This window comes from Thamnophis elegans, chromosome Z (genome assembly GCF_009769535.1).
Source record: "Thamnophis elegans isolate rThaEle1 chromosome Z, rThaEle1.pri, whole genome shotgun sequence".
NCBI lineage: Eukaryota > Metazoa > Chordata > Lepidosauria > Squamata > Colubridae > Thamnophis > Thamnophis elegans.
Window position 1 is genome coordinate 110646650 of NC_045558.1, and position 287593 is coordinate 110934242.

Consider the following 287593-nt stretch of genomic DNA (forward strand, 5'->3'; position numbering starts at 1 on the left):
GTATTGAGTATAGAATATTTCAAAATGGTTTACTTCAATTTATTATGTGTGGATTCTTCTTTTAAATTGTCTTAGTCTTTTTAAAAAAAGATTCTATCCAAAATAAATTAAAATAAACCATTTTTAAAAATTCTATACTCAATACTTTAAAATGTATTGTGCATAGATTTTTTTTTTTTAGTTTTGTTGTAATTTATTGTGTATGGAATATTTTTCATGGTTTCATTTTAAATTATTGTTTGTGGAATACTTTGAAATGGTTACAGTATAAATTATTGCTGGTGGAATAATTGTTACAGTATATTATGGCTGGAACAATACCTTAAAATAATTACAGTATAAATTATTGCTGGTGGAAAAATGGTTACAGTATACTATTGCTGGTACAACACCTTAAAATAGTTACAGTATAAATTATTAATGGTTTTTAAGGAATTTTTTGTTTATAGAATATCTTTTTTAAAAATTATTTTTAGGGAACTTTTATTTTTTAATTGTTTATAAAATATATTTACTACAAGAAATGTTATTCCTTTTTGCAAGTTTTCTTTGTGATGCAATATGTTTCTTTTAAATGTGCAGGTTGGGGCATGGTTTATGTGTCTCAAAGTGGCTGCTTTTCAGCAGCCACTTTGAGACACATAAACCATGCCCCAACCTGGCATGGTCAAGTTGGTGCAACCTGGCATGGTCAAGTTGGTGCTTGGGCAGGTCAAGTTGGTGCAAGGCAGCTTTGCCAGATTTCGTGTGTTTCACCCTTGTTGTTTAGGTAATTGTGAGGTAGTTGCTGGTTCTGTGAGCTTCCTGGCACTGTCCTTCAAAATTTCCCACAATGCCTTGATGGTTTTTATTCCAGTGGCTTTGTCTTTCCTGTCCTTAGGGTTAGGGAAAAACTCGTTTCATTTGCAGTCTTTTTTGGTGGTGGGGATTCTTATTTTTTGGTGTTTTCCTTGCACGGTCATAGTTTGTGTGGGTTTGGGTGTTTAATGTCCCGCAGTTATCTACACATTAATAATGATATAGTAATATTTCCTTATACATTTTAGGGACCTTTCCTTACATTATTGGTGTTTTCTTTCATACTTTTGGATTTCTAATTTCTGTTTCCATTAGTTAGCAATTGCTAAAACAAATCCCATGTGAAAAAGTATTCAAAGTCTTCTTGATTTTAATTGTCAATTTATTTATTCCTGCACATTGTAATATTTATTCATTTTCATATCTCTGTTTTTCCACTGTTGTGCAAACACAATTCCAGCAGCTGCTAACATGTGTAAAATTAAATATATATTGTACTCCCTTTCAAATAGCCAACAAAATATTTCTGGTTTTAATTCCATATCTTGCTTTACCATTGCTTCTAACCACTAACTTCTGAATAGCTACTTGGACTGACCTAAGTGGTGTGCAGAAGACCGGCAAACCAGTGATCCTTCCTCTGTAAGTAGCTGTCTTTATTGCTGTGTGTGCTCTGTGCTGGGTTCATCCTTGAGATAGTAAAGTCTTGTTTTCTGTGTCTCTCCTTTGTGCAGGTTATTGGAGCAAGGTGGTGAGGTGGTAATGCAGAAGATCAGCAAAGCAGTAATCTTCTCTCTGTAAGTAGCTGTCTTTATTGTTTTGTGTGCTGGTTTCATCCCAATAATGGCAATGAAAGAGTTCATTTCTGTGTCTCTTTTTTGTGCAGTCCATTCATTGGAGTCAGTGGTACTGAAGACTGGCAAGAATAGTCATCTTCCTGCTGTAAGTAGCTCTTTTATTGTTTTTGTACTTATTTTAATATTATTGTAGTTCATCCATTGGGGCAAAGAATTCAGTGACATCATCTTGGCCACTCCCACAGAGTAGGTTCCAAAAAATTTTGAAACCCACCACTGGTACACATGCCATAAGTTTGCCATCATGGGCCTATAACTTCCAAGAAAACATTATACATACATAATAAAAAAGGAATTAGCAAGGCATGGCCTATCACTGGTGCTTGACCAGATCATCCCCACAACAGTGTACATATTTTGACTTCTGTCAGGATGTCAAAAATCTTTGAACTATAAGCAAATTATTAGATTTTATCTGCCCCATTCTACATATTTGGAAGCATGAAAATAAAAGAAAATGAATTCAGATGTGATTCTTAAAACACATTTTGTATCTCCTCAATAGATTTGCATGATTAGGTTTGACATCATTTGCCCCAAAGGAAGCAATTAGATATCACACATACCGAACACATTGTACAAAATAAGTGTACAAATAAGTGTCTTCAAGTTCTTAGGAACAAAAATTAATACAGCAGTTTACAAGTAAGAATCTATACCAAACAGATAGATTTCAGTCTAGATACTTTTTATAAATTTGTAGCAGCAAAGATTAAGGGGTAAGTTAATGAAGAAAATGAGTCAGATTTTTATTCATTTTCCTCTCTCCTCTTTCCATGCTCCCAGACACACACATGCAAAATTGGAAATGTAAGCATTATTCTTAGTGAATACAGGAGTGAAATATTCTAATCACATCTAAGCTTGGGGGCTCAAAACATATTCGGGAATTGTTTTTCCATCTTTGATGTTTGGTGATTTTTTTTAAACAGTTGATTGGGGCAAATCAGGAATTTTATACTGATAAATTCATAACTGTTCCTGGAATAGAAGAACATTGCCTAGGTACATTATTCTCAGCATCACACTGTTCCAGAAATTTTCTGATCTCCTGAGATCAAGCCTGCTTTGATTTCAAAACACATCACATTTTCCACTTGGGTGTGAAACCATTGAAAATAAGAGGAAAGGAAACCTCTAAGCAAATGTTTCACTAAGGTAAGTGCAGAAGTTGTTTCCCACATCTTCAACTGATTGGAAGTTCCAATTGAAGTTCTATACAACTTCCTTGAAAGTTAAATATTCCTGCATCATTGAGGGAGGGAGGAATTTATTTTATACATAAGTATATTAAAAGCTTTTTGTTCAATCTCTTCTGTCTTTAATTAAATTTTCAAATATTACAGCATTGGCTATCAGGATGGAAATTCTATATAAACACTATCAATAATGTAGTCCTACTTTCCTCAATTTAATGTTTACTAGATATGTTGCATTCTCAGGCAGCATACTAGTTGGAATTGGTGGGAGTTGTGTCTGGAGAATACTGACGGGGAAAACATTACAGAAAATGCACAGACAGATATACTAATTTTCTCACTCAATCTATATCTTCTTGGTTAAATGTACATACTTTCCACCACCCAGATTTATATTTTCCCTATAGGAAATCGTAGATTTTATCTGGAAAAGAAAGAAAGGAAGGAAGGAGGTTTGAATTGCATTTCTTACAATTCATGAACAAAAGGTGAGTCATCAAGGTCCTCACCTCCAAATCATCTGGTTTGCAGTCCTCAGTCTTCCCAGAAACTTATAAAAGAAATTTGGCCAAATTATTGAATTCTACAATGGAATTTTCACTGATTTGCACTAGAGAATGAAAAGAAAATTTTCTAACTGCATTAAGAACTTAAGGTGCACAGTGACACTGCACAATGATTCAACATACATTTTTATATCAACTCTAAAATCCTGGAGAGATTTATGGGCACATTTTAAAGTTTCTATAAATTCAACAAAATTGCATACTTCAAAAGACTACAAATAATTTGCATGTTGGGTTACATGTTTAAAAATGAATATATTTGTTTTAATATAAATCATGTAATAGTTTTGCCATTTCATTCATATATCTAGCTGTACAGTGTCTATCATACACTGTGTAATTAATGTTTCTGTTTTCTTCTTTATTTGAGGTTTTTAAATCATCTGAAAATAAAAATGGAAAATCAGAATGCCACCGTGACATTTTTTGTCCTTCTGGGATTCTCATACAGTATTACAATCACTACTTTCTTCTTCTTGGTATTTTTGCTTATGTATACCCTAACCTTACTGGGAAATATCATAATTTTGGTAGTCACCAGTCATCTCCAAAGCCCCATGTACTTTTTTATAATGCATCTTGCTTTCATTGATATCTGTTTTTCTTCCATCACTGTGCCAAAGCTGCTGGTGATTTTCTGGGCAAGACAGACTATTTCTTACTCTGGATGCTTCATTCAGATGTTTTTTGTCTTTGTCACAGGAAGCACTGAAGATTATATCCTTGCTGCAATGGCCTATGACCGATATGCTGCCATTTGCAAGCCCCTCCATTATGTTCAAATTGTGAACACAACACATTGTAGATGGCTGGTGGCTGGAGCATGGGCAATTGGTTTCTTATGTGCCATGATAAATATATTACCTGCTTTGAAACTAGATTTCTGTGGATCAAATTTTATTAGGGATTTCAGCTGTGAATTTCCATCTGTGCTTTCATTATCCTGCACAGAAACATCCTCCAATTGGTTGGCATTTCTGCTATCTGGTGGGGCTGTTTCTGGTTGTTCATTGATAATCATCCTAATCTCCTATATCCATATCATCTCAACTATCCTGAAGTTGAACTCAGCAGAAGCAAAACAGAAAACATTCTCTACCTGTAGTTCTCACATTATTGTTGTGGTTTTGTATTATGGCACTGCCTGTTTTAGAAACATGAGGCCCAGCTCAGCTTCCTCAATTATTGTTGATGAACTCTTCTCTATTCAATATAAGATTTCAACACCCATGCTGAATCCCCTTATCTACAGCCTGAAAAACAGGGAAGTGAAGGAAGCCATCAAAAAATTAATGGGATACAAACCCTTGTAATCCATACCAATGCACATGTATATAGGCCTGTGCACATAGATGTGTTTATCTCCATCTGCCTCTATGTATATAAACACACACACAAACAATGTACCTTGCTTTCTCTTTCTATCTCTCTGGGTTTGTCTACCTGTATAACCTTAAATCGAACTATTTTCAATGTATTGTTTTGGAAAAATATTTGAATACAGTGTAAAGTTGTGTGACTCTTTCCATATCATAGCATCATAGTATTGACAGTGGTGATGGTGGTGATGCTGCTTAAAATAATAATAGCTAGTATAATTAAATTAAGCCTTCTCCCTCACCCCTTGGACTTTTTTGCATTAAGCAATGTTGGAACTGAAGATGTTTTTTGGATAAGAAGTGAAATATTTTCAAATAAAAAAAATTAAGAAATCCAATTGCCTTTAAAAAAAAAACATGTCCTGGATGATTGAGAATCTTCATAGAAAAATTGTTTGCATGGCGTATTCATATATTATTTATAACCAAACTCACTTTTTCCCTTATCTCTGATTTCATAAATCTGAATCTGAAATAATGGGGCTTGTTTTAATGCACTTGCTGACATTTATTACAGTGTATTATATTCTAGAAGCTCAAGACTCCAACCCCCTTTGCTGATTAATTCCTTGGATATATACATATGAAAGCAAGCATTCTTTACATATGAAAGCAAGCATTTAGCTTTATTACTGCTTTAGGAAACTTCATATTCGTTAGGTCTAATAGCATTTAGTAGCACAATATTTGCAAGGTTGCCTTGAAGAAGTTGATTGATTAAGTGATCATATTCTACTGAGTTCAAGTGCCATAGTTCACAGTACATTAACATTGGTTTTTAAAACCTGATAAAGACTCAAGGTCACGATCAGTGTACTGGTGGTGCTTGTGGAAAATATTCTGGCAAGAGTAGGAAAAGGAAAGAAAAAGATAAGAACCCTTCTACTTTGAAAACCACAAAAGAACTTGTGTTTAAGATTTAAAATAAAAATAGACATATTCTTCAAAAACTTTTGATGGGTTAGAGTGGCAGTAATTATCAAATTCCTCCTTTTCTTTTTGTTTATATTTCTTTTTACTCTGAAAAATGGATCAATACTCAGGTGAAGAAAACTTGATAATCCAAAATATTTTAGCTGGAGTTCAAAACATCTTAGAAGGACTTGAGAGATTTGATAAGAAAATGGATTGTGGAGTATCACAGAAAAAGATAATGGGGTTGGAGCCCCAGAAATTAAAGAAGCGAATGAAAATACAGGAAACAAAGATAAGATGTTAGATGAACTTATTAATGGAGTAAATGTGAGTGAAGGTGGAAAGAAGGGAAGCTGGAAAAGTGACTTTGATAATGTGGTGCTTCATTCCAAACTCCAAGATGCAGGAGAAAAAGAAAGAGTGAAAAAGATGGAATTAATAAGACAAATCTATCCAGAAATAAGCTTGATAACCAAAGTTAAGCTTACATTAATAACAATTCAAGGGCAATGAAACTACATGAGAGATCTTTTAAGCTACAAAGTGCAGAGAGAAGCCTTAAACCCTGGAAAGGTCCTGAAAAGAAAATTGACTCAACAGCTGGCAAGAGAGAAAAGACCATTTTGTTACTGGAAAGACACTGGTTACTAATGCTAATTGATGAAAAAAAGCTAGCTAATTATTGATAATTAATAAGTAGAGATTTTAGTACTTTGTAGACTGTTCTAGATTATCATTGAATGCTTATTCATTAACATATAATTTACTATGATAGCAATAGTGAAATGATAACCTTAATTAGGATACATAACTGGGCCATAAATTGTTATTTGGGGTCTGGCGAGAAAATGTACAAATCTTACAAATTTTTTGTTTAGATCTTGTTATGAAGATATAAATAATTTGAGTTAGAAGAGAGGAGGTGTGATATAAATAAGGAAATGCTAATGCATACTTTTGGTGATTATTAAGTAGAAATGTTAACATCTCTTAGATTGATTTAAATTTTTAATGTTTATTTTGTTAACACATAATTAATCAATTTAGGACTGAGGAAAAGGACCTATAAATCTTATTAATAAATCTTTGTTTAAAGATGGTTATAAAGGTGTAATCTTGTGTGGGCCTATGGAGAGGAGACGTGATATAAACAGTAAATAATCTTTAGTCAACTACAATAATAACAAAGAAATGTTAATGGATAATATTTGATGATACATACAGGTGTGTTATGGGGAGGGGAAATTCTTAGATATCTTACTTAACTGAATCTGTTTCAGAATATGTCAAAAAGGTGTAATGTTATTGGAGGTTTATTGAAACTGCAAATGAATGCCAGTGGTGGTTGTGTCTTTAAATACAAATGATTCTAGATAAAAACATGTTTAAATAATTGTATTTAAATGAGAATTGTGGTACAGGGATAGTAAAATACATAATTTTTTTTTTTTGATTTAAAATGTACAACTCAATTTGAATGAAGTATGTGTAAGGATTGTGGAAGAAACGCACGGAATGTATTTGTAACCAATCGATACGCTTTCTACAAGATGTATGAAGGATGATTCTTTGTGTGTGTGTGTGTGGGTTTTTGTTGAATTAAAACAATAAAAAAATTTCAAAAAAAGGCAGATGTGTGCCATAGATGCAACAAGAAGGGTCACCTGGTCCAGGTCTGCTGGGCTACGTTGCCACTTCCCCCACAACCGGATGCCCCAACCGCAGTTCTACAGCCAGCCAGGAGGCGCAGCCGCCAGCAGTGGAGGAAAGACGACTGCTTTGCTGTCGACCGGGCCCTTCCAAACACATGACCCGATAAATGCATGCCCAACAAATGCGCGCTGACAAAATCGCTGTGACAAAATGGTGACGTTGAAAGCGTGCTGACAAAACCGCGCCCACAAAAGCGTGATTAGGGTTTTTAGGTTAGGGTTAGGGTTAGGGTTAGGGTTAGGGTTAGGGTTAGGGTTAGGGTTAGGGTTAGGGTTAGGGTTAGGGTTAGGGTTAGGGTTAGGGTTAGGGTTAGGGTTAGGGTTAGGATTGTTACCGTTGTTTTCTCATTGTTTTCAATGGCACGCTTTTGTCAGCATGCATTTGTCAATGCACTTTAGTGGGTGTGCTTTCAACATTGCCGTTTTGTCGTGGTGGTTTTGTCAGCATGCATTTGTCGGGCGCGCATTTGTCGATGAACCTCCAAACACCCCTGCGGAGTTGGTCAGCAAGGCGAAGACAGTGTCCCTGCTGCTGGAGGGATCACCTTGCACCATAGAGGTTGACTCCGGCTCCTCTTTCTCCCTCCTGTCTTGGGCCACTTTCTCACAGTTATGCCCCAACATCACACATGACCAGTTGTCACCACCAGACACTACCCTGAAAGACTTCCAGGGGACTCAAATTCCCATCCTGGGCTGTCATGTTGTGAGGGTGGATTAGGACTAGAACGGCTGCCTCCCTGTTCTAGTTGTGGAGAAGCTGCTACCAGTCCTATTGGGGCTTGATTGGTTCCCTTTGCTGGGTCTGTCACTGGTGGGGGTGCATCAGACCATGGCGTTGTTCCATGGCATTGAAGATGTCATTGTGGAGTTCGCTGATGTCTTCAATGGTAAGCTGGGGGAATATAAGGAACCTCTATCTCCCTGAATTTAGATCCACAGGTTGCCCACATTAGGCTGAAGGCTTTCAGGATGCCTTTTGCCTTAAGGTTGAAGGTTGATGTGGCACTGAACAAATTGTTGGCGCAGGGCTTCCTGGAGCCTATCGTCCACTCCAAATGGGAGATCCCCATAGTGGTCCCTGTCAAGGCCAATGGGTCTATCAGGATCTGCACCAACTATAAGTCGACCAGCAACCTCAGTCTCCAGGCAAACCCCTATCCAGTCCCTGTGTTGCAGCACCTGCTCCATTCCTTGGGGTGGGGCTGTATCTTTGCCAAACTAGACATGGTGCAGGCCTACCAGCAGCTTCCGGTGGATGACAAGGCCGAATGCTCCAGACCATCATCACCCAGCATGGGGCTTTCTGTTGCCGCCACCTTCAATTTGGCATTTCCGTTGCTCTGGGAATCTTCCAGAGCCTCATGGAGCGATTGCTCCATGGGATCCCTGGTGTTGTACCCTACTTTGATGATGTCCTGATCGCTGCACACAGCTGCTCAGGACTTATCAAAGTGTTGCAGAAGGTCCTTGAGCGTTTCAGGGGTGCAGGTTTAAAATTAAAGTGCAGCAAATGCTTGTTTGCTTCGCTCAGGGTAGAATTCTTGGGCTTCTTGACAGATGCTCAGAGCATCCACCCTACCTGCTCTAAAGTCACTGCCATCAGGAATGCTCCAACACCTGCCTCTAAGGCAGAACTACAGGCGTTCCTAGGCCTTTTAAACTTTTATGTGCCATTTTTGCTGTATAAGGCATCACTAGCAGAGCTGCTATATCGGTTGCTCGACCGATCTGTGGCCTGATGCTGTGGCAACTGCAAAGTGCATGCATTCGCGGCTGTCAAAGCCATGCTCACATCAGTGGCTGTCTTAGTGCAATATAGCGACAATCTGCTGCTGACGCTGGCATGTGATGCCTCCCCTGTTGGTCTGGGGGCTGTCCTGATCCATGTCCTTCCCAATGGCTCTGAAGCCCCCATAGCTTTTTATTCCCGGACACTCTCTCCAGCTGAGAGAAACTACAGTCAGATCGACAAGGAGGCTCTGGCTGCCATGTCCGGGATTAAAAAGTTCCATGACTATCTATACGGATGGCATTTCACTCTCTTCACTGACCACAAGCTTTTCCTTGGACTTCTGGCTGGTGACCATCCTACCCCTCCCATTCTATCTCCTCAGATGACCCACTGGATGGAGTTCCTGGCAGCGTATTTGTATGCGCGGAGATAACGGCCAGGCAAGCAGCTGGGGCATGCTGATGCCCTCAGCTGCTGCCCCCTCCCCATTACTGACCCACAGCTTGTTCCTTGCTTGTCAATTCTGTCTATAGCTTCCCTCGACCTACCACTGACAGCCACTGATGTGGTGGCCACACCAAAGCCGACCCTATCCTATCCCAGGTCATGGCATGGGTCTTGAGGGGCTGGCCTATGGGCAGGGTCTCAGAGGAGTTCTGCCCTTTCAAGACCCACCAGATGGAACTGTCCATACACAGCAGATGCCTTCTGTGGGGGATAGGGTTATCATTCCCACACCCCTCCACCATCAGGTGCTTACCCACCTTTATGGGGATTACCCAGGCATAGCCCACATGAAGGCGCTGGCTCGGAGTTATGTCTGGTGGCCCCACATGGATGACGAGATAGCAGCCTGGGTGGACTGGTGCTCCCTGTACCAACTGTTCTGCCCTATGCCACCAGCAGCACCACCTTGAGACTGGGAGGTGCCTAGGGGACCCTGGTCGAGGCTTCACCTGGACTTCGTGGGTCCCTTCCATGGCCAGATGTTCCTGGTGGTCGTGGACGCTTACTCCTGCTGAGTGGAACTCATTTTCAAATTGTCTACCACCGCAGGGAGCACCTTGAGGGCTTTGCGGTGCCTTTTCATAACCCATGGCTTGCCGGACATTGTTGTGTCTGACAATGGGCCGCAGTTTGTGTCCACGACTTTCCAGGAGTTCCTGGCGTGCAGGGCATCTGCCATATGCCCACCACTCCTTACCATCTGGCCAGAAATGGCCAGGCGGAACGAGCGGTCTGCTCGGCCAAAGAGGCATTGGGCAGGATGGATTGGGGTGACTGGCTGGCAAGGCTGGCCACTTACCTCCTGGGTCAGCAGTCCACCCCTTGCCCTATCTCACACAAGAGCCCTGCTGAGCTGCTGATGGGCCGGCACCTGGATAGATTGCATTTGCTCTACTCTGGGGAAGAGCCTGGCATCCTGGGGCCCCCTCCCCACATTTTCAGGGATGTGGACCTTGTCTGGGCTAGGAGTTTTTCTGAGGATCCAAAGTGGGTGCCTGCCATCATCACCGCAGTAACTGGTCCTTGTTCTTACAGGGTCACCCTCCCAGATGGAACCGAGTGGAGGCACCATGTGGATCAATTGAGGCACCGGTTTTCACCTGAGGCCTACTCTCAATCTGGCCCGTCGAGCCTGGCCACCATTGCCCAGCAGCTGGCCTCCATACCACTGCGATCTGCAATTATTCCTTCAATTGCGGCTCCATTTGAGTCCTTCCCAGAGTTAGGCCTCTCCTGCCCTGCTACCAGCTTCTGGTAGCCCTTCCAAGTGTCAACTCCTTCCATACATTCTCCTCCTGGGTTTCCCTAACCTGAGCCTTTCTCCAGTCAGGCCTCGCCTACCTGACCACCACCTACCAGCAGACTCACTCTAATCTGCCTCCATTGGACACGCCCCTTGTCCTGTCCTACCTGTGCCATTGAATCCACTTTCGGGGGTGGGCCCAGATGACATCACCTGGAGCTACACTTCCTTCAGGGAGGAGCTTCTACAGGGACCTCTTACCCCGTTGATGACACCACTGGAACTGAGGCGTTCTGAGCGGGTCCACCACTGGCCCGCCTACTTAAGTAATTATGCATAAGCAACCTTCACGGATGCGCCCTCGCTAGGGGGGAACGAGTGCTAAGTCCTCAACTTATCATCAGTCCTAAAGTCCTCAACTTATGACTGGCCACAAGTCCTCAACTTACGACTGACAGCTGGCAACAGCCTTGCTGCACTTGATTGGCTAAGCGCAGCTGGCTGTGCATGGGCTGCCAGAAGCATTCCCATTGGCCGCCCTGCTTGACAGCTCCCGTATAAATAGCTGTCAAGCAGGGCGAGGTGCTGAATTCTGCCTGTACATAGTTTACTAGTTCTGTTTACAATAAATTGCTGTTCAACTCACCTCAGCCGCCTCATGTCTCGTCCATCCTTCAATCTTTTCTTAGGAAAATTTCATCAACTATTTGGGCCATGGACTGTTCATAATGCATAATTTCATTATTTCTTGGGCTGACTTTACTCCCACATATTCATGTCAGATGCTATAGGTCTAGGAAATGGCAGAGACGGATGAATAAGATTACAGTGTTTTATAGAATTAATTGCATTGAGATTATCAGCTATAGAACCTGAATAAATAAAATAGTAGATAAATAAGAGACATGAAAATATATTTCTGCTATATGCTGCCCTTTAGTATGCCCCTGACCTCACCATTTACACAACATAACAGCATACAGCTAAACTAGCTCAGACTTATAGAACTCAAATTGCTCCCAACGAATTCTGGGGTCCTATGTTATGATCCTATCTCTTGCAATACAAATAGCAGTTTGGTCATTAGTGCTATTTTCATCTCAGGTAGTATCCTGAAAAAAAAAATATCAAAAGAAAAACAAACAACTTTCAGTATTGTAACCATGGAACTAGTGGGTTCAGTCCTTGCAGCTTCAAAAAAAAATTCACAGATTAGGCAAAAATAAAAATCAATCTTTGAAATTTAAATACTCGAATATTATGTATTATATCTTGTTTTTCCAAAAAAAAATCAAATATCAAGTACAATAAACAAGAACAGATTGCAAAACTCGTCTTCCTAATGAAAGCTTGATCAGTAATTGCATCTTTACTTTCATGATGTAAATATGTTTTGTTGCTAAGGGAAACTCCAGAGATTCAGCAAGTTATTAGGATATTTGGGGAAATAAAAACTTCACAACATCTGCATTTGGAGGCATAATGCAGAAAATAAGTAAAACACTAAGGTGATATATGCAGCTATATCAATTATTATCAAGGTCTGCTTTTGCCAGGAGAAACAATTTCCCAAAGGAAAGAATTATCCACTGCACATGCTGAACTCATGTGAATGTATAAAATAAACATTTATAAGTTTTTAGCCACATAACAGATGCAGCATTTTTTAAGCTGAAGAAATAAACAAAGAGAATCAGGTAAATATCATTCTAACTTCTGATTTCTTGTAAGTTCCATTCTAGTTTTCCAGTTACATTATAATGTGATGACCATTTCCTTGGGGCTGTTGGCTAGGTATGTCGTTGAATGTATGTTCATTCTGAAAAGAATGAAAATAATAGTTAATTTATACTGTGATTTGAGATGGTGATTTGTTTTATTTCATTTGTAATTTTATTTATTGCAGTAAAAGTCACTTTGCCAGCAATTTATATCTTTTCACTATTAAGATTGTATAAAACAGTTTCTGGTGATGAGAATAACCAATTCTAATCTGAAAAGGCTAAATATGATTAAGAAAGTATGAATGTTGAAGTTGAAGTAGTTGAGTGAAAGTCTTTGAAGAGAATTCTGTCCATGTGCAGTTCGTATTAGAGGCTATGTTATGTCAGGGGAAATTTTACAATGCGTTAGAAAGGAAAGTTTCTTTTTCTTTCTCTAAAGTATTTGATTGAAATGTGAAACATTCTACAGAGTTTACAGGCGAGTTAGATAATTCTAGGTTTCGGATTCTAGAACAAAAATGTACTAGAACACAACAAAATCATAGAGTCCTGCCTAGTACTAGTCCTGTATTTACATGTTTCCTGGGGAACATAATTATTTTCTGATTTTATTTATTTGTATTGAATCCTTACAGCTAACCTATCCATATGAAGAGAAATCAAATTAAGATTCACTAAAGATCAACATGACTTGATGGTATATAATCCACCCATCTATCCATCAATGCTGCACTCAAATATGAATTCCTACATGTTTTGAAAACAATGCCAAACAAAGAAAACAATATTTCCAAAGATAAAATTCACTCATCAATTTGTTGTTTTGAGGTTTGTTGCCATTTAATTCTCCATTCCATTTTTGTCTGTTCTATCCCTAGTTGTATATTGCATTGATGCAATTGACAATTTATTCTCTCTCCTTTCCTTGAAGTTTTCACATCATCTGAAAATGAAAACAGAAAATCGAAGTACCACAATCACTTCCTTTGTTCTTTGGGGATTTTCACATAATTTGCCAATTAATCTCTTCCTCTTCTTTGTATTTCTATTTATTTATGTGCTAACTTTACTGGGAAATATAGTGATAATGGTTGTTGCAAGTCATCTCTCAAGCCCTGTGTACTTTTTCCTGACTCATTTGGCTGTTATTGATATTTGTTTGTCTTCTGTCACTGTGCCTAAGTTCTTAGGAATTTTGACTGCAAGGCAGGCAATTTCATATTCTGCATGTTTTGGCCAAGTGTTCTTTATTCTTCTAACAGGATGCAATGAGGCTTGCATTCTTGCAGTAATGGCTTATGACCGTTTTGCTGCCATTTGCAAACCCCTTCATTATGTACAAATTATGAAGAAAGCATGTTGTAGATGGCTGGTGGGTGGTGCCTGGACAATAGCTTTTTCATATGCTTTTGTAAATACATTTTCTGCTTTAAAGCTCAATTTCTGCAGAGAAAATTTTATCAAGCATTTCAGTTGTGAATTGCCATCTCTACTTGCATTATCTTGCACAGACACACTTTCCAATTGGATACTCTTCTTCATAACTGGTGGTGTCATTGTCATATGTTCATTTGGTTTCATTTTATTTTCCTACATTCATATCATCTCCACTATACTGAAGTTGAACTTTGCAGAAGCAAAAAGGAAAACTTTATCTACCTGTACCGCTCACCTTATTGTTTTGGTTTTGTATTATAGCACTGGATGTTTTAGGTATATGAGGCCCAACTCAGCCTCCTCAATTATTGTGGATGAACTCATCAGTATACAATATAGCATTTCCACACCCATGCTGAATCCCCTAATCTACAGCCTGAAAAACAGGGAAGTGAAGGAAGCCATAAAAAAGCTATTGGGCTACAAACCCTTGATTTCTCATACTGAGTAAAGTAGCTTTATTTAAAACAATCTGATTAATATGCAGATGGGGAACTGAGAAATGAACATAATGTTTTGGAAAGTTATTCCTTAATTTGTTCCATATAGAAGAATAAAACAAACAGATTTCTCTGGTATAGAAATAGTTTAGTAGCCTACTTTATATGATGAATTGTCATTTAGATAATCTGTTGAAGCCAGATATTTTTAGAAAAATTGTCCAAATATCTTCTCTTGATGGATCTCAAATGATTGTTTTGTATAGTAAGGCCTCTCAAGTTTCTGGTTGTATGATATTCTAAATAATAAATAAATTATGATATTGATGGTGATATTTATGATGACAGTCATGGGACTTGCTAGTAGAATGAAACTTTCCCCCATTTTTAGAGCTTTGCATGTTGTTTTTTTAGAGAATTTTGTATGTATGTTCATAAAAATCAATATTTATTTATTTATATAATTTTATTATTATTATTTTAAATAAACCATAAAGATAAAAATTAAGAAAAACAAATGATCAAAGATAGGAACAGATTGAAAACAGAAATAGAGGAAAAAGATGAGAGATGGAAGTGCCAAAATATTTTAGAAAAAAGCAAAAACATAAAAGAAAACCCTAATGGCATACTTTATAGCATAAGAGCATTTTTCTCTCCTCCATTCAGATGTTTGTAATATTCTATGCCGTCCCATGAGAAAGAGCTCTGCAGATTTCAGGTCTCCAAGAAATGCTGTTTGACACAAAACAAATATTTATAACTATGTAAAGAGGTGCAATATGCTTTTTTAAAAAGTTGTGGTTATTGTTTAACTGCAATCAAGATTGCATTTTATCCATCATCTTATGTCTTCTTGAATTCCGAGTTTAATGAAATATATAGAGAGCCTTTTTAATAGTGATTTATTTTTAGTAGTCTATATGATGAGTTCTTGGTGCTCTCTGCGCTTGGTTGTTTTCTTGCAAATGTTTCTTTGCCCAAACTAGATAACATCATTCTGCACTGATAATGTCACCTAGTTTCAGTAATGAAAGATCTGCAAGGAAACAATCAAACTCAGAGAGCACTAAGGGATTCTCATTTCAACTCTGAGCTGTAAATATTCTCCTTTAGTGGTAGTCTGTTTTCTCAGACAAATTCTCTTGGTGAGATACATTAGAGTCTTTTCAATTCCAAGTAAAACTCCTTAAATTTTCATGTGCATAATCATTTTTCTTTTTTTTAAATGTGTATGTTTTGTTCCTATTTATTTTATTTGCTTTTATCATCATGCCAAATTTGTTACCTTGTTATGTTTTCATCTGGTTTTATATTTTTATGTTTTCTTGTGGTTTTTTATATATATGATATTTATTCATTAGTTACGCTGATAGACTTTTAGAGTGATATTTTTTATTTTCTTGTACTGCTTTAAAAACCAACTTTTGTTTATACATCTTTATACTAGCTTCAAAATTGAAATTCATTAAAACATTGCTTCTTGTATTGGTGTAAATGCATAATCAATCAATAAATTAACAATGGAGAGTCCACATAAATCATTGTAGCTTAGATTAGATTTCAGCATGTCACTAGAGGCCTTGGGCTTAATATGGATCACTGTTGCATGAAGAGCATAGAATGGATATTATGACTCACTAAAATTTGAGGACATTATGGGATGTACAAATTATTTAATAGGAAATGAAAATTAGTAATTGGAATTCATACATGAATGACATTTAAAGGTGCAAGAAAGTTACTACTGAAGTACCATTTTCCCCAAAATAAGACCTCCCCAGGTAATAAGCCCAAACAGACTTTTGAGTGTGTGCACTAAAATAAGCCCTCCCCTGAAGATAGGCCCTCCCCAAAAATATTGCAATATAGCAGCAGCCCGAGGTTACCATTCTCACTACCTCCTGCACCTCAAAAATAATAACACCAAGTACTTATTTTGGGGGTCAAAAGAAAGTAAGACCCTGTCTTATTTTAGGGAAAACACGGTATTTACTGCCATATTTCTCAATAAACTCTCAACCTATTTTATTTGGACATCATTTTGTGGTGAACTTTCTTGAGTTGACCTGCAGATTCAGTTTTGACACATTTGGAAAATATCATAAAACTTATTAGTGCTTAACAAGATTCAGGTAATCTTAATGACTGTGGATCTCAGCATTAACTCTCACTAACTAGTTTTCTTTCCATCTCAAGTTTACAACTTTGGGTAATTATAGGCATATGTGTTCAGAAGTGTGAATTCTGGATTCATTAAGCATTTAAACCAAAACTCCCCAATAGTTTGCAACTATTAGGGAAAACTGGTCAGTTAGTTAGGTAATTTCATGATTTCTTGGGCTTTCTTAATTTTCACATAATCATTTCTTTCAGGTGTTTATGTGTTTATAAAGTGGTAAAGGAGGAGATCACATTATTTTACAGAGTCAGTTGAATTGACATGGTCAACTATAGAAATTGAAAAATAAAATAATAAATAAATAAAAAATAAGAAAATTAATTTCTGCTATTTCCTGCCCTTTTTTATGCACTTGACCATTTAACTGGCACCATATAACAGCATGTAGCAAAGCTGACTCAGACCATAGTGTAACTTGCTGGAGGTCCCAAAATTTTCCCCAGGAATACTGGGTTCTCATAACAGATCCTGTCTCTTGCATTCCAAATTAAGTCATTATTTTATTTAAAAAACAGCTTTATTCTCGCTAAATAACCTCAAAAAATGCCAAAAGAAAAGGGTGAAAAACTTCTAGTAGTGCACCTAAATGATTCAGTCCTTCTGTCTCAAAGGGAAATGAACACATTTCAAACAAAATCAATCTTTGAAATTTCAATACAAAAATATTTAGATCTACAAAACTGCTTCATTGTGTATTATGATTTGATCTTTCAAAGAAAAGTCAAATAGAAAGTACAATAAATAAACAATAACTTTCAAAACTAGATTCCTGAAAAAGCCTGGACTAATAATGGCATCTTTACTTCTACAGTGTAAATATAGTAATTTCCTAGGGGGAATTCCAAAGATCCAGTAGAACTATTAGAAAATTTGGGAAACTAAAAACTTCACACCAGCTTTATTTGGAGAGATAACACAGAAAGGAAGAAAAATACCAAGGTGATTCCTGCATGTATAACAGCTGAAATTATGAAGGTCAGCATACTTTTCCCAAAGGAAAGAATTCTCTACAGCACATACTGAACTCATATGAATGCATGAAATGAACATTTATAGGTTTTTTACTACCCAATAACAGCTGCAGCATTTTTCAGGCTAAAGAGAATCAGGTAACTTCCTTCATTTATTCATTTTTTCCTTGATTTTCTAGAAAGAAAGGCAATGTTAGTTTCTTTAGAAAAGAAACAAGCTTTCTAAATCTTTTTTTAAATTCCATTTCCTAATTCTTCAATATTACTTCTAATAAAACTTGGTTGGTTAACGTTGAATAATTCAGTAATAAAACATGTTTTAGTTTAATTAAGTTAATAACTATAAAACTATATTGTAAAACTAAAAGCATTCAAGAATGTATGTCCTTACATTTCAAGCTGAGCTAAAACTGTTATCTTCCTTCCTTCCTTCCTTCCTTCCTTCCTTCCTTCCTTCCTTCCTTCCTTCCTTCCTTCCTTCCTACTTTCTTTCCTGTTGGAGGAGAAATGTAGCAAGGAGCTGAGACATGAACAATCCATTTTTTATTCTGTTTTTTTCTTCTTCATAGTATAGAATTGTTTCCTGGAGACCATGTTCGAGGGGCAATTCCTATAATCTGAAATGATGTCCACTTTTCTTTTATGGAGAAGTTAAAATTAAGAGAGAAAGAAGAAAAAACTGTGGAATTTTTTATAAAGATCATAAAGAGTTATAAATTATAAAGAGTCTCCCATGAACCCTGTGTGACAAACCATCTCTGAGATCATTTTGGATTAGAGCCCACACTGGAGGTGGGAGCAAAGAAGGGCAGCGTCTCATCAGACCCAGAGGGAAGCAACAGATCCCACACAGGTCAGAGATTTGCCTATCAATCGGAGTCGGGTGGCAGCCTTCAATATGACTGACAAGATGCTGGCTTTTTGTCAAAGGAAATGGAACAGGAGGGGAGTGGAAGAGATGAAAGACCAGGTAAGAAAATTTATCTAACCCAAAGCCATAAATTAAACCTGGAAAAGGCAAAGAAATCTTGAGACCATAAATAATATTGACAGTTCCTGGGCGGGACTTACTAATGGTAGCAGCTAAACACAGCTGCTCCTGTATTACCAGTGGCGTTATCTGTTAAGATGATCATCCATCAGACATCTGACAGACACCTTCCTCTTCGGGAAAAGAAGGGAAAGGAGAGAAGTTTTGTCAAGCAAATGCCTTTCTGATCTTTGCAGCTTTTGTGTCTGTGAAGAGAAGGGGGGCCAGCAGAAGGCAGAACTGCTCCGCGCTGGAAATCTCTGGCTGCCTTGCAGCCCCAAGTAAGCTTCCCTCCCACTCAGATCAAAGATTGAATTACCTGATTCCAAAACAAGCAGAATTCATATGCGAGATCATTAATTGTCTATTTAAATCTAGCTTCTTTGCTACAAAATCCTCTTCCGTTACTTTACCTATTTAAAGAAGTGTCTAAAATGGCGACGAGCGAGTTGAATTGCTGACTAACATTGTTTATCTAATTATACGGAGTCTCAAAACTTCAAAGAAAGGGAGGGAATTTCGCCTCACAGTCGGCCAACAGATCTTTACTAATTAGTTTCACTTTCAAAGTTTTAAAAGACTCTTTGCTAATATAGAGACATTCCAAACAGAGGTGAATATGCTGAACTGTTTCATTACAATGCTAATTTTTTGAAACCTGCAAACTTTCTGCAAAAAGGGAGGAACAGTCGGCTAGCAGTATCTTATTAATTAGTTTCACTTCTCTGAAGAGTTTACAAGACCTTCCTCTTATCAACTTTGCTAATATATATTTCTGATATAGAGAAGTCCAAAATGGCGCTGAATATGCCGAGCTGCTTTGTTACAACGCCCTTTTCTGAAACCTTTTGAAAAATCCTAAAGAACTAACAAAGGGGTGACTTAATATATTTTTTTTCTTGTAAACTGCACAGCGGGCCAGTAGAGTTTGATTAATTGCTTGAAGATAAGACATAATTGCATCAAAATTAAATCTTGGGCCAAAACTTCCTCCTAGAAGCACATCCCCCATACCTGGCACAAAGTTGCAGCTTCCACCCTCTATGCCCCCTACTGGAGATTTGCTAACGAAAGAACTTTTTTTGGAAACTTTTAGAGAATGATGATATGCTGGGACTTGTAACTGTATTGACAGAACATGTTTCTGGAATTGAAGATAATCTAGAGGTTCTTAATGAAGCTAACACCAATTTGACATCCAAAACTGAGGTGGTGCAACAAAAAGTTGAAAACGCTGAAAAACAAATTATTATGATACAGTACAGGCAGATGGAGCTCACATTAAGAGTCAGGGGGCTGCGTGAGGACAAACAGGAGAACTTGAAACAGATTTTTTCAGAGGCTTTTGACCGTTTGGTGGGAAGACCGGGGTCCAACTATGACTGGCAGATCGATAAAATTTATCATGTTAATTCTTGGGCAGCAAAACAGAAGCAACTCCCCCGAGATGTAGTTATATACTTCGCCACAAGAGAGTTCAGAAACATGATACTACAAGAGTCCTATAACACCAGGCTTCAAATTGGCAGACAGGATTTGATTGTCTTGAAAGAAATACCACCTCAAATGCTAAGAGCCAGGAGAGATTATGCTTTTCTAGTGGAAGAACTCAGAAACCGTCAGATACAGTATAGATGGGATGTGCCATTTGGTATTATAATTACATTTGACAAGCAAAGATATCGTCTCAACTCTGTATGGAAAGCTCGAGATTTCTATCACAATATTCTGAAGGTGGGACACCCTGCACCATCTGGATCTGGAGAAAGACCACAAGAAGGACAAGATAGACAGCAAACTACACAACTACCAGACAAGACACACCACCTCTCCTTCCTGGAAGGGCAAGGTGTCATGGAACAAAGACCTAGCCGTATGATTACCAGACGAATGGAAAAACAAGCCACAATGCAACAACCTCAACAATCACCGGCCATTGATCAAGGAGTCACAGCAACAAGCTCAGAAGCCATGGGAGGAGCTAGGCCAAAGGTTAAACAGGCCATGCAGGAGGCTCTAAAAAAGCTTCACGCAATCAGAGATGACAACTAAGATTTTGACATGGAATGTCAATGGACTGAATTCTCCACAGAAGAAAAAGAAAATATTTCACTATCTTAAACAGTTCAAGAATGATATAATTTGTCTGCAAGAAACTCATATCAAATCAACTAATCAAAAATATTTGTTTAACCCCAAACTTGGTCAACATTTTGTGACCTCTGCTACGGAAAAGAAAAATGGTATAGTTGTATACTTAAGAAAAGACATTAAGGCTGAACTAATTGAAGCAGATCCCTTTGGAAGATATATCATGCTAGACCTAATCTTAGAAGGGAAAAAGACATTACTTTTGGGAATTTATGCTCCTAATCAACAGCAAGACGGATTCTATAGAAATCTTCATGCTAAATTAGTACAGTGGGACTATAAGTCTTGTGTGCTATTGGATAACTGGAATGGCGTGATTGACACTAAAAGCGATAAGAAGACCTCTCGCCCAAATACTAAAATGCGAGCTAAGTTACCCAAACCTTTTTTTGACATGATGGACGACTTTGAATTCAGAGATATTTGGCGAGAAAGAAATGCAGAGGAATATGATTTCACCTTCTTTTCCGATAGACATCAATCCTTTTCGAGGATTGATTTTATATTAATCACTAATGATTTATTTTCTAGGGTGAAGAAGACAAAGATTGCGGTGAGGGTCCTTTCAGATCATAACCCAGTTTGGATGGAATTGGAAAGGACAGTGCAGGCAAGACGGTCTTGGAGGCTGAATGAAAACTTATTCAGATATGAAAAGTACATTACTGATTGTAAAAAATTGTTATCTGAATACTTTGTTTTGAATATGAATAAGGGTACACCTATGGAATTTGTATGGGATGCAAGCAAAGCATATATGAGAGGAGTACTGATGAATATAAACAAAATACATAGACATAAACAAGGGCTAAAACAAAAAGAATTGGAAGAGGAAATTAAAGGGAAAGAGTTGGAGTTAACATTGAATCCAGGCGATACAAAGATTAAGGAAGCAATTACCATATTAAAATCCCAATTTGATATGTTGATCTCTGACCAGGTAGCCACTAGTTTATTATATGCAAAGCACAACACTTTTTGTAACGCAAATAAACCGGGAAGATGGTTAGCTTAACAGATTAGGAAAAAAAGGAAAATTCAAAATGTAACCAAATTGATTTATAGAGGGAAGGAGGTGTTTCAACAGGAGGAGATTCAAAAGGCATTTCGGGAATTTTTTACAGAATTGTATAAAGGGGATAAAATTAAGGGTTTAGATATAGACAAATACTTAGATAAAGAGAAAATACCCCTAGTTAGAGAAGAGTACAGGCAAAAGTTGGACCAACCAATAACCTCAGGGGAAATCTTGCAGGTAATTAAGCAACTAAAGTTAGGGAAAGCACCAGGCACAGATGGCTTGACAGCGGTTTACTATAAAAATTTACAGTTAGAAATGGTAGAACCTCTTAGAGAACTATTTAATAAAATTCAAACGGAAGGTAAAGTGCCCCCATCTTGGAAGACAGCGTTTATATCTTTGATACCCAAAGAAGATCAAGATACTACCCAACCAAAAAATTATAGACCTATCTCATTACTTAATGTAGCTTATAAAAATTTTACTAAAATACTAGCAAATAGGTTAATGGTGGTTATTCAACAATTGATACATACCGACCAAACAGGTTTTATACAGGGGAGACAGATGAAGAGTAATGTCAGACATTATTAATGCATTAGAATATTTGGGAAAGAATAACCAAATTCCTGCTGCGTTCATATTTCTGGATGCTGAGAAGGCCTTTGATCGAGTTAACTGGCAATTTCTGTTGAAGATATTGCAAAATATGCAGATAGGAGATAGCTTTTTACGGTCAATTAAAGCAATATACCAACAGCAAACAGCTCAAATCATCGCCAACGGAAGTTTAACAGACCCTTTTCAAATCGGAAAAGGTACAAGACAGGGCTGTCCTTTGTCCCCACTATTGTTCATTATAACTTTGGAAGTATTGTTGAATAAAATACGGGGCTTGGATGGTCTAAAAGGGATCAGGATTAGGCAGCAAGAATACAGAGTCCGTGCTTTTGTGGATGATTGGTCATAATATTGGAACAACCGCAGGAATCTAGTATGGTTTTAATGAATATGATTAATCAATATGGTCAAGTGTCTGGTTTTAAAATAAATTTAGGAAAAACCAAAATATTAGCTATAAATATGAATACTAAACAAAAGCAAGAAATAGGAGGGATGCAAGGATGTGAGGTAGTCAAAAAAGTCAAATATCTTGGGGTTAATATTTTAGCCTCAAACGGGAAATTATATAAGCACAATTATGAACCACTTTGGCGGAGTATACAGAGAGAGATGAAAAAATGGGAGAAATTGCACTTATCCTTGCTGGGTAGGATAGCGGCAGTGAAAATGAACATCTTACCAAAAATTTTATTTCTTTTTCAAATGTTACCTATACTTAAAAAAGATGCGAATCTTTTAGAATGGCAGAAGGGTATCAACAAATTTGTATGGGCCGGAAAGAAGCCGGGGGTAAAGATGAAAATAATGCAAGATATACGCGAGAGGGGAGGCTTGAAATTACCTAACCTAAAATTATATTATAATGCAGTGATGCTATCCGCAATTAGTGATTGGACCCATTTAACCAACAATAGAATACTGAATATCGAGGGACACGATCTGGTATATGGTTGGCATGCTTACTTGTTATTCAACAAAAAATTGGATAAGAATTTTAAAAGTCGTATCTTAAGAAATGCTTTACTGCGGGTTTGGAAAAAAATATCAATATAAACTAAATGACAAGTTACCCATGTGGGCAATTCCTAGACATGCAATTGAAAATATGAATATAGCACAAAAACAGGATAGAACCACCTACAGACAGCTTCTCACTTTGGAAAGGGGAGTTCTACAACTAAAATCTTTAGAGGTATTGAAAGAGGAGAAGGTAGTGCAAACATGGTTCCAGTATGGCCAATTACAGGCCAGGTGGAAAATAGACCTAAAAAGTGGTTTTACCCAAGTTGAGGATAATTTGTTTAAACAAATAAGAGATCAAAGTTTAATGCATATAAAGAGGACATATAATGTACTAATACAGATGGATTCGGAAACAGAACTAGTTAAAGATTGTTAAAATATTGAAGAACCAATAATGTTGGACACATGGGAAAGAATATGGGTAAGAAATGTGAAATTCACACAAGCACAAAACCTGAGAGAAAATTTTTACAAGATGTTTTATAGATGGCATTTAGATCCTAAAAAGCTGGCTTCTATGTACCCGAATGTACAGCCTAAATGTTGGAGATGTGGTTCTCTCAATGCTACATATTTTCATATATGGTGGACTTGTCAAAAGGTTAAGGCATTTCACCGAAATGGCAAAAATTTCAGCATATCTCAAAGAACATTCAAACGAGAGATATAAACGAGACTGGAAAAAATGGATTGATTATACACAAAGTAAATATGGGACTAAGAAACTCCAGATAGCTTATGCTTAACATCAGTAATAACTTAAACTGTTTAAAATTTGGGTACCAGTAAGAAGCTGAGCTCAATGTAGAGATATTTTAGACTGTGATTGTTAAAAAGTTATACCGTGTATGGGCTCTGGGAAGTCGGGGGGAGGGAAGGGAGGTGGGGTACTAGGGGGAGGGGGGAGGGGGGGCGGGGGAAAATATAATATGTGTTAAACTCTAAAGTACATGATTGCACTTGTATACTGTGGCTTTTTAATGTTAGTGTTAAAATAGAACAAGCTGAATATATTGGAGGCAATAGAAGTACACCGAAGGGAGGAGTTGAGTGAAAGAAGAAGGAGGGTGGAGAGGGTGAGAGAGAGGAGGAGGAGAAGGAAGGGAGGGAATGGATTAAGAGAGGGAGTGATAGAGGGGGAGGGGAAGTAGGTAGTAGAGGGGTATGTAAGAAGGAAGAATGAAAGTTGGAGGGGGTTGAAAGAGGGTGTATGGTGGGCCAAGGTGGTATATTGGGTTTGTATTGTAAGGGGCATTTTATATATAAGTGAGGGCTGTGTTTATTACTCAATGTTACATCCCCCGGTTATGCACAGTAAACATGTGATTGTATAGAATGAAATGGAAATAAAATATTATGCGAGGAATAAAAAAAAGGTTAAGGCATTTCGGATAAAAATGTGGTGGATTATGCAAAATATTTGTAAAAGAAGGATAAAGTTTACTCCTCAGTTATTTTTACTAGGTATATGTACTGAATTTACAGCGGTAGAGACTAATTTGGTTCTGCACTTAATAACGGCAGCAAGACTGTTGGTGGCGCAATACTGGAAGAAGGAAGACTTGCCTACAACTCAAGAATGGACATTGAAAGTTACAAACCTAGCCGAGATGGCTAAAATATTGGCATATATTAAACACCATTGAAATGAGAGATATAAACGCGACTGGAAAAAATGGATTGACTATATACAAAACAAATACGGGACTAAGAAATTACAGATAGCCTATGCTTAAGATTAGGAATAATCTAAACTGTTTAAAGTTAGTGCAACAGGAAGAAGCTGAGTTTAATGTAGAGATGTTATTAACTTCTTTTTTTATTTCCTTTGTCTTAATATATTTTAGACTGTGTTTGTTAAAAATCTATACCATGTACGGGCTCTGGGAAGTCGGGGGGAGGGAGGTGGGGTGTTAGGGGGAGGGGGAGGGGGATATATAGTATGTGTTAGATTTTAAAGTAACGCGACTGCACTTGTATACTGTTGCTCTTTAATTTCACTGTAAAAATAGGACAAGCTGAATATATTAATAGATAGTAGAAATACACCGAAGGGAGGAGTAGAGGGATAGAAGAAAGAGGGGTAGAGAGGGTGGGAGAGAGGATGGGAGGGAAGGTGAGAAGGAAGGGAGGGAGTGTACTGGGAGGGAGGAGTGGCAGGGGGGAGGGGAAGTAGGGTAGAGGGGAATGTTGGAGGGAAGATGGAAAGTTGGAGGATTTCAGTTGTGAATATCCATCTCTACTTGCCTTATCTTGCACAGATACATTCTCCTATTCGACATTGTTACTCATAACTAATAGCTCCATTGCCATATCTTCATTAACTGTGATTCTGTTTTCCTATATTTATATCATTTCAACTATCCTGAAGTTGAACTCCATTGAAGCAAAAAAGAAAATATTCTTTATTATTTATTATACAATTGTATCACAGCGGCCAGTTGTTTCGCCGGATTTGGCATTGGTTACTAGTCGGACCCCACCCAGGAGCCTAGGACGTCATAACGTATTTTCGTAATATGCGTGCAGATCCAAGCAGTGCGGCATTTTGCATTTGACTGATGGTGATTTTGTCAATTTTTAACTGTTTTAAATGTAATTCCAGTGCTTTTGGAATAGCACCCAGTGTGCCAATTACCAATGGAATTACCACTGCTGGTTTGTGCCATAGTCATTGAATTTCAATTTTTAAGTCCTGGTATTTTGCGATTTTTTCATGTTCCTTCTCGGCAACCCTGCTATCACCTGGTATTGCAATGTCTATGATTGTGACCTTATTTTTCTCAACCAGTGTGATGTCTGGTGTATTATGCACCAGTATTTTGTCCATTTATATATGGAAATCCCACAAGATCTTGACCATCTGATTTTCGGTGACTTTTTCAGGCTGATGTTCCCACCAGTTTGTTGCTGTTTTAATATTATAATTTTTGCACAAATTCCAATGGATCATTTGTGCTACTGAATTGTGCCGCAATTTATAATCAGTCTGCACGATTTTTTTTTACAGCAGCTGAGTATGTGATCAACAGTTTCATCAGCTTCTTTGCAAAGTCTGCATTTGGCATCATCAGAGGATTTTTCGATTTTGGCCTTAATTGCATTTGTGCGGATAGCTTGTTCTTGCGCAGCCAGGATTAGTGACTCTGTTTATTTCTTTAATGTACCTGTTGTTAACCATAACCAAGTTTGTTCACTTTCCACTTTATCTTTTATTTTTTCCAGAAATTGGCCATGCAATGCTTTGTTCTGCCAACTCTCCATTCTTGATTTTATCACATCTTTTCTGTATTTTATTCTTATTCTTCTTATTATTATTATTAATTAGACTTATATACCGCTTTCATCCCTCTCTAAGCGGTTTACAAATTTTTTTAGCAAATTGAGTCAGCAACTTGCCCCCACAGTCCGGGTCCTCATTTCACCCACCTCGGAAGGATGGAAGGCTGAATCGACCTTGATCCGGTGAGATTTGAACCGCTGAACACAGTCAGCTAAAGTGGCCTGCAGTACTGCACTCTAACCACTGTGCCACCTCGGCTCTTGTACCTGTAATGCTCATCTTATTCTTGTGGTTTTGTATTATAGCACTGGATGTTTTAGGTATATGAGGCCCAGCTCAATTGTTTCAATTATTGTGAATGAACTTTTCTCTGTTCAGTATAGTATTTCCACACCCATGCTGAACCTCCTTATCTAAAGTCTGAAAAAAAAAGAAGTGAAGGAATAAGCCATCAAAAAAACTAATGGGCTATAAACTTGCAACACATAAAGCCCTCAGATGTTAATGCACATTGCTCAAATAAGTGATATCAAAAAGTACTATGGGAGCTTTTTTTGCTGCCATCTTCTGGTTGTACTTTATTTTGAAAAGTATATTCTTCCATATTTATGGGAACAAAATGTATTGCTGATCCTCAATAATTTACTGAAGGAAGAATTGGATTCTCTTTTGACAATTTTCATAAATGTATTATCACAGCCTGCATGACGCACTGCAAAATGGGACTCAAATTATGCATCCTTATGAATGAGAGAAAGTACTCCCATTAGGAATATCAAATCTAGTAATTCAAGCACATTCAAATTGCATTATTTAATTATTTATCTAGTTGTCTTGATGCCCACATATTTATTACAGTGTTTTTAAAGATAAATTGGATTGAGAGGAGTGGAAAGGAAGGAAGGAAAGAAAGATTTCTGCTACATACTGTCTTTAGTATATTCTTGATCCCACCAATGACACAATATAGCAGCATGTAGCAAAATTGACTCATAACACAGTGTATCTAGTATCAAATTTGTGCTCAGCAATTCTGGATCCCCATAACCTGATTCTGTCTTTTGAATTCCAAATAGCAGTAAATTACAATTATCACAACTGTTTTTCATCTCAGCTAGTATCCTCAAAAAATGCCAAAAGGGAAGAGAAAATAAAATAACCTTCAATATTGTAACCATGCATTTACAAGGTGCAGCCCTTCCACACCCACAGGAAATAAATGTGTATCAAAAAACATTACTCTTTAAAATGGTAATAGTTCAACATTAAGATCACTTAATTTGTTTCATTATGCATGATGTCTTGATCTCCTAAGGAATAGCAATACAGTTTCAGTTTCAGTTCAGTTTCAGTTTATTAAATTTATATGCTGCCCTTTTCCCCCGAAGGGGACTCGGGGCGGCTCACAATTCGAACCGGGGAGGGGGATACAGACAAAAGATTTAAAAACAACAGCATAACAATATATAATTTAAAACTCACAACAGTCATACCATTCGAGACGGGGGCAACAGCTCTTTAACCCCAGGCCTGTCGGAACAACCAGGTTTTGAGGGCTTTGCGGAAGGCCTGGAGGGTGGTGAGGGTTCGAATCTCCATGGGGAGTTCGTTCCAGAGGGTCGGAGCAGCCACAGAGAAGGCTCTCCTCCGGGTAGTCGCCAGTCGACACTGGCCGGCGGATGGGATTCGGAGGAGGCCTAATCTGTGGGATCTAATCGGTCTAGTGGAGGTAATTGGCAGCAGGCGGTCTCTCAAGTACCAGGTCCAATACCATGAAGGGCTTTATAAGTGATGACTAGTGCCTTGAAGCATATCCGGAGACCAATAGGCAGCCAGTGCAGCTCGCGGAGGATAGGTGTTACGTGGGTGAACCGAGGTACACCCATGATCGCTCGGACGGCTGCATTCTGGACAAGCTGTAGTCTCCGAATACTCTTCAAGGGCTGCCCCATGTAGAGCATGTTGCAGTAGTCCAGTCTAGAGGTCACAAGGGCACGAGTGACTGTTGTGAGGGCCTCCCGGTTCAGGTAGGGACGCAACTGGTGCACCAGGCGAACCTGGGCAAATGCCCCCCTGGTCACAGCCGACAAGTGGTGTTCAAAAGTCAGCTGTGGCTCCAGGAGGACTCCCAAATTGCAAACCCTGTCTGAGGGGCGTACTGTTTGACCCCCCAGCCTGAGAGATGGAACACTTGGCCAATTAGTAGGAGGGAAACACACCAGCCACTTGGTCTTATCCGGATTGAGTACAAGCTTGTTAAGCCCCATCCAGTCCCTAACAGCCTCGAGGCACTGGCACATCACGTCAACCGCTTCATTGAGTTGGCACGGGGCAGACAGATACAGCTGCGTATCGTCCGCATACTGGTGGTATTTTATCCCGTGCCATCGAATGATCTCACTCAGCGGCTTCATGTAGATATTGAACAAGAGGGGGGACAGGACCGAACCCTGTGGCACCCCATAATTCAGGGGCCTAGGGGTCGATCTCTGCCCTCCGACTAACACCGACTGCGACCTGTCCGAGAGTTAAGAGGAGAACCACCATAGGACAGTGCCTCCCACCCCCATCTCCCGCAGTTGTCGCAGAAGGATACCATGGTCGATGGTATCGAAGGCCGCTGAGAGGTCAAGGAGCACTAGGACGGAGGCATTATCTCCATCCCTGGCTCTCCAGAGATCATCAATCAATGCGACCAAAGCGGTTGACGTGCTGTAGCCAGGCCTAAATACCGACTGGAAGGGATCTAGATAATCGGTTTCTTCCAAGGACCACCGGAGTTGAAAGGCTACCACTTTCTCAACAACCTTCCTCACAAAGGGGAGGTTGGAGACTGGACGATAGTTGTTTAAGACGGCTGGATCCAACGATGGCTTCTTCAGAAGGGGTCTCACCACCGCCACCTTTAAAGCGTGGGGGAAGAACCCCTCCCGAAGGGAGGCGGTAACAACCGCCTGGATCCAGCCCCGTGTCACCTCCCTGCTGTTAGCAACCAGCCAGGAGAGGCACGGGTCCAGTACACATGTGGACACAGTAAACAATAAAGATTGCAAAACTAGATCTTCTAAGGGAACATTGCCAAGTAAGGAAATCTTCTTTTCCACTTTGTAAATATGATCTTTAATGGGGAATTCCAGAGTTTTAGGAGAGCTACTTTGGGAGATTGAAAACTTCACATCAACTACATTTGGAGGCAAAACACAGAAAAGTACTTAAACTCCAATGTGATTCCTGCAGGTACAATATTTCTAATTACTAAGATAGTTTGTAAGCTTGTCTCAAAGGAAACAATTCACTACAGCAAATACCAAACTCATGTAAACATATGAAACAAACATTTATAAATTTTTTACAACCGATGATAGATACAGAATTTTTCAGGCTAGGAAATTAACAAATCAACAGTAAACTTCAGTCTAATAGCAAGATAGGGTTTGGTAATATATATTCATTTACCAGTTTCCAATTCTTCCTTATTATTCCCAGTAAAACATTGTGGGATAATTATGAATAATTCAGTAGTAAAACATTTTAAATTATATTAAATTAAACTAACCATATTTTGTATTCTTGGGGAACAAAATTAAAGAATTCTTAGAAACTCTATGTTCTTAAATTTTAAGCTAAGTTAAATTTCCTTCCTTCATTCCTTCTTCCTTTCCTCCCTCCCTTCCTCCCCTCCTCCTTCCTTCCCTCTCTTCCCTTCCTGTGGAGGGGAATTGCTGTTTTTTCAAGCAAGGATTTGACACAATCCATATCACATTTTTTATTTCTTTAATATTTTTTCTTGGTGTACCATTGTTTCCTGGGTCATTAGTTTCAAAAATAACATTGGTATCTTTTGACATCAACCTCATAGTTAAAAATATGTCAACTCTTATTTTGAAGGGAAGACAGTTGAAACCGAGAGAGATTGGAAAAAAATAAAATAAAAAACGCTCTGCAAATTATCCATAGAAGTGAAATCAGCAGAACTTCTCCTAATTTTTCTTAAACACCAAGATACATTTATTTTTCTATATTACTCTTGTTTAATATATATCTTTGTAGACCATGAGGGAAATGTGATTTCTTTTCTTTACATTTTTTAAAATATATCTTATAAATTATTCAATATAATGATTAATGTTTGCATAATGTTTATCTGTGATACTTTCTGATTTTAATCCCAAACCAGTTCATTGGTAGAGTTTAGTTGTGGGTAACGTTTATCTGTGATAATTCTGCAGAATAAAATATTGATTTGTATTCCAAATGAGTTCAATGGTAGAATTTCTATTCATTTATGTATGACATGTACATTGTACTATCACTGGGAATCAAGGATACAAAGGTAAAATCTGGCTAGAAAATACTCTCTAAAGTAAGGAAATTATAATATGCTAATATAATAGGTAGTAAATGAGTATAATTTAATGTACATATAAAAATACATGTTGCATTTATGTTTTCTTAAAGAAAACAAATCAGCATTAGTATTAGTATTTTGTAGACATTCCTTTTAACATTTAACAAACTGTTCCACTGCACATTGCAGCATAAAATGGATTAATTGTCTTGTTGAATGAAAAGAATGGCACTTAGTGTATGGCCAATAAGTTATTAGAATTTCCTACTTCATGTTGTAACAGATCTTCCAGATCTCAGCTAGGAATAAATGTTTTGAGTTATGGACCTAGTAAGATTCTTGGACCTGAAGACAATCAAGAATCCACCAAAGGACCCACAAATCCTTCTGCTGGCAGTCCTGACAATCTCAAAAGTGTACGGCTCCATTTGGCAAACATACTGAATTGCTATATGTTTGTTTATTTTTCCCCTCACTAATTTTCAGTGGGAGTAAGTAAGATCTTTATTACGGTCAAAGACCAGCAATATACATTTGATTTATACTTACCTGGCAGGAGAGACACCTTGATTTTCAGTGGGAAATAAAAGTTATGTTTCCTCTGACGTTTAACATGCAAATCACTGATAAAACCTATTCCTGCCCCTGTAAAATTGAAAAAAAATGGTCCCAGGTTCCATCTTGCTTCTTCAGTGATATTATCATGTGATGACTATTTATGTGGGGCTGTTGACTATCCAAAATAAGTACATCACAAAATGTAAATCCATCAATGGAAAGAAAATAATTGCTCACTTATAATGAGATAGTGACTTCTTTTCTTTCACTTTGATTATATTTGTTATATTAAAATTCTGCTTTGCAACCAATACATGTTCTCTCTATACTAGTTGTATAAAACAATGTCAGTTGATTAGAATTTAATTCATCAGAAGGTTAACTTTGATTAAGAAACTATGAGTGTCAAATTAATTGAAGTAGCTGAATGGAAGCCTTTGAAGAGGATGCTGTGTAAGTACAGTTTATATTAGAGGCCGTGTGATGCAAGAGGCTCAGTGGCTTGTCAATCAGAAAGATCAGCAGTTTGGGAAGAAGGCGGGGCTTAGCAGTGAGAAGATGGAGTTTTAGGCTACTCCTGAAATTCCTCTATACCAAAGGATTTTTGGACGGGTTCTTTGAACCCCAGCTGTCCCGAAGACGACAGTGGAGGTGGGGAGGGACCCAGGACCCCAGAGATAATCGCAAATCTCTGGGGGAGGGTATTAACTCCCCGTGCCAATTCCTTTTTGGATTAGCTGCGTGCTAACTGAAACTGCAGGTCGCCCCTAAGAATGGAAGAAGTGATATCATCTGGTAAGCTGATTTTATTATCCAAGAGAGATTGTTCGTGTTAAAAATTAAGCTAATTGAAAACCAAACAACAAGAAGATCAGCGGCGAATTAGCTTTTCTAATGGATTTATGACTGGTGGTTACCTTACCTCTTAAACGCTTCAAGAAACTCCGCGATACCCTCCCCCCTCTGAATCTCCCTAAGTGGATCGTAAAACTTATCTCCTACTAATTAGCCCGTCACGATTCGACATTTTTATTACTTTACTATCCAGATCTGTTTACAATTAGATAAGATTGACGGCCGGTAAGAGACTAAAAAAAAAAAAAGTAAAAAGTGCTTCGAAGCCTCTGGGGAAAAAAAAAAAGAGAGCCTCTATTTTAACTACGACACATCATGGCGTCCCAAGATACCTCTAAGACCTCATTTCAGACTCTTTTCTCTGTGTGTAGAGGACTTTTTCATTCTTACCAAAGATTGGAAAGAAAACTGGATCAATTGATTCTAAAATATGAAGCTAAAACTGAGAACGTTGAATGCTTAAATGTTCCTGAAACACAAACGGAAAATATGAGAAATGGTGTCTGGTCTATCTCAGAGGAAGAGAAGAGGGGGGAAGCCATAAAGACAATTCTTTTAAGACAGTGTGCAGAAGGAATGGAGAATCCACCCTTGAGAATTAAAGTTAAATTGGGAAGCTTTATAAGCCAAGAACAACTTTATTATTTCATCACTGACATTCAGAATCCAAAGGTGCCGAAATATTTTTGTTTGGACTTGCTTATGGAAACATTTGGTAAATTTATTCAACGAATGGTTACTGGACGGAGGAAACCTTGTGGCTGGAGGGACACAGGCTGACAGATGGGACAATATAATTTAAAATTAGCTAGATTGGATTACTTTAATTTGTAATAGATATAGCTGAATAATGACTGATATGGATAGCAATATATATAATTTGGAACTGGCTGATAGATTGTTGAATACAATTGAAAACTAGTTAAACCTAATTGCTTTTTTGTGTAACAAATATTGTTGAATAATAATTGATATTGATAGCAATGTATATAATGTGGAGTTGATATGATAATTAACAATTGGATATGAGAAAATACTTTTAGATTACACATAAAGAGTATTAACTATAATAATTAGCACTATTAAAAAACTAAATAGAATCCGTACAATCAGATGTTAATTAATACTGGGAAAATGTTATGATATATGATATAATTGAATATTATGGATGTTTAGCTAAAATAATTGCTTTTTTGTGTAACAGATATTGCTGAATAATAATTGATATTAATAGTAATGTATATAATGTGGAGTCGATATGATAACTAACAATTGGATATGAGAAAACACCTTTAGGTTATACATAAAGAGTATTAACTATAATAATTAGCACTATTAAAAAACTAAATAAAACCCATATAATTAAATGTTAATCAATATTGGGAAAATGTTAGGATATATGATATAATTGAATATTATGGATGTTTAGTTAAAATAGAATATGAGGATTTGATGATAATAGAGGATTTTACAAATAAGTAAATGAACTGCCAGCATGTGTTATGGACTAATCCCTTAGCATAATTAAGGATGAAGGATGTTTAAATAATTATAATAATTAAAACCGGAGGTATAATGATGTTGATATGGCAAATATTCGAGTTAAGATACTTGAATTAATAGGAGTCAATGGAAGAGAAGCACCAAAACATGTTGTAACCAGTTGATATACTTCTTATTTTTTTCATAATAGACACCTGTGTTTTGTTTTGTCTTTCTGATTGTTGTTTTTGTCTTTTTCTGTATTATCTGTAATTGATTGATATATTAAGAAAGATGTTGTACCAGTTTTAAACTAAAACTAAAAAAAATATTTAATAAAAAAAAAAAAAAAAAAAAGAAAGATCAGCAGTTTGGCAGTTTGAATCCCTAGCACCATGTAATGGAGTGATCTCCCATTACCTGTCCCAGCTTCTGCCAACCTAGCAGTTTGAAAGCACGTAAAAATGCAAGTAGAAAAATAGGAACCACCTTTGGTGGGAAGGTAACAGCATTTCATGTGCCTTCAGTGTTTAGTCATGCCGGCCATATGACCACAGAGACATCTTTGAACAATGCTGGCTCTTCAGCTTTGAAACGGAGATGAGCACTGCTGCCAAGAATTGGGAATGACTAGCACATATGTGTGAGGGGAACCTTTACGTTTTTAATGCAAGGGGAGGTTTTGCATCAACAAAAGAAAGCTTATTTTTCTTTATCTAAAACATTTCATTGTTATAGGAATCTTTCTGTAGCCTTTTCTTTCATTAATGTCATTGGGGAGTTCAGATCCTAGTGCAAAAATGTGCTTCAGAACATACATAGATAGAACTTGCCTGATATTTTATTAAACAACTATGTATTTCTTGGGATTATCCAATTATTATTTTTGATTTTATATATATGCATTGACTCTTACAGCTGAAGGATCATGTTGGAAACAGATCATCATGGAGGAAATCCATTCAGTGACTAAAAGTCAACATGACTTGATGGCATATAATTCATCCATTAATCCTTCAATGATGAGCTCCAATCTAAAGTCCTGAATGTTTTGGAAACATTGTCAAACCCATGAAAAGAACTTTTTTAAAAAATAAAAAAAATCTATCCTTTCTATTTATTATGTTGAAAGTATAATAGGTTGTAGATTTGTAAGTGGGAATTTATTTTCTCTATTCCAATTTTTTCCTCTGCTATTTCACCTTTCCCCCGCCCCCACTTTACTATGCACTGTATGGCATCCTGATTCATCCTAATAACAGTTCGTTTTCTCTCTTTTTCTTGAAGTTTCTATATCATCTGAAAATGGAAACAAAAAATCAAAGTACCACAATCACTTCCTTTGTCCTTTGTGGATTCTCGAATAATTTGCCAGTTAATCTCTTCTTCTTCTTTGTATTCCTTTTTATTTATGTCTTAACATTACTGGGAAATATAATGATTATGATTGTTACAAATTTTCTCTTGAGCTCCATGTATTTTTTCCTGGCTCATCTGGCTTTTCTTGATATTTGTTTGTCTTCTGTCACTTGCCTAAGCTCTTAGAAATTTTTAATAAAAAGCAGACAATTTCATATTCTGCCTGTTTTGTCCAAATGTTCTTTATTCTTCTAACAAGAAGCAATGAAATTTGCATTCTTACAGCAATGGCCTATGATCGATATGCTGCCATCTGCAAACCTCTTCATTATGTACAAATTATGAATAAAGCATATTGTAGATGGCTGATGGGTCCTGCCTGGGTAGTGGCTTTTTCATATGCCTCAATAAATACATTTCCTGCTTTGAAGCTGGGTTTCTGTCAGGCAAATCTTATCAGGGATTTCAGTTGTGAATTTCCCTCTCTAATTGCATTATCTTGTACAGACACATTCTTCAATTGGACATTGTTACTCATAACTAGTTGTACCATTGCTATATTTTCTTAATTATAATTCTGTTTTCCTACCTTCACATCATCTCCACTATTCTGAAGTTAAATTCCACAGAAGCAAAAAGGAAAACTTTCTCTACCTATAGTGCTCATCTTATAGTTGTGATTTTGCATTATTTCACTTAGTGGTTTAGATATATGAGGCCCAACTCAGCTTCCTCAATTATTGTGGATGGACTTTTTTCCGTTCAGTATAGTGTTTCCACACCCATGCTGAACCCCCTTATCTACAGCCTAAAAAACAAAGAAGTGAAGGACACCATCAAAAAGCTAATGGCTTATAAACCTTTGATTTTTCGTACTGTATAAAAGGAAGGAATATGAAGGAAATTATGCAGACAGTGGGCTATGAAATGAAGAAATTATTTTTGAGAAGTATTCCAAAGAGTGTAGTTTCACGTAGATTAATTGATATTGTAGAATCAAAATAAGTGGATTTCATTTTTGTAGCCATATGCTATGATTCAGATACAATCTAATAAAACCAGACATTTTGGGCAAATACTGTATTTTTCGGACTATAAGTTGCACCTTTTTTCCTCAAAAAAGAGACTGAAAATCTGGGTGCATCTTATACACTGAATACAGCATTTTTTGCCTCCCAAAACCCTGCTCTCGTCACCAAAATGGCCATGCATAGCCTTTGGGAGGCTTTCAGGGTGCTCCTGAAGGCTGGGGAAGGCAGAAATGAGCAAAAACAGGCTGTGTTTTGCTCAATTGTATCCCCCCAACCCCCAGGAGCACTCTATAAGCCCCCTAAAAGCTAAAAATAGCCCCCCAGCTAAAATGGGCCCAGAAAAAATGGGCCAATTTTTGCAAAATAAATGGGCCATTTCTTGCTTCCTCCCCCCGAGCACTCTACATGCCTGCTAGAGGCTATTCGTGCCCTTTTTTTGGGGGGGGGAAATGGGCCTGTTTTCACAAAAAACAGGCTGGTTTGGGGAGATCTGCAGAGTGCAAAACCTTTTTTTTTTTCCAATTTGCCTCTTCAAAATCTTGGTGTGTCTTATGTTCTGAAAAATATGTTATCTTCTTCTAATGACCACCATACTATTTCATAGGTAAAAATCTCATGTAGCAATTGTATGAAATACTAAAATAATATGAATTTCAAACAACCTACAAACATCTTGATATTGATTGTGATGATGATGATGATGACGACAACAACAATGATGAGTACTGCTACTGGAATGAATCTATCTCCATCTGTGTAGCATCTTTTTGCATTAAAAATTCTGTATGTAACTTTTAAAAAGTGAATATTTATTTATTAATATTATTTTATTAATGTTGTGTACTACAGTTTCCTCTCTGGTCCATTTGGCTGGGGAGGGCGTGTCCTTGTTACTGATTGGATACCTGTTTGACAGCTGGGGCATATAAAGAACTGTCAAACAGGGCTCAGTTGTTGCCAGTTAGCTAATACATGTGAAATGTGAAGTGCCGCGTTTGGCAACCTGTTAGAAATAAACTGTTAGCTGACTTGAAGTCCTGGCTCACCTCCGTTTGTCTGACCACATTCTCTCAGCTAGAACAATTAATTTTTATAATATAAAGATAAAGATAAAGATAAAAACCAACAAATCAAATGGTCAAAGAAAGAAATAGAAATAAGAGACAGAGACAAAAGATAGAAGTGCAACAAGATAAAAATTATAAAAAGAAAGAAAAATGCAGGTTTTCATCTTATCTGCCAATGTCTTTCACACAAACAGTTGCAAAAAGATTCTTCTAGGGATTTATTATGCTTTTGTAGGAAACAAAATTTTAATTGCCCATATCCTGCTGAACAACAATTATTTTAAGGGGCTGGAAGATGGAAGATTGGACTTTTTAAACTTTAGGCTGGTTCTCATGACATAACCTTACCTAGTTAAGTCTTGTGCCGCTCTTCTTCATCAGCCATAGGCCATTTCTGTGAATCTCAGCATTAACTCTCAGTAACTGGGTTCTTTACAACTCAAGGCCACAACTTGGGGGTCTAGGACAACTTGCCACAACTAACTTGCCGTGGCCAATTCACCATGGGACAACTATCCACAGGACAACAATTACATTAATAGTGAAGAAATTGTGAAATAGAATTGTTAAAAAAGGATGTAAAAGGAGGGACAAAATAAAATGTAAATACAAAAATTAGAGAATTTTTGAAATTATTTTGAATAATTAAACTGAGTTGTTGAATTGTCCACATGCCAGTTGTCCCAAGGCAAGTTGGCTTTGTGAGTTAGCTGTAGCAAGTTGGTTGCAGTGAGTTGTCCCATTCTAGTAACCTGGGGTAATTATATGTATAAATGTTTAATACCAGTGTGAGCATTTCATCTGTAACTCCAAAATTCTTCTTTGGGGACAATTAGTATAGCCTAATCAAGTTTAGGATTAGGTTTATTGGATTTATATGCTGCCCTTCTCCCAAGGACTCCCAAGGGCATCAGACAACATAAAAGAAAACACATATTACAAAAATTAAAATTAAAATCAAGGAGTTTTGATATCAAATATAACATTCTTGCAGGTATAATACTCTAATTGTTATGAAAGTCTGTAATCTTGTCCCAAGAGAAACAATTCACTAAGGTAGCTCATGTGAATATATAGAATGTACATTTGCACATTTTAGCAATAACGGATGTAGCATTCAAGAAAGAGAATGAGGTAAACTTTATTTGCAGTTTTTTATTTAATTTCCTAGAGGTAAGAAAGGAATTTGTAAGTATCTTAAGAAAAGAAGCTGTTTTTTAAAAAAGTCCAACTCTTCATTCTTCAATTTACGTCTAATAAAATTTTGTTGACTAATACTGAATTATTCAATAAAAACATTTTAAATTAATTAAGGCAATACTAAACATCTTTTGCTGTATTCAGAGTGGACTGTGATATGTGTGTGTGTGTGTGTGTGTGTGTGTGTGTGTGTGTGTGTGTATTATTGTCATCATTCTGTATAACTTTGCCCTTTTGGATGCTGTGAGTGCTATTATATTATCCTTGGGATGGTGACACTGTTTTGTGGGTAGTGTTTTTTTTTCTTTCTAGAGTGGGCATAGGAATTTTATTTTAATGTGTGCCATTGTTGTATACACAGAAAAATGATAATAAAAGTCATCTTACCTTACCTTATAATATTATCTTATCACATCTCATCTTATCTCACCTTATCTTCTCTTTTGGGGTTAGTAAAATTAAAGGCTTCCTTTCAAAATGTATCTCCTTAAATTTTAAGCTAAGTTAAAACAATTCTTATCCTTCCTTCCTTCCTTCCTTCCTTCCTTCCTTCCTTCCTTCCTTCCTTCCTTCCTTCCTTCCTTATACAGGGGAATTTTCAAGCAAGAAACTGACCCTCTGAATAATTCATTCCCCATAATACAATAATATGCCCCAACCAATACAATAGTACAGCATTATTTCCAAGATTTGTATATTCCAGCAATATATGCAGCTCCAGACACCAAGCCTTCTATAATCTGAAAACATGTGAACTTTTCTTTAGAGGAAAAGTTAAAGTTAAGAGAAACAAAGTAAAAAAAATAATTTCTGCATGTCTTCCATACAGGTAAATCCAACAGCCTTCACTAAGTCTTAAGACACTGAAAAAAAATTAATTTTCTATGATATTTTTGTAAAATGCAAATATTCTGTAACACTAGTGAAATGTGATATTTTTCCTACAATTCTTATAATATATAGTAAAAGTTCCACATTTCACTTCAAACATCTTCAGGGAGAAAAGAGTGGATGCCAGCAATTTCCCAGCACATTTTTATATTTTAATTATCAAAAGAATATGTAAGTTGAAAATGGTTAGAAAGTGTATTTGAAGTTATTGGAAGTTATTGAAAATGACAGAAAATAGGAAATAGGGATCATGAAATAACACTGTTTGTGCATCTTTCACGTTTAAGGGAACACTCCATGGAACTGTAGTGAACTCCTGTCAGCCTCTGTTTCGTTACTTGTTTTCGGCTGCCATTAAAATGGGGAAGGGGAGACCTGGTATTTGGGAAGGAAATTTTTAATTACAGGAGAGATTGTGTAAAGGGAGTTTTGTTCTCACCATTCTACTGCACATGCTGGAGATAGTGATGGGATCCGCCAAGGCCAACTGTCCTGCATACCAACCTGATGAAGCTTTTTGAAGATGGAACTCACATGACACCTAAGGGATTTGCAGATTGGACTAGGGATGGGGTTACCAGGGGGAGGGGTTGGGTCACATATTGATATCTATAATTTTATGTGCTTTTGCCTCAATCTTGCTTTGCTTAGCTGCTATCTTTTCATAACCAGTAAAAGTACTCTTAATTCTGCAAAATGGAGTTAAATGGTTTCTTTCTTGGTTGCTGAGGGAGGCTGGCTTCGCAAATCCATTTCACATTGAAAATTTTCTGACTTGTCTAAAGAAAATACAAATATGGATAACATTTATCTTTTATAAATTCTTCAATATAATGTTTGCATAAGTTTTATCTACTATAATTTCTGACGTTCATCCCAAACCAGTTCAATGATAGAATTTAGTTCTAGATAATATTTCTTTCCCATAAATTCTGCAGAATAAAATACTGATTTTTATCCTAAGCCTGTTGAATTGTAGAAGTAAATGCTAAATTAATTGAAGCAGCTAAGTGGAAACCTTTGAAGAAGATTCTGTGTAGGTGCAATTTGTATTAGAAGCTGGGAGATGCTAGGAGAATTTTTGCAGCACATTGACAGAGGAAAGATTACTTTTCCTTAACTTCAGTATTACATTATTTTTCTATTATGCAAATCTTTCTGAAGAAGCCTGTAGATGTGAAGCAAAATGTTTTAAAAAAGAAAACAAAACAAGAAAATCTGGTTGCTTCCTGAAGAAAGCTCCTTTGTAACTTCTTTCTGCAGACTTTCTTTTTCTTCATATATAACAGAGAATTAAATATGGTCTTCAGATTTTATCCCAAAAAAGTCCTTCAGAACATACTCATATAGCCCTGCTTGTGTTTTTTTTCCTGGGATAGTGCATTTTTTAAATTTTATTTATTTGTTTTGAATGCTAATATCTGAAGGATCTAGTTAGAAACAGATCATCATGGACAATCCATGTGGTCACTAAGATTCAACAATATTTGATGGTGTATAATCTACCCATCAATCCATCAATGCTGAACTAAAAGCAGTCCCAAATTTAAAAACAGAAAATTTTCAAAAATGACATCAGACACCCTCCCCTTTTATAGCTGAAATATATATATATATATAGTTGAAAGTATAGCTTGTTGCCAAATAAGTCGAAATCACAATTTTCTCTACTCCAATTTTTCCTCTATTATTCCAGTCCACCTTTAGTTAGGCAATTTGTTATACTCTAATTCATTGTATTCTAATTCATTCTTGTGTTGATTTTCTCTCCTTTTCTTAGAATTTTCTTTATTATCTGAAAATGGAAACAGAAAATCAAAATACCACCATCACTTCCTTTGTCCTTTCTGGTTTCTCAAATAATTTGGCAGTGAATGTCTTCCTCTTTTTTGTATTCTTTTTTATTTATGGGCTAACTTTACTCACAAATATAATGATTATGGTTGTTACAAGTCATTTCCCAAGCCCCATGTATTTTTTCCTGGCTCATCTGGCTTTTCTTGATATCTGTTTGTCTTCTGTCACTGTGCCTAAGCTCTTAGGAATTTTTAATAAAAGGCAGACAATTTCATATTCTGCCTGTTTTGTCCAAATGTTCTTTATTCTTCTAACAGGAAGCAATGAAACTTGCATTCTTACAGCAATGGCCTATGACCGATATGCTGCTATCTGCACACCTCTCCATTATGTACAAATTATGAACAAAGCATGTTGTAGATGGCTGGTGGGTGGTGCTTTGGTTGTGGCTTTTTCATATGCTTTGATGAATACATTTCATGCTTTGAAATTGGAGTTCTGTGGAAAATGCTTTATCAAACATTTCAGTTGTGAATTTACATCTGTACTTGCCGTATCTTGTACGGACACAATCTCCAATTTGACACTATTACTCATAACTAGTGGTATCATTGCTATGTCTTCATTGACTGTGATTCTGTTTTCCTACATTCACATCATCTCTACTATCTTGAAGTTGAATTCCCCAGAAGCAAAAAGAAAAACGTTCTCTACCTGTACTGCTCATCTTAGTGTTGTGGCTTTGTATTATATCACTGGATGTTTTAGGTATCTGAGGCCCAACTCAGTCTCTTCAGTTATTGTAGATGGGATTTTCTCCATTCAGTATAGTATTTTTACACCCATGCTGAACCCTCTTATCTACAGCCTGAAAAACAGGGAAGTGAAAGAAGCCATCAAAAAGCTAATGGGCTAAACATGTATAATTTCTGTGTAAAATGGCTTTACATAAGGCAAATTGATTATTATGAAGATAATGATCTAAGAAATGAATATGTTGTATTGGGAAAAATATTACAAGGATTGTTTTTTTGTTAGTTTCTTTCATATAAATTAAGAAAGCCTGCTGGATCAAAATAACTGGATTTCATTTGTGTAGCTGTCTATATCAATTATAATTCAGATAAAAGCTGATAACACCAGACAATTTAAGAACTATTGTTAATAATAAGTACATATATGTGACCCTCCACAATGATGGTGGTGGTGGTGGTGGTGAGAATGCTAGTGTAATTAATCTTTCTCCATTTACATAGAACTTTTTGAATTAAGAATTTTGCATGTAACTTCCACAAACCTCTGATTTGTATATAAAATCCACTCCTCCCAAAATCCCAAGAAATATGCCAAAATATTTTATCTTTATTTGGGCTATAAATCATTGATTACATATTATAAAAATACATGCACACATACACATATGTTTATATATGTGCATACATTTATGTATTTATCTTCCTGTATGTATGTATAGTCAAACACATTCTCTCTGTGTTTTGGTGACTTCCTGTTTTTCTGTGTTTGTGTTTCTCTCTAGGTCAAACTGATCAGTGATCAATGCATTTTTTTTAGAAATGTATTTGAGTGCTGTGTAAACTGTATGACTTCCCATCCCCCATAAATCATGGTGATGATGATTGTGATTTCCAGAATTATAACTGCTACTAGAATTAAAATAAGTGTCAACAACCCCCACGGGCTTTTTGTTTTGAGAAATAGACTTTTAAGAAGAGATTAGGCAATCATTGGTCTGAAATTTGTATGGGATGTTTAACTAATTTCATTTCTTGTTTTTTGTCTTGATTTCATAAAACTGAGTCTGAAACAATGAGACTTCCTTTTCAGTTAGTATAGCTACTACAATTGTCACTGTATTCTATATTCTAGAAGCTCAAGACATCAAGACTCATTGTCAATTAAGTGGTTGAGTATGATGGAATCACTATTTCTCTCTATGTATGAAAGTAAGCATTTAGTTGTAAAACTTCTTTGGAAGCCTCATCTTGGATAGGCTTACCAGCCTTTAATTGCATAGCATCTTTAAGACCATATTGAAAAAGTTGTTTGAGTAACCTGACCACATTCTACTGAGCTTAGATGCCTCTAAGGAACAGTCAGGAATGAATAAAATATTTCCATCTTTCGATATGGGTCTGAGTGTTATTTTTCTTCCCCAGTTGATATTACATCACTAGTAATGGCTTGGGAAGCTATTGAGTGAGTGCAACATTTTTATCAGTAGCTATGTAATGAGGAGTGTGAACTGAGCCAGGGATGATTTCTCTCCTACATTCAGATATTTGTGATGTTCTGTGCCTTCCCATAAGAGAGATTGCTGCATATCACTGCAAATTCTGAGCTTCTTATCTGTATTTCAATCTTTGTGGCCTCCAAGAAGTGCACAGTTTGAAAATCCATGTGATTCGTACAATTCTTGTGATTTATTTCTATTTATTTTATTATGGAATTTAACATGTCAAATTTACCACCTCATTTTATTTTATTTTCTGTAAATGATAGTTAAATTAGGATCATTTATGTTTCCTCTTTGGCATAAGATATTATATTTAAAGTGCCTTGGGTGAATATTATTCATTGATGAATGAGGAATGTGTACTAGATACTGTGGCTCTCTAAACTTTGTTATATTATAATACACCATTGTCTATAGATGATGGAAACTGGAACAATCCTTTATTACATTCATTTATGTCACAGGCACAAGAGAATTCCTGTTGAAGTATTTATAGGCATCTATCAATAAACTCTCAATGTGGTTCATTTGGATATCATTTTGGAACAGACAACTTGCAAATTCAGATTTGATGCATATGTAGGCCAATTGGTTATAAATCTAAGTAATGGTTGACAAGGTTCAGATAACTTTAACCACTAGGATTATATGCATTACTTCTCACTAACTAGGTTCAATGACAAGAAAAATCTGTTTCCGCTATGTGAATCCCTTTAGTACCCACTCGCACCATATAACAGCATGTAGGAAAACTCACTCATGGGATACGTAGTTAGAGGTCTCAAATTCTTCTCCAGATTTTTGGATTCTTGTAACATAATCCTGCATTTTTCACTCGTTAGCAGCTTTGTTATTACTATTATCATTACTTATTTTCATCTCACTAGAATCCTTGAAAAACATTTTCAAAAGAAAAGTAAACAACTTTCTGTAGTGTAACTATGCAGCTATAAGATTCAGGGTTTTTTTCCCCCATTCCCAAGATGGAAGATTAGACTTTCTAATGGAGACTCAACCAGGACAGGAATCTTTATTTTGACCATGCAATAGCAATAGCAATAGCATTTAGATCTATATTCCACTTCACAGTGTTTTAAAGTCCTCTCTAAGCAGTTTACAGATTCATCATACTGTCTCCAACAATCTGGATTCTTATTTTACTGACCTCCGAAGGTCAGTAAACCTTGAGCCAGTGAGGATTGAACTCCTGGCAGTCAGCAAAATACAGCATTCTAACCACTGTGCCACCACAGCTCTTATGGGGAATTCCAGAGGTTCATGAGAGCTATTTGAAAATTTGCGAAACTGAAAACTTCACTTCAGTTATATTTGGAAGCATAATACAGAAAGGAACAAAACTCCAAGCTGACTCTTGCAGGTACAATACTTACTACAAATGTCTGTATCTGTCCCAATGATTCACTATGCTAAATGTCAAAGTCATGTGAATGTGTCAAACAAACATTTATAACTTTTTAGCAGCCAATAAAAGATACAGCATTTCTCAGGCTAAAGAAATCAACCAAGAGCATCACTGAGTCTAGAAGCCAGGAGTGAATTAGTAAGTTTCTTAATTAAAGAAGTAAACTTTTAAAATGTTTTACCACCTCTCAATTCTTCATTATTACTCACAATAAAACACTGTGGGCTAATTTCATAGTAAAACATGTTTTAAATAATATAATACTATATTTTGTATTTTTGGTGAGTAGAGCTATAAAGATCTCTTAAAAATGTAAGTCATTAAATTTTAAACCAAACTAAACTTCCTTCCTTCCTTCCTTCCTCCCTTCCTTTCTTCCTCCCTTCCTTCCTCCCTCCCTCCCTCCCTCCCTCCCTCCCTTCCTTTCCTGATAGAGGGGATTGCTGCTTTTTCAAACAAGAATGTGACACTCTGAAAAGCCCATGTCCCTCTAATGTCAGCATTCCAAGTATCATGTAGAATTAAATCAGAGTCCAAGGTAAAACAATCCTTAAATTTCCAATTTAATAAATCAGGTCAGTGTTGGGAATCAGCAACCCCTCACCAGTCCCCGTTGCCGGGGTGCTGATGATTTATTTTAAAAAGAGAATTGGGATAATGTCAGCGTTCCAAGTATCATGTAGAATTAAATCAGAGTCCAAGGCAAAACAATCCTTAAAATTCCAATTTAATAAATCAGATATCTTAGCACATCTGTGAAATCCCAATTCTGGAAGTTACATTGGATTCCCACCCAGTTGAAAGTTCATGATCTTGTCCCCACACCCATAAATCCATCACATGGTCCAATTTTCTTCTTCCATGTGGCATCTCCACCCAGCTGGTTCCGGTCAAGTGTAGAGGTGCAGAGACAAAAGATGACCTTGGGTTTCTAGAAAAGAATGACAACAACACACCCCACAATTCTACTCCTTTCTATTCCCCACTCCCAACTACTACACTAATGAAACAGCATAATGAAATAAGAGAGAGTGTGGCAGGCCCAAGATCCTAAAAGGGATATAACTGCAGGCCTGACAGGCGGCCTCTCCTCAGAAGAAAAACATTTACTGAAAAGAGAATAACATAAAAGTTAATATAACACAATTAACCACCTCTTCCCCCCCTAGAGGACCCTTTGACTTATCGGGAAACTTCTCATGGAATTGTTCTACTAACTTTTCCACTTTTAAGTTCCAGCTTTTCACTCAAGTGGCTTCAGACAAAGGGTAACCCTTCCAATGCACTAAATATTGTAAATGACCACTATTCAGCCTGGAGTCTACAATCTTTTCCACCTCAGTTTGTGTTTCCCTTTCTATCACTACAGGAGGAGGGAAAGCTTGGGTGGATGGTCTTATGCTAGACCCATTTACTGGTTTAACAAGCTACAATGAAATTCTGGGCCAATTTTTCCTAGACTTCTGGGTAGACTGAGTTGAACTTCAACTGGGTTAACTATCTTCACTATTGGGAATGGACCTAGAAATTTTGGACCAAATTCCTTGCTAGGCTTTCTTAATCTTATGTATTTGGTAAGCTCAAAAACTTTGTCCCCCACACAGAAGGGGGGTTGGAGTGAGTGGTGTTTATGACCTTCTTCTTGTAGGCTTCTGCCGCATCTGCTAGAGCCTTCTTCATATTTTCCCATCCTTTCTTTAGCATGTCCATCCATTCATTCAAAGACATGGAGAAGCTCAGGCATGGCAACAAATTCCATGTCACTAGTAATCTGGAAAACCATTAATCCTGTGCTGCTATGGACAGCATCATTGTACGCCACTTCAGCGAAAGGTAGCAAGTCTGACCAGTTGTCTTGCTGATAGTCCACATAACACTGCACGTATTGTTCCACCACCACATTAGCTCTCTCTGCTGTGCAGTTCATGCTGGGATGAACCTCTGAGCTCAGTTCTTGTGTTGACCCAATGGATCTCAGGACCTCTCTCCAGAACTTGGCTATGAACTGGACTCCGCGGTCTGAAATGATCCTCTTGGGCAATTCATTCAGGTGATAAATGTGTTTCACAAACATTTTCACTAATTTCTTTGCAGGCGGCAACCCTGAGCCAGCGATGAAGTGCACCTGCTTGGAAACCAAGTCAATAATGTCCAGATTACCCTGTTCACACTGCTGTCTGGGAGTTCCATGATGAATTCCATTGTGACATCTTCCCATGGTCGGTTAGGGCTGGCCATTCATTGTAGTAGTCCAGGGAACTTCTTCGGCAGTGTTTTCATCATTGTGCAAGTAGCACAGTTTTTTATGTAATCTTCGACCTCTGATTCCATCTTTGGCCACCAAAGTTAATGCCTGGCGAGGTGGAGCATTTTTAGGAATCCAAAGTGGCCTCCTAGTTCCGCCTCATGGCTTTGCTATAGAACTTCCAGCCTCAACCCCGCGGGGACGTACAATTTGGACCCCTTCCAGGCTAATCCATTTTCCATCATTAGGATTTCCTGGTTGTTGTTGAACCACTGGTCTGTTGGGAGCACCAATTTCATAGCTGACATCAGCTTATCCTGGCTTCCATTACTGTCATACTGCATTTTTCTCGACAAAACATCCCCCAAGTTTTTTGGTACTTGTTGGACTCCTGGGGTTTTTGTCTCTATTGCAGGTTCTGGGCTCTTGGATTCAATCATCCCTGGCTGGCCCTTTTCCTCCACCAGTGGTAGCGGCTCAAACACAATCATCAATTTCCTACCACCATCTTCCCACTTTATCATAGGCTTCCACTTGTCAAGCCATGTAAGCCCCAAGATTATTTTTTCTGGCATCTCTGGAGCCACAATGAATCTGAGAATCTCATAGTGGGGGCCCACTCGTAACTTCACCAGTTCAGTTACTAGCATGGCTTGGGCCCCTCCAATTAGCATTCCATCTACCTGCTCAACCCAAATGGGACAGGTTAGAGGTCTTGTGCTTATGCCTAGTTGCTTGACAATCGACATGCTGATTAAGCATCAAGTGCAACTGGTCTCCACAACAGCTTCAACTTCCCCTTCCACCCCCATCTTGGGTTCTTGGAGGCTGACTTGGAAGGTGAAGGGGCAGATGGGTGCATTCACCATTGGGTCATCTTCAGCATTTTCCTCCTCCAAGTCCTCCCACTTAGTAGGATTCTTTGTCACCTTAAGTTGGGGATCCTCTTCCAGAGATTGTTTGCCCTTTTCCTCCTCCGAGGCCTCCCCCTTGGTAGGACTCTTTGTCACCTTAAGTTGGGGATCCTCTTCCAGAAATTGTTGGCCCAGATGACTCTTCTGTGGTGGCATCTGGGGCCTTCTCTTTACTGCCATGGTGATTGGTACACACGTATGTGGCATTGGGACTGGAGCCAAGCACTCTGACGCTGTGTGGCCAAGATGAGAGCAATGGTGGCATTTTATTGGCCCCCACGAGGAAAGGAACCTAGTTACATCTCTAAGCTTAGGAACCACCTCATCACATTGTTCCACTATCCATTCTGTAGCTTGCCCCTTGGTAATCCCTTCTTCCATTGTTGCAAACCTTTCTTTGTAGGAAGGTGGGGTAAGAACCTGTTGGGACATTGCAGGGGAGACTGGAACTGGTGGGGAGGTCAATCATTCAGTTGGCCACTGCCCAGTTATATGCCATGGTTCCATCTTCTGAGCCGAGGTGGCGCAGTGGTTAAATGCAGCACTGCAGGCTACTGCTAGATCAGCAGTTCAGCGGTTCAAATCTCACCGGCTCAGGGTTGACTCAGCCTTCCATCCTTCCAAGGTGGGTAAAATGAGGACCCAGATTGTTGGGGGCAATATGCTGACTCTCTGTAAACCGCTTAGAGAGGGCTGAAAGCCCTATGAAGCGGTATATAAGTCTACTGCTATTGCTATTGCTATTGGTATCCACTGGCATCCCTTCCATCAATAACCTGGGGTTGACCCATCCCAGGGTTGCCTGATTCATAGGTTGCAGTTCAACCAACGATGGCTGGCTGGGGGGGGGGTTATATGCCAAGGCCCCCTCTGCTGACTTGGAGGATTTTCACATATTGATGCCCAATGAGGTGCCCACTGGCAACTTTTCCATCCATACTCTGGGAAGAAAGCCCAATTTGGTGGTGCTTCATTCACAAGTTCCAAGTTCCTATGGCTGGCAAGTGAAAGATGCGGGCCAAATCCCTTCTTGCTGGCTGGGTTGAATTTCCCATTTTGATAGGGAATCTGTCTTCAACTCAATTGCAGGGTATTGGCTCATTTCATTTATCACTGTTTGGAAGGAGTCAAAATCTCCACTCCAGTTTTTTTTCCCAAGCCTTGGTTGGGGGGAAGGAGGGGGAGCCTGCACTCACATTTAGTTATCCAAAATGGTCCGGGAAGCCCATCAGAGATGACTGCATGAGGGTGGCTGAGATCTCCATTTATCAGATCTTCTGGCCATCCTCTAGTTGTGTGGAGAATAAGCCTCTCCATTCCCCTCTGTGTCATCCCTCTCAGGCTGTGCCTCTTGTCAGATGCAATAAATTTTGAAAAGAAATTCCTCACCTTTGAAGATTTGAAGAGAAGCGTCTCATCTCAGCTTCTTATTTCAAAAGGTTTTCTCCTAATTGTTCACTTTTATTTTATGCTGACCAGGTCAGGTCAGTGTTGGGAATCAGCAACCCCTCACCAGTCCCGGTTGCCGGGGTGCTGATGATTTATTTTAAAAAGAGAATTGGGATAATGTCAGCGTTCCAAGTATCATGTACTTAAGAGCCGAGGTGGTGCAGGGGTTAAATGCAGCACTGCAGGCTACTTCAGCTGACTGCAGTTCAGCAGTTCGGCTGTTCAAATCTCACTGGCTCAGGGTTGACTCAGCCTTCCATCCTTCCGAGGTGGGTAAAATGAGGACCCGGATTGTTGGGGGCGATATGCTGACTCTGTAAACCGCTTAGAGAGGGCTGAAAGCCCTATGAAGCGGTATATAAGTCTAACTGCTATTGCTATGTAGAATTAAATCAGAGTGCAAGGCAAAATGATCCTTAAAGTTCCAATTTAATAAATCAGATATCTTAGCACATCTGTGAAATCCCAATTCTGGAGGTTACATTGGATTCCCACCTAGTTGAAAGTTCATGATCTTGTCCCCACACTCACAAATCCATCATATGGTCCAATTTTCTTCTTCCACGCTGGTATCTCCACTCAGCTAGTTCCAGTCAGGTGTAGAGGTGTGGAGACAAAAGATGACCTTGAGCTTCTAGAAAAGAATGACAACAACACATTCCAGCATAATGAAATAAGAGAGAGTGTGGCAGGCCAACACTGCAGGCCTGACATCTATGTTATTTCTATTTTTCTTTTTTTCTTGGTGTAGCATTATTAATAGATCACCCTGTTCCAGGAACATAGGTATCTCAAGACACCAAGGTTTCTATAATCTCAAACAAATATCAATTTTCCTTCCTTTTGTGAAGAAGACAGTTGAAATTAAGTGACAGATGAAGTCCAAACAAATAAAATAAAACCATCTGCAAATTTTTCATAGAAATAAATCCAGCAGTTTTCCCCTAAAGTACTTAATTTTGTATATCATTCTCATACCACATAAATATTTCTATAACATGACGGAAATGTGATGTTTTTCCTACAATTTTTAAAGTACAGAGTAGAAATTTCCATGTATCTTCTTTCAAATCTTTACTTAAAGTAGAGATGATACCAGCAATTTAAAGCAGTTTTCCATATTTTAATTCTCTGAGAATATGTTAGCTACAATGGTAGGAACTATATTTTGAGGACATTTGGTTGATCCAAATGTGATAGCAATATGGAGCTTGAAATAATGAAATAATGGAATTCTTATTCAATATAGAATATCTTCTTTCATTTTGTGCACATGAGTGGTTTAGAAATGTGAAATATAAACACTCAAATAAGTAAGTAAATGAATAAATACTTTTTAATTATTATTTTGTTATATTACCATAAAAAGTTATTTTACTGCTACTTTATGTCATCTCGTGCAAAACCACTTAGAATAACCAATTTATTAGAATCACCAATTCTAATTTGGTTCATCAAAACAACTTCAGTTTAAGTTTTATTCAGAAAGTCTAATAGTGAAATTAATTGAAGTAGTTGAACAAAAGCTTTAGAAGAGAATTCTGTGTAGGTGCAGTATGTGTTAGGGTTAATTTTATGTAAATATTTCTGCACGCTTTTCTTAATTTAATGAAATTAAATTAGTGGGGGCTTCAGATTCTAGTGCAAAAGGTGCTTCAGAAAAATATAGATAGCCTCTGTACAGTTTTAAATAGCTATGTGTTTCCTGGAAATTATTTTCTGATTTTATTTATTTTTATTGAATATTTACAGCTGAAGAATCAAGTGGGAGAAAGATGGACAGAATGTGTTTGTTAAGTTCATAATGGAGGAAATGTGATCAGATCATTATGAAGAATGTATGATAAGATAATCATGGAGTAAATGTGATGGCTAAGAGTCAGCATGATGATCTGCCCATCAATCCATCTATGTTGAGCTCAAATCAAAAGCCCTGGACACTTTGAAAGCAATTTCAGACTTTAAAAAGAATTCAAATTTTCTTCAGTGTTTTGAAAGAAGAGAATAGGTTGTTGTGTTATAAGTGATAGTGATAATTTTCTCAATTCTATTTTTTCTCTGCTAATCAATCCCCATCCTTAGTTGTGCACCATATTCTACCCTAAATTGTCCTATTTACAGTTCATTTGCTACAACATATGAAAATGGAAAAAGAAAATTGAAGTACGATAATCACCTCCTTTGTCCTTTCCAGATTCTTGAACAATTCAATTCAGCCTCTTCAATTATTGTGGATGAACTTTCTTCCATTCAATATAGTATTTCCACACCCATGTTGAACCCCCTTATTTACAGTCTGAAAAATAAGGAAGTGATGGAAGCCATCCAAAAGCTAATGGGCTGCAAACCATTGATTTTTTGTATTCTGTAGTATGGATTGGTATAAAGCAGATTGAATAACATGTAAACAATGAGTTGAGGAATGAATGTATTATTTTAGAAAGGTATTCCAAAGCTTGTTGTTTGCATATATATTAACAGATATGATGGAATCAAAATAAGTGGATTAGTAATTGATCACTTGTTTGTGATCAATTGTCATTTTAATAATGTCTTTTGAAGCCCAATATTTTAGAACTATTGCCCAAATAGGTTCTACTGATGAGTCTCATTCAGATGGTTGTTTTGTGTAGCAGAGCTTCTCAGAATTTTTGATTTCATGACAACCTAAAGTAATAAGTGAAGGTGTGTGGCCATCCTTAAGACTTATGATATTGATCATGATTATGATGACAACAATGATGAGAATTGCTAAAGAGATGAAAGTTCCCCATTTGTTAAGTATTTTTGGATGAAGAATACACACACACACTCTCTCACAAACAAAAAACACAGTGTATTAATTCTTCATGTGAAAATATATATGCACAAACACAGGCATGTAATGATGAAATATTTATTTTGATGAAATATTTATTTTGATGAAATATTTATTTTGATGAAATATTTATTTTGATGAAATATTTATTTTGATGAAATATTTATTTATCTAAACATTTTTAATGTGTCATGATATATCATGGAATTAATCAATTTCACATTAAAATAAAAAAAAACATTGTTTTCCCCATAAAACATGAGTTTCTTAACCTTTTAGGGCTTGATCCCCTTTGGGAACCTAATCTAAATCTAAGAACCCCAATTATCATCAACTACAGCTATCAAAAATAGTTTTTAAAATTAAATTAAAATTAAAAACCTGTAAGAAACTAATATATGTGAAAAGACATTTTCACATCTAAATTCATAAATCTCTGAAATATATTTGGAGCACTAAGGGGTCCATTAAGATCAGGCTAAGGTCCCATGATCTAGGGGCTATTTACCCCACTCTGTTTTATTCAGAACCTGAAGCCACCATATTAACTTCCAGTTAGCTGAAGATCATAGAATCGTCTCTCCTTCCTGCAAATATAAGTAAAGCAATTGCTGCTAGATTTACTAGGTAGACCAGAAAAGAAACACAATTAGATGAGTTAAATTTATTTACTTGCAAAACTATATTGACAATATCTTTTCAAGTCTGAAAATATAATGCTATCCACCTCCAAGAAACTATAGAGAGCCCTTCTGAGCATCTTATGCCACTCACTTTCCAGCTATTCTCTGGCTGCCCTCTTCAAAGCTACTCTTTGACCCATGTCTCTTCAACTTTAATAACCTTTATTGATGATTGATTAGTTTTTGGGCCACATCAAAGTGCAGAGTTCCAGAAACAAATTATTACTAAAATTTGATAAAAGTAATTTAAAATGAAATTGGACTAAAATACAATTTAAAATGAAGTTGGAGTAAAATGCAATTATTTGAGATATAGATTAAATATGATAAAATTATATTTTGGTGCTATTCCTCCAATTACCCCAATCAGTCCCACATATGCAGATTTCAACTGAACCATTTTGCTTAAGTACTGTGCTATGTTAAATGTTAATTTCATATTCTGGCCATACATAAGGTAAGTTGTTTTGATATGGGGATTCTGATGGGTCATTCATTTGGTATATAGATTAAGGTACCTGTCTCTCACCCTCTTATACAGGCAACAAATAGGATGTAATGCAGGTCTTCTACCTCTATCCCTCTACAAATGCAGAGATATTCACGGTAGGGTACAGAATGGAATCTACTATATCTGACCATTGTGTCAAGCTGTTCAAATCTTGCTAGTGTAAATATCTCCCTAAGATGTTTAGGCAGTTTTCAAATAGTTGTCAATTTGAAAAATATGTTTGTATTTGCTCAGATATTTCAAGTTATCAACCTTACTAAGTATAGATATATTTTTGTGTTTCTATATCTTTAAACTATTTGGGTATGCATGTCTCCTCAAGATCTTTCCCAGATGGGGGAAATTTCCTTCTGGGGAGTTATACTTTGTTAAGTGGCAAGCTTCACTTGCCAATACCCTGCTAAACTAAAATTCTTTCAAAAGGTAGGAAGACTGGGCTTTCTAACATTCAAGCTGGCTTTCATCTCTATTCGGATGCTGAAGTAAAAATTTGATACTATTGCATGACATACCAACATTTCTTTCCATTTATTTATTCGCTTTAATATATCCTATAAGCAGGAATGCCACTTTCTGTACTTTTAGTAACAATTTTTAAATGTAATAAACAGCTTACATTTAGCCAGAATACACTACAAACCAGTCTTAAGAAACAGTACAGTATAATATAGATATAAATGAGAGAGATACAGTATATACATACAGATGCAGATAAATATAGATATAGAGATTGAGATGAGAGAGACAGATAGATATAGATACAAATAGATGTAGATATGGATATAGAGTAGATATTTAGATAGAAATGAGAGTGGGGGGGCAATGATGTTATGTATGTGGAGAACAAGTCCAGAGTCAGGAAATTCATCCAATAAATTGCTACAGCAGTTCATAAGAGGCTGCACAAGTATAAACTAATTACTGTAACAATAAAATGATACACTGTATATCCAGGAAGTAAAAGCTAGTAACTTTTGTAATGTTATCACTGTAATTGTCATATCACTATTATTGTCATGCAGAACCTTACACTTCTAGAAACATTAATACCTGACAATTCTAAAAATGGTTTAAAAATAAAGGGAAGGAAACAAATGAGGAGCAACAAGATGAAGAATTATAAGTAAACCTGTGTTTGATTAAAAATAGTAGGTAAAATCAAGCATATTTGTATATAAAAGCCATGTTCAAATTTTAGTCATGTTGGGGTTTGGGGCGGGGGATGTTGAGGAAGGGATTTGGAGAAAATCCTTTCCATGAACTTCTGACTTATAGCCAAACTGGCTTATCCAAAAACAGCAACAATTATACTAATAAAAGTGTTTACAGTTCTTTTGGATAGCAAAGAGATTCTTGGACCACCCTGTGGCTGAATTGCAACAAATAACCCTACAGAAGTTCCAGCACATTGCTTAAATAATAGAAGTGCAACAAGAGTTTTTTTGCTGACATCTTCTGGTTGGAATTTATTTTGAACAGTGTCTAATTTATTCTTCTATTTGTGTGAGAACAAAACATCCTGCTATATTTAATACCCTTTCTAGAGCACCCAATGCAATCCCTTTCACTGACAGCCTCTTTAAATATATTGTCATCAAGACTATATTCTACTGGGTTGTATTTATCGGAAAGGGGAAGTTTGTCAATCAATTTACAATTTCGGAACAGTAAGCCACTTAATGTCTCTTGGTTGAACTCGGCAGCTAATATAAAAGGAATGAACAAATAAACTAATCAATAAATCTATCAAAACTCTTATGATTGCTGATAAAAGGAATGGAGGGAAATCCTGGCCACATTTGCTTGAGAGCCAAAATAGGAAATATTGTGAAGAAATAAAAACAAGAGTTAGCAGAACCAGGTTTCCAGTAATGCCCAAAAAAGGAGTTGTTAACTCAACAGGGTATGCACACTTAATGTGCATAGGAAAGGGAAAGGCCCTGGAGTCTACTATGAATTCATCAGCCTGGATGATCTATATGCAACTCAGTTGGAAATATAATAAGGAAAGGAAATACATTCAAATGTTATTCCTTGTAGATGCATTAATCCTATGACTGTATGGCACCATTTATCCCAAAAGAAATTGTTGATCTGCATATCAAATGAGAAATCACAGATCTTCAGCAGTCAAGAAAGGATACAGCACTTTAAAATTTCAAAATCGTTACAGATTATAGATTTCTTGAAAGGAGCTTCTAGAAGAAAGACATGAATAGGTAAGTTTTCTAAGAAAAGGAAGCATGTTTCTTCCCTAAAAAGAAAGAAAATCTAACATAGTGTTATATTAAAGTAAAATTTATTGGTGTTTGGCTTTAGTCCTCTGAAATTGCTCAAAGCAGAATCCCATCTAATTAATTCTGTGTAATTTTCAGTGAATTGTTCAGACAGCAAAAAATAAGACATTGTTAACTATTCCACAGAATTGCTACCAATACTTGAAGAGAAGTTTTTCACAATATAATGCCTTCTAAATAGGTTTCATTAAAAATACTCTTAACTCTTCATCAAGTTGTGGAAGCTTTTCTGAAGGACACATGTTTGGGAAATATTATAGGGAATATTGAAATAGGATTTGTTTTTGTTTTTTTTTACTTTCTTTGACTTCTGTGGTTCATTTTTCTATACATTGAAATTAGCTAAGTTTTTGTTAGTATTTATCCTGTCATAAATTCCTTGGGAATGAAATACATAATTTTATACAAATAGAGTTAATGGTACAATGTATTTTCATTCCTACCTATGGCTTGTATTTTGCATTAATGGTGGACAGCAAAAATGCACAAATAAATTCTGGTTGAAGACTACATTTGTTAAAATCACTGATACATTTCAGTTTCTGTCTTTCTTTCTTTCTTTCTTTCTTTCTTTCTTTCTGTCTTTCTTTCTTTCTTCTTCTTTTTCTTCTCCTCCTCATCTTCCGCCTCCTCCTCCATCTCCCTCCCTCCTCCCTCCCTCCCTCTCTCTCTCTTATATTAAGCCTCTATTATGTACATATTATCATTACAAGGAACAATTTCCTGATCATAACATTGTATTGCAATAAATACATTTTAAAACAGCATCCCTGGAAAATATATATTGTATATGTTGTACTTATTTGTGGCATATTACTATTTAAATTCTGAAATCATGTTCAAATGATTAATCAGCTTTGACAAATGTTTATTAATTTTTCAGCTCCATTTGCCTTATCCTGCACAGAAATCTTCCTAATTGGATCTCATTCCTAATATCTGGTAGTTTTGATGCAAGTTCTACATTATTATCCTAGTCTGCTACTTCCATTTCATCTCAGCTATCCTGAAGTTGAACTCTACAGACACAAAGAGTAAAAATGTGTTACAGCATTACCTGATTTATATATATCAGCTTATGTATATTATTTCTTCTCTATTTTTTTCCTTCCAAATCTCAACTAATACATATATTGAAATTAATACAACTTAAAAAAATCTTTGGGATAAATAAATGTTTTTTCTCCCTTTTGGATGGTTTTGAAAATGTGTTGGCCCTAATATACTATTAGTTTCTCTCATAATTTTTTCCCTGGTATTCTGCCCCCTCCTATCTAATTGTGCAATGAATTGTATTATGTAGCAAAATATTTTTTCTTCTTATTTTGAAGTTTCTACTATATCTGAAATGGAAATGAAAAATCAGAACACCACAGTGACTTTTTTTGTCCTTTTGGGATTTTCATACAATTATCCAGTCAATACTTTTCTCTTCCTGACATTTTTCTTGATGTATGCTTTGACTTTATTTGCAAATATGATGATTATAGTAGTAACAAGTTATCTCCCCAGCCCCATGTATTTTTTTCTTGCTCATCTGGCTTTTCTTGACATGTGTTTGTCTTCTGTTACTGTTCCCAAGCTGTTGGTGATTTTTTGGGTGATTTTTCTGTTACTGTCCCCCATTCTCCCCCCCCTTGGATGATATTGGTCTCCTTAGAGGAGCCCCCATTAAGGTGCTACCCTCCTCAGGAGAGGTGGAGGGCACCTCTGGACTATTACGAACTTAACACAGACGCTGTGAACCTGCGCGACTTTTTCCTATATCTCTTTTAATCGGTATGTTGAGTGCATGGGATTGCTTGAGATGATATGAATGATCTCACTTTTTATTATTATATAGTTGTATTGGTGTTTTTAACTTTTTCAGTGAGGACTGTTTGTGTGAGAGTTTGGGTATGAGTGATTCGGAGGACCTGGCGGGGTATGCGGGGGCCATTGGGGTGGTTGGGGGAGCTATATCCACGGGAGAGGGTCGGAGCATCGCGGTCATAACAGGGAGAGGCAGATATGGCGGGGACTTTAGGGCAGGCCATCATCGGGGAAGGAGGGCTCGCTGTGTCATAGAGATCCCTCCTTCCGGCCCTAGGAGTCCCACTCCAAGGTCAGATGGCGCGAGTAATCAGGACCCTGGTCTCAGGCTGCTGTCGCTAAATGCCAGGTCTGTCGTTCATAAGGCCCCCCTCATCCGGGACTTGATAACTGATGAGGGCGCAGACCTGGCATGTATTACTGAAACATGGCTGGGCACGGAGGGAGGAGTCCCCCTCGTTGAGATGTGCCCAGCCGGATTTCAGGTGCTGCATCAGCTGAGAGCCCAGGGAAGGGGTGGCGGTGTGGCCATTGTAGTCCGGGAGTCTTTAGTAAATCGTAGGATCCCTGCTCCGGAGCTTGTCGGGTGTGAGTCCCTGCTGGTGAAGCTGGACCTCAAGGGTCAAGTGGGTCTGCTGCTTATGTACCTGTCTCCCAACTGCATTGCAGCAGCCCTCCCCTCGCTCCTCGAGTCAGTAGCCGAGCTGGCAGTTGAGTTCCCTAGACTTATGATTCTGGGGGACTTCAACTTGTCTTCACTCGGTGAACACTCTGATGGAGCGCAGGAGTTCATGGCTTCCATGACAGCCATGGGCTTGACTCAGGTAATCCGAGGCCCAACTCACTCAGCGGGTCACACACTTGACCTCGTATTCCTCTCGGAGCAGTGGAGTTACAATCTTGGTCTGAGGGGTAATGAGATCATACCCCTGTCGTGGTCAGACCACTACCTACTGAGGCTAGACTTCCGGAGGCCAAACCCCCACTGTAGGGAGGAGGAACCAACCAGCTGGTTCCGCCCCAAGCGACTGATGGATCCTGTTAGGTTCCAGACGGAGCTTGGGGTTATTCCTGATACCCTCGCCCACAGTTCGGTGGAGACCCTCGTCGCTGCCTGGCACTCGGCAGCTTCGGAGTCTCTAGACCGGATTGCGCCACTACGGCCCCTCCGGGTCAGCGGCCCCCGGAGGCCTCCTTGGTTTACTGAGGAGCTCCGGGAGATAAAGCGCCGGAGGAGACGCCTAGAGCACTCGTGGAGGTCCGATAGGTCCGAGTCGAAGCGGGCACTTTTAACAGCATGCACCAAGGAGTATATTCGGACTCTAAGAACAGCAAAAAGAACATATATTGCCTCCTTGGTAGCGTCCGCCGAGTCTCGCCCAGCCGCCCTGTTTAGGATAACCCGCTCCCTCCTAAATAGGAGGGAGACGGGGGACCCCTTACAGGGTAAGGCTGAGGAATATGTCCAGTTCTTGGCGGACAAAGTTGCCCGGTTTCGAGCGGACCTGGACTCCACCCCAGTAGATCCAGCCGGGACACAAGGGGAAGACTTGGCAAACCATCTCTGGGTTGAGTTTCAGGAAGTTGCCTCTGGGGATGTGGACAAGGCTATGCGAGCTGTGAGTGCCTCCACCTGTGTACTGGACCCGTGTCCCTCCTGGCTGGTTGCCAACAGCAGTGAGGTGACACGAGGCTGGATCCAGGTGGTTGTTACCGCCTCTCTTCGGGAGGGGTACTTCCCCACTGTGCTTAAGACAGCGGTGGTGAGACCCCTCCTGAAGAAACCGTCCTTGGATCCAGCTGTCCTTAATAACTATTGTCCAGTCTCCAACCTCCCCTTTGTGGGGAAGGTTGTTGAGAAGGTGGTGGCTCTCCAGGTTCAGCGTACCTTGGAGGAAGCTAACTATCTTGACCCCTTCCAGTCTGGCTTCAGACCCGGTTACAGCACAGAAACCGCTTTGGTCGCATTGACTGATGATCTCTGGAGAGCTAGGGATGGAGGCCATGCTTCCATCCTAGTTCTCCTTGACCTCTCAGAGGCTTTCGATATCATCGACCATGGTATCCTTCTGCGACGACTGCGGGAGATAGGGGTGGGCGGCACTGTTTTGCAGTGGTTCTCCTCCTATCTCTCGGACAGGTCGCAGTCGGTGTTGGTAGGGGGGCAGAGATCGTCCCTGAGGCCCCTAACTTATGGGGTGCCGCAGGGGTCGGTCCTATCCCCCCTACTATTTAACATATACATGAAACCGCTGGGCGAGATCATTCGGAGGCACGGGATAAAATACCACCAATATGCGGACGATACACAGTTGTATCTGTCCGCCCCGTGCCAACTCAATGAAGCGGTGGACGTGATGAACCGGGGCCTTGAGGCCGTTAAAGACTGGATGAGAGCAAACAAGCTGATACTCAACCCAGACAAGACCGAGTGGCTGTTGTGTTTTCCTCCCAAAAATTTGACCAACATACCATCACTCAGGCTGGGGGGACAAAATTTACACCCCTCAGAAAGGGCCCGCAACTTGGGAGTCCTCCTGGACCCACAGCTGACTTTTGACCACCACCTTTCAGCTGTGACCAGGGGGGCATTTGCCCAGGTTCGCCTGGTGTGCCAGTTGCGGCCCTACCTGAATCGGGAGGCCCTCACAACAGTCACTCGAGCCCTTGTGATCTCCAGGCTGGAATACTGCAATGTGCTCTACATGGGGCTGCCCTTGAAGAGCATCCGGAGACTTCAGCTAGTCCAGAATGCGGCCGCGCGAGTGATCGTGGGCGCACCACGGTTCGCCCACATAACACCGATCCTCCGCGAGCTGCACTGGCTACCTGTCGATCTCCGGGTGCACTTCAAGGTCCTACTCACCACCTATAAAGCGCTTCATGGTAGTGGATCTGGCTATTTGAGAGACCGCCTTCTGCCAATTACCTCCCTGCGTCCCATCAGATCGCATAGAGTTGGCCTCCTCCGTATTCCATCCGCCAGTCAGTGCCGACTGGCGACTACTCGGAGGAGAGCCTTCTCTGTTGCGGCTCCGACGCTATGGAACAATCTCCCCGTGGAGATTCGTACCCTCACCACCGTCCAGGCCTTCCGCACAGCCCTTAAGAACTGGCTAGCCCGTCAGGCCTGGGGATAAGTCTACTTTCGCCCCTCCCGAATGCTGAGTGAATGTTGTGTTTTACTGTTTAATTTACCTTTGCTCACATCTCTTTTTGTATTTGTCCTACACTCCCTTTCCCCTTTGATTGTAAGCCGCCCTGAGTCCCCTCAGGGAAAAGGGCGGCCTATAAATGTGCAATAAATACAAATACAAATACAAATACAAAAAGATTATTTCATATTCTGATTGCTTTATTCAGATATTCATTGTTTTTCTTACTGGAGGTACTGAAGATTGTGTCCTTGCTGCAATGGCTTATGACCGATATGCTGCCATTTGCAAGCCTCTCCATTATATACAAATAATGAATAAATCATTTTGTAAATGGCTGGTGGGTGGTGCATGGGCAGTTGGTTTATTATGTGCTTTTGTAAACATATTACCTATTTTGAAGCTAGATTTCTGTGGACCAAATTTTATCAAGGATTTCAGCTGTGAATTTTCATCTCTACTTGCATTATCCTGCACAGAAACATCCACCAATTGGATGGCATTTCTGATATCTGGTAGCTTTGTTGCAAGTTCTTTATTGATTATCATCTTTTTCTCCTATATCCATATCATCTCAACTATTCTTAAGTTGAATTCAGCAGAAGCAAAAAGGAAAACTTTCTCTACCTGTAGTTCTCACCTTATTGTTGTGGTTTTGTATTATAGAACTGCCTGTTTTAGAAACATGAGGCCCAGCTCAGCCTCCTCAATTATTATGGATGAATTCTTCTCTATTCAGTACAAGATATCAACACCTTTGCTGAACCTCCTTATCTACAGCCTGAAAAATAGAGAAGTGAAGGAAATAATAAAAAAAATAATGGGCTACAAACCCTTGATTCCTTCTTCTGTTTAAATTAGTTGAATGTTGGATAAATTAGCCATTCCATGGTAATTTAATTGAGAAATGAATGTATTCTTTTGGAAATATATTTAAAACACATTGTTTGGTATATGTAGAATATATTGGTTGAATTCAAAACAAGTGAATTTAATTGGTAAAGTTTGGCAGGCTTGCACTTAGTAAATTTTGTTTGAGTCAGACAACATGTATTGGAAGATGTTTTTTCCCTAAAAAATTCATCCCTATATCTATTTATGAAGCATATACAGATGGTTATTGTATACTGTGGGAATTCTCAAAATCTGTTGTTGTGTAAAGTAACAAATGAATTTTATGACCTTTCCCAAGAATATGATATTGATGAGGATGATCATAACTGGTAGAAGAACAAAACTTTTCCCATTTGTGTGCAAACGTTTGTGTGAGAAATTTGTATGCAACCTAATAAATAGTGAATATCTATTTTAATGAAAGTGTTATTTATTTACCTACACTCATATTCTGTTTCCTCATCTGTTCTTCATTCCATCGATCTGACACTTCACCTACATTTTTAATAACTGACATTTTTTATTTCTCTTTTTCTCTAGAAACTCCTCTAGAAACTTTCTCTAGAAATTTCTCTAGAAACTCCTCAGTTAGTGGAGGATGAAATATACTGCTAAAGCATACATTAACTCCTAGGGAGGCTCACTGGCCTTTGATGACAGAATAAGGATTATTTTGCTTTTTAAAAAAAAAACTATGACAGGCTTTACCTGCTCTATCCTGCTAAGTTCAAATGTTTTCAAGGGGCATGCAGATGGGAAGTTGGGTTTTCCAACCTTTTGTGTGGGTTCAGAAGTTGTCTGCTTCTCCTGTGTAATTGCTGTTGAACAATGGCTGTTAAAAGTGTGGACATTATTTTTTATCAGCAAATATCCAACTTGTTGAACTTGGTGCTGCATTTTCTTCCTGACTCTGAGGACTTGCCTCTATTTGAGCAGATCATGTGTCTCATCTCTTGGTCCATAGAAGGTCAGATGCAGAGGGGGCTTCTACGTGGTTTGGAACTAAGTTAGCTCAGGGATTGTTTTTTACCTGTCTGATCAGATTCAGCAGATTGAGCATGCTGCAAGAATTCCCATCAGCCAAAGATTGCCAACTGACAGGAGCTAGAAAAGTTTTTCGTTTCTTTTTCTGCTGCAGCCCCTGCCTTATATAATATTCTCCCTTTAGAATGGCTTCAACTCTATTTACATTTCACAAACTTTTAAAAACTTAACTATGTATCTTGCCTCAGAATGCGTGAAGGGGCCTGTTATTTGGGTCTACTATTAGTTGATACACCATGGCTACTGGTTATACTTATTTATTTTGTGTATGTTTTTATTGTTTTAAATACTTTTAAGTTATTTTAACTATTTTAGAAATTTAGAATTCTAAGCCCTCCAGAATCACTTTGTTAAGGTAGGTGGCTATAGAAATTGAATGAATGGATGAATGAATGGGTAGATAGATGAATGAATGAATGATATAGCAATAGCAATAGCAGTTAGACTTATATACCTCTTCATAGGGCTTTCAGCCCTCTCTAAGCGGTTTACAGAGTCAGCATATTGCCCCCAACAATCCGGGTCCTCATTTTACCCACCTCGGAAGGATGGAAGGCTGAGTCAAACCTGAGCCGGTGAAATTTGAACAGCCGAACTGCAGAACTGCAGTCAGCTGAAGTAGCCTGCAGTGCTGCATTTAACCACTGCGCCACCTCGGCTCTGTATATATACATATCAATATACATATACACATAAACAAACATGTGTTATCATCAGTTTATATATTCAGTATTTGGGATGTACAAATCAAACCACTTTTGCAGTTCATCTGGATAACTGTTTTCTTTCAGATTTTTTTCCATTTTTAATTAATTTACAAGCTGCCATTTTACTATTATCTATGCAACTCTATAATATTCTTTTTTTGCAGTGAATGTTTTAATTTTAATACTGAAAATGCTTTACAGAGTTTCAGTTTTGTATTATGTTCATGGTATACTGTACTTTAAAGCAATTTCCCCAAATAATTTTCAAAGTGTTGCAGAATCTAAATGACCAAGGGGAAAAAAAACAATGGAAGTAGGAGGAACTTATGATTTCTTGTTCACTTGACCACACCTATCTGCCCTCTAGGGGCTATTGGGGGGATTGATCTGCAAGGCTAGGGTGGGATCAGTTTATGTCCAGGGTTTCCAATCTCCAGGCCAGTAATGAAGCTACACATTTGCTGAATTTCAATCCCGCAGGATTCATGGGTCCTGGATTTGGATATATTCTTCAAGTTTATGTATTTCAGCTATCTGGGTAAAAATTATTGCCCTATGTTTTACTCAGTTGAATGTTACCAACACAAACGTTTTAGTAATACCTGAATATAAATTGAGACAGGAACAATATGTTTGTAGATTGCTGTACTTAACTTCACTCCATTTCAACAGTTACATTACTTCATAGGAGTTTATGTTGTTCACCAAATAATTCCTTGAATAAAGGAACTCCTTAGTCTTCCTAAAATTTAATATTTTGGCTCCTCATACATTACCTCTCAGGTTTCCAAATTTTTCCTAAGAGCTGTAACCATTAGAGGAGAATGCTGTAACTTCCCTTAGTTAAGCTTTTGGTGACTGATGGCTATGATGCTATGATCAATTATCTTACATCTCTTTTGTAGTACTCATGTTTTGGTCAGTGACAGTAAATAAATGTGTGTGTGTGTGTGTGTATACACACACACACATACACACACATATATATATATACACATATATATACACACACACACATATATATATAGTGTTTTTTTTTTATTTGTGCTGATAAATAAATAAAGGGAGACTAGTATAGATCTATTTCAAGCTATTTAGCTCTCATCAGCTAGCCATACCCTTATTGGGATTTGAACCTGGGCTATATGGCATACTAGGCACACCAGGCAGAGATCTTAGCCATTAGGCCACAGGCTCTTATCCGTTATCAGCGAAACCAGGGTGATCTAATCTCTCACTGGGGCTTACCAGGGGTTGTAAAAATCTAATAGATACCTTTCACCCTGGTTCCGCTGATTGAGCTACAGAGCTCGACTCCTTATCAGCCAGCCAGGGTGAGAGGTATATATTTAAAGTCACAACCCCTGGTATGCCCAAATATGGGAGGAAGGTCACACTTCCACTCTCTGTCTTCGGCTCGTCACAAGAGACAGAAACCCAATATTTTTTTACTGTTGCCTTTTTGTTACATTTGTTATATTTATGCTGATAAATAAATAAAGGGAGACTATAGATCTATTTCAAGGTTGTGACTTTAAATATATACCTCTCACCCTGGCTGGCTGATAAGGAGTCGAGCTCTGTAGCTCAATGGTTAACACATCTGCCTAAGAGGCAATAGAGCACAGGTTCGATTCCCAACATGGGTATGGCTAGCTGATGAGAGCTAAATAGCTTGAAATAGATCTATACTAGTCTCCCTTTATTTATTTATCAGCATAAATATAACAAATATATATATACATATATATACATATATATACATATATGTATGTATGTATGTATGTATGTATGTATGTATGTATGTATGTATGTATTCTTTTTCTGTTTTCACTTCTCCCCCCCCCCCTTTTCATTTAAAGGTGCATCGTCTGGGTTCTATAGCTTCTCCCTACTTTCTTTTCTAGTTTCCTTTCTCTAGTCAATCAAAAATCTTCCCCATGTTTTGAAGTATTCCGATTCCTCTTTATCCTTTATTTTCATTATCAACCTATTCATCTCTGCACAATCTAATATATTTTTTATTATCTCTTCGTCTGTTGGTAGCTTATTTAATTTGCAATTTTGGGCAAATACAATTTTTGCTGCTATAGTTACATTATAATCATATAAATATCGTCTTTATTCTGAAAAATATTACAAAGGGAACACAGACTGTGTTGTATATGCTAGCTTCTGTTTTCAGTTTTGTAATCACTCAATCTGGAAATAACTGTTGCTACTCTGTAGGTCCTTTTTCTGTGTAGACCAACATACAATTGCATTGTAAATGTAGTGAACATGTGATAGTATATTGACTACTGAAGTTTAAACAGATGGGACATATTTATAGCAATTTTTCTTGTTAAAAAGAAGGAAAGGGGGAGGAGGAGGGGGAGGAGAAGGAGGAAGAAGAAAATATGTAGTTTTCTGAATCCAGCTTTAAATATCGGAAATCATTTTTCTAAGTGGTAAAGCAGGTTTCAGTTTCAATTTGCCAAATGTAAAAATAAATATATTTTGATACTACTCTGCATATTTTATCTTGTATATAAATAAAATGGTACATTTGTCTTCTGTTTTGCAGTGAATAATAAGTGATGACAACTATCTTTAAATTTCCTTTCCTTTTCTTATTATTTGTTTATCGAATTTTTGGAACTGTCCATTTTCCTTAACACAGTACTCTAGGAGGTGAACAAATAAAAAATATTGAAACATAAAATCAGAATATAAAATTTACAATTTAAAAAGGCAAGACTCATAAACTAATATTAAACATTAAATAAAAGATACACTATATTGCAAAAATATTCGCTCACCCATCCAAATAATCAGATTCAGTTGTAAGTTAATACTTTTGGCAATATAGTGTAGGTAGAAGAGCTTTCTGGGTACTAACATCTGCATGCTCTTTTGTAGCTTCCAAGCAAGATCCCATATTTTTACAACTTTCCAAAATTGCTGCCTGCCTCACCTGTGGGGAAAGAATGGCAGAGAAAGCTCTTTTCCTGCACCTCACTAGTTAGAATTATTTATCTGATAAGGTCCACAACATACCATCTTTGCCTCACAGTTGGTCTAGTCTAATGTAATGGAATGAAATTTTCATGGCTCCAACCAATATGGTTTTGCTTAGTGAAAGATAACTTAAAAGAGTATAACTGATGAAAGACAAAGGACAAACCAAAGATATATACAGGAAGAATGATGGCATAGGAAGAAGAAAAACAATGGCATTGTTTCTTTGCAATGTCTCTCTAATTACATTTTCAATATAACATTAATATCTTATGATCATGCTGGCTCATCATACTGTATTGCTTCACTGTAACTGTTGCATGTTGATTGATTATGTGTTATGGAGTTTGTTACTTAAATTACCATCCAGAATGGGTAGAAGGAAGAGTGGGATATGAAAGGAAGTCAGTGATAATATCATTATTTTTTAAAAAATAAAATATTTACATGTCAATAGCCTAACTAATAACAATTATGTCTAGGTTCTGTTTAACTTTTACTAAATTACAAGTGTAGTTTTAAGCAAGACAATAGCTTGAAGTCAGCAAGCTTTTTTCTTTCCAGAAGGAAAGAAGAAAACTAAATTGGCCAATTTATTCAGCTCTACCAAATATTTTTATAATCAATATGATTTCAAACTATGCTAGGAATGATTACCTCATTCTGCTTCATAACTCTCCATAAGAGGAAAAATAATAATTATCATGGCTTCTACTTCTGTTAAAACATGCTACAAGTAGGCGAAGTAACTCACAAACATCCCTGACCTGCTCTTGAGCTGCCATAGGAAAGGGGGAAATGGGAAACTGATGAAACCGCATGGCAGCACAAGAGAGATGCACATTCCAGACTTATCTCTTTTAAGGTTCTATCCCAGAGTTACTTACAGTGGCCAGAGGGGAGTGGTCTCTACAACCCACAAAATTCCCCTGTTGGCAAATGTGATTGATACACCGTGGAGGGAGAGGGGGAAACAGAGTCATGATTGGGGCCATAAATTACATAAATTACAGAGCTGGCTTCACTTGAGTATGTGTCAGTGGTGGGTACCAGTTGCAATGGGACCAGGCATACACCACATGAACATGCATAGTGCACGTGCACATGCTCGCAGTGTGCACATGCATCTTTACCTCTTGCGATGTCTCCGCAAGCCTCTGCAAGTCTCCGCAACACTCTAGCTGTTTGGTGGACATCAGGCAGGCACCATGCGCTGTGTGCACATGTGCAGAAGTGCCAAAGAGCTCAAATACAGGTAAGAAACTTGGCAGGCAGGTAGGCCCTCCAGAGCACCATACTGGAATGGTACCCGGTACTCCGGGCAGGAACCAGTACACCTGTACCGGGGTGTACCGCCTGCAACACACCACTGGTATGTGTGGAGATAAAGCTTCTAATAAATTATTGGATTTCTTTTGAAGCTTGACTCGAGACTCATGATTTAATTAGGGCATCCATCAGAATCCTGACAATTCATTTGTTACTTCCATCACAGTACTTAGTAATGAAAGGAACCTAATAGAGTCATAAAACAATCCCAATGGTTTGCCCCTCAATAATCCCAAAGGTTAATTCTGGACTAGAACACTGAAGACTTGCATTTATCTTAATATCATCCTTATGATATCCTTCATATCTTTCAAACAGAAATGTGAACAGATTATTCACTTATCACATTTGTGTACATCCCAACGTCTAATGATTCTGGCACCTCAAAAGAACTAAAGCAAGAAAAATAAAATTGACAAGAAAAAAATAACAATCTTTGTTCCTAAAATCTAGGAAACAGCTATATACAATATTTCAAGGAATTAAAATCTTTAAAATATGTTCTATCTATCTATCTATCTATCTATCTATCTATCTATCTATCTATCTATCTATCTAATCTATCTAATCTATCTATCTATCTATCTATCTATCTATCTATCTATCTATCTATCTATCTATCTAAATAAATAAATAAATAAATAAATAAATAAAAATGTAAATGTTCGTTTGTTCAAAATCTTAAATCTCCGAAAGTTCTTCACTGATTGCTTTGAAATTTTGACACAACATTGCATTCGAATAAGCACATGTTTTTATATAGATGTCACACCTATGACAGGTAAAACATACTTTTTTAAAAACCAGGGCCATCTGTTGGACATAAAAGCAACACACACTATACTAAATATTTCACAATTCCATTTCAATGTTTCCGATTGCATTGTTATATTGCATTTACATAGATTTCAATGTATTTTCATTTTGATTTAATTATTTTGTGTAACATTGCATTGGAATTGAGCTGTGTCTTTTACCATAGCATTCATTTTGTGAGTATAGTATATTTGGAACTGTTCGGCCTCTCTCGAGCTTCATCCCGATGGTCCCTTTATATGTATGGCTGGGCTGCGGCCACATCCTTTCCCCTTTCCACACCTCCTCCAATGAGCTTTGGCCATTTCTGCCAAGGGGAGCCAAAGCCCTTCTGCCTTCCCCTCCCCTCTCTCCCCTCCCCTCCCACTGGGCCTTTGCTGTCTGTGGCAGGGCGGCACCTGCAACACCCCTCGGCCACCTCCCCCTGCCCTTAAGCCGGCTTACACCCACCTAGCCCAGCAGAGCTCCAGAGGAGGCAGAGGTGGAGCATTTTCTCAGCCCCACCGGCCATGCACGCTCTCCACCCACCTCCCTCACAGCAAGCCAACTATGGCCTCACCAAGGTGGCGGTGGTGTCAGCCTGAGTCGCAGCAGGGCTGGGGCAGCCACTGCATGTGTCTCTGGATGGGGCCGCAGCCGGTGGGGGCTGCCTCACATCCACATCACCAGGGGCAGCTCGTTCTTCCTCCTTCTGCTCCTCAGGGAACGTCGGTCACTTCCTCTCACTGTTGCCACTGAGGGAAGTTGGGTCGGGGGCAGCGACCTCCTCCTCCTCCTCTCCTCCTCAGCCCTGCTGGGATGGCGCCTGAGGGAGGCATTGTTGTCATCGGTGGTGGCGTCAGGTCTTCCTCCCACCAGCCCCCAAGGTAGCAGCAGCCGCAGCAGCCACAGCAGCGTGACTCAGAGGTGGAGGCGCAGGAGAGGAAGAAGATGGTACAGCCCATGATACTGCCTCGATGAGCTGTTGGCAGCAGCAGCAGCAGCAGCGCCAGCTTGGAGGACTTTCCACCCAGCCTGCCTCCCCTGGCCTCCACTACCATCTACGTCTCCTCCTGCCCTCCCAGAGTGCCTCCTCCGCAGAGCCTGGCACTGCTCTCGCAGGGAGGAGGAGGCATCGGGGGTCTGGCAGATGTCTAGTTGAAGAAGAAGAACAGCTTCCAGATCACCAGCATGACCCCGGCACAGATCTCGGGCAGCCTCAGCTCCAAAAACAGCAGCACCAAAGACATGGAGAACTACGACGACCTGGACAAGTCGCACACTGAGGACTTCTCTTCCTGTGAGATACTGGATGTCTTGCTCTCCTGGGCCACCGGCTTGAGTGCAGCTCTTCTGAGGAGATGCTCAACAACTTCCACGAGGCTGACAGACCTGGTGCCATCTCTGCCAACCAGCCTCACCTGGCCTAGCAGCCTCCAGGCCTGAACAATGGCAGCGCCCAACTGCACCCCACTATACCCATGGGGGACACCCCCAGCCTCCCTCCCACACTGGGGTCCCCCTGCCCATGTCTGGAGGGTCCCCATCCAGCCCATCTTTCCAGAGGCTGCCCATCATGGGGAGCTTGGAGGGCGGCAGGCTGGGACCTGCGGGAGCGTCTTCCATGGCAGCTCTTGCCACCGTGGCTCATTTCCATGCGGGGGCCGCCTCTGCTGGGGGAGCCATGGCCGGTGCAGCGAGTGGCAGGGCCCACCAGGTGGGCAAGATCCTTACAAACCTTGCTGCTGCTAGCAACGGCATGACCATGCCCGGAGGAAACCACCCTCGGAATGTTTCTTTCTTTGCATGCTGTTCGTAAATGTGTACAGTCCAACATCTTTTCAGAAATTGAATTTTTTTTTCACATGGACAATTATATGTTGCATGTTCTCAAGTCAGCAAATCAGACAATCTCTATATCTGCACAGGCAATGGAACAACAAAGAATATTGTATACCCGCAAGCATTGTGAAATTAAACATATTAGAAACTTGTGCATTCTCTTTTCTTTCTTTTCCATTTAACCAGGCTGGGTCACAGCAATGCGTGGCCAGGTACAGCTAGTATGTGTGTGTGCGTGTGTGTGTGCGTGTGTGTGTGTGAGCACCAATCTACCAATCATGATATAACCACACAATCAATCAATCAATCCACTTACTGAAACAAAGCCAGCACTCCACACCTCCCCACTAAGATTTATAGAAAGACAGCAGCTCCAACCACCCTTTAAGCCAAAAACACCAGCCTGAAGATGGTAAGGTTGCCAAGACAATCTCAATCTTAAATAAGAAAGGACCTGAATACAACAAGACCAGCATACATACATACATACATACATACATACATACATACATACATACGTGTGTGTGTCCTAGAAGCACACCACATATGAATTGAATTTTCACCTGAAATGTAGCAGTGGTAGAAAACAAGGATGTAAATATTACAGCAGCAGTTAAAAAAAGGCTATAAATGCAAATTTGTTTCATCATGTACCACTATTAAACATATGCATGAGATACTAAAATCATACTTAGAATTTTTTTTAAAAAAAAATCTGTCTAAATGTCAACTAAACTGTCTCCATGTTTATGCTCTACACTCTTCCTTAAGCCTTTCATGTTTAGGGAAATATATGAATAGGCCCATTAAAAAAGTATGCACAACTTTTTGAACTGTTGAAATATGTGTGCACATGCACACACAGACACATATAGATAGGGATGCTACTTAAGTTTGACCAATCTTCCTAAACTCTTGTAAACAAGAGGCCACTTCATATAAGTTATGAGCTATATGTTCAAAAGGAGTCTTGGTGTTATATAACAAGTTAATCCAGGAAAATATATTGACTAATAAAAATATTCAACTAGATGAAAGAATCCTGGTCCTTTTCTAAAGAAAAAAATGTTACTCAACACAATATATTGCATGGTTATTAAATGCTAGCATAGAACTATGGCTAGAACTATGGCAAAATTTCCACCCATAGATTCCCGTGAAAAGGAATAATAACTGTTGTATATGTTGTGAGGGATGGACGCAGGAGCCATGGAATCAGAGAGTAAGATGTTTATTGCGAGATGACAGCGATTCAAAACGTCCCTGCAACTGTCAGGGTATTTATACTCGAGCCCAAAGCAACTGTCAAATGACCAGCCAATCAGAGAGCTGGTAACAGGGAACATTTGCATATATAACACTCCTTCCCCCCAGTTATTTGCATACTCAACACTCCTCTAACATTTGCATATATAACACTCCTTCCCCCCCAGTTATTTGCTTTGTGTGCAAAGAAAGTCCAAGCCTGTCGGTAACTTTGGGTTTTTTGGAGGCAGGTTGGTGTCTTCGTGCTTCAGCTTCCCGTCCAGCGCCAGGCCTCGCTTCTCCCGGTTGTTGGTCAGCAGTGGAGTCAGCGTGTAAACCTTGCAGAAGGTGGAGCTGGGAGGCAGGCAGCTTTGTAAGGCAGGTGGCCTTGGGAGGTAGGCAGCTTTGTAACGCAGGTGGAGCAGCGGAGGCTCCCGGCAGCAGCAGCTGCAGACAGTTTGTATTATGCAGATAGAAAGTCGTGAGGAGACGGATGGCAGCAACGGCTGCAGACAGGCAGGCTTCTTAGGCAACCGTATCTGTTTATTGCAACAATACCATTTGTAACAGTAGCAAACAGTAGACCAGATAGACTCTAAAGTTGTGTCTGGTAGATCTTCTCGGCAGAGAGGCAGGCAGAAGGCAGCTTCAGCCATGGTTGAGCCAACGCGATTCGTAGCTCGTCCCTGAGCAGAGGCGACGGCTCCAGCCAAGGTTAAGCATAGGTTGCCCATCCCTTTGACTGAAGGAGTCCGTGCCTGTGGATCTACTCAGGTTGGCTTGATTGGAGGCGAAACCTGAGGCAGTTGCAACTGCTGCTGCAGCTCTGACAGGTCTTCAAAGTATTTTCTGTTCGCGTTTGCTTGGTTGCGTTGCGGCTGTCTTATTGTTTAGTTTTATTCTTAGTCCAGGCTCTGCGGAATCGTGATCCCACCTTCGTCGCCAAGGTTGTATATGTGTGTGAGGGATGGACGCAGGAGCCATGGAATCAGAGAGTAAGATGTTTATTGCGAGATGACAGCGATTCAAAACGTCCCTGCAACTGTCAGGGTATTTATACTCGAGCCCAAAGCAACTGTCAAATGACCAGCCAATCAGAGAGCTGGTAACAGGGAACATTTGCATATATAACAATAACAATAATAGAAATGCAGAATCTTCAAATCACATAGTATTCAGAATGTATATCAGAAAGACCTGGATCCTGAGAGACCTGAGAAAACCATAAAGCCCACTTGGGAGCAGAAGCTCTTGGAGATGATTGTGAAATTGAAACCTGTGGGAGAAACCTGTGTTTTAAATGCCATGGAGTCATTTCAATAGGTAACATATTATTTTACCAATGCTATCTTCTATTAGATCAAATACAACTTTTTCACACTGTTATTCTGTTGTACTTCCTTTTCAAGATTTTGGGAGACAAGCAAGCATTTCATCTACTGGCAGACTTGAGGGTAAATGGTAGAAGTATTTGCTGCTACAAATTAATTCTACTTGTCACCTATAGATGTATTTTTCTTTTATTGTATTGTTTTCAGTAATGTATTATTGTTTTATCCCTGATTAATTTTACCTCTCATCAATTAGATCTCCTCAAGTATCCATTGGCATAGATGAAAATCTTTTGCTTTGCTTTACCACAGCATACTGCTTCAAAAGAAGCAAGAGTAATGTTTCTTGTGCAAAATAAGCAGTTAGTGGAAGTGAAATGTGTTTATTACATCTATCTTTGATGTTTTAAACAATAATAATATTAGATGTCTAACTTATTTCACAAAGAAATGCAGTGATTAGTTCTAACAATTAGAGAAGAAAAATGACTGTAGGGGAAACCAAATGAATACTATTATAAGAAATATCCAAATCAAATGAGTGTTGGGGCAAGACTGTTTTAAGTTTGGTTACATTTTATTAGGGATATTATTATTATTATTATTGTTGTTGTTGTTGTTGTTGTTGTTGTTGTATTTTAAAGTAGTCTACACCCTTGTAGCTACCTCACTACAGAGTCTTCTCTCTTTTATACTCCATACTGCCCACCAGTATTTCTTTCTCAGCATTTTAGTAATGGGAAGATGTCTTAAAGTAAATTAAGTTAAAAAAAACTGATGAAAAACACATAAATCACTAAGTATGTGTTGATAAAAGGAGATTAGACCTACATCAGGGACAAAGTAATTAATGATAAAAAGTTAATCTTCTCATAGGAACAGTCCAAAAGTTTCCTTAACAGAGTTCTTTTTAATTATATAGATCAAATGCTGCCTAGATTGTAACATAACTATATTTTTATAAAAAGCAATAGTCTCTTTTGCATTTCCTAACTAAAAAAAGTGGGTTTCTTGGCAAAATTATATACATGATACAATTGATACTAAAAATATTGTGAAACTGAATCTGATATTGACTAAGATAAGATTTTAACATGAAATATTCTGATTCAAAGCTAAAACTTTTTCAGGCAAAATTATCCTATTATGAATGGGAAAGGGGGAAAGCATCTTAAACTTCTGGCCATGAAAATAGGATGGGAGAATGAATGAAACTTGAAGACAGTGTTGAAATGCAGAATACTAACAATTTGTATTTAGTCTGAGAAACTGAGGATCTAAAATAATGGTATATAAAGGGGCGAAGAGTTTCCACCATGAACAGTAATAAAAAAAAATTGGCTGGAGCCATGATTAAGCATAAATGTGATAATAACTACTTTTTTCTCCCTCCATATCTAGTGAAAACCTACATCATGTTCTTATCAGAAACTGGGAATCAAACATCTGTTACAGAATTCATATTACTAGGATTTTTAAATATTACACATGGAAGGAACTTCTTCACCATCCTTTTCCTTACTATGTATATTATCTGCATTTCAGGGAATTCATTCATAATTACTGTAACTATGTTAAATCGATCTCTCCATACACCCATGTATTTTTTCCTTGGCAATCTTTCTTTCTTGGATATTTGTTATATCTCTGTGACTGTACCAAAAATGTTAGCAAGTCTTTGGGTGCAGTGTCCCATCATTTCTTTGACAGATTGTATAGCACAGCTTTATTTCCTTGTTGCCTTAATGGGCACTGAAGGATTCCTACTTGCCTTCATGGCTCTTGACCGCTATTTTGCTATATGCTGCCCTTTGGTCTACACCAGACTCATGACTAAATGCACCTGTCTCCAGCTAGCTACCATATCTTGGGTTTGTGGTTTTGTAAATTCTTCTCTCCATACAACACTCACGTTCCGTTTGTCATTCTGCCAGTCTAATAGGATTAGTCACTTTTTCTGTGACATCCCCCCATTATTGAGTATCTCATGCTCTGATATATTATTTAATAAAGTTGCTATTTTCACAGTTGGCATATTTATAGGTCTTAGCCCTTTCTTTTTAACATTGGTCTCTTATGCATTCATCCTTCATGCTATTATGAGCAACGACCACAAAGGACGGCATCACAAAGCCATTTCTACTTGTGCATCTCACATTCTAGTTGTGATTCTGTTTTATGGCTCTGCTATCTTCACATATTTCAATCCCACATCTACTCATTCATTTGAAAAATATCAGCTTGTGGGGGTTTTATATAATATTTTGACTCCCACACTCAATCCCATAATCTACAGTTTACGGAACAAGGAAGTGAAACTGGCTCTGAAGAAATTGATGTGTCTGAGATAACTGGTCCATAGTAGTTGGGATCCAATTAAATTGTCTTAAATCAGCTTTATTCAACTTATACAGTATAGGGAAGAAGATGAACAAAAGAAATCTTGTATAAAATATGTTATCAGCCAACATGTGGCACATGAGACGAGTTATGTGCAAGTCCTCTTTCTTTCTTTCTTTCTTTCTTTCTTTCTTTCTTTCTTTCTTTCTTTTCCTTCCTTTTCTTTCTTTCTTTTTTCTCTTTATTCATCTATTTTTCTGCCTTATGACATACTGCTGATAATTGTCAAAAGAAAGTTATATTTAATTAAATTTGTTCAATAGTTCCTAAATTATATGAATGAAGGAAAGCATTGTTGTTCTTGAAAAACATGATAAATCTTTCAATTGCTATTGATATTCATTCTCTTTGTTTATTCTGAATTGTAATTTAGAAACAAATAGATGATATACATTTTTTTAAAATGTCCACATTATATTGTTTGATATTACTGTCATTAATTAATTTTAGGGTATGGGCTATTTCATTTTTTTGTTTGTTCTGTTTGGGGAAAATGCATTGCAAAATCTAATAAATAGAAATATTGAATACTTGCTATTTTAATATTGTTTGTGATATTCATATCTTGAAACCGCATCATAAAATCAATTCAAAGGAAATGTATGAAGAGATGTTACAGCTAAACACTGTAACACTTTTAGGATAAAAGCTTATATTTGAAAATATAATATAGAAAGTGTCAAGTCATTTTATTTGGTTACATCATTTCCCATTGTTCATTCCTAAATGAAATGTATTAATGTTACTGAATCTCATCCTATGTCAGTTGAACATTATTATAACTGATTCCATATTTTCAAGAAATTAAACAAAATTGCTGAATATGGTTACTGAAAACATAACAATGGGATTTGTATCTATTCAATAGTTAATTGAAATAAATATCTCTACATAAATCTTTAAGTTAGTTCAAATTTTAAGAAACAAAGCATCCTTATAGAAAGAAGGTAAAAAACAACAATATTTGAGGTATCTAGAATTTCCTATTGTAACAATGTAAGTTATAACAATTTTTTATCTTGAATGTGCAGAAGGAACTCCTATGAACAATAGTTTATAAATCCAAATTAAAATTCCCAATCCAAACATCAAATCTGTAAAATAATCAATATTGCTTACCCTTCTATATTATTCCTACCATTAAAAATATATTTTTTTTAAAAAAGTGGGGTGATTCTGTTTTCAGATCCGCTGAGCAATTTATTTTGATAAATATACAAATAATTGTAGCAAAACAATATTATAGATGTTTGAGTTGTTCTATATGCTGAGCAACATACCCTTCCTTTTAGCAAGCCCTGTAAATATTTTTTTTTAATATAGAACATCAGAATAATGTTTTCATCATGTTGGAATCCTTTATCAATAATGACCAAAGATATTATACAAGGGAAAATAAGAATCAAATATTTTGATTACCTATATTAAAATTTCCATCCGATCCCATCATTTGAATTGTTATAACCAAAACATTTTGGTATACTCAGATTGCAGAATATAGTTTTGCATCATGCATTTTACACAACTGAAGTCACATTGTGTTTTATTTTTGTAGTTATAATGTTGACAGTTAATTTGGTTGTACAAGGTGCAATGACAATAAAATGAACTAAACTTGATTAACAACATGAAAGAAGTTAAGAGATAATTATTAAAATAAGAAGAGTTAAATGTAGTAAATACATAATCCATATTATATTTAGGGACTGAATATTTGTTATATCTTCAAATCATAAATAGGATACTTATTTTTTTTCGCCTCAAGATGGTCATGCTGAGGGCAGCCGCAGTGAAATGCTCTCTAATAATTTTGATGGATTTTTTATTATTTTCTACAATGCATTGTGGATTACATACACAAAAGATGAGATTCTGAACATCAAGCTGTGAACATCAGGCAACTTTCTAGGAATATTCTTCCTCCTGCCTTTACAAATGCAGTAGAAATGTTAACTGACAGAATAGGAACCATGGTTCTTGGCAGCATGACAGATTGACAAAGAAAAAGGAAGTGGAAAAGGAGGAAGGACAGTGAGCAGGAATTCTCCTCTGTAGGAAATATAAGAACTGTATGTGCAAATGTAGAAGGAAAAGATGTAAATGCAAATTTTGGCCCATTTATCTTCACATGTGCCATCTGCCATTTTAAGCATATTTAAAACATGCACAAGATATTTAAAACATGCTTTTGCTCTACATACTTCCTTAGACTTTTCATGTTAAGAGAAATACATGTATAGACCCATTAAGATAGCATACCCAACTTTTCAAACTGTTTAAGCGCATGCGCGCGCACACACACACACACACACACACACACACACACATCACTTGGGATGCTACTTAGGGTTTGACTTATCTTCCCAAAATATACTGGAGTAATATAAATCTTTAACTGGGTAAAAAGAATCCTATAAAAATATAATCCCAGCATAATCTGATACATTGATACTAAATATATAGAATTATGCATAGACTTGTGGGAAGATACCCATATACCTTGTTCCTACTTTCTTTGATCAAGTAAGAATTGCTAAGTAAGAGTTCAAGACTAAGTAAGAATTCAAGACATTGAAATTGTGATTTGTAAGGAATAATCTTTCGGTGCTGAGTGAGAAGACGAGCTTTACAAAATAACACACACACACACACACACACACACACAGAGAGAGAGAGAGAGAGAGAATTTTCAAGTGCCAAAGTATTCGGAACATGTATTGGGGAGTTCTGGATTCCCAAGAGAACTAAGAAAAACACAAAGCCTATTGGGGAGTAGATTTTAGAGATAGTTATGGGATTAAAACCTGTGGGAGAAACCCTTATTTAAAATTCCATAGAGTCATTACAATAGATGCTGGTAGTATATTATTTTACTAAGATTATATTCTATTAGATCAAGCACAACTTTCTTATGCTCTTATTCTTTCTCATGCTGTTATTATTCCTTCTCAAAAATTTTGTAAGACAACCAAGCACCTCATCAATTGGCATCCTTGAGTCTAAATGGTAAAAGTATTTCCTGCTAATTAACTCTGCTTGGCATGCATAGATGTATTTTTTTATTGTATTACTTCAAGGATGTAGTGTTTCTTTATTCCTGATTACATCTTATTAATTAGATCTCCTCAAGCATCCATTGGCATAAATGAAAGTCTTTTGTTTTGCATACTGCTTCAAAAGAAGCAAGAGTAATGTTTCTTGTGCAAAGTAAGTCTTAATGGAAGTGAAATGTGTTTATTATATCTATATCTGATGTTTTAAACAGAAAATAATATTAGATATCTAACTTATTTCACAATAAAATGAAAGAAATACAGTGCATAGTTCTAAGAATTAGGGAAGTAACATGACTTAAGAAATCAAATGAATACTATTATAAGTAATATCCAAACCTGTAAAATTAAATCTAGCTCAAGCATTAGTTGCATAAATGAAAATGAAATGAAAATCCTTTGTTAAATCCTTTGTTTGTCCATAGTATACTGCTTATAAATAAGCAAAAATAATGTTTCTTCTGCAAAGTAGGAATTTAGTCTCATTACAATTTAGTCTCAACAGAATAATATTTGATATCTAACCTATTTCACAATTAGAATGAAAGAAATGCAGTGCATTAGAGAAAAAAAATGGCTTATCAAGAAAACAAGTGAATACTATGATCAGCACTATCCAAACCAAGTGAATGTTTGGACAAATCTCTTTAATGTTTGGATTACATTTCTGTCAGGGATTTGAACTTCTTTTATGTTTACACAGCCTACAACTTGATTATGGGGTCTTCTGGTCTTGCTTTCAATGTTTTCCAGCAGCACTTTTAAAAAATAATAATGATAAAAAGTCAATAATAAAGCAAAATCTCCCACTTGTTTTTGAAACACATTTTGTGTCCATCTAAAAATAGGAAATTCACCCTGAATATCAGGAGAAACTTCTTGTCTGTAGTGATTGTTGTCAATAAGTAGACTAGACTGTCACATGACAAAGTGATTTTGTTTTCTGGTAGAGGTCTTCAGAAATTTGGTGAACTTGGAGGAGGGTTGTTGTCCAAGGCTTTGCTAATGTTTCCTTTTGCCCATCCTATTCAGGCAGATTCTTCAGGGAGGCTATAATCCTTCCTCCATTCGTCCTTGTTTGTTTTCAACTTTTTTTCTTATTTTTCTCAGCAACTTACCGCTATTAAACCAGTACATATTGCCATTTAAAAATAAATAAAAAATTGGAATCAGGAGCATATGAGACTTCCTGCTAATAGCTTACCATGCTGCTCCATTCCTTCTCCAGCTTTCTCATTTAAGGAAATCTTGTTGAGAAGGTAGAGAGGATGCCACTTAAAAGAAGGCAGAAGAAGCAAATTATGACCAGTAGTTTTAGAACTAGATATAGCACAGAAATACTATTAACTATATTTTATGACAATTTCTGATGTTGCAAATATTCTAGTTTATTCTTGTTTTTTGGTAGCCATTTTACAGGACATTTCTTATTTCATAGCTCTTGCAAATTTTAATGAAGTTGTATTTAAAACAGATTTTTGTCATCTTCTATTGAGAAAAATAATTGTGGTCATATGGTTCTTCATAGGTAATTATTCCATATGCACAAAGTTGCCTTTAGGGAGAAATGTATTGCTAAAATAACAATCATTGGGGAATGAATCAATTTCTAAAAAAAGTTATCATTCTTGTAAAATATAAGTGTAAAACATGACTCATTAAATCATTTATTTAGAAGACATTGCTATTTCAGAGTTTATAGAAAATTATGAATGTAACTTCCAATAATGGTTAGCTCTCTGCAGAAATAAAAAAAATATGTTACTACCCTGTCTTATTTTCTTTTGCCCCATGAAATATGGCCTTGGGCTTATTATAGGGGAGGGCTTATTATTTTCTGGGGCAGGTGAGAAACGAGGCACATCTTTTACCTTTCCAGCTCCATTGCATTCCTCGCCATCGTGCTCAGGGAAGTGGCTGGTAAAAAACCCCCTTCTCGCGAGTTCAATCAAACATCTTGAAATCGTGAGAAGGTTTCTTCTTTATCAGAGGCTTCCCTGAACACAATGGCAAGGAATGCAATGGAGCTGGAAAGGTAAAAAGTGTGCCTCATGGTCCAATACCGCTCACCTTGCCCCTGCCTGGTTCCCTTCCCCGCTGTCCCTTTAACCCTATGTATTAATTAAATGCTTATTCTTATTTAATATACATGAAATAGTGACTTAGTTGTTTGGGCTTTTTGTTGTTTTTTCTTTTTCTTTTTTATAGATAGACACTCTTGTAAAAGTTATCAGGACTGCAACTTACAGGAACATGATTATTCCTTTCTTTAATACCAGACTTAAGATGAGTTTCTCAAGTTACTATTACTCACAGGGGAAAAGCTGCTGCTATACATATTAACAGTGCAAACACACCTTGCATGTCTAATCAATTATACTGTATATTGCCATAATAAAACACTAGATGTAGTTTCCACTAGGGTGAAAATAAACCAATCATAAAATTAAGAGATAAATGAAGATGTTATTTGCAATATTTCATTTAATTAATATGCAGGTTTGCCATTAAATTATATTCTCCAAATCAGGATAAAAATAAGTAGCTTTCAAGGCATGATCACAAATCATAATGTGCAAAGGAAACCTGGATTAATCTTTTTGCGCCTGGAAAAAGAAGCTGGGAAAATTGGAACCTTCATAAAACAATTCATAATTTATTTAGGATTATTGTGTACTGTATGACTTTTTTTCCTTGATAATGTCTTAATTTAGGAGACCAAACAGGATTGAAAGCCACGAAGAAATACACAGAATAGTAATCAAGGCAGTGAAGTTTTGCCAAGTGAATATTAGATGCTGGAATCCTTTTGAATGACACAAACTCTTACCTTATGTGTATAGGAACAATCAGGACCAAAGGCAATTATTGGATCAAGCCTAAAAACTGTACAGCATATAGTATTTAATATCATTTTTATTCATGGTAGTCTATTTATCATGATTTCAACATGTGCTGAAAATCAAACTTTTGTCATGGAGTTTATACTCTTGGGATATATGAATATTAAACAAGGGAAGATTTTCCTCTTCCTCTTATTTCTTATTATGTATATTATTTGTTTAGTGGGAAACTCACTCATGATCATTGTAGTTGTGCTAAATCAAACACTCCACAATCCTATGTATTTCTTTCTTGGCAATCTCTCATTGTTGGATATCTGCTATATCTCTGTGACTGTGCCCAAAATGTTAACAGATCTCTGGGTGGAAACTCCGCACATTTCCTTGATGGGCTGTGCTGCACAATTATATTTTCTCATAGCATTGGTAGGCACTGAGGGATTCTTTTTAGCCTCCATGGCTCTGGACCGTTATTTTGCTATATGTTGTCCATTGGGATATACTAGATTCATGAATAAGCGTATCTGTCTTCAGCTTGCTGGGATTTCCTGGGTTTGTGGCTTTCTGAATGCTTGTCTTCATACTGTATTTACATTCCGTCTGTCCTTCTGCCGGTCAAATGGAATTAGTCACTTTTTCTGTGATATTCCTCCATTGCTAAGTATTTCCTGCTCTGACACATCAGTCAATGAACTTGCATTGCACACTTTGGGTGTTTTCATAGGGCTTAGCCCTTTCTTCTTTACGTTAGTTTCTTATGCTTTCATCCTTCATGCCATTTTGAGCAATCAAAACAAAAGACACCTTCACAAAACCATTTCTACTTGTGCATCACATCTCACCATTGTGATTCTCTTCTATGGTTCCAGCATTTTTACATATATTCGTCCTATTTCCAGCTACTCATTGGACAAAGACCAACTTGTGGGAATTCTATATAGTATTTTAACACCAACTCTCAACCCAATCATCTATAGCTTACGGAACAAGGAAGTGAAAATGTCAGTGAGGAAATTGATATGTGAGAAATATTAACTTTAAATAAAATGTCAGATTTTAGGTAATGGGAGAAGTCCTGTAGCCAGTTTCATATACATATTGTTACAAACTTTCTGCAGAAATGAATTGATGGACATTGCATAACAATAAGATTGTAGCAAAAACAATATTATAAAAGCCTTTGGTATTTTGCCTTATTTTAAATAATTTGCTAATGAGAGTTTATTTGTTGGTGTTATCTAATTATTTGTGATTTTTGCATATCTCTCAGTTTTGTTTTTAAGTCTGATTTGGGTCTTTATTTCTTTCTCCTCGGTTTGCTTTTTTTTCTTTTTTGCGGAGCGGGGGGAGATATCACTTTAACAGTTATTATATGCCCTTTCAGTATTTATTACAAGGAGAGTTAAAATGATAATATTTGTATAAAATAGACACCTTGATGGATTTTTAAAGATGTTTATTTCCTTTCTAATGTAATTTCATATTTTCCTGCTGAAATCTGCCTTCATCATTTCTTGGATGGACGTCAGAATAATAAATAAATAAACACAAATGAATTATATTATTTATTTTGACTTCCTCTCTCTATATATGTTTCCCTGAAGCCCAGGGCCTGGTCTGAGCCTCCCAAGATCTTCACCACACCCAAGGTATCATGAGATCCACCTGTGTGATTGTTTAATAAGAAAGTTGTATTAATAATAAAATCACACACACACACACAAACACACACTGTTGTAGATTTCTTTTTGTTATGTCTATTAGTGTTGACATTACAGCTGATTTTGATTATAATAAAGTCTTGCATTCTTGTAATATTAACATTCATCAAAATGCCTTATATCTTTGATATCCAAACTTTTTTTTTAAAAAAGGAATAATTAGAACACATTTTTTCAAATATTAAATAATAAATATTTTAAAATGCAGTAAAACAGATATGATGAAATTATGGAAAGAAACAACAAGAAACAAATGCTAAATATATTTTAGTTTTGAAACTTATACTATACATTACTCCCAACAATTCTAGATTACAATGATTTTTAAGATGCATGATATGGGCTTAATTGTACATTAAGAACTTGCTTCTAGGACAGCCGAAGTGTCACTGGTGTCCCTCAGAAATACCACCTTGCACCAGTCTCCCTGCATGCAAGTCTTGGGGCACAGCTCAGTTGTTCCTGCTGCCACAGTGTTCCCAAGGATCTGAACTGTGCTGTTTTCTTTCCAAAATTGTGCAGAGGTCTGGAAACTTCTGAAGCTACATGAGGCTTTCTGAAGTTTTCTGTCAGGCCCCAAACCAAGAATTATATATGACAACTCTTCCAAACTGAGTGGGAATATTTTTTTTACACCTATGGGAACAAAAATCCAAACTGGGAGAAAGACAGTGGAAATAAAATGAAGGTTGGCTGCAAGGAATGAAGGTCTCTATTTGTTTGGTTTCCAGAAACTTCAGTGACAGCAGTACTGGGGTGGTTGACAAATGGCTGAGTGAATGGCTGGATCTTTATAGCGTTCTGGGATTTCATGATTGAGATGCTCAAGGGGGCTTGCACTATGTAGCAAGCCTTGTGTCCTTTGTTATTCTAATGGTGGTGGATAAATCCTATTATGTCCTAAAGGCCATGTCCTGTCCTTAGAATTTGAGTAGGGGAATGGAAATTCTTAAACCCATCAGTTCCAGCCTTTTATGGGAACTGTGGTTGGAGGCATTTTGTTTATGAATAGATTGGCCCATTCTTCCTGAATGGATATAAAATCTGCATTCAGCCTCTTCAACTTTCTTAGTTTGAAGCTGTTTTCCTATGGCAGGATGACTGGGGCTGCTTTCTGCCTTTGTTAAGATTTTTTCTTCATTTCTCCTTTGGGGAAATATAATAAAATGCTTGAATGCTTGAGTGTCATCTGACAGTTCCTTGGGAGTGTTTGTCAGTGGGGGCAGTTGCACCATTCCCCAAGGTTCACATGGCTTGAAGAAAAATATGGTGCAGCTCAGTGGTGGGATTCAAATAGTTTAACAACTGGTTCTCTGCCCTAATGATTTCTTCCAACAACCAGTTCACTAAACTGCTTGTGAAGTGGTGTGAACTGGCTGAATCCCACCACTGGTGCAGCTGATGTAGAACTGTGGGGAAATGGCAACTAGTCCACAATGCTGAAGGCCTTGGGCCTCTACTTTGGGCCCAACCTCAATACTTCTACCAAGTACCACTGTATAGAGGAAACCTAGACCAAGGGAAGATAACATGTGTGGGAAGCTGTACAATATCTCTTGGTTGTGGCAACAATGCTAAGGCTAACTTAGAAACCTGAGCTGATTATTGAAGGCCCACAGGCCTCAACTTCAAGACCAAGCCTGGTGCTACTGCCAAGTATCACACTGCAGAGCTGGGATCTGCTCCTTACTATCACTGTTCCCTCTAAGGTGTGCGGCTGCGCGGCCGCGCACATGGCAAGAAAACCCCGCGCAGCAGTTTCTAACTGCCGTGCAGAGATTTCTTTCAAAGCAAACGTGGGGAAGTCCTTTGCAGGCGGCTGGAACTGGCCGCCCGCAAAGGACCTCCCCAGAGGAATCTCATGTCCTGCAGCCCAAACTTTCTCCTCCCAGCAACTTGGCGTGTTAGATACAGTTGTGGCGGGGGAAGAATGGGCTGGGTGGGCTGGCTGGCTGGGGAGGGGGGAGCCCTTCAAAGCCCTGCTGCCACGTCTTCCCAGCAAGACTTCCTTTCGGCTCGCGGTTTCCCTTGCCTGTCTTAACCAAAGCTTGGTGCCCCGCCTCTGCTTTCGCTCTCCCTCCCTCAGCTGTGCAGCAGCAGCAGCAGCAGCTCTCAGCCTACGGCGGCAGCATCACGCAAGCTGTGGAAGGAGGGGGAGGAGGAGGGAACCAAAGAGAGGCTTTTACCGGGCGTGCGCCCCACAGCCTGACCGTCCTTGCGCCTCAAGCCGTGTTTCTTCCTGCAAAGCCCTTCGGGCATCAGGCGGAACTCTCGGGTTGCCCGAAGGGCTTTGCAGGAAGAAACGTGGCTTGAGGCGCAAGGACGGTCCTGGCTGTGGGGCGCACGCCCGGTAAAAGCCTCTCTTTGGTTCCCTCCTCCTCCTCCTCCTCCTTCCACAGCCTGCGTGACGCTGCCGCCGTAGGCTGAGAGCTGCCGCTGCTGCACAGCTGAGGGAGGGAGAGCGAAAGCAGAGGCAGCCTCAAATTTAATTTAAATTCTTTAAAAGAATTTTTGGATTTCTCCTCACCAAACCTTTAAGACTGAAAGTTTTTCCTAACATGAACTTGAGCTAATATACTTAATATGAGAAAGGTGCAGCAATTAACACTGCTTTTTAAAAAGAACAATATTTCTCAATTGTTTATCTGTATGAAGTCTGTCTATCTTAAGTTCCTACTATACAAAAGGTATTACCTTCTAAGGCAACCTGTATACAATACATTAGTGGCCAATGTTACATTGCTCCTAATGACAAAATTAGAGCTGTGTTAAGCCTATGAAAAAAGACCCCCAAATCCCAAATGAATAAAATCATTATTAAGACCCAATGAAAAAATTACAAAAATTATGCATAAACTTTCATGTTCCCCAAATTTCCAATCCAAAACTTAACCCAGATTCTTCAGACATAGATTTGTAATTCAGAGTCAGACTCGATTATTAGAATGAATGCATTAATCAGGGGTGAATAATGTTGGTGAAATCTCATCTAACCTTCCATAATAATAACATACAAACACAAATAGCTGACAGCCACATCTCTGAAACACTATTAAATCTGAACTAAATGTTTATCTAGAACTCAAATAAATAGCTGCTTTTTGGTTTTATTTTTTTTAAATATTTATCAGTCTCTCTTTTATTCCATACTTCTGGTTGAAAGACTATTCTATGTCATGCTAAACAAATGCATATTCTAGTGGCGGTGGGGGCTCGTTGGCATCTTCAGCAGCAGCCCTGCCCCCTGTGAAAAAAACCGAAGATGGAGCAGATCCACGCAGATGACGTTGCTGCAACATGACTGGAGGAGGAATTCTGGGAGTTGAAGTCAGCAAGGCTTAAAGCTGTCAGGTTTGAAGACCCCTGGGTTTTTTTTCCTAAAGGGTTAGGGATGCAAAGGGTCTTGTAACTTGACAGCTTTAAGACTTGCATTTTTCAATGCCAGAGTTTCTGAGCCAACATTTTGGTTGCTAAGCAGGACCGTTGTTAAGTGATACTGATATTATATAACACTTTTAATTAAGCGGGTACCTTGAATAAACATAACTTTGAGTTTCAAATAACACTGATTTCGTTGTTGTCTTAGGTGACATCTGTGAAAAAAATTCAGGTGCTCAGGCATGGAAATATGCCGCTCAAACACTATACTTTTCTGCTCACACTGAAAAAAATTTAGAGGGAACATTGCTTACTATACTCTGCTATGCCCTTGTAATTACGATGCCTGTCAAAGCAAACTGACTGGGAGGCTGTGCTGATTGGCTAAGACACACTAACCTCCAGGCAGGAGATTGCTGCATTCCTATTGGTTACCCCATCTGACAGCTACTATATAAAGAGTTGTCAGCCAGAAAATTGTTGTTGTCGGTTTCTAGAGTTGCCTTACTGTGAGCTGTTCTGTTGCTCAATAAATGGTTGTTGTTCCACAACCTGGTTTGCCTCAGTTTCTACCCGCCTGGTTCCCCCTACAGAACATACTCTTTCACAATTTCTGAGGAGTAGAGCTTGTTCATTTGGGGCTCCCCATAACCTCTCATACACTCTGAGGCATTTCAATTCGCCACTTATGACCTACATGATTGCTTAATCCTTGCAACTGAGGTAGCTGGGATTGTGGTCAATCAGTGAGGCAGTCATGTGAATGTGACTTATATAATGACATGTCTAAAATTACAAGATTCCATTGTGACTGTAGGTTGAGGATGCTGCCAGTCAAATCTGTCAAAGGAATTCTTTCCCTGTAGTTAAAAATAAGATAAAAGCAAACTTAGTTTCTGATGTGTGTGTGTGTGTGTGTGTGTGTGTGTGTGTGTTTTGCATTTGTGCTGATAAATAATAGATACATTTGTAGATTTTCATGGTTGTAGGTAAGCTGGTCTTGTTGTATTCAGGTCTTTTCCCATGTAAGATTGAAATTGTCTTGGTAATGTTTCGGCGAGGTCTCACTCGCCATCTTCAGGCTGGTGTTTTCAGCTAAAAGCATGGTTGGAGCTGTTGTCTTTCTATAAATCTTGGTGAGGGTGTGTGGAGTGCTGGCATTGTTTCAGTAAGTGGATTGATGGCTGTGTAGTTATATCATGATTGGTAGATTGGTGTTGATTGGTGCTGGCTGTGTGTCCGTTGTTGTTTTGTGTTGTAACAAACACAACACTGGGCTTGTTTGTTGACCAGGGCTGTTTTCCAGATGTCTGGTAGGCGGGAGGTATCATCATGTTTATTCATGTTGTGGGGGTGTTTCTCTATTTCAATAGCTTCTATAATTATTCTCTTGTTGAAGTGTTCAGTTTTGGAGATTAATTTGGTTCCTTCAAAATTAATTTCATGTCCTGTAGCTTTAAGGTGCTGGAAAAGGGAAGGAAGTTTTTCTTTTTTTTTTCTTACTACGTTCTTGTGTTCTGCGATCGTGCATTTATTCTCCTGTTCAAAAATCTTACTCAGAATACAACAAGACCAGCTACACCAGTGAAAATCTGCAAAAACATATATACATATGTTTTGAAACACATATACACACACAGACACACACTTTTTTCTATAGAACCAGAACTATTCATTAAACTAGGAGATGATGAAATATAGGATGACTAATGAAGTCTAGATTACGAGGGTTCCCTTAGTGAACATTTGAACTTATGCAATAAGCTCCCCCTAGCATTTGTGAATAAGGCCTGAAACCACGAATCTTGCAGCACCACAGCAGTTGTTCACCCTTACGGATGACTGTAGAGGCTCTGCAATATTCCTTTTATACATTGCCGACCAAAATAGAGCTTCTGAGGGGCAGATTCATCCAGCTGTCCAGAGGTCTCCCCTGACTGAAATAGAGCAGTCCCCGAGAAGCTCTGTTTGGACATCCAGAGGCCTCCCCCCAGCCTATTGCAGGCCAAAATGGAGCCTCTTTGGGGGGGAGGGAATCTGGCTCCCAAGTCTGCATTTTGGCCAAGCATCAGAAATCTGGATTCGCCATTCAGAAGCTCTATTTCAGCCAGCAACCAAGATGTAGCTTGCTAGATCTTCACAAGGTAAGTGACCTGGCATGGCATATATAATTCTAGAATGATGTACAGAACAGGTTTTTCATAAATGAATACTTGCATAACTTACTGGCAAGAAAACAGAGTCAGAAAAGGATAAGTTTCACAAATATATAAATTGAGTGGATTCATACATAAAATACTCATTTTCATAGTCCCAAAAGAAAGATTTAATTCACTTTAATTCCCATTACTTTAACTAAGGCCTCTTTAACATCTTTGTTCCTGAGGCTGTAGATGATAGGGTTCAACATAGGAGAGACTAAAGAATAGAAGACAGCAGCTTTCTTTTCTTGATCTGGAGAGAGGTCAGACTGGGGTTGCAAGTATGTGAAGCTGATGGTGCTGTAGAACAACACAACAATGATGAGATGTGTGGCACAAGTAGAGAAAGCCCGTTGTCGCCCCTCAGTTGAATTCATATTGAAGATCAATCTGGAGGTAGGAGAGCATTATAAAGCCAAGAGGCAGCATGAGGACAATTACACTCAGAGCAAAGATGAAGATCTTTATCATATAGGTGTCCAGGCAAGCTAGTTGAAGCACAGCTGGTGCTTCACAAAAGAAATGGTTGATTTCATATGGTCCACAGAAGGGAAAATTTACCGTGCATACTGTTAGTGCTGCAGCATTGAAAAAACCTCCAAACCAGCATATCCCAGCCATCTGTATGCACATTGGCATTCTCATGATGATGGGATATCGCAGTGGCCAGCTTATGGCCACATAACGATCATATGCCATAAGAGCTAAGATGAAACATTCTGTCATTCCACAGCAGAGGGTTAAGTTCATTTGGACCATGCATCTGTTGTAAGAGATCATCTTAGTTTCAGAAGCCATGTGGGTGAGCATTTGAAGGGTAGTGATCAGTGTGAAGAATATATCCAGCAAGATAAGTTACCAATGAAAAAATACATTACTGTGTGGATACGGGAGTTGATCCTGATCAAGAAGATGATCAGGCTGTTTCCAACCACAGTGATAAGAGACATAGTGAAAAATATCATAAAAAGGAATGGCCAAAATATGGGATGACTGGTAAAGCCTAGAAGAATGAACCCATTCACTGCAGTCTCATTCTGAGTCCACATTTCACCCACCAAATTTCACCTATATGAACAAAAAATGATTTTTTTTTCTTCAATATTTTAGCTGAGAAAGAAATATTATTTTCATTGTTCTGTTCATTCTCTAGTTTCATTTTGGTATGTAAACAGAGAACTAAAACTAATAAGAAACTTTAATACAAGCACTGAGTTTAATATTTATGAATCATATGGCTGAATAAATAATCTCATACAAATTTTGTACATTTTTCAAAAAAAATTCAGTGTGCCAGTGAGAAAACTATTTACCAATCATGCTTGACAGAATTTAAATCTCATTCTTTACAGATTTGACTTCTCAATAAATAGAAGAGTTTCTTTTTTTTTCATTTTTGGCAAATGTATTTCTGGCTTACTTTCTGTATAAATACATGCATTTTTCTATGATTTTATATCATTAAAGGAATGTTAAGTGTTATACAATAGGTAGCATCTTCTCATTGGCAATCAATAAAAAACAAAATATAGCTAAGCAATTTAAAAGTTTTATAGATCAACTACCTGATGGAGGATATGTGAAAGATATTTAGTAGAAGTTTCAGATTATCAATCTAATTTTTCAAGATAAGAAAAAGTTGTGTAGGTCATAGATCTAATGCTGCTGCTAGTCATTACTGCAGTTATAATTACAATATAAGTATTGGAATAAACATTCTAATAACTTAGATAACTCTGTAATTTAACCTTTATGTTTTTTCCACAGAATCTTGAAAGTATAATGAATAAACACACACACACACAAACACACCGTACATACACACACACATACATACATGAATAATTTTTTAGTGCTTACAACTTACAATTGAAAATAAAATGATTAATTTGGAAAATCCTTGTGATCTTTAAGTTGAATCACCATAAATCTGAAGAAAATGCTTGGAAGTATCAGGATTTTAAACATCTAGCTTAGAATTCTGTATACCTAACTACTCTCAAAACTCAAAACTCAGCCATACTTGCAACATGATGCTTCATGAAAAAAAAATAAACTTTATACATTTTTAAAGAAATCATTTAATTCAATGTTCATGAACTGTCTTAGAAAAATAAAACATTCTTGGTTCCTCTTTAATATGGTACAATGCTTTAAAATGATTTAAGATGCATTTGGGTTTAGTAATGTAAACTATATGTTGCAGTTTTTCTTTGAAAATATTATCCCATATTTAAGGGTTTGATTAAAAGGCATAATTCAAAGGTCTCAATATTCTTTATGAAAGTAAAATTGCATGGCATAAATCAAACTTTTTCATTATTTCATTAGTTTTATTAGTTTATTTTTATTTATTTGTAAATTTGTGGCTATGATTGGCCCTTCATTCATACAACCACAAGTAGTTCCAAGTCCCACTTACCTTTTTTTCTAACTATTTTGAATGCTAACTGCAGCTGTACATCATTGATCTGTCTGTCTGTCTGTCTGTCTGTCTGTCTGTCTGTCTACTAACCTACCTATCTACCTATCTCTATATGAACAACAGTACGGAAATAATTGGAGAACTCTGCATCTTCACCAGGTTCTGAAATGAAATATGTTTCAGAGAAAGAACTAGATTAAAATGAAAGTCTAACAAGGAGAAACTCTTATTTTCTCTGAAGTATTCAAACAATTTCCCTTGAGATTTTCCCACCCTATTAACCTTTTCATTCCTTAGGGATACCTAGCCTTAAAGAACAATTAATTTGAATCTCTAGGTTAAACAAAGTAGAAAGTTTTGTGCAACTATGTAAAAGAGGATTTTATTTCTGCACATTTGGGTGGTTACAGTGGAGCAGTCAGTTAGAAAGCTACTTATAGTGAAGAACATATGACTGTCTTACCAACCATTTAGACATCACAGCAGTTTCTCCTGAGACTTCTAGAAACCTAGGTCAAAGGAAGATAGAACATGTAGGAAGCTGTACAATATCTCTTGGTTGTGGCAACAATGCTAAGGCTAACTTAGAAACCTGAGGCTGACTATTGAAGCCCCCCAGGCCTGATACTTCTGCCAAGTGCCACACTGCTTGACTTGATGCGAATGTGCGAGTTTGCGAATGGTCGGCAGCCTCCTTGCTCCGGCTGGGTAGGTGGAAAGAAACACTGGAAACATTGCGGTTTTAGCGGTGAGCCCTGCAGGAAGGGGTCTAAATGGTAGAATATGACCCAGGGGACCCGACCAGATGGTCAGCTGATGGGTCGCCAAACCTTGGACCGATTGATACTATCGTGCCAGCAAGGGTGTGGCTGGTCCGGATGGTGCCGAATGAGATCAGGTGGCTGGCCTTGCTGCCACTGCCATGGCCCTCCCAAGCCCCCCCCCTCATCATACTTTGGCCTGCGGCGGTCCTGGTGGCCTTTGTCTCTGTTTCTTACGATCGGAGAGCTCTTGGAGCCTTCGGAGTTGCACTAGCTTGTCGTTTGTTTCCAAGGAGTGGGGTGGCTGATTTGCGTGGCGCTAGATGGAAGTGGGCAGCTGATTTTGCTTGTCATCGTCCCGGCCCCTTCGGGCGCCCCCCTCCATTCAATCAGACTTTCTCTGTGGTGTGGCCTCTCCTTCGCCCTTCCTTGGGGCTACGGGGCTTCCCTCCTTACCATCCTTACCACCTGGCTCTCTCTACTTATGGACTTTGGACTCTTGGACTCCCAGATTTACAACCTTGCTTCCTTGTTACGACCACTGCCGCCTACTGCTACCCCAGAGACATGATTTCAGCCACCCAGACTTTTGCCCCCCTTTGCCACGCTGTTTGGGAGAGAAGATGAACTACTCCCTCTGCATCCCTCTGCCATTGACTCAACTTTTGTGTTTCCGCCCTACGAACTTACGAACTTACTTGCACAATATCAATATCAATTTTAATATCTGCGCAACCCCCTCTTTTCTGTATGTGGTGTGTATGTGTATGCTTGTGATTGAATGATCCTGTCTTCTTTTAAACTAGCGTAATTTATTTTTACTTTATTGTTGTATTCTTTTAACTATAGTGGGGAGGAGAATGCCTGCTTGGTGCATATGAGGGGATTGAGAGTGTGGCCTGGAGCCCCCTCCACTGAGTGCAGAAGCAGAAGTGGATGGGGGCCCGGATCCGCCTCTCATCCCAGAGTGTTTGGTTTGAATGGCCTGCTGAGAAGAACAGGGGCCTTGGGAGACAGAGGGGGGTCTACGGGCATGGGGGCAGGCTGGAGCATTATGGTCACAACTGGGAGGGACAGGTACGATGGGAGCTACAGGGCTAGCCATTACCGGGGAAGAAGGGTTCGCTATGTCACAGCGATTCCTTGTTCCGGCCCTGAAAGCTCAACTTGGGAACCAGGTGACATGGGAAGCCAGGGCCCTGGTCTCAGGCTGCTGCTGCTAAATGCCAGGTCTGTGGTCCATAAAACTCCCCTCGTCCAGGACTTACTATTAGACAAGGGGGCAGACCTGGCATGTATTACTGAAACCTGGCTGGGCCACAAGGGAGGAGTCTCCCTCTCAGAAATGTGCCCAGAAGGGTTTCAGGTGCTCCACCAGCCACGACACCAGCGAAGGAGTGGAGAAGTCGCAGTCATTATCCAGGAGTCATTAGCTTCTCGCAGGATCCCTGCTCCAGGGAATGTCAGGTGTGAGTCCCTCCTTTGAAGTTGGACCTAGGAGGTCAAGTGGGCTTGTTTCTGACATACCTACCTTCCAGCTGCGTCACAACAGTCCTTCCTGTGCTCCTAGAGTCAGTAGCCAGACTGGCAGTTGAGTTCCCCAGACTTATAGTACTGGGGGATTTCAACCTGCCATCTCTTGGCGAACGCTCAGATGGGGCCCAGGAGTTCATGTCTTCCATGACAACCATGGACTTGACCCAGGTAATTCAGGGTCTGACTCATGTGGCGGGACACACGCTCGACCTTGTGTTTCTCTCGGGGCAGTGGAGACGTGATCTGGAATTAAAGGGGATAGAGATCTCTCCCTTGTCATGATCAGATCACTTCCTGCTGAGGCTTGATTTTTGGAAGCTATTCCCCCACTGCAGGGAGGTGGAGCCAATTAAATGGTTCTGCCTCAGGCACCTGATGGACCCATTGGGATTTCAGACGGAGCTTGGGGAGATACCTGACTCCCTTGCCCATAATCCGACTGAGTCCTTGGTCGCTGCCTGGAATACAGTGACGGCTAGGGCGTTAGATTGGATTGCGCCTTTGCTGCCTCTCCACGGCAGTGGATCCAGGAGGGCCCCTTAGTTTACCGAGGAACTCCGGGAAATGAAGCGCCAAAAGAGATGCCTAGAGCAACGCTGGAGGGCTAGTAACTCCGAATCTGACCGAGCACTACTAAGAGCCTTTATTAGGACTTATTTAGTGGCGACATGGGCGGCAAAATGTGCTCATTTCTCTGCCCTTATTGCATCCGCAGAATCTCGCCTGACCGCCCTGTTTAGGATAACCCGCTCCCTCCTGAAAGGGAGGGATGCGAGTGAACATTTACAGGGAAGAGCTGAGGAATTTGTTCAGTTTCTGTCGGACAAAGTCACTCAGATTTGGACGGACCTGGACTCCACTTGGACAGTGCCAGCAGAGATGCCGATGTAGGGCCTTGATCAAATTTTGTGGAGTGAGTTCCAGCTTGCCACTCCTGAGGAAGTGGACAAGGCCATGGGAGCGATGAGTGCCGCCACCTGTCTACTGGACCCGTGTCCTTCCTGGTTGGTTTTGTCCAGTAGGGAGGTGACACGAGGCTCGAACCAGAGGATTGTAAACACCTCTCTTCAGGAGGGGTCTTTCCCGCAACTTTTGAAGGAAGCGGTGGTGAGACCCCTCCTTAAGAAGCCTGCTCTGGACCAAGCGGCCCTTAAAAACTACCGTCCAGTCTCCAACCTCTCATTCTTAGGGAAGGTTGTTGAGAAGGTGGTGGCCTCCCAACTCCGGCGGACCTTGGATGAAGCAGATTATTTAGATTCCTTTCAGTCTGGTTTCAGGCCTGGTTACTGCACCGAAACCACTTTGGTCGCACTGACCGATGATCTCTGGCTAGCCAGGGATAGAGGACATTCCTCTATCCTGGTGCTTCTTGACCTCTCAGCGGCCTTCAATACCATCAACCATGGTATCCTTCTGCAGCGGCTGGAAGAGGTGGGAGTGGGAGGCACCATTTTACGGTGGTTCTCCTCTTACCTCTCTGGCAGGTCGCAGTTGGTGTTGGTCAGAGGACAGAGGTCGACCCCTAGGCCCCTTGAGTATGGGGTGCCGCAGGGCTCGGTCCTGTCCCCCCTCCTATTTAACATCTAAATGAAGTCGCTGGGCGAGATCATTCATCGGTACGGGATTAAATACCACCAGTATGTGGACAATACCCAGCTGTATCTGTCCACCTCGTGCCAACTCAGTAAAGTGGTGGAAGTAATGTGCCAGTGCCTGGAATCTGTCAGGGTCTGGATGGGAATGAACAAGCTTGTGCTCAACCCTCACAAGACCAAGTGGCTTTGGATGCTGCCCCCCAAAGATAGTCCAGATATTCCACCTTTAAACCTGGGGGGTGAAATCTTACATCCCTCAGAGAGGGCCCGCAACTTGGGTGTTCTCCTGGATCCGCAGCTGACACTAAAACACCATTTGTCAGCTGTGACCAGGGGAGCTTTTGCCCAGGTTCACCTGGTGCACCAGTTGCGGCCCTACCTGGACCGGAAAGCACTCCAAATGGTCACTCATGCCCTCGTCACCTCAAGACTCGACTACTGTAACACGCTCTACATGGGGCTGCCCTTGAAGAGTGTTTGGAGACTACAATTGGTCCAGAATGCAGCTGCACGAGCGATACTGGGTGTACCTAGATATACCCATGTTATACCTATCCTCCGTGAGCTGCACTGGCTCCCTATTGGTCTCCGAACACGCTTCAAGGTGCTGGTTATCACCTTTAAAGCCCTACATGGCCTAGGACCTAGATATCTCCGTGACCGCCTCCTGCCACATACCTCCCAGCGCCCAATAAGATCTCACAAGGTGGGCCTTCTCCGGGTGCCGTCGACTACACAATGTCATCTGGCGGCTCCTCAGGGGAGAGCCTTCTCTGTAGCTGCCCCAGCCCTTTGGAACAATCTACCCCCTGAGATCTGGACACTCACCACTCTCTCGGCCTTCCAAAAGTCTGTTAAGACCTGGCTGTTCTGGCAGGCCTGGGGCTGCTGATCTTTGACTGAGCTTCAGCCCCATTAAGATTGAGTGCATGTCTTTTTTAATTCGCTTTGTCTTGTATTTTAAATTATTTTAATATTTTTTAAATTGTTTTTATGTAAACCGCCTGGAGTCCTTCGGGATTGGGCGGCATACAAATCCATTAAAACCTTAAAAAACCTAAACCTTAAACTGCAGGACTGGCATCTCCTTCTTACTATATTCCATCACAGCTTCCAAGGAGTAGAGCTTGTTCATTTGGGGCTCCCCATAACCTCTTATACACCCTGAGGCATTCCAATGCTCCACTTAATGACCTGCATGATTGCTTAATCCTGCAACTCGGATAGCTAGGATTGTGGTCAATCAGTGAGGCAGTCATGTGGATGTGACTTAGGCAATGACTTATGTCCAAAATTACAAGATTACATTGTGACGGTAAATTGAGGACTTTCTGTATGATATCATTTTTTTCCTATTTAAATTTCAGAGACGCATGGATAAGTCCCTGCAGTTTCCTTTGCAAGGTATTTCAGAAATGGTTTGCCATTGCATAAGAACTGAGAGAAAGTGATTGGGCCAAAGTTACTCAGATGGCAATGTACCATAAAGAAAAATGTTTCATAATGTTCATGAAATAAGATCAGTCAAGTTTGCTTTCAATAAAAATGAAATGATATGTTGAGCCACAAATTATTTAATTCAATTGTTTGTCAATTGTCACCAAATCAGAATATAATAGCAACAATAAGAATGTTTGGTTACATGTTTAATATTCTATAATGCAGTGAAATTAATGAATACTTTGGTTCCCAGAGATAAAACTTATTTTGTTTTTGACATTTTTTAAAAAAACCTTTTCCTATAATTAAGAGTTAGTAAGGATCTACTAATCAGTTAAAGCTATGGACACTTGATTAAAATTAAAACTATATGCCATAAACACACAAATACAATTTGAAGTTATCTATTTTTATTCTTTATTCTATCAGCTACATAAGTCAATTTTTTTAAAATCAGAATTATCCTATATAAATTTTGAAGCATTTTTCATTTACTACATTGGTTATCTTTCCTACTACACTTTGAATCCTTGAGTCATTCTCTAAAAATAACCATACAAGATAGAATGCAAAACATTTAAAATACTGGAAAAAAATAAATTTAAAAATGTTCAGATTCCCTAAAATCAAATACATATGTAGCATCATCTTACACACATATACATGATGATTTCAGCTATTTTTTATTGATTTGTGAACAGAACTCCATGTTCATATAAGAAAATGTATGTTTCATATTGTATAGGAAGCTACTATTCTTACATTTGGAAAATATTTAGGATGTGTCTATCATCTACTTATCTCTTATCTATCTTTGAATAAAAGTAGATGATCACAATCTCTTGTATTATTATAGTACATAATAATGTAGAATTGAAATATAGGAATAACTTTTCTTGAAGGTCCCTAGTGCTCTCTGAGCTTGGTTATTTTCTTGCAGATGTTTCATCATCCAGATTACATAACACCATCAGTTCTAGGGCTACTGATCATCTTATTTAGTTTGGTAATGAAATGTCTGCAAGAAAACAACCAAGCTCAGCTAACACCAAGGATCTCTCACTTCAACACTGAACTACATATAATGCCTCTTATTGATTACTTTTATTAAACTGCAACTATCTTTTAATGAAGAAATTATATTGTTTACATGCTGACACAGCCCTTGAGATTCTTCCAATCTTACTAACTTTTCTCATTCCTTAGAGATAGATACCATTAAATAATAGTTATTTGAATCTTCCAGGTTAAATTTATTATGCCAAATAGTATTTGTGGTAATACTTGGGTTTTGTAATGATAGGAATAATGAAGCCACATGTATGGGGAACATCTCACAGGTTTAGCAACTACAGATCATTTTTTCCAGAGATTTGATATAGTCACAAAAAATATCTGCAAAATAGTAGGTAGAACATAGGAGTGGGAGGAATGATTGTTAAGTTCAGATGCTGCAAAGTTGAATTTTAATGTGAAAATGTGCTTATCATAATGCTTCATACACTATCACCATTAGCATTCTTCTAAATACCAGGCACTAAATAGAAGAGCCAAAGTCAATATTCCTCTAAATTCTGTAGGTGTGAGCCTAGTCAAAGAATTTCAACCAGTTAAAATATTTTAGTCTTATTTCTCAAGACTATTCTTCTGTTCTCACAGACATAATCGAGTGATGGCATAAAAAATCTGTTCCAAATACATGTGGGAAAAATATTTGAATAGCTAACCCTGCAAGAATTGTCTGTAGGCATTTTTATGAACTAAATTATCATTCTTTGAGATGAACAATCAAGTTTCAGATTGGAATAATTATAATAAACACATTACAGTAAAAGTTGGGAAAACCAGTCCACATTGAAATACATAAGTACATCAGAATCTGTATGTTTCACAATATATTAATTAAATATTCATTTTAATTGGAAAGACCATCTTGGAAACAGTTAGCTTTTAACAAAAAACAAAAAATAATCATTTGTTAATTGCATTTCTCCAGGCATTCATTACATCTTTATTGCGTAAGGTATATATGATAGGGTTTAAAAGTGGGGTTAAAATACTATATATTACTGGAATAAGTTTAGCTTGATTTGAAGAATTATTGTTATTTGACCTTGAGTAAGTGAAAAGGGCACTTCCATAGTATAAAAGGACCACTGTGATATGGGAGGAACATGTGGAAAATACTTTTTGCCTGCCTTCTGAAGAGTGCATACTTAAGATGGTTGAAATGATGTAGCCATATGAAAGAAGGATGCATGCCAAAGGAGTCCAAGCTATGAAAAAGCCAATGGAGAGCAAAAGAACTTGATTGAGAGAAGTGTCTCCACATGATAACCTCAGCAATGGAGCAATATCACAATAGAAAGCATCCAGGTGGTTGTTGCCACAAAATGGTAACTGGAAGGCAAAGGTGGTATGTACTACTGAGTTGAGTAAGCCACCAGTCCAGCAAGCTGTAGCCAGTTGGAGACAAATTTCTTTGTTAATAATCAATGTGTAGCGTAGAGGATTGCAAATGGCAACATAGCGGTCAAAGGCCATCACGGCAAGCAGGAGGCACTCAATGCCCACAAAAGAAAAAAAGAAATATGCCTGAAGTGCACAACCTATGTACGAAATGCTATTTTTCTCTGAGAGTAAATGAGCCAGCATCTGGGGGATAGTGGTGCTTGTATAGCAAATGTCCAGAAAGGAAAGATTTCCAAGGAAGAAATACATGGGGTTTTGGAGTTTCTGGTCCATCACCGTCATTAGGATAATGAAGGTATTCCACACCACAGTGAAGAGATAAATGATGAAGAACCCAGTGAAGAGCAAAAGATGGATTTCCTGCAGATTTCTAAAGCCAAGTATGATAAACTCAGTCAATCTGGTTTCATTGTGTACCATCCTGTCTCAATCAAAATATGATCTATTCCTATATAGAATAAGAAAATCCATTTTGGTAAGATTAAATATTATATACCGTACATGAAATTAAAAACAATATAAAGATGAAATATAACATAGTTATGCTTTCAATATGTACAAGGGAAATAAGCATTATGGCATCAAACAGTCAAAATAGTTTGGGAGTTATCTATTTTTAGTTCTTATGTCATTAATTCAAGCAAGTAAGTTGCTGAAACTGGATTACCCTCTGCATAAAATTTGAAACAGTTTTCACTGCTTATATTGATTGTGTATCTCGTTATCTTAGGTCTTTGAGGCATTTTCAACAATATAGCAATAAGGAATAGAGTACAGAATTTTTAAAACAGTAAAAAAAAAAATATTCGACTGTTCCAAATCTTCTAAAATCATTCCTCTCTCTAGTATATGCACAGTGATTTCTTCAATTTCTTAGTTCATTTCAGAAATCCCTCTTTATATAAGAAAAAAATGTTTTGTATTGGATAAGAAGCTAGGGTACTTACATTTGTTCTAAATATTTCAAAAGTACCTGTCACCTATCTATTCATCATCTTCTATTTATCACCACCTCTCTGAGTAAAAGCAGACAATTGCAGTCTCTTCTAGATTTAAATATGGATACAACTTTTATTAAGATGCAAACCTCTTTTAAATAAGATAAATTCGTATTTTCTCTAAAGTGCAGAAATAAACCAAATCTCTTGAGGTTCTTCCAACCTTATTAGCTTTTCTCATTCCTTAGAGATACTTACCATTAAATAACAAGTAAGTGGAACTTCTAGTTTAAACAAATTATGCCAAACAGAATTTATGCTAATTCTTGAGTCTTGTAGCAATGATAACAATGAAGAAGCCACATGCTATAGAGCATATTTGTGTCAGACTCAAAATGTCAAGAAAGACACGCTATGTTTCTTCAAAGCAGTTCCTCATCTATAGGCAGAAATATCACCAAATTAAAGCAACTATTGTTATCACTAAAGATACACTTTGAAAACTCTTCGGTAGGAATTATCTTGACCATTTTCCTCTCAAAGAAACTGTTTAATCTTCACCTTCTCTTCCACCTGTGGAATGCAGCCCCTCCTTCCTGGAAATCCAGACTATATTCCATCTGGCAGTTTAAAAAACTACTTAGAAATCAGAGTATTTTTTTTTCTGGGATTTTTCTTTATTCACAAAAAGTATCGGCAAAGTGATAGATAGCAGATAGGACATATGATGAAGGGGAAGAATCAATTATATTCAGACAATATAAAATTTGAAAATTAAGGCTTTAAAATGATGATTATGATGATGCTCTATATCAGCAATGGCAAACCTTTTTTGGCTCGTGTGTCATAAGTGGGGGGAGCGCAGGGGGGACGTGTGCAGGAATGCCACACGCATAATGCAATGTGCAACCACCAAGTGCGCATGTGCGTACTACAGGGACTCCCCCCATTTTTTTGCATGCTTTTTTTTGCCCTCCCCAGGCTCCAGAGCCTGGGGAGGGCGAAAACGGCCTCCCTGCCCCCCCTTGGAAGCCCTCTGGAGACTTCAGGAACCTTCAGGAGGCTTCCCTGAAGTCTCTGGAGCAGTCAAAACAACCCTCCGAGCAGATTTGTAGATTTATTGAACATTTATAGGCCGCCCTCTTCCCTGAGGGGACTCAGGGCGGCTTACAACAATGGGGGAAGGGAGTGCAAGACAAGACATAAAAGAAAAACGTGAGTAAAAAAAATTAACCATAAAACAAAACATTCACTCAACATTCGGGCGGGGTGAGAGTAAATCCTATCCCCAGGCCTGACGGGATAGCCAGATCTTGAGGGCTGTGCTGAAGGCCTGGACTGTGGTGAGGGTACGGATCTCCACGGGGAGGTTGTTCCATAGCGTCGGAGCTGCAACTGAGAAGGCTCTCCTCCGCGTAGTCACCAGTCGGCACTGACTGGCGGATGGAATTCGGAGGAGGCCTACCCTGTGCGATCTGATGGGACACAGGGAGGTAATTGGCAGAAGGCGGTCTCTCAGATAGCCAGATCCACTACCATGGAGTGCTTTATAGGTGGTAAGTAGGACCTTGAAGTGCACCCGATGATCAACAGGTAGCCAGCGCAGCTCACGGAGGATCGGTGTTATGTGGGCGAACCGTGGTGTGCCCATGATCACTCGCGCGGCCGCGTTCTGGACTAGCTGAAGTCGCCGGATGCTCTTCAAGGGCAGCCCCATGTAGAGCACATTGCAGTATTCCAGCCTAGAGATCACAAGGGCTCGAGTGACTGTTGTGAGGGCCTCCCGGTTCAGGTAGGGCCGCAACTGGCGCACCAGGCGAACCTGGGCAAATGCCCCCCTGGTCACAGCTGACAAATGATGGTCAAAACTCAGCTGTGGGTCCAGGAGGACTCCCAAGTTGCGGACCCTGTCTGAGGGGTATAAATTTTGCCCCCCCAGCCTGATTGATGGAACGTTAGCCGAATTTTTGGGAGGAAAACACAACAGCCACTCGGTCTTTTCCGGGTTGAGCACCAGTTTGTTAGCTCTCATCCAGTCTTTAACAGCTTCAAGGCCCCGGTTCATCACGTCCACCGCTTCATTGAGTTGGCACGGGGCGGACAGATACAGCTGTGTATCGTCCGCATATTGGTGGTACTTAATCCCGTGCCTCCGAATGATCTCGCCCAGCGGTTTCATGTATATGTTGAATAGCAGGGGGGACAAGACCGAGCCCTGCGGCACCCCATAGGTTAGGGGCCTCGGGGACAATCTCTCCCTCCCCACCAACACCGACTGCGACCTGTCCGAGAGGTAGGAGGAGAACCACTGTAGAACAGTGCCGCCCACCCCCACCTCCCGCAGTCGTCGCAGAAGGATACCATGGTCGATGGTATCGAAAGCCACTGAGAGGTCAAGGAGAACCAGGATGGACGCATGGCCTCCATCTCTGGCTCTCCAGAGATCATCGGTCAATGCGACCAAAGCGGTTTCTGTGCTGTAACCGGGCCTGAAGCCAGACTGGAAGGGGTCAAGATAGTTAGCTTCCTCCAAGGTACGCTGAAGCTGCAAGGCCACCACCTTCTCAACAACCTTCCCCACAAAGGGGAGGTTGGAGACTGGACGGTAGTTATTAAGAACTGCTGGATCCAAGGACGGTTTCTTCAGGAGGGGCCTCACCACCACTGCCTTAAGCGTGGTGGGGAGGTGCCCCTCCCGAAGAGAGGCGGTAACAACCGCCTGGATCCAGCCTCGTGTCACCTCTCTGCTGTTGGCAACCAGCCAAGAGGGACACGGGTCCAGTATACAGGTGGAGGCGCTCACAGCTCGCATAGCCTTGTCCACATCCCCGGAGGCAACATCCTGAAACTCAACCCAGAGATGGTCTGCCAAGTCATTCCCTTGTGTCTCGGCTGGATCTGCAAGAGTGGAGTCCAGTTCCGATCGAAACCGAGCAACTTTGTCTGCCAAGAACTGAACATACTCCTCAGCCTTACCCTGCAGGGGGTTCCCCGTCTCCCTCCTATTCAGGAGGGAGCGGGTTATCCTAAACAGGGCGGCTGGGCGGGACTCGGCGGACGCTACCAAGGAGGCAATGTGTGATCTTTTGGCAGTTCTCAATGCCCGAATATACTCCTTGGTGCAAGCTGTCAACAGTGCTCGGTTCGACACGGACCTATCGGACCTCCACAGGTGCTCTAGGCGTCTCCTCCGGCGCTTTATCTCGCGGAGCTCCTCGGTGAACCAAGGAGGCCTCCGCGAGCCGCTGACCCGGAGGGGCCATAATGGCGCAATCCGGTCCAGAGACCCTGATGCTGCCGAGTGCCAGGCCGCAGCAAGAGTCTCCACCGAACTGTGGGCGAGAGCATCTGGAATAACCCCAAGCTCCGTCTGGAACCTAACAGGGTCCATCAGTCGCCTGGGGCGGAACCACCTGGTCGGTTCCTCCTCCCCACGGTGGGGGTTTGGCCTCCGGAAGTCTAGCCTCAGTAGGTAGTGGTCTGACCACGACAGGGGAATGATCTCATTTCCCCTCAGACCAAGATCATAACTCCACTGCTCCGAGAGGAATACGAGGTCGAGTGTGTGCCCCGCTGAGTGGGTAGGGCCTCGGATTACCTGGGTCAAGCCCATGGCTGTCATGGAAGCCATGAACTCCTGCGCTCCATCAGAGTGTTCACCGAGCGAAGGCAGATTGAAGTCCCCCAGAACCATTAGCCTAGGGAACTCAATTGCTAGCTCGGCTACTGACTCGAGGAGCGAGGGGAGGGCTGCTGCAACGCAGTTGGGAGGCAGGTACGTTAGCAGCAAACCCACTTGACCTTTGAGGTCCAACTTCACTAGTAGGGACTCACACCCGGCAAGCTCCGGAGCAGGGATCCTACGAGGAGCTAAAGACTCCCGGACTACAATAGCCACACCGCCACCCCTTCCCTGGGCTCTCGGCTGATGAAGCACCTGAAACCCGTCTGGGCACATCTCTACGAGGGGGACTCCTCCCTCCGTGCCCAGCCATGTCTCAGTAATACATGCCAGGTCTGCCCCCTCGTCTACAATCAAGTCCCGGACGAGGGGAGCCTTATGAATAACAGACCTGGCATTTAGCGACAGCAGCCTGAGACCAGGGTCCTGATTGCTCACGTCATCTGACCTTGGAGTGGGACTCATAGGGCTGGAAGGAGGGATCTCTGCGATATAGCGAACCCTCCTTCCCCGGTAATGGCCAGTCCTAAAGTCCCTGCCGTATCTGCCTCTCCCTGTTATGACCGCAATGCTCCGACTCTCTCCCGTGGGTATAATTCCCCCAACCACCCCTATGACCCCCGCATGCCCCGCCAGGTCCTCCGAATCAGACATACTCAGACACTCACACAAACAGTTCCCACAGTATAATTAAAACACAAAAAGAATACAGCAGTAGTAATACTAAAAGTGGGTCTTTCATACTAACACATTCAATCCCATACACTCAACATACCCGATTAAAATTGCGCAAACACAGGGTTTAAATTATGAGTTCCAGAAGAGCCAGCCTCCCTTCCTCCAGTTCCAGAGAAATCCAAGGCCAAAGTCCAAGGTCCGTATTATGTAAAATGGTTGTAGATGGAGGGGGGGGCAAAGCGCAAGCCCCAGATATTAACAAGCACCAGCTTTGCAATCTCACACCCTCCAAGTCAAGATAAAGCGTGGAATAATCATCAATAACGGTCCATAGGAGATGTAAGGGTGATATGCAGGGGGGTATCTTGTCCTCCCCCTCTCCTAAAGTCCAGAGCAAACTGGAAGTCCATTCCCAAACATCCTGTTTGCCCATAGGGCCAATTTTTTGCACTCTGGAGGCTTCATGAAAGCTCATGAAGCCTCTGGAGGGCCTCCGGTGGGGGGAAGGAGAAGCTCTTTTCGCCCTCCCCAGGCTCCTATAAAGCTTCTGGAGACTGGGGAGGGCGAAAAATGGCTTTAAAAAAGGGTGAACTCAGCTGGCCAGTGTACGCATGCACCCTGGCCAGCTGACAGGGTAGCACCTCGTGTGTCCTGACAAATGGCTCCACATACTACCTGTGGCACATGTGCCATAGGTTCACCATTACTGCTCTATATACTTACCATGTTTTCCACAAAATATGACCAGGTCTTATTTTTGGGGTGGGTGCAGTGGTGAATTACACTTACTGTCACTACTGGTTTGCAGACCACGCATGAGCATGTTCCATCATGCGTAAATGACTTGCGCTGTGTGCACCTGCACAATTCACCGTCCCTGCGACAACCAACTGATTGTGGGGTTTGTGCAGACACTGCACATTGTGCACACATGTGCAATTTGCCTTTTGCCATAAAAATAGGTGTAGAGTGCAGGCGGGTGGGTGGGCCAAAAGAGCCTTGATACCGTTATTTCTCAGCTGCTCCGGGCCACTACCAGTTCAGCCGAACTGGGCCAAACCAGCAGCAACCCATATCTGGGATGGTAATCATCCACTGACTCACTTAATTTGCACATGTCCCCCCCCCCCCCCGGCAGCCTCCTTTTTGCTATCAGAGGCCTTCAGGATTTTTTTTTGAGGCCAGCAAGACTTTCCTGAAGGCCTCTGAAGCTGATGACAGCGCTCCGGATCAGTTGGCTGCAGAGGCCTTTATGAAAGCCTTACAGGCCTTGCCAGCTACAGAAGAAAATGGGCTGGCAAGGCAGGTGTCAGGATGTGTGAGTCCTGGCTGCAAATGTCTGAAGGTAAGTAGTAGAGCAACTCCATCCCCCCCATCCCCACCCTAGCTTGATTTTTACCCATGCACCCTGGAGTGGGTGGAATCTTAATTTAGGGCTTATTTTGTGGGTAGGATTTATATTGGGCACACATGTAAAAATTAAGCTATATATCACTTAAGTTATAAATAGGAATAAAATAGGATAGGAAGAAAAGGGGGGGTGAAAATACTGTGTATTTCTTGAATAAGCTAAGCTTGGTTTGAGAAAAGACTGTTATTTGAGCTCAAATAGGTGAAAATATCACTTCCATAGTATAAAAGGACTACTGTGAGATGGGAGGAACAGGTAGAAAAGGCTTTTTGCTTCCCTTCAGAAGAGTGCGTCCTTAAGATGGTTGAAATGATATAGCCATATGATAGAAGGAGTCCAAGCTATGAAAAAGCCAACGGAGAGAAGAGCAAAATAACTTGATTGAAAGAAGTATCTTCACATGAAAATCTCAGCAATGGCTCAGTATCACAATAGAAAGCATCCTGGTGGTTGTTGCCACAAAATGGTAACTGGAAAGCAAAGGTGGTATTTACTACTAAAATGAGTAAGCCACTGGGCCAGCATGCTGTAGGCAGTTGGAATCAAATTTCTTTGCTAATAATCAGTGTATAGTGTAACGGATTGCAAATGGCAACATAGATGTCAAAGGCGCTCAATACCCACAAAATAAAAGGAAAACAAATATTTCTAAGGAAGAAATACATGGGATTTCAAAGTTTCAGGTTCACCAATGTCATTAGGATAATGAAAGTATTCTACAATGATGGTATACCACAGTGAAAAGATAAATGAAGAATCCAGTGAAGAGAAAAAGATGGATTTCCTGCAGATTTCTAAATCCGAGTATGATGAACTTGGTCAGTTTAGTTTCATTTTGTATTTCTATGTCTCAATGAAAATAAGATCTATAGCTGTAGAGAATAAGAAAATCTATTTAATGTTTAAATATTTAAATATTAGACACAGAGAATTAAAGGTAGCATGAGGTATGTCATAAGACAGAGTTGTGGTTTCAAGTGTACTATTCTTTTCAAAGAAAATGAGCAGAACCAGTGTGATCTAATGCATTGACTTTTATGGTATGATCTCCTGCATATATGGACAAAGCTCTTATACGTGTAATGTATATCTTTTAAAACTGACATGAAGAATATGGTAATAAAAAGTGAGAAGGCATTATTGTAATATAAATAAAGCACAGTAATCACATAAAAATCAATTGACTCTTTTAGCTCAAATGATTGTCTCAATACTGATAGTGCCTTTAATTTAAAAAAAATAAAAAATATGAATAATTTAATTACTTTGCTTTTTTTGTAGGCTCTGGATATTAGCAGAATTTATAAAAACTGTCTGGAAAGAAAAAATAATGTGATTTGAATTTATCCTATCAGTTTATCCTAACTCTCTCCAGATGGATTTTCAGTATAAACCTGCAAATATAATGTTGGGAAAAATATCCATCTGGTTCAGTTCCAATCTAGGAGAAAGGCACTGGAGACAAAACATAGGCTGTAGGCTGATTGGAAAAATGGTTTAATTATGAAGCAGAACTACATGGGTAATTCTGGGCAGCTGCCAAATGAAGTTGAGAGTGGGCGAAGGGTTATACCTTCTCTGAGCTTTTTATTTGAGATTCCTGTTCCTGTGCAAGAACATGTATTGTTTTGACTGTTGTAGGAGTTATGTTGGGGTCATAGCTGGCTCTATAGGTTGTCTGTGCTCCCAGGTTTGGCTGAAGTTTGGACTGCTGAGATGATGCAATGAAGAGGCTTGTGTTCTGAAAGGGTGTTGGGCAATTCCTATTATGGTTTAATTGCTTTGTCCTGGTTTGGATCTTTAGATCTTGACTTGAGGGCTAATCCTATCACTCTGCCTTTCAAAGTTTGATGCAGGGAGTAATGGATTATCAAATTTGCATTTTTAAAAGCTGCCCCAGCTCAGTATCTGCTTGGGGGCAGGTAGCTGAGTCTCTGTTTCTTCTCTGCCTTAATATTTTTTTATTTCTCTTTTAGGGAAAATATTTTATCCCTTTTTAAAAAAATATTCCTCAAAATATTTCATTCTTCTAAGATGGAGTGGGGTGGGTAATTGGCTTCCCACAATAAAATTTATAGTATCTGTTAGAATTTATCATTGCCAATAGAAAACAGACATTTTTCCAAAACATTTAGATAGATTATTCTAAAGGGATAAAGACTCAAATCTTGAATGAAGACTTAAAAACAATATTGTAGGAAGTATAATATAATGTCATCTGCCTTTCAACATCATAGAATATTCTGTATGGGTGAAAACAGGTTTCAGCTGTTTTTTTCAACACAGTGTAGGAGAAGCCCAAAATATTTTGCTTCCTAGAATGGATTAGCAAATATATCTCCTTTCCTGTTCCTAAGCAAATTTGTAAGGAGATATATCCATCAAATTAAAGGATGACTTCTTCCTTCATTTCTTGAATAATAAAAATTAAAGGGTTAAGACATTTTTTAGCAATTGTTTTTTCAATTTTTTCCCCTCAAAAGTTTTGGCCAAAAACAGAAGATGGATGGATTAATGATGCATATAAAATAACCCTTATTACACTTTCAAGAGTAAATGAATTTCATTCAATTTAATATAGGATGATTCCTAACAAAGCATTTACAAGTATAATTACTAATCAGTTTTATAAATATCAATCTATATTATTTCAAAATATACATCTTCTTTAGTTGATTATGTGTTACCAAATTATGGCCGTACAAAACTATGGTTTGCAAGGTATTAATTATTAGTTATACAGTAATATTTCTAGAAAGGGTGTTTAGGGATTTTCTTAACCCTAATCCTAATACTTTGTTTTCCAAAGAGTCACATATACTATAAACAGTTGTGAAAATAGAGTAATATTTAAACTAACAAACTTTTATTTAACATTTCCAGAGAGATCTGCTGCTCCTTATGCAACACTTCCATAAAGCCCAGACTACTAACAAGGAAGTATTTGTACTAGTTGAAAGTGTGTGTGTGTGTGTGTGTGTGTGTGTGTGTGTGTGTGTGTAATTGTGTGATACACCTTACAAACACACACACACACAAGAAACCCTACACATTGATGGATTGATTTTCAACTTGTCACACCTGAGGAAGTGGACAAGGCCATGGGAGCAGTGAGTGCCTCCACTTGTGTGCTGGACCTATGCCCCTCCTGGCTGGTCGCGAACAGCAGGGAGGTGACAAGGGGCTGGATCCAGATGATAGTTACCGCCTCTCTTCGGGAGGGGTCCTTCCCGCCCCTCCTAAAGGTGGCGGTGGTGAGACCCCTCCTGAAGAAGCCGTCTTCGGATCCAGCCATTTTAAGTAACTACCGTCCAGTCTCCAACCTCCCCTTTGTTGGGAAGGTTGTTGAGAAAGTGGTGGCCTCTCAGCTCCGACAGTCCTTAGATGAAACTGATTATCTAGATTCCTTTCAGTCTGGATTCAGGCCTGGCTACACCATGGAAACTGCTTTGGTCACGCTGATCGATGGTCTCTGGAGAGCCAGGGATGGGTGGTCATGCCTCCGTCCTAGTGCTCCTTGACCTCTCAGCGTCCTTCGATACCATCGACCGTGGTATCCTTCTGCGGCGATTGCGGGAGGTGGGAGTGGGAGGCACTGTTCTTCGGTGGTTCTCCTCCTACCTCTCGGACAGGTCACAGTTGGTATTGGTTGGAGGGCAGAGGTCAACCCCTACTCCCCTTAAGTATGGGGTGCCACAGGGTTCGGTCCTGTCCCCCCTCCTGTTTAACATCTACATGAAGCCACTGGGTGAGATCATTCGGCGGCACAAGATAAAATACCACCAATACACGGACGATACACAGCTGTATCTGTCCGCCCCGTGCCAACTCAGTGAAGCGGTTTACATGATGTGTCAGTGCCTGGAGGCTGTTAGGGTCTGGATGGGTATGAACAAGCTTGCACTCAATCCCGACAAGACCAAGTGCCTTGTGTTTTTCCCTCCCAATAATTGGCCTTGTATTCCATCTCTCAGGCTGGGGGGTGAAATTATACGCCCCTCAGACAGGGTTCACAATTTGGGAGTCCTCCTGGATCCACAACTTACTTCAGAACACCATTTGTCAGCTGTGGCCAGGGGGACATTTGCCCAGGTTCGCTTGGTGCACCAATTACATCCCTACCTGAACCGGGAGGCGCTCAGAACAGTCACTCACACCCTTGTGACCTCAAGACTGGACTACTGTAATGCGCTCTACATGGGGCAGCCCTTGAAGAACATTCAGAGACTTCAGCTCGTCCAGAATGCAGCCGCGCGAGCGATTGTGGGTGCACCTCGGTACACACACGTTACACCTATCCTCCACGAGCTGCACTGGCTGCCTATTGGACTCTGGATGTGCTTCAAGGTGCTAGTCGTTACTTTTAAAGCCTTACATGGTATCGGACCTGGGTACTTGAAAGACCGCCTCCTGCCAATTACCTCCCTACGACCAATTAGATCCCACAGATTAGGCCTCCTCCAGATTCCATCAGCTAGCCAATGTCGACTGTCGACCCCCCGGGGGAGACTCTTCTCTGTGGCTGCTCCGGCCCTCTGGAACGATCTCCCCATGGAGCTTCGGACTCTCACCACCCTTCAGGCTTTCCGCAAAGCCGTTAAGACTTGACTGTTCTGGCAGGCCTGGGGCTGATGAGAGCACAGCCCCACTCGAATTGTTGCAGCTGTTAATGAGTTTTTTAATCTGTTTTTTATATTTTATTTTGTTTTGTTTGTTTTCTTTGTATTGCCCCCTTCCCTATTTGGTTTGTTAGCCACACTGAGTCCCTCTAGGAATAGGGCGGCATACAAGTTTAATAAATTGAACTGAACTAAACTGAACATTTTGTGTAATGTTAAAGTCCTATTAGATTTGCAGATATTTGAATAGTGTCCTTTCGGCACTATTAACTTATGACCACTTAACAACTATGTTACTAAATTAAAATGACAGTAATTCATTTCATGATTATGGCAAGAAAGGTCATAAAATGGGGCCAAACTCACTTAGCAAAATGTCTTGCTTATCAACATAATTTTTGGGCTTGTAACTTGAGAATTGCCTATATTTTCTGAGTGAAAGAAGGCCCCAGTTGTGCTAACATGAAAGAAGGATGTGACTATAAAAGTCTTGTTTCATACCAGTGCAGACTGATCTTTACTTCAAAAGTTTAATTGAGCAAGAATAGTCTCCCAGTTTAAATAGGATAATTATATAATAATTATTTGTAGTGTATATCCTTGAATTGAATTTTTGTGGCAAGTATTTATGAGAGATACACTGTCCTAGTGTCACATGATTGCCATTTGTGACCTTCCAAGCTGGCTCCCAACAACCGCAAGCTGGGGTTGGAAAAGAAAACTTCCTAGGTCCTTTCCAACTCTATTATGCCATGATTCCATGAATACTAAGTCAATATGAAAAGCAATTCATTTACTGAATACATGATTTACTTAGCTACAATGATTTACTTAACAACTGTGGCAAAAAATGTCATAAAATTGTAGGCTACTCATTTAACAATGTCCTTACTGGTTCCAACTGTGGTCATAAGTCAAGGACTACCTGTACAAATCTTCCACCTTTATAGCCCAATAATATAGGTAGCGTCCTTTCCGAGCCTCTTTTCCACCCACTATTCAGCAATGGGGTATTCTTTGTCTTATCTTATCTGGTTATTCCCTAGGAAGCATCTTCTCTCTGTAACTCAAGGCTATTCTCATCATTACAATAAGGGAAATAATATTTGATTCCTTTTAATTGATATTAAAGATGCAATTGTATCTTTATTATACTCTTTCATTGATATTATTGGGTTAATTATCTGCCTACAGTTACTATAATATACTCTAAATCTAGAGTTTCAAGGAAATTTGTAGAATAATATGTCTATTAGTAGTATATTTTGCCTTTAATAGGGATCATGATATGAAATTGAATGTCCTGAAATCTACTAAAATCACAGTTTTTATAGCCACTATGAGTATACTTATTGGTTAAATAAGTAAATGCTTAAATGCTAATGAAAGAGCCGTTAGACCTAAAGGTGATCTTCTTGCATTAAACCTACATAGTTAGATTATTTTCTGCCTCTAAGCAATTGTCCAACTTCCTTGATAGATTTATCAGATGAAATTTATGGATTTTATATTTAGACTCATTGGTTGTGCAATGACCTGTGATGATTTTTGAATATCGGCACAATTATGATTTTACCCTAGTGGTTTGAAAGACAACCAGAAGCATCTATGAAGGTGGAAACTGATGTAAAGACTGAAGACTACAATTCCATGTTGGACTTGACTAGTTCTACTGGCACAAAATCATTTACTATTTCCATTTTATATTTTTTAGAAAATAATGCTGGGTTGCTTCCAGTTGAGTTTGTTACCAATGCAACCCTAATCAATCCCTATAACAAGATCAGACCAAGTACATACACATCTAAATTCTGCTAGCAACAAAAGCTTAACATTTATTTATGAAACATCAGAAAACTACAAAATAGTTAACTTATAGATTGCCTTCAGTATGTGGTATTGATTGTCAGTTCGCATTTCCCCTTTTTACACTGCAGAAATCAGTTAGGAATTTCCGGATAGATAAAATAATTTATTTTTATTGATGAAGTCTAGAAGAATAAATCCATTTGTCAATGCCCAATTCTGAAACTACATTTTATCCACCAGAGTCCACTTACAGTGATAAGCAAAGAAAATTAAGCCACTCTTTATAGTTAAAAACAGTAATATTGGCATTAAAAACTGGAAATATTCTTTAAAATATTTTTATTTTTAACATAATGTAATTATTGATATCAAAAATATTAAAAAGTAGATTTCTTCAATGTTCAAAGTTGTGTTATTTTAATACATAAAAGTACTGTAACAATTTAGAAGGCAACCACTTGTGTACCAAGTATGTTAGTTACATAGTCATAAACAGCTTTAGGAAATAAACAATATATACATCTCCAGATTTTGCACATTTCTTATATATTTCTAGAATGATGTACTGAACAATCTTTTTAAAAGAATACTTGCACAATTTATAGGCAAGAGTATAGAGTCAGAAAAGGATAAGTTTCACAAATATACACCTTAAGTGCATTCATACACAAAATATGCATAAAGCAAGATTTAATTCACTTTAATTCCCATTACTTTAACTAAGGCCTCTTTAACATCTTTGTTCCTGAGGCTGTAGATGACAGGGTTCATCATAGGAGAGACCAAAGAATAGAACACAGCAGCTTTCTTTTCTTGATCTGCAGAGAGGTCAGACTGGGGCTGCAAGTATGTGAAGCTGATGGTGCTGTAGAACAACACAACAATGATGAGATGTGTGGCACAAGTAGAGAAAGCCCGTTGTCGCCCCTCAGTTGAATTCATATTGAAGATTACTCTGGCAATCTGGAGGTAGGAGAGCATTATAAAGCCAAGAGGCAGCATGAGGACAATTACACTCAGAGCAAATATGAAGACCTTTATCATATAAGTGTCCAGGCAAGCTAGTTGAAGCACAGCTGGTGCTTCACAAAAGAAATGGTTGATTTCATATGGTCCACAGAAGGGAAAATTTACCGTGCATACTGTTAGTGCTGCAGCATTGAAAAAACCTCCAAACCAGCATATCCCAGCCATCTGTATGCACATTGGCATTCTCATGATGATGGGATATCGCAGTGGCCAGCTTATGGCCACATAACGATCATATGCCATAAGAGCTAAGATGAAACATTCCGTTATCCCACAGGAGAGGGTTAAGTTCATTTGGGCCATGCATCTGTTGTAAGAGATCATCTTAGTTTCAGAAGCCATGTGGGCTAGCATTTGAGGGGTAGTGATCAGTGTGAAGAATATATCCAGCAAAGATAAGTTACCAATGAAAAAATACATTGCTGTGTGGAGACGGGAGTTGATCCAGACCAAGAAGATGATCAGGCTGTTTCCAACCACAGTGATAAGAGACATAGTGAAAAATATCATAAAAAGGAATAGCTGCAATATGGGATGACTGGTAAAGCCTAGAAGAATGAATCCATTCACTGCAGTCTCATTCTGAGTCCACATTTCACCCACCAAACTTCACCTATATAATAATCACAACAACAATTGATTTTTCTTCAATACTTCAGCTGAGAAAAAATATTATTTTCCATTTTTATTTTGATTGTTCTTTGGATTCTATAGTTTTGTTCTGGTATGTAAACAGAAACCTAAAACTAATCAGAAACTTTAACACAAGCACTGAGCCTAATATTTATGAATCATATTGCAGAATAATTCATCTCATACAGATTTTGTGCATTTTTCATGAAAATTTCACTGTGTCAAAAAGAATATTATTTATCAAGCAGGATAAATAGTAATCTTATCCAAGCAACATGGCATGCCTTCCTATGGTATAAAAAGTATCTGCATATAAGTATTTTTATAGACACTACATCAGACAGTCCCTGTTATTAATATGGAATAAAATTAAACACGACCAGTATACTGAAATACCCATTTGGCTATCCATGATGGAAGCATACATACACCCAAATTTAATTAACTTAGAAAAATTGACACATACAAAGAGTTATTGAACAAGCAGGGGTAATAAAAATTAGATTAGAATTGGCATCAAAAGGGTGATCTTAACTACAGATACAATCAAGGTTTGCACAGGACAGGAAAAAGGAAGGTAATGCCAAATATTGCACAATATTAGATAAATTTCTGATAGAGACAGAAGATAGGCTGATCAAGGCACTGTACAGATTTCTGCTGGAATATTAACTTGAGGATGAACATGCCAAAGAAACTATGGTTGCCTGGCAAACTTTTTTGGCTATAATGTGGAATTGGCTAAATAGGAAAAACTTTGGACAACTAACAATGCCCATGGCTTATAAAGAAAATCTGTATAAGATGTTCTACAGATGGCATCTTCCACCAGCACCGCTCTCCAAAATGTATAAAATTTCCCCCCCCAAATTGTTAGAAGGGCAAAAAAATGCCAGGCAGTTCTTACCATATGTGGTGGACATGCAATGAGGCAAAAAAGATACTAGAAAATGATACAATCATGGTTGGAACAAATGGTGGGTGATCAAATTTTGTTCAAACCAGAATTTTTTCTCCTAGGCATAATACCAGAGGGGTATTAGAAAGATGTGCTTTATCTAATTATATGTATTAACTGTGACATGTATAATTAACACACAGTATTGGAAAAAAGAAAACATACCATCAGAGTTAGACATAATTAGAAAATATTGTCCTGTGCGGAAGCAGACAGGTTCACCCTCAAACTAAAAAATAAATGGGAGTCGGAATATTATGAAGTTTAGAACAGATTTTATGACTGGTATAAGACAAGGTGACAAGACTGGAGCAAACTGTAAATAATGTGATTGGACAGAAGGATAGATAATGTTCTAATTATATGTATGTATGTATGTATGTATGTATGTATGTATGTATGTATGTATGTATACATACATACATACATACATACATACATACATACATACATACATACATACATATATATATATATATATATATATATATATATATATATGTTGTATTTGTGAAAAACAGTAAAAAGATTGGGTTTCTGCCTGGATGGTCTTGTGATGAGCCGAAGGACAGAGAATGGAAGTGGTGATCTTCCTCCCATATTTGGGCATACAGGGGGTTGTAAAAGAAATCTTATATATATATATAAATCTTATGTGTATGTGTATGTGTATATGTGTATATATATATATATATATATATATTGCCTGGGAGGCAATAGAGCACAGGTTCGAATCCCAGTAAGGATATGGCTAGCTGATGAGAGCTAAATAGCTTGAAATAGATCTATACTAGTCTTCCTTTATTTATTTATCAGCACAAATAAAAACACACACACACACACACACATATATATATATATATATATATATATATATATATATATATATATATATATATGTGTGTGTGTGTGTGTGTGTGTGTGTGTGTGTGTGTGTGTGTATGTGTTTATGTATATGTATATGTTTATGTATATGCATATGCATATGCATATGCATACCCATTCTTCACAAATTTGACTTCTCAATTAAGAGAAGAGTTTCTTTTTTTCATTTTTCTACCAAGGCAAATGTGTTTATGGTTTATTTTTTTAATAAATGCATGCATTTTTCTATAATTTTATATCATTAAAGGAATTTTAAGCATTATACAATATGTAGCACCTTCCAATTAATAAAAAACAAAACAATTTAAAGGTTTTATAGATCAATTACCTGATGGATTATATGTGAAAGATATTTAATATGCATGTTTCCTTTCTCATTCAAATTATGGTTAGTGATAAGTATTATATAATACATGTCAAGAAGCTCCTTATTTACAATTTAGATTCTCCGTTGAATTAATTTAAAATTTTGGTATAGGATCTTTCTTTAAGATGATATATAAGGCTTTAGATTATCAATCTAATTTCTCAATATAAGAAAAAGTAGTGTGGGTCATAGAGCTATTGCTGTTGTTAGTCATTACTGTAGTTACAATTTCAAAATAAGTATGGGAATAAACATGCTTTTAATAATTTCTTTTGTTATTTAAACCTCATGTTTTCCCCAGAATCTTGAAATTATAATTAAAGTATAATGATAGATAGGAGAGAGGGCAGATGGGGGAAATAATTTTTTAGTGCTTACAATTTACAAGTAAGAATGAAATGATCAATTTGAAAAAATAACTTATTCTGTTATTTAAACTTCATGTTTTCCCCGGAATGAAAAATTATTGTAATCTTTAAGTTGAATCATCATAAATCTGAAGAAAACATTTGAAAGTATCAGGGGATTTTAAACTTGTAACTTAGTATTTTATATACTTAACTGCACTTAAAACTCAGCCACACTTGCAACATGATGCTTCATAAAAAAATAAAACTTTATACATTTTTAAAGAAATCATTTAATTCAATGTTTGTGAGCTGCCTTAGAAAAATATTTTTTTGCTCCTCTTTAATATTGCACAATGATTCAATATGCATTTCTAGTAAGATTTAGTAATGTAAACTATAAGTTCTAGTTTTTTCTTTGAAAATTTTATCCCATATTTAAGGATTTGATAAAAATGCATAATTCAAAGGTCTCAATATTCTTTATGAAAGTAAAATTGCATGAAAAATCAAACTTTTTCATTAGTTTATTTTTATTTCTTTGTTAATTTGTGGCTGTGATTGGCCCTTCATTCATACAACCACATGTAGTTCCAAGTCCCACTTACCTTTTTTTCGAACTATTCCGAATGCTAACTGCAGCTTTACATCATCTATCTGTCTACCTATCCATCTACCTATCTCTCTATGAACAACAGTACTGAAATCATCGGACAACTCTGCATCTTCACCAGGTTCTGAAATGAAATATTTTTCAGAGAAAGAACTAGATTAAAATGAAAATCTAACAAGGAGAAACTATTACTTTCTCTGAAGTATTCAAACAATTTCTCTTGAGATTTTCCAAGCCTGTTAACTTTTTCATTCCCAAGGGTTAGTTATCCTTAAAGAACTATTAATTTGAATCTCTAGGTTAAACAAAGTAAAAAGTTTTGTGTAACTATGCAAAAAAGGAATTTTGTTCTACACATTTGGGTGGTGACAGTGGTGGTGGTCAATGAGAAAGCTACTTATAGTAAGGAATATTTGACTGCTTTAACAACCATTTAGACATCACAGCAGTTTCTCCTGAGACTTGCTTTAGCCCAAGAATCTGCAGCAAATATGTGCTTAGAAATCTTTTTTATGGGAGAAAATTATTGATTCACAACTTTACTGTAGATGTAAAAAAACTCCATCCAGTGAAAATATTTTGAGTATCTTCTTTACTGCATATACATCATCTTCCTGAAAACTGATTAGCATGCCATAAATTATTAATAAATTTAAAATAAATAATCTTTTAACCCTAGCAAATAAAAGACTTCTCCATCATCATAAATTGAAGAGATCCTTCCAAAATTAATTATGAAACAAAACACATTTTCAGAGATTGCGATTTGAAAGTTTTATTTCTTGGTTATATGATCACATAACATTCCTTATGATATTGTTGATTTCACCATTATCAACACATACCAATGGAATTTGTATTTGAAAACAGTAGTTATTAAATAGAAAGCAGTTTAAGACATTTAGTTGATTCTTAAAGTCATTTAAGAAATTAGTGGAAGATATGAAATCAATTCATGTTAACCATAGAACACATCATGCTTTAGAAGTGATTTGTATATGCTTAATTTGGTGAGGGATGACTGAGTGTGAACAGGGTATGGTATCACATGATGATGCATTGATAAACATTTAAATCTGAAAATATTCAATATTCAAGGAAAGTCCATATTTCCATTTTTCTCAGAGTTTATTCTGAGATTCAACACAAGATTTCCAGTTACTTGAGGAGTTGCAGGGAGCCATGGAGATGACTTTCAAAAAAGCAGCCAGAAACTATTAAAGAAGAGTTAAGTTCAGGTGGACAGAAGAATATGTAAAACAGAATCATACTAGTTCTCTCCCTTACTCCTCCTGATATGAAAGTGTAGGAATGGAAAACAGGCAGTCTTAAAAGATATCATTTTATACCATATTTATTATCAGAAACAGTATGTTTAAAACCAGATGTTTAATCTCATTTAGCATTCAATCTTCTGTTCTCATAAGTCATGAAATACAAAAACTGTTCTAAATTTACATGATGAAGAAAGAATTGAATGGGAAGAAGGCGGGGCTTAGCAGTGAGAAGATGGAGTTTCAGGCTACTCCTGAAATTCCTCTATACCGAAGGATTTTTGGACGGGTTCTTTCAACCCTAGCTGTCCCGTAGACGACAGTGAAGGTGAGGAGAGACCCAGGACCTCAGAGACACCCGCAAGTCTCTGGGGGGGGGGTATTAACTCCTCGTGCCAATTCCTTTTTGGATTAGCTGTGTGCTAACTGAAACTGCAGGTTGCCCCTAAGAATGGTAGAAGTGATGTCATCTGGTAAGCTGATTTTATTATTCAAGAGAGACTGTTCGCGTTAAAAACTTAAGATAACTGAAACCAAAGAACAGGGAAATTTAGCGGCGAATTGGCTTTTTTTAATGGATTTATGGCTGGTGGTTACTTTACTTCTTAAATGCTTCAAGAAACTCCTCGACATCCTCCCCCCTCTGAATCTTCCTAAGTGGATCGTAAAATTTATTCTCTACTAATTAGCCCGTCACGACTCGACACTTTTATTACTTTATTACTTGGCTTTGTTTATGATCAGATAAGCCTGTAAGAGACTCTGTGGAAAAAAAAAAAAAGAGCTTCCAATTTTTAACTGCGACACATCATGGTGTCCCAAAATACCTCTAAGATTTCATTTCAGATTCTCTTTTCCGCATGCAGAGGACTCTTTGACTCTTATCAAAAGCTGGAAAGAAAATTGGATCATCTGATTTTAAAATATGAAGTAAAAACTGAGATCGTTGAATGTTTAAATGCTCCTGAAATACAAATGGAAAATGTGAAAAATGGTGTCTGGTCTATCTCAGAGGAAGAAAGGAGGGGGGAAGCTATAAAGAAGACTCATTTAAAGAGACAGAGTGCAGGAGGAATGGAAAATCCACCCTTGAGAATTAAAGTTAATTTGGAAAATTTTACAAGCCTAGGACAACATTATTATTTCATCACTGACATTCAGAGTCTAAAGGTGCCAAAATATCTTTGTCTGGATTTGCTTATGAAAACACTTGGTAAATTTATCCAACGCGTGGCAATTGGCTGGAGAAGATCTTGCTATTGGAGAGACACTGGCTGACAGATGGAAGAACGTAATTTAAAATTAGCTAAATCTGATTACCTTAATGTGTAATAGATATAGCTGAATAATGACTGATATGGATAGTAATATATATAATTTGGAACTGGCTGATAGACTGAAGAATATAATTGAAAACTAGTTAAACCTAACTGCTTTTTCTTGTAACAGATATAGTTGAATAATAATTGATATTGATAGTAATGTATATAATGTGGAGTTGATATGATAACTAACAATTGGAAGATTATACATAAAGAGTATTAACTACAATAATTATCACTATTAAAAAACTAAATAAAATACATACAATCAAATGTTAATCAATACTGGGAAAATGTTATGAAATATGATATAATTAAATATTATGGATGTCCAGCTAAAATAGGATATGAGGATTTGATGATAATAGAGGATTTTACAAATAAGTAAATGAATTGTCAGCATGTGTTATGGATTAATTATGTAATGCATAGCTAAGGATGAAGGATGCTTAAATAACCATAGGTAATTAAAATTGGAGGTATAATGATGTTGATATGGTAAATATTCAAGTTAAGATATTTGAATTAATATGAGTTAATGGAAGAGAAGCACCAAAGCATGTTGTAACCAGTTGATATACTTCTTTTTTTTATGATAGACACCTGTGTTATGTTTTGTCTCCCTGCCTTGTCTTTTGTCATTTTTGTCTTTTTTTGTATTATTTTTATTTTTTATTTTTATTTTTTATTTGTCCTTTTTTTTTTTTTTTGACTTTTTCCTCTCCCACCGGTGTGGGCAGGGATTGTTTAAGATTATTACTTTTATCAATATTTCTAAATAATAATTACAGTTAAATGAAAATGGATATATAATAATACTTTAGCTAATATGAGTTATGTTGGTTGACTGTGGAGGAGATGTACTAAAACTTATCTGTAATTGATTGATACATTTTCTACAGATGTAAAGAAAGATGTGTACCTGTTTTAAACTAAAATTAAAAAACATTTATTTAAAAAAAAAGAATTGAATAACCGACATCTGCAAAAAATTCCTTGTACTGTATACTGAACAACATGATGTACATCTTTTACAAAGAATGTATTAGAATAAAATAATAAGCAAATTATCATAAATTTTAGGAAAAAGAAATACTGAACATTGTAACGTACATTTTTTGAAAATTATTTATATCTATCTACTATCAAATTATGTATCTAATATTATAACTTAACTTTTTTAATTGTACTTCTCCAGGAATCTTTTATATCTTTATTGCGTAATGTATATATGATTGGATTTAAAAGTGGAGTTAAGATACTATATATTACTGAAATAAAATTAGCCTGATTTGAAGAATAACTAGAATCTGAACTCAAGTAAGCGAGAAAACCACTTCCATAGTATAGAAGGACCACTGTGAGATGGGAGGAACAGGTGGAGAAGGCTTTTTGTCTTCCTTCTGAGGAATGTATCCTTAAGATAGCTGAAATGATATAACTATATGACAGAAGGATACATGCAAAGGGGGTCCAAGCAATAAAAATCCCAATGGAGAACAAGAGAACATGGTTAAGAGATGTATCTCCACATGATAATCTTAGCAGTGGAGCAATATCACAATAGAAAGCATTCAAGTGATTGTTGCCACAAAATGGTAATTGGAAGGCAAAGGTGGTATGTACCACTGAGTTGATTAAGCCACCAGCCCAGCAGGCTGGAGTCAGTTGGAGACAAATTTCTTTGCTAATAATCAAAGTGTAACGTAGAGGATTACAAATAGCAACATAGCGGTCAAAGGCCATCACTGCAAGCAGCAGGCATTCAATGCCCACAAAAGAAAAAAAGAAATATGTCTGAACTACACAGCCCATATAGGAAATGGTGTTTTTCTCTGAGAGTAAATGAGCCAACATCTGGGGGATAGTGGTGCTTGTATAACAAATGTCCAGAAAGGAGAGGTTCCCAAGGAAGAAATACATGGGGTTTTGGAGTTTCTGGTTCATCAATGTCAGTAGGATAATAAAGGTATTCCATACCACAGTGAAGAGATAAATGATGAAAAACCCAGTAAAGAGCAATAGATGGAGCTCCTGCAGATTTCTAAAACCAAGTATGATGAATTCAGTCAGATCAGTTTGATTTTGTATTTCCATATCTCAATGAAAGCAATATTTATTCTATAAGGAATAAGAAAATCAATTTTGGTAAGTTTAAATAGTATATATGTAGAATTAAAAGCAGCATAAAACAAGAAATAGGACATAGCTGTGGTTTCAGTGTAATCTTTTTTTTTTTTTCCAAAGAAGATGAACATAAACATTGCAAATGTAAGGCATCAAACCATTTAGGCACATCATCTTTTTAACGGATATATAAGCTTTTATAAATTATTTACAAAACTAATGGGAGAAGTTCTGAAAATAAAAAAAAGCAAAGTATGGACTAAAGCATGGAAATCAGATAAAGAAAAACCTCTTTCCCTCTCCTTCTTCATATAATTAACTAAATAATCAGCTTTGTTTTTATTCTTTAGTTAATGATCAGTCTCTAATACATTTACAATAAAGTGTGGTAAATTTGGAGTTTCTTATTACATAAATATTCTAGAATTTAGAGGAATATAAATTCAGCAGAAGTCCTTGAAAATACAAATTCTTTATTATCTTACCAAAGACACAGACACAATGTTACTGTGGGTATAGCTGTGAATTTCATTTGCCATTCATCATCCAGTGTTCTTGGCTGAAGACAAAATTCTTTAACAAGTTCATTCAACATAATGTTTCAGAGCTGAAGAGGCATCAATAATAATGATCTAAGACATAGGATAGTTTAAGTCCCCCCCTGAATATTTCTACTAAAACATGAGGTTTAATGTTAAGTGCTGCACATACAATAACCCTTTTTACATTTTCAACAGTACATACTTTTCACCTAATTTAATAATAGGATCATTAATATCAAAACTTTTGATATCAAATTTAATAATTCATTAGTATTATCAAAGTAAGCTATGTCTATTTCAGCATATAAAATGTCATACTGTCTGTGCCTTTCCATGTATGCTTTACAAATAATATTTATTATTTATACAGATATGCATAGCACAAACATCTCTAGGGATTTTCTACCCAAGATAATATCCCCTTATTTTTCAAAGAGCAACATATACTCATTGATTGGTGAAAAATAAAGTATATTTTAAAAAGATTATTTCATTTCATGTTTTTTTTTATGTGCCACCATAAGTCCAGTAAGATGCAACAGAGGAAGTTGGCTTTACCTGAGTTTTATAATAAATATCTGAATTTTAACTACCAGCATAAGAGGAATATAAAGTTTGTCTGAAAAAAAGTAACTGTGCTGAAATATAGCTACTGTGTGTAGAGAGGGTTTTTTTTTAGTTGGTACTTATGTTCATTGTCATGCAAAACATGTACAGTACATTGTGCCGTTGAGTCAGGGTTGATTCTTGGTGACTGAAAAGTCCTTACTATTTTCTTACCAAAATTTCAAAAGTTGTTTGTCCTTGACTCCTCTTAAGGGTTGAAAGAGAATGACTGATCAGAGATTACCCAGCTGACTTTGTACTTAAGGTGGAACTAGAACTCATAGTTACCTCATTTCTATCTTGATGCCTTAATGTTACATTAAACTGATTCTCGCACAGGAATATACCCTGTCTCCCTAAAAATAAAACCTGCCCAATAAGCCCAATTGGGCTTTTGAGCACATGTGCTAAAATAAGCCCTTCCCCAAAATATTGCAACACAGCAGCGGCCATAAGGTGACCACCTCCTGCACCTCAAAAATAATAAGATCTCCCCGACAATAAGGACAAGTGCTTATTTTGGGTCAAAAGAAAATAAGACCCTGTCTTATTTTCTGGAAAACACTGTACCATAGTCCTATCGGTTTCATTGTATTATTTTAAAGCTTTTATAAGGACTGCAGTTATTGAATACAGTTTATGTTTTCAGCACACTTTCAGCTCTAATTGCAAAGATCATATGTGGGACTAGGAAAATGTGCAGTAATGGGAAGAAAGCATTTTTTAAAAAATCTTGCCCCCCCCCCATTACAAATTTTCTCTGTGGGAGAGATCTGTAAGCACAGTATTTATGAAATATTTACCTTAGTAATATACTAAATTCTGTTTTACCTTATTTATTTATTTATTTTCCCAAAAATATTTCTAGCATTTTTCATTTCTCTAGAAAAAGAAGACTACTATGAAGAAATTTCTTATGAAATATTTCCACCATTTATTTATACTCCAAATGTTAGCTTGTGTCTAATATTTATTAAACAGGTGTATATAGTACTCAAATACACATATGTGACTCTAGGCAGATTACAATATTTTTTAAAAATCTACCATATAACAACCCACCCACCCCCCAAAAAATACCTTAACATTCGCTACGGCAGTAATAACACAATCAAGTTAGCCACTTAATTGGTTCAATCTCCATTCATAGTCACCTAGTTCACTGACAAAATCACATTTTAGGACCTTCAAAAGGTTGTTGTTGTTGTTGTTTTTTCTTTTTTGCAAAACTGTTCAGGCCACTATATTCTGAAACTTCAAAGACAGCCCTATTCAGAACTGATTACAACAGTCTAAGTAGGAGGTACTGTAATGAGGGTATGAGTTGGTCAGGAATGCATGTAACTGGCATACAACCAACCAACCAACTAATCAATCAATCAATCTTTATTATAGTCACAGAGCAGCAAGCTGGCATACAATATGAAGTTGTACAACTGCTACTTATTCCTCAAGCCTAGGAGAATTCCCATATTATGCAATGGGTAACACTGGGGCAATGCAACCCTATCCATGACCAATGATGAAATTTTTCCAAGGTTTTCCAAGGTCTTACCAAGGTTTAGTTTTAGCTCATTCTTCACCATCCAGACCCCAATAGCCTTCAGACAACAAGAGAAGATGGCCACAGTATCATTTAGCTCATCATGGGCAGAGATTTATAGCCTAATATCATGAGCATATTGATGATATCTCATTCCATATTGACAGATGGCATCTCCAATGGTTTTATGTAGATATTAAATGGGAGCAGAGAAAGTACCGACCCCATAAAACAGGGGTAGGGATCAGATCTCTTAGAGTTCCATCCAGCTGACTTATCACCATTTTCTTAAATAAAAATCATGTCTGATTTTTGGAGATTACCTGGATAAGCCCATGTAGTTTCCTGGTATTTCTGAAGTGAATTGCTATTTCCTCCTTTTTAAGTCTGAAAGAAATTGACTATCCCAAGGTGATGCAGTTGGTTTTGTGTCCAAGCCTAGACTAAAAATCAGAACTCCACATTTCAAGTCTGATGCCTTAACTGCTACACCAAACTTTAAACCATTAACCATCTATTAATATTGAATTCCTATTCAAGTGATTAAATGGATACATGAATCTCCAATTTGTAATTAGATAGTTATCAAATATCAAGAATAGATAGGATGCTAAAGAAGAAGTAAAGTTTTTGAACTTTTGATCAAGCAAGACTTTAATAATGGTAAAAATATTCCATAGCTATGAAAAGATATATGATTAAGCACTTTTCAAAAACTAATTCAGGATATGGATTTATTCCACACCTGAAAAGCATAGAATAATTAATTCAGTCAACACTATCTATTTTTACAATTCTATGTCTAAACTGTATGATAGAATTACAATATAATAAATGATTCATGCTTAAATGTTACAGATTTTCTTTCCTTTTTGTGAGTAAAAATTGTAGAATTTGCACAATTCTTTTTTCTTCCTCAGCCAAAATCATATATATATTTCTCTAAGCAGCTTTTTAAAAACATATTATGGGTCTTTATATCTTCTTCACATATTTTGGGAATTAGTATTAATTGCATTATTTCATAAAAAAAAGTGTACATGGATGAAGCATGGCATTTTTATGTTAAGTTCTCCCAATGATGTCCAGTTCCAGGTAAATCATACAATTGTACAGTTTTGTTCTCTACATTTTCTAAATATCCGTCTCTCAGTGCTATAATTCACTTTACTGCTGGTTGTCCTCTTTTTCTTTTTCCTTCCTCATTTCCATCATTATTGCCTTCTTTAAAAAGTTAGGTATTCACTCACTAGGGGACCCAATTTATAGAATTTTCTTTTTAATACATTTTGCCAGCATTAATAACTGAAACATAATAGCAGTCAAATCATTGATTTACTTTTCTTTCAGAGGAGTGATAACTATCTGAGATTAATGGTTACCTTTTATTAGGTATACACCAACCTTACCTTGAAAGTTAGATACCTAATACAGTAAAGTGTTAGGTAGTAAATCTATCTGACTTTGCCTGAGTCTGAAAAACTTATCAGGGGCTGTTAGCTCTTGGGTAGAAAGACAATAGAATGGAAGTTTACCAAATGTTAGAAAAAAGAAAAGGGCATGTTAATGTTGTATGTACAGGCCATTATCACGAGACAAGGTTCACTCATGGGAGTGGATATATATTTATCTCCTTGTACTCTATTTTCTCCTCCACCTTGTTTTTAATAGAAGAAATAGGTGTAAACTCTGCTTCAGCAGATTAAAACAGATTAAAATCTACCAGGCTTAATTTCAAAACAACAACAACAACAACAAAGGCCAGTCTATTTAAAGCATCCTTAATTTATCTATTTCTTTTTTACCTAGTATCAGAGTACTCTGGACTATTTATTAATTTCATTAAAGATACATAAGTAAAAATACATGAGAAATTCCATGGAATTCGAATCATATCATTATAATATGATGAGCTCATATTATCACCTTTAAAATATGTATAAAGCCCTTCCTAGCTTAAGATCACATTGCCTGGAAGGGGGGGGGGAATGGGGGGAAACCTTTTTTTTCTATATGCTTCTATCTGAATGTTACAATATTTAAATCTTTCCCATTATACTTCTCCAAGCATTCTTTACATCTTTGTTACGCAAAGTATATATAACGGGGTTTAGTAATGGAGTCAAGATGCTGTACATTAGTGGGATCAATTTGGTATTAGCAGAAGACTGGGAAGGAACAGGTCTCAAGTAGGTGAAAATGCAACTGCCATAATAAAGTAGAACCACTGTAAGATGAGAGGAGCAGGTAGAAAAAGCTTTTTGTCTTCCTTCTGCAGAATGCATCTTCAGGATTGTGGAGATGATGTATGCATATGAGAGAAGGATGCAAAAAAGAGGTGTCCATGCAATGAGTAATCCAATAGATAGCAAGAGCTTTTGGTTGAGGGAGATGTCTCCACATGACAACTTTAGCAGTGGAGGAATATCACAGTAAAATGCATCTAGGCGATTGTCTCCACAAAAAGGTAACTTAAAGGCAAAATAAGTATGTATTGCAGAGTTAAGAAAACCTCCAACCCAGCAAGCTATAGCTAATTGGAAGCAGACCCATCTTCTCATAAACAATGAGTAGTGCAAAGGATTGCAAATAGCAACATAGCGATCCAAAGCCATTACTGCCAGAAGAAGGCATTCGGTCCCTACAAAGGAGAAGAAAAAGTACAATTGGAGTACACAGGCTGTATAAGAAATGCTGCTTTTGTCTTTGAGAATAAGATCCAGTATCTGTGGAATTGTGGTGCTAGTGTAGCAGATGTCAAGAAAAGACAGGTTCCCCAGAAAAAAATACATGGGGGTTCTGAGCTTCTGATCCAAAATTGCAATAGTGATAATGGAGATATTCCACAGCATTGTGAATAAATAGATAGTCAGGAATACACTGAAGAGGAAGTACTGTAGTTCCTGCAGGTTTTGAAAGCCAAGGATGATGAACTCTGAAAGCATAGTTTGGTTTTGTATTTTCATGCCTCATCCCAAATAAGTTACTTCTTGTTATGGTGGTTGTAAAGCAGCTTAAAAGGGGAAAAATCAAAGTAAATTATATGCAAATTGTGAATATTTGAATGAAGCCAAAAGATAAAGAAATCTATTCTATATAAGATCCAGCACCTATGCCTTTCAGCACCGAGATTCTTTTCCAGCCATTAATGTCCAAATATATTTATGTGGAATTCAAACAAATCAAAACAAAAACATTTCTTAAACATTTATGTAACTTTTTTGTGTTCTCTAAATTGCATAGTTTGGAAATTTGTTTTTATGGATTTAGAGTTAATTGTTGTTTAAAGAGAGTAACATTATCACCTATGCTTCAAATGTTGAATTCTGAACCTATCCATTTGATTTCAAGATGAGCTTGAATTCTTTAACTTCTCAGTCATAGCCATGACATTTCCTTGAAAGCATCATAGAATTTACCAGTGTTTCCCTTCCTTCCTTCCTTCCTTCCTTCCTTCCTTCCTTCCTTCCTTCCTCCCTCCCTCCCTCCCTCCCTCCCTCCCTCCCTCCCTCCCTCCCTCCCTCCCTCCTTCGCTCCCACTCTAGTTCATATGCAATCCTCTTTGGTTTTGAAAACATACATTTGAAACCTAGGTTTAATATTATTTAACTCTGTTTTAATATACTTAGCCAAACTGGTTTCCATGAGAACAATAGTGCTTAGAACTCAACTTGGAATACTTAAAAGATTTTAAAATTTTCACTTGTACTTGCAATTGTTATTGTAGTCCAAACTGGAGCTATAAATAACATGCCAGATGCAATTTTTTTTTGCATTAAAAATGGGTTGCTGTGGGTCTAAACATCCTTCCTTTGAATAAAAATATTAAAGTAAGATTGCATAGTTTTTATTTTGGAACTATCACCTTGTAATGCTATTGCCAGAACAGAACATGCATAAGCAAAATGCCAGATAACTAAAATTCTTGATCCTGAATTTTTCAACTATATTTTTTAAAAACACTTTTCTCAAAAATGTGAATTTTAGTTTATTTCTAATTGACTTTTAAGCCCAGTATAGTTTGTGAGAGCAAAATTTTCTGCATATAGCAAAGCACAAATTTTCCTTTAGGTGAATGATGAACAGTAATCATCAACCTGAAACAATATACTTTCCAAATCATTGATACAGATGCTGTAAATTGTAAAAGGGAAATATAAAAACAATTGTAGCTTCATTTTCCCCATTCCCAACTTTTGACTGAAGGGGACAAAATGCAGACATAACAAACCCTTTAGAGGGCATTTACCTGTAAAGAATCATAGCAATAAATGTTTAATCTACTAAATATTTGAACTCTTTGAACTATTGCCCAAAGCCACTTTTAAAGCAAACCAAGAAGAGATGAGGAAAGTATAGAATAGAAAAATTCACATGGTCCAGAAAAGACATTCTAGAAACTATAATTAATTAATGCTGAATGCATATTAATGTTAGATGAATGTTAATCTTAACTAAAAAAATCAAAAAGATTAAAGTTTAAAAACTGAGAATTTTATCATTCTCTGACTATTTCCATTTTTGGGGTAGAAGTCTTGTTGGGATGGCTGATTTCTTTTTCAAAGCAGGACACATAGGTGATGTTTGAGATTCTTGGTTTTTCTTTGTTTTATTTTTATTTTGCAAACCAAAAATATGCTTTGAGTAGTCCCAAATGTAGGAGGGGATACAAGGTAGGAGTATCAAATCATTTTTAAACCCCTTTGAAATGATTCAAAGGCATTTGGTTTATTTAATAGTTGCCCTGAATTTAAATCAGCCTTGAGGAATCACAATCACATTTTATGTACAACAAACTCAATTATATTACATTACAAATTCATTTAAGTTTTAAATAATTCCTGGTTTATTTACATTACATTGAAGGGGGTTTTATTATGTGAACTAAAGTATTCCTTCAATATAAGCTTTCAATGTGGGTATAGAAATATGCTTATCTACCCCTAAAATGATCTCTTTGTTACCTGCAAAAGAACCATTGTTGTTTCATTCTTTTCCTCCCAACTGCTTCATGCTGTTTTGCATTCAATTTTGAAGCTTCAAATTTCCATCCTAAGAGTCTCTAAGCCAGAAGTATGGAGTTATTCCCTGATGTATAGTAAAGTTTTTAGCTAATCAACAGCACCATTATAAATTGAAAGTCTCTATGTGTTGAGTAAATTAAGACATAAATAATCTCATTTAGCAACTGTATTTTTAAAAATATGAATTATTTGATTACATCTACATCTGCCTGCCTGCCTGCCTGCCTGCCTGCATATCCATCCATCCATCCATCCATCCATCCATCCATCCATCCATCCATCCATCTATCCATCATCTTCAAGCTAGCTAGCAAATTTATATAGCTTTAAAAATAAAATCCATTATACTAAATTAAATTAAATTAAGCTTTGCAGGAATTTACCAAATTAATTCAGGAAGCGTGAATCAGAGAATTTATTCAAAGAAAAATTTTCCCAAATTATGTTACTTACTAATATGTCTTGCTGTACTGTTCTGGAAACATACCATGAATTGGAAATACCATAGTAGTGATGGGAAACTTTAAATACCCTGATATCAACAGGGGCACAACTCTGCAGCAAGTCGGAAATCAAATAGATTCTTAATCAACCTAGCTGACAACTTTGTCATCCAAAAGGTAGAGGAGGAAACTAGAGGAAAAGCTATACTAGACTTAATTTTTACAATTAATTCTTCTTATTAATTCTTACTACTTCTTCTAATAGAGAAGAAGTGATAGACGGAATTAAAGTTCTTGGAACTTTGAGCTACAACATCTTATTGGAATTCAATATAATGCAAACACAAGCAATAGAACATAATCCAGCCAGTGTTTTAAACTTTAAAATAACTGATTTTAACAATTCAGACAGACCCTAAGAAAAATTCCATGGATGAAAATCCTAAAGTGGAAAACAAGTCAAGAAGCATGAGAAACTTTGAGAAATATGATCATAAAATCGCAATACCACTGGGTAAAAACACCCCAAAAATTGAAGAAGAAACCGGCATGATTGCACAAAGATGTCTCCGATAAACTGAAAGTCAAAAGGGACAAGTACTAAAAATGGAAAGAGGGACATATAACTAAGGCAGAGTATTAGCAGATAGCCAGAATCTGCAAAAATTAAGTCAGGAAAGTAAAAAATTATAATGAATAAAGACTTCCAATGAAAGAGAAAGGAAGTAATAGGTAGCAGAGAGAAAGCAGAAGTGCTTAACCGTTCTTTCATGCAAAAAGAAACTATAGCCCAAACTGCCAAAAACCTAACTGTAAAAGACAGACTAGAAATAAAAATTAAAATAATCAAGAAAATGGTTAGAGAACACTTGTCTGATCTGGATGAATATAAATCACGGTAACCTGATAGATTATATCCAAAGTTCTGAAGGAACTGGCAGATGTTATCACAAAGCCATTAAAAATTCTGGAACAATGGAAAATTACCTCAGGATTGGAAGAGAGCTGATGTGATTCCCATCTTCAAAAAAGGAAAAAAGAAAACAGGCCCAGGAAACTACAGACCAATCAGCCTAACATGGGAAGATACTGGAAAATATATTTTTAAAAATAAGTCTGTGACCATCTAGAAACAAAATAAGTTGTATCTAGTAGCCATCATAGGTTTATTAAAAACAAACAAACACACCACACACACATGTATCTATCTATCTATCTATCTATCTATCTATCTATCTATCTATCTATCTATCTATCATCTATCTATCTATCTATCTATCTATCTATCTATCTATCTATGCATGCATGCATGCATGCATGCATGCATGCATGCATGTATGTATTGTGTCACAACCCCAGGTATGCCCAAATATGGAAGGGAGCATACTGCTTTCCTTTTCTGTCTATTGGCTCATTCTGGGAGCCATCCAGGCAAACAGCCATTTTTTAAAAAATATTGCCTTTGTTACATTTGTATTGCAATTGTGCTGAAAAATAAATAAAGGGAGACTAGTATAGATCTATTTCAAGCTATTTAGCTCTCCTCAGCTAGCCATACCCTTACTGGCTTAGTGGCTAATATAACTGCCTAATATGTAATACAGCCCAAGTTTGATTCGCAGTAAGGGTATGGCTAGCTGAGGAGAGCTAAATAGCTTGAAATAGATCTATAAAGTCTCCCTTTATTTATTTATCAGAACAATTGCAACACAAATGTAACAAAATGGCTTTCTACCTGGATGGCTTCCAGAGTGAGCGGATAGAAAAAAAAGGGAAGCAGTATGCTCCCTCCCATATTTGGGCATACCCGGGGTTGTGACACAATACATACCTATTTCCCTGGCTTAGCTGATAGAGGAGGAGAGCCTGTGGTTTAGTGGCTAATATAACTGCCTAATATGTAATATAGCCCAGGTTCGATTCCAATAAGGGTATGGCTAGCTCATGAGAGCTAAATAGCTTGAAATAGATCTATACTAGTCCCCCTTTATTTATTTATCAGCACAACTGCAGCACACACACACACACACACACACACACACATAAAAAGGCAAACTGATAAAAAAGACAATACATTTTAGAGTTTTAGTCTAGAAAACATTCAGATTGCTTGAAATAAGTTTCTGCCCATATTCTTAATTTGTAATATGGAAAACTATAATTAAGTTGAACAGATTCATTCAGGCCTTCCCAAATCCTCAGAGTCTCTGCCAAAGATCTCTCCCTCCCTCCCTCCCTCCCTCCCTCCCTTCCTCCCTCTCTGTATGTTTATATGTGTGTACTTCAAGGTATATAAAGACATATCAATTGTACTTAATTTTCTTTCACAAAATAAATGGTGATTAAATTGCTTTGAGCCTAATATTCTCTATTCCCAAAAGAGTAATAACAGCTCTAATTTCTGCTATCTCTGATGTCAATATTTTTCTTCAAAGCTTTTCCTTTCTTGCATGTTTTGGGATAAGGGCACTTCTTTATTAACACCCAAAAGATGAGTCTTGATTTTTTTTTTGTGGGCCCTTAAAGAATTTTCTCCCTGAGGTGATGTCCAAGGCTTGATAATCATGGTCCCTGTGTTTCTTTATCCAGAAACATAGGATCCCGAGGAAGCCCCACCTCATTTTCTTTATAGTTCCAGATGCTTAAATGAAAGGTACTGTTTCAAATAAGTTGTAATTTTTTATTGGCCTTTGAAAGGAAATGAAACAAGGTTTATCATAGGTTTATTGTTTTCTCTGGCCTTTTAGATGAGCCCTACATGTTTAATTTATCAGTTCTTAAATAATATATGAATCTATAGACTAAATGTCCAGTTTAATTTGTTGCTGATTAGCTGTTGCTACTTATTTTTCTTTGGATATTTATTTAGCTTTTATCCTGATCACAGCACATGATAAAGGGAAGTTTACTCAAAGATTTCTCAGGTATAATCATGAGCCATTCATATAAAACTGATAAAAGAATTATTTTAATTCTATATTGAGGTCCATGAAAAAAATTTAAATAACCACATAATTGATGGAAATGGAGAGAATAAAATAGCCTATCACCAAAATAACTAGTACCTCAATTGCAATTTATCAGCAATATAATTTCATACAATGTATTAAACATAATGTGAAAGTTGCTCATAGATGTATCCATCTATTTGTGAATAACTAATATAATTTCTAATTCTTGTATTCTATTTAAATATAAAGTTTATATTTATTTGTATTGAATATCAATCTGATTTCATCAATGCTTAGATTTGTCTACTTTTTATTTTAACTTAGTGAGATTATTATAGAGTGAATAAGCATTGATATTCTCATCCAAGTTGAATTCAAAAGGACACGGTACAGAAATAATATTCAGTAATATATCTCAGAATAGGCAATGATTGTTAAATTAGATCATTTTAAGAAAGGTTTAAATGAATTCACAAACTATTATTACTATTATTATACTATTATAACTATTACTATTAGACTTAAATGGACCATCCTTATTTAAAGATACCCTATAACTGAAAATCAGGAAAATAAAAACCTAGAAAACAATTATAGTTCAGCTGATAATTTCACTTAAAAATAAGCACAACCAAAGAATGTATGATATTTGCTTTGGTACAAGTACATGTAAAATAACTTTATTTATAAAACCTATAATTTTATTTACAGTTGCTATCATTATTTCTCTCTCTCTCTCTTTCAGCATATTCATGCTAGATTTCTCCACTAGACTTTTGCAAACAATTTGGAATGTTTGAATTTGAGCACTGTCAGCACTTTTTGATCTCAATTAAGGTCCAGCTGTACAATAGCTAAATTAACAGAGAAGCTATGGTTTGATTTGTGATGCTATTGCTCCATCCTCTTATTTAAGCAAGCAATTTTTTTCTTGTTCCTGAGTTTCAGGCATTTTAAAGGAAACACTTATAATTTCTATAGCCTAGATTAAGAAGTAAGGGTGAAATACAAGAGCATTGTGGATTTCCCCATCACCTCTCCTGGAGACTAGCCAGGAATATTTGCTCCTTGGTTTTAGTATTTTAGATCATGATAAACGTGGATCATTTTCACTATGATTCTTAGAATTTGAGAAATAAAAAATGTAACATGGTGATGTTATTAGACATTAGTCTCCTCACACCTCATAGCAACAATATAGTACAATTGAGTTACATTTGTAGGAGAATTTAAGAACATTGAACCAAATGGAGAACCACAGTACCATATCTGAATTCCAACTTCTAGGGTTCCAGATCTTTCCAAAGTGGGAGATCATCCTTTTTGCTCTATTCTTATTTATTTACATATTAACTGTCATGGGAAACGTGATTATTGTTGCAGTGGTCAAGTTGGAGCCATTTCTTCACTCTCCTATGTATGCTTTTCTCCAAAACCTTTCTTTCCTAGAGATTTGGTATACAAGCACAATTGTGCCTAAAATGCTGAGCAGTCTTCTCTGGGAAACCAACACCATCTCTTACAAAGGTTGCATCACCCAGCTTTACTTTTTTGTCTTCCTGGGGGCAACAGAATGCTTTCTTTTATCTGTGATGGCATATGACAGATTCCTGGCCATATGTGATCCATTGCATTACACAGTAACCATGAACAGTCAGTCCTGTACTCGACTAGCAATTGGGTCTTGGGTGATTGGTCTCATCACAGGACTTTTGCCCTCTTTGCTGATCTCCAAATTATCTTTCTGCAGATCCAACCAAATCAATCATTTCTTTTGTGATATCCCACCTTTGCTGAAGCTCTCTTGTTCTGATACTTCAATCACTGAGATTACTATATTTGTGCTCTCTTTGTTGGTCCTTTTTACCTGTTTCTTGCTTACATTGGTGTCTTATGCCTTCATCATCATTACTATTCTAAAAATTCCCTCTGATTCTGGAAGGAAAAAGGCCTATTCCACCTGTGGCTCCCACTTAGCTGTGGTGATAATATATTTTGGCACAATGATCTCAATGTACGTTCGTCCCAATATTAACTTTTCCTCAGATCTGAATAAGGTGATGTCTATTTTCTACACAGTCATAACACCTCTTCTGAACCCTGTAATTTACAGTCTGAAGAACAATGATTTCAGAGGAGCCATTCAGAAATTAATTCAGAAGATGTATGCCCAACATAGCTTGTAAAGCAATGAAATGTTTTTGTAGATTTTCATTTACTGTTATTTCTACGTTGTACATGTTTCTAAAACATCAGTAAACTGAAATATCATAACCTTACTATATGTATAATTTTTAATGTTCTGGCATATGTAGTTCCTATCACAACATTTTAAAATCTCAATTCCAAACTCAAATCCGATATGTTCAAATACACAATTGTAACCTGAGTCTAATGCAATTATCTTTATTATGTTCCTTTACTATACATAAAATATTATTGTCTTCTCCTTCTCATGTAGAAAATGGAGGATTGTCTGTGATGTAATGTGGACATGAGTCCTCAACTTACAACTATAACACTGGAAAAAGTGACTTACGGCCCTTTTTCACACTAATGACTCTTGCAAAGTCATGTAATCAAAATTCAGAACATGGGCAACTGATTCATATTCAAGTTGGTAGCAGTGTCCAAGGGTCATGCGATTACCTTTTGTGATCTCCTTAGAGGCAAAGTCAAGGAGGAAGTCAGATTCCCTTAACAACCATGTTACTAACTTAACAACTTCATTGATTCACTTAACATCTATGACAAGAAATGTCATAAAATGTGACAAAATTCACCTAACAACTGTTTCATGGAGCAGTAGAAATTTTGGGTTCAATTGTGGTTGTAAGTTAATGCCTATCTTTAATTTGCTTTTCAAAGCATGAATTTCATATTATAAGCTTTGATGAACCTTTCATATTATGAGGTATAAAATAATCTTCAGGATTATATTTGCATAAAGTAAGTATGTTGTACAGATTTTGAATTGTCTTTATTTACATTAAACTTCTTAGAAAGCTCCAGTCACAAATTTTCAAAATAAGACTAATATGGACAGTTAAATTATATGATTATGTAATAATATTTCTATGGAGAGATGCTGGGAACTAAACATTTTTAGGATTCAAATAGTGCTTATGTCAGCCTACACTAGCTTAGCATCAGGAAAAAGATATTTAAAAAATGGGAAAGAAATGCCATAATTGAACTCCAAGGGAAGGAGGGGGAGTGGATAGAGAACCCCTTCTGTGATATCAACCAGCTCTTTGCTTTCCCACCCGCTTTGGAGCAAAGGGTCTTGGTTGGAGGCAATGGGCATAAAATGAAGCAGCTCCAGACCCCTTTAGTTTCTTTTCAGAATCCTAAATCTTTTTTTAAAAAAATCTTACTTTGGGTTGAAATAATATCAACTTTCAAGGAAAGAGATGGGAAAGGGGTATGTTTTTGTAATGGAGTGGCCTCGACAGAGAAGACAGGGTATTTTTTCAGGGAAGGAAGGAAGGTGAAATCAGAAGAGGGGAAGGAAGGAAAAATCATAGGAATGGGAAAGGAAGGAAGGAAGGAAGGAAGGAAAGAAAAAGGGGAGGGAGGGAGGATAAATCAGAAGAGAGGGGAAGGAAGGAAGGAAAAAGAGGAGTGGGGAAGGAAGGAAAGAAGGAAGGGGGGGATGAAGGGAGGTCAAATCAGAAGAGAGGGGAATGAAGGAAGGAAGGAAGTAAGGATAACTCAGGAGGGAGAAAGGAAGGAAAAATCAGGAGGAAGGAAGGGAGGAGGAGAGGGGAGGAAGGAAGGTGAAATCAGAGGAGAAGGGAAGGAATGAAGAAGAAATCAGAGGAATGGGGAAGGAAGGAAGGGAAATCAGGAAGGAGGGAGAGAGGGAGGAAGCAAGCAAGCAAGCAAGCAAGCAAGCAAAAAAGGTTGGCCATCACTTTTGTAGATAATAGTTTTCTCTTTTTCATTCACAAGTTGGAAATGGATGAGAATAAAGGAGCTAGTTTCTCACAGATGTGGTCTGAGCTATCCCTTCATTTTCATTAATGTCCCCCCGCCCTACTTTTTAACAAGTTAACTATGGAATAAACATATATTGGCAACAATTTTTCCCTTACTGTGTCCCCATGAACGGAAGCAAAGATTTCAGGACTTGAACATGAATAGGTGAAGAAGGTGAAGAAGAAGAAATGGAAATTTCATTCAAGTTTTGTTTTTTGCTATCTTAGGATGACTGAATAGTATTGTGAATAAAATTCAATGGTGAAGGAAAGCCTGAAGTCAGGAACTTTATTATGTTTACTAGAGCAGCAGCAACAACAAAATACTTTCAGAATATTTTCTCTATTTTAATAATTGTCCAAACATTTTCATAACTTCATCCAAAAATGAAATTAAATAAAATAAGAACATGAACTAAATTTTCAAGAGATACATTTGTTTTGGTTTTCAGAAACAATGTCATTTTTTTGGTCAGTGTTCCTCCTGAAACCTATTAAATGTATAGTACAGTAGAGACACTTAGTTCAATGTCTCATATCAGATATTTATATGTAGAGTGGAATGCACTGGCACACAATTGTAAAAACAACAACAATATTTGCATTTATTTTTAAATGGCCCAAACTAAACTCCATAGATATCTTCTTAATATTAAAATAACAATCTTATTAATAATTGATTCTTTTAAATTTAAAATGATAGGATTCCATTAATTTTCTTGTGTAGCAGAAGGAATATTTGGTCAATTATATTGCAGAAAAACCAATCCTGCCAGCATTTTTTCTTGATATTCATACATGGTTTTCTTTTAAGGTGCAGTTCTGAGGTAAATATTATATTGTAGCCAGGGAGATCAACTATTTTTTGAACTGCTAGTATGACATGCAGAAAAATTGGGTTCTTTATTTTTTTATCCAGGTCTACACAAATATTTAACTTGAACTTTATCAGTGTTATACAAAAATACACAGCAAGGAAGAGATTTCTTCCAATTCCCAGAGGTTCTTCATAGGGAGAATGTGAATTATTTTCAGTAGACTGCATGCTTTATGAAAATTGTTTTTACAGCATCCTTCATTTGCTTATTTCTCAAACTGAAGATGAATGGGCTCAGCAAAGGAGTCAATACTATATTGATTAGAGAAACAATTTTATTTGTTGATGGATTATTGCCTGAAAGCTGTACATACATGAAAATGCAACTGCTATACTCAAGACTATCCACAATTAAATGGGATGAACAAGTAGAGAAGGCTCTTTGTCTTCCGGAGGAAGATGGAATCTGAACAATAACTGTGATTATATTAACATAGGATATAATGGTGCTAATTAAAGAGCCTACCACAATCACTGAGGATGAGAAAAAACTTATTAATGCCACAAGATTAAGGTCAGTGCAGGCCAGTTTCATCAAGGCCAAACTATCACAGAAAAAGTGACCAATCTGATTTCTGCCACAGAAAGACAGATTTGTAACTAGGTTGGTGGGGAGAATGGTTCCAAAAAAACTTACTGCATAACAGCCAATAACTAGCCATAGGCAGAACTCAAATCTCATGATCACTGGGTATTGCAAAGGATTGCAAATGGCCATATAACGATCATATGACATGACTGTTAAAAGGACAAAATCACTGCTTCCCAGGAAGAAGAAGAAATAGCACTGAGAAAGACAACCTGGGTATGAAATAGATTTGTTGCCCAGCAAAAGACTCACCAGTATTTTGGGAATAATGGAAGTTGTGATTAGAATTTCTAAGACAGAAAGATTACCTAAGAAAAAGTACATGGGAATATGTAGGTTGGGATCATGAATAACCAGGATAATAATAATGACATTTCTAGCAAAAGTCATCATATATGATGCTAGAAGAATGAATCCGATGAGATGTTCAAGATGATGTAGTTGAGGAAAACTAGTAGCTTAAAACTGCCAATGAAAGTATGATTATCCATCATGATTTGGAAATTCCTGAGGGAAATAATAGAAATATGATTAAATTAGTAATATATCAGAAAGTAATGAAGATAGAGAAAACCAATCAAGATGACGCACAAATTCTCATTTTGTTGTCATATTAAAAAAAATATTGTGGACAGTAATGCCCTTTTATTTTAGCTATTAATTTTCATGAAGAATAATATTAAACATATGGAAAGAGAAGAAAAACATGTAAATACGTAGAAAATACATTAAGTTAAAAGAAGAGGATGAATGGGTGATGAATGACTTCGAACTTATGAGCCATAGAGTTAAGTAATTCACAGTTAAATCCCATCAGAATCTGTTATCTTAAATTGTATGCTACTGTTGACTCTGTAAAATTAACATAAAGACATAAGAATTAGTAAAATAGCATAAAGGTATGGTTTAGTTAGAAACCAAACCAATATAATTCAAACTTTTTAATCACACATTCCCAAACAAACAAACAAAAAAGCACACCATGGAGCTAAGATACATTGCTCTCTGAAATGTCACCCAAACATTCATTCATATTCAAATAAGACGGAAATGTATGACTTGGAATCAGAGGAACAAACATCCTCCTTGGACATTTGAGTTCAACTTCCAAAATGTTTCTACTGGAATGCTGTACATTGTTCAGAGTGACATAAAGCAGGAGAAAATATGGCATATCAAATATGTAATAATTTCATTAATCACAATTAATGTAATTGATTTTTTTATTATTATCTACTTTCTCATCTTGGCACATCTATATTTGGAAGTATAACTCATAGAATAATGGTCAAAGATCCAGTATGTCTAAAAAAGTATTTCAAATTCATTTCAAATAATTTCAGATCTTTAAATATTTTTGTTGCACCACAAAGAAACCAAATCGAACTGTCCAATCTAGTCATCTTTTCCTAATGGTGTTTATAAACTCAAGTGAACATCCCATTCAGTGCATTTCAGTGCAATCCAGTGCAATTCAGTCTTTTTTTAATTTCTTAAAAGGAAATGTTTTACTCACACATCAGTTTTTCAGTTTCTTAGCACACTTTTTACTATACAAGCAAATTTTCAAGTAATAATCATATGTACTATGGAATCTGCATTTCTTCACAAATGGGACAAATTTCTTCATTCAATTATATCAAATGTCTATTCAGCTATCTTGAATGCTTCAGGATAATCCTAAAAATTATTGTTGAATGATCAATGCATCCAGAGTAGATTTTATTTATGTTCTTCAACATAATGCCTTGTTATTTACAGTTACATGTGAAGTGAATTATTCTTCTGTTTACAGTACCTTGATGGATCATTTATTAAAATGGTTCTCGTAGGAAAATTCTTTTGGGGATACAATTTAATATGCTTTTCCACTATTTTTAAAATCTAAAAGTCAATGAGTGTTGCATTCTATAGGCTTCTAGGCTGCAATCCTTTCTGTTGTGTATTAATTTACCTAATAATATTTATTTTTCTTTCATAAAATAACTTATGAAAGATGGGGTGAACAAACTTGTGCTCAATCCCGATAAGACTGAGTGGCTTTGGATGTTGCCCCTGAAGGACTGCTTGGACAGTCCATCCTTAACCCTGGGGGGTGAAAATTTACACCCCTCAGAGAGGGGCAATTTGGGAGTCCTCCTGGATTTGCAGCTGAAACTGCAACATCATCTGTTGGCTGTGACTAGGGGGGCCTTTGCCAAAGTTTGTCTGGTGCACCAATTGCAGCCCTATTTGGATCGGGAGGCACTTCAAACGGTCACTCAGACCCTTGTCACCTCGAGGCTGGATTATTGCAACGCGCTCTACATGGGGCTACCCTTGAAAAGCGTTCGGAGACTGCAGTTAGTTCAGAATGCAGCTGCGCGAGCGATATTGGGTGTGCCGAGGTACACCCATGTTACACCTGTCCTCCGTGAGCTGCACTGGCTACCAATTGGTCTCCGGACTCAATTCAAGGTGTTGGTTAAAGCCCTACATGGCTTAGGGCCAGAGTACCTTCGAGACCGCCTGCTGCCACATACCTCCCAGCGGGCAGTAAGATCCCACAGATTGGGCCTCCTTCAGATACCATCAGCCAGACTGTGTCGGATGGCGGGCCCTCAGAGGAGAGCCTTCTCTGTGGCTGCTCCAACTCTCTGGAACCAGCTACCCCTGGAGATCCAGACCATACCCACTCTCATGGCCTTCAGGAAAGCTGTAAACACTTGGCTGTTCCGGTAGGCCTGGGGCTGTTGACCTCACTGTTGAGGTCCAGCCCCGATTAGAGTGAATGTATGAGGGTGTTGCTGTTTTTAAACTGTTTCTTTTCTCGTTATCTTTTTTTTCTTTCTTTTTTTTCTTATTTTTTGTAAGCCGCCCGGAGTCCTTCGGGATTAGGCGGCATATAAATATATTTAATTAATTAATTAAATAAATAAATAAATAAATGAAATTTATTTATTTCTTCCCACAAATTGTAATCGAGGCATCTAACAAGGAGTAGAGCATCATTTAAATGTAAATTATGGAGAATGTAGATGAGTTTAGCTAATCTTAAAAAATAGATCAGATCTGATTAATATTAGATGGATCTATAGCTATATCAACTATCTCTACCATCAGCAAAGCTGTATCATCTCTAACTATCATCTATATATGTGAAAAGGGCAAAAAACAAATCAATTCTCTGTCATTGCCTCCTATATTGGACGATATCATTATGATCATCAGGAAGTGAGCTCAGCTCAAGGAAGGCATTTTTTTTCCTTGTCATATCCTTCTTCACCCAAGTGCCTATAAAAGAAGCCTTGACAGCTATCCAGAACAAACACAACCCTCCTAAACACATCCTGAATCTGACCAACCACTGCCTAACCAACACATACTTCATCCATAATGTTCAAAGATAGAAACAGATAGAAGGAGGACCCATGGGATCACCCCTCTCACCCGTCATCGCAAACTTATACATGGAACATTTTGAAATTAATGCCTTAGATAAATCTGAACACAAACCCAAACTCTGGCTTAGATGACACTTTCATGATTTGGCCACATGGGAAAGAAAAACTGGACAACTTCCTCACACATCTCAATAGCCTACACCCCAAAATACAATTTACTATGGAAATAGAATCAAACAACCAACTTCCCTTTCTGGACATCCTAATCTACAAAAAAACCAATGGCGTCCTAGGACACAGCATCTACCAGAAAAAAAACACCAACCATTACTTAAACACACAATCCCATCACCACCCTGCACAGATCAGATCTATAGCCAATACCCTCAGCTCCAGAACCAAGCGCCTAGCTGACAAAGACCACCTGAAAACTGAATTACACACTTTCACAAACATATTAATCTCCAACGATTCCAAAGAAAAAAAATTACCAACCTAATCCAAAGGAAGACTTTCCCCAAAAACTGAGACACAGAACAGGATAACGGCATTGCCCTCCTCCCTTACATCAAAGGCACCACAGATAAAATCAGCAAAATTCTGCGCAAACACAATATCAAGACAGCCTTCAACACTGACCAAAAATAGCCAACATCTTAAGAAACCCCAAAGACAAGATCCAGCCAGAAAATCAAGGTGTCTATGAAATATCATGCAAAATCTGCCCTGCCACATACATTGGACAAACTAATAGGAGAATAAATACACACATCGCAGAACACAAGAACTCAGTCAGAAAAGAAGAAAAAACTTCCTCCCTCTTCCAGCACCTTAAATCAACAGGACATCAAATTGATTTTGAAAGAACCAAATTAATCTCCAAAACTGAACACTTCAACAAGAGAATAATTATGGAAGCCATCTAAATAGAGAAACACCCCCACAAGAGGAATAAACGTGATGATACCTCCCGCCTACCAGACATCTGGAAACTAGCGTTAATCAACAAATGAGTCCCAGCCATGAAAACCAACACCGGACCCAGGACAACACAAGATGCAACCACCAATCACCCTCACCAGACTCAAACCCAAACCATCCCATAGACCAAATGCAACCACAATCCAGAAACCTAACCATAGCAGCATCACCAACTGTTGCACCCCCCCTCCAACCCTCACACAAGCAAAATGATACATGACATGAACACATGGCCAGACCACAAATTTGGAGCCAAACCAAAGCCTGGGATGTTACACCACAGCCATCTGCTCAGGACATTATATCACAGAACTCAGGAGGTTACAGCACAAAGACTTAGGATATTACAATGCAGCCAACCCCCCAGGAAGTTGCAGCACAGGACTCAGGATAGCCCTACAATAGAGTTTAGGATGTCATCACACAGCCCATTAACCAGGCTGTTAAAAACATAAAAGAACAATAGGCACACAGCCAGTACCTCAGCCACACAGGATGTTACAAAACAGCCGTCTAATCTGCAACCATCAACTCCATCAACTAATCAAGATGTTACAACACAGCCAATCAATCCACTTACAACAACAAAGCCAGCACTCCACACACACCCTACACCACCCAATACATGAATTTATAGAAAAACTGAAGCTCCGATCATGCTTTGCTCACACAAGCACGAAGCCAAAAGCACCAGCCTGAAGATGACGAGTGTGACTTTGTCAAAACGTCGCCAAGATACTCTCAATCTTACATGGGAAAAGACCCGAATACTTCAAGACCTGCATACTTTTACCCATGAAAATCTACGAAAACAAAAAAAAATATATACACACACAAACACAAGTAGGGGGAAGAAGAGCCCTCTCAATGGCTCCCTGTCAGACAAATGCTTCAATGTCTGTAAATATCTGGGCAATGCTGGGTTATCAGCTAGTGATGAATAAATGATAACTTTTCTTTTGCCCACTTACAGCATTTCAAAATATATATATATTTTTAGTGATTTTATTAACATTTGTAGGCCGCCCTTTTCCCTGAGGGGACTCAGGGCGGCTCACATAAAATCAGGGAGGGGAAGTACAAACAGTAACATAGACACATATAATAAAAGTAATAAGCAACATACATTCATCATTCGGGAGGGGCAACTATCCTTGTCCCCAGGCCTGACGGGCTAGCCAGTTCTTGAGGGCTGTGCGGAAGGCCTGGACGGTGGTGAGGGTACGAATCTCCACGGGGAGTTCATTCCAAAGGGTCGGGGCAACTACTGAGAAGGCTCTCCTCCTTGTAGTTGCCAGCCGGCACTGGCTGGCTGATGGAATACGGAGGAGGCCCAATCTGTGTGATCTGATTGGTCGCAGGGAGGTGATTGGCAGGAGGCGGTCTCTCAAGTATCCAGGTCCACTACCATGCAGGGCTTTATGAGTGACTAGTAACACCTTGAAGCGCATCCGGAGATCGACAGGTAGCCAGCGCAGCTCGCGGAGGATAGGTGTTATGTGGGTGAACCGCGGTGCACCCACAATCACTCGCGCGGCCGCGTTCTGTACTAGCTGAAGTCGCCGGATGCTCTTCAAGGGCAGCCCCATGTAGAGCACATTGCAGTATTCCAGCCTAGAGGTCACAAGGGCCCGAGTGACTGTTGTGAGTGCCTCCCGATTCAGGTAGGGTCGCAACTGGCGCACCAGGCGAACCTGGGCGAATGCCCCCCTAGTCACAGCCGTCAGGTGGTGGTCAAACGATAGCTGTGGATCTAGGATAGATAGCTAAGGAGTTCTTGATGGTCTCTGATCTTGGCTATTTTTCTTGCAGACATTTATTATCCAAATTAGGTAACATTATCAGTCCCTACATACTTTTTAAGAACTTTTCTTCCCTAAGCATGGACTGTCAAAGGGAAGATGCATGTTCATATAAAGGGAACCAGGTGGTTGTTCAGGCAGAAGATCCAATCATTTCTGATTATTTAGCTTCCTAATATACTTTTTCTATGAGGTCAAAAGGAAGTTAGACGTTTCAGATAAATTTTTGACCTAATTGATAAGTGAGTGTGTGTTTATGTAAGAAAGATAAAATGAAAGCTGGAGACTGATTAGAAAGAAAGGTTCTCTTTATTGATGAAGAACCACCAACCACATGTGCTTCTGGGCAGCTGACAAAATGGAGTGGAGAGTGGATGGGTTTTTATACCCTATTTGGGCTTTGTATGTAAGCTTCCTGTTCCTGTCCAAGAACATGTCCTTTAATATTCTATTGGCTGTTGTCAGATTCCTTTGGAGGTCATGTATGGGTTATGTAGAGGTCATAGCTGGCTCTATAGGCAAAAGAGAAAATGCAAATCCCAGGTGTTTGTCTGAGCTAATTTTGTCAATCTTTTGTTTGTTGCATATCTGAGTTTCTGTCTTGACCAAGTCTTTCTGAATTAAATTACCAAATCTGCATTTCTAAAAGCTGACCTCCTCATTTTCTGCTTGGGGCATAGAAACTGGGGCTGGTTTCTGTCTCCCTTAAGATTTTTTATTTCTCATGTAGAGGAAATATTTTATCCTGCTTTTTTAATATTTCTCAAAATATTTCATTCTTCTTGGGGGAGGGGGGGCTTCCTATATGTTGAATAAGAATCATAAAATGATTTTAATATTCACCCACATTCATGGGGTCTGATCACCACATAAAGTTATTTTGGTTTTAGCAATGTTGTGCAGACAAGTCTGCAAGAGAGGGAGTTGTAGCTGTGTATAAGAAGTCCATAGTCTGGAGATCCTCTCAAATTTATGGTTTCTGTTGGTAAAAATCATTGACAGGAAGAACTCTGTACAGTTACTTCTGATGTACTAGCTGTTGCCATTCCTGGACTGGAAAACACTGCTGCTAGTTACTCATACCCTGGACTGTTGCAGTTTGTTCTATGAGACATTTATTTTAATAGTACACCATAACAGTCATGTTTAAGAGATGGATGAACGTTGAGAATAAACAAACAAATAATAAAAGAGTTACTTTGCAGACATTTTAGAAGAAGCAGTTAGTCCAAAACATTGCATTCCATATAGTAATGACCTTGTATCCCTCCCAAACAGCCAACGGTGTAAATTTCATTAAAAAAACATGTTTGAACATTGAACATTGCATATACAATGTAACATTACTTATACAATAACTCTTAACTTGCAAATTTCTGTTTCCAATTATTGCCTTTCTTTGAGTGTACATTAAGCCTAATTAAACAAAAGTTTGTTGATTCAATTTCTCAAGATATGTGTTTCATATTTTGGATAAGATAAGTTAATTTAAATTAAGGAAAGGAAAGGGAAAAGAAACATGTTTTGTTATATTATGTTGATAATTAAAATTATGTGTATCTTGTACAAACAAGAATGAACATTAAAATATATTGTAAACTTATTGTGTTATTCTATAAATTACTTTAGAAGTAATAGATTTATCCTCAGATCATATAATTTTGGAGGGATATATGAACACATTATTAGATTTTTGAAATAATGGCCTTTTTCCTCATCATAAATTTAGACTTAAAGAATTTTATGTGACTGTACGAAATGAAAATGGAAAATAAAAACACATTTACAACAGAAAAAAAAAGAATTTTCAGGATGATTAATTACACTGAAATTATTTGCTTCATTTTATGACCAAAAGACTTCCCAGAGATATCTCAAAAGCATTAAAGTTCATTAGCAGCAAAACGTTTAAAAAATGTCTGTGTTCTAATTAATGGAACAATTATAGATTCTTTAATTATATTCTTTGGCATTTCACAAGTTATTTCCTAAACCTATTTTAATCTAATTTCTAATGAATGAAAAGCAAAAAAGTAGTAGTCCTTGCAATATCCCCAGTTGTGTCAAACAAACATAAAAATAAAATCTAGCAATCTTGATTCCAGAGAAAAGAAATGTACAGCATATTCTCTGATTTAGTGACTCCCAAAGGAAATATATTAATTTACCTCTTGACAATAAAGCTTTGCTAAAATTTATATAGTTTAATATATACTATTAAGAGAAAATGTGTCTCCCTATGGGATAATTCTGAGAATTCAGAAGCATGGCAGTTTTGAAATGAAGCTTATTTGTGTTCTATTATTGAAAACCTAAATAATCATTCTAGGAAAGCAGTTATAATAGAATCTTAGTCTATGCCCATGTAAATGTTGTATATATTCCCTTTTCAGATCCCTTTACATTAAATCTCCATATTTTGTATGAACATTTCCCTAATATACAAGTTTTTTTTTCTATATCTCTTTCTATAGTGTGTCTTCTTTCTCTGTTCAGGCTATTCCAAAATAGATTATTTTGTTCTATGTATTTTACCTGAAAGTGTCTGACCATATGGAACTGGATTATAGGAAGCTTATGAAAAGCAAATAAAGATATAAATAAAAATTATGATCAAAATATATTACTAAACATTGTGAAATTAAGAAGTGGCATCATTTATACAGAGTAGATTTTGCAAAAGGGCAGTCTTGTATATTCAAACAAACAAACAAAGATCAATCCTCATGGAAAAGCCACGTTTTTCACCAGCTTCCAGAAGGCCATGAAAGTAAGCTCTTTATCTAGAACAGGCAAGCTGTTCTAGATAAGCGGCCTGATATAGAGAAGATTCATGCTAAGTGGGGACCCTCAGCCAATCCTCCCTAATTCTTGAGAAGGAAACTTTTGGGGAAAGGCAATATCTAAGAAATCCAAGCCCTACCCACATAGGGCTTTGTACATTAAGCAGCTATCAGCATTTTGAAGTGTGCTCAGGAATGTAATGATAGATAGTGTACCTTATGCAGCATAGGTGTAACATAATAATAACAAATACAACCACTAAACATATACACTACTGTCTTTAGGGCAGTCTAATTTCAGTAAATTACAGCAATCTAATAAAAAAAAGTATGAGTATGAGCATCTTTAGTAAATTGTGTTTCAAATACAGTTGAAACTGGCACATCAGCTGAGAAAAAATTTCTCCTGATCATAGTTTCTGCTTGTCTTTCAGTGGATAAATGTGTCCAGAAGGAGCAGAATCCTATCAAGAATCAAAGATGGCACAATTCAGGAATCAGTTAGTTTCTGAAATAACAATCAGTTTGTTTTGGTTAGATTGAATTATAAATTCTGACACAGAAAACTGTTCAAAGTTAGCGTAGCAAGAAGAAGCTAAGATCAATGTAGAGATGTTATTAACCCTTTTTTATTTCTTTTTTCTCAATATATTTTAGACTGTGTTTGTTAAAAATCTATACCGTGTATGGGCTCTGGGAAGTCGGGGGGGAGGGAGGTGGGGTGTTGGGGGGAGGGCGGTGGGAGGGAGGGATATATACTAGGTCAGATACGATGTATTAGATTTCAATGTTATGCGACTTCACATGTATACTGTTTTTCTTTAATTTCTCTGTAAAAATAGGGTAAGTTAAGTACATTGACATATAGTGGAAATACACCAAGGGGAGGAGGAGTGGGATAGAAGAAATATGGGTAGAGAGGGCGGGAGAGAGGATGGGAGGGAGTGTGAGAAGGAAGGGAGGGAGTGGATCGGGAGAGAGGAGTGGCAGAGGGGGAGGGGAAGTAGGGTAGAGGGGGATGATAGAGGGAAGATAGAAAGTTGGAGGGGGGTGGAAGAAAGAGGTGTATGGAGAGTGGAAGAGGTATATTGGGTTTCTATTTTTTTGGGTATTGTTGACAAGAGGAATTGCTGTGATTATTGTTTAATGTTGTATGGCCCCGGCTATGCACAGTATATATGTGAGTGTATGAAAATGAAAAAAAAAAATGGAAATAAAAATCTTTTTCAAAAAAAAGAAAAAGAAAAAGAAAAGTCTGAGGTAAGAACCTGCTCCAAAGAGATCCAGTTCAATCTCAACCCAAGGACATTCTAAGCACTCACTAAACTGAGATCTATCTACTGACAACCACCAGGAGCAATTGCTTCAATTCTCAGAGCATAAGGAATTTGAGTTGGAAAGACCACAAAGACCCAAAGTGTATCATGTACACTGGGGAACAGAGTAATAGGCTCAGCACATCTTCTTGCACTTCAGGAGCATTCCAGCTTTGATTATCTTCACCAGCCTAAATTCTATTCAGGAACAATTGCTAATCTGGCTTCCTTCATTGGGAACAACCACTCTGTTGCCAAATCTCTGGCTATTACACCTTGGACTAGATTACTTCCAAGATCCCTTCCAACTCTGTTATTCCATGACTTACCAACAACACTATGAACACTGGATTATGCCCTGACAATGTTTCTGCCAGCTGCCAGGAGTTTATTTATTGAGACTGCCTAAAGTTATTCTAAGGGATTTGGGACTGCTTAAAACTGTCTGCATCTACATACATACCCTCCCAAACACTCAACTGCAGCCTCCCTACATATGACTTTCCATTACATCTCCAATGGCTGCTGGTAGAAATGAATAACTTGGTATCATACCATATTGATTATATTTTTACCCTGAACTGATAGACAGCCTCTCCCAACAGTTTCATATAAATGTTGAGCAATTTAGAGGAAAGAATAGTGGGAAGAACTGAAGTCTAAGACACTCCATAATGAAGCCTCCAGAGGACTGACCTCTCTCCTACCACAGCCATTCTCTATAGAGTCACATTTCAAAAAAAGGAGTGGAACAATCCCCCAATTATTTATTAAGCTGAGTACTGTATTCTTTTATTGTGAATAAGATTAATGAAAGCATTGTCTTAATGATCTTTTAGTTCTATTTACTCTAGAGTTAAAATTCTTTGGAAACTGAAGCTTCCTATGGAAGGATAGAGATGTATAATTTATGAACAAAATAATTTGTCATACAATATTGTATCCAACTCTATGAAAGGTCTTGTTGGCTGTACATCAGGTAATACTAAGCGTGCATTATTTTTTAGAAGTTTGCTATTCTCTTCATTCCTTAAATTACATAGCTAAAGTATTAATTATTAACTTCTATTAGCTTGGTTCTCTTTATGTATGGAAGATAATTAAATATTTGGAAACAAAATTAGTTCTTTAGGAAGTTATCCTTTTGGTAGACAATAAAACCTCAGCTGTTTTCTCAGATGTTTTGGACAGGAAGTTAAAGCATTTTGTTTTAATACAGTTTATAATGTTGGAACAATTTGCCACTACCTAAGATTGAACTCTCAACTTTCCAAGGGTCTGTCTGCCTGCCTCTGTCATCTCAAAAAGAGGTCCTTTATAATAAAGGTAAATCTGTTGGGTTTTGTTTTTTTCTGGTGGACCATTAAATTGTCAATAAAATTTATGGCAATTATTTTAATCGGATTTTGTCAGATTTCCAGATTTAATCAGATTTTGTCAGATTTCCAGATTTAATCGGATTTTGTCAGATTTCCAGATTGTCATTTAGGAAATATGACAGAAGTTAAAAGCTTAATTGAAATAATATTTTGAACTGATTTCCTGGCTATATAATCTTCTAGAAAATACTTACTGCCAATTTCTGATAAGGAACTAATACAACATTACTTCAAATCATTGCATGAATAATTCCATATTCACATTATTATAATCCATTTATTCTCCAAATATTTTAATTCAAGTGACTTGGAATCAAATTGTTTTAATACTGATACATTTCTGAAATTTATAAATGAATTTTTATTTGAAACTCTATTACAAATATAAACCAATCGAGATTGTAAATCTTTTTAAAGAAAAAGATGTAACATTTATTAATAATGCATTAACAATCCACCTTTATCACATTTCACATTGTGATCAATTCATGGTGGCAGGATGACCATAATCAAACAATTAATATTTTCTCTGACATCCTGATAGATTTTCTGAATGCTTTCTTTTTCAAAATGTTCATTCTTTGTTTCCTTTAGGAACTGTACCATGGGAGTACAGAATGTGACCATTGTCAGAGAAATCTTTTTGCTTGGATTTATCTTTGAACCAAATTTGGAAATCATCCTCTTCATGATTTTCCTCCTTATTTATCTAGTGACAGTGCTCGGGAATACACTCATAATTGCACTGATTTGCATTGATCACCGTCTACAAACCCCAATGTATTTCTTCCTCAGCAATCTATCTGCCATTGAGATATTCATGACGACATCTGTGATGCCTAAAATGTTGGCTAATCTTCTGTCTGAAAGAAAAAACATTTACTTTGCTGACTGTTTCACTCAATCATATTTCTATTTTTTCATGGGTTCTACAGAGTTCATCCTTTTTGCTGCCATGTCCTTTGACCGCTACATGGCCATCTGCTATCCCCTTAGATATTCCATTCTGGTGACTGGGAAAGTTTGTGTTAATATAGTGATTGGATCTTGGATTGGTGGATTCTTCTCAGTATTCTTGTCTACTGTGTTAAAAGCCAGGCTAACATATTGTAGACATGTTATAAATCACTTTTTCTGTTACAGTGTCCCCTTGTTGCACCTTGCCTGTCAGGATATAACCATGATTGAGCTGGTGGACTTCCTGGTATCTTTGATTCTACTGCTTGGTTCTCTTTCATTCACTGCTACATCTTACTTCTACATAATTAGCACCATTGTCAAGATTCCATCTGCAGAGGGCAGGAAGAAGGCATTTTGTACCTGTGCCTCCCACTTCACTATTGTGTCCATGGGCTATGGAATCTCCATTTTTGTTTATGTGAGACCATCTCAAAGTGACAGTATGAGCCTAAACAAAGCCTTAGCCATTTTCTCTGGCATCCTGACACCTTTCTTGAACCCTTTCATTTTCAGTCTAAGGAATGAGCAGATGAAAGAAGTGTTGAGAGATGTTCTAAAGAACATGTCTTTCAAAATAAAGTCAATTTGTTCCTCTTAAATTCATGGTTTAAATGACAATTTTAATATTATGAGGGGATCTCATCCCATTGCACATGTGGCAAAGGAGGGACTGTTATCAATTATAGCACTTGGCAGTAGAATATACCCCATGGAAGTCTTCCTCCTTTATATCATATGTTTTCAGAAGGATGAAAAGTCATTTTCTTTTCCTAAACTTTCTGATTCATGAGTAGAATTGGGACTAATTCTAACCTGTCTAGAAAACTGAATTCACCAACACTGCTCCTCAGTGTTCCTCAACACTGCTGATAAAAGCATCAGTGATGGCTGAGTTGGTTTAGCTTTCTACTTCAAAATTTTATTAAAGTAAGGTACTATTATGAAACTTTGCACAGCCCTTTCACAAATGTAATTCTAAATGCCTAAAGTCTTTAATTCAAGTGAAATAAGGTAATCTATTTTGACCCCTTACATCAGAGTGTTAGAGGGGTTGACTCAAATATTGTTTGCTGTTTTGTCTGAAAATGGGATATTATAATTGCACAGAAGTTTCTTTTAAAATATGTAATCAAGGAGAGAAGTTTTTTGGATTTATAAACTCAGTGTGTGGTATTCCTATACCAGTTTCTTTGAAGAATCAAATTTATCAAAACTTCATTGTTTCAAAGCATCTATTGAAACACCATTTAGTCCTTTCACAAATTCTGTCCATTTCTACAATTTCTACAATTTCTGAAATTTTTACTTTCATCTAATCTCATGGAAATTAATAGAGATGACACTTATTCATATTAACTAGCTTTCTGAAATAAAAATGAGTTTAAGTAATACAACAAAGCTTGCACAGTACATTTTACAATATATAATATATACAGTACATTTTACAAATATCAAAAATAACATTGACATTTTACTAATTTTCTAATGTAATAATTGATTAAAAATAAACTAATTAACATGTAAAATATATAGACTTGTAGTTGTGAAAACATATTTATCTTTCCTTGATTTTATACTACACAGATAATAACATACTATACCATCTACATACATACATACATACATACATACATACATACATGTATGTATGTATCAGGGGTGGGTTTCAACCGGTTCGCGGCGGTCCCTGCGATCCGGTTGGTCGCCGAACCCGGAAGTAAGTAACTTCCGGGAATGGCGAAGCCCCCCCCGTGCCCGCGCGCCCGCGTGCGCCCGCGCCCGCCCGCGCCCGCTCCTTACCCGGTTTTGCCAAATTCTGCGCTTCCACGCATGCGCAAGACGTATACAGCGCCTGCGCGATCCTCCAGGAGCAGCTGGAGCCTCGCACAGACGCTAGTACGCACACGCGCGCCGCGCGCGTGCGCAAGGATGCCGCCGTCCTCGTTCCAACCGAACCGGTTGGAACGGGGCGAGAAACCCACCCCTGGTATGTATGTATGTATATATATATATATGTGTGTGTGTGTGTGTCTGTGTGTGTGTGTCTCTGTGTGTATTGTATTTGTGCTGATAAATAAATAAAGGGAGACTAGTATAGATCTATTTCAAGTTATTTAGCTCTCATCTGCTAACCATACCCTTAATGGGATTAGAACCTGTAATGTATTATATCTTAGGCAGTTGTGGCATTTGGGCATACCAGGGGTTGTGACACTACCTACCTACCTACCTACCTACCTACCTACCTACCTACCTACCTACCTACCTACATACATACATACATACATACATACATACATACATACAGTATATATTCAATGTAACATTGTTGATCTATTTTATTAAAATGTATTTCTTTTAAATAAATTAATCCTGTATGTATAATATGTGGCTCTATATTGCACTTTTAAAATACTTTGATTCTGACAGAAAGACATTTCATTTCTGAGATTTAAAAAAAAAACATACAGATTTATTTTATGCTCCCTTTTCTACAACCTTGTAATCTTTTAATTTGGGATAGAGTGTAGATGACTGGACGGACCTGAGCATTTACTGGCCAGATGCACTTTCTGGTGCAATGCAGAGTTCATAATAGATTATTTTTCTTCGCACCTTATGAGAAAAACATCTGCTGCTTTCTAGGACTGAACTCTTAACCTTCTAAGCAGGAAGTGAGCATCTCCACCTCTACCGTGTTTCCCAGAAAATACAACCTGTCCTGAAAGTAAAGCCTTGCCACATTTTTCACGTGGGCAAAAATATAAGCCCATCCCCCAAAATAACCCCCCTGGACAACCCCCTGCCTCCGGCCAGGCAGAACACCGCTCACCGACATAGCGGTATCCTGAAGGTGCCAAGCTGCAGGGGGAAGAACACGCTCATACTGCTAGGTTGGGGAGTAGCATTCTGCCTGTCCAGAGGGGGGAGTTGCCCAGCTCTCCCTGCAGCAGCTGCCACTGTCGCACTCCAAGCATAACATCTTCTCTGGTTCCAAACTCCCAAACTCAGCTGCCAAGTCTTCCAGCAGCGGCCGCTCGAAGACTCTGTAAGAGAGTCTTCCAGCAGCCAGCCCACAACAATAGAGTGCACTTCTAGAGAGGCCACTGCTGGAAGACTCGGCAGCCAAGTTTGGAACCACAGAAGATGTTATGCTTAGAGTGCAGCGATGGCTCTTCAGGAAGAGCTGGGCCCAGACATGTTGAGGCTAGGAGGCATGCCTGCTGGAGCAGAACAGGTGGTTGCACAACCCCCCTCTCCAGCCCAGCAAAGCTCTATGCACTGACCTGGGGGGTACCCCTAATGTGCCAAGCCATGGGAGTTGGGGAGCTGGCAGAACACCACATGGCTTGGCGCCTTAGGGGTATCCCCCTAGGTCAGTGAATGGGGCTCTACCTGGCTGGAGAGGGTGTTTGCCGGGTGGTTACTCGTGAGCTTGGTCACCTCATGGCTGCTTCACCCCTGAGGCTGTGCTCGGCTTTTCGGGAGCCAGTTCGCAAGGGAGAAGCCGCCCGGCAACCCCAAAACAATAAACCATCCCCTATAATAATCCCAAGGCCATATTTTGTAAGTAAGAAGAAAATAAGATCCTGTCGTATTTTCGGGGAAACACGGTACACCATTATGCTCCTCTGTACATTATTCCTCTTTATACAGGGCGGGGCATAACCTTTTCCTAGGGGGTCACAGCAAGATCGACAGCAGTTTACAACTTCCGCAACACTTCATTTTAAAGCCCATAAAAAACTGAATTGAATGAGCTATTAAATGTTAAATTTGCTTTAAGAATGGCTGGAAAATTCGATTTGGAAGAACAAAGGATCATTGACAGAATAAAATGCATTGCCTTTCGAGAGGCTCGCGATGCTGGAGCGACGTTTATCAATCGAAAATGGATTGCAAACAAATTGAAACGTCATCCGGATTGGGTTACTGATAATTGGAACAAAACAGCCAAGAATGTTTCACAAAATTTGGAGAAGGGCGTCCTCTGCAACTGTCCCAAGAAAGCAAAGCCATCATTGCAACTGGCAGTCGCAAACAACGAAAAGGAAACCGAAAAGTGGCCCAAGAAATCCTTCAAATTCGTGGAAAACGAGTTGATCAAAGGACAATCGGCCGATATCGAGAACGAGAAGGTTTGAAGCCATTCCACGTCATTTGCAAACCATTGAAAACTCAAACACACGTTCAAGATCGGCTTTGGTTGTGCGATTGGTTGTCTGAATGGACCGAGGAAGATTTTCTTCATTTGGCGCCATCTGACGAATTCTTCGTTTATGCCATTCGAAAACCGAATTTACAGAACGATCGAATTTGGGCTAAAGACGTCGACGACATCGCCAAACATGAACGATATCGACAAATCGTTCGCAATCCGACTTGCATCGGGATTTTCGTCATTTTCACAGCCAAGAAACTGCATTGGGTTTTGAAGGATAAAGGGGAATCCTGGGATGGCAGTTATTTCCGTGAGAAAATTTTATTGGAGAATGTCATTCCATTTCTCAGTGATCCAGACAATGTCTTGGTGGTTGGTGAGGCTGTCTTTCTTCATGACAAAGCTCCGTGCATGCGTGCAAATGCGACTCAGCAATTGTTAAAGGACAACAATGTCGAATTTTGGGGCAATGACGTCTGGCCGGGAAATTCGCCAGATCTCAATCCGGCAGAGAACATTGGGGCCATAATTAAGGATGAAGTGGAAGCTCTGATGATTCAGGAGCAAGGTCAAAATCGATATTCGGTTGAAACTTTGAGAATGAATTTGGAAACTGTGTTGAAAAATCTGGAAAATCGAACGGAACTGTTTGAAGATTTGTTGTGTTCTTATCCACCTCATTTGAATGCTGTTCGAAGGGCTAATGGTGGTCATACTGACTATTAAATCGTGTCAATAAACTCAGTTTTTGATGGGCTTTCGAATGGTGTATGAATTATTTGTGTTGTTATTACAAGTGTTGCTGTGACCCCCTAGGAAAAGGTTATGCCCCGCCCTGTAATTAGTCAATATTACACATTAATAATTTCCGCTTATTTTTGTAGTACTTATTGTACAAAATAATGCTTTTCTTTGATAAATTTATATTTGGGAGATCTTTGAGAAGTTACTGTCGGGTTCAAGAAGTCAGGAATCAGGACACAGTGTAAAATTATTACAAGTTTATTTCATGCTACCTATACACAAGAATCTGAACTATTAGCAGTCAAAGTGAATTGGTCCCAGTTAAGAGTCAATGGACTTCAAAGTTTGTGTTTGTCAATTTCGGTCTCTTATGAGGACTTAGAGATTCCAAACTGATGATGTATTTGATTCAACCCTTGGCCTCAGCTGGGTCATCTCTTGCACTAAAAAAATGCAATAAAACATTATATTTTCTATTGCATTGACCATGACATATTCTCTGTTTGTACTTCTGATAACCTTCAATATTCAAAGAAGCATTATGAGGTTTCATGAGCAATGTTGCTTTTAAAAAAATATAGTCTTAAAGTGATTTGTTTCAAAATGCAGCCCTTCATTTGGGTATTTTTCATACTATATTTTCTGCTCTTCTCTTCCACCTATTCAGAAAGGATCTTTGATAGACATAGAATTTATTTTGAATAGTGAAACCTTGAAACAATTTAAAAAGAGAAGCAGTCTAGAATTCATTTGTATTCTTAATCCCTATTTTCTTAGTCCTATGAAATCAGGCAGAGGTGGGGAACGGAGCATCAGAGAGAGTTTTGCTGAATCTCCTTTGAGTTTGAATAAAATTAATTGGACACTTGAGAGTTTCTTACTTTAATAATAAAGTTGACATATGCAAGAGTTTTTAGTAACATCTTCTGAATCCATATATTACTGATATGGATAGTATATGTGTAAATTGCATTATTTAATCCAGTTAATTTTTTTTCTCCTTAGTTACTTAAATAAATAGAATGCTAGAAGTCAGTCACATCCAAGGATTCTTAGAAGATGGTTTAAGGTTTATTTATTTTTAGGAGATCTTAAGTATGTTAAGTATGCTAGTCTCTCCTTTTTCTTTGTCTTTACTTTCCTGTTCTCTCTCAGTTTCTATTAAATATATATATAAGTAACTTTTCATCTTAAAATTATGAAATTAACTTATTAGTGAAATTGTCCCATAGTCTATTGTATCCATAAGTATAATACTGTATGTGTGTCATTTATATTTAATGCCTTGATGTACATATGCTACACTATGAATAAATACACATAAAGGTACAAAGAGGAAAAAATTGAAAGGAAGAAATTAAATCCTGATATAATTTGTTTTTGAAAGCTGACATACAGCTAATTTTTGCAATGTGTCTAATTTTAAATATCATAGCAATAACCCTAACTGCACAGCAATAACTCTGATAATGTGAAGTTCCAAATACCTGTAGTAAGGAATGTAACTATCAGTAGCCACAATCATCATATTTGTTCATTTGTCATCTACCTTCAACTAATAGTATTGACAAAGATAAATAAAAATAATGAAAATATCCTGTAACTTTAATCCAGCAACAATTGAAGCAGGGTTGGTTTCTCATCCTCACTACATAAACTATTTGAAGCATCTCTTTTCTTCTCACCTAACAATAATACTAAAGTTGGAGTAATGTTTAATCATAAGTTGTTTATGCTTTAGATTTATGCCATGGCATACAGTATATTTTTAATAGTTTAACCATCAGAGATAAATACATATGAAAAATTTTTCAATCAAAGTATATAAAATATGTGATATAAAAATATAATTATAAACATGTATAAAATGAGTAAATGAAGAAAAAATAAAGGAATATTAATCTGTTACTCTAATTTTACCAAAGGTGTGGTCCATGAATAGGAAAAGAAGTAACAATTTAATAATATTAAGCAATAAGAGGACCAAAAGAAATTGCCACTTGCAATTTGTACAGGGAAGGTGAAAAATGAAAAATGCCTAAGTTTATTCTGTTTTAACTACCAATGAAAATATTGCAATTTTATTGTTCATGCTGTTTTTTATTGTATATGATTGTTTAAAACTGCTGTTCATGAACAAATTTAGAAAAAAAATATTTCATTCTCACAGGGAAAGAAGACTGTAATTCTACATGCAGTTTCTTTGGGGGAAAGCTTCTAAATATAATTAGACTTATTTCCATGTAAAGATGCCAAGAAAAAAATGAAAATAGAATGCAGGATCAGACTGTAGGTAAGTAAATACATTAAGGTAACAAAGCCCTTGATTCTGATTCTTTCTGAATAAACAAAGTTGCTGTTTCGGATCTAGTCTGTAGTCCTTACTGAAAATTCATGGAATGTGTCAGTTATGAATTAATGATGTAGTGGTAAACATGTACAAATGAAATGAAAACTCAGCTTCTTTTCTTCTCTGCATTTTTGCCTCTTTCTCCCTTTGCTGTTTCTCTGCTATTATGACATTCTGTGCTATGCTTTGCAGAATAGAACTTCTATAAATTAGAATGCAAACAATCAGGATATCAAATGACTCTACAGTGTTCAAAGGCACATTCAATTTGTATAACCATGTACTGAAGAAACATTTCCATTAATTAATGCTTTGGTTTAAGTTTGGGATCCATAATGGTAGCTCCCTCCCCAATCATACCAAATTCTTTATTTTTCATGCTGACTTTTTTTTTTTAATTATTTTCCAAGTTTCCTCAATAACTGCAGTCAATGGAATACAATGAACCAAATGAATCAAACTGAAGTCTGGGAATTTGTTCTTTTGGGGTTTTCGGATCACCCCAAATTGGAGCCAGTGCTTTTTGCCATCTTCCTCTTCATCTACCTCCTTATCCTGCTTGGAAATATTGGTATCATTATCCTCACTGCTACAGATCCACATTTGCAGACTCCCATGTACTTTTTCCTTCAAAACCTGGCATTTCTTAATCTTTGCTATACCACTGCTGTGGTCCCCAAAATGTTATCCAACATGATATTGAGCAAGAAAATAATATCCTATCACATGTGCATGGCACAAACATATATCTCTCTCTTCATGGGAGCAGTGGAATGTATTCTCCTGGCTGTGATGGCTTTGGACCGCTTCTTAGCAGTGTGTCACCCCCTGCGTTACACCATAATAATGAATTCCCAAACCTGCATTCGAATTTTAGCTGCTTCTTGGATTGTTAGCTTTCTAGTTTCTGTTGTCCCACTCTATCTTTCTTTGCCCCCACTTTGTGCCCCATATGTCATTAACCATGTTTTCTGTGAGGCTCCTGTTTTACTGCACATGATTTGCACTGATACCTCATTAAATGAATTATTAATGTTAATTGGGGGCCTAGGCACACTAATGCTGCCCTTTATCTTGATTCTGATTTCATATGGTTATATAATTGGTGCAGTAATGAGATCCACAGCACTAGTGGCAGATGGAAAACCTTTTCAACATGCTCTTCTCATTTGACAGTGGGTGATAATCTATTATGGGACAGGGATTTCATATATATGAAGCCAAAATCCAGTTACTCAGAAGAACATGATAAGCTAATTTCTATATTTTATTCTGTTATTAATCCACTGCTGAACCCTATAATATATAGCTTTAGAAATAAGGAAGTCATAGGATCATTAAGAAGAGCCGTTGGAATAAATGTATTGGACAAGTCATACTAAAAACAAAATTAAGGAAAAAAAATATAAATCTTATTATGTTTTCAAAATTATATAAAATCATATAAATTAAAATAAAAAATATTAGCAATTGTTAGCAAAATAAATAATATGAATATCAGATTGGTACAGTACTAGAAAAAGATCAAAAAAGAGACAAAACAAAATCATTATTCATGCACTGAATAATTAACCAGACAAAATCATTGACACGAGATATACTGGTATAGAATAGAATAGAATAGAATAGAATAGAATAGACTAACAGAGCGGGAGTGGACCTTGGAGGTCCACTGTTGCTTAGGCAGGAAACCTATACTATATCTGCAACTCAACAAGACAGACACAGACTTCAGAGGATAATCAGAACTTCAGAAAAAACAAATACTGTCAACCTGCCTTCCATTGAGGACGTGTACATGGCATGAGCAAAAAGAGGCTCATGAAAATATTTATAGACCCCTCACATCCTGGACATAAATTGTTTCAACTTATACCCTCAAAATGACACTATAGAGCACTGCACACCTAGACACAGAAACAAATTTTTTCCTCAACGCCATCACTCTGCTAAACAAATATTCCTCACCAATGTCCTTGGTGTTTGTATGCTTACAATTTATATTGATATTGTTTTCTTGATTGTTTATTTGTACTCTATGGCTATTATTAAGTGCTATATTGTATGATTCTTGATAAATGTATCTTGTCTTTTATGTACACTGAGAGAATATGCATCAAAGACAAATTGCTTGTGCGTCCAATCACATTTGGCCATAAAGAATTCTTTTCTATTATATTCCTTTCTATTTCAGACAAATGATTGTCCAATCTCTTAAAACTGAGGTGTCTTTAAGAAAGGGTGGGCTAATAGCAAATTGATTAATTAAATTATTATGACTCTCATATAATAATTCTAAATGACTACAATTCTAAATTGTTTTAATAAGTCCAACTTTTCCAAAGTTTCATTCAATTGTTTGCATTGTTCATTTGTGTTCATTTTGGATTTTTGGAAGAATTGTGTACATTAAGATTATATTAAAGGAAGATGTGATGGCAAAAAGTTTAGGAATTGTTGTTCTAAATTAATAACAAAATATATTGTGTGCATTACAGAAAGTGATTATTTTAAAAATGTTATTATTGTCTTCTATTGGTTCTTAGAATTGTTATAAGTGTCTCAACAGCTTGATGTATTTGATCCATTATCCATATTTCTTTAAGATTAAAACTGCCATCAGATTGTTCTGACTTAGTTTGACTGTTGATTTCACAGTTGGCAAGAGAATGCTAAAATAAAGAAGCTTCTGAATGTTTATCCTGGATGGCTTAATATGACACTGCATGTGAACATAATGATGATTTTTTAAATGTATTTTGCATCAGTATAAAAAACAAGTCATTTAATCATCAGATGATTTATGCAATGCACTGCAAAAAAAAAAAAACCCTTCTTAGAAGTGAAATTATATTGCATTCATACAGTTAGGGCAAAAGTGACCAATACCTAAATATAAATGAATGGATTAAGTTGTCTAAATATTCATTCTGAGTGATCACAGAACACATATTGTACTGGAAGTCTGAAAAACATTGACATCTACTGGAATAAATTATCTTATTTACTTATTATTTTATTTTATTCATTCATTCATTTATAAAATTTGTTTTGCTGCTTACTCACACATAGTGACGGAAGGCAGTTTACAAAGACATAAAAGTACAATATAAAAATAAATAGAAATAATTAAAATAATAATAGTAGTAAAATAATAATTGTATGCAGTGTATAGTATTTCCATACTTTTAGTCTCTTAAATTCCTGGCAGCAGTTTCCTAATTAATACTCAAAGGATAGTTTGATATTTTCGGCAAATGCACATGAGCCATATAAGAAAGAAACAATAATTTTATGGTTTGCTGTCAGCAATACTTTAAAAAAGTGCAGAAGCTTATTTTTGAAAAAATGTTTAGATGGTAGAATATCACTTGTAAATATTCCTACGCATATGTTACTGCAGAATAGTATTAAATTGTTCCTTAATTACACTGAGCACTTGGCAAGAATGCTTAAAGTGCAACTATTTTTCTAAGGAGTTTCAATACATATTAATAGTAAGCATTTTCTTTAAAAAGCTTTAACATAAAGATAATGAGAATCAGTGGATTTCTTATTTGTTCCATATCTTTAGAATTAAGATCCATTAATATGTCATTTTATTTAGATCTGTTAAAGATTTTGAAGATGCAAAATAAGATTTTCAGTGCTGATCCTATTATTTTTCCTTGCTATATTACTGAAGGTTAGTATGAATAATTGCTACAATGCTGATACAAATACATTCTCTATTAATTTTACAATTTTAATTCATCTTTTTATACCTTAATGTTTCTTTACAGACAGCTAATACTTAATTTTAATCTTTTCAGTTTGAACTGTTGTTTAGAATCATTTAGGATTTAATGTAGCAGTCACTGTTCTGGATAGTTTCACAGGTTCTTGGTCCACATAGGGTTAGGATTAGCCTACATAGACAGAATTAAATAAGGGGGGAAAGTGGGGGTGTGTTTCAGGTTTAGTGTGTATTAAATGTATATTACATGAATAATATTTCTTCATTCAATATCACAATTTGGATAAAGCAGTCAATCAGCTTATTAACTTACTTGTCATTTATAATTTCATATCCATAATCAATTATTATACATACAAACACCATAATATGTCAAATAGATTATACTCTAACTGATATACATATAAATATATGAGTCAGTTATACAAACTTTTGTCATTTCCTAGAATTTATTTTTAATACATAGTAATTTAATTTTGAACAAAAGCAAATATGAAGCATGCTCATTGGTCTCCCATTAAATACAAAGTGAGTGTTTTCAGTAAAATCTAAATTGTAGAGTTATGAATCCATGAGCCAACAGTTACTTATTTATCCAACATAAATTTATGGATTTCTGTCTGAAAAGCAAACTATCTATCTTCTCTATTTCATTTTTCACATCTAAAATCTGTGGCATTTATGAATGTGTGTATATTTAAATAGGAGCAATCTGGCTAGAATGTAAATTTTATATGAATTATCTTATTTAGGTTTCAATAAATACAGATGTAAAAAAAATAACTAGACATAAAGTTAACACAGAGCCAGGATCTAAAGGGCTTTACAACTAACTCTATGGATCTATGGTATTTGACTAGATATGCTCCTTTTCTATTATTTATCATGGAAAAAAAACTGAAGGAATTACAAAATTTGTATAACTTTTAGCCTTGAAGACTAATATATATATATATATATATATATATATAGATATATATATAATATATATATATATATATATATATATATATATATATATGTGTGGTGTGTGTGTGTGTGTGTGTGTGTGTGTGTGTGTGTGTGTGTGTGTGTGTGGTATTTGTGCTGATAAATAAATAAAGGTATATTAATAATAATTTTATATATATATAACCAGGAAATGTTTGTTTAGTCAAGTATCTGTATCTATTCAGTGTAAAGAGAAAAAATGTTTTAATAATTTCCCATAGAACATGCCTGTGAAAAATGCTTATCATCCAAATACACTAAGTTGCACAAAATGAACTTTTTAAAAATATATCTAAAATTGATTATTCATTGCCAAATTCCTCCTCCTCCTTTTCCCCCTCCTCCTCTCTGCTGCTCTACAACCTTGAAATAAACATAAGCAACCAGAACTATAAATATGTTATAAGATATAAAAAATAAATTTGCTTATGTAGCAGAGGTAACATGTAGTGACATTACTAAAAACTGCTTAGGTTTTTTAAGATAATCCAAAATCCCACAGTTTTTTTCTGGAATATTATTTGAAATTTGTTTTTAGACATTTTCTATTATCATTTGCAAACTGCTATTTGCTATTTTCAAAGTTTCTACTACAGTTCTTTAAATGCAACTCTGAAGTATTTAGAGCTATTTTAAGTATTTTAGGGATGCTAAAGTAAACTAGGCTCAAGAGAAATGGGCTCTCTGAGGGCAATTAGAAACATCCCATAGATAAATCTCTGTTTTTATCTTGAGCAAATAAAAGTATTTGACAAACATTTCACTCAGTCATGAAATTGGCCACAGGTACAAAGGTGCAAGATTTTATCTTCTGTTACAACTTTGAAATCTAAAGGAAGAATGGAAAATAAATCAAGAATCAATGAATTCCTTCTGCATGGCTTCCCTGATACTGAAGAACTGGAGTGACAGTTGACTTCAGCCTATATAAGAGACTTGGTCATCTCTGTTCTCATTGCTGAAAACTGGCTAGCTCAGATGTGATCCCTGTTTATGCATTTCACTCTTGAATCTTAGACACTTGGACCTACTGACAACCTTGACCTGGCTCTTGAACCCTGGACCAACTTTAGATGGCTTCTTTTCATTCTCCTCTTAAAAAAACACATTTGCAGGCAAGTCTTTGCTTTGTTTAACAAATAAGACAAATGAATTTATTGCTATACCTTTACTTGAAAATAAAACTGATAACTTCTCAAGCAATGTCTTGAGTGTATGATATTGAAACCACATGATTAATCTGAATGTGTAATCTTATAAATAATGTTGTTTGATGCATCTATTGGTTACTAATATACTAAATTCTTCATTCTTACAGATGTGTCAATTGAGGATCTGACTAATCGTTCAATTTTTCCCTCCTCCATCTCCTTCTTTTCATCACTTTGTCTCTTATTTTACTGCACTATTTGTTAATGAATAGAATAAGATTAATCAAAGTATGAATTTGGTCAATAAAACTATTGTATCTGAATTCATTCTCCTGGGATTTCACACCATTCGTTCAGTTGACATTGTCATCTTCATTGTTTTCTTCTTTGCATATGCATTAACCATTTCAGGAAATGTCATGTTAATTGTATTAGTGGTAGCCAATCATGATCTTCAGTTGCCCATGTATTTTTTATTGGGTAACCTCTCATTTCTTGAACTCATGATCACATCAACTGTAGTTCCTAAAATGCTAATAAATATGATCACAGGAAAGAAGACAATTTCCTTTGTGGGCTGTCTTACCCAATCGTTCTTCTATTTTCTGATGGGATCTACTGAATTTTTCATATTGGCTGTCATGTCCATAGACCGCTATCTTGCAATTTGTTACCCACTACGCTATACTTTGATTATGAACAATAAGACTTGTTTCCAGTTTTTATTGGGGTCGTGGATTGGTGGTTTCATGATTATTTTAATTCCCAGCATTGTGACAGCTGGGTTACCATTCTGTGGCCCAAATATTGTTAATCACTTCTTCTGTGACAGTGCACCTTTACTCAAACTGGTCTGTAGTGAGACATTGCTAGCTGAAAATATTGATTTTGGGACTTCTTGTATATTACTTTTGGGATCACTTTTTGTAACCACTATATCTTACATGTATATTATTATTGCTGTATTGAGAATACCTTCAGCACAAGGTCGTCAGAAAGCCTTCTCAACCTGTGTATCTCACATCACTGTGGTCACTCTATATTATGGGAGTTCTATCTTTATTTATGTCCGCCCAACCAAAGGAAATGTGCTTGATTTTAACAAAATGGGCACTGTGCTGAACACAATAGTGACTCCCATGTTGAATCCTTTCATTTATGGTCTTAGGAATGAGAAAGTGAAGATTGGACTAAGAAATGTCCTAAAATCATTCTTCAACAATGAAATGAAGAACTTAAAAAATATAGACAGAATCAAGAAATAGCAATTTAAAAAATCCAGCAGAGTACAGTAGCATAATGGACAGTCTATTTCACATTAACAGTGACACCTATTGGGTGGTCTAGCTTTTATTTACTTATTAATTCAATTTAATCTGTTTTGTTTTGTTATATGCCATTAGATCATATAGAGCTGATATAAATCAGGAGGAATTGATATCATTTGACTCAGCTTTCTGTCAAGCAGTGGCTGTCACTGCCATCTACGTACTAAAAGTTCTGAGGTCAACTGCAATATTGTGCGTGGGGAACAGATGAGGAGCCAGATTCAGCAATGCTGCTTATTTAAGATAGGAGTAGACTGTAAAGCAACATGCAGCTTCTGGCTGACAGCCCCTTTTATGGAAAGCTGTCAGCCATTAACCAATAATTTTAAAATACGTCCCACACTTGCACAGCAGAAGGAAAAGCTTCTGCTCATGCTTGTGGACCTTACACCCCTTCCTACCCATGGGATATTCCATTAATTTTGTACTACACAAATATAATCATCCATATACATTGATCTTCAATGGTTTTATATCAACTGTATTTCTATCAGGCCCCCACCCATCAACCGCATCCTTGAACTACATCAGATAGATTACTAAGGCTCTCCGGAGCCTCCAACTAGGCATATCTCTCAGCTGGAGACAAAGAAGAACAAGATGGACTCCACAGCAGTGGACCCTCAATAACAGATGTTTCATTCAACATTGGACTCGGCTCTTCTGATACCATTTCACTGTGTTGTCATCCCTCGCTCTTCTGGATCCCCACCCCAGTTCATTTTTTCCAGCTCCCTAGCAGCTGTCCCCACTGCACAACTCCAAAGCTGGTCAACATGTCGGAGCCACTGTTGTCCATCCTCGAGCTCCACCCAATGTGAATGGGAACCCATGACTTCTGTATTATGTGCTGGCACCCATAGAGGTTGACTGGTATAATTTTGGGCATATACTCGATCACTTTGCTTAAATGTTTTGAATGTATTTTCCCAGTCTGAAAGGATTTATGTCAAATAATCTGGATGTATTCTGTCTAAATTTGTTCTCAAGCAGTGACTCATAAATAATTTGGCTGGCTTCCTGCCAGTGGCTATACAAGGAGTGACATGTTGGTTGAACAAATACTTTTTAAGTTTCTCCTGATGGTCACCAGGGCCCGTTCGAATCAACCTCTCTTTTTTCATACGCACCATTTGTTCCACCTGCCCATTACTTGCAAGGTGAAATGACAAGGGTGTGACATATTCTTTGTCTTGCTAGGAATACCTCAAATGCAGTTGCCATAAATTGAGGCCATTTTCCGATACCAACAAGTCTGGCAACCCATGTGTTTCAAACATTTTGTTTAGTACCCTGGTAATGGCGTCCATCATAGTTGACCTCATCATGGCCATCTCCCGCCATTTGGAATATGCACCAAAGACAATTAGAAAAGATATTCCAATAGATTCCAAGAATATGTTATATTTTTGTTTATTTTTAATTATTTACCAAACAGCCCTGAGATCCCTTGTTCTGAAGGGTGCCACCCAATTACATAAAAAAGAAATGAAATTAAAGGATGCATATGTGGGGATATTATCATTATCATCATTATCATTATAAGGTATATGAAATACTTGAAATCCAATTTTAGCCATGTTCTTGAGTGTAGAAAGACTATTGTATGCTCAGTGATGAAGGGAACAATGACATTCCCAAAGTGGAGGAATGGATTGCGAAAATGAGAGAAGTTGCTAAGATAGCAAAGCTGACTTGCCTAATCAAAGCAAAAAGACCAGAATTCTTATCTTGATGAAAAAAGAAAAATGATATGATGATTTATGAATTTGCTGATTAAAAAAAGATCCAGATCTAGTGAAGGATTAAAAAGATTTATAAAACATCCAAGAGGAAGTAAGAATTATAAGAGTGCAATTATCAGTTGAATAAATGTTTGGAAGTATTTCCATTTGATAAGTTTCTTTTCTTTTCTCATATTTATCTTTATGTAAAATTCTCCATAAATGTAAATAAAAAAGATATATTACACTAGTCTATCCAAAATGTGAGGCTACTCCAGGAAGGGCAACAACTAGAATATGAACCAAAATTGACCAAGGGCTCCCTTGCCTATCCATCTAGTAGAACCAATCAGTTGGAAGAATCCTTCAAATGCTAACGCAACCAAAGTAACTACCAGAGCTAATCGGAAAACACGGTTTCCAAATAAGCAGCAATTTCAACATGCAAGGATTCCATTTCAGCTGGTTTCTTCCTATACAGCACCTCACAGCTTCCAGATACCAGATCAGGAATTCTACAGCATATCTGGTCCAGTACAGAATAGAGGTATGTCTCTGAATACCATCAAACTACTGAAGAAATTCAATTCCTAACTTAAGACCACTCCCAATGATTTTATGCAAATGAAGAAAAGAGAAAACAGAGAAAGAAAGAGACAAGACTGAAGGGTCATATCCCATATGGAAATAATTTATCCTTCTATACGAGGGATGTCAAAATGGTCGTCCATAGGCTGGATGCATCATGTGAAGGTCACACCCACCCCTGATTCATGAAGAGAAAAACATTACAAAACATCACATGATGGCAACATGACCGCAGGAGTCTGACACCAATGCTCTACATCACAAAATTGTAGTTCTACCCAATGAGAGACTACTCAGTAAGGAGTTAAAATCAGTGGTGGAATTCAAAACCTTTTACTACCGGTTCTGTGGGCATGACTTGTTGGGCATGGCATGGCTTGGTGGGAATGGCTTGGTGGGCGTGGCAAGGAAAGGATACTGTGAAATCTCTATTCCCACCCCACTCTAGGGGAAGGATAATGTAAAATCTCCATTCCCTCCCCTCTCCAGGGAAAGGTTACTGCAAAATTCCCATTTCATCCTGATCAGCTGGGATTCGGGAGGCAGAAAATAGATGGGGTGGGGACAGCCAGAGGTAGTATTTACTGGTTCTCCGAACTACTCAAAATTTCCACTACCGGTTCTCCAGAACTGGACAGAACCTGCTGAATTTCACCCCTGGTTAAAATGCTGTAAAATAATGTTCTCAATCCTAACCTTCTCAGGAGCCTTTTTACACTGATTTTGGGTCTGAAGTCTGAGTGAAAGGGACCTAGTTAATATATTTCCACTAATCCTCTCCACACTAAGGTACTGCTACTATTTTCTCAATGGAATGGTAATTAACCAGTCTCCCTTGTGACAAGTTAAATCGCTACCAAAATCTAATGGTACATTATTTAACCAATGCAGCTATGCAGAATATAAATATTTAGAAGGTTAATGAGGTAAGCCAAGATGGTAATCAGCAGTGTGTAGACTTCAGGCAAACATTTCAGAAAATGGCTTCCAGATTTTTCCAATCTATGTATTAAACTGAGATCAGTTGATTCAGATACCTTAGCAGTTGCTTACTACTATTTCCAGGCCTAATTTAAACATGCTTTTAAGGAATCTTTTGTCCTACTATGACAAAATTAAGACATTAAGTTCTTAGGAACAGCCCTTCCAAAGAGCTCCATATTGTCAGAAGCTGATCATCATGTCTGAATCACAGTAACAATTGTGGAACACAGTCTGTTGAATCCACAAACTAATTAGGTTGACTACACTTACAAATAGATACATGACTGTATGACAACTTGCAAATGACTTTTGAATAGAATATTTCTCTAATGAGACTGATATAGGAATATTAAGTATATTTCTATCTACATACCTATCTAGCATTTTAATGATATCTCTTGTGCTTTGCGTCCCTAATTATTGAATTAACATTTTCATCTTTTACTTATAACACCCTGATGATTGGCAATTCAGATTATTCTGGGTGAGATTTAAGTTCTCCCCTCGGATGTGGGTCCTTTGTGATTTTTTAAAAAAAAAATGTTTTCATACATCAAGTCCTTATTTTTATGCTAATTATCATGGAATTATTTTCCATCCTTTTAAAACAAAAGTAATAGCTTTAATCAGTAATTGTTCAATTATACAGTCACCATAATAACATGCATATCTTTTTGAATGCAAATTGTACATTTTTTCTGTTAACATTACTAAGTTTGAGGCAAAATGTCATAAAAGTGAGTTCATTCAAAGAAATAAAGAATGCATCAATAAATCTCAGAATTTCCAACTTCAGCAATAGATCTGGTTCTTAAAGTGAGAATTGAAAAGAATAAGAATTGTTAATGTTCAGTTCTACTTATTTGTGAGGTTAATAGATTTAAATAAATGATTTAAATAAATTCAGAACTGAATTCAAATTAAGTAGCTTAAGGTTTTATTTATTTAATACCAGTATAAGTCTACCTGACAGTTGAGAAATATAGGACTGACAAATTTAAATGCCATCTTCAGGCTGACTTATCTAAACTCTGGAAACATGTAAGTAATACAAATCATTTTACAATTGATACAAGTACTGTATGTATTGATAAGTATAGTTGGATCAAAGATGCATTTTACAAATATTTATCAATTCATATTTAGCCATTTTGAAACAATTTAATTATTCATTCCCATATAATGATCATTTACAATTATTTATTAGATTTGTTTGCCACCCATCTTATATTGAGAGAACTCCGAATGGCTTACAAATATCTCCTTTCTTAAATAATGAGAGAAGGAAAAAGTAATTGCATATAATGAATATAATGAGAGCAAGTGTGGTATTGTGGTTAAGGTGGCTATATTAGGAGATGTACAACATGCTGTCATCTTTTTGAGATAGAAGCCAGTGTATTTTAAAGTGAGGTGGGGATCACTCTCTCAACTCTAGACTGGGAACTCAAAAAATAACTATAAAATAACTTTCACTGGATCTTTATGGTAAATATTAATAGTTCATAAACTTCAATAAAGATGCCTTCACCCTACAAAATGACCAATTTAGGATTTTCAGAATGATGATTTCTTACATTATAATCCAATGTCTTAATGATAGTTTAGAAATAATAATAATAATAATAATAATAATAATAATAATAATAATATTGATTGTCACAGCAGTAATAGTCTTAGCTCTATGTTTGAATGCCCAGCTTTTTTCTTACATTCAGAAAATATGTAAAGACTTCAAGACTTATTTGGTCATTATGACAAAAAAAAGGACAGTTTGATTACGTCTCTGAACAAGTTCGCTTTCTTGTATATATAGATTGCTAACTTTTATATGGATCTATGTGATGTATGATTTTTGCTCTTGATTGTGTTTTGATTATGTTATTTTAATTTTGTCTATTTTTCTTTTCTGTTCTTAAGCCAAGGCATGGATCTGAAGAATTTTATATCATTGAGAGTGTTTGATTGGGATGACTCACAACTGTAAAAAAAAATGCATGTTAAAATTAGAGCTGCTTCAGTCATTCAATATCTGTTGAATAAGACATCTTCTGGTATGAAAAAAAATCTCTCTTACACAGCCCCTTTTATTATTTTATAAATGTAGTAAATTCAAAACTGAATTTGGAATAAGCAATATATGGCCAACGAGTTTGTGTATGACTATTGGCATGTTTTATCATTTTGAGTACTGACTACTTATAGTCAGTTATAGCAACATTTATCTATGACAACAGAGAAATAGAAATATAATATTAGGAAAGTGACTGTCAAATCTGAGTCAACCTATTTAAATAATATATGAAACATATAAATAAGAGGTTTATTCTTCATTGAATAAGATATATACAAGTGAGTGCCACTTAATGGGTTTATTTCATATATTCAGACAAAACAAGTATGGCACAATATACTATATATTTATACATTACTGTGAGATGACACTGCATATATTCATATTTCAAGAAAGGGGGATTCTATTCTACTTTATCACATATCAAAATCTATTAATGGTAATGCATAAGAATGATTATCACAGCAACAAAAGTTGTAGATATTAAATATATAGAACATTTAGAAAATGTAATAATGCAGTATATCTCATAGATAATTGACTAGTTTTTCTCCTCTTGATATTATAAAAGTTTGTAAAGATTTGTTTTATTAAGACTTAAAAGTAGGATAGTTGTGACACTTCCGCACTAGGTTCTCAATTAGGTTTTATTATTGTTAAAATTGTTATTATTCCAAATTTTGATACAATTCTGCTTCAATTTATGAATTCTTTTTTATTTTTGTTTATTTAATAACTTTTATTATATATACCTTGTCCCTTTATCATATTTGTTTCCCACTCAAGGTACAGATTTGTGAAATGCTTTACTAAGATTGATTGATTAAAGTGTAATATAAGTCCTGGAAATACATTAAAATAGATAAATATCTAAATGTAATTTATATTATATTATTAGCTCCTACATCCCATAATTATACCCCGTGTCTATGATTTCTTTGATTAAAATAAAAAGATTCAAATCAAATAGACTTATATAATTTAAAAGTATGGCTTCTGCACCCTTGAAATGTGCAAGGTAAATACATTTGATATTATTTGGCTTAATTGCAAAAAAACAACAAAACATATTTAACACGTAATATTGATTGTAATTGACATTGTTGGTAAATTGTTCTAGGAAAAATTCAGTGACATAACTTACAATGTTTCTCAATTATTTCAGGAGGAAAACACTTAAAATCAGTAACAGGATTTTAAATGGAGAACAACCTGACAACTGTAGTAGATTTTATTCTGCTAGGTTTCTCCCAAAATCATAAAGTGCAGTCATTTCTCTTTCTTCTTTTCCTTGCCATTTATACCACAACTTGGCTTGGAAATCTCACCATTATAATCACAGTGTTTTTCACACCTGTTCTGCATACACCAATGTATTTTCTGCTTGCTAACTTGGCTGTTGTAGACATCAGTGAATCATCTGTCACATCACTCAAAATGTTGTGGGATCTCTTCTCTCATACTCGCACCATTTCTTATAATTGGTGCATTGCACAGATTTTTTTCATTCATTTAACAGGGGGCACAGTGGTCTTCTTACTAATTACAATGGCTGTTGACAGATATATTGCTATTTACAAGCCTCTGCAATATTTAATTATCATGAAGAAAGAAATTTGCATAGGATTGGTAGCAGGAGCATGGTTAAGTGGCTTTGCTCACTCCATTATCCAGGTTGGAATTCTCCTTCAGCTGCCTTTCTGCAAATCCAATGTTTTGGACAATTTCTACTGTGACATTCCTCAACTTATCAAGCTGGCATGTGCTGATACATACACAACTGAGCTTCTGATGGTTTGTAATAGTGGACTTCTCCTCACATTAATTTTCTTCACTTTGCTTATGTCATATACGGCCATCTTAGTAAAGATTAGGAGGCATATAACAGAAGGAAAACACAAGGCCCTTTCCACCTGTGCTTCCCAGATCATAGTTATAAGTTTGAATTTTGTTCCAGGGATGTTCATTTATGATCGTCCTTTCAAGGTATTTCCAGCAGACAAGGTTGTTTCGGTCCTCTACACTCTTTTGACCCCAATGCTGAATTCCATGATCTTCACTCTTCGGAATAAAGAGATAAAAGTCACCATAAAGAAGCTTATGAAAAAAATCTGTCTGTCTGAAAAAACAGAAGTGCCACGTTCTATGTGAGGGTAATATGCAGAATAACTTAAAGTTCAGTCTTCCACTCAGTAGCACCACTCTTGAATTAGTAAAATATAAAAATGTGAAAACTTGCTGAGTCAGTAAATAAATGGCTAACTTTTTAGGCAGGTTTAATAACTCAGAACACACGTGTGGTATACTTCAATAAATATTGGTAGTTGAACATATTGGTTCTGTGTGTCTTTTCCCTACAAGACATTGTTGATCTTCACTTTCTATTTATTTTCAAATTTTATTGATAAAGTGTATGTGTGTTTATGTGTAAAGTGTATGTGTGTTTATGTGTATGTGTTTATTATTTTGTCACCATTCTGGCATAAATATTGCATTTATTACATATGGTTTACTCAGTACCCCTGGATTTTAACTAGCATAAAGTGCTTGTAGGCTATTACTGTATATTAATTACTGTATTAACTAGTTAAATACTTCTAATTAAACACAGTATCTCCTCCTATAGTGACCACAATGCATTCAGTGAAATTGTTCCTAAAAAAATGACGGGTGGGTTTCAGGAGGTTCTAACCGGTACGTGAAATTCAGCGTATGTTTTAGAACTGGTTTGTCTGATGGCACAGTACCTGAATGCTGCCTCCCAGCCACGCCCCTCACTCACTCCCCCCACCTGACGTGATCGCCTTTCATTCTTCAATTCAATTCAACTTTCATTCTTCATCAGCCTCATTCATTTGTTCAGATAGCAGAGAACGAAAGGAGATCGCATAGCCAAGGGCCAAGGAGCCTGCAGCCTCCTTCATTCAAATGGCATTCTCACATGCCTTCTTTCTTTCTCCGAAGGCGTGCGAGAAAGCCCCCCCACATTGCCCAAACATTATCTCCTTTCATTCTCCGTCTGCCTCATTCACTCATTCCAGTGTGTGATAGCTTTCTCCTGGATTTCTCTCTGTCTTGCCTTCTCCAATCTCCATAATTTCAGCCCTTAATCCTCCCATTGTCTATTTTTGGGAGTTTCCCCAACTCTCTTTCCCCCCTTCATTGGAGTCCCAAAAATGTTTGCCACCGTGGGCGGGCATGGCTTGGGGGAGGCATATGACTGAGTGTGCATTAGTGATGTCAAGTTGGCCATACTCACCTGGTCACATGACTTCCAAGCCATGCCCACAAAATAGGTCACACCCACAGAATAGGTTCTAAAAAAATTGAAACTCTCCACTGCTAAATGAATATACAGTGTATATTCATTTAGTGAAGAGAGAGAGAGAGAGAGACAGAGAGAGAGACAGAGACAGAGAGACAGAGACAGAGACAGAAAAACAGACGGACAGACAGATAAGCTACATATTGGAATAAGATGAAGTAAGTTCTCAGTGGGCTTGTATACTACCCAGAAAGAGTAGATTGTTAGTTCTATTGATCTTCTTTGAAACTGAATTTGAAGACGGTGGTTGTGATGAAGTGCATTTGAATATTACAATTATTGTAATGTGACCTTTAAGACTCTAAATGTGCAAATCTACTCTCCATGGAAGAGCACTAACTCTTCAGAACCAACTAATCAGTAGCCTAATGAAAAAGCACATGGAAATAATTTATTGAATAGGTGAAGTCATCAGTTATTGTTGCCAGAATTTTCTACTCCAGGAAGTGGCACAAGTGAAGTATCAACCAAAAGTAAGCAAAGACTATCCTAGACACCATCTTTACTTGTTGTGTAAAAGGAGGTGTGTGATTTCAAGGCAGAAATCAGTACCATACATCTAGGAGAGTTCTCAAATAACATACCTATTCCTTCAGGAGGCTACAATCTCATCACCACCAGAGCTAAGAAAAAAAAAATGATTCTTGCCTCCCCTCCCCTGCCGTCCTGAGCGGCGAGCGTGTGTGGAGGGAGAGAGAGATTCCTTCTCCTCCCTCCTCTAAGCGGCTCCCGGTGCTGAATGAGAGCAGCCGAAGCGGCGGCGGCGGAGGAGGAGGAAAGTCGGGAGCCAGATGGCGATTGTCCCAGCCCTTTGCTGCCTTCTTCTCCGGCGCCCGCTCGCCCTTTCCCTCCTCGGCAGATGTAATGCGGTCAGGAAGCAGGAGTGGGTTCCTGCTGGTTCTAACCGGTTCGCTAGAAGAGGTTCCACAAGTCTACAGAGGAGTGCGCATGTGCAAGATCAGAGATGGCTGCCAGGCGTTTTCGCTCTGAACGAACCAGGTGAAAAATGCTGAAAAATCTTTAGAAAACAACTCTGCACCTCTCAGAAAGGGGTCCCTGGGGATGTCCGGAATTCAGGGGACCCGAGGAATCCAGACTTTTTGGGGGGTCGTCACTCCTAGGCGACCCTGGACCATCCAAATCTCTGAGACTTTTGTGCTGACTGTGCTGTTCGGTGGTGGGGGAGGCGGCGCTTCGCTGGCGGCAGCGGTGGCGTCTTCCAGCGTTTTCAGCATTCCTATTCGACTTGCTGAGCTTTTAGGGGCTTCGTTTGATTGCCATCGTCCCAGAGAGGGGGTGAGCGAGCTGGACTATTATTGGGACTGGATAAACTGGGCAGCTGGCTTTGCGGCTGGCTTTGCCTGGCGTCGCAGCAGCCCTTCCGGACAACCCCCCCTCCCTGTTTGGCCCCACTCCCTTGCCGACGCTGCCTCTTTCCTCCTCTGTTCCTTGCCTGGCGTGTTTGACGCTGCCTTTTTCCTCCTCTGCTCCTTGCCTGGCTTGTTTGTTTCTTGCCTGGCCTGGCTGCTTTCCTGGTGCGTTTTCTCCTCTGCCCACCCTTGCTGTTGTGGGCTCTCCCCCCGTGTCTTTTGCCTGGCACCTGGCTCTCCCCTGCTCTGGCCTCTCAACATCTGGCCTCCTCTGGCCACGGCCTCTGGGCTTTTGGACTCGCTGGCGCAGCCCCATCTGGCCTTGACTATTACCATCATTACCATCATTATCATCATTACCACCCGTCATTGCCCTTGGGGTATTATATTGGATAGTGCCCGCGCAAGTCATCTCGCTGAGGCACACTGGACTCTGGATGGGTGGGGGCGCTTACAAAGAGTGCGGAGGCCCCCGGACTTGTCGGTAACATCTACAGTGTGCTCCTTGGTCTGCTCCCTGGTACATCTGTCCAACGGAGGGAGCAACAGAAGATGGCAAAACTATAAGAGGGGATTTAATGTTTCTAATGTATCCCCCCCTCTTTCACGATCCACCACGGCCACCCTGGACTTTAGACTCCTTAGACTCTGGACCTTTTATTATACCTTTCCAAGAACAAGGTATACCATTTGCTTACCACCTGTATACCACCTGTATACCACTTTTGGTGCTCAGCTACCTCAAATCTTTAAGATCTATCTGCACAGCTATTAATTTATATGTGCACAGTGCTCCAAAAAAATTTTTTTTAGGAATGCGGTGTGAATGGTATGCCTGACTGATGACTGTACCCACTTTTTAACTTTATTACTGTTGTATTTTTTGTGTTTTAATTGACCTATGTGGGGAATGCATGGATGAGTGGATGTATTTATGTGAGAGGATGATTGATTCGAAGGGCCTGTCGGGAAACACGGGGCCTGTGGGGGTGGGTGGAGGGACTACGGACATGGGAGTGGGCCGGAGCATTACAGTCTTAACAGGGAGGGGCAGATATGGCGGGGACTTTAGGGCGGGCCATTACCGGGGAAGGAGGGCTCGCTACGTCACAGAGATCCCTCCTTCTGGCCCTATGAGTCCCACTCCAAGGCCAGATGGCGCGAGTAATCAGGACCCTGGTCTCAGGCTGCTGTCGCTAAATGCCAGGTCTGTAGTTCATAAGGCTCCCCTTGTTCAGGACTTAATTATAGACGAGAGGGCAGACCTGGCATGTATTACTGAAACCTGGCTGGGCCCGGAGGGAGGAGTCCCCCTCGTAGAGATGTGCCCAGAGGGTTTTCAGGTGCTTCATCAGCCGCGATCCCAGAGAAGGGGTGGGGGTGTGGCCATTGTTATCCGTGAGTCTCTAGTACCTCGTAGGATCCCTGCTCTGGAGTTTGTCGGGTGTGAGTCCCTGCTGGTGAAGTTGGACCTCAAGGGTCAAGTGGGCTTGCTTCCACTACATAGCTGACCACTCCTAATTCTGTTTGAAGTTGATCCATCTTATCAGAAAATGACAAGATAAAATGATAAAAAGAAGCAGGGGTACTACTACTACTCTCCAATTCTTTCTCTTCTATTCTGATATATCCAAGTACTGTAATATTCATTATCCAGACCTTTTAATTTTTCTTATCAACAATTAAGTCTGGGAAGTCTGCAGATATTTGTATGTTTGAATTCTAAAGTTCCAGAGCAGTTTAGCATTTCATTTTCAATTGAATACTTTGTCTATTTTGTGGTACTATCATTTCTTGCTTGCAGGAAAAGAGTATTTTGTGCAGATATTCCAGTGCTCCTTGTTGCTACTTTGTCATGCTATTGTTTGTAGTCAATCTGTGTTATCTTCTTGCAGCAGTTACGTAGATGATGTACTATGTCCAAAGCACCTGAGGATAGAAAAAGAAGCAATGGGTGGAAACGAATCAAGGAGAGAAGCAACTTAGAACTGAGGAGAAATTTCCTGACAGTTAGAACAATTAATCAGTGGAACAGTTTGCCTCCAGAAGTTGAGAAGAGCCAAGGTGGCGCAGTGGTTAAATGCAGCACTGCAGGCTACTTCAGCTGACTGCAGTTCGGCAGTTCGGCTGTTCAAATCTCACCGGCTCAAGGTTGACTCAGCCTTCCATCCTTTCGAGGTGGGTAAAATGAGGACCCGGATTGTTGTTGGGGGCAATATGCTGACTCTGTAAACCGCTTAGAGAGGGCTGAAAGCCCTATGAAGCGGTATATAAGTCTAACTGCTATAACTGCTATTGTGAATGCTTCAACACTGGAAGTTTTTAAGAAGATGTTGGATAACCATTTGTCTGAAATGGTATAGGGCAGCAATGGCAAACCTTTTTTGGCTTGTGTGCCATAAGGGCAGAGCGCAGGAGAGTTGTGCATGGGTGTATCACACCTGTAATGCAATGTGCGACAACCCCCAGTGCGCATGTGCACATGAAAGTCACTCCTCTCATTTTTGCATGCTTTTTTCGCCCTCCCCAGGCTCCAGAGGCTTAAAAAAGACCCTTAAAAAGGACCCTTTGAGCAAACTGGAAGTCACTTCTGGTTTCTTTCATAGGGCCGGTCCCTGAAGCCTCTGGAGGACTTAAACTAACCCTACAAGCAAACTGGAAGTCTGTTACCAAACTTCAGGTTTGCCCATAGGGCTGGGGTTTTTTTTTGCGCTCCAGAGACTCCAGAAGCTCCTGAAGCCTCCATAGGGCCTCCAGGGGAGAGGCTCTTTTCGCCCTCCCAAGGCTCCTAAAAAACCTCTTGATCCTGGGAGAGCGAAAAATGCCTTTAAAAAAGGAGGAACTCAGCTGGCTAGCATGCACATGCGCGCTGGCCAGCTGACAGAGCAATGCCTCACGGTCCCCTCCGCGTGCCACCTGTGCCACCTTTACATATTAAATTCATGGGTACAGCTCTTTTAAAGAGATCCCTACTGACAGAAATCTGGTTATCAGATCTGCATCATGCCAAAATTGTGGAACACAACCTCTTAAAATCAATCAACTAATGTAGTTGATATATCTTTTATGAACATGTATGATATGTGATTGTATGTGGACTTTCATATATCAACTATGAAGTTTCTAAATACAGGTGGTCTTTGAGTTACAAGCATTCATTTAGCAACTGTTCAAAGTTCTGTCAGTGCTGAAAAGGTGACATAATGGCTTCTAATACTTATAACTGTTTCAGCATCCCTATGGTCATCAGGGGCGGGTTCTGGTAGCTGCTACTGCCAGTTCACTCGGGTGTGCTGCGCATACGCACTCAGTGCACGCTGCATGTACATGCGCAATACCACTCAAATTGCTCTGTGCATGCACAGAAGCAAAAAGCACAATGCCGGCACCTACAGTGCTGCCTGGAGAACCAGTTTGGGGGTTTAGCAGGCCTGGTCACTGCCAGTTCCAGTGACCTAGGCCACCAAGTTACTACTGGTTCTGCTGAACCGGTCTGAACCAGTAGGAACCCACCTCTGATGGTCATGTAATCAAAATTTGGGCATTTGGAATGTACTCTTAATGACTATTGCAATTCGCCTAACAACCAAGTAAAAAAAGGTTGTAAAATTGGTTTTGACTCACTTAACAACTGCCTCACTTAGTGACTGACATTTTGGGCCAAATGTAGTCATAGGTCAGGCTATTTCTCTAATGGATCCATATAAGAATAACAAATGTATTTCTATCTGTCTACTTCTGCAGCATTTTAGTAACCTCTCTTGTGTTTTTAGTCCCTAGAGTTAACATGTTCATACTTTACACATAACCTCATGATGATTAGTAAATATAGGAATACATCTACCAATACAAATTAATCTGAGGCTGAATCCAGAGTCCGTTTGGATATGACTCCTTTGCCACTTTTTTAAAAAAAAAATGTTATGATATAACTAATTCTGAATAGATGGTGCATTTTGTTGCTTAACATTTCTAAGGTTTGCGAGGAAGCATCAATGGATATCTATTTATTAAAAGAAAATAATGTATTAGTAAATTCCAGAATTGCACATTCAGAACTTTAGTAATAGATACACTTATTAAAGTTGGAACAATAATGAGAATTGTAAAGAGGCTGAGGTGGCGGGCTTTGGTTTGTTTGTGGGTTTTTGTTTTTTTTTTGCCAATTTTCAATATTTATTTTTACCTATTTGAGAAGGTAAGAAATGTTTAATGAAATTTGGTGGAAAGATTTTGCTTCATTCTTCATGACAATAGTTTCCTGCAAAATGAAGTTGCATCTTCTCCTTTTAGATAAATAGAATACTTTCACAATAACATGTATTTTATTGTTGATTAGGCTTTAATATTGCTAACATATTTCTCAATATTTGTTTTTCAATGAATTTATAGATTTGGAATGTAGTATAGTAAGCATAAACAATCAGATTAGAATGGCCTGTAAATCCTATAAATAACTAGATTTTTTATTTAAAAACCTAAATATAGAGTTATGTGAAAAAGTAATGAGAACCCTCTTTGAGTTCTATTGTTTTATGTGTAAAGACATAGTAAAAACAATCTGGTCCTTAGCTGTTCTTAAAAGTAGGTAAACATGATTTCAGATGAACAATAATACATGACAAATTATACCATGTCATGATTTATTTTATGAAAAAAGCTAAAAATGAAGTCAAATAAATGTATAATGTAAATTATATTAAAGGTAGATTATTAACTTTTATAAGCTAAAATAATATGTCTTGTTTATGTTTCCTCCTTTGAAATATGCACAGCAAAGAAAATTTGATAGCATTTGACGATATCATTTTTTAACATATAATATTTTTCATAAAATGTTTTAAATATAATGTGTGTTCACAAATAATTCACAATGTTGCTTAACTATTTCAGGGGGAAAATACTTAAAATCATTAAGAGGATTTTAAATGGAGAACAACAAATCAGCTGTAGTGGAGTTTATTCTCCTAGGCTTCTCCCAGAATCCTAGGGTGCAGTCGCTTCTCTTTCCGCTCTTTCTTTGCATCTATATCACAACTTGGCTTGGAAATTTCACCATTATAATCACAGTGTTCCTCACACCTGTTATGCATACCCCCATGTATTTCCTGCTTGCTAACTTGGCTGTTGTAGACATCAGCGAATCTTCTGTCACATCACTCAAAATGTTGTGGAATCTCTTCCACCACACTCATAGTATCTCCTACAATTGGTGCATTGCACAAATTTTCTTCTTTCACTTAACAGGGGGAACAGTGGTCTTCTTACTAATTGCAATGGCTGTTGACAGATATATTGCTATTTACAAGCCTCTGCAATATTTAATTATCATGAAGAAAGAAATTTGCATAGGATTGGTAGCAGGAGCATGGTTAAGTGGTTTTGCTCACTCCATTATCCAGGTTGGAATTCTCCTTCAGCTGCCTTTCTGCAAATCCAACATTTTGGACAATTTCTACTGTGACATTCCTCAACTTATCAAGCTGGCATGTGCTGATACATACACAACTGAGCTTCTGATGGTTTGTAATAGTGGACTTCTCCTCACATTAATTTTCTTCACTTTGCTTATGTCATATACGGCCATCTTAGTAAAGATTAGGAGGCATATAACAGAAGGCAAACACAAGGCCCTTTCCACCTGTGCTTCCCAGATCATAGTTATGAGTTTGAATTTTGTTCCAGGGATGTTCATTTATGATCGTCCTTTCAAGGTATTTCCAGCAGACAAGGTTGTTTCAATCCTTTACACTCTTTTGACTCCAATGCTGAATTCCATGATCTTCACTCTTCGGAATAAGGATATGAAAGTCACCATTAAGAAGCTCGTGAGAAAATTATATCTGTTTAAATAGACAGAAACAGCACATTGTGCATGCAGGATAATTTGAAGTTCAATCCCCCACTTTGTGGCACATCTCTTTAAATTTAGTAACATATATGAAGAAGAAGATGAAAACATTGAGACTCATTTTGCTATATTCCTGGACAAATGCTTGAATTGGATGTTTGTAATACTGCATTCGATTTTTACCACCACAATATAAAATGATGTTGGGACACTGGAAGGAATGTAATATGTCAAATATAATTCATTTTCTGAGTCCAAATTTATCCATGTGAGTTTACTATCACCTACTATTAGGATTGCATAAGAACTGTGAATCCATTCTTAGTTTCATGAACTTTTGACATTAGAAAATATAGTGCAAGATTGAAATAAAGTTAATTACTTACCCCGCCCATCTCTCTTTTCCCTGGCATTGAAAATTTCTTTGCTTTTGCCCTACCTCTGTGTGTTCATTTATCATATAACCTTTAGACCTTCTCCAACTCATTAAATTTGATATCTAGATTCTTCTCTAGATAAATTTGATATCTAGATTTCTTTATTCCTACTTTACCCCCTAGAAGAATCTTACCATTTCAGTGCGTGTGGGGGTCCTACATATTTTTTCTAAAGGTAGCTAGACATGAAAAAGAGAAACCCCATTCCAACTTGAGAAGGGTACCAGAAAACCCTCTCCATTATCAATACTCAGACAAATGTGTCCTAAGTAGATACAAGTTGCCAGTTTTATATTTTTTTCTGAAAATATAGTAGCTTAAATCTTGAGATACTGGCATAATCATTATTTTCAGTATTCAAATGTATTATACCCTGCTGTAATGTTATTTTGATATACCAGAGGTGTCGTTGATAAAGAATGACAAGATTCTGACACCAAATGAAGTATGTTCTGAATAGGACCATACTCCTTCAGAAAGATCAGGATGTAAATGTATTGAGGGCAACTGGGTTTAAATATGGTATCTGTAGTGGGGAATATATTTGTGAAATTATGAAAAGTATGCCAACTGTGCCCTTTCCAAGCTGGCTACAACTAATGAGATATTGTGTTATAACACAAGAGGTTATACTTGTAACCTTTGGATAGTGGTTTGAAGTTGTTATTTAAATAAAAGCTGTGGCTAGGCTACTGGCTGGTTCAAAATACACAGCTTATTAGAGCATGACTTTACTTAAAGAGTTGCATGGCTACCTAAATATCAGTTGTTCAAATATCAGTTGTTAAAAATGTAGATGCTAAGGTTGATTCTTAAAGCCTAGATCTGTGGAACCTCCTTTCCATCTACGAACCAGTGAGAGAGGCCCTCCTGAAGATACTATTAGACAAATAAACTTCTAATATATGATCTCCTGTTGGATCCCAGACTGTGAAATGTGTTCCCTGGAAAGGGATTGTTTGGCTTCCATTCTCCCACTACTTATGAAGATTGTAGACACACATCTCTTTTGACAAGTATTCAATGGTTAATTATTTACTGGTTTTAATGATTTTATTTCAATGTTGTAAGTTGCCCTGAATATTAGAACAGAAAGTTGGAGTTAATGGTAAGTTCCAGACTATATAACCAAATAAAATAGGAATAATAATATTAACAATAGCTCATGTAGTTTTCCATTTTTCCTGAAACAATCTATTGATAAGGGGTTCTACATTGTGCTACAATTTTAAACGATTCCACATTTTCTTTTCACAAACTAATGGAGAAGAGAGACTATGCTTTTCAAATGTGACCAGATTTGCTTAGCCTATGTGGCAATACATTGGTTTTTTTTTTTCTTTGTCATAAATCACATAAAATAAATAATTTAAAACTGAATTTAACTAGTGGTTATTGCTACAACTTGCTGCAGTTTTAGTGGCTTTGACCCTTTTCTTCAGATTTTAAGTAACTATGATGCATGTAAAAAACAAACTTTCACATGCAATAACAGTCAAAGGTGCTGTGGCCACTTAGTATATTTAATATTTGCACAACCCCAGATAATCTGGTGTGAAATAAAATAGAGTAGCAGCATCAGAACATGCCGGAAGGTTGGGATTTTATTGAAGGGTAATTCTAAATGTATTATTATTATGTATTTACACTGGGCAAAAATTCAATTCTCAACTCTTAAAGTGAAAAAATATCATGTTCTCTTTGTTACTGTGTGCATGGTGATTTTGATTCAACTTGGTATAAATAATTGCAGAGGTGATCTAATTTATTCTTGGGGGAATCATTCAGTTAAGAACTTTTCCAATATATTTTAACTAATAGCTATGAGTTCAATGTCCATCTTTTTTTTAAAAAAGAGTATAGTTGCATTAGGATAGCAGTTTTGTATTTGTTCCAATCAATAATTCAAAACGCTCCATGATATTCCAAATTCTCTCTTATACAAAAATATACACATGGACAGATAAACATTTCTATCTGTTCTGTTCATAGTGGAAACATGCAGGGAAGTACAATGAAAGAAGCTTGAAAAGAAGTAGTAATTTATGACATACTATGATGAAGTTATTTGAAACTAATAAAGGGATGTTTGTATCTCCATTTCCAATTCCTGCAATCCTCATAAAGGAGACAACAATGATGGAGAGTGGGAAATCATCATATTAACAATAATATTGCAAGTTCTTTATTAGTTCAACTAACTTTTTTTAAATGACTTTTTTGAAATATTATTTCAATTGCTTGATAAAAAGGGGATTTTTTTGCTTTAAAAATATTTTTCTTCCCTCTTTCTTTACATTATCTGTTTGATCTATTCAGACCTAATTGATCTTCTGTAAGTTTTTAGTTATTCTTGTTTTGGTTTTTAGATATTGTTTAGCATTTTTACTATGATAATAGAAATAAATTAGGACTGAAGATTTATTTTCATCAACTCACAGGTAAATATTGAACTTCAATATTTTTCCAATAAGAAGTCTAACACAGCACAATTTCAAAAGTATTAATTCCTCTACAAATTGTCATTAAAATGTTATACACCATATCTTCTTTGTGAAGTATTGAAAATGTTCTACTTCTGAACACTAAGAAATAATTAAATATATATTTAAATTGTATTTAAGCTTTATTACAGAAAAACAATGTTTGCTGATATGTAAGATTTGGACTACTGGAAAGAAAGTTGATTTAGCAAAGGACAATAAATATATGTATATGGAGGCATGCATGTGTAAGGGAAAAAAAGGAAAAACTTTGATGCTGTAGATTTTTAGAAAAATCATTTTGTGCCTCAGTTTATTGTAATTTAAACTTTTCCATTAAAAATCACTTTGTCACAGACCAGCAAACCACTTTTTAGACTAATCTATTAAATTATTCCAGGCAATGATTGGTTATTTCATAGTTTACTAAATTATAGAAAGAAAGAAAATGGATTTATTGACCAACTGCTATTATTTAAACAGATTTATTTAACAAAAACATTGTTTAAACAATGGATAAGTTTATTTAGTGACGACAGCCATTAGGTTTCCCACAAATGACTCAGTACTTTAGAAGATGTCAATTTAATTAAAGATGTCAGATTTGAATTTGAATATAAGATTAATATGGAATGCATATGCATCTATGACAAATATATGTATAAAAATCTATACAATACATTATGTTAAGTTTTTCTGCTAATGTGAATGCAATACAATTGTATATAATTTATGCATAGCAGAGTGAAATAAAGAGGAAAATGAAATTAACACAATTATTTTTCTTTAGTTTCTCTCCATGCACACCCCTATCTTAATTTTGTTCTGTCTGGGTATCTGCATCAGTTGTCATTTTAATAACATAGATAAAGGATATACACATTTTTATGCACAATGTTTATATAATTTTGGATCCTAGACTTGTTTTTCCTAAAGCAGGTTGGTGTAGAAAACTTTTGTTACTAATATTCATTCTTTTCTGCACACACTACTTTATATACAGATTTTTGTCAATTTATAAGATAGATTTAGTTAGTTAGCTAGTTTGTTCTGTGTTCAAGTCATAATTGACCTTTGACAACTTTCCGTTTTTCTGGCAAGATTTTCAGAAGTGGCTTGTCATTGCTTTCTTTCAAGGGCTGAAAGAGATTGCCTGGACCAAGGTCACTCAGCTGACTTTATGCTTAAGGGTCTAAAACTGACAGTCTTCTGAGTTCTAACTTGATGTCTTAAATATTACAGTTAACTGACTTTATTTATATTTGTCAAATAAATATGAATATTTATATTTAATAAACATTCCATATTTATATAGCAAACATAGATTAATTGACATTTTATCAAATGTATATAAAAGTGGTTTTTTCCCCATAAATGCACTAATAAGACCATTTTTTTCTGAAACACCTCTTATGTAACATAGTGATAAGAAACATCACATTTTCTATTTTTTAATATTTGCATTGAAAACAGATTTTCAGCTGATACTGTACAACATCTTTAATCACAGTATAATCAATGTAGTAGGAGGACCAGAAACAAAAAAGAGAGCATGATTTGTTTTTGAATGGATGGAATCTATAATAAATGAAATCTGATTTTTTTTACATTTTCTTTTTGATCTCACAATATTTAATAGTTATGATAATTAGCAAAGACTCATACCTATGTGCTAACACAATTCCTTCTACATGATATTTAAAATATGCAGGCTTTGAAATATTATATATATGTATGTATAATTAATATGAAATAAAGTTCTGGATGGATTGAATGTTGGCTTTGTGAAAACAGAAATGTAAGCACAAATATGGCTTCTATGTATTGTTAAATGATATAATAAGATATATAATACATGAGAAAACATATATTTATGGAAGTCTAAGGTAGATGTTTGTATCTTAGAAATTTAATCCTTGGTTTTTTTATTATATACATCTATGGTTCTTTTGAACATAATGAATATGTCTTCTTGATTTTATCTAGAAGTTTCACAGCTGAAGGAGCCATTCATAGTTGATCCTATCAGCTGACAATATAATGAAGAACCAGACAACTGTGACAGAATTCATTCTACTTGGATTCTCTGCAACTAAGAGATTGGAACCTCTGATCTTCGCTTCTTTTTGCATTACATATACTATTGCTTTGCTGGGCAACCTTGTGATCATTACATTGGTATGGTGTGATCACAGCTTCCATAGCCCAATGTACATCTTTATTGCCAATTTATCTTTTTTAGAGACTCTTTACACTACCACAGTTATTCCCAAAATGCTGGTCAACTTCATGAATCAAAGAAAATCAATTTCCTCTCAAAATTGCATTTTGCAAGCTTACTTCTACTTTTCAGCAGGTTCCTCAGAATTCTTCCTCTTGGCAGTCATGTCATTTGATTGTTACATTGCCATTTGCAATCCACTGAGGTATACAGCTATCATGAACACATCATTTTGCATCAAACTCTTAGCTGCTTCTTGGATGTGGGGCTATTTTGTTGTGATCACACCAACTACCTTGTTAGGTCAGCTGCAATTCTGTGGTCCTAACACCATCAACCATTTCTTTTGTGATGTTGATCCTCTTCTAAAGTTGGCCTGCTCTGATACAAGGACTATTGAGATTATTAATTTTGTAAATTCAGCCTTGCTCCTTTTAGGATCATTACTGGTAACAGGGATCTCCTATAGTTTTATTATTGCAACAGTAATTCGCATCCCCTCAGCCAAAGGCCGCCAGAGAGCATTTTCAACATGTGCATCACATCTAATTGTAGTGATTCTCTTCTATGGAAGTTCAATTTTCATTTATGTTCAGCCACAAAACACCCATTCATTAGATCTCAACAAAGTAGCCAGCATTCTGAATACAGTAATAACCCCACTATTGAATCCTTTCATTTATAGCCTGAGAAACAAGCAAGTTAAGGAAGCCTTGGCACACTTTACTAGGAAGAAAATATCCCCACTGATTAACCTAAAAGTTCTAAAAAAGGAAAATGGGTCTTTACACTGCATGTGAGTAGAGACCAAATGAAGGAATATGTCCACAGAAGAGAGTTGGTGTCAAAGATCACCTACAATGTCCTCATGCATTGAGGTTACAATTCTACAAAGCTTATCTAGAAGCTTACTCCATTTAATTCAGAAAAGTGCCTATTCCTATGCAACTATTCACTGTTCAGGAGTAAAGTTTGACTTTCATGTTTACCTCTAACAATGATGATTGGAGGAAAACAATGACACTACAACTCCTTCCCATTCTCAATGGCATTGTACAAGTTCTGATGACTCTAAGTTCTGACATGGGGGGGGGGGAGTTTCCAAAGAAAGGAATGGCAAGGGAAGGGTGTTCAATATTTCCAGCTGAATTATGCTTTGTGTATGGGAAGAAATATCATTTTATATTTTATTCATTTAATATCATTCCTGGAGTAGGTTAAAAAACTTAAAATAATATGAATTGGAGAAAATACTTTTTTCTGTTAATCCTCAATTAAATGAGTTACTTTACTTCATATGAGTTACTCATTACTTCATATGAGTTAGTCTTCATTAAGCCCATTATCTTCAATGACTATTCTATATAATTACATATTTATCCATTTTTATGTGATCAAAAAGTTATACTTCAAATAAATTATACAAATTTAGTCCATTTACCAGTGTACACAGAGTATTTGATTTCTACATTTACATATTTAAACCCAGATTTTTGGAGAAAATAATTTTTTCATCAAAATGAAAATATGTCTATTACAGTAAGAGAAATTCATAAAATTCTTATCTTTCTATATGGCACAAATACAAATATGATGACTGATAGCAACATTGTGGTACATAGATCATATTTAACAGATGTGATAAAAGTGTTGAAGACTTTATCCCTTTCCTACAATCAGATTAGTAGTCTGAGAACACTAGAAGACTATTTTGTTCCAAAATAATAATAATAATAATAATAATAATAATAATAATAATAATACAGTTTACATCCACGTGGTGATACTTATAGACTATAACATGGATTATTACAAGTGAAGCAAACAGTTGAAGAAGAAAAACATGCACTCTGCTGTTGCCGGTCCCAAGCCCGGATGAGAAAGGAGGAGGGTTGGGGTCAGGTTGGCATCTGGTCCCGTAAAAAAAACCCACCAACCCATACAATATGGTGAAAAAAACAAATAATCCATACCGCATCGGTCATCGTGTGGGTTAACAAGGGCCGCGGCAGATGTTGGGGTCCCTGGACATCCATCGACAAGTGGGCTACAAGTGGACCAGCCAACAAAACGACAAAAATATAGTGCAGATGAAAATCGTGCCATAATGGCCTGTTACTACAACTCAGAGCCAGAAAAAAGAGGCTATTTAAAGCGAATGTATGAATTATGGAAACAACAATATCCAGATTAAAATGTTAGTGAACAACAACTAGCAGATCAAAGGCGATTTATTATACGGAATAAAGTGTTTAGTGAAGTTGAACATGAGGAAATTCAGGCAAATTGCAAAGCCCAAAAAGCAATATCACAAACGGAAATAACTGATATTCAAGACACAACTAAAGACATTATAGTAGAACTCCCAGAAGAAGCTCTCGGGGAAGAAATAACATCACCACCACTAGAACCAGTTATCACTGAACCAACTGATAAACTAACTCAAAAACAAAAAGAATTGAAGGATAAGATCATGGAGCATTTTCTGCTTAATGAGGAAAGGCAACGTTTACCATCACTAAAAACTGTGCCTAAGAAAATTTTGGCCCCTATCATGAAAATGGTTAATGCAGTGTTTTCAACAATTGAATCGGGATCCATCTTGGAAACAAACCAGTTAATGTACAGCACAGCTGTAATAGTCACTAATGAACTAGGCATTAAAATCAAAGTACCTAGTCACACAACAGAAAAAGCATCAAAGCCAAAGTGGAAAATCCGTTTAGAACAAAAAGTCAAAAAATTAAGGGCAGATGCTAGTAACTTAAAGAACATGCATGAGCAATGGCTCAAAAACAAAAAAAATCATAGATCGGCTAATCAGAAGATATAGATTGGATACAAGAAACATCAATGAAGCTGTAGAGATTGTAAAACAGCAGATAACAGCAACAGCTAGAAAAATTGAAAGATATGAGGCACGAACCATCCAATATAAACAAAATCAGCAATTTCGATCAGACCAACAGCTTTTTATCAAAGTCTTAATGTGAATGGTGACACCAAAGTGAAAAACCAGAAAAACAGGCCACAGTTGAATTCTGAAAAAATTGTGGGAAAATGCAAAGGACTACAATAAGGAAGCAAAGTGGGAAAAGCATTGGCAACAAACAAATGCAAGCATTAAAAATAACAACTGAGATGGTCAAAAATCGAGTTAAAAAGGTAAAGAATTGGACATCACCTGGAAAGGACCAATTATATGGTTTCTGGCTCAAATATCTGACCAGTTTACATGCAATATTGGCCAGGCAACTGAATGAAATTTTACAAAAGGGCCAAATTGATGAATGGTTGACAACTGGAAAAACATACTTGATTCAGAAAGATGCAACTAAAGGAACAACACCTGAAAACTACAGACCAATAACATGCTTGCCAACAACCTTCAAATTACAGGCATTATTGCAGATAACATGATGGATTATTTGGAAACAAACAACATCTTGCCAGTAGAGCAAAAAGGCAACAAAAGAAGGAGCAGGGGCACAAAAGATCAGCTCCTAATTGATAAAATGATATTAGAAAATTGTAAGAACAGAAAAACGAACTTGAATATGGTCTGCATTGGTTACAAAAAGGCATTTGACTCACTGCCACATAGTTGGATCATAAAATGCTTAGAAACAACTGGCATTAGCAAAAATATTACATCCTTTACTGAAAAGGCGATGAAACAATGGAGAACTGAGTTGGCAGTAGGGAATGAGATCTACGGAATGGTTAATATCAAGCGAGGAATACGTTACAATGTCCTAGGCCCCTGGGTGGGGCCCGACTAGTAACCAATGCCAAATCCGGCGAAACAACTGGCCGCTGTGATACAATTGTATAATTGAGTTGGCAGTAGGGAATGAGATCTACGGAATGGTTAATATCAAGCGAGGAATTTTCCAGGGTGATTCACTTTCACCTCTTCTCTTCATCATCGCAATGATCCCACTGTCAGTAATCTTTAAAAAAATGAAATTAGGCTACCAAACAGCCAAAGAAGCTGAAAAAAATTCGCATTTACTATATATGGATGATTTGAAACTCTATGGAAAGTCAGAAATAGAAATCCAATCATTGACAAACACAGTCCGAGTATTCAGCACCGATATTTCAATGCAGTTTGGCATGGAAAAATGCGCCACTGTATCCATAAAAAGGGGCAAAATCACTGCATGTGAGGGAATTGAAATGCCCAATGGCCAATTAATTAAATGCAAAGAAAATGAAGCCTACAAATATTTAGGCATTCTGCAGTTGGATAACATCAAGCATGGAGAAGTAAAAAATGGACAAAATCACCATCAGTCAAATGCAAAAAGAAGCACTGCTTGGATCTGCATGCATATTATGAAAATACATTATGACGTCCTATGCCCCTGGGTGGGGCCCGACTAGTAATCAATGCCAAATCCGGTGAAACAACTGGATGCTGTGATACAATTCCGTTGTGGTGATGATGATAATAATAATAATACTTGATAGGTTGTACCTGCCAAGAAAAATATGGGGGCAGAAGGCTATTGCAAATCCATCAAACTGTTGAAGAAAAAAAATGAAGTTTGAATTATTATGTGAACCAAAGACCAGAAAAATTGCTGCAGGCTGTGAAAACAGAGAACAACATAAAAACAACAGAAACAAAGGCAGAATATAAGGAAAAACAGATGAATGACAGATTAAATAGATGGAAAACCAAATATTTGCATGGACAGCACTTGAAAAACATTGAAGGAAAATGTGATGACAACTTGACATAGACATGGGAACTATCAAGAAAGAAATGGAAGGTTTAATACTGGCTGCTCAAGAACATGCACTACAAACTAACGCCATGAAAGCGAAGAAATCCATTCCTACTCCCACACCATTCAAGGAGTGTTCATCCCAAATTGTATAGCTAAAAGTATGTAGAGATTCTCAGTCATGCAGGTCATGGTTGTCCCAAAGATGCTTTTTCAGAAGGCAACTGGACTTTTTTTTTCTTATTTGTGGAAAATAATCAGATCATCTCAAAAACCACCATACTGATATTCCAGTAGGTCTCAGAATGTTCTGACCCAACATGGTACCTACACATAATACTTTTATCTTCTGGGTTATTATTTATAATTATCTATAATTCTGGATTATTTATTCATCTGAATATATTAACACAATTTATTTGGATTACAGTCACAAAACTATTACAGTCACACAACTAGTCCAATCTGAAACTCTATTTGAAAGTGCTATTAAAATGTTTTAATGCCCTAATTTGCATAGGTGCATCCATCCATCAATCAATGAATTGTTTCTAACAATTTCATCCTTTTCTTCTGAAATAATTTTTAAAACAAATTTGAGCCACTTATGTTTTTCAAGGTTGGGCAGCTGAAGATATGAGAATCAGGTTTAACTATATACAGAATTTAACAGATTAACAGATTAACAGAGTTGGAAGGGACCTTATAGGTCATCTTGTCCAACCCCCCACTTAAGCAGGAGATCCTACACCATTTTTGACAATAATGAATGCAGATTGTTTTCTGAAGAGTTGGAGCCGATACTAATTTATTACTGCATATTGCTAGTATAGAATCTCAGGTGTTCAGTACTTTGCATTTTATTCAATAGCATTCTATTCCAAGCAAATAGGTAGGAAAAGAAATACTTACTTCCAGTCAAAGTAATTGGTAAATGGAGATTTACAAACCTAGAACTCATGTTTCCTTTTTATATCTGAGGATGAGAGATATGGAGAGCCCTATTGCTTTAGTGCCTAAGGTACCAGGCTAGATATTAGGACACCATCCTAATATCCTTAGCCTTAGCAATGAAAGTTGGCTGGATGGCCTTGGGCCATTTGTGCTCTTTCTCAGCCCAACTCATCTCATGGAGTTGTTGTTCTGGAGAAAATAGGAAAAGGAAGGTGTGTTGAATATGTTCATTGCCTTGAATTATTTGTAAAAGTAATGAAGCAGGAAAGAAATAAACAAATAAACATTGCCATTACACCCTGAATACTGGATAAGTCATTTAGGCAAGATGGCTCGCATAGAAATATGACAGACAGACAGACAGACAGACAGACAGACAGACAGACAGACAGACAGACAGACAGACAATGCTTGACTACTAATCTATTAGGGTAACAGATCTTCAATTATTCATGCAAAAGAAAAATAGATCTTTTAATTGTTTCCTCTGAGTATGCACTCTGTAATGGAACACTCTAGAGAATAGAAGGTTTCCATATAAGAAGAAAAGTTATTCTCATCTATTCTTTCATTTCCTTTTATTAGATAATAACTGGTGAATTGTTCTCTTCACTGTTTTCTGTATTAATAATATAATGAAAGTACAGTCAAAAACAAAATCCTAATATCCTAGTGCTATGGATAAATATTCTTCAGTAAAGAAGAAATTGTTAATGTAAGTAATATATTCTGCAGTTTTTTATATTTCTGATAAATGATAGGTATTCAATTGTTCAACTTCTAATAATTTTGATTACTCTGTATCTTCACATGAGTATATAAAATAAATACTTGAACTTCTTAACACGACAACCAATCAAACAATAAATTTATTATTTCATTCAATTTATTTTATTTCCAAGTATTAATGGTTAATGCTGCAAATAAACTTTTTGTACATAATGTGGGCGAGTAGTTTATTAAAGAAAGAAATGAGGAAAGGTTTTATTTTGTTTTTTTCCTTAACACATTCAGATGATTTTTTTTTTTTTGTAAAGAACAGAGATAGGAAAATACACTTGTATGATACTTGAACAAGTATTGAAAATTTAACTGTATAATAATATATAGGTTTTACAGAGAAATAAATTATGTTCATATTATGGGATCAAAACTGAAGTGTTTCAATTTCTAATCTCAAATTATTTGGGGTGTGTTTTTAATATGAACTAAACTTCTGTAATTTAGAATGCACATTTACGGATTTAAGATTTTACTTTGAATTATTTACATTTACAATTGAAAATTATGTGATAATTATATTAATAGTTAACTTCATTTTCTCTATTTTTGCCGTACCAGTGGGAAAAGAATTGTGTGTTTCAAATATATTTGCCAAATCAAAAATGTGTACATGAGAAGTATATTTGACAAAAAAGACCACAGCCTACATCTTGATAAGATAGAAAAAATATGAAGTAGTCAGTATCACCACCAAAGTGATTTGTAATTGGCTGACCAGCCACGTTCAGTTTGGGGAGAGAAGCATGCAATAGGGTGACACAAAGTTTTGTCTTAGGTCCAGTACTCTTCAACATCTTTATAAATAGTTTAGATAAAGATATAGAAGGGGAATTCATCAAATTTTCAGATGACACAAGCTGGTGGCAATAGCCAACACTTTAGAAGACAGATTCAAGTTCCAAAAAGATCTTAACAGTTTTGAACACTTGGCCCTATTCAATAAAATGCAATTCAGTTGTTTGAAAAGTAAAGTCTTACAGTTAGAGGGTGAAAAACCCTGAATGCACAAATGTAGAATGGGTGGTACATGGGTAAACAGCAATAACTGTGAAAAGGATCTATGGTTTTCGTATAAATATGAGCCAGCAATGTTTGGCAGCTGGCAAAAAGGCCAATACATTCTTAAGCTGCATAAAAGAGGATAGTGTCAAGATGAGAATAGATACTACACTTTAATTGTATGTGTGAGAGTATACTTGGAATTCTGAATGCAATTCTGGTTGGCATAATAAAATGTTGAGACCTTGGAAAGTATGTAGAGAAGAGCAACAAATAGGATAAAGGGCATGGATCTTTCAATCAGTAAAATCAGTAAAATCAATGTATTTTAATTGTATTTTATTTTTTGATAACAATAAAATAAAATAAAATAGTCTACTTTAAAAAATGGGGAAAATGTATATGATCACAAAAATAAACACATACAAACATAGATGCTGGAGTGGTACAGATTCTCTTTAGACATATGTTTTTGATCAAATGCTAGATTCTGCCTTATAAAAATTCCAGGTAGGCTCAATCACTTTATACTAAATAATCAATATTAATTATTAATTTATTACAAAAAATAATATTTGATTTTGTTCAAATAAAAATATTTTAATAAAAAATATAATCTCATAAATGTAATTCAGGTTGAATTAAAGATTGTAAGGATGACTGAAATATTCCATGTTTGAACTCATGTCATTGAGTTGAATTTTAAACTATTCAATTTATTAGCTATTAGTCTTAATAACTAGGTTTAAGGGTCACAAAACTGATTATAAATTGGGAGGAAAAGGAATTAAAATATTATTTTCCTAATAAAACATTTTTTTTCCTTTCAGAATTTTTCATTAAGAAAGAAAATGATCAATCAAACAACTGTAACAGAATTCTTACTTAGTGGATTTTCTGATGTCCGAGAACTACAAGTTTTACACTTCATAGCGTTTTTTCTCGTTTACCTTGTAACCATAACAGGGAACATTCTGCTCATTGTAATTGTTGCCCAGCACCCAAAGTTTCATAGCCCCATGTATTTCTTTCTGGTCAATTTATCCTTTCTGGATGTCAGTTATATTTCCACAACTGTTCCCAAATCCATTTTTCTTTCTTAAACAAGAGACAGGTTTCATTTTCTGAATGTATCACCCAAGCTTTCTGGGTTCTCACATTTGCAGGTACTGAACTGTCTATTCTCACTGTCATGGCATATGACCGCTATGTAGCAATTTGCCACCCATTGCAATACAGGCTCATTATGAACTGGAATGCCTGTTTTCAGATGGCAGCTGCTTCTTGGATTTGCAGTGCAATAAATAGCCTGGTACACACTGCAAATACCTGGGACCTGCATTTTTGTTCCTCAAATGTGCTTGAAAAATTTTTCTGTGATATTCCACAATTATTGGCGTTGTCCTGCACTGACACAACAGCAAATCAAGGGCTCCTTCTTGCTGTTGCTGTCCTTGTAGGTTCCTTTTGCTTTTTCTTTGTTTTTATTTCCTATGCTTACATTTTTTCTGCAGTGTTCAAGATTCAGTCTACTCAGGCCAGGTACAAGGTCTTCTCCACTTGCACTCCACACTTGACAGTTTTTTCATTCTTTGTTAGCACTGCCTCATTTTCTTACTTGAGACCAAAAGCCTGGTCCTCTCTTCCTATGGACATGATAGCTGCCATTTTATATACAGTTTTACCACCCTTAATGAATCCCATCATTTATAGTCTGAGAAATAAAGATATACAAAAATGTCTGATGAAAATGTTAAATTGGTAAAGTTTGGATAATCATCTCAAGAGCTTTTCTAGAGAAGTACATGAAGTTGGTAGAGAAAATAACTGCAACGATCAATATAAATAATACAAATATAAATATTTTCCACATAAATGTAGGGTTAACAAAAAATAGAAAAACAAAACAAAACTTTGATTTTGATTTTTAAAACTGACTGTATATGGAAAGCTGGATAGATGATAGTCATCTAATTTTGTTCTTCTTAGAAGAAATTACAGAATAATAGAAACTCAATAAATTACAGTGTTTTTCCTTTCTGCAGGATACACATTTGAAGTGTACAAATATTAACTCTCATAGTCTAGTCTTGCATTATTTAAAGGTGAAAATTCACAATCTTTAATTATAAAATATAGAAAATAGTCAGCTTCTATATGTCAGGCACCTGAAATGAGTCAAGGCATCCACATTATTCATTATAATGTATAGGGTAAGTTGAGTCTATATGCCATTAGAATAGTAGAAGGATGTCTATGGAGATTTTCAGTCATCTAAATCATGATTGCTGCATATTGCTGTAGCTTGATGAAATTTTAAAGCATCTTTAAGAGCTGTTATCAGCTACAAAGAGCGCACCAGATCCAAGGACATGATCCCAATACACTTACAATGCCACCAGTAATATCAGTTGTGAAGCAGTCCAAACTGACTTGCAGCTATTTTTTTTTCTATATCTCTGTACTGGGAGAAATGTGCACTCAAATTCCTGTGTTTCGCTTCCACCTTCACCCCTACCCAAAATTGGAAAGGAAAGACTGACTTTTTAATTTTGTGTTCCGTCTCTCAATTTCAATCAAAATAAATGAAGATGAATGAAAATAATCTTTCAGAATCCCCTTTCATATATGGGAAGATGGGCTACGGAAATTATTGAGGAGGGATGAACCACACACAAAAAAGGAACTCCTCCTTACTGAGAATATAGGTCTATAAATTAAAAGATGAAGGAAGGAAGGAAGGGTTTCTATTTCCTTTTTCATTTTAGAAGTCTCTGGATGGGGCATCAAGCCAGAAAATCCAGAAATGGTGAGAAGCAAGGAACTTCCTTACAATTTAGACTTAAATTTTAAACTTCCAGGCCAGCTAATATAAGCAAGGGCAATCAATTTTAGGGACAGTAATTGTGGTGAAGGAAGGAATATTCCAGCCTCCTAGTATATAAGCTATAGATTCTGAATGTAAGTGGTTGCAGATTAAGGCCTGGATAAGTTTAAAGGCTGCTCTTTCAAAAGATCAAGTGTGGGGTTGAAAAAGAAAGTGGAGAATTATGGCAAATATCAGAAGGTGATGAGAGATGTCTAGAATATTGCTTAAGCTCTAGGATCTTTAGTAATATGAGCATATAAATGAGTTGAAATTGATAACAAGAACCAGAAAGTTCTATTTGGACTAAAAGAAAAAGAAGAAAAAAATCCTTTAAAGGGCAAGTTATAGCATGGTCAGAAAAAGATTGTGTGAATAATTCTTCAGATAAAGGCAACTGTTGTTGAATTCATTCTTTCAGCAGCTTGGTCTCCAATTTTAAGAAACTGAAAAAAAATCATAACTGGAACAAAAAATCTATCCATCTAAAATTCTAACCTGAAATGATGAAGTTCCATTTAGAAACACACACAAACACACACACGCACAGGCACAGGCACAGGCACAGGCACAGACACAGACACAGACACAGACACAGACACAGACACAGATACAGATACAGATACAGATACAGATACAGATATAGATATATACAGCCAGGCATTGCTGTGGCCAGGTACAGCAAGAAAAAGCACAAGTTTCTAATATTTTTAATTTCATAAGCTTGTGGGTATATAATATTTTTTGTTGCTCCCTTGTCTGTGCAGATATAGAGATTGTCTGATTTGCCGACTCTAGAATGCACAACATATAATTGTCCATGCGATAAACAATTGTCAATTGCTGGAAAGATGTTGGACCGGGCACATTTACCAAAAGAAATATTCCCAGGGTGGGTGCCTGGGGCAGGGTCATGCCATTGTCAGAGTGGCAAGGTTCGTGATGGTCTTGCCCACCTGGCAGGCCCTGCCACTTGCTGCACTGGCCACAGCTCTCCAGGCAGAGGTGGCCCTCACATGGAAGTGAGCCACGGTGGCCCCTGCAAGAGCTCCCATGGAGAATGCTCCTGCAGGCCCCGGCCTGGAGTCCTCCAAGCTCCCCGTGATGGAAAGTCTCCTGAATGATGGGCTGGATGGGCCCCTCTGCACATGGTGGGGGGACCCTGGCATGTGAGGGAGGCTAGGGGTGTCCCCCATGGGCGTAGTGGGGCGGCGGGTGGGTGCTGCCATTGGTCAGGACTCGGGGCTGCTGGGCTGGGCGAGGCAGGTTGAGGGAGATAGTGCTGGGGCTGTTGGCCTCGTGGAAGTTGTTTAGTGTCTCCTCGAAGGAGCTGTGCTTGGGCTCCCCCAAGTTGGTGGCCCAGGAGAGCGAGAGATCCAGGATCTTGGAGGAGGAGAAGTCCTCAGTGTGTGACTTGTCCAGGTCATCGTAGCTCTCTGTCCCCTGAGGAGCAGGAGGAGGAGCAGGAGAAGGAATGAGCTGCCCCTGGTGATGCGGACACAGAGATGATGCCGCTGCTGCAGCCGCCACCTCACGGGGCACCCAGCAGCCACCCCAGCCCTGCTGCTGCTACCCCGTCATAGCCACCTTGGCGAGGCTGTAGCTGGCTTGCTGTGAGGGGGGTGGTGAGGAGATCCTCTGCCTCCACCTCCCCTGAAGTTCCACCGGGCTGGGAGGGTTGAGGCTGCTTTAAGAGGGGGAGGTGGCTGAGGGATGGCACAGGCACTTCCCCGCCACAGACAGCAAAGGCCCAGAAGGAGGGGAGAGAGACGAGGGGAAGGCCAAAGGGCTTTAGCTCCCTGTGGCAGAAATGGCCAAAGCTCATCGAAGGAGGGGTGATGGGTGCACCCGCAGCCCAGCCACACATATAAAGGAACCATTGAGCTGAAGTTAGAGAGAGGCCGAACTGTTCCAAATTCAATATAATAATGCAATCGGAAACATTGAAATGGAATTGTGAAATATTTAGTATAGCGTGTGTTGTTTTTACATCCAACAGATGGTGCTGGTTTTCAAAAAAGCATGTTTTACCTGTCACAGGTGTGACATATATGTAATATAAGTATATAAAAACACGTGCGTATTCAAATGCAACGTTGTGTAAAAATTTCAAAGCAATCGATGAAGAACTTTCAGAGATTTAAGTTTTTGAACAAACGAACAAACGAAAAATATATTTCAGATAACAAAGAATTCACAATTAACTCTAGGGATGGAAACTAACATATGTATGTATGTATGTATGTATGTATGTATGTATGTATGTATGTATGTATGTATGTACGTATGTACGTACGTACGTACGTACGTACGTACGTACGTACATATGTTAGTTTCCATCCCTGGAGTTAATTGTGAATTCTTTGTTATCTGAAATATATTTTTCCTACTTGTATTTTAGAAACTGACCCATTCTTCAGGAAAAACAAGGTGACATGCAGTCATAGTTACCATTTGGCTATTTTGGCCCATCCTTTAAGTAAATAATTTTCTCAGAATTGAACTAAAATTTCATTGGTTATGGTATACCGATGGTGTACTATAGAAATCAAAGACCACATTTATGGTATAGATAATGAGTGAAGGTCTAGTTCAAGTCTGAGAAAATTATTTACTTAAAGGATGGACCAAAATTTACAACAGAGTTTTGAAATTAGATTGAAAACATTTAATTTGCAGAAAACATGAACAGTGTTGTTGCCTGGTAATTTACAACCCAGACATCATTATGCAATGTGAAATATTTTCAAAGGACTGACTCCCAGAGGTATGGAAAATAGGATTATTTCTACTTCTACTAGTTCCCCTTAGCATAGATTTCCTATATTACAGATGATACATGATCAAACTTATTGACATTACCAAAATTTCAAGGAAAAAAATGGAGATAATATTCTTCTATAGCACCAACATATAAAATGTAAGGTTAATCTTAACTGAAACTTAAGTTTCAATTAATAGAAAAGGCTGTGGTATAGGAAAAGAATGAATATAGAAAATACATTTATGTTATGTTGTTGTTTTTCTTTTGAAGAATCCCCAACAAATGTTACTGTTTTAGAATCAATACAAGCTTCATTCAAAAGCCCAAGAATTTTCCAAATTCTGTCATAATATTCATGTGTTTCCAAGGAAATATAGTAAGATAAAATAATTCTAATTTTGTCAATGGTTTTGTAACTTAGTAGCTATAAATCTTGATAGTTCCAAGAGTTATGGAAAAAACACTTCATTATTCCATAATCTCTTCTTTGCTTTTTTAAAATATTGATACTTTATAAGTTTTTCCAGTTTCTTTTGAGCTACTCTAATCTTAGCATCTATAGCTACATTTATAAATAATATTTGTTTTTCTTCATTTGCTAGAATTATCTTTCTCTGCATAATCTCCATTTGGGGGTGTTTTTTTTTTAAAAAAAATTGACATTTTTGTAGCATTTGTTGGTAAATGTCCTTGTGATGTAAATGTTAAGCTTTCTGTTTTCTACTTGGTTTATCTAATCTGAAGCCACTGCAAGTCATTTTCGTATTCTTCTTTCCTTTCCTTTCTTTTCAGATAGTATTCATACAGAGGTTCATCTGTTTATGTAACACTTAATTTGCCATTGTAACCATTCCGTTTTACATGCCACCTTTGATTCTGTAACATTCAAAATATTTTCTTTTCAGGTATTTTTTAGCCATGTCTCTTTCTTGCTTTTATGGAATCACGTAGATCTCTGATTACATCCTCTACAGCCTGCTTCAGTTGCAACAAACCACATCCACCAATTTTACTTGGTAAATACAAACAATCTTTATTGCTTTTGGAGTTTAGTTCATGATCTATTATCATAGGTATTGGATCTTACATTGTAAAGCATCTAGTTCCATCTTTTTCCAGTGAACAATATCTGCCATGCAATGTATTAGAATATTTAAAGTATTGACTTTCATTATATAAACCACTACCTATTATTTTATTTTTTAAAAATCTAATGCATATTATTTATTTACTGATTGTTTCTCTTTCACATGATTATACAAATATTGTTTGTTTCTAAAATACCCAAACACTAAAAACGTGGGTCTATTTTCAGTGCTTTGTTTTTAAAGCCATCCCATGATTCAATTTATTCAGTTATAAGATGGACACTTTATTAATTACTAAATTAATTATTTCCAAAATTACAAATGAATATGCACTAAATTCTTCCTTGAATTATCAGTTGTATTTTTTTTTTTTAAAGGGTTTATGAAATAAGATCTAGGAAGAAATTACGCCATTCATTTAAAAGTATATCCACTCACTTGAAATAGGCACAAAGCTTAGTTACTCTCATTTTTTAAGGCAGATACATTCAAATTATGCATGAATGTATGCATAGTTAATGGTATGGTTTTTGTATGTTAATGAGAAACAAAAATGTGGACAAATGAAAAATTATAGAAAAGACTGAAAGAGACTGAAAAAAAATGTTTCCTTTTTGTTCAATCTATTCTGTACATCCTCAGTTTTAGTTACTGTTCACTTTCAATAGAGGGAGGAGAACTTACAAAAGCAATAAGAACACTAACAATAATATCAATAGAGCAATTTGTAAAAAATCAAAATCAATATAGTATGCTACACCATAGCTCTTAATTTTTTAAACTGTTTGTCATTCCATTAATGATCATTATTATTCTGAAACTTACTTTATTTTGCTATTCTGTTTTCATACCCTGATGTTCCAAAGTAATAGGTTGACTTTTCCACGTGGAATCAGAAAAACTTTTCGTTTATTCTGTACTGTGCATCAAATATTTCTATTTTGCTTATGTGAAAATAACACTACAATGCAATCCAAAAGATATAATAGTTTACTTCTACCATTGCAAAGGCAATCTGTTATTTTAAATTCCCATTACTATCTCTTTCATAGGGAGTATACTGAAATTTAGTAATCTAGATGATTTGATATTATCTACTAACTATATTCCTTTCTTTTTCTCAGAATTTCTCATATAAATGAAAAACATGAAATGGCCAATGAATCTACTCTGATAGAATTCCTTCTGATGGGATTTTCTGATAACTATGATGTACAAATTATGTATTTTGTGATGTTTCTCTTCATGTACTTAATAGCCATAATGGGGAATGTCCTCCTAGTTATTACTGTGGCCCTGAACTGCTCCCTTCATACTCCAATGTACTTCTTTCTAGTTAACCTGTCATTTTCAGACATTTGCTTCATCTCAACCACCATTCCGAAATCCATGCTCACTTTCTTGACAGATAACAGAGTGATCACCTTTACTGGATGTGCCACCCAAGTCTTCTCGATTTTCACCTTTGCAGGTTCTGAAATTGCTTTGCTTACTATCATGGCTTATGATCGTTATGTGGCCATTTGCCATCCTCTGCAATATAACCTTATCCTGAACTGGGATGCTTGTATGCAAATAGCAGCTTCATCCTGGATCACCTGTATGATTCATGCTTTGCTAGAAACTGCAATTGTATTTCAGTGGGAATACTGCAGGTCACGTAGGATTGAACAATTGTTCTGTGATATCCCTCAGTTACAGAAGATTTCTTGCTCTGATACAAGACCTAGTCAAACGCTGATTTTTGTGACAGCAATCATTGTTAGTTTAGTGTGTTGTGGTATTATTTTTGTTTCTTATGGTTACATCTTCTCAGCTGTGCTAAAGATTCAGTCAATACAAGGCAGACACAAAGCCTTTTCTACCTGCACTCCCCATCTGATTGTCTTCTTTTTGTTTCTCAGCACTGCTTTATTTTCTTACATGACACCAAAAAACCATTCATCTCATAGTGTAGAATTGCTTTCTGCTGTTTTTTACACAGTTTTGCCACCATTACTTAATCCTATCATTTATAGCTTCAGGAATAAGAACATGAAAAAAGCCATGTTAAAAACAGCAATGAAATTATTTTCACTTTTAAAAAAATAGAATTAATGTACTTATTTAAAATACATTTTGCAATATATCTACCAATTCAAATGTCTTGTGAAAAGTTTCCAATGGTTTAAATTCTTCAATTGCAAGTTATTTCTTTCTCACTAATATTTGAGAATGTTCTTTGAGCTTTTTATGCAGATAAATTTGTGTATTGATTATAGTTACAGGAGGATTTTTTCCACTTTGGAAAATTTGCTTCTGATCACATAATTGACATTTATATTCTCAATTGTTATGGATATTTGTATATGTATGGATATATGTATATGTAACTTACTGTGCTCATTTCTTTGTACTCACTTTTGTTTAATAAGTGAATAGCCAAATATATTTGGTTATGAATGACAAACTTTACATAAACTTTCTGGTTGTCTGACTGTTGATTTGAACAATCAGTGCATGGTCTATGGATTATTAAAGATATATCCATTATATAAGTGATATTTGACAATATTACTATTTTTATATATACACTCATTTTTAATTGGAAACATTTCACTTTGTTACTCAAACAACTTGTTTTTGCTAAGAAAATTAAAAACTCAGAACTGCAATAAATTGAGAAAAATTTACTAATGAATTTGTTGTTTGTGAGGGGATAAACAGTAGGTACTTAAACCTGTTCTTCTCTAGCCTTACACTTTACCTATAAACATGCTTCCAAAGAAGAGGAGGGAGGAGCATTGCTACAAACTATAATCATATTTCAATCATATTGGGCAATATTTCAATGGTCACACAAGATTGAGCAATTTTCCTGTGAAGTTCTTCAGTTACAGAAGATTTCCTGCAACAGTACAAAACTGAGTGAAATATTATTTTTTGTGATAGGAAATACAATTAGCTCAATTTATTGTGGGATAATTGTTATATTTTATGGCTACATCTTCTAACTGTGCTAAACATCCAATCCATTCAAGGCAGACATGGAAATTTCTCTACCTACATCCCCCATTTGATTGTCTTTTCTTTATTTAACACTACTATAATATTTACTTATATGGAACCAAAAGGTTTTTCATCACATAAATCCAGATTTGCTTTCTGTGTTTTTTATACACTTTTGCCACCACTAATGAATCCCATCATTTATAGTTTCAGGAATAAGGACATTCAGAAAGTGATATGAAATATAAGAAAAAATGGGTTTCTTTCCTTTCCTTAAAAATAAGATGATTGATTACCTAAGCTGTATTTTACAAATATAATTTGTTGGCTAAAGAGACCAGATGTAGATCGAATCAATCAAGGAACTCCAGCTGGAGGAATTCAGGAAAAGAACTTTCTCTACTGAAATGCTGGTCTTATGGAACATTCTGTCCCCCACCACAGGGTGATGTCTGCCCTCACCCTTCTATCCTTTGCACGGGCCTGAGGACATGGCTATGCTGATTGACCTGAAGATCCAAGGGCGGAAGGCCGTATCAGAGATGTCTTCTGGATTAATTAACTCCCTCTTGTACTTTCTTCCGACCTTCTGTTTATTTGTACTATTATAATTTCATTGTTTATTTTTATCACTTCATTGCTTTACTATTGCTATGTTTACATTTTATTTATTTTTTTCCATTTTAGTGCTATAAGCACTAAACGCAGAGTGAGGTGGGCAACAAATAAATATAGCAAATAACAAATAAATAAATGAATTTATAACCTCTAGGTATGAAAAATGCTTGTGTTTCTTGTGACTTACTTAGAATGATTTCACATGTTCCACTGTATCTTCCTCTCATGTCCTCAATAATATTTTCAGTAATATTCCAGGCCTTTACATTACTGTGTAAGTGTGCTGGTGTTCAGGAAGTTGTGAACTTGCTTTTTCAAGTGGCAACTAGGCTTTGTTTGTTTTTTCTTAAAGAAATTTCACTTCTCATCCAAGCAGCTTCTTCAGTTCAGAAATGAAAACACTTCTATGATAAGAAGTGAAATGTCTTCAAGGAAAAACAAGGAAAGTCCAGTTGCCTTTTGAAAAAGCACTTTTGGAACAACTATCACTTGGATGATTGAAAAGTTCCATAGGCAGGAAAAAAAATTCTAGGTGACCAGTTTCTATCCTTCCCCCTCCCCCATCTCTTTGAACTATTTGTGCTTTAAATTTTACTAGTCACAGTATTAAAATTGTTGCCTAATGCTTTTAGTGTCCTAAAGTGATCATTACTTTCTTTATTTGCCCTTCATATAAATTTGCATATTATATAGCCTAATTATTTGCTTAATCTTTTTATATTCCAGAAACTTTTGAAGACTATGTCCATTGTGCTGATTATATTTGAATTTATTTTTATTGATATATGTATATTTATCTTGTCTGTACCATAAATAATTCAATACAATATATTTCAATATCACTACCTTTTTTAGCAACAAAAAGAAATCTCTTCAATTTATTTATGTTCTGGAGCCTACTACTCAGGTTTCTGCATTTGAATCTGCTTATCAATGATCTCTGGAAATCTGATAATGTGTTAATACTAATTGCATTTATCATTTGTTAATTTTCAATGCTATTGATCATGGTTTCCTTCTGGACTGTTTGGGGGGATTGGAACTGAGGGGCAAAGTGCTATGGTAGTTCCACCAGTTTCAATTGAGGTCAATAGTGAATGGAGAAATGTAACCCAAGGACTCTTTTTTATGAAGTTATTCAGACACTTTTTCTTCTCTGTTTAATACCTATACAAAACCTGGTTAGCAAAATCATCTAACATTAACCCGATAATATTCAGTTATATATCTCCACTATAAGTTGACCAAATGATGCCACTGAAGTGCTTTCTCAGTGAATGAAAATTGGAAGGGTCTGAATTGGGATAGCATCAACTGAATTGCATTACTTTTTAATGTTTCCTGAATCCAATGGTTTGCTATTTGTGTTCTTTTTGTGGTGGCGCCTCACCAAAAACAACGTGATCTAGAAAGACAAAAGAGCAAGCAGCTTCCAGATTTCCAGATAATTAGTCCTCAAATACTTCAGCATTAAACAATCCAGTTAAAGTCAAAGAATTGTAGTGGCTATTATTCTAACCAACTGTAGAATACAAAGTTGCTTCTAACATATAAGAAATACATGATATGACTTATTCTAGAAAGTTTAGAAGTACTATTTGGATTCCATTTCCATTATCTGTTTCCCAGTGTTTAATCATAACATAAGATTCAGTACTAATTGAAAAAAATCAAAATAATCAGAGCAATTTATTTCCTGTCTCCTAGAACTCTTTATTATCTTTGAAATAAAAAAGAATCTAGTTTTATTTCAATTCTCTAAGATCTTAGCCACCACTTTAAAAAACATGTTCATATTGTGATCTATCTTCATCAAGTGTACTCTGTGATAAATACATTAGTTTCTTTAACAGCCACATATGCAAGAGATTACAAATTGAAGATGAGTTTTCACTCATTTACACAACTTTTAATAACTACATGACTGACTTCTAAAAAATTAGATACAATTTGTCAAAAAAGAAGAGAAAGAGTGTTATTATTGGACACAATAAGAATAAAAGTGAATTTTCAATTGTGTTAATTCAATTTGGATCGGGATTTCTGTCACTTGCAATCTAAAAAAATGACCCAATTCTTCAACTGCTATAATTCCTCCTAGTAACAAGAATCTCTCACATAATATAGAGCCATGTTGTTTAAACTGTTATTTAAATAGCCCAGATAATTTCCAAGACCATCATTTAAAATTGCATAACATTTTCTTAAAGGGAGATTTTGAACAATGAGTGAACCCTTCCTATGTGAGACAAACCACACTCTGTTGTTTCAGACTTATAGAAGAATATACAACATGGAACTTTTCTTAAAATCTGGAATTCAGACAAAAAGGTCTGTCTGATAAGAATCTTTGTATCATCTTCAAGTTCAAGGAACTGGGAAAAATATTATTATAACTGGAATAAATCATAACATTTTTCAAATTATGATTCAATAATTTTGACTTCATTTAGACATAGATGTCTGGTGAATTGATCAAAAGGACAGTCTGTTACTTTTTCACCTAGGGTCATGCAAATATAGAATTAAGTTAAGCAGGTTCTTACCACCTGAAATATTTTTTTCTAAATGACATAGAATATAAAAACATCCATAAAGGTAATTTCAGTACTTTTTATTACATTTATTTTGCTCATGAACCATCTTGATTTTCCCTTCCCTCCTGAAATGCAGAAACCTGATTCAGGATCAAAATCTATTTGGAGCTCAACACAACAGTTGTTTTATTACTTTATGCTGGGTTACTTTCATGTTTGTAGGGTAATATCTAGGAAGCTGGCTTCCAAACATCTTTTCTACCTCCTCTTTCATTCCAAGAGAAAACTGGTATAGACTGTTCCATTCTGTATAAATTCCAAGAGTTGGTGGTTAAAAAAATAACATGAAGAAGAGACCTTTAAAGTGAAAAAATCAAAATCCTTCGCAGATGAAAAAATGTCAATATTTTCTATATTTTATTTACATCTAATATGGCAAATTTAAATCAAATTTCTACAACCAAAAGTATTTGAAGAAAATACAAGTTCTAATTTATTTTTTAAGCATTTTCCACACAGCCTTTTGGATGTCCTTGTTCCTGAAGCTATAAATGAGAGGATTGAGGAGTGGAGGCAAAATTGTGTAGAGAACAGCAGAGAGTAAGTCCAAAGTATGGGAGGAAAGACTTTGGGGCCGCATATAAGCAAACACAGCAGATATCAAAAATAAAGAAAAGACAGTCAGGTGGGGAGTACATGTAGAGAAAGCTTTATATCTGCCTTGAACTGAAGGAATTTTCAAAACAGCAGAAAAGATGTAGCCATAGGAAATAAAAATGAACCCACTACATAATGAGTCTAGGGTAATCCCTACAACCAAAATCAGAATTTGGCTAATTCTTGTATCAGTACAAGAAATCATTAATAAGTGAGGAACATCACAGAAAAATTGCTCAATTTTACTGAATTTGCAGAAATTTAACCTGAATGTGAGAATGGTGTGGAGCAAAGCATGGATCAAAGTGCTTATCCAGGAAGCAGCTACCATTTGCAAACAGGCATCCCAGTTCATCATTAGGGTATATTGCAGAGGATGGCAGATGGCTACATAACGGTCATAAGCCATGACAGTCAGCAAGGCGAGTTCAAAACCTGCAAAGGTGAAAACTGAAAAGACCTGAGCAGCACATCCAGCATAGGAGATCTGCTTGTTATTTGTCAAAGAAGCAGCCATGGCTTTAGGAATTATAGTTGAGATGAAGCAAACATCACAGAATGACAAATTGACCAAAAAGAAATACATGGGAGCATGAAGATGGTGATTCAAAATCACAGCAACACTAAGAAGTAAATTTCCAATTAAAGCTAGTAAGTAAATCACAAGGAACACCACAAAATACATAATTTGCATATCATGATCATCAGTAAATCCCATCAGAAGAAATTCTGTCACAAGGGATTGGTTGGCCATTTATTTTCTCTGATTCCTTCTAGAGAGAAAGAGGGTATCCTAGGAAATTTGTCAATCTAGGAAATAAATATAGGCATGGAATTATTCATTGCAATAGTAACATGAAAACGAATATATTATAATTATACCATTAAAATAAAATATATTACCTTTTTGCAATATGTAAAATGGAGTTCATACATTTAAAAATGCAAAATAAAAATGATATTATTTTCCTTCTGCCAATTTATAACAAATCAATTTTGTGATTTTGCTACCTAAAATACATTTTTAAAAATGACAATATATTACTGAATAATGTAAACATGGATATAGAAATCTGGCATATACTGTATATTTGATTCTTTATAGATAACTTATAAGAAGACTTTATGGTGCAGTCAATGATGAAGGGATCCAATGATGTTTACATGTCCCATGAAGCTGCATTATTTCGTAGATACAGTTAAAGATGCTAATTATCTACTAATTAGTAGTAAAAAAGTTTACTACTAAAAGTACTAACATAGTTTTATGTCTAATATTTTGTTATTTATCACAAGTTATAATCCCAAGTTTGGGATTCACAAGTTATCAGAAAAAGAAACCAATTAAGATTATTATATGTGCCATAAAACAATATGATATCCAACATACAGTATGGGTAATTCCAAGAATAGAATGTAAGCAGGATATGTTATCTTCGAGAATCAATGTAGGTTCTATCTTATACCTGGTACTCTTCAATATTTTCCTCAATAATTTAGAAGAGGGGATAGATGAGGAACTCACAAAAATTTGCAGATAATACCAAGCTGGCAGGAATAGCCAACACTTAGCCTTAAGATACAGAAGGGACTTGATGGACTTGAACATTGGGCTTGTAAATAAGTAAACCTCTACATTTAGGCAAGAAAAACAAAATACATAGCTATAATACAGGTGATACCTAGTTCAATAGTAGTAACTGAGAGGGATCTTGGAGTCCTAGTTGACAATAATTTAAATATGAGTCAGCAATGTGCTGCAACTGCCAAAAAAGCCAACACAGTTTTAGGCTGCATTAACAGAGAGATACAATCAAGATTACATGAAGTATTAATACCACTTTATAATGTCCACACTTATAATTTTGCATCCAATTTTGGTCACAATAATGTAAAAAATAGGTTGAGACTCTATAAAAAGTACAGAGAAGAGCAACAAAGATGATTAGGGGACTGGGGGCTATAACATATAAAGAAGAGTTGCTGGGATTGGATATGTCTAGTTTAATGAAAAGAAGGACTACATGATAGCAGTGTTCCAATATCTCAGGGTTGCCACAAAGAACAGGGAGTCAACCTATTCCCCAAAGCATCTGAGGACAGGACAAGAAGCAATGGGTGGAAACTAATCAAGGAGAGAACCATTCTAGAACTAAGGAAAAATTAATTAGAGGAATGAATCAGTGGAACAACTTGCCACCAAAATTTGTGAATGTTCCAACACTTCAAGATTTTTAAGAAGAGATTTGACAACTATTTGTTTGGAATGGTATAGGATTTCCTGCCTAAACAAGATGTTGTCCCTTCCAAATCTGTCATTCTGTTATGTTCTGTTAAGGACATAACATAATACATATATAAAATATATTATCCATTCTCAAAATGCAAAAGGCACTTCACACATTTAAGACATGTATACAAACTGTTTTTCTTTCTATATTATATTGGGCAACTTACATTGCAGTGGATTCCATTGAGAAAAATTCATTTTGGAGAATGATGCAATAGTGATGAAAATTTTTTTTTTAAAAAAAGGGTACTAACTTCGTAGGGAATCAAATACACATCTGAGTCATAGGTAGCAATACATTTTACTAATCATTTCTGTTTTCCTAAAATAATTATTTGACTACCATAATAAATATATGCAACCATACTTAAAGATAGGAGAGATGAGATGGAAATGGAAATTGGGGTAGGGACAGGCAGAGATAGAGGCCGAGACAGAGAGAAACAGTACAATGTTAAACATTCCTGTTTGACAATAACTTATTTTGATTTAAACTGGATATAAAATTATCATCCAATGCTTACATGTAAATGGGAGTGTAATTGTAAATTAACCATAATGACTTTATGTCTATTTAAGATCTGTGTTAAATTAAATAAATATTAAACAATATAATCAAATCATTATGATTATAAAATTAGATTCCCTTTATGATAAGTTGTAAATAAATAAATAATACCGCTGAATGTTTAAAAAGGTTCTTCTCTAATTGTGAGCTCATTAAGCATCGACATACCTGACATTTCTTCTGATAATCTGATTTATGAAACCTGCTTACATGATATACTATTGGTGTAAAATTCAGATATTTTCCCTATATGAATATTTCAAAACAAATACAAACATGTCAAGTGATATATTTCCAACAGGCTGAAGCATTAGCTTACTTTTGCCATATTTCAGACCTTAAGACTAATAATAAGATCTTGGAAAAAAAACAGTATTATACACTTACCTAAAAATCAGTGATACAGAGTAATGATTTATTTCTATCATGCTATTATTCCTATAAGCAGTATTTCTCAATTATTTCAAAAGTGAAATCTTGATTACATAGTCATGATTGTCTTTACTTACCACGGTTTTTGTGGTCTTAATTTATGTATGGAAGACAACCTGTTATATGTTGCCTATTCTCATGTGCTACAAAGAATGAAAAAAATAAACAGTAATTATGTCACCCTCTGTTTTCTATTGTGTTTCAATATAATTCCTTGGAGACTATGTCCAATTTTCATGTTGATTTAAAACAAACAAGAAAAGGTGCAGTTATCTTATACCCATTTCTTTTATTATTGTTTTGCATTAGGAGACAGAGATATTACATCAAAATATCTAGGAATTGTTTGTGAGTGTTCATTACCAATGAAGCTCTGCAATATGACTTATTAATTTGATCTTCTAAGTTATTTTCTGATACTACATGTGTAGAGGTGGCTGAGATTTATTCCTTTTGTGTTCCATATGCCTGCACTATTTCAAAAAGAAACATATTGACATTTATTTCTATATTTAGAGACAAGCTATTAGTAACAAGATATTGTACCTTAAAGGATGGTTACTTGACACATGCAGGGTTTGGTCTTGTTTCTTGTATATACCTCCAACTTAAATAATATTTATTCTATGTAGTCACATAGTGATCCTTAATGTGGTATGCATCAGACACCCCTAATTAAGGAACATATCAATCCTTTATACTGGATTAAGATCCTATGCCTTAGATAATACTTATTTATTTATTTATTTAATCTCTAACTTAAATACTATTTATTCTGTGCAGCTATATAATGATCCAATTGGAACCTACTGGTTCGTTTAATAAGCAAATTTATATAGCCACCCAAGACATACATAGCTATTCTGGGTAATGCACAGGATAGAAAACCCACTGTTTAACCTTACCCCATCCTGCAGCAGTAACAACAGAATCAGAGAAGCTACTTAATTGGCTCCAAATGGGGGTCCCCAAACCCACCGACAAAACCATGTCTACAAGGTCTTGCAAAAAAGCAACAAGGTGCGGGGCAGTGATGGGTTTCAATAATTTTTGGAACCTCTTCGGTAGGTGTGGCCTGCTTTGTGGCAGTGGTTTGCAGGCCATGTGACTGGGTGGGAGTGCCTTGCCAGTGATGTGACCGGGTGGTAGTGGCTTGCCAGTGATGTGACTGGGTGGGAGTGGGTTGGTATTCATGTGACTGGATGGGAGTGACCAAGACAATGTCACTGAATTCTTTGCCCCAATGGATGATCTACAAAAAGTTATAAAGAAGGTATTTTATTATTTTGTGTACTTACTACTTAAATAAGATTAAAATAAGTACGAAAACAATAAAAGAGCTACTTATAGAAGGAAGATGACTGTCTTTGTCAGTCTTCAATATCACTGACTCCAATGAATGGCCTGCACAAAGAAGAGATACAGAAATGAACTCTTTCATTGCATGCACTGCATTAGGATGAAACCAGTAGACAAATTAATAGAAAAGGAAGATTACTGTCCTTTTGTGTGTTGAAGTCACCCATTCACCATCTTGCTCCAATGAATGGCCTACACAAAGAGATACAGAAAAGTATGGTTCATTTAATAAGCAAATTTATATAGAAGCAGGAATTGGCAAAGGGAATAAATATTCAGATTGAGAAAAAAAATGAAATATTTAGGAATTGATATAGCAGCAAGGTGGACATCAATCAAAGAGAATAACTATGTTAATAATTATAACATTTGGAGAGGTGGAAACATTTGAGATTCTCTTTCATGGGAAGAATAGCAGTGACCAAAATGAATATTCTACCAAAATTATCATTTTTGTTCCAAAATGTTCCCATAAAATTAGATAAAGAGTATTTTGGAAAATTCAATAAAATGACATCAGAATACATTTGGCAAGGAAAGAAACAATGGATTAAATTTAAACTTCTGCAAGATGTAAAAGAAAGAGAATTTAGTGTACTAGAGTGGGAATTATATCACCAAGCAACAATGCTTACCTGACTAAAAGAATGGATAGAATTAAAAAATAATAGACTGCTAACCCTAGAGAGCCACAACTTACATTTAGGATGGCACACATTCTTATAGAAATAGGTAGCATATCAATATTTTCAGAGACATTTTATAAGATAGGTGTTATTAGAAATAGGGAATAAATTCAAGAGGAAAATTTACAGCAAGGTTCCAATTTGGCTATTAACATTAGTGCACCCAAATCTTATTAACCAGGGAAAATAGGTCACCTATTTAGAAATAATAGGCAAAAAAATGGAGATTAAGATCGAGGCAGGAGCTAAAAGAGCAAGGGATAGAATTGGAATGGTAGTCTTATCTTCAAATCCAATCACATTACTCAAAAGATATGAAAGAGTGGGGAGTTAATGGCAATAGATAAGATCCTTTTGGGGACAAATGATAAATTGATAAAGAAGATTTACAATTTTTTATTGGAATATAAGATGGAAGAAGAGCAGGTTAAGGAGACAATAGTAGCATGGGTGATAAACATTGGCTACAATATACATCTGGAAAAAATGGCAAGAACTATGGAAAAGGAATAGGAGAATAACATTGGCAACAAAGTATAAAAAAAATTATATAAAATGTTTTATAGATGGCATCTCTCACCAGAGAGAATAGCCAAAGTGTTTAGAAATTTAGCACCAAATTGTTGGAAATGTGATTATGAATCAGGCATGTACTACCATATGTGGTGGTTGTGCTAGAAAACAAAAGAATAGTGGTGGAAAATTCAAAGGAAGCTGATAGAGATAACCGAAGAGGAAATAGAATTCAAACCAGAACTATTTCTTTTGGGAATCATAAATGATAAATATAGCAAGGGGTTAATCTACTCATTAATGCATTTTATTACAGCAGCAAGTATGGTCTTTGCCCAAAACTGGAAAAGAGGAAGTAATTAGGAAAATTCTGATTTGTGCTGAAATGGATAAATTGACATGGGAATTGAAGAAGAAAGACGAATCAGAATATTATAAGATCTGGGATAAATTGCATTGATGGTTGGAACAAAAGAGGAAGAACCCAAAATAAGTAATGACTAGGATTTATAGAATGGAGATTAGAATTATGTATGAAATCATAACAGTGAAAATGTGTAAGACAAGGACAAAGCAACATGGATGGAAATACAATATTCTTATATTTGTAAATACTGAATAGACCAATAAATAAGCATGGTGGTTATAATATTTAACTTTATCTCCTCGTATATGTGGCAAAGACATTGCCAGGATGGTTACACTGTGTCCAATGTTTTAAGGTATGTTTAATTAAAAAAACTATTTAAAAATGAAATATATGATAGGACTTATACTAGAAAGTTCAGAAGTACTATTTGGGTTCCATTTCCACTATATGTTTTCCAGCTTAATCATAGAACAGGACTCAGTAGTAAATGAAACAAATCAAAATAACCAGAACAATTTATTTCTTGCCTCCTAGAACTCTTTATTATCTTTGAATATAAAAAAGAATATAGTTTTATTTCAATTTTCTACGATCATAGCCACCACTTTAAAAAATACGTTCAAATTTTGATCTTTCAAGTGTACTCTGTGATAAATACATTAATTTCTATAGCAGCCACATTAGCAAGATACTGCAGATAGAAAATGAGTTAATAATATATATACAACTTTGAATAATCTGTGGTCATGTAAACACAGAATTAGGTTAAGCAGTTTCTTAGCACTTAGAAATATTTATTTTCCTAAATGACACAGAATATTAAAAAAAATATCCAGAAAGGTGGTCTTCAGAACTTTTTGTTACATTTATTTGCCCATGGTCCATCCAGATTTTCTCTCCTTTTCAGAAATATAAAAACCTGATTCAGGCTCAAAATATTCTTGGAGCTGACAGCAATAGTTGTTTTATTGTTTTATGCTTTATTTCCATATGTGTAGTGTAATGTATGTGAAGCTAGTTTTTTAAACATCTTTTCTACCTCCTCTTCCGGTCCAATAGACTGTATAAATTCTAACAATAACCACCAAGAGGTGCTTAAAAAAATAGCATGAAGAACAGACTTTTAAAGTGAAAAATCAAAGTCTTTCACAGATTGATAGATGGAAAAATGTCAATATTTTTTATTATTTATTTCTAATGTGACAAAATTAAACCCAAATCCTGTAACCAAAAACATTTAAAGAAAATGCAAATTCTGATTTTATTTTTTAAGCATTTTCCACACAGCCATTTGGATGTTCTTGTTCCTGAAGCTATAAATGAGAGGATTGAGGAGTGGGGGAAAAACTGTGTAGAGAACAGCAGAGAGTAAGTCCAAAGTATGGGAGGAAAGACTTTGGGGCCTCATATAAGCAAGCACAGTAGATATCAAAAATAAAGAAAGGACAGTCAGGTGGGGAGTACATGTAGAGAAAGCTTTATATCTGCCTTGAACTGAAGGAATTTTCAGAACAGCAGAGAAGATGTAGCCATAGGACATAAAAATGAACCCACTACAAAATAAGTCTACAGTAATCCCTACAACCAAAAGCAGAATTTGGCTAACTCTTGTATCAGAACAAGAAATCATTAATAGGTGAGGAACATCACAGAAAAATTGCTCAATTCTACTGAATTTGCAGAAATTTAACTTGAATGTAAGAATGGTGTGTAGCAAAGCATGGATCAAAGTGCTTATCCAGGAAGCAGCCACCATTTGTAAACAGGCACCCCAGTTCATCATTAGCATATATTGCAAAGGGTGGCAGATGGCCACATAACGGTCATAAGCCATGACAGTCAGCACGGCGAGTTCAAAACCTGCAAAGGTGAAAACTGAAAAGACCTGAGCAGCACATCCAGCATAGGAGATCTGCTTGTTATTTGTCAAAGAAGCAGCCATGGCTTTAGGAATTATAGTTGAGATGAAGCAAACATCACAGAATGACAAATTGACCAAAAAGAAATACATGGGAGCATGAAGATGGTGATTCAAAATCACAGCAACACTAAGAAGTAAATTCCCAATTAAAGCTAGTAAGTAAATCACAAGGAACACCACAAAATACATAATTTGCATATCATGATCATCAGTAAATCCCATCAGAAGGAATTCTGTCACAAGGGATTGGTTGGCCATTTATTTCTCTGATTCCTTCTGGAGAGAAAGAGGGTATCCTAGGAAATTTATCTGTCTAGGAAATAAATATAGGTATGGAATTACTCATTGCAATAGTAACATATGAAAACTAATATGTTATAATAATCATGTTTAAAATAAAATATATTACCTGTTTGCAATATGTAAAATGGAGTTCTCACATTTAGAAATGCAAAATAAAAATATTATTTTCCTTCTTTGTTATACGTGCCAATTTATAACAAACCGATTTTGTGATTTTGCTATAGCAATAGCAATAGCAGTAGACTTATATACCGCTTCATAGGGCTTTCAGCCCTCTCTAAGCGGTTTACAGAGAGTCAGCATATTGCCCCCAACAATCTGGGTCCTCATTTTACCCACCTCGGAAGGATGGAAGGCTGAGTCAACCCTGAGCCGGTGAGATTTGAACCGCTGAACTGCTGATCTAGCAGTAGCCTGCAGTGCTGCATTTAACCACTGCGCCACCTTGGCTATCTAAAAGACATTTTTAAAAATGACAAGGTAAACATGGCTATAGAAATCTGGCATATACTGTAGATTTGATTCTTTATAGATAACTTGTAAGAAGACTTAGACACCAAACTTTGTGGTGCAATCATTGATGAAGGGATCCAATTATGTTTACATGTTCCATGAAGCTGCACTGTTTAGCAAATACAGTTAAAGATTCGCATTATCATCCAGAAAGCTCTTCATGGGAAGCACTTGACATTAACTTTTATAAGATTAAATTTTTTTTACTACTAAATGTACTAACGTAGCTTTATGTCTAATATTTTGTTATTTATCATTTACCTTTGGGATTCACAAGTTATCAGAAAAAGAAACCAATTAAGATTATTATATGTGCAATAAAACAATATGATATCCAACATACAGTATGGATAATTCCAAGAATAGAATGTAAGCAGGATATGTTATCTTCGAGAATCAATGTAGGTTCTGTCTTATACCTGGTACTCTTCAATATTTTCCTCAATAATTTAGAAGAGGGGATAGATGGGGAATTCACCAAATTTGCAGATGATACCAGGCTGGCAGGAATAGCCAACACTTAGCCTTAAGATACAGAAGGAACTTGACTAAGGTGACCAGACATCCCGATTTCAGCGGGAGAGTCATGATTTCTAACAATTTGTCCCGTTTCCCGGGGCGTTTTTAAAAAGTCCCAATTTTCTGGCTTCATGGTGAAAGCCCAGTGGATTTGCTTAAGAAATCCTAACAAAAGGCACCCTGTCTAATCCCTCTCTCTGTCTCAGTACTTTCATTGAAGATATTAAAACATTAAAGCAAGAAAATGCGCCCCTTTTACCTCATTTTATAAGAAAAAATGACCTAGTACCATAGAGCTCCAGGAAATACTTGGCTAGAAAGGTAGCGAATGTTACTTCCTGGATTTTCCAGAGGGGAGGGGCACAGAGGTTGGTGGTCTGCTCGTGTGGAAAAAAGGGTGGCAAAGTTTCTTTGAAAAATATTTCCCTGACTAATTTCACCATTTGAATTTGCTCAGTTCTTTGTATTAACATCTACATCATTCTGGGTTGACTTGAAGTTCAAGCCTGCTGGTAAGTGAGCTGGGTTCTTTTCTTTTCTTTTTTAATGTATTTTAAAATAATATTTTATTTATTGTGCATAGGATTTTTTAAAATTCTGTGTGGATTCTTTTTTTAAATTGTCTTAGACTATTAAAAAAAAGATTCTATCCAAAATAAATTGAAGTGAAACCATTTTTAAAAATTCTATGCACAATACTTTGAAATATATTGTGCATAGAAAGAATAGTTTGAAATGTTTTACTTCAATTTATTCTGTGTGGATTCTTTTTTTAAATTGTCTTAGGCTATTTAAAAAATGATTCTATCCAAAATACAAAATACCAGCTGCAGTTATTCAATTAAGAATTGTGGCAAGAAAGGTGGTATAACGGGCTTAGTGACCAAAGTTACAATGGCATTGAAAAAAGTGATTGATGACCCTTTTCACACTTAGCGACCATTTTCACACTTAGCGACCGTTGCAGCATCCTCATGGTCACACAATCAAAATTTTGATGTTTGGCAACAGATTCATATTTATGATGGTTTCAGTGTCCAGGGGTCATATAATCACCTTTTGACAAAGTCAAATGGGGAAACCAGATTCACTAATGTTACTAACTTATCAGCTGCAGTTATTCACTTAAGAACTGTGGCAAGAAAGGTGGTATAATGGGCTTAGTGACCAAAGTTACAATGGCATTGAAAAAAGTGACTGATTACATTTTTCACACTTAGCGACCATTTTCACAATTAGCGACCGTTGCAGCATCCTCATTGTCACATGATCAAAAATTTGATGTTTGGCAACAGTTACAATTTATATTTGTAAATTTTAGTTATGTTGAAATAAAAAAATATTACAATACTATCTTTGCGTTATATGAAAATTTTTCTGGCTCCGTATAAAATTTTTAATCAAGCCCCCCCTCCCCCCCAGTCAAAGGTGTCCCTCTTTACCAATCTGAAAATCTGGTCACCTTAGACTTGACGGACTTGAACATTGGGCTTGTAAACAAGTGAAGTTATACATTTAGGCAAGAAAAACAAAATACATAGGTATAATACAGGTGATACCTGGTTCAACAGTAGTAGCTGAGAGGTATCTTGGAGTCCTAGTTGACAATCATTTAAATATGAGTCGGCAATGTGCTGCAAATGCCAAAAAAGCCAACACAATTCTATGCTGCATTAACAGAGAGATACAATCAAGATCACGTGAAATGTTAATACCACTTTATAATGTCCACACTTAGAACTTTGCATCCAGTTTTGGTCACAATAATGTAAAAAATATGTTGAGACTCTAGAAAGAGTGCAGAGAAGAGCAACAAAGATGATTAGGGGACTGGAGGTTATAACATATAAAGAAGAGTTGCTGGAATTGGGTATGTCTAGTTTAATGAAAAGAAAGTAGTGTTCCAATATCTAAGGGTTGCCACAAAGAACAGGGAGTCAACCTATTCTCCAAAGCATCTGAGGACAGGACAAGAAGCAATGGGTGGAAACAAATCAAGGAGAGAACCAACAAAAAACTAAGGAAAAATTGATTAGAGAAATTAATCAGTGAAACAACTTGCCACCAAAATTTGTGAATGTTCCAACAGTTCAAGATATTTAAGAAGATATTGGACACCTATTTGTTTGAAATGGTATAGGATTTCCTGCCTAAACAAGATGTTGGCTAAGAAAACCTCAGAGGTCCCTTCCAACTCTCATTTTGTTATGTTCTGTTAAGGACATAACAGAATACATATATAAAATATATTATCCATTCTCAAAATGCAAAAGGCACTTCACACATTTAAGACATGTATACAAACTGTTTTTCTTTCTATATTACATTGGGCAACTTATATTGCAGTGGATTCCATTGACAAAAATTCATTTTGGAGAATGATGTCATAGTGTTGAAAAATTGGAAAAAAAGGTCCTAACTTCGTAGGGAATCAAATACAAATCCGAGTCATAAATAGCAATACATTTTTCTAATCATTTCTGTTTTCCTAAAATAATTATTTGACTACCATAATAAATATATGCAACCATACTTAAAGATAGGAGAGATGAGATGGAAATGAAAATGGAAATTGGGGTAGGGACAGGCAGAGATAGAGGCAGAGACAGAGAGAAACTGTACAATGTTAAACATTCTGTCCGACAATAACATATTTTGATTTAAACTGGATATAAAATTATCGACCAATGCTTATATGTAAATGGGAGTGTAATTGTAAATTAACCATAATGACTTTATGTCTATTTAAGATCTGTGTTAAATTAAATAAATATTAAACAATATAATCAAATCATTATTTATGATTATAAAATTAGATTCCCTTTATGATAAGTTTTAAATAAATACATAATACCGCTGAATGTTTAAAAGCATTCTTCTCTCTAATTGTGAAATCATTAAGCATCGACATACCTGACATTTCTTCTGATAATCTGATTTATGAAACCTGCTTACATGATATACTATTGGTGTAAAATTCAATTATTTTCCCTATATGAATATTTCAAAACAAATACATACATGTCAAGTGATATATTTCCAAGCTTACTTTTGCCATATTTCAGCCTTAAGACTAATAATAAGATCTTGAAAAAAACAAACAGCATTATACACTTACCTAAAAATCAGTGATACAGAGCAAAGATTTATTTCTATCATCCTATGCATTACGTTATTCCTGTAAGCAGTATTTCTCAATTATTTCAAAACTGAAATCTTGAGTACATAGTCATGATTGTCTTTACTTACCACTGTTTTTGTGCTCTTCATTTATATCTGGAAGACGACCTGTTATATGTTGCCTATTCTCATGTGCTACAAAGAATGAAAAAAATAAAACAGTAATTATGTCACCCTTTGTTTTCTATTCTGTTTCAAAAAATTCCTTGGAGACTAAGTCTAATTTTCATGTTGATTTAAAACAAACAAGAAAAGGTGCAGTTATCTTATACCCATTTCTTTTATTATTGTTTTGCATTAGGAGACAGAGATATTACATCAAAATATCTAGGAATTGTTTGTGAGTGTTCATTACCAATGAAGCTCTGCAATATGACTTATTAATTTGATCTTTTAAGTTATTTTCTGATACTACATGTGTAGAGGTGGCTTATTCCTTGTGTGTTCCATATACCTGCAGTATTTCAAAAAAGAAACATAGTGAGATTTATTTCTGTATTTAGAGACAAGCTATTAGTAACAAGATATTGTACCTTAAAAGATGGTTACTTGACACATGCAGGGTTTGGTCTTGTTTCTTGTATATACCTCCAACTTAAATAATATTTATTCCATGTAGTCACATAGTGATCCTTAATGTGGTATGCATCAGACACCCCTAATTAAGGAACATATCAATCCTTTATATTGGATTAAGATCCTGTGCCTTAGATAATACTTATTTATTTATTTATTAAATCTCTAATTTTAATACTATTTATTCTGTGTAGCTATATAATGATTCAATTGGCACCCACTCGTTCATTTAATAAGCAAATTTATATAGCCACCCAAGACATACATAGCTATTCTGGGCAATGCACAGCATAGAAAACCCACTGTTTAACCTTACCCCAGCCTGTGGCAGTAATAACTGAATCAGAGAAATCACTTAATTGGCTCCAAATGGGGGTGTCCAAACCCACTGCCAAAACTATGTCTTCAAGGCTTTGCAAAAAAGCAACAAGGTGGGGGGTCAATCTTAAATCTAGGGGAATGGTGTTCAAAGGGTGAGAATCACCAAAGAGAAGCCTCTTTTCCTAGGTTCCACCAGAACTAATTTTTTTGCTAGTTTGAACCTAAAAAATGCCTTGCCTTCCTGCTTTGGTGGACCAGTAGATGTATTTGGGAAGAAACAGTCTGTCAAATGTCCTGATCTCAATCCAAGTAGGTTTTTAATATAATAATCAGCACCTGAATTGTAACCATAAGGAAATCAGTAACCAGTACTGCTCCTGCAAAATATATGCAAAAATGGACTTACACAAAATCATGTGGGCTGCTTCTAGATACTGTTCAAGGGTAGCCACATGTAGAGCACATGAATCCAAATGAGAGATGATCAGGGTGAGTGTGAATGTGAAAGGCTTATGGGCACATAATATTTGTGTAAAAGCCCTTCTGACCATGACTGCCACTTGCTCCTCAATCGAGTCCAAGACAACCCCCAGATTACACCCCAGGTATGTCTAGGTAGCACATTACTATTCACAATAAAAAATAGCAGTTAGCAGTTAGACTTATATACCGCTTCATAGGGCTTTCAGCCCTCTCTAAGCGGTTTACAGAGTCAGCATATCGCCCCCACAGTCTGGGTCCTCATTTTACCTACCTCAGAAGGATGGAAGGCTGAGTCAACCCTAAGCCGGTGAGATTTGAACCGCCGAACTGCAGATAACAGTCAGCTGAAATGGCTGCAGTACAGCACTTTAACCACTGCGCCACCTTGGCTCTAACAGTAATACTCCAAGTACCAAGGAGCCCTTGGCATAAATTGTGGCGAACTCAAAGGAATGAACAGTAAGTAAGATGACAATTTTTTTCTGCACAACAAAAAAGGCTACAAAACAGTTATATTTATACAGATTAGAAGAGTCATATTTTCAGAAAATAAGCTTCAAGGTAACAGAATTTCTTGATTAAAGGGCTTAGAAAATCATTTATGAAATGATAAATATGAAAATATTGTTTAATGTTGTATATTTATAATTTGTACAAAAATATATTTGGTTACATAATTTTATCTCTAATGGAGCATTTCTGGCAGTTACAAATTTGTAATAAAAATAAATAAATTATATTTTAATTCTATATAAAATAAAATTTAATGAAAGTATACCAAAAGCATTAGGCAAAAACTTTAATAGGGTGGATAGTACAATTCTAAACCACAAATAGTTCAGATAGGTGAAAAAAAAGGATAAAAACTGATCATTTCATAGAAATTGTTCCTGAACACCAATGCCTATGGAACCTGTCAATCACAGTTGTTCCAAAAGTGCTTTTTCAAGAGGGAACTGTACTTTCCTTGTTTTTCCTTGAAGACATTTCACTTCTTATCATAGAAGCCTTTTCATTTCTGAACTGAGGAAGGTGCTTGGATGACAAGTGAAGAAAAAACAAAGAAAGCCCATTTATCTACATGCAAGCAAGTTCGCACGTTCCTGAACACCATCACACATAGTATGTTCCTTATAAAAGCCTGGAATATTACTGAAAATATTATTGGGGACATGAGAGGAAGATACAGTGGGATATGATCATTCTAAGTAAGTTACAAGAAACACAAGCATTTCTCATACCTAGGGGTTATTACTTATTTATTCATTCATTTATTTGCTAAATTTATTTGTTGCCCACCAGATTCTGGGTTGCTTATAGCACTAAAATGAGGAAAAAAGTAAGCATAACAATAGTAAAGCAATGAAATGATAAAAATAAACAATGAAATTACAACACTATAAACAAACAGAAGTTTGGCAGGAGCAGAAAGTACAAGCGGGAGTTAATTAGTCCAGTAGTAATTTCTTATATGGCCTTCTCCCCCTTGGATCCTCAGGTCAACCAGCACAGCCAGATACTCAGGCCCTTGCAAAGGATAAAAGAGTGGTGACAGACCTCAGTCTGGGGTGGGGGAACAGAATGTTTCAGAAGGGCAGAATTATAGCAGAGAAAGCTCTTTTCCCGGATTCCACCAATTTCTTGATTGATTTGATCTACATCTGATCTCTTTTGTCAACAAATTATATTAGTAAAATATATGTATTCATAAAATCCTAACAAGAGGTTGCATCTAGCTCCTAAAGTGCTGCATTTTATCATTATTTTCTTCATTTGTTCCTCATATGGGGTTGTATATCATACAGACTAATTATTTGCTCAATCTCTTCATATTCCTGAAACTATTGAACTTGAGACTATGTCTATTGTGCTGATCACATTTGAATTTATTTTTTACTGACATATGTATATTTATTTTGTCTGCACCATAAATACACCAATACACTACATTTCAATACCCTTGCCTTTTTTTAGCAAGACAAAAATATACCTTCAATTTACTAGATGTTGAGGAATATAGAACACTGCATTTCTTGACTGAATATTGGTTTATACTTAGATTTATTCATTTCCAGTCCAAACCTCTACATATTTTCTCTCAAATGATAATAATGCTACAATGATCATGCTTGTTAGTTCAATTGCATATACTCATTTATTAGCATAGTTTGATCAATTTTAAATAATGAATTTTTGAGTCGATTAGTGATTGTTATACCACTACTTCAAGTAACCATTCTAGGACTCAACCATAATAGACAACCTTCATCCTGATTTTAGTAGATTTTTTTTTAGTTTCCTTTATTGTCATTGCACCTCGTACAATGAAATTAAATGCCCTCTTCAGTGTACATCATACATAAGAAAACTGTAAAAATAAAACAAAAACACACATCCTTTGCATTCTATCCAACTGAATTGAACCCCCTGATACTGCATTAATATTAACTATACAGTAGAATTACAGTTACTGCTCTGGAATAGAAGCAGTTTTTCAGCCTCCTTGTCCTTGTTTTTATTGTCCTATACCACCTGCCAGTTGGTAATAGTTCAAAAAAAGGGGTCCGGGATTAAATGGATTTTTAAGAAGGTTTTCATTATTGACTTTCTGTAGTGATGTCATCATGCTTGGAGCGGAGGAACAGGAGTTCTCGTAACCTCTAACTCTAACTTCTTCATTTGAGCTCATTTCTGAGAGCTGCGGATACTGAAGGGATCAGCAGATTAAGGGGGAAACTCTGAAGATGCTGGGGTGATAAGGCAAATCAGCAGATAGGAGAAACCCACTAAATGGATGGGGGTCCATCATGCCACTTGGTCAGGACTGGAGCAATAGTGACCACATAAGAAGAAAACAGAGAGAGAAAGCAGTTGAAATTGAAACATCTGTTATTATTATTGACAACCCAAAGAAAAGGAGGACAACATGAAATTGGCAGAGAGGGTGAGCTGGAAAGAAAGAAGCTCTGGATGGATACTTTTTTTGCAGTCCAGATTTTTGCCAAAAAGTAGTGAGAGCTGAGATGCTGAGTTGGAATTGATAGTGTGAATTGGCATTGTGAATGAATATATATATTGTATTTGTGCTGATAAATAAATTTCTGTCTGGATGGTCTCTTGTGACGGGCCGGTGGACGGAGAGGGGAGGCAGTGGGCCTTCTCCCATGTTTGGGTGTGCCAGGGGTTGTGACACTAAATATATACCTTCTTCCCTGGCTTCAGCTGATAAGGAGGAGACCTGTGGCATAATGGCTAAGACGTTTGCCTAAGATGCAATAGAGCACAGGTTCGAATCCCAGTAAGGGTATGGCTAGCTGATGAGAGCTAAATAGCTTGAAATAGATCTATACTAGTCTCCCTTTATTTATTTATCAACACAAATAAAACACAAATATAACAAAGGCAACAGTAAAAATATTGGGTTTCTGTCGTGATGGACTCTTGTGATGAGCCGATTGACAGATGATGGAAGCAGTTAGCTTCCTCCCATAATTGAGGCTTACCAGGGGTTGTGACACTAAATATATACCTTTTTCCCTGGCTTCAGCTGATAAGGAGGAGACCTGTGGCATAATGGCTAAGACGTTTGCCTAAGATGAAATACAGCATAGGTTTGAATCCCAGTAAGGGTATGGCTAGCTGATGAGAGCTAAATAGCTTGAAATAGATCTATACTAGTCTCCCTTTATTTATTTATCAGCACAAATAAAACACAAATATAACAAAGGAAACCTTAAAAATATTGGGTTTCTGTTGTGATGGACTCTTGTGATGAGCCGATTGACAGATGATGGAAACAGTTAGCTTCCTCCCATAATTGGGGCTTACCAGGGGTTGTGACACTAAATATATACCTTTTTCCCTGGCTTCAGCTGATAAGGAGGAGACCTGTGGCATAATGGCTAAGACGTTTGCCTAAGATGCAATACAGCACAGGTTCGAATCCCAGTAAGGGTATGGCTAGCTGATGAGAGCTAAATAGCTTGAAATAAATCTATACTAGTCTCCCTTTATTTATTTATCAGCACAAATAAAACACAAATATAACAAAGGCAACAGTAAAAATATTGGGTTTCTGTTGTGATGGACTCTTGTGACGAGCCGATTGACAGATGATGGAAGCAGTTAGCTTCCTCCCATAATTGGGGCTTACCAGGGTTTGTAAAAATCTAATAGATACCTTTTACCCTGGCTTCGCTGATAATGGATAAGAGCCTGTGGCCTAATGGCTAAGATGTCTGCCTAGTATGTAATATAGCCCAGGTTCAAATCCCAGTAAGGGTATGACTAGCTGATGAGTGCTAAATAGCTTGAAATAGATCTATACTAGTCTCCCTTTGTAAAAATCTAATATATATATGTATATGTATATGTATATGTATATGTATATGTATATGTATATATATATATATATATATATATATATATATATATATATATATATATATATATATATGTGTATGTATGTATGTATGTATGTATGTATGTATGTATGTATATATGTGTGTGTGTGTGTGTGTGTGTGTGTGTGTGTGTGTGTGTGTGTATCCAAGTGGTTTAGATTTACTAGAGGTAATAAGTCAATATAGCAGACAGATGACTAAAATAAGAGGGTTAAGAATGGTGAAATGCAAATGAAATATAATAGAAGGGGAAACAATATAAGATGAGCAATATTGATTGGCAATTGCTATTAGATAGAAAAGGAAGCTCCTGTTCGTATTGTAGTGTGTAAATGTGGTGTATGTCTAAGTTTTGTTTGTGTGTGTATTTTACATGTTTGTAAATAAAATTTAATTTACATTAAAAAAAGAATGTTTTGAACTTTCTTAAGGCAGAAGGAGCTATAAAATTCTTCCAAGGAGGGCAGAGGGCAACCAATGATCCTCTGTGCAATTAGCAAACCATACACAGGTACAGTAAGTTAAAATACTCTCTATAGTGCAGCAGTAGAAGGTCAAAAGCAATTTTTCTTTCATTTGCTGTTTCCTGACAAGTCTCAGGTGGTATAATCTCTGCTGGGCCCTTTTGACTAGTGCTGCTGGTCAGGTCCTCTTCTATGATAACACCCAAAAACTTAAAAATGGCCACTTGTTCCACTTGGTCTCCATTGATCAGCAAGGGCTGGATGTCTGATCTATTACTTCTGTGATCCACTATAAGCTTCCTGGTCTTATTGGTGTTAAGGAACAAGTTATTGTCACCATGCTACAAAAGCAGCTGGTCCACCTCATCTCAAGAAGTAGATTCATCCACCCAAAGATACGCCCCACGACTGTTGTCATCATCTGCAAATTTAATAAAAATAATATTGGTGTGGGTGGGAATGCAGTCATGTACATAAAGAATATAGAATAAGGGACTTAACACACAACCTTGTGGTGTACCAGTGTTGGGAATAAGGGAAGAGGAGGTATGATTATTTAATCTGACCCTCTTTAAGGGAACATTGTGAGGGACACAGTGGTTCAGTGGCTGAGCTTGTTGATCAGAAATGTCAGCAGTTCGGTGGTTTGAATCCCTAGCACCATGAAAGCTCTCGCTACTGGTCCCAGCTTCTGCCACCTAGCAGTCTGAAATCATGTAAAAATGCAAGTAGAAGAATAGGGACCGCCTTTGGTAGGAAGGTAACAATGTTCCGTGCACCTTTGGCATTTAGTTATGCCAGCCACATGACTATGGAGATGTCTTTAGGCAGCTCTGGCTCTTCAGCTTTGAAATGGAGATGAGCACCACCCTCTAGAGTCGGGAATGACCAGCACCAATGTTCAAGGGGAATCTTTATCTTTACTTTTTAAGAGAACATTGTTAATAGGATTGTTTATACTGCATCTTCAGAGAATCCTGGAAGAAGCAAATTATCTAGAGCCTTCCAGTCAAGTTTCAAGTCCAGATTTCTCAATTATGGATGACTTCTGGAACGCTGATAATGTGCTAATACTAATGTCAATTTTGAATATGATCTGGAGCTTGGAGCTTCAGTGTTGCCACACTGGAGCTGAACGTAGGGAGGGTGATTAGAGATATCTGGGTTTGTGTAGTCAAAATAAAATACTTTATCTTAGAAACCAAGGACATTCTCACATACATTCAGAAGGAGGAGGTGTGACCAGTGGGTGCTGCCTTGATTGAGCCATATAACTGATAGTTTGGGACAGAGGGAAAAAACTTTTACTTTTAATTAGGTGAAAACCAAGGGGCCCCTCAGAGTTGGTATTCACTAGATATCTGTCAATATGATATTTCCAATAAAGTCCTCTGAGAAATCCACCTGCCTTGGAGTTCTTGCTTGTAATGGATCTATTACTTGGAACCCTGACTGGTAATTACTTTAAATATTTGGAAATTGTCAATGCTATTGATCATGGTTTCCTTCTGGACTGTCTCATGGGATTGGAACTGAGGGACAATGTGCTATTGCAGTTCCACCAGTTTCAATTGGTTGTTAACAGCAGGGAGGTGACACGGGGCTGGATCCAGGCGGTTGTTGCCGCCTCCCTTCGGGAGGGGGTCTTTCCCCCCACTTTAAAGGTGGCGGTGGTGAGACCCCTCCTGAAGAAACCATCTCTGGATCCAGCCGTTCTAAACAACTATTGTCCAGTCTCCAACCTCCCCTTTATGGGGAAGGTTGTTGAGAAGGTAGTGGCCTTTCAGCTCCAGCGGTCCTTGGAGGAAGCCAGTTATCTTGATCCATTCCAGTCTGGCTTCAGGCCTGGCTACAGCACAGAAACCGCTTTGGTCGCATTGACCGATGATGTCTGGAGAGCCAGGGATGGAGGCCATGCCTCCATCCTGGTACTCCTTGACCTCTCTGCGGCTTTCGATACCATCGACCATGGTATCCTTCTGCGATGACTGCGGGAGGTGGGGGTGGGAGGCACTGTCTTACGGTGGTTCTCCTCTTACCTCTTGGACAGGTCGCAGTTGGTGTTAGTCGGAGGGCAGAGATCGACCCCTAGGCCCCTAACATACGGGGTGCTGCAGGGTTCGGTCCTGTCCCCCCTACTTTTTAATATCTACATGAAACCGTTGGGTGAGATCATTCAACGGCAAGGGATAAAATACCACCAGTATGCGGACGATACACAGTTGTATCTGTCCGCCCCGTGCCAACTCAATGAAGCGATGGACGTGATGAGCCAGGGCCTTGAGGCTGTTAGAGACTGGATGTGGGTTAACAAGCTTGTACTCAATCCAGATAAGACCGAGTGGCTGTTGTGCTTCCCTCCCACTAATTGGCCAAGTGTTCCAGCTCTCAGGCTGGGGGGTCAAACACTACGCCCCTCAGATAGGGTCCGCAACTTGGGAGTCCTCCTGGACCCACAGCTGACTTTTGAACATCATTTGTCAGCTGTGACCAGGGGGGCATTTGCCCAGGTTCGCCTGGTGCACCAGTTGCGTCCCTACCTGAACCGGGAGGCTCTCACAACAGTCACTCGTGCCCTTGTGACCTCTAGGCTGGAGTACTGCAATGTGCTCTACATGGGGCTGCCCTTGAAGAGTATTCGGCGACTTCAGCTGGTCCAGAATGCAGCCGCGCGAGCAATCGTGGGTGCACCTCGTTTCACCCACGTAACACCTATCCTCCGCGAGCTGCACTGGCTGCCTGTTGATCTCCGGGTGCGCTTCAAGGTGCTAGTTGTCACCTACAAAGCCCTTCATGGTATTGGATCTGGGTACTTGAGAGACCGCCTACTGCCAATTACCTCCACTAGGCCAATAAGATCCCATAGATTAGGCCTCCTCCAAATTCCATCAGCCGGTCAATGTCGACTGGCAACTACCCGGAGGAGAGCCTTCTCGGTGGCTGCTCCGACCCTCTGGAACGAACTCCCCATGGAGATTCGTACCCTCACCATCCTCCAGACCTTCTGCGTAGCCCTTAAAACCTGGCTGTCCTGACAGGCCTGGGGCTAAAGACTTCAACCCCACCCGAATAGTATGACTGTTGCACTTTTTAACGATGTATTGTCTTCATGTATGAAACTTGTTTTGTCCTTCCCTCCCCCTGAATTGTGAGCCGCCCTGAGTCCCCTCAGGGAAAAGGGCGGCATACAAATAAAGTAAATCCACAATCCAATCCACAATTGTGGTTGATACAGTGGTGGGTTTCATTTTTTTAAGAATCTATTCTGTAGGTGTGGCCTGTTTGGTGGGAGTGGCTCGGCAGTCATGTGACTGGGTGGGTGTCACTAGGTGGGTGTGGTCGTTTGATTGGGTGGGCATGGCTAACTCTATGTCACTCAAATGGAGGGGCATCTTGCCTGGCTTCTCCTTGTCCCTCCCCTCCCAGCTAGTCCTCGCTTCATCTTGCATGTTATGGTGGGAGAGGAAGCATTTTCAAAATCATCTTCCCCTTGATGGTAGCCAATAAGATGGGAATTTGCTGTCAGAAGACCATCTGTTGTACATTTCCAAATATCACCATTCTCTTGGTAAGACTGAGTGGAGAGATTTATAAAGAATAACAGAGTTGGAAGGGGCCTTGGAGGTTTTCTAGTCCAACCCCTGCTGAAGCATGAGATGAGATCCTATATTATTATGGACAAATTTCTTCCTAAAAACATCCAATAATGTAACCACCCACAATTTCTGAAGGCGTCCAATTTCTCTAATTATTCTGTCAAGAAATTTCTAATTTCGGGCTTCTGGGGGCGGAGTCTGTCGCCGAAGAGGGCTCAACGGAGCTCCTCTCAGAGATCTGGTCTGTATATCTAAATAAGATCATAGATATCACCCCTTTTTGGCTAGAAAGGGGCAGGGAGTAGCTCTGTGGCTAGGGTCTATTCGTAATTCACAGCCTTTTTCTTTTTTTTTGGCTGTGGACGGAGATTAGATCCAGCGTAAGCTGAGCTTTTATCTCCAGCCAGTTCTTCTCAGCTGCTTTTTTTGCAGCCCTAGACAGGTGACTCCCCCCTCAGGACAAAGCAAAGTTGTTTGAAGCTATGATTAATACGGGCGGGTCCCACCCCTGTGAGATTTTTGCTTTTATTACTATCTTAAACACCAGCCTCATTTGTCCCAGAGGCTTCTTTGTTTAAACGGACTTCAAAATGGCGATTTTTCTCCGTTGGTGACTGAAAGGGGATGTACTTAGCCGGCTTTACCTTCCTGCAGACCGCTCCTTAACAAAATAATTTTTTTTTGGAAACAGAGGGGAGCGAGAGCGCTGTTTATTTGTTTATTTATAATGGCTCCCAGGTCAAAATTGAAGCGTTTCTCTACGAATGTGCTTAAAGAATTTACGAATGAATCTAAAGAATCTACTATGAAATCGCTGCCCTTGTCTCCTACGCCCTCTACTGGAGAATTCTTAACACAGGAATTTTTCTTTCAAATGCTTAATGACTTTAAACAGGAAATTAAAGAATTTGTATTGGAGCTATATGGTAATTTAAAGTCTAAGATTGCCCAAATGAAGGCGAATACGTTTGTAGCCATGTCTGCTCTGACAGATTATACCGCTGAAATGGAGATTAAATTGGAAAGCTTGGAGGAGGCTAATTCTAATTTGACTACTAATATCCAAACATTACAACAAAAAATTAGAGATGCTCAAGAACAGCTCGTTATGATAAATTTTAACAAGAAGGCATTTGCAATAAGAGTCAGAGGATTGCGCGAAAAGGAGCGAGAGAATTTGAAACAGACCTTTGTTGAGGCCTTCAGCCATGCGGTGGGAAGCCCAGGACTTAATTTTGATTGGCAGATTCGGAAAATCTATCGCCAGAATTCGTTGGTAGCGGAACAGCGACAGCTCCCGAGGGACATAATTATATATTTCTCCACAAAAGAATCCAGAAATGCGATCATGCAAAAGTTTTACAATAACAGGTTGCGAGTCGATGGGCAGAATTTGATTGTCTTCAAAGAAATACCATCCCAGATGTTAAAAGCAAGAAGAGACTATACTTTCTTAACTAAAGAGCTTATAAACCACCAGATACAATATAAATGGGAAGCCCCAGCCGGCATTATGGTCACATTTGAGAATCAAAGATTTCGTCTCAATTCTGTTTCGGAGGCTCGAGATTTCTACTATAAGACTTTGAAGGCGGGACTTCCTGATTCACTTGGAAAAGAGGAAAGACAAGCCGAAGGAGAAGGCAAGCAGCAGACCACATGGCTGCAAGATGGAGGGGGTAGCTCTCCCTCTCTCGGAGAAGCAGAAGAGCGGAGATCGAGGATTTAGACATTCCAAAATATTCGCCAAAGTTGTGGATTGAATGGGGGTTTGCGATCTCTCTCCAGTAGAAAAAGCGGAACTGGATATTGGTGGTGTGATATTGGGACTGAATTATGTGGATGCTGAATGTATATTTCACGGGACTTGTATGTCTGAACTTTAATTTAAACTGTCCAGGACTCTAAAGTGAAGAGAGTGGAGATGGTAACCTTACTGAACTTTAGTTTGGGAGGAGGGAGCCGGGTAACGCGGGATAGGTGGAGGGGGAGCGAAAGCCTGATCAGAGTATTTCGAGTTAAAAGGTAAACTGACTTCTGTGTGAATTATTGTTTGAAAATAAGGTTAAGAAAGATTATTTGGAGGGACTATGGGAAATAGTGGTAAACATCAGAGAAGCAAGGGATGAGGGTAAAAAGCATGCGGAATGATTTACGTTGTTTAAATCCTATTAGAAGGGAAAGCTTGATGAGATTATTTTAAGATAGAATGCAAACTGATTCTTGTGTAAAGTATTATTTGAATATGTGGAATGATTCACGCTGCTTAAATCTTACTAGAAGGGAAAGTTTGGTGAGATTATTCTGAGCTAGATTGTAAACTGATGTCTGCACAAATTTGTATAAATTTTTATTTGAATATAAGGTTAAGGAAGATGAACTGGAGAGTCTACAGGAGGTTGGGGTAAATAACAAAGAAGCAAGAGACGAGAATAAAATACATATAGAATGATTTATACTGTTTAAACATAAATAAAGATGGGGGGCTGAGCTTAATACAAAGAGTTCTTTTTTTTCTTTTTCTTTTTTTCTCTTTTTTTTTCTTTTCTTTTCCTTTTTATAATTTGTAAATTCTTTTTATCTATTTTTTTTTTATATTACTTTTATCTTTAATTCACACGATCATAAGATACTCTAGAAGGGGTTTGACAGAGGGCAGTGCCAGGTGTGGGCCCTGGGAAGTCGGGGGGACTAGGGATGGGGATCTACGGGGGGGTGGGTGGGTGGGTGCTAATATAGTTTCAATAAGAAGAAGAATGCACTTGTATACGGTTGTTCTTTCTTTTTTTCTTTTCTTTCTTTATATTTTTTTCCTTGGTTTATTTTATTTTTTATTATATTATAGTTCAATATTAATAAATAAGAGTTGAATAAAGGAACACACCAAGGGGAGAGGTAGAGGGAAAGAGGAGGGAGGAGTAAGGAAGGAGTAAGGGGAATGTAAGGAGGGCGTAAGGGGAATGCTAGGAGGAAGGGGAGAAAGGAAGGTTTGAGGGGAAAGGGAAGAAGGGAAGGGGAGTGTTAGAGGGAGGAAAGGAAAGTTGGAGGTGGAAGATGGGGTGTATGGAGGATGGAAGTGTCAGGTGGGGTTGTGAATGATGATGAGTTGTGTTTTCTTTTTTATTTTATTTTATTTCTTTTCTTATAGCAAATATTCAGTATATAAGTGACTGTAAAATGGAATGTGAAAATGAATAAAATATTTTTTATTTTTTTTTAAAAAAAGAAATTTCTAATTTCTAGGTTGGATCTGTTTGATAAGTTTCCATCTCATAGATCTCTCTCACACTTACTTCCAGTTGAGCCAGACACCACCTATTCTTTTCTGGTCTGTGTAAAATCTTACTTTACTCTCCATTAAATTGCATTTTGGGTGAGAAATGATGTTTTATTAAAGCATACAGACAATCAAATATTTCCAATCCTACAACTGAAAACACATTAAAAAGGCCTTATTTTTTTTTGGGGGGGGGGGGGGCTTTATTGCAATATTTCAAAATTCTCTCAGATCCTTCTTAAAGAACCAGTTCTAATTTAACTGGATTACAAAGCAATCTTTCCAATATGGAATTCCCTGACTCTCACACACACCCCTCAGCTCCTCAATACGTCTCAGTGTTTTCCTTTCTGTTATGTACAGAAATGTGCTTCTCTTTTATTGCTCAATTTCAAATTAACAGGCCAGCCATTTGGGAAAGAGAAATGGCTTCTCCTTCATCATGCACAAGCCTGATAGAGGACAACTGGCCCTTCCACTTTCTCCCCCCCTCTCTCTCATTCCACTTCAGCATCTGGAAAAACATGTGGGCTGGGATAGCACCCCCATGGCCTTTTGGGGAAAACGCACACACACTAACACTGCCACTTTGAAGGTCTGCTGGTGGGTGCCTTAAAGAAAACAGATCCAGAAGTTGCTCCCCAGATGGATCTTCCTTTCCCATCTTGCAAACTTCCCTCCCTGCTTTTTTTTCTTTTTCCTGGCAATCTATTGTGGACGGCAAGCAGAGCTCAAAGAAGATTGTGTGCCCAACTTCAACTATTTTTTTTAAAAAAAGAGTGTGAGCCCTGAGACAATGCAGCCCACTCCCCTGCCCCAAAAAGATCCTCCTGTTGGTCTTCCTTCCAGGGAGTGGAGCAAAGGAAGACAATTGAGGGAATCCCCTCTGGTTCTCCTCCACTTCTCCTCTTTGTCTATCACCCCATCCATCCAGACTTCTTCGGGGTGCTGAGTTTCTTACACACATTTCCTCCTTGCCCCCACTAACATCTGCTCTGATGGCAATTATGGCTAAAAGCAAAAGGCCTTTGGAAGCTGCAGTTACCCCCTCCCTCTCCCTTTTGCAGAAACTCCTCTTGCTGCAGAATTGGTATTGCTCCACCATTCCTGGCTCTTAGCTTCTCTTGTCCAATTATCTTCTCCTGCCCCCCTCTACCCCACTGCACAGTCTCAGTTGCTGCTTGGAGGGGGGGAGATTTCTGATTTTGCAGGGCATAGAGGAAAAGGGAAAGGAGGAACCAGGCCCACCAAGTCTGCCCACCCCTTGGGGTTTTTGCAACCAAATTATCCCCTCCCTCAAACAGAGGACTCCTCTACCTGAATACTGCAGGGCAGAGCAGACTGAGCCCATAACTGGGCACCATGTGGTGGGAGAGGTTGCAGCAGCTCCACTCAGAACAGAGGGAAAGGAAAAAAACTGTGGTTTTCTCTGCTGCAGCACTTAAAACCTTAAATGCTTGAATGGCAGAGAGAAGCTGAACATTTCCCCCTCCATTCACAGAGGAGATGCTGCTCTCTTGCCCTCCTGCCCCCTCTCTCCTGGGGATTGAAGTACCTGAAAGGGACAGTCAGGCTGCCACAGCTTCCTTCTGATAGCAGCAGTAGGAGATAAGAAAATGCTCTGGTCCTACTTGTCCCAGCTTCTGCCAACCTATCAGTTAGAAAGCATGTAAAATATAATTTGAAGAAAAAGAGAAGAAAAAGAATGTTGTCATTGGACACAATAAGCATAAAAGTAAATTGTCAGTTGGGTTAATTTAATGTTGGATTGGGAATTTTGTCACTTGAAATCTAAAAAAATGGCTCTAACTGCTTTAATTCATTTTAGTAACAAGAATTTCTCACAGGATATAAAGCCAGGTTGTTTAAACCGATATTTTATATAGCCCAGTTATTTTCCAAGACCATTATTTAAAATTGCATGACATTTTCTTAAAGGGAGATTTTGAACAATGAGTGCACCAATCTTATGTAAGATATACCACACTCAGTTGTTTCAAACTTATAGAAGAATATACCACATGAAATTGTTCTTAAAATCAGGAATGCAGACAAAAAGCTCAGTTTGATAAGAATCTTTCTATCATCCTCAAGTTCAAGATACTGGGGAAAATAATATAATTTGAATAAATAACCTTTTTCAACTTCTGATACAATAATTTTGGCTCCATTTACACATGGATGTCTGGTGAATTGATCAAAAGGAGAGTCTGCTGCTTTTTCACCTTGGTCATGCAAACACAGAATTAAGTTAAGAAGGTTCTTACCACTTAGAAATATTTTTGTTCGAAATGACACATACTATTAAAAAAACATCCATAAAGGCGGTTTTCAATAATTTTTGTTACATTTATTTGCCCATGAACCATACAGATTTTCCCTGTGCTTCAGAAATGTAAAAACCTGGTTCAGGCTCAAAATATATTTGGAGCTGACAGCAACAGTTGTTTTATTGTTTTATGCTGTTATTTTCTTGTGTGTAGTGTACTGTATGTGAGGCTGGTTTCCAAACATCTTTTCTACCTCCTTTTACAGTCCGATAGACTGTATAAATTCCAAGAATAACCACCAAGAGGTGGTTTAAAAAATAATACGAAGAACAGACGTTTAAAGTGAAAAATCAAAGTCTTTCACAGATTGATAGATGGAAAAATGTCAACATTTTTATTATTTATTTCTAATGTGACAAAATTAAACCCAAATCCTGTAACCAAAAACATTTAAAGAAAATGCAAATTCTGATTGTATTTTTTAAGCATTTTTCACACAGCCTTTTGGATGTCCTTGTTCCTGAAGCTATAAATAAGGGGATTGAGGAATGGGGGGAAAACTGTGTAGAGAACAGCAGAGAGTAAGTCCAAAGTATGGGAGGAAAGACTTTGGGGCCGCATATAAGCAAATGCAGCAGATATCAAAAATAAAGAAAAGACAGTCAGGTGGGGAGTACATGTAGAGAAAGCTTTATATCTGCCTTGAACTGAAGGAATTTTCAAAACAACAGAGAAGATGTAGCCATAGGAAATAAAAATGAACCCACTACATAATGAATCTACGGTAATCCCTACAACCAAAAGCAGAATTTGGCTGACTCTTGTATCAGTACAAGAAATCATTAATAGGTGAGGAACATCACAGAAAAATTGCTCAATTCTACTGAATTTGCAGAAATTTAAATTGAATGTGAGAATGGTGTGGAGCAAAGCATGGATCAAATTGATTATCCAGGAAGCAGCTGCCATTTGCAAACAGGCGTCCCAGTTCATCATTAGGGTATATTGCAGAGGGGGGCAGATGGCCACATAACGGTCATAAGCCATGACAGTCAGCAAAAAAAGTTCAAAACCTGCAAAGGTGAAAACTGAAAAGACCTGAGCAGCACATCCAGCATAGGAGATCTGCTTGTTATTTGTCAAAGAAGCAGCCATGGCTTTAGGAATTATAGTTGAGATGAAGCAAACATCACAGAATGACAAATTGACCAAAAAGAAATACATGGGAGCGTGAAGATGGTGATTCAAAATCACAGCAACACTAAGAAGTAAATTCCCAATTAAAGCTAGTAAGTAAATCACAAGGAACATCACAAAATACATAAGTTGCATATCACGATCATCAGTAAATCCCATCAGAAGGAATTCTGTCACAAAGGATTGGTTGGCCATTTATTTCTCTGATTCCTTCTAGAGAGAAAGAGGGTATCCTAGGAAATTTGTCTGTCTAGGAAATAAATATAGGTATGGAATTATTCATTGCAATAGTAACATATGAAAACTAATATGTTATAATAATCATGTTTAAAATAAAATATATTACCTGTTTGCAAAATGTAAAATGGAGTTGATACATTTAAAAATGCAAAATAAAAATGATACTATTTTCCTTCTGTGTTATACATGCCAATTTATAACAAACCAATTTTGCTATCTAAAAGACATTTTTAAAAATGACAATATAGTACTGAATAAGGTAAACATGGCTATAGAAATCTGGCATATACTGTAGATTTGATTCTTTATAGATAACTTGTAAGACGACTTAGACACCAAACTTTGTGGTGCAGTCAATGATGAATGGATCCAACACAGGTCTTTGACTAAAAAGCTGCTTGATTATTTTCATCTAATTTCCATGTATTTTGGTGTGCTGAAAACAAATAAAATATTCAAAAAACTCCTAGACATCATGATTGCCACAACATGCAAAATAGTCTTCAAATTTATCATTTAAAAAAAAATTGGTATTTTTTTATATTATGGTTTTTATCCAAATTTAAAGTCCAAATTTCTATTAATTAATTCACATAAGTGCATTTAAGATATAAAATGCAAAAAAAAACAAACCCCAAACCTTAAAGGGTTTGTCCGAGTTATGTAAAAAAAATATAGCACTGTAAATCTGATGGTCAGCAATATATACATAAGCTAAGCAAGTTTTAAAACTGTGCTTCTAATGGTAGAAGGGGTTAATCTTTCCTGAAGAATCCAGTGGGAGGGAGACACAGGGCAGATAGCAGCATCTCCGGTCAGTGCAGGGGGGGTGGGCAGCACTGTGACATCTTGTGTACAGACACAGAGCTGCTGTCTCCTGCATGCCACACCTGTGCACGAATCATCGTCAGGTTCTTGGTTCTAGGCTGTTCACCCTTTTTCATCGCAATTCATGTTAGCTTATCATTCTTCAACCATTATGTTATGGCTCTGCGAAAGTGTATTAATTCACCAGGCAGTTTATGTTTCATCTGTGGTGAATATACAGTGTTGAAGCAACAGCAGAATATTACAGACTTTGTGAAAAAAGTATACTTTGCATACTTTGGACTAAAAATTGGAGATCAAGATAAAGTTTGGACACCTCATAAAGTGTGCAAAAGGTGTGTTGAAGACCTCTGAAACTGGTTCAAGGGTAAGGAAAAATCTCTCCGTTATGGGATTCCAAATGGAAGCATTCCATTTCATACCCAAAATTCACTCAGCAATTCGTCCCATCCCCCATATAGATATACCAGTACCCAAGCCCCCTGCTATCTTGGAAGAGATACCTAACTCCGATGAAGGTGAAGTCATACCTGAACCAGGTGACGAATCAAGTTCTGACTTTGAAGATGATACAAGACCGAAATTGTTTTCTCAGGAGGAGATGAATGATTTGGTAAGAAACTTGAATCTTCCCAAAGATGCCACTGAATAACTTGGATCAAGGCTGAAAAGCAGGAATTTATTGTTGCCAGGAGTGTCATCTTCATGGTTCAGACATCGTGAAAAGGAGTTCGTTCCTTACTTCACCCAGGAAGACAAGTTGGTTATTGCATCGATGTCGAAGGTCTGATGGGTCAATTTAAAATCCAATATGATTCAGAGCAATGGCGTCTTTTTATAGATTCTTCAAAAAGAAGTCTCAAAGCAGTTTTACTCCATAACGTGGAGTAAAACGTGTAGCAATAGCAATAGCAGTTAGACTTATATACCGCTTCATAGGGCTTTCAGCCCTCTCTAAGCGGTTTACAGAGTCAGCATATCGCCCCCAACAACAATCCGGGTCCTCATTTTACCCACCTCGGAAGGATGGAAGGCTGAGTCAACCTTGAGCTGGTGAGATTTGAACCGCCGAACTGCAGAACTGCAGTCAGCTGAAGTAGCCTGCAGTGCTGCATTTAACCACTGCGCCACCTTGGCTCAAGGTCACTCCATACACTTGAAGGAAACCTACGAGAACTTGGAATTGGTTCTTCGTAAACTTGAATATGAAGACTATGGGTGGCAAGTGTGTGGGGACTTGAAGGTCTTGTGCATGCTGCTCGGGCAACAAGCTGGTATACCAAATACCCTTGTTTTCTATGTCTATGGGACATTTGAGACTGACAAAATCATTGGACCAAGAAGAGTTGGCAGCCAAGGGTGCTAACAGTCAGTGAAAAAAAAGTCCTTTGAGAAACTTTGGTATCTTCCCATAAAGTTCTTCTACCACCTCTCCACATAAAATTGGGATTGATGAAGCAATTCATAAAATCACTTCCAAGAGATAGAGAATGCTTCAAATACTTGGTCACCAAGTTTCCATGCCTGTCGGAGGCAAAATTGAAGGAAGGTGTGTTCGTTGGCCAGACATTAGAAGGCTTATAGTTGATCAAGAGTTTGACAATATCATGACGGATCCTCAAAAAGAAGGGTGGATTGCATTTAAAGAAGTCGTACAGAATTTTTTAGGCAATAACAAAGATCCTCATTACAAAAAGATCATCAGAAGAATGCTGAAAGCATTTCAAGCTTTAGGTTGCCTGATGAGTTTGAAAGTGCATTTCCTCCAGTCCCACCTTGACTACTTTCCTGAAAATTTGGGAGCTGTGAGTGAGGAACAAGGTGAATGATTCCACCAAGTCATTAAAGAGATGGAAAGGAGATACCAGGGAAAATGGAGCATTACAATGATGTCAGACTACTGTTGGATGCTTCAGAGAGACATTCCAGATGCTACTCACAAGCATAAGTGCACCAAGAGGAGCCTCACAAGGAAGAAGAATCGAGTTTAGTGTGTGTAGGTGGGCTCATTTCAGTTCAAAAAAGGATTTTCATGAAAATATTATAATAAAACTTTAATTTTATAAGTCTATTTCCATTTATTTTGAGGTATTACCTTATTTAACATAGTTACCTAAATTTTGTCCTATGACAAAATGGAGGTCATTTTCAGATTCAGCACACCAAAAAACATAAAGATTACGTGGAATAACCAAAACAGCTCTCGATTTTGTTTTTTTGCAGACCTGTGTTATATTTACATGTTCCATGAAGCTGCACTGTTTAGCAGATACAGTTAAAGATTCGAATTATCATCCAGAAAGCTCTTCATGGGAAGCACTTGACATTAACTTTTATAAGATTAAAAAAGTTTACTACTAAATGTACTAACATAATTTATGTCTAATATTTTGTTATTTACCAGTTTACCTTTGGGATTCACAAGTTATGAGATAAAGAAACCAATTAAGATTATTATATGTGCCATAAAACAATATGATATCCAACATACAGTATGGATAATTCCAAGAATATAATGTAAGCAAGATATGTTATCTTGGAGAATCAATGAAGGATCTGTCTTAGACCTTTTACTCTTCAATATTTTCATCAATGATTTAGATGAGGAGGAACTCACCAAATTTGCAGATGATACCAAACTGAATAGCCAACACTTAGGCTTAAGTTACAGAAGGGTCTTGACAAATTTGAATATTAAATGCAAAATGTACTTCACACATTTAAGACATTTATATAATACTTTTTTCTTTCTAGATTATATTGGGTAACTTACAATGCAATGGATTCCATTGGCAAAAAATCATTTTGGAGAATGAGACCATAGTGCTGAGAAATTTAAAAAAAGGGGGTACTAACTTGGCAGTAAATCAAATACACATCTGAATCATAAGGAGCAATATATTTTTCAAATAATTTCAATTTTCCTAAAATAATTATTTGACTACCACAATATATATCCAACCAAACTTGAAGATGGGAGAGATGAGATGGAAATGGGGGTAGGGACAGGTAGAGATAGAGGGAGGGGGAGGGGGAGAGAGAGAGAGATAGAGAGGGCGGGTGAGAGAGAGGGAGGGAGGGGGGAGGGAGTATAATGTTATATATCCCTGTTTGACAATAACCTCTTTTGATTTAATTTGGATATAAAATTGTCATCTAATGCTTTACATATGTAGATGGACATATAATTGCAATTTAACCATAATGACTTTATGTCTATTTAAGATCTGTGTTAATTTAAATAATTATTTAAACAATATAATCAAATCATTATATATTATGTGAGGAAAGCAAAATTAGATTCCTTTCATGCTAACTTGTAAATAAATAAATAATACCTTTGAATGTTTAAAAGAGTTCTTCTCTCTAATTGTGATCATTAAGCATCAACATATCTGACATTTCTTCTGATAATCTGATTTATGAAACCTGCTTACATGATATACTATTGGTGTAAAATTCAGTTAGTTTCCTTATATGAATATTTCAAAACAATACATACATGTCAAGTCATATATTTTCACCAGGCTGAAGCATTAGCTTACTTTTGCCATAATTCAGACATTAAGGCTAATAACCAGATCTTGAGGGAAAAACAGAATTATACACTTATAATAATCCTGAAGATTTAGTCATGATTGTCTTCACTTACCAATGTTTTTGTGGTCTTAATTTTTTTCCTGGAAGACAACCTGCTATATGTTGCCTCTTCTCATATGCTATGAAGAATGAAAAAGAACAGCAGTTATGTCACCCTTTGTTTTCTATTGTGTTTCACTATAATTCCTTAGAGGCCAAGTCCAATTATCATATTGCTTTGAAAATCTAAATTACTAAATAAGAAAAAGTGCAGTTATCTTATACTCATTTCTTTTATTATTGTTTTGCATTTGGAGAAATAGATATTACATCAAAATATCTAGGCCTTGTTTGTGAGTGTTCATTACCAATACAATATGACTTATTCATTTGACCATCAAAGTTATTATCTGAAAGTATTTGTGTAGAGGTGGCTGAGTTTGATTCCTTGTATGTTTCATATGCCTGCACTATTTAAAAATTAAATGTATTGACATTTATTTCTGTATTTAGAGACAAGCTACTAGTAACAAGATATTGTATCTTGAAGGACCTTGACACTTGCAGTCTTTGGTCTTGTTTCTTGTATATACCTCTAGCTTAAATAATATTTATTCCATGTAGTCACATAGTGATCCTTAATGCGGTATGCATCAGACACCCCTAATTAAGGAACATATCAATCCTTTATACTGGATTAAGATCCTGTGCCTTAGATAATACTAATTTATTTATTTATTAAATCTCTAATTTAAATATTATTTATTCTGTGTAGCTATATAATGATCCAATTGGCACCCACTGGTTCATTTAATAAGCAAATTTATATAACCACTCAAGACATACATAGCTATTCTGGGTAATGCACAGCATAGAAAACCCACTGTTTAACCTCACCCCATCCTCTGGCAGTAACAACAGAATCAGATAAGCTACTTAATTGGCTCCAAATGGGGGTCCCCAAACCCACTGACAAAACCATGTCTACAAGGCCTTGCAAAAAAGCAACAAGGTGGGGGTCAGTGGTGGGTTTCAAAAATTTTTGGAACCTCTTCTGTAGGTGTGGCCTGCTTTGTGGCAGTGGTTTGCAGGCCATGTGACTGGGTGGGAGTGCCTTGCCAGTCATGTGACTGGGTGGTAGTGGCTTGCCAGTGATGTGACTGGGTGGGAGTGGCTTGGCATTCATGTGACCAGATAGGAGTGGTTTGGCAGTCATTTGACCGGATGGGAGTGGCTTGGCAGTCAGGTGACTGGATGGGAGTGGCTAAGACAATGTCACTGAATTCTTTGTCCCAATGGATGATCTACAAAAAGTTATAAAGAAGGTATTTTATTATTTTGTGTACTTACTACTTAAATAAGATTAAAATAAGTACACAAGACAATAAAAAAGCTACTTATAGAAGGAAGATGACTGTCTTTGTCAGTCTTCAATATCACTGACTCCAATGAATGGCCTGCACAAAGAAGAGACACAGAAATGAACTCTTTCATTGCATGCACTGCATTAGGATGAAACCATCAGACAAATTAATAGAAAAGGAAGATTACTGTCCTTTTGTGTGTTGAAGTCACCCATTCACCATCTTGCTCCAATGAATGGCCTGCACAAAGAGATACAGAAAAGAAGGCTTTAATTGCTTGCACTACTATGTTAAGGATGAAACAAGCACACAAAGCAATAAAACAGCTATTTACAGAGGAAGGATGACTATCCTAGCAGTCATACTCTGTTGCATCTTCATCCTATTAAATAATATGAACTGCAGAAGAAATAAAACAATATTGAACTCAGTTGTGGTTGTAATCTGAGGACTACACTACAGGTAACAAAAGGGACCTATGTATACCCAACAATGTACAGTCTTTTCAAGAAGGATGTCCCCCAACAAACAGGAAATATATAGTTTTTCATCTAAGAAGTTAGATCAAGAATGAATGTCATAGGTAGATTCAAAGAGGAACACAGATTTCTTTTTCTGAAATTTATTCCTCAGTTCAAAAAATAGGAATATATGAATTCATATGAATATGAATTACTTAGAACAGACCAAGTAGCTATTCAAGAGTTAGTGGTGTCATGGTTAAAAGCAATGGTAAAGCAAGATATGGATTTAAAACCAGTAATATTTTGTTGGGCATTTCAAAGGGAATACAATACATATTTAATTTTACACATGTTAACAGCTGCTGGAATTGTGTTTGCACAACAGTGGAAAAAACAGAGATATGAAAATGAATAAATATTAGAATGAATAAATTGACAATTAAAATCAAGGAGGCTTCACATGGGATTTTTTTCACATGGGATTTGTTTTATCAATTCACATGGGATTTGTTTTATCAATTGCTAACTAACAGAAACAGAAATTAGAAATCCAAAAGTATGAAAAAAAAAACCAATTATGTAAGGAAAGGTCACTTAAAATGTATAAGGAAATATTATTAGTACTTGATCATTATTTACCTTTTTTTTAATTTATTTATCAACACATTTTATTTATTTCATTTTCATTTTCATTTTATACAATCACTTATATACTGTGCGTAACAAAAAAAACAAAAAAAAGGGAAAAAATCCACCATAAAAAAACCCAACATAACACTTCAATCCCCCATACACCCTTTCTTCTCCCCCTCCAACTTTCATTTCTCCCCTCCAGCATTCCCCTCTTCTACTTCCCTTCCCCCTCAGACATCTCCCCCTCCCTCCATCTCACCCTCCTTACATTCCCCTCTCACTCCCTCTTTACTTCTCCCTCTTCTTTCCCTCTACTCCTCACTTTGGTGTATCCCTACAATTAATCTATTCAGTTTGTTTTTTTGAAAATGAAAGAGAAAAAGAAAAAAAAAGAAAAGCGAGCAGCAGTATACAAGTGAATTCTTATTGTTCTAAGAATTGAAACTGTATTTCCACCCTCCCCCCTCCCCCCTATGATCCCCCCTCCCTAACCCCCTTACGGCTTCCCAGGTCCCATACCCGGCATAGTTCTTTAACAAGCACTGGAGTATAATAAAACCAACTAACTTTAAAGTTAAAAAATAAAAAATAAAAGAAAAACAAAAAAAAGGGAATAGTAAAAAATAGAAAAGAAAAAGACACACAAAAAAAAGGAAAAACAAGAAAGATCAATAAACCCACTACATTAACACAGCTTCCCATCATCTGTAAATCTTAAACAATGTGGCTCATTCCAAATTTCGGTTATTTTATTACTTGCAGGGTTTCAAACTATATTAGAACCAGGTAAGTTAATCAATTGGGGTTCCCCAACTAAAGGTCTCATTGCTTTATCTATCTATTCAGACCTTTAATTTATCTCTTTTTTATCCAAATATCCAAACCTTTCTATAAAACCATTAAACTCAAGTACTTCTTTCATTTTTCATTTCCAACACCTCCCAGTCTGTCCTTACCCACATCCACGTGTAAATTTTTTACCTTCCACCCTGCCTTTACCCATGTCCACGTATATATTTTATCCGCGTCCATTGCTCCTCACATATTTACTCCACCTTCCTGGAGACTCTCTGACTAATCTTTCTTAACCTTATATTGAAATAGCAATTCATACAAACATCAGCTTGCATTCTAGCCCCAAGTAGTCTAGTTAAGCTTTCGCTACCCTTCCATCTCCCACGCACCTCCCAACTCCGTTCGTCCCAGACCACAACTCAAGAAGATCGCGATCTCCGCTCTCCTCGCCTAGAAAAATAATTCATGCGCAATTTGAGTTAGAGTTCAAACAAATCTTATATACAATATGTGTCCACAATCAGCAGCGCTTCTTTCAGCCTCCATGTCTCATCATCAATATACAACTTTTCCATTTTATACCAGGCAGAAATCATGAAGTTTTAAAAGCATCGCTAAGTCTTTATTCTTTACTCTTCTGCCCTTCCGGAAGAGGAAAGCAACACCCTCCGCCTTGTAGCCACGTATCCCGCTGCTTGTCTTCTCCTTCTCCTTGTCTCTCTCCAGGTCCGGATGAATCAGGAAGTCCCGCCTTCAGAGTCTTGTAATAAAATTCTCGGGCTTCACAGACAGAATTAAAGCGATGTTTTTGATTCTCAAAGGTAACTGTAATGCCAGCTGGGACTTCCCATTTGTATGGAATCTGAGAATTTCTGAGTTCTTCAGTTAAGAAAATGTAGTCTCTCCTTGCTCTTAATATTTGAGATGGTATTTCTTTAAAAACAATCAAGTCCTGTCCATCAATTCTCAACCTCTTGTTGTAAAGCCTCTGTATTATCACATTTCTGGATTCCCTTGTGGTAAAGTATATAATTATGTCCCTCGGAAGCTGTCGCTGTTTTGCTACCCACGAATTCTGGCGGTAAATTTTTTGAATCTGCCAATCAAAGTTAAGTCCTGGACTTCCCACCGAGCAGCTAAGAGCCTCAAAGAAGATCTGTTTCAAATTCTCCTGTTCGTTTTCACGCAGTCCTCTAACTCTTATTGCAAATGCAGTCTTATTATAATTTATCATGACAAGTTGTTTTTGAGCATTTTCAATTTCCTGTTGTAACGTTTGGATTTTGGATGTCAAATTAGAGTTGGTTTCTTCCAAAAGTTCCAATTTATCCTCCGTTTCAGCAATATAATCTGTCATGACTGTCATTACTCCGATCATATCCTCCTTTGCTTGAGCAATTTTAGCATCAAATTGATCATATAAATCCGATATCAGTTGATTAATTTCCTGTCTGAAATTATTAAGCGTTTTGAGAAGAAATTCTTGTGTTAGCAAATCTCCAGTGGAGGGCGTAGGAGGCAAGGGCAGCGACTTCATAGCAATTTTTTGAGATATGTTATTAAGGAAGCGCTTCGGTTTAGATTTGGGAGCCATTCCAAAAAAATAAAAAAATAAAAAACAAGCGATCAAGCAAGCCAACAATCAAAGTCTCTGCTCCCCTCAGTTAATCTTTTAACAGTTAATACGGAGAAGCCTTCAGGAGAGTAGGGCTGACTAAGTACGTCACATCAAACACAAAAGCTATAAGATCGCCATCTTGTGACGCAGCTAGAAAAGGGAGCCTTTTATAAAGTTGAAGCTGGTATTTTGGATAATAATAGAAGAAATTCCTCAGGAATGGTCCCCGCCCGGATTAATTTTTAAATAGCTTAGCTTTGTCCTGGGGGGGGGGCAATCTGCCTAGGGCTGCAAAAAAGCAGCTGCGAAGAACTGGCTGGAGTAAAAGCTCAGCTAATGTTGAACCTCTTCTCCATTCACAGCGGAAAAAAAAGGCTGTGAATTACAAACAGATCCTAACGACTGACCTTCTCCCTGCCCCTTTCTGCCAGAAAGGGGAGATATCTATAGATCTTATAAGATATACAGACCAGAACTCTGAGAGAAGCTCCGTTGAGCTCCCGACGGTGGCAGGCTCCTCCCCCAGAAGCCAGTACTTGATCATTATTAATGTGGAGATAACTGTGGGATATTATATACCCACACACCCCAAACACCAAAAAATAACAACTTCCCTCCCAAAGATTGCAGATGAAACCATTTTTTCCCCTAACCCTAAGGACAGGAAAGATAAAGCCACTGAAATAAAAACCATCAAGGCATTGTTGGAAATTATAAAGGACAGTGCCAGGAAGCTCACAGAACCAGCAACCACTTCACAAATACCTAAACAACCAGGTATCACACAGAAACACCCAAAATCTGGCAAAGCTGCCTTGCACCAACATGGCCTGCGCATAGAAAAGCAGCCACTTTGAGACACATAAACCATGCTCCAGCCTGCGCACTTAAAAGCAACAAATTGCACCACAAATAAAACATTTGCAAAAAGGAATAATATTTCTTGTAATAAACATATTCTATAAACAATAAATAAATAAAAATGATCTTATGAAAATTGACGATTTTCCTTTAAGTAATCTCATCAGCTTCTCATAGGATGTGTTCTAAATTAAAAATAAAAATACTACACAGTCACTATATTCTAAATATTATAAGTTGATTACAAGTATTTCAATAAACTTTGCATATTGATGTGGGGATTGTGGGGATCCCAAAGGAATAAACAGCAAGCAAGTTGACAAAATTTCTCTCTGCACAACAAAAACACCTATATTTAAACAGATTGGAAGAATCATCTTTTTCAGCAAATAAGCTTCAAAGTAAGAGAATTTCTTTATTAAAGTGCTTATAAAGTCATTTATGAAAATATTGTTTAATGTTAGATATTTGTAATTTGTACAGATATTACATCTGTTTACATCATTTTATATGAAATAGAACATTTCTGTTCAGTTACAAATTTATAAAAAAGTACATTAATTATATTTTCATTTTAAATCATATAATGCTTAATGAAAGTGCTTGATGCAACCTCTTGGTAGGAATTTATATTTTGTTTGTAGTGATACTGTGAGAAAAATATCCCAGATATATCTTCTACATCTAAAAAAAAACAGTCAAGGAGACAATGGGCAACAAAAAGCACCTATTTTATTTTATGTTACTTGCACAAGTGGATTCCCAAGAAAATGAGAATAGCTACAAGATACATAGGCACACCTTAAATACACAAAATGACATATCATATGTGTCATAATTGGGATACGAAAATACAGTTGTGTGCAAAAAAGAACAATGTGAAAAGTACATGGAAATTCTCCATACATGTTCAGAAGCCCCAAAGGACCTCGTTTTCCAGAAATAAACAACAAAATCATTACCGGCTTCCTGCAAAACATGTCCTGTTACTCCCTGTTACAAAGGGAGGGATCAGTCTATTTTCTGGATCAGGTCACTATAACTTTCTGGTTATGCTCCAACCTGTGATTTTCCGGAAAAGCTTACTTGCTGGTCAGATATTCACGAGGGAGTCTATCAGGTTCCTCAAATAACCTTATCTAATTTACCCAAATAATTCAAGGTTCTAGCATTCTCTCAATTTGATACAGCATGGGTTGCACAGGTAAACCCACCAGGGCTGGCCAGGTTAGGTGGTCTTAATAGAATGGACCTTATAAATTCATTTTAGTTTGGCTTTTATTCCAGTGCCCTGGAGTCCCAAAGTTGATTTTTAGCTGCAGTGAACTCTCTCCCCAACTTCCTCATAAGTATTACAAATAGGGCTGAACAGTGTGGCAAGACTCTGTAAAGGAGGGGCACAGGAAGCCAGACGTGGGGGAGAGATAGAACAGAGAAGTTGCAGAAAACTGTTGGTACAAAATCAGCTTTCCTGTTCTTGATACTTTTGTATGAATATCTGCTTTTGTATTTTTCCAAGACGTACTTCCCTGTTCTGAACAGGGGTTTTTATGTTTTGTATGAATACACCTCTTTAAACGCCCTCTGATTGACGAAGTTTGATTAAAGGTATAAAATCACTGCCCTGGGCGTAGCCCGGACAGTTCAGATGTTGGTGTGTGAACACGCTGAACTCGATGCATCCAATAAACCTGTTTCTCTTCCTTCGTGGTCTCAAGTCCTGATCTTTCGTAAATAGATTAAAAACCACAATCTGCTACAACATTTTTGGCGAGCCAGCCAGGAGTTGAGGGGTCTTTGGGACCCTCTGGAACGTTCACCCCAGTGTCAGAGCTCATCTTGTCAGGGGGACCTCCCTGGCGCCAACGGACCCATTTGATCCGAGGGACTTCCCAGCGACAGAGGGCTCTGGCAGCAGCGTTTGGCGATTCCAAGAACCACCAGAGAAGGACCAGAGACCAGGCATCTAAAGGCATCTAAAGGCTGGCCAGCATCGCAGGAGGGAAGCCAAGTACATGAGGCAAGTGATTGAGGGGGGGCTACTGCATTTCCCTACGATAGCCGTCCATCCGGTATCCTGGGTCAGAAGCCTGTGTGGGGTGATTGCTAAATTTTTGTTGTCTGGTACCCTGAGAGGAGTTGGGGGGTAGCAGTGTTCCCTTGACCCCTTACAATGTATGTTAAATCATTTTAAAGAAGGATATGTGACTCAGGATTATGGCATTGAGTGGAGCAGGCATGAGCTTAAAAAGTTTTGTGAATCTGAACGGCCCACTTTTGGTTTTGGGTGGCCCAACAAAGGCATTTTTGATCCCAACATAGCTTTGAATGTCCATAGGTTAGTGTTTGATCCTTATCAAACAGGATCCGTATATTGACGTGTAGTACAATTTGTTGAGGAGACAGCTTGGCTAAAAAAACAAATGCCAAAGACCAACAGTGTATTCTTATGGCTGTTCGGGTTGCACACCCCAAATGTCCCAAGCGGAGACCACCAATCCTAGCTAGTGCCCCAGAAGACTTGCCAGAAGAGGAAGAGGATCACCACGACCCTCACCACGACCATGCCAAAGGGGGGCTACACCTAGTAGCTCAGGAGACTTGAGGGCATCAACAAGCCGAGCATCTGTGGAGTGGATAGAGTGAGGGCTGGACGTTGTGACCTCTATGATGTCAGAAGAAAGTCCTGTCAGAGGGACAGGGGATGGGGACCCTCTGAGCTCACCAGAATTTTGGGAGAAGAAGGAAGAGGAGATAGAGCAGTCTGAAGAGAGGGAGAAGATTAGAATTGCAGTGTCTAACATTCTAAAACCTGATGTCCCTGCTCACACCAATCTGGCTGACTTTATTGAGCAATGATTCCCTTCAAGGGACCCGAGATGGAGCCCCTATAACCCCCACCAGTTGACTCTGCTACGTAATCATCAACAGTTAATTGTAAGAGCTGTCCGGCTGGGAGGAAAGCCAGCCACTAAAATGTCTAAACTCTGCCGAAAGCCCCGAGGTTTTTATTTATGGTAACCACTAACCTTCCTGAAAATGCTCGGATGCTAGCTATGGCCTTTATTTCTCAGTCATCCGACACAAGCTGTAGAAGCTGGAAGGGGCACTGGGGAAGCCCCTCAACAAGCTTATGGAAGTAGCTAGAAAAACTCTCGTCAATAAGGACTTGTTCGAGGAGAAGAAAAAAAGTCTAAAGATGCAGGAAAAAAGCAGAAGTGCTCGCGGCAGCAATTAGGGAGGGGAACAGGGCCCCACCCTTGGGACGGAACCGATGTGCCCTCTGTTACGAACATGGCCACTGGGGAGGGGAGTGCCTCAACCAGGACTGGGCTCCACCCCCTGAGGAAAGGGAAGATGACCGCCCTAGGATCCCCCCCCCCTACCGAGCTGCCCCAGGAGACATGAATCTCACAGGAGGCCCTTCAATGGCATGCAGAGGAAAATGGTTTTCAGTCATTGATTCAAAGGATGCTTTCTTTGCAATCCCCATCAATCAGAAAAGTCAGCATTTATTTGCCTTCAAATGCCCAGTCACAGGCAGAAAGCAGCAATATGCTTGGACACGCTTGCGTCGAGGCTTTGAAAAAACTCCCCCACCTTATTTGGAGCTGCATTAGCCATGGATTTGGAACTTTTAGACATTGCCCCATCTGTTGTGGTTTTGCAAGACGTAGCTGACTTGTTGGTCACAGGCCAGATGGAGGAAGCCTGTCATGCCAATGCAGCAGCCCTATTGCTCCTCCGACAGGTGAAAGGCTACGAGGCCTCTCGGACCAAAGCCCAATTAGTGCAATTGGAGGTTAGATATTTGGGTTACGACATCCAATAGGGACAGAGGACTCTGGGCCATAAAAGGAAGGAGGCCCTTTGCCAATTGCCAGCCCCACGAAATAGGAAGGAATTAAGGGACTTTTGGGAAGCAGCTGGGTTTTGCCGCATTTGGATTCTCAACTTCGCATTGTTAGCAAAGCCACTCTATGGAGCTACCAAGGGGAATGGAAAAGGAACCCTTGAGTTGGGAGGAAGAGGAACAGAACAGCTTTTTGGAATTGAAGCATGCTGTGACTCAGGCTCCTAGTTTTCTGACTTGACAGCCTTTTCAGTTGTTTGTGGACGCTAAGCAGAATATGGCCATTGGGGTACTGACCCAAAAATTGGGAACATGGTATCGTCTGGTTGCATATTTGTCCAGCCAGCTGGATCAGGTGGCCAAAGGGTGGCCAGCCTGTCTCAAGGCTGTGACAGGAACTGCCCTACTTACCCAGGAAGCCAATAAGCTCACCTTTGGACAGCAATTAAATATCTACACCCCCCCATGCTCTTTGGGCTGTCCTAGACCAGAAAGGTCATTTGTGGCTTACCAATCCACGAATGTTGAAATACCAGGGGCTTATTACACATAACCCCCTCATCAAGCTTGTTCAGTCATATGCTTTGAATCCAGCAACCCTGTTGCCTGAACCAGACTCTGAAATTACTCATGATTGTTTGCAAACCATTGAAGAAACCTATGCCAGTCGCCCAGATTTGAAGGACGAACCCCTTTCCAACCCGGATGCAACCCTTTTTACAGATGGAACCAGTTTTTTCCATGAGGGCATAAGAAAAGCAGCTTATGCTGTAGTCACCCTTGATGATGTGTGGGAAGCCATGCCCCTACCACCGGAAACCAGTGCCCGCTTGGCAGAGCTACATGCCCTCACAAGGCTTTGGAATTGGCATGAGATCTACGAGTCAACATTTACACAGAGTTCAAATAGGCCTTCCTAACCGTCCAAGTCCATGGAGCTTTAAAGAAAAAGCTCTTCACAGGAAAAAGGCCTCATCACAGCTGGAGGAAAGGACATCAGATATGACCCCAAATTATGTGTTTGTTGGACAGTGTGTGGGCCCCCAAACAAGTTGCCATTATGCATGTATGGTGTCATCAGAAAGGGGTTTCGACAGCTGAAAGAGGAAACAACAAAGCTGATCGAGTTGCCGGAGCAGTGGCCTTGGATCCCCTTCTTTACAGGCCACCTGCCTTACTCTGTGGACCCCGGCCCAGGAAGAACAACCCCCACCGTATAGTCACTCAGAACCCAGCAAGCTGAAGCAATAGGGGCGGAACTACTAGATGGGTGGTGGGTTCTGCCGGACAAAGGTGTTTGTTTCCCAGCAGTTGGCATGGGATGCTGTCTCCTCCCTGCATAGGCATTTGCACTTAGGAAAAATGGTTTTACGTCAAGGTCCAGTTCAGGTGGGAGGGTCAAGAGGGCAGATCGCACCGTAGAGGATAGGTTGGCCAAAATTTGTCAGGAAACCCATCTCAAATGGCCAGATGCACACAGCATGGCATTGCTGGCGAAGAGGTGCGCTCCCATCAAGGAGTTGGGTGTCTCGCCATTTGAGTTGTAGTATGGGAGGGTTCTGAATTTGCTTGGCCCACAGGTGTTGCCCAACCCCAAGTTACAGACATGGTGAAGCTCAAACAGTTGCAAGCCCTGAATGCCATAGTCCACCAATTGCAAAAATATGTTCTGTCTTGTCGTTTTCATGTAATTGTAACTCCAGTCCACAACTTCCACCCAGGACAAGAAGTCTGGGTGAAGGACTGGTAGAAGGAACTATTGGGCCCCAAATGGTGGGGGCCGTATACTGTTGTTGTCCCCCCCCCCCCCTTGTTGTTAAGGTAGCTGAAATTAGGCCTTGGATTCACTGGACCCATTTTACATTAGCTGCGAAAGCTTACTGGAAGGCCTCCAGTGACCCTGCCAAGCCTCTATACCTCACGTTTCGGAAACACCAGGAGGAATGCCACCTCTTCTGCGGACACACGGGAAGCTGTCACTTTACGAACAGGTGGTGAAGAACCAACGCCCTCTGCAGGTGTCGCTCCAGGTGCCGTCGACACCCATCGCACAGGCAACATACCGCGTCTACCATGGAAACTCCGCCCCGTCCAATGCCCAGGCACAGCCATGGAGACTGACTGGCGCCTACGCCGAGCTGCGTGCATTAGGAGAGGCCTGATGCCAGCAGTTCTGATCGTGGTTTTTCTCCTATTCATTTCTATTCTCATTGACTCTCTTTATCTCTATCAGGCAATCCAGGCCAGAGCAAAGGGTGAGGCCCCACTGGGGGTGTGGGAGGTTCCGACTGATTACGAAGACCCAACCCCCTCTCCTGCTCCATCCTTTCCTATAGGGGGAATGTGGATAATGAGGGTATTCCCCAACAAATGGAAGCTAGGTCCCTCACCTCTACAAATGACTCCCCTGCACTGGTAACTTCTGAGCCAATGCTAGAGGAAATGGGTTCAGGGCCTTTCCCCCTTTGCAAAAACTGCTTTTATCAGGGTGAACAGGGACTGCATTTTGTGTATAATGAACGCTGGTTATTAAATTGCCATCCGGAGGAGGGGCCATCCCCCTGTTCAGAGGAGACAGGGAACTATTGGCAGTGTCGCATGAACCCCAATGTCACAACTTGGGCACCAAACAAATGATACAATTTGACCATTAGGTGCCATCGCAAAAAAGCCCATTCAGAGACCCTTCCCAGACCCCCTTTCCAGAAAGGACAAGGGCTCAGGTGAAGCGGGCACCCCTTGATTTCAGTCTGAAAATGGAATATGACATAACTTATGACCAGATTCCCATAATAGTGGAGATAACTTGTCAGCTTATTGGGAATATAGGGAATCAGTGGTTTCTACAATGGTGGTCAGAGGATGAAAATCTGTCAAGCATGGATGCACAAGACCTGAGTAAGTACTGGCATATAGGTGTAACGTGCAACACTAGTGCTAAAGCCAGTCGCCTGGAGATCTGGATAACCCAATCCAACTACTTGGAAACATATCAATGCCATGTGGGGACACTTGACAAGAACCTCAGCAGAACAGCTATAGCCACCCTAAACACACAGGGAAAGGGAATGGTGGTTCTGGAGCCACTCCTACAACAGGGTAGGAACCCCCATCCCACACGCACCCCTCAGGAGGGTGCGAGGGGCGGCCCACAAGGGAAGCCCCAAGGGAACCCAGGGCCACAAGGGAGGCCATTACCCCCTCTCCATTGGAATGCACTCATTGCCTGCAGGATCCACAGAAGGACAAAATGGAAAAAAAGCCACAAACCCCATATGGCACTTGGGAAGCCCCGGAGAACATGTATTGGATTCGTGGCACATTGGCCTACGAAGTCCTCCCTGTGTTCTTGGATGGATAAAACTTTCATTCTATCTGTTGCCCATCCAATCACGACAGGTGCTAGGGGTCCTGGTGTATGACTCAGTAGGCCCCATCTGTCAGAAGAGGAAGGTAGACACAGCCTTCTCTAACTTTCCTTGTAAGGAACTGGCTGAATACGAGAAATTTGACATGCAGAACTCAGAGAGAATCATATGCACCTATGGGAGGGACACTTGGGCAGAGGATGGGTCTTGGGGTTACCGCACCCCCATTTACATGATCAACTCAATCATGCATTTGCAGGCAGTATTGGACTTGGCTGGGGAAAGGATTGATAAATCTTTAAATATCCTCTCCACTGCCACTCACAAACTCTGTACTGCAGTGTACCAAAATCGATTGGCTCTTGATTACCTCCACGCAAGGGAAGGAGGGTCTGTGGGAAGTTCAACTTGTTTAATTGCTGCCTTCACATTGATGAGACTGGACGTGTCATTAAGCAGCTCACCACAGAAATGAGGCAACTCACTCATGTCCAAGGGCAGGAATGGAAAGGATTTGATTTAACCTCCACTTCTAACTCCTGGTTCCCGAAATTGCCAGGGTTTCACCCCTCTTGATGGAGAAATGGGCCACTGCAAAGGTCCTGGCCCTGGTGGGACGCTCAGAAGAAGGACGCTCGAGCAAATATGTTGGGCTCATGCTTCATGGAGAGGAACCTGCCATTTATGAAACTACACAGTAATCTTAGGATTGGGTGAAGTTTCAATAGGGGGAATGATACAGCATGGGTTGCACAGGTAAACCCACCAGTGGCTGGCCAGGTTAGGTGGTCTTAATAGAATGGACCTTATAAATTCATTTTAGTTTGGCTTTTATTCCAGTGCCCTGGAGTCCCAAAGTTGATTTTTAGCTGCAGTGAACTCTCTCCCCAACTTCCTCATAAGTATTACAAATAGGGCTGAACAGTGTGGCAAGACTCTGTAAAGGAGGGGCACAGGAAGCCAGACGTGGGGGAGAGATAGAACAGAGAAGTTGCAGAAAACTGTTGGTACAAAATCAGCTTTCCTGTTCTTGATACTTTTGTATGAATATCTGCTTTTGTATTTTTCCAAGACGTACTTCCCTGTTCTGAACAGGGGTTTTTACGTTTTGTATGAATACGCCTCTTTAAACGCCCTCTGATTGATGAAGTTTGATTAAAGGTATAAAATCACTGCCCTGGGCATAGCCCGGACAGTTCAGATGTTGGTGTGTGAACACGCTGAACTCGATGCATCCAATAAATCTGTTTCTCTTCCTTCGTGGTCTCAAGTCCTGATCTTTCGTGAGTAGATTAAAAACCACAATCTGCTACAACAAATTCACCCTCTCCAATAAGGACAGTTATTTGGATAACTTCAGGTGAATTAATTCTCAATCTCTTGCATCATAATTCTGGGCTCCCTTCTGCTTAATTCTTCTTTGAGCACTTAGATCCTCTGAAGCAAATCAAGCAGCACTGACTACATTTGATACACTTTAAGCACATCTTATGCAGACACAAGTAACTAAGCATAACACAATGATTATATGATTCCCACAAATGCTTCCTTCAGTGAAGAGAAGTCTGGCAACCAGGAAGTCAAATGATTCCAAACATTCCCAAAAGCAGAGCTTTCAATGACATGTGTTCTATGTGTAATTATGATGTGCAAAGCATCTGGCTTAGCTGAATTTAGCTGTTTCAAGGAATTGAAACAACCTCCAATTTTGACACAACAAAGTTTCTCGAAGTCCTAATCAATTGTCACTCCGGTCTGGTCACACACACACCCATCTCATCAGCTAAAGCAGCTATCACTAATTAAGGTTCATTGATGCACTCTCAGCCAAGGCACAAGCATGATGGCCAAGCATAAGCACGCATCTCTTCCCCCTATACCACATTTCTGGTAATATTCACTGGTGTTGTAGACCATCTTGCAGGATATGCACCTGGTTATATAACAACATGTGGCTCTTGTCCCCTTACAGGTGGTTCCACATGGTCATGTTCCACCATCATGTGCATGAACTAGATGTTCATGTTCATGAGTTCCATCTACAGGTTCTGTACCTGCTCTGATATCATCAATATCATGTGCATGATGTGTATGATGTGTATGACATATAGGTGGAGGCATTACCTTCTTAGGTGATACTCTGTTCTTATGATAAAGACTTTGATTCATCATCTCATAAAAAGAAGCAGTTTATCATTGAAATGAGTTACTACCATATGAGTAGTCAAGCATCCAATAGTGTATGGACCTCCTATGGCATGCGAAGATAAGCATGCATAAGCATGCAAGCCACAGAATAAAAATCATCCCTAGGTAACTATAACCCTAGCCCTGCATCCTCTAGTCCTACCTCTTCAGTGCAAGCAAAAACATGATCAGTGGGCACTTGCACGTAGATGATTTTTCCTGCCTTTTTGTCAGGAGCCTTGTAATGTACACAATAATTAGCAGGCAATACTGTTTTCAACTCTATCACCAGATTTTTCTGATGAGTGCACTTATTGGGCTTTTGTGGACTCCCAAAGTGGATGATAATATGTGAAAGATTAGAATTATTAAGTTCTATGGTGTTTTCCAGACACGGATTCTTCCACAAACATGTTGCCATTCTATCAGAAACTGTAGTCTCTTCTTTTTACACAAAAATATGAGCTACTCAAAGTCATTTGCATTAAATCCAAAAAGACATTTCCCTCTCTCTTGTTCGGTTCAAGCACTATTGGTGTAAGACTTCCAGGCTTTAGAGGTCCAGCCACATTTCTCTTTTGCCTCATTTGTAGCAGTCTCATATGGGGAGGAATTTTAACATATCCAATTGCACATCTCCCCTTCCACACATAAGGCAAACCTGTTAGAAACATAAGCTTCAATTCCATCATAAGGGAAAAATAAGGCTTCCTCAATTATTTTAAATCTTCTATAGGAATGGGTATAATTTCCATACAGCTCCCTGCATTGGTCATATATGATTTCCATCTTATAGGATAGCTCAGCATGTCTTGTAACGATGTTATAGGTTTGGTTGCACCTTGGCACGCCATCCTCAAAGGTTGATCTGATGCAAATGGCAGCATCATCAGTGGCTTCAATGAGTGATAGCTGTGTCTGCACTTGTGAATATTCATTATCAGGCTCAGAATGGAAGCATAACTGCAGCCATGTAAGGGGAAAACTAAGTAACACCCATAAAGGCTCCATCCCTACCTGATAAACATCCAACAAGGCAATAACTGTGAATTTCATTGTCCTAATGAACTAGGCCACTTCCTTGTTTAAGGTATGTGTGTGTAAAACAAAAAGGCTTACCCTTAAACTTCCAGGGTCTGTACTGGCTGTACATTCATTGGACACAACATAGATATCAACCACTCTGCCAATTCTTTTCTGAGCAAAAGCAAAAGCATGATAAAGAAATTTATTACCCCCAGCCAAATAAACAATTCCCACACCCAATGTTCCATAAGCTAAGCTAATGCTGTGATGATCCCAAAGGAATGAACAGCAAGCAAGATGACAAAATTTCTCTCTGCACAACAAAAATACTTATATTTAAACAGATCAGAAGAGTCGTCTTTTAAGCAAATAAGCTTCAAGGTAAGAGAATTTCTTTATTAAAGTGCTTATAAAGTCATTTATGAAAATATTTTTTAATGTTGGATATTTATAATTTGTACAGATATTACATTTGCTTACATCATTTTATGTGAAATTGAGTATTTCTGGCTCAGTTACAAATTTGTAAAAATGTACATTAATTATATTTTCATTTTAAATCATATAATACTTAATGAAAGTGCTTGATGCAAACTCTTGATAGGAATTTATATTTTGTTTGTAGTGATACAATATATAATCAGCTGGTTTTTCTTATTGCTTGAATAAGTATATTAAAAATATTGCCTAATATAGTAAATTTGATCCAGTCTGAGCTAATTGATCAGTAATACTCTGCTTACATGTCCAGTAGCTGTTATACTGAAGACAATGAACCTGGTAAGTTGGACAAAGTTTTAGAGCTTATACATATCTAAAAGCTATGACTATCTGTAACCCTACATCTCTGTGCAAAATATGTAACCATGTAATTCTGTAACTATTAAATCAAATCAAATCTCCATTATGTTAGTGTAGAACATAGAAAAAGATATTAATTTCTATTACCCAAAAATAAAATAAAGGAATGAGGCAGTCTCTGAATTATTTATTGGATTTGATGAACTACTATAAAATATTATTTGAAAGATCAGTTCACTATGAGAAACTTTGGCTTTTCTTGGAATCCTAGATGAAGCAGAGATTTTCAGTATTTTCTTTTTATATCTACCTATTTATATTATATTAAAAAGTAACATATATATTGTTGAATAAACATACACTACTCTGTTTTGAATATAAAGTATTTAATTATAGATGAGTACTAAATATATATTAACAATGATTTATAGCTATAAACCCTCTCTACATATGTTTCTTTCATAATCATTTTTTAAGAATCTATATTATCTTTTGTACACAATGATTCAAAGATACATAATAGGCAACCAACAGAATTTTGGATATTCTGATTAATGTGATTTAATCTGCATTTTCTATTTTTTCTCCAGTTACTTAATAAACACACACACACACACACACACACACACACACTTCACTTTTTATACAGGCATAAAAATATTGTAAAAATATAAGTAATTAAAAAAATGTATTCTTTTAAATCCTGTACATAGATGCTTGTTTCCCTACTTACCTTCAGCCCATTGTTTTCTTTCATTAACATCCTGGCCTTGTGGTGTGCATTTTATTTTCTTCAGAATTCTTAGACATAAACTGTGGGTTTTTGCAAATTTATGCACCAGTAAATCTTGCATTATAGTAAAATAAATAAATAAATACAGGGAATGAGTATGTATGTTATTGCCCAAATGCACTAATTGTGTCCATTTAACTTTTGGAAAAACCATTTTGACAATGAATTTTAACTATGCTCTGGCAATAAATTGATATGAGTAATTATATTTGTTTTGTTTAATAGTCTCCAATCAAAATCTGGTTTTGTACAGAATGATTGAAAGAACTGGAATGGCCAACCAATCCACTGTGGTGAAATTCCTTCTGATGGGATTTTCTGATGACTGTGATGTACAACGTCTACATTTTGTCATTTTTCTATTTATTTACTTATTAGCCTTAACTGGAAATTTACTTATAATTGTTGTTGTATTCCTGAATCACCACCTGCACACCCCTATGTATTTCTTTTTGGCTAACCTGTCCCTAACTGATATTTGTTTAATCACGACCACAGTCCCCAAATCCATGGCAGTTTCATTGACAGATGACAAAATAATTACTGTTCCTGGGTGTGTTGCTCAAGTTTTTTTAATTGTTAGCTTTACTTGTTCTGAGGTTTCCTTGCTAACTATTATGGCTTATGACCGTTACATAGCTATTTGCCATCCTCTACAATATAGTGTCATCCTGAACTGGGGTGCATACAATCAAATGGCAGTTATTTCCTGGGTCAGCTCCCTGCTATATGGATCTGTACAAACAGTCATCACTTTCCAATTACGCTTCTGTGGACCAAACACAATTGGGCAATTTTTCTGTGACATTCCTCAGTTACAAAAGATTTCTTGCACAGATACAAAAGTGAACCAGATAGTGATCTGGATATTTGGATTCATTGTGTCTTCATTTTGTTCAGGATTGGTTTTTGCTTCTTATGTCTATATTATTTCTGCTGTACTGAAAATTCAATCAGTTGAAGGAAGATCCAAAGCATTCTCAACTTGTATTCCACACTTGACAGTTTTTTCTTTATTCATGTCTACATGTTTGTTTTCATACATGAGGCCAAAATCTCTTTCTTTTCCCATTATAGACTTGCTTTCTGCTGTTTCATATACAATTGTGCCTCCTGTTATGAATCCCATCATTTATAGCCTCCGGAACAAGAACATTCAAGTAGCTGTATGGCAATTAACATCAAAAACAAACAAACAAACTAATAATAAATCCTAAACTAATTTGATTGTCTTTAGTCTGACAAATATAACATGTCCTTGTGAAAGGATGAGAGATTCTCCTTGGATGTCTCTTCCTCTATTTTATTCTAACATACTGTATAGGTCACAGTGCATATTGCAAAGCATTTGGATATAATGAAGAGAAGATTAAAATTGTGTAGGACATAACTGCACAATTAACTGGCAACAGAAACACTAGAGTGAGACTTTTGCTCCTAATTATTATTCTTACACTAATATATAATTTATTATTTGCATAATTTTCTCAGTAAATAAATGAACAAGACATTTTTGAATAATTTATTTACTTGGTTTTCTCTTTGTCTACTTTTACTATTTGTATAGAGGAGGAATCATGTTTTAGTAGTTCCTATTTATATTAACAATTCAGAAAGTTACACAAATCTTAAATACACTATTGCATTTACTTTCAAGTTATATGATAGGTAATGTGGTTCCTTGCTTCATATAGAGACAAAACAAAACTAAACAAAACTTGACTAGATCTCAGTACTTTAATTATGAAATAATATATTTATAATAAAAGAGAGCCCAACTTCATCATTTGTATGGCTAATGGATCATGTTTTAGTTCCTATCTATTTCTATCTATTTTCACTCTTGACATAAAGCCCTTGGATCACATCAAATATCAAAAAGAATTTCCTAACTTGATTGGACTCTCTTTAGTATGATAAATGTAATATTCTGTTAGTAGAATGTTGTTATGAAACCAGGAGCAATTTTCCTAACATGCATTTTTCTCCATTATCATAATTCAATATATAAAAGAGAAGGATATATAAAGGAGAAGGATGAAATTTTTAACACTATGTACAAGTGATTGGCAACACAAACAATGGACTAGATATTATCTTAATTGTTACAATGCTTACATTAATATAATATTTATTATTCAAATCATTTTCCTTAAATGTATATGTATAATCACTTATTTAAATGATTATACAAATGGTTTTATCTTTATCTCATTTTATGACGTATGGGGAATGGATAATGTTTAATCCATATTTTTTTACAGAAATATTGAAAATCAAAAAAGTTTCCAAATCTTTACATTTCTATGTGATAAATGGTTCCTTGTTTCATATATAGTCAGAACAAAGCAAATGACATATTACAGGACCTTATTTTCTGAAACATGAAAATACCTTTAAGGAAATTTGGTTGGCAGAGCTTTATCTAACTAACTAAGGTAACATACATATTCTGTCTAAAGATTTCATGAATAAAACTTTTCCATTTTAAACAATAGAATTGTGACTTTGTCTTTAATGTCTTTATTCAAATTAAACAAATACTATACTAGTCAAATATAATCAGATCCATATCCCATATTTACTGCTAAAAGTTATTTGCTAAAGTCTCTTAGCTAAACATTCAGTTAAAATTTTAATATTTATATTGATCAATGAATGCAAATTGATCAAGTGAACTGTAGCAGGTTTTGATATAATTGTGAGATATATTTCATTAAACGAAGAAGTTAATATATAACTTTCAAAATTTTCATTATATAGTTTTTAGAGTTTGGTGGGAAAAAAGTTGTTCAACATAGATTTGATATCATTTTATCAAACATCAATGAAGTCCTGCACTTAGCTATTATTTCTAATAAATTTCTTTTTAATCTCATCTATATCCAAAGGAGAAAGTAGTTACAGATTATTTAAAATTAAATATCAAATAAATACATATCAATTTCTAAAATTTTGATATTTTGAGTTGTTTCAAATAAGCAAATGTGTGGGTTTATAATAGCATTTAAAATATACTAGCCAAACTGCAAAATAGCAGGTACAAATAATTATATTAACATTGAAATTCAAGTTGGATGGATTTGTATGAATTAGAGAATGTGGAGGAAAACAACCCAAAACCAAATGGCCAGACAAAATAGTACTGAAGAATAAAAACTCACATGAGTTTGATGAATGGAGACCATACAAGATGCTTAAATAAAATTTAATACTCTTTCTGGCCTTAATCCAATATTCTGTTCAATCCCATATCATCTCACAATGGAGGAAAATTCCCTATGACCCAGTTGACAAATGGAGACCGTATAATCTGCTTTAGGGAAGTGAATTACATGGAGAATATAGAGTGCCAAGACAAAGCTTATGTAAGGTCTTGTTTAAAGAAAAATGAGCAATAGGTTCCAAATCCCCATCCATAACAACCTAGCAGTTTTAGCTTTGATTTGTTCAATCAGGAAGTCTTGACTGAATTTACTTGAGTATCTCTCATGATTCTCAGTGGGCAGGTTTTCACTGATTCTATACACAGGCCAGATTTTGCAGTTTTAGCCCTTTAATAAGCTTTTTGTATTTTATTTTCACTCACTAGACTGAGCACTGAAGGCTCTCTCAAGTCATTTTTAATTAGACAAAGTTTTTTTTATAAATTATGTCCCCCATTCAGTAGCTGGTCTATAAATTGTTCAGCTTTAAAATATAGTAGGAATAACTGAAGTCCCTATGGAAAAACAGAGTTGAATCCGGAATCCATATGGGTAGAAAAAATAGTGTAGTACTCTTCATCAGATTAAGAAGATGATCACATACTTTCAAAAACTTCATCTACTTGTTCCAACTATTATAAGTATTTATGAAAACTGCCAAGAAAAACATCAAGGGGAAGCAAGAAAAGCATTTTACTTATTTCACAATAATAATGAAGGCAGGAAGAATGAAGTATAGTTCTTCAAGCTACTATGGTGTATTTCAAAAGGATGTTTCAAAGCTTAAAAACAACTGTGTTTCATCATTCTCTGTCTTCTCCTGTATACTAATGAACAGAAGCCAAATCTACAATCTTAACTATTCTTACATGCTTTAATGACAAAACCTGACATTTTCAAGGGATATTAGTAAACAAACTTCCTTACTGACTCTAAGAGAAAGATTAAATGTACAAAATATCCAAATGATGGCAATTTAAAATTCAACTGGATTCATTCACATATTCATATGGGGGGATAAGATGTTTTGATTGATAGATAAACAAACAAACATATACTAAGCAAGCAAACAAGCATATTATCTGGGATTGGGGCTAGCAGATATTTCAAAACATGAAACCTGAATTGTGGATCAAATTATATTTTTCAAAATCTCTGATATTTCTAGGTACTTTTGAGAGCTAATAACAAAAATATTCTAATGGTTTCTAAAGAATATGCTCCTCAGAGAGTGATTCATTAGGGGATTTTTTTTACTATGACATAGAACTTTTATGGAAAAAAAATTTGGGCATGGGATTCAAAAGAGATTGTTAAATTAGAGAAATAAAATAACTGGAGTTGCTTTCTTGGGAATATTCAATATCTGCCCCAAAATGTCTATGTTGCACTTTTAATCTTTATCAGATTTTACTTGAAATTCTAAAAAATAATTGAAGAATTTTGTTACATTTTATTATTAGCATTACTATGGGAAATTATGTACTTTGGTGTTCCAAAGAAATATTGTGCTTTCATTGCAGAATGAAATTGGGGCAGAGAAAAAAGATCCACAATTGGCTCTTTCAGCAGAATGCTGAGGAAGATGATTATTCCCACCCTCCCACCCCCTGGAGTATAATGAGAGATACTATATGATAATCATTCATTTTCTTATTTTGCAATTTACCCATTCATTTCAGCAGTAGAATTATGATCAGTCTCTAGAGCAGGGTGTCAAACTCAAGGCTGGATTCGGCCCATGGGGTGCTTAGATCTGGTCTGTGAGGCCACCTTGTAAACAGCAAGGGACTGGTCTGTGGTGCCTCTGCCAGTGAAAACAGAACTCAAGTGGCTGTCCATAGCCCTCCTGAGCTCTATTTTCACTAGCAGAGGATTGCAGGAGGCTATTGCAGCTGAAAACGGAGTTCAGGAGCCCATTTTCATTGGCAGAGAACTCAGGCCACCACAGGCATCCCTGACATGAGTGATGGTGAGCTGGCCACACCCACCCTGGCCACACCCACCCTGTCCTATAATTATTCTTTCTTTTAATTCTTTTTATCATAGAGTTAGATCCCATAAAATTGTGTATATATTTTGTCACATGTCAATCATATTTCAAGACAGTAACAAATATACTGGTAAGTAGAACACTTAAGACAGCAGGATTTTAGTTATGAAATATTGCTTATAGGAAGACCATAATATGTAATGCCATAAAAATTCTTTTTTAGACTGAACATGAATTTTACCTGGACTTTGCTACTTTTCACAGATCTAGAGATCAGCTTTGTGATCTGAGATTTAAAGGTTATTTATTACTGTTGAAAATATATATGATTGGCAGTATGTGTGTTTGTACTTAAGCATTTCCCTTATTTATATCTAAGAAGAATAAACTAAGATAAATATGGATTTATTAAGAAAAATATATCAGATATATTATCACTCATAATGTAATAATGTAGAAAAGAACTCTTTGTAAAAGTTCCATCAGTTCAAAGCAGATATAAAGCTTCCTCCACATGTTCTCCCCACCTGATTGGCAGTTGTTTCCAAACACTAAACCTGTGTCATGGATCAAATGTTCTTTCTCAAAATCTTGGTAACTTTGTGAGATAATGACAAATATCAGCTAATTATTCTCCTGAATCTGCTCCTCAGAAGGTCACATGATTCATTAGAGGTTTTCTAATGAGACATACAAATTAGATCAGATGGAGATTTCAACATGGGATTCAGGAGGGGTCGCTAATCTAGCCCATCTAAAATAGCTTTCTGAGAAACATTTTGGATCTACTTTTAGTTCAGATTTTATTGGAATGTGTTAAGTCATTACGATACATGAGTATGATGATAGATGACATAGGTAGAAGGTGATAATCAGTTCTCTTTATGTTTGGTAATGTAGAATTTCAAATTCAGCATGAAAATTATGATAATTCTCCAGGGAGTGATTTATTGAAGCACAATAGAAATCAGGGGTGATATAACAGTATTTTCTTTAACTTCTTAGCAGAGACTTAGAATCTGTAAAATGGTAGAAAAGAACAGGTGTATTTGTACTGTCAAGAACATTTCAAAACATCACAAAAATTGTAAGTAGAATTTTTACTGCGTAAAAAAGAATTTTTACCACAATTCTTCTGTGCTCAGGATTTCAACAATAAAATAACTGTGCAATGTTGTGCAGGAACACCACCATGCATACAGTAATGACATAAAAATCTCCTTTGGGGTGTATTTTCTAGGGTGATAGGATACTGCTGCTTTACACAGAATTGTAATCAACTTTACAACTGAGATATTGTCCAAGTAAAGAAGTTCTTCATCCTCATTAAAGCTGTGTATCTGTGATCTAAAATGTATATGATTGTTGTCAAAAAATTCATTCATTTCTTTCATTCATTGAAAGAAATACATTAGATTAAGTATGGATCATTTAACAAAAGTAAGGAGGGAAAAGAAGAAAATAAGTACATTATCACTTATAACTAGAAAACTAAGTATTCAAAAATACTCCCCACTTCTTCATTTTACCAATTTTTTTTACAACGTTTACTGAGTAAATACACAATAATGGTCTGGCTGTAGTATCAAATATTTAATTTGACACAAATCTATTAATTTAACCTATTAAATAATAGGTCATTAATTTATTTATTCTGAAATTAGTTGATAATTACATAGCTATGGGTTTCACTGAATTGTGGGAACACATGTCAAACAGACATATAGATAAAAACCAAAAGCCCTGTACAGTTATCTTCAATTAAATTGCCTGAGGGCACAGATTAAAAATCTTACATCCTCTTTAATTTGAGAAAAATGTATTTCAATTAAAAAAATAACATTTAATATCTCTCCTCCACCCAAATGTAGCTATAATTTTTTTCCTGTTGAAAGAGGGCTGTTGTTGGAGAGAGAACTGGAGGAAGAAGGAATATTCTGTATGTTCACTACCTTGAGTTTCTTATAAAGTAACAAAGGTAAGATAAAAAATAAATAAAAAATAAACATATTATATTAAAAATTATACAGTTAATCTGTCTCCTCCTTACAAATGAATCAGGAAATCTTTCATATTAAAGTTGAATTTTGCTTAATTAAAATATTTAATTCCTTACTTTTATGACAATATCTGTATATAAAAAGAGAAAAAGATTGTTCCCTAAAGCATACACGCATGCACGTATGCATGGCCCTACCCATGATTCATTTTGTATCTTTGCAGTTTTTTAATTATCCTAAAAAGTAATGTTATTCATTTAGATGAATATTATAGACAGAAGGTATGTATCATATATATTTTAATGTATATATTTAGTATGTTCTCCACAAGGAAAAAAAATCCTTTTTAGAAACCAATTTTCCTTGGTTTTCCTTGATTTGTTATAATTGGAGATAGATCAAGCTGCACAGGATGGCAATCTCATATGCAGTTTAAATTAAACAGAAATGTTTAATATTATAAAGATAATCTTATCTCCCCACCACATGTTGCTGTAATTGTTCCTGTTGAATTATATTTCTTAAATAAATATTGAGACATAAGGAGTAATATATACATTTTCATCTCTATACTTAATACTTTACTCAGAACCAAAGAAATCCTTTAACAAATTAGTTGCAATATCATGTTAATTGTTTCCATTTCTTCTTCCTTCCTTCCTTCCTTCCTTCCTTCCTTCCTTCTGCCCCCACTTTCTCATTATCCTTATGGTCTCTTTCTATAGAATTCTTCTTCTTGTCAATTGAATCTGCTAAAAGAGATAAACTTTGATAAATGTACATACACACACACATACATGCTTTAGAAATAAATATTATTTTGCCTTTGAAGAATGAGTAATATCCTCTTACAAACATTACAAATTATAATTTAATAGTTTGCATTATTACGTACAGCATGAATAATTCTGTAACCATATTGTTTTCTCTACTAATTTGCTATGATAATTTCTTTGTATCTGGAAGGAGTCAGATAAACTAAATGGCCAACCAATCCACTGTGAGAGAATTCATTCTGATGGAATTTTCTGATGATCGTGACATGCAGATTTGGTATTTTGTAATGTTTCTTGTCATTTACTTACTAGCTTTAGTTGGAAATTTACTTCTTGGTGTTGCCGTGATCCTAAATCACCACCTTCATGCTCCCATGTATTTCTTTTTGGTCAATTTGTCATTCTCTGATGTTTGCTTCATCTCAACTATAATTCCTAAAGCCATGGCTGCTTCTTTGACAAATAACAAGAAGATCTCCTATGTTGGATGTGCTGCTCAGGTCTTCTCAGTTTTCATCTTTGGAGGTTCTGAACTTTCCTTGCTTACTATCATGGCTTATGACCGTTATGTGGCCATCTGTCATCCTCTGCAATATACTCTAATCCTGAACTGGGATGCCTGTTTGCAAATGGCAGCTATTTCTTGGATAAGCAATTTGATCAATGCTTTACTATACACCTATCTCACATTCAGGTTAAATTTCTGCAAATTCAATATAATTGATCAATTTTTTTGTGATATTCCTCATCTTCAAAACATTTCATGTACTGATACAAGAATTAATCAAATTCTAATATTGGTTACATCGATTATTGTAGATTCCTTTTGCAGTGGACTCATTTTTATTTCCTATGGCTATATCTTTTTCACTGTGCTGACAATCCCTTCAGTTCAAGGCAGATACAAAGCTTTCTCCACATGTACTCCCCACCTTATTGTCTTTTCTTTGTTTTTGATCTTTGCTCTGTTCGCATATATGAGGCCCCAAAGTCTTTCCTCCCATACTTTGGATTTGCTCTCTGCTTTTCTCTACACTGTTTTGCCCCCACTCCTCAATCCCTTCATTTATAGCTTCAGGAACAAGGATATCCAAAAGGCTGTATGGAAAATGCTAATAACATAGAAGTACAAGTTTTCTGTAGATAGGTCTCTTATATTTATTTGTAAGCATGACTCATATAGCATACAATTTTGCAATGCAAGATCTCTACATTAAAGTGATCATTTTAAAATGGGTCTTTCAAACACTTAAATGTTAATTACTATCTAAATGCTGAAGATGCTAAAATACTAAAGACATGGCATAGAATTATCTCATTTTATAACCTTTTGTTTAATATAGTTTTGGAAAAAGAAAGTGAGCTTAAATGTGCTAGATGTGTACTGAATTTTATGCTGAAAATGTAGAATTTTTCCAGAAATAAAGAAGTTTGTATTGTAATTATCATACTTTGAAATAAATTATTCTGTTCCAATGAAAAGATAATATCATGGTTATGTTGAAAGGTTCCACTGGTGTTAATAATTCTGTTCCATCCTGACTTTTCAAGGTTGCATTGATGTGTTCTTTCTCCTGCTTCTGAATTGAGTCTCTATTGACATAATGCAAAGACTGATTAAAAAAAACTTACGTCATCAAGATTAAATGTTATGTTAAGAACTATGTTATATTTGTTTGATTTTATTCTGTTTTGAAAGGGAGGGATTTTTTTTTCATTTTAATGACATTAAAGAAAATTAAACATTGTTTTTAAAAAAGAGGAAATGCTTTGGGTTGTGGCAGTTCGATAATGCTAACAAGTCAAATTTTCTAGTAGCTATTCATGTTTATATGCTGATTTCCCATTAGCTTTTAAACCTCAAAAGAAAGATAATCTATATCCAGGTTATTTGACTGCCAAAGTTTTTGAAGGATGCTTACTTTATTTCTAAACAAAGGCATTTTGTAGAGTTTAGCATATCCTACATTTTAAATTATTTCTTAACTAAAACATTCTGAAGACTTCACTGATAAACTGCTTTTTAAAAGAAGCATATTTTAGAGGCCTTTCCATAGTGATTCTTTTCATTCTGAAAGAGATCCTATCAAAATGATTGGTATTTTCAAATATCTGTCACACTAATCAGGATTATTTGTTTACTAACTCAATTGACCACCTACTCCACATCTTTTTAAATTAGCATTTCAGTAAAATATATTGAGCCTTCTTTTTCTTATTGATTTCTTAAATTTTCTTCTTCTTGTTGATTTCTTAAATTAGTCATGGAACATAAAAGTCAAGATGCTAGTTGAATTAAACTATTTAGAATACCATTTTAAATATTTTTATTCATTACTTTTGACAGCCCATTTTTTGAATAAAAGACCTTACTAACTTTGCCATTAAAATGAACTATTACTTTTGTTTGTAACACAGTCATCTAGATGTTCAGAATTTACATTTTTATCCACATGTTGAGTCCTTCTCATGGACCTGAGATAGGCAGATGTGGATGTTTTGTAGCATTATAGATATTATTACAGGAGTAAGCAGTTCTGGATAAAATTGCCTTGCATACAAATGGCATTTCTTGATCTTCCAACAAAACTTTGTTGCTACTTTATCATGCTGTTGTTTGTAGTAAGTTTGTGCAATTTTCTTGTAGCAGCTAACCACTTATTATTAGTTTTAGGATGCATCAACAGAAGAACAGTATCAAGGTCATATGAAATGAGAATAGAATAGGATAGGATAGGATAGGATAGGATAGGATATAATAGAATAGAATAGAATTCTTTATTGACCAAGTATGATTGGACACACACCACTTTATACTGTTTTTATAAGAACACATTTGGAATATTATACTCAGTTTTGGTTGTCAGAATAGAAAAAAGATGTTGAGACTTTACAAAAGGTGCAGAAAAAAGCAACGAAGATTATTAGGGGGCTGGAGGCAGGAGATGGAATAGAAAATCTCCAAAATCCCTTCCAGCCCTATATTATATAATTTTAAAATGTTAGTATTTGGAAATCAGCTCTACATAGCCCCTTCTAAGCATTAAAATTATCTTCAAAACCTGCCTAAACTTAAAGCCACCAATACAAATAGTATAAGCGAGAGGTGTCTTTCTCCTTCTTATTACAATCCTTGTTAGTTTGAGTTGCTATCAGAACCAATATGAATTGTATTGAAAGTTAAACACATTTTACTTTATAGTACTGTAGGAAAAATGTACTTGGATAGGCCTAAACTGGAATTAAGACAATGTTCTCTGTGATATTAGAGGTAATCAATGGCCATCAAGGTTAATGACAATTGATGGACCAATATTCTCTGAAGTTGCCCAATTATCTTTCAAAATATTGGCCAGCATCTCATTTTATAATAACCAATTTCATATTTCAAGTTTATATTCTGTAAAAAAATTAGTTCAGACACAGATCTCCTGAAATTAGTATTAAGCAAACCCCCAAGTTCAAATATTGTGAAGAAACTTTCTTTTCCTGGCTCTATGTGCATTTTGGAGGTAGGATCAAAGTGCCTCAATCAAGAACCACAGATTGATTGAATAGAGCAAATTTGCAATGAATAATGTTGATCAACCTTTAAGATTGTGGATTGTGGAATTCCTGAGCCAGCAAGTTTTTCAGCCAGAATAAACGAACCCAGGAGTTGAAATTAAGGAAGAACTTTCCCATCTTTGTAAAAATGCTCATGTACTATAGTGCATCTTCTAACCTGAAACTTGTTATGGACAAGGAAGTTTAGAGGTATATAAAGTTGTAAAACTGGGTGCAACTTACTTAACAGTTGCCTTGCTTAGCAATGGAAATTCCGGTCTCAATTTTGATCATAGGCCAAGTATTACTTGTAAATACAAGACATAATCTAGGCATAGGAGCATGAACAGGGAGATAGGAGAGATTTGAATCACTAAGCCTCAAATGCAAATAGACAATTCTTGAATGAGCATCAAAATCAGATGAAGTCAGTATCAGATGTATAGCAGCAGAGTCCCTTCCCCTTCCCAAAAGTCCCTAACTACACTTAGCATGTGGTGTGAAGACAGCAGCTTGGTTTTTCTCCAACATGTGTGAACATAATCAGTTTGTCTATGATACAAATCATCTTATGACATGTCTGATAAGTTTGGAGGAATCAAGTAGGTTACTGAACTGCCTTTCAATTCAACATCATCCCTCTCTCTGTTCTCCATCCTGGTTATTCATGAAAGGAATAGGAAACCAATGAAACATCCCTTCCATTCTCTTATATTGGTTTTCTCTCCCACCCCCATTCATTTAACAGTTTAAGGTATTTCTGTATGCTCAGTTCTCATTGAATGATTTGAGGTATTCACTGAATCTTTAACCTCAGGGAAGTCAGGATGGAGAGGAGAAAGGGGAGGAATAGGAAAGGCAGAAGAAGGGGGGAAGAAAGAGGAGGAAGAGAAAGAAGAGAAGGGAAAGAAGGTGGGAAGAAAGAAGGAGAGAAGAAAGAGAAGAAACTGGGGGAGGAAGGAGGGAGGGAAGAAGAGAGGGTAGTAAAGAGGGAAAGAGGGAGGGAAAGAAAGAGAGAAGGAGAGTTGAAAGGAAGGAGGGAAGGAGGGAGGAAAGGAGGGAGATTAAGAGAAAAGGAAGGAGGAGGGAAAGAGGCAGGGAAGGAGGGAAGGTATGTGTGAAGGAGGGGGGGAGCGAGGGAGGGAAAGGAGGGGGAAGGAAAGGAGAAAAGGAGAAAAGAAAGGAGGGAAGGCAGGGGAGAAGGAAGTAAGGGGGGACGGAAGAAAAGAGGGAGGGAAAGATACCTAACCTTTGATGTTTATAATGATTTGATAGTATGGGAATATCTCGAAATGTAGTTGTATTGTTTGTTACAAGTTATGGATGTTGTATTTTCTTTTTACCAATAAAATCTTAAATTAAAAAAAAAATTTTAAAAAAATAACCTCCCATTTTTAATCTTCTTTTAAGCAAAAGATTTTGTCTGAGACTTATGAGACCTCTGTTTATCTTGCAACCATATTCAAAGCTATACAGCTGCTCTAGTGCATATGAAGATGTACACCTAGCATCTATCCATAGCTAGATACTAGATTATGACATAATACAAGCTGTCATGAATCATTTCCTGTTCTGTCATTTGACTGTGTATATATTATCACTCAGCAAATACTATCTCTGAGTTTATACTCAGGTTTTCAAGTGAAGGCATAACATTGGGAGCTTCACCTTGTTGAATATGCTGAGGATTCTGGTAGGGAAAGAGCTCTGAAAGGATGATATAGTGGGTCACCCTTTATCTCCTAGACATTTAAAATTAAGTTTAATAACAGCAGTGATCCAGGTCTATTCTTATTTGCTGAGAATGTCTTCTATACTATTGTTCCTTTGCCTTCTTAGTGGGAAAGAAGAGGGCAGCAGGAATTTCACTTCTACATAAAGTATTGTGATGTCATCACTCACCCTGTATTCTGCTCCTGTAGGTCATAGAAGTATTCATGGAAATAAGGGTAACAAACACTAGCAGTCTTCTTTGAAGCTCACCAGGCTTATATTATATCCTTGCTTTTAGTATTATTTTTGGCATCTAAATAAGGTGGCAGATAGCTTAATGGATATCTGTAAATCTCTGGTTACCAATCCCTAACTTAAAGGTAAATAAATTGTAGGATGAATAAGAAGACCTCTGTTCTGATAAAACGTCATGGAGGAAAAGCTGGAATATCAATAGTTGAATTTCTTTTTTATATGAAGCTTTTCATTATTTGCAAATTTTATTAATACAGTTGTGATTTCTTATGACTTCACAAACAAGATACTGTGTAAATGGTGAGGGAGCAACTTGTTGGTTTACTTTACAGTTTGGCATTTGGGAACAAAGTGAAAATGTTTCCCACACACTGTATCTAAACCTGATGTCAGCGTTCCAAATACCATGTAGAATCAAATCAGAATCGAAGGCAAAACTATGCTTAAAGTTCCAATTTAATAAAGCAGGCATGTCGGCACATAGCTATGGGATCCCAACTCTGGAAGTTACATCAGAATCCCACCCAGTTAAAAGTTCACGATCTTGTCCTCACACCCATAGTCCATCACATGGTCCAATCTTCTCCTTCCATGCTGGTGTCCATGCCCAGCTTCTTCCAGTCAGGTATGAAAATTTAGAGAAAAAGGATGACCTTGGCTTCTAGCAAAGAATGAAAACAATACATTCCAAAATTCTACTCCTTCTAATCCCCCCTCCCATTGACTATACTTAAAGAAACAGCATAATGAAATAAGAGAAAGTGTGGCAGGCCAAAATTCTAAAAGGAATATAAATGCAGGCCTGACAGGCGGCCTCTCCTCAGAAGAAAAACATTTCCTGACAAGAGAATAACATAAAAGTTAACATATAAAAAATTAACCACCTACTTCCACCCTTAGAGGACCCTTTGGCTTATCAGGAAACTTCTCGTGGAATTGTTCTACTAACTTTTCCACTTTTACATTTCAACTTTACATCCAAGTGGTTTCAGACAAAAGGTAGCCCTTCCATTGCACTAAATACTGCAAGCGACCCCTATTCAACCTAGAGTCTGCAATCTTTTCCACCTCCTATCATTATAGATGATGTTTCCCCTTCTATCTCTAAAGGATGAGAGAAAGTTTGGGTGGATGCTCTTATGCTAACCCATTTACTGGTTTCAACAAGCTACAATGAAATTCTGGGCCAAATTTCCCTAGACTTCTGGGTAGACTGAGCTGAACTGTAAATGGGCTAACTATCTTCACTATCGGGAATGGACCTAGAAATTTTGGACCAAATTCCTTGCTAGGCATTCCTAATCTTAAGCATTTGGTAGACACAAAAACTTTGTCCCCCACAAGAAAGGGGTACTGGAGTGAGTGATGGTTCTCAGCTTGCTTCTGGTAGGCTTCTGCTGCATCTGCTAGAGCCTTCTTCGTATTCTCCCAACCTTTCTTTAGTATGTCCATCCATTCATTCAAAGACATGGAGGAGGGAAGTTCTTTAGGCAGCTCAGGCATGGGAGCAAATTCCATGCCACTGGTAATCTGGAAAGGAGTAAATCCAGTGCTGCTGTGAACCGCATTGTTATGTGCCACTTCAGCGAAGGGTAGCAAGTCTGACCAGTTGTCTTGCTGATAGTCCACAAAACACAGGATGTATTGTTCCACCAACACATTGGCTCTCTCTGCTGCACAATTCATGCTGGGATGAACCTCTGAACCCAGTTCTTGTGTGGACCCCATGGACCTCAGGACCTGGCTCCAGAACTTGGCCTCGAACTGGACTCCGTGGTCTGAAATGATCCTCTTGGGCAATTCATGCAGGCAATAAATGTGTTTCACAAACATTTTTGCTAATTCCTTTGCGGACGGCAACTCTGAGCAAGCGATGAAGTGCACCTGCTTAGAAACCAAGTCCATAACTGTCCAGATTACTCTGTTTCCACTGCTGTCTGGGAGTTGCACGATGAAGTCCATTGAGACCTCTTCCCATGGTCTGTTAGGGCTGGCCACTTGTTGTAGCAGTCCAGACTGGTCTGTTGGGAGTGCCAATTTCATAGCTGTTATCAGCTTATCCTGGCTTCCATTACTATTATGCTGCGGTTTTCTTGACAAAACATCCCCCAACAAGTTTTTGGGTTCTTGTTGGACAGCTGGATTTTTTGTCTCTGCTGCAGGTTCTGGGCTCTTGGATTCAATCATCCCTGGCTGGCACTTTTCCTCCATCGGTGGTATTGGCTCCTCCACATTCATCAATTTCCTACCACTGTCTTCCCACTTTATCGTAGGTTTCCACTTGTCAAGCCATGCAAGCCCCAAGATTATTTTCTCCGGCATCTCTGGAGCAACAATGAATCTGAGAAGCTCGCAGTGGCAGCCCACTTGTAACTTCACCAGTTCAGTTACTAGCGTGGGTTGGGCCCCTCCAATTAGTGTTCCATCTACCTGTTCACCCTGAATGGGTCAGGCTAGAGGTCTTGTGCTTATGCCTAGTTGCTTGACGTGCTGATTAAGCATTGAGTGCAACTGGTGCTCACAACTGCTGCAACTTCCCCCTCCAACCCCGTCTTAGGCACTTGGAGGTTGACTTGGAAGGCGAAGGGGCAGATGGGTGTATTCACCATTGGGTCATCTTCAGCAATTTCCTCCTCCGAGGCCTCCCTCTTGGTAGGATTCTTTATCACCTTACATTGGGATTCCTCTTCAAGAGCGTGTTTGCTTTTTCCCTCCTCCGAGGTCTCCCCTTTGGTAGGACTCTTCGTCACCTTAAGTTGGGGATCCTCTTCTAAAGGTTGTTGACCCTTTTCCTCCTCCGAGGCGTCCCCTTTGGTAGGACTCTTTGTCACCTTAAGTTGGGGATCCTCTTCCAGAGGTTGGTTGCCCTTTTCCTCCTCTGAGGCCTCCCCCTTGGTAGGACTCTTCATCACCTTAAGTTGGGGATCCTCTTCTAGAGGTTGTTGGGCCAGATGACTGTTTTGTGGTGGCATCTGGGGCCTTCTCTTTTCTGCCGTGGTGGTTGGTGTGCACATTTGTGGTAATGGGGCTGGAGCCAAGCACTCTGATGCTTTGTGGCCAAGGTGACAGCAAAGGTAGCATTTTGTTGGGCCCATGAGGAAAGGGACCTAGTTACATCTCTAAACTTAGGAACCGCCTCATCACATTTTTCCACCATCCATTGTGTAGCTAGCCCCTTGGTAATCCCTTCTTCCATTGTTGAGAACCTTTCTCTATAGGAAGGTTGGGCAAGAACCTTTTGGGGCATTGCAGAGGAGACTGGAACCAATGGGGAGGTCAATCCCTTGGTTGGCCACTGCCCAGTTTTCTGCCATGGTGCCATCTGCTGAGGAAGGGCAGGTACCAATTGGAAACCTTCCATCCATGACCTGGGATTAATCCTGAGGGTGCCTGATTCACAGGTTGCAGTTCACCCAATGATGGCTGGTTAGTGGGGTTTATGTGCCAAGGCCGCCTCTGCTGGCTTGGAGGATTTCTGGCCCAAGGGCCCCTCTGCTGACTTGGGAGACTTTCCCATGTTGATGGTCCAGGAGCTACCCACTGGAATCTTAACCATCCATACTCTGGGAAGAAAGCCCAATTTAGTGGTGGCTGATAAGTGGAAGATGCTTGCCAAATCTCTTCTTGCTGACTGGGTTGAAAATCCCATCTTGCTAGGGATTCTGTCTTCAACTCAGTTACAGGGCATTGGCTCATTTCAAATATCCCCGTTTGGAAGGAGTCAAAATCTTCACTCCAGGATTTTTTCCAAGTCTTGGCTGGGGGGAAGGAGGGGTAGAATGCACTCACATTTAGTTGTCTGAAATGGTCCGGGATCTCCATCGGAGCTGACTGCGTTCATTCCTCTTCTTTGTATCCCTTACAGGCTGGGCTTGTTGCCAACGCCAATAAATTTTTAAAAGCGAAACTGCTTTTGCCTTTGCAGATTTGCAGAGGAATGTCTCATCTCAGGTTCTTATCTCAAAAGGCTTTCTCCTAATTGTTCACTGATGTTTTACGTTGACCAGTGTGGTTCTGCATTGGAGGAACAGCAAACCTCACCAGGCGCCCCCCCCCGTGAGGGAGGGGTGCTGGTGATTTATTTTGAAGGGAGAGTTGGGATGATGTCAGTCTTTGTTGCTTTGTTGCTCTTCTATTCACTCTTTCTAGAGTCTCCACATCTTTTCTACATTGTGGTAACCAAAACTGAATGCAGTATTCCAAGTGTGACTTTACCAAGGCATTAAAAAGTGTTATAATGTGTATTAACACTTCATGTGATCTTGATTCTATCCCTCTGTTTATGTAGCCTAAAACTAGAACTGGCTTTTTTGGTAGCTGCTGCATACTGCTGGCTCATATTTAAATGGTTGTCCACTAGGCCTCCAAGATCCCTCTCACAGTTATTACTATTGCGCCAGGTACCACCTATACCCTACCTGTGCATTTCATTTTTCTTGCCCAAATGTAGAACCTTATTCTTTTCATCATTGAATTTCATTTTATTAGATAATGCCCAATGTTCAAGTTTGTCACGATCCTTCTGTATTTTTTTAAATATTTTTTTTATTTTCAAACAAACACAAACACACAAAACATATAACATAAAAACCTCTTCAACTGTATACTGTGTGTCAACTGGTTACAAGGTCTTTCTGGGTCCTTTCCATAGTCATCACTTGAACTTTATCAAAAATCACATATTGTCAATCAAATATTTGTATACATTATTATTATACTTCATTTGTTTGATTATCACTATTGTTTCTCCATTTTAAACAAGACATTCTAAATATGTATCCATATATTATAATGATTCTGTAAGCGTTCCAATTACCATGTAAAATTAAATCAGAGTCGAAGCCAAAACTATGCTTAAAGTTCCAATTTAATAAAGCAGGCATGTTGGCATATAGCTATGGGATCCCAACTCTGGAAGTTACATCAGAATCCCACCCAGTTAAAAGTTCATGATCCTGTCCCCATACCCACAGTCCATCACATGGTCCAATCTTCTCCTTCCATGCTGGCATCCATGCCCAGCTTCTTCCGGTCAGGCGTGAAAGTGTGGAGACAAAGGATGACCTTGGCTTCTAGCAAAGAATGAAAACAATACATTCCAAAATTCTACTCCTTCTAATCCCCCTTCCCATTGACTATACTTAAAGAAACAGCATAATGAAATAAGAGAAAGTGTGGCAGGCCAAAATTCTAAAAGGAATATAAATGCAGGTCTGACACTTACATCTTGAAATTGTTTTGAAATGTTTGTATCTGTTATGGTTTGAAAGACTCTTCATTGGGAATATGTATGGCTAAATAAATTGATTATTATGAAGAGTTCAATAGATCCACTGTTGTATCTCCTACTTAGTAGGATTTACATTTTTGAAATAAGTTTAGGATTAAAATTTATTGTTTAAATATGTTGATGTTTTAAGTTTTTGTTGATTATATGCCACCTAAAGTTGCCTCTAGGGGAGATGGATGGCATAGATGTTAAACGAATGAAGTCAATTCTGTAGGATTCAGACACACTTTGGTTGAAATGGGAAATATAGGAAATATACATATAGCTTCTAGAGACAATGTAATTGATGCAAATCACATGGGGAAACTAGTATGTCTCCAACGTACTGAACTTGTTCGCCTACCAATACCTGTAATCTGAATAATCTTTTGGAACAATTGTTGAACAGCCAGGGCATTTTATAATTTAAATTAGTTTTTATAATTAAAAAGATAAGCAAATCAGCATTGTTCCTTTCCCAAAGAAACTAGTGGAATAGTTACAATAAAGAAAAAGATGATTGGGAAATTAAAATCCAAACAATCAAACTACTGGCCCCTAAAGACCAAACTAAAAAGAAGTGAAATTTTAAATGTATTTTATAAATACAGAGTGATAGCCAAATGCTTAATGCTTAATAAGTGCCTTCCAAAGTTTGGGAATGATGAAGGAAGATCCTCCCATTGCTTAATACATAAATCTCAAAAAGCAGTGCAGCTTCTGGGTTTCTCCAGCAGATTTCAACATTTATTGAAATACCTTCACTTAGGTAGTCAAGCTCTAATTGCCTTAATTGTCTTAAACAACAACAATATAACTGTACAAATTGGTAAATATACTTAGACAAAAACAATGCAGTGAGGATTAGTGTTCAGCAGAGTGATGGCATGAGGGGAAAAACTGTTCCTGTGTCTAATTGTTTGGCATGCAATGCCCTATGGTACCAGCCTGAGGTGTGGAGTTGAAACAATTTATTTCCAGGATATAAGAAGTCTGTAGTTATTTTCCTCTTTCACACCCAAACAATATATAGGTCTTCATTGGAAAAAAGTCTGGTTACAATTATTTTCTCTGCAGTTCTAACAATCCATTGGAGTCTGTACCTGGAAGAAAGTTTAAATTAACAGAGTTGGAAGGGACCTAGTAGGTCATCTAGTCCATCTCCCCACCCAAGCAGGACATCTTATACCATTTCTGACAAATGGCAGTCCAATCTCTTCTTGAAAGCCTCCAGTGGTGAAACCTATCCTATCTATTGTTTTACCAAACCAGACTGTTATTGAAGTACAAATGACACACTCAGTAATTCCTCTGTACAACTATATCATTTCATTGTATTTATTTTGTACAATGATAATAAAGGCTATCAACAGTTCCTAAACTTCCTAAGTTGATGCAGTAAGAATATGTATGTATGATACGTAATGTATGGTGTGTATGATGAGAGAGAAAATACAGATATAGATGAAATAATTATTTTCTTGTTTTGTAATTTAAAGATTCAATTCAGCATGACAATTATAATAATTCCCCAGGGAGTGACTTGAAACACAATAGAAAACAAGGGCAATATAACTGTTATTTCTTTTAGTTCTTCATAGCAGGGAGTTAGAATCTATGAATGAATCTATGAATCTATGAAGCATCACATTCCTATTCTTTGGTACGTATGCCCCAAGTTTGCAGTTTTAGCCCGTTATTAATCTATTTGTATTTTATTTCAAGCATTGAAGCCTTTCGCTTGGAATTTCTGCTATACCAAACCATTATATTACATGCTCTCCCTTTCCACAGATAATGTGGCAAATTATATAAGTTTAAAATATGTTACATCTTCCTTTGGGAACGTTGATTCTAATTAGGAATCCCTATGGCTAAGTGAATTGATGTAGGTCTTTTTGTGAAATTAAGAAGGGGACCAGTGCACTGTGCGTCTTTTCAAAACCTCATCTACCTGTTCCAGTAACTGGAAGTGTTTACAAGAACTCCCAAAAAAGCAAGAAAGGCATTTTACTTTGCCACAGGATGTTTGTGGTATACTTCACAAAGGTATGGTATTTCATGAAGATTTGTTTCAAAACTTACAAAACAACTGCATTCTGGGCTTTTTTTTTCCTATTTACTCAGGAACAGAAGGAGGAAACATGGAGTCATAATTATTCTTGCATAAAGCGATATTGTGCCTTCATTGCAGAATTTTAAATTTGGGGCCAAGAGAAAATATCAATCACTGGCTCTTTCAGCAGGAGCCCAGACAAGATGCTCATTTAATTCAGCTTTTTTCTTAAAGTGCAAAAAGAGATAGATATCAAATTAAAATCAATTATTTTCTTGTTTAGTAATACAGACACTCACTTCAGCATGACAATTATGATAATTCCTCAGAGAATGATTTCATAAGCGCAATAGAAAACAAAGGTGATGTAACAGTTCTTTTTTTTCCAATTCTTTAAAGCAGAGAGTTAGAATATATAAAATATTAGGAAAAGCACAAATGTATTTGCATTATCATCTTTCAATAATATTTCAAGACAGTAACTGGTAAGTAGAATACTTGTGAGAATAATTTTCATGTGCAGGATTTTAGCTATGAAAGGTTGCTTTTAGGAAAATCTATTTTTGGACCAGCCACAAGTTTTGTCTAGGGTGATACAGTAATCTTGCTACTTTTCACAGCTCTAACAATCAACTTTACAATCTGAGGTATGATTCAAATAAAGAAGTTATTTATCCTGTTAAAAATATACATGATATGAAATGTATTTGTTCGGTCTCAATGACTGCCAAGAATAAACTGAAATAAATATAGATTTATTAAGAAAAAAAATCAGCTTTATCACCACTCATAATATTATGAAACTATATGTAAGTATTCTAAAGTAGTTCCATTTCTCATTTTCTACAAAACTTTTTTTAACAAAAAAACAATTGAATCAATGAACATATAATAATGAACTGATTGTTGCATCAATATTTATTTAATGTGGCACTTGTTATATCAATCTAGTAAATCATTAAATTCTTTATTCTGCAATTGTATGCCCATTACATCGCTATTGGCTTCAGTGAATTCAGATATCATATGTTAAGAGACATGTGCATAAAATCTAGGAGAACTATACCATACTATCCAATAAAATTCTTTTTGTATGTATGTGTGTGTGTCTGTTTGTGTGTGTGTGTGTGTGTGTGTGTGTGTGAGAGAGAGAGAGAGATATGGGGGGAGGGAGAGAGGAAGGGAGGAAGAGGGGGAGATGGAGAGAGAGAGTGTTTAACTTAAGGAAATATATACTTCAATAGAACTGTCCACTCACCTTCTCCACCCTGTATGAAACTGTAAATGTTTCTTATTGAATAATGGTTACTTAAATAAATATTGAATTCCTTAATTATGTAAATGAAACTGAAAATACATACAAAGAATTGAATGGTAAAACTTATGCATTCATTTTCTATCTTATTATCAGCTTTTTAAAATTAATGTTTTTCTGGGGAAAGTAGAGACAGAAAGAGTAATATATGTACATTTTTCATACATACACACACACATACATACATACATACATACATACATACATACATACATATACACACACACACACACACACATATACACACACACACACACACACACACACACTAAACATTAGGAAAATTAAAATTTAATAATATGCATATACTGTATCATTATAATTACAATTTGAGTATTTTTTGTACCTTCATTTTCTTTACTAATTTCCTATGATATTCTTTCTATCCAGAAGTCAGAGAAACTAAATGGCCAATGAATCCATTATAACAGAATTTCTACTGATGGGATTTTCTGATGATCATGATATGCAGATTTTGTATTTTGTAATTTTTTTCATCATTTACTTATTATCCATAATGGGAAATGTCCTTCTCATTGTTGCTGTGGTTCTAAACCACCATCTTCATGCTCCCATGTATTTCTTTTTGGTCAATTTATCATTCTCTGATGTTTGCTTCATCTCAACTATAATTCCTAAGGCCATGGCTGCTTCTTTGATAAACAACAGGCAGATCTCCTATGTTGGATGTGCTGCTCAGGTCTTCTCAGTTTTCACCTTTGGAGGTTCTGAGCTTTCTTTGCTGACTGTCATGGCTTATGACCGTTATGTAGCCATCTGTCATCCTCTGCAATATACCCAAATGATGAACTGGGATGCCTGTTTGCAAATGGTAGCTGCTTCCTGGATAAGCAATTTGATCCATGCTTTGCTACACACCATTCTTACATTCAGGTTAAATTTCTGCAAATACAATTTAATTGAACAATTTTTCTGTGATGTTCCCCATTTACAAAAGATTTCTTGTACTGATACAAGAATTAATCAAATTCTAATTTTGGTTGTAGCGATCATTGTAGATTCATTTTGTAGTGGGCTCATCTTTATCTCCTATGGCTACATTTTCTTGGCTGTGCTAAAAGTCCCTTCAGTCGAAGGCAGATATAAAGCTTTGTCCACATGTACTCCTCACCTGACTGTCTTTTCTTTATTTTTGATCTCTACTCTTTTTGCATATATGCGGCCCCAAAGTCTTTCCTCCCAGACTTTGGATTTGCTCTCTGCTGTTCTCTACACAGTTTTGCCCCCACTCCTCAACCCTCTCATTTATAGCTTCAGGAATAAGGACATCCAAAAGGCTGTGTGGAGAATGCTAAAAACATAGAAGTACAAGTTTTACCTAGATAGGTCTTTAGTCTTTATTTATAAGCATTATTTGAATAGGAGAGAACTTTGCAATACAATATCTTCCAATTAAAGCAATCATGGGTCTTCCAGATGCTTAGAAATTGTAATCAACATCAAAATGAGAGAAAAATCAATTAAATATAAGGTATAGAATTGTCCCAAATATAAATCATTTGTTCAATGTACTATTGGGAAGATGCATTGGGCTTAAAATGTGTTCAATTCATACTGAATTCAATAATGAAAATGTAGAATTTATCAAGAAATTAAGAATTTTGGATGCATTGTAGCTATTATACTTTGAAATATATTCTGTTTGAATGGAAACACTTTATCATTGTAGCCTTGAACTGTTAACACTGGTGTTAATAATTATGTTCTATCATGATTTTTAGTGATGGTATTTGTTCTCTACTTCTGATTTACCTAATGCAAAGACTGATAAATATTTTTCTAGGCCATCAAGATTAAATGGTGTACTAAAAGCGAAGCTGCTTCTTTGTTTGATTTTTATCCTTTTCTGAGTGGATAGGATTTTATGAGTTATTTTATTTTTTGTTTTAAACCAATCAAAAGATCTTTAAAAAAAGAGGAAATGCTTTAGGTTGTGGCAGTTATATAATGCTAGCAAGCCAAATCTTCTTTGAAGTAACTTTCATATTCAAAAAGATATTTTCCCATTAACTTTTGTTTCTCAAAACAAAGATAATCTATATCTAGGTTCTTTGACTATCAATGTTTTTGAAGGATGATTAGTTAATTCTAAACAAATGAATTCTGTAGAGTTCACTAATATTCTGCATGTTTAACTTATTTCTAAACTAAAGCACTCTGTAGACTTCATGATATGTTGCTTTTTAAAGGAGCTTATTTAAGCTTATGTGATCTTTTTGATTCTGAAAGAGATCCTATCAAAATTATTGGCATTTTCAAATATATGTTGCACTAATCAGGACTATATTTTTATTAAATCAATTGGCCACCTACTTCACCTCCTTTAGCATTTCAGTAAAATATATTTAACCTTCTTTTTCTTTTTTCTTGCTAACTTTGCCATTAAAAAATAAACTATTAGTTTTGTTTGTAACACTGTTATCTACATCAGGGCTGTCAAACTTGCAACCCAAGGGCCAGATTCGTCATACACTGGCAACACCCACACCAGTTTAGCAAAGGTGAAAAAAGTCTCAATACATCACGTGATGCTGCCATGATGGTACAAGTTTGATACTCCTGATCTAGATGTTCAGACAGGAATTTGCATTTTTATCCACCTATCAAGTCTTTCCCAAGAAATTGGGATAGGCAGATGTGAATATTTGATGGTATTACAGATTTTGTCACAGGATGTGTAAGCTTTTGTGAGTAAAGTTGCATTTTGCAATTGACTGATGGTGAAATTGTTAATGCCAATGTGGTTGAAGTGATATTGCAATTTTGGGAGAATTGCACCCAAGGCACCTATTAGCATTGGTACTATCTTTGCTTTCTTTTACTACAGTTGTTATATTTTTATTTGCAGGGGTTTGTATTTTGTTATTTTCTACAGTTCTTTCTATTGTGCTGTCCCTGGTACTGCCATATACTCTCTCTTTCTTTAATCTTTTCTTTTAACAATTAACTCTGACATCTAATGTGACAGCTGTGTGTTTCTTTGAATTATGAAGTCTCAAAGCATTTTAGTTTCTTCCTTTTCTATTTCTTTCTCCATTTTATGATCCCACCAGTTCCGTTTTGCAGGCAAATGGTATTTCTTGCATATCTTCCAATGCACAATTGTTGTTACTTTGTCATATTGTTATTTGTAATTACTTTGTGAAATCTTCTTGCAGCAGCTAGCCATACGACCCAGTGTTTATTCAATTTACAGTATAATTATTATCATTAATCTTAGGATGGAATAACAAAGGGACGGTGTCAAAGTTACGAGAAGTATTTGTATGTTTACACTGCTTTAGTAAGACCACATTTGGAATACTGCATCCGGTTTTTGTTATCACAATACAAAAAAGATTGTGAGACTTTAGAAACAGTAGAGAGAAGAGCAACAAAGATGAATATGGGGCTGAAGACTAAAACATGATGAACAGTTTCAGGAACTGGGTATGTCTAGTCAAACAAAGAAAAGGACTAGGAGTGACATGATAGCAGTGTAATAATATTTGAGGGGCTGCCATAGAGAAGAAGGGGTCAACTGGTTCTCTAAAGCATCCGAGAGAAGGGCAAAAAGTAACAAATGGAAACTAATTAACAAGAGATCTAATCTAGAATTAAAGAAAAAAAATCCTGAGAATGAGAACAATCAGTGGAATCATCTATGCCAGGTTTGTGAAACTCCTGGCCCACAGGCTGGATGCACTGGCCATGCCCAGTTTAGTGAAGGGGGGGGGGAAAGTGATGATACATCATGTGAAACCATTGTGATATGCAAGTTTGGCACTCCTGATCTATGCCATTCACCTCTATTGGAAGTCAGAAGGGTGAAGGAGAGAAGTTAAGCCAGGCTATGCCACAGAACAGGGAATGAAGTAACTCTTCTCAATGATTTTTTTAATACCAATTTTAGTTTCCCAGAGTTAATGACCTTGTTATTGACTGTTGTATGTCCTGGTCTCTCTCTGTTTCTGTCCCTCTATGTCTTTGTGTCTCTGTCTGTTTCTGTTTCTCTCTAAGCCCTTCCCCACTACCTGAGATACCCTATGATCCAATTCCACCCCTCAAGGTCTCCATAATTTGTGTGCTTGCTTCTCCCCCTAGTCCCCACAAGCCTGTCTGTTATCACTACATTTCACAGGCCCTTTTCATCATAGATCCTGCAGGCCTTTATCTCCCTATGGAGATTCTTTCCCTACCAGATCCTTGCAGGTCTTGGCTCTTCATTTTCCATCATCCATTATGCAGTGACCTTTTGAAGATCTGCAGAACTCTAGACCTCACATTGGGAAGGAGTGCAATCCATTGTGTTTCTCAGCATTCCTGGAACACATGACTATGTTGTGGAAGCAGTCACCTTTCAGTGACATGACCAATTATTCTGAATTATTATCATTATCAGTGTGTGTGTGTGTGTGAGTGTGTGTGTGTGTGTACACACCAGGGGTGGGTTTCAGGAGGTTCGCGGCGGTCCCCGCGAACCAGTTGGTCGGCGAACCTGGAAGTAAGTAACTTCCGGGAATGCCGAAGGATCCGCCCGCCCGCGTTTCTTACCCGGTTTTGATGAGTTCTGCGCTTCCACGCATGCGCAGAATGCATACAGCACCTGCGCGATCCTCCAGGAGCAGCTGGAGCATTGCACAGGTGCTAGTACGCATGCGTGCACTGCGCACGTGCACGAGGATGCTGCTGGCCCCGTTCCAACCGAACCGGTTGGAACGGGGCGAGAAACCCACCCCTGGTACACACCTGATGTGGCCTGCCAGCAACCAGTGGAACTGGCAACAGAATTAGACAGCCAGGAGCTTGGGGAGGTACAGAGGCTGAGGGAAGCTCAGATGTGGGCTCTGCATTGGAGACAGAGAGGCAGCTAGACAGCAGTGAGGCAGAGGAACAGCAGGAACCTATTCCCAGTCTGTGCATGCACAGAGCTGCCAGAAGACAAGAACAACTAAGAAATCAGGGTCGACTTGGGAGTAAAGTCACACCTTGGAGGTGATTGGCCACTCCCATAGGAAACAAAAAAGAAACAAACAGGGAGTGGACTTTTGCAGGAAACAATTCATTCCCTCTGTCATTTCAAAAGTAGAAAGTTCTGTTTGTGACTCTATACCAAGTGTTGCCTTGCCCTACATTTGGAAACTAGTTATCTGGCAGCTTGCCAAGTGAGATAATGTTTGTGTTGATAAATATTCCTCTGAAAGACTACTTACCAAGCCTTGCTGACCATGAATGAAAGGAAATCACCATCATGTAAATAAAAAAGGGTTTGCCGGGCCCAAGACTCTGCTTTATGGTTGTTAAGGAGACTTAGGTCAGAACAAAACCAAGTATTCCTGCCTCTGATGTTCCTCACAACAAAAGTTCTGCATGGGATCGCATATTGTCACCCAGATGGCTTTCATATCTAAGGAGGCCTAGAATTCATGGTCTCCTGATTTCTAGTACAGCACTTTCATCACTATTACAAATTGCCTCTTAATTCAGAGACAGGCTATTTAATCTTAAAAGACAGTTTGCTTTCAAATAGCAATGTTTGATTTTGACATTCATATAAGTATCCAATTAAAATAATATTCATTCCATAAACATTGTTAAGTAAGCTCCCCATTAGGAGAATGAGTGCGTGCCGAGAAGTGCAGTGAGAGTAGTGTAGAAGAACGCATAAACCAGCATATGGAGACACTGAATTGTGAAACAGATAGTGTTTTACTTCTGTGGGAATAGAGGTATGCAGAGTCCAGTTCATAAACGGTTAAGACAGTCAGTCATTAACGTTCGCAGTTAAGGGGCGATCCAACAAACACAGTCCAGAAACATTAAACAGTTCAGTACACAAAAATCACTAACAGTTGCAAAACTCACAGTAATTCACGCTGATCAATACATGACACATCTACAACTATCATCCAACAATCAGCATCTAACAATCAGCTTGACTCCATCTTATGGCCGCTTGAGGAAACAGCAACCAATCACATTAACAGCAGTAATTAAAGATACAGTATTACTATTATGGTTTATATATTGCCAACCCAATTGTTAGATTATATTCCTAACAAACATGTACCCATGTAGGAATCTATAATGTTTGTTTGTTTAGATGTTTATTATACTTGTATGCCCGCCCTATTCCCGAGGGACACAGGGCGGCTAACAAACAAGTGGGGGAGGGGGAAATACAAAAAACAAACCAGACAAACCAGACAAAAACAAGATACAAGAACAGAATTAAAAACTACACAACTATCGCAACAATTCAAATGGGGCTGGGAACTCATCAGCCTCAGGCCTGCCGGAACAGCCAGGTCTTGACGGCTTTGTGGAAAGCCTGAAGGGTGGTGAGGGTCCAAATCTCCATGGAGAGATCATTCCAGAGGGCCGGAGCAGCCACAGAGAAGGCCCTCCCCCAGGGGGTCGACAGTTGACATTGGCTAGCTGATGGTATCCGGAGGAGGCCTAATCTGTGGGATCTGATTGGTTGTAGGGAGGTAAT

At 37.3% G+C, this 287593-nt stretch overlaps 24 protein-coding genes and 4 pseudogenes across 24 annotated transcripts; 19 read left to right on the plus strand and 9 right to left on the minus strand.

The window, feature by feature from the left end:
- Nucleotides 1-3815: 3815 nt before the first annotated feature.
- Nucleotides 3816-4733, plus strand: LOC116520366 (olfactory receptor 5V1-like). Its single transcript, XM_032234527.1, has one exon. It carries the CDS (start codon nucleotides 3816-3818, stop codon nucleotides 4731-4733), a length of 918 nt encoding a protein of 305 aa, XP_032090418.1.
- A 3525-nt stretch (nucleotides 4734-8258) lies between these two features.
- On the plus strand, nucleotides 8259-14523 carry LOC116521415 (olfactory receptor 8H3-like). Its single transcript, XM_032236089.1, has 2 exons — nucleotides 8259-8316; nucleotides 13514-14523. Exons 1-2 carry the CDS (start codon nucleotides 8259-8261, stop codon nucleotides 14521-14523), a joined length of 1068 nt encoding a protein of 355 aa, XP_032091980.1.
- A 20822-nt stretch (nucleotides 14524-35345) lies between these two features.
- Nucleotides 35346-36282, plus strand: LOC116521416 (annotated as a pseudogene).
- Nucleotides 36283-41389: 5107 nt separating this feature from the next.
- Nucleotides 41390-42301, plus strand: LOC116521417 (olfactory receptor 8H3-like). Its single transcript, XM_032236090.1, has one exon. The coding sequence runs from the start codon at nucleotides 41390-41392 to the stop codon at nucleotides 42299-42301; it is 912 nt and encodes a 303-aa protein (XP_032091981.1).
- Nucleotides 42302-57333: 15032 nt separating this feature from the next.
- Nucleotides 57334-61802, plus strand: LOC116521418 (olfactory receptor 8S1-like). Its single transcript, XM_032236092.1, has 2 exons — nucleotides 57334-57582; nucleotides 61119-61802. The coding sequence occupies exons 1-2, from the start codon at nucleotides 57334-57336 to the stop codon at nucleotides 61800-61802; spliced, it is 933 nt and encodes a 310-aa protein (XP_032091983.1).
- Nucleotides 61803-74449: 12647 nt separating this feature from the next.
- On the plus strand, nucleotides 74450-75484 carry LOC116521419 (olfactory receptor 5V1-like). Its single transcript, XM_032236093.1, has one exon. The coding sequence runs from the start codon at nucleotides 74450-74452 to the stop codon at nucleotides 75482-75484; it is 1035 nt and encodes a 344-aa protein (XP_032091984.1).
- Nucleotides 75485-81525: 6041 nt separating this feature from the next.
- Nucleotides 81526-82464, plus strand: LOC116521420 (olfactory receptor 5V1-like). The gene has a single exon (XM_032236094.1). It carries the CDS (start codon nucleotides 81526-81528, stop codon nucleotides 82462-82464), a length of 939 nt encoding a protein of 312 aa, XP_032091985.1.
- A 6390-nt stretch (nucleotides 82465-88854) lies between these two features.
- Nucleotides 88855-89446, minus strand: LOC116521421 (annotated as a pseudogene).
- Nucleotides 89447-98457: 9011 nt separating this feature from the next.
- On the minus strand, nucleotides 98458-99378 carry LOC116521422 (olfactory receptor 5V1-like). Its single transcript, XM_032236095.1, has one exon. It carries the CDS (start codon nucleotides 99376-99378, stop codon nucleotides 98458-98460), a length of 921 nt encoding a protein of 306 aa, XP_032091986.1.
- Nucleotides 99379-112785: 13407 nt separating this feature from the next.
- On the minus strand, nucleotides 112786-113376 carry LOC116521423 (olfactory receptor 2T5-like). The gene has a single exon (XM_032236096.1). The coding sequence runs from the start codon at nucleotides 113365-113367 to the stop codon at nucleotides 112786-112788; it is 582 nt and encodes a 193-aa protein (XP_032091987.1). The 5' UTR covers nucleotides 113368-113376.
- A 7311-nt stretch (nucleotides 113377-120687) lies between these two features.
- On the minus strand, nucleotides 120688-121620 carry LOC116521424 (olfactory receptor 5V1-like). The gene has a single exon (XM_032236098.1). The coding sequence runs from the start codon at nucleotides 121618-121620 to the stop codon at nucleotides 120688-120690; it is 933 nt and encodes a 310-aa protein (XP_032091989.1).
- Nucleotides 121621-126380: 4760 nt separating this feature from the next.
- LOC116521425 (olfactory receptor 5V1-like) lies at nucleotides 126381-127307 on the minus strand. The gene has a single exon (XM_032236099.1). It carries the CDS (start codon nucleotides 127305-127307, stop codon nucleotides 126381-126383), a length of 927 nt encoding a protein of 308 aa, XP_032091990.1.
- A 6696-nt stretch (nucleotides 127308-134003) lies between these two features.
- On the plus strand, nucleotides 134004-134945 carry LOC116521426 (olfactory receptor 11L1-like). The gene has a single exon (XM_032236100.1). It carries the CDS (start codon nucleotides 134007-134009, stop codon nucleotides 134943-134945), a length of 939 nt encoding a protein of 312 aa, XP_032091991.1. The 5' UTR covers nucleotides 134004-134006.
- Nucleotides 134946-137770: 2825 nt separating this feature from the next.
- Nucleotides 137771-138595, minus strand: LOC116521427 (olfactory receptor 6C75-like). The gene has a single exon (XM_032236101.1). The coding sequence runs from the start codon at nucleotides 138593-138595 to the stop codon at nucleotides 137771-137773; it is 825 nt and encodes a 274-aa protein (XP_032091992.1).
- An 11858-nt stretch (nucleotides 138596-150453) lies between these two features.
- Nucleotides 150454-151407, plus strand: LOC116521428 (olfactory receptor 6M1-like). Its single transcript, XM_032236102.1, has one exon. It carries the CDS (start codon nucleotides 150454-150456, stop codon nucleotides 151405-151407), a length of 954 nt encoding a protein of 317 aa, XP_032091993.1.
- Nucleotides 151408-158506: 7099 nt separating this feature from the next.
- On the plus strand, nucleotides 158507-159447 carry LOC116521429 (annotated as a pseudogene).
- Nucleotides 159448-164220: 4773 nt separating this feature from the next.
- Nucleotides 164221-165207, plus strand: LOC116521430 (olfactory receptor 6M1-like). Its single transcript, XM_032236103.1, has one exon. The coding sequence runs from the start codon at nucleotides 164233-164235 to the stop codon at nucleotides 165205-165207; it is 975 nt and encodes a 324-aa protein (XP_032091994.1). The 5' UTR covers nucleotides 164221-164232.
- Nucleotides 165208-171840: 6633 nt separating this feature from the next.
- On the plus strand, nucleotides 171841-172791 carry LOC116521431 (olfactory receptor 4D1-like). The gene has a single exon (XM_032236105.1). It carries the CDS (start codon nucleotides 171841-171843, stop codon nucleotides 172789-172791), a length of 951 nt encoding a protein of 316 aa, XP_032091996.1.
- Nucleotides 172792-180263: 7472 nt separating this feature from the next.
- Nucleotides 180264-181190, plus strand: LOC116521432 (olfactory receptor 4D1-like). Its single transcript, XM_032236106.1, has one exon. The coding sequence runs from the start codon at nucleotides 180264-180266 to the stop codon at nucleotides 181188-181190; it is 927 nt and encodes a 308-aa protein (XP_032091997.1).
- Nucleotides 181191-186146: 4956 nt separating this feature from the next.
- LOC116521433 (olfactory receptor 49-like) lies at nucleotides 186147-187475 on the plus strand. The gene is made up of 2 exons (XM_032236107.1): nucleotides 186147-187043; nucleotides 187449-187475. Exons 1-2 carry the CDS (start codon nucleotides 186147-186149, stop codon nucleotides 187473-187475), a joined length of 924 nt encoding a protein of 307 aa, XP_032091998.1.
- Nucleotides 187476-194650: 7175 nt separating this feature from the next.
- Nucleotides 194651-195564, plus strand: LOC116521434 (annotated as a pseudogene).
- A 6093-nt stretch (nucleotides 195565-201657) lies between these two features.
- LOC116521435 (olfactory receptor 14A16-like) lies at nucleotides 201658-202608 on the plus strand. Its single transcript, XM_032236108.1, has one exon. It carries the CDS (start codon nucleotides 201670-201672, stop codon nucleotides 202606-202608), a length of 939 nt encoding a protein of 312 aa, XP_032091999.1. The 5' UTR covers nucleotides 201658-201669.
- Nucleotides 202609-207153: 4545 nt separating this feature from the next.
- Nucleotides 207154-208071, minus strand: LOC116523064 (olfactory receptor 14A16-like). Its single transcript, XM_032238241.1, has one exon. The coding sequence runs from the start codon at nucleotides 208069-208071 to the stop codon at nucleotides 207154-207156; it is 918 nt and encodes a 305-aa protein (XP_032094132.1).
- A 6725-nt stretch (nucleotides 208072-214796) lies between these two features.
- On the minus strand, nucleotides 214797-215714 carry LOC116522879 (olfactory receptor 14A16-like). Its single transcript, XM_032237962.1, has one exon. It carries the CDS (start codon nucleotides 215712-215714, stop codon nucleotides 214797-214799), a length of 918 nt encoding a protein of 305 aa, XP_032093853.1.
- A 20139-nt stretch (nucleotides 215715-235853) lies between these two features.
- On the minus strand, nucleotides 235854-236753 carry LOC116523005 (olfactory receptor 14A16-like). Its single transcript, XM_032238148.1, has one exon. It carries the CDS (start codon nucleotides 236751-236753, stop codon nucleotides 235854-235856), a length of 900 nt encoding a protein of 299 aa, XP_032094039.1.
- Nucleotides 236754-259222: 22469 nt separating this feature from the next.
- On the plus strand, nucleotides 259223-260185 carry LOC116521436 (olfactory receptor 14A16-like). The gene has a single exon (XM_032236109.1). The coding sequence runs from the start codon at nucleotides 259223-259225 to the stop codon at nucleotides 260183-260185; it is 963 nt and encodes a 320-aa protein (XP_032092000.1).
- A 6964-nt stretch (nucleotides 260186-267149) lies between these two features.
- Nucleotides 267150-268067, plus strand: LOC116520569 (olfactory receptor 14A16-like). Its single transcript, XM_032234818.1, has one exon. The coding sequence runs from the start codon at nucleotides 267150-267152 to the stop codon at nucleotides 268065-268067; it is 918 nt and encodes a 305-aa protein (XP_032090709.1).
- Nucleotides 268068-281503: 13436 nt separating this feature from the next.
- On the plus strand, nucleotides 281504-282421 carry LOC116520822 (olfactory receptor 14A16-like). Its single transcript, XM_032235217.1, has one exon. It carries the CDS (start codon nucleotides 281504-281506, stop codon nucleotides 282419-282421), a length of 918 nt encoding a protein of 305 aa, XP_032091108.1.
- The last annotated feature ends 5172 nt before the right edge of the window (nucleotides 282422-287593 follow it).

Coding starts and splice junctions, on each gene's coding strand:
- LOC116520366 (XM_032234527.1), top strand. CDS start 3,816: ATGGAAAATCAGAATGCCACCGTGACATTTTTTGTCCTTCTGGGATTC.
- LOC116521415 (XM_032236089.1), top strand. CDS start 8,259: ATGGCGTTGTTCCATGGCATTGAAGATGTCATTGTGGAGTTCGCTGAT. Junction 8,317..13,513: donor GTTCGCTGATGTCTTCAATG/GTAAGCTGGGGG, acceptor TTCTATCCCTAG/TTGTATATTGCATTGATGCA.
- LOC116521417 (XM_032236090.1), top strand. CDS start 41,390: ATGGAAACAGAAAATCAAAATACCACCATCACTTCCTTTGTCCTTTCT.
- LOC116521418 (XM_032236092.1), top strand. CDS start 57,334: ATGAAAAATCAGAACACCACAGTGACTTTTTTTGTCCTTTTGGGATTT. Junction 57,583..61,118: donor TGTTGGTGATTTTTTGGGTG/ATTTTTCTGTTA, acceptor AAATACAAATAC/AAAAAGATTATTTCATATTC.
- LOC116521419 (XM_032236093.1), top strand. CDS start 74,450: ATGAACAGTAATAAAAAAAAATTGGCTGGAGCCATGATTAAGCATAAA.
- LOC116521420 (XM_032236094.1), top strand. CDS start 81,526: ATGATTTCAACATGTGCTGAAAATCAAACTTTTGTCATGGAGTTTATA.
- LOC116521422 (XM_032236095.1), bottom strand. CDS start 99,378: ATGGTACACAATGAAACCAGATTGACTGAGTTTATCATACTTGGCTTT.
- LOC116521423 (XM_032236096.1), bottom strand. CDS start 113,367: ATGGCATATGATCGTTATGTGGCCATAAGCTGGCCACTGCGATATCCC.
- LOC116521424 (XM_032236098.1), bottom strand. CDS start 121,620: ATGGAAATACAAAATCAAACTGATCTGACTGAATTCATCATACTTGGT.
- LOC116521425 (XM_032236099.1), bottom strand. CDS start 127,307: ATGAAAATACAAAACCAAACTATGCTTTCAGAGTTCATCATCCTTGGC.
- LOC116521426 (XM_032236100.1), top strand. CDS start 134,007: ATGGAGAACCACAGTACCATATCTGAATTCCAACTTCTAGGGTTCCAG.
- LOC116521427 (XM_032236101.1), bottom strand. CDS start 138,595: ATGACTTTTGCTAGAAATGTCATTATTATTATCCTGGTTATTCATGAT.
- LOC116521428 (XM_032236102.1), top strand. CDS start 150,454: ATGGGAGTACAGAATGTGACCATTGTCAGAGAAATCTTTTTGCTTGGA.
- LOC116521430 (XM_032236103.1), top strand. CDS start 164,233: ATGAATTTGGTCAATAAAACTATTGTATCTGAATTCATTCTCCTGGGA.
- LOC116521431 (XM_032236105.1), top strand. CDS start 171,841: ATGGAGAACAACCTGACAACTGTAGTAGATTTTATTCTGCTAGGTTTC.
- LOC116521432 (XM_032236106.1), top strand. CDS start 180,264: ATGGAGAACAACAAATCAGCTGTAGTGGAGTTTATTCTCCTAGGCTTC.
- LOC116521433 (XM_032236107.1), top strand. CDS start 186,147: ATGAAGAACCAGACAACTGTGACAGAATTCATTCTACTTGGATTCTCT. Junction 187,044..187,448: donor AGCAAGTTAAGGAAGCCTTG/GCACACTTTACT, acceptor AGGAATGGCAAG/GGAAGGGTGTTCAATATTTC.
- LOC116521435 (XM_032236108.1), top strand. CDS start 201,670: ATGGCCAATGAATCTACTCTGATAGAATTCCTTCTGATGGGATTTTCT.
- LOC116523064 (XM_032238241.1), bottom strand. CDS start 208,071: ATGGCCAACCAATCCCTTGTGACAGAATTTCTTCTGATGGGATTTACT.
- LOC116522879 (XM_032237962.1), bottom strand. CDS start 215,714: ATGGCCAACCAATCCCTTGTGACAGAATTCCTTCTGATGGGATTTACT.
- LOC116523005 (XM_032238148.1), bottom strand. CDS start 236,753: ATGGCCAACCAATCCTTTGTGACAGAATTCCTTCTGATGGGATTTACT.
- LOC116521436 (XM_032236109.1), top strand. CDS start 259,223: ATGATTGAAAGAACTGGAATGGCCAACCAATCCACTGTGGTGAAATTC.
- LOC116520569 (XM_032234818.1), top strand. CDS start 267,150: ATGGCCAACCAATCCACTGTGAGAGAATTCATTCTGATGGAATTTTCT.
- LOC116520822 (XM_032235217.1), top strand. CDS start 281,504: ATGGCCAATGAATCCATTATAACAGAATTTCTACTGATGGGATTTTCT.